Consider the following 284201-nt stretch of genomic DNA (forward strand, 5'->3'; position numbering starts at 1 on the left):
CAATGTTAGTTGCTCTTTGCTCTTGCTCACTGCAATCCAACAGCCGCAGGCTGGAGTTGCAATGTCCAAATCCAGACCTGAGGTGAAAATTGTTGCCATATGGGTCCATGAGACTCAGATGTCTCTCCAGAGGAGATGTTCCTACTCAGTTGACCACACAACCAAAATTTGGGGGTGTATCCTCCTGCCTGTACGATGCTGAAGCTAAGAGAGCTCCTTTTTGATTTCCCCACAGCCCCACCTCTCATCCATCCTGGCTCCAGGGGTGATGCTGGAGACCAGCTCAGACCTTCCATGGGCTGCAAAGCCCAGGCTGAGGAGGTCACCCACACCACACAGCCACAGGAGCCTCTGCTTTCTGGGAGTTTGTTGTAGGATAACCCATGGACAAGGAAGGACATGGCCGTGGCTGAGCTGCTGGGGAACAGCCAAGGGACATCCAGAACAGGAGCAGAGCTCCAGCACTTTTCCATTACAGTCACTGCCAGAAGGGAGAAGCCAGAATGGGCAAGCAGGCAGCTCCTGTGGACAGAGAGATGGAGAGCCCAGGCTGGGAGCGATGAGAGAAATTCTGGAGATAGATGATTTATTGCATAACCCCCACGATATGGAGCTGCTTGACTCTATTAGGTGGATGGATGGCAGGGAATTTAAGAAGAGAAATAGATTTTTTACTCAGCTAATTAGCTAAAAAGGCTTGTCTGGAAACACGGGCCCCATTGTGTCTGAAGCCTGCTGACACACGGCTCAGAGGCACATTTTTCTTCCCTGTTATTACTCTACCTCCCAGAACATCCCTCAGAGAAACAGAGAGTGGGGTGGGATCCCTGCACCAAACCACTGGCACCCAAGACACCCAAAAAGCATGGAAAAAACTTGGGAAGTGACATAATAAATACATGAATTTATTTGTTTATACATAAGTAGTTGCTCATACTTTCAGGTATATGGATGCACCTACAGATATACACAAACACATATTGCTTATTCCTACATTCTGTACATGAAAATATCAGCACATGATATCAGCACACTAAAATATCAGTACACTTTATTAGAAAAATAAAGTCCATAGAAGAGCCAAGTTTGCCATCAAAACTGGTTTGCTGCCTCACATTAGCCTGCCTCATAATTTAAAAGCAAACTGTGGGCACCTGATGAAACAAAAGGGCTGTAGATTGAAGAGAAATAAAAGAAAAATACGACTTGACCCAGCACAGTCACTCCTGGAATCCACTACCCCAGGAAGTCATGGAGACGCACACCAGTGGAACAGACATTTTAAAGGACTGGATAATTTTATGAGCATTAATAACATTTGCAGCTATGCAAGCTAATAAAATGTTACAAGGGTAATCAAACTTCATGCTTCAATGTGTAAGTTGATCACCTGTGAGCGCTGGGAAGGAATTTCCTCTCTGGTGCTGTTGCACTGAGCAAGTAGCCAGCTGCGCCACAGGGGTGCACTTTTAATAAAAAAAAAAAAAGAAATACTAAAAAATATAAGAATCGGTGTCACTGCTGTTGCTGCTCTGTCCTTGCTTTGGTTCTCTCCTTCTGCAATAGCTGGCACTCATCAGAGACTCAGAATATCAGTGAGAGCTTTGATGTCAACTTCCTAAGGTTTCCTGGTGCAGTTTTGGGACAGCATATCTGACAGGATCCAACAATAATATCACTTTACTCCTGGAGGGTTGTGCCTATAAGTTGGCAGCAGGAATTACACCAAGCTTAACCTGTCATCCCTGCACCATGGATCCCACACTGACCCTACATATTTCCATACTGGATGAGTTGTGTCAGCCAACTAAGCACAGGCTCTTCCAGTAACTCTGAGCCCCATCACAGAGGAGCTCCAGGTATTCCCAGGAAAACTTGGCAAGCTTTTGAGCTCTCTACCAATTTAAAACTCTTCAATATGTTATTTATAACATCCAAGCAGCAACCTTGGTGTTTCCAGTGTTTTCTAGCCTCGGAAGTTAATGCCCTCGTAATTAATGAACTGACAGCAAACCCTGCAATCTGCTGCCACAGGCTTTGCAAAAGAACGACAGACTTTGCTCTTGTGCCTACCCTTATGTTCCAGGGAATCCAGACTCGCTTCAGCCAGCTGGGGAGGAGGCTGAAGGGAGGATGGGACGTAGCAGAAGTGTCAAAATAAACCTTTCACTTCAAAATAACAAGCACGGGGGGTTACAGATCCAAATCCAAAGGGCTGGAGAGGGCGAGGGTGTGCTCAAACAAGGGGACCTGCTCCAGGAGTCTGCCCTCTCCAAAACAAAAAGAGGATATAGGTATTGCATAGAAGGAATATTGGTGAAACACATGCTCTGGGCTCTCCACTGTGGGCAGACCACAACAGGGTCTGGTGAGCTCTCCTGTGAAGTACAGGTGTTGGGAGCACAGGATTGCAGCTCCCTGCCACACCCCTGCCACACCCCGCCCTCCACCTGGTTAAAACCCACATCTCTCGCCATGGTAACCATACCTGAACCATTCATAAATCCAGGCAGCCAACACCCAGGCCTGGCTTTGCTGCTTGTGCTCCTCCTGCCCGTGGGAGCACCTTTCCCTAGGTCCCAGAGCCAGGGGGTGGAAGAGGCAAGACTCACTTTCCCAGGACAGGAGGAAAATGCATCTCACCAGAATTAACAGCTCCACCACTTATCACCTGGAGAGGGTTATTCACAAATTCTCCTTTGAGTACAAGGGGTGTTTGAAGGAGAACATGAGGATCCATTAACCAACCTGGCCGTGCATGAGTCCATATTTCCTCTCCTTTCTATTTGTCCTTAGAGAAAAGCAGTTCAATATTCCTTTGGGAGAGAGGAGGCGAAGGACACAAGGATTACGTGTGTCAGTCTCCCTTTCCTTCCCAAACAATCATTCTTGCTGTGACAGTGTCCTCCAGGCCACAAGACCCATATTTTTCTGAATCCACAGCATTGAGAATTGCACTCCCTGCCCTCCAAAGACCTTTCCAAATGACATTCCCTCCTCAGCCACGACAGCATTTGGCCTGGAACACGATATGTCCCAGGAAAGCCATAACTTTTCCATCAGGACAGGAAAGCACTTTAAATCACGGTTAGAAGAGCACCGTCATCAGAGAGCAGAGCTGAAACCCCCCGTGATGTCACACACATGAACCCAGCACGCTGACAGCAGCCATGGGGTTTAGAATTACAGGCAATAAAGCATGACATCATGATGACATCATGAAAGGAGAAATGCAATTCCCAGCCCAGGGGCTATCAGTTACTGCTTTATTCGAAAACCTGTCACTATGTGCGTGAGCAATGAGCAGAATCCATCATTTCCACAGGTTTTTATGGCCACCATAAATTTGGAACACTTAGGCCTCAGCCACCTCCCCGTGTCTCTCCCAGCCCATCTGTTGGCTCCCACAACGTTCCCCCTGAGTCCCAGCACTACAAATCCCATTTCAGGGAAAATGAAAGCAGCTAGGGCTGCTGTGAGATCACACAGGTTTGGCTTTGGGGTGACCAGGCACCTGCCAGCTCTGCACTTCCCTCACTGCTGGGCTGACACAGCTGGGTGCACCATGGGCAAACCCTCTGACACTTGATGGCCACTAAAAGCCATTCTAAAATCTCTTTTGATGAGCACTCCCAGGCAGATGCTTTGAGAAGATCTCCTGGGCAGGCTGCCCCTCTCACCCCCTGCCAAGGCACTCAGCAAAGTATGTTAATAAAGGATTAATTTCACAGACACATAAAGCATGTGGCCTAGGAGATCACAGAGGCAGAGGTGAACATGCTCTCCAGGTGGAATATTTTGGGGTGTTTTTATGATTAGATTATATCATTCTGTCTACTCTCACAAATATGATCTGGCTCATGTGGTCATACACGCATTTAACTCAGTCTTCATAACACCTCAGGCAGTGATAAGGGATGGATTTTTCATAAGATTCCTGACATAGAAGAGGTGTCCCTTGTCTTTGCCTCATTTTATTGTTTTTATTTCAGACTGTTTCTGCAAAAAACAAAGCAGTGCCATGACCCAACAGATATTTCCTGGAGTCTATCAGAGACTCTTGACTCTTATTTCCAGTCATGAGCTGGGAAGCTTCTCCACTGCAATGAATCCCTACTTCCAATTTCCTGACCTCCACAGCATTAGATTAGACCAGTCTGATATTTACCAGGTACCTTGAAAATACAGAAATATCCTCTGCTTGCTCCCACTCAGGACACAGTTCCCCAGAGTATTAGAATAAAATTAAAATTACCCATTTCCATCCACTGCAGCTGCATTTGTCCTGCTCACCTCCTACTCAAAAATGTCATCCCATGCAAAAGTGACCTCCCTGCATTATCAGTGTGATTGCTGCTCACTGGGGGCCTTCCAGATATCCTTGACTCAACCCCAAAATCCCTGCCCAGGATGCTTAAAGGTGGAGCCTTTAAGGGAGTTCAGCTGATAGGCATCAAGCACCATATCAAGTTATGACACATTTTTAACTGTTGTTGATGCCCAGGATAACCTTGTTGATGCACAGAATAACCTTGTTGATGCATAATCCCTGTGAAAAAAAAAAAGTCAGTGACAGCTGGGCACAAAATATTCAAGTTCTTCTAAGGATCTGGCAGTATCAGCTGAATCATAACCCAGTGCAGAGTTCACTTCATTTTTTCATTTTCAAGATATTTCATGAGACAGTCTTTACACTATCTCAGTTCATTACTTCTGTGGAAAGATCAAGGATGACACTGGGGTTTGGAGATGAAAGAACTTGGCAAGACACCTTCTCCTTTCTCACGGGCAGTGAATAACCAAAGAACAAAGCCATCTCGTTTAAGAAGGGCTGTTGGACAAGTCACTTTTGAGGGAGTCTGTTGGTATTTAGGGAGGGCAAAGAGCTGCTAAAATCACTCACACAACCGCCCCCTTCAGTTCCCAGGTCTTGCAGTCCCAAACTCCACTGCATCATTTCAGCTCTGCACCTCTGATTGCTCGGAGGTTTTCCTCAAGTGTGACTGTGCACTAATACCCAGCACTGAGAACGATTTCAAAATGCCAGTGAGTTTTTCTTAACCCGATTTCCACGGTCCCCATCAGTTACACACAATTAACAGGTAATTAGAGGCAGGTTCCGAGACAGCAGCCTGCATGCAACACTCCCCTTGCCCAATGTGCCTAACACAGTGTGCAGCTGCACCTTCACCAGCCAGGAGACAGGAAAAATGGGAAAGGGATCGACTCAATAACCTGAGACTTGCTGCAAAAATGTAGCTCTGAGTTAAACATTCAGAGCAGACACGACCGGAGCACCAGCAATTACTGGATTTGTTACTGCCTCAACTATCATGACAGGCATTGAAATAAATCTCATTTATATGACATACAGTCATCTAGAAATGCCTTTTTTTTTTTTTTTTAAGAATTCTTTTAAGATGTCAATGCACTACACATGGCTCCGTTTTGAGACCTCTCCAGACGGGAGATCAGACAAGATATACAAGCCTTTCAGCCTGCCAAGTTTCATACTTGTTAGGAGGAAGCCTGAATTTGGAATTTTCTACACGGTGCCTCCACAAATGCAATGAGGGAAGGCCTCTGGCCACTAGAAGTGCCTGCAGGGATCCAGCTCCCCCACCCTGCAGTGTTCCCTAAAGGCCGGGCTCCTCACGGCTGCACTCCAGACGTTCCTGTTGCCTTTCCCTCTGTAGCTCAGCCTGGGATGTTTCTCTGGAGCCTGAAGCACAGCCCAGATGTTTCTCCTGGCCCTCCAGGCATCCCCACCCACATCTGGTACTCCCCATCCCCTGCTCACCACGCTGGTACAACCACACCAGGCTGGAAGACGGAGTGGGCTGTTCTGGTCCAAGGATGCCAAGATATTGATGTCCAAACCTGTGCCAGGGAAGGGTTAGCTTGGATATCATGAAAAGTTTCTTCCCCCAGAGGGTGGTCAGGATTTGAACAGACTCCCCAGGAACTGGCCACGGCCCCAGGGCTGTCAAAGCTCCAGGAGTGTTTGGATAATGCTCTCAGGGATGCACAGGGTGAGATTGTTGGGGTGTCCTGGGCAGGGCCAGGAGTTGGACTTTGATTCTTGTGGGTCCCTTCCAGGTCAGCATATTCAATAGTTCTGTGAAACTCAAGAGCATCTCCCTCAAGAGATCCTGCCTCCGAGTTCAGGGTGCTGGCATTCCTGAAAAACATGGTGCTAAGCCAACAGCTTCACCACATCACTCTTCCCTCAGATACTTTGGAAAGGGTCATTCTGGCAGATGCTGTAACTGGGAACCATCACACCCACCCACCGAGCAGCAAAGAAAACCACTTGTTACCTTCCTCCATTTGCGTCTCACGCTCCCACAAATTACAGCTCAATTAGGCTCTCCTAGAATCCATCACACAGCTCCAGGAGAACGTGGTCCCAGCAACTGCGCTCTACAGGCAAGCTGAGGCAGTAAATAGAAAGGGCTAATTGGGGAAGGGGGGAGACGCTGTTTCCTGATGTAAAAATAACTGACACTTCCAGGAAATAATGGTATAAATAGAAAATTAAGCCATTCCTCCTCCAAAAATATTTCATAATTATGTGTCATAAAAATAATTAGGTTATGGTGAATTAGTACAAATGTTTACAGCAAAATTGCCATGCAAAACATTATGGGTAATAACATGCTAATTGCTGTAGAAGCAAAAGCTGATTATGTTTCAGCAATATTAAAAGTTGCCAACTCAGCTCTACCATCCAAGCTTCGATATCTCTCAGCAGCATCTAAGGACACGGGGAGAGCTGGTGAGGAGAGCAGGCACGGCAGGTGGGCAGCCTGAGCCCTGCCCTGCCAAGCACTGCCCTTGCTGGGTGGCAATTCCTAGAAAGCTCAGGCCAGGTATTCCTCAGGGAGCACCTTCAGAGGACCAGGCACGGCCCTCGCTCCCTGGAAAGGCTCAGTGACCGTGGAGCAGCCAGGAGGGGACTCACCCAGGGCTGCCCAAGGCGTGGCTGAGAGCTGGTCCTGCACAGGCAGCTCCCAACCAGAGCCAGATGGGATCTGGGTCCTGCTCTGTGCAGGCCTGGCCGGCTGCCTTGGGGCAGAGCAGCTGCTCAGGTGGTGATCTGCACAGAGCAGGACCTGAACAGAGCAGGATCTGCACAGAGCAGGACCTGAACAGAGCAGGACCTGCACAGAGCAGGATCTGCACAGAGCAGGACCTGAACAGAGCAGGATCTGCACAGAACAGGACCTGAACAGAGCAGGATCTGCATGGAGCAGGACCTGAACAGAACAGGACCTGAACAGAACAGGGCCTGAACAGAATAGGATCTGCACAGAGCAGGACCTGAACAGAGCAGGATCTGCTCAGAACAGGACCTGAACAGAGCAGGACCTGAACAGAACAGGATCTGCACAGAGCAGGACCTGAACAGAACAGGACCTGAACAGAACAGGGCCTGAACAGAACAGGATCTGCACAGAGCAGGACCTGAAAAGAACAGGATCTGCAAAGAACAGGATCTGCATGGAGCAAGATCTGAACAGAGCAGGACCTGAACAGAACAGGACCTGAACAGAACAGGATCTGCACAGAACAGGATCTGCACAGAGCAGGACCTGAACAGAACAGGACCTGCACAGAGCAGGACCTGAACAGAGCAGGACCTGCACAGAGCAGGACCTGAACAGAGCAGGACCTGAGCAGAACAGGATCTGCATGGAGCAAGATCTGAACAGAGCAGGACCTGAACAGAACAGGACCTGAACAGAACAGGATCTGCACAGAGCAGGACCTGAACAGAGCAGGATCTGCATGGAGCAAGATCTGAACAGAACAGGATCTGCACAGAGCAGGACCTGCACAGAACAGGACCTGCACAGAACAGGATCCAGATGCCTAAGCCTGGGCAGGATGGTGCTGAGGCTGAGCTGATGAGGGTTTTCCACCCCAAGGCCCTGCAGGGTGGATCACTCTGCACATACCTCTCCTCTGAGCACTTGCTCAGTGCCTGGTGCATCCCAGCTCTCCCCATTGCTTCTGGTGCAGGGACATTCCTGCTGTTCCTGCTACACACCTCTCCCAGAGGGATCAGGTCCTGCCACCAGAGGATGGCCTCAGCCCCTGGCCTATCCCAGGGCAACACCTCTCCTGCTCTGCCCACTCAGTTCCCTCTACCCAGCAGGTTCCACAGGTGTCCAAGTGTGGGCTGCTCGTGCCAGGAGCCTGCCACGGGATCTGTGGGATCTGCAGCAGCAGCAGCCACTGCTTGACATACCTTTTTGACAGCATCAGTAGCCTCCTGTTGGCTGGACTGTCTGCACACACATTTCCACCCCACCCCATGCACCCAATGCTTTTTGGGTTGGGTCCCCTTGATCCAAGATGTCTGGGGAGAATTGGAGTCTGAGCATTTCTAGAACATGAGCAGAGGCTTTTCACACATCCCCGTAAATCTGTTTGGTTCCTTGTCCCCTTGTCAGCAGATGTGGCAAACTGCTCAAGGGGAGCACTGGGTAAAGTTAAAGGTGTGAATTTAAAGCTCATTGCTTTAAAGTTCAGAAATCCCTGCAGAGTGTTCTCACTCAGAACTGAAGTGACATTAATTGGGTTTACCAAGCTCATTTCCAACACAAATGCCGATAAACCGGATTACATTTCAGTGGGGGTGTTCACACAGAACTTCCACATAGTTTAGCTAATCCTCTTTCTGAGTAAATTTGCCTTAAACCCTCTAAGTGTCCCATATTACAGTCTCTCCTGCAGGGGAGTTGCTGAGTTTTACCACTGAAAACTTGATCATCTTTGTCCTTGTTTTATTAGGTTGGAAATAAGCGTCTTTCCAAAAGGCAGAAATTGCTCATTCCCATTTTACCAGTGCCTGGAGCCGAGGCAGCTCTCAGACCATTACAAACTGTCCCAAGAGCAGGCAGAGCCCATCCCTAGTGGGAGGCGTCCCTGCCCACAGCTCAGGCGTTGGACCTGCAGGATCTCTCAGGCCTCCCCACCCAAACCACCCTGTGATTCTTGGGAGCAGCTGTGGAGCCCTGACCCCTCCCCAGACCCCGCACATCTCCACAGGCCCCGGCGATGCCCCTTGTGCGACACCACAGGCGTTGGTGCCGCTCCCAAGTTTGCAAATACTGGATGAAAGGCGTCACAGAAATGGCGGGGCTTACTTTTTATTCTTTTTTCTTTTTAACCAAGCGTGGTTAGAGATGTTAATTGCCAGGCTGGCTGATGAGAGGCTGTGCTGTGGACAGACGCGGGCGCGCTCGGCAGAGCTAGGCCCGGCCGTGTGCTGCACGCTCATTATGCCGAGCCACACCGGGCAGCTCCCGGCTGAACAGAGACAGAGGTAAACCACTATTTGGAAACAAAGGAGGGCTCTCTCCATCCTAATTAGCGGCAGGTTGCAGGGAGCAGCGGCGGAAGGCGAAGGTCACTTCCCACAAGGCTCAGCTCGGGATGCCAGAACACCCACTTAATTCAGGCGGCTCAGCGGGCAGAGTCAGACCGGAGCAATTACGCTCCCTGGATTTCCCCACGGAAGGGTTTAACAATGCAGCTCTTGGAAAAAAAGGTGGCTGCAGGAGCTCTTTATTCTGCCACCTTGGAGCAGGGGGAAGCGCAGCCCACCACGCTGCCGACTCCGGCACGGCACGGCTGTGTCTTTGTGCCTCTGCGCTGGGAGCCGAGCTGGGAGGGCTGCCTTTCTCTTCATTTTTAACTCGAGAAAACAATAGGAACAAATTTTAGCATTTAAAAAACAAAGAACCACAAACGTGAAGACCCAGTGGAGCGGGTTGAGTTCCCTCTGAGTACTCCAAGTTTCCTTCCAGATGCTGCCGGTGAGAATTAACCTTTAGAGGAACCATCTAAGCATGAACCCTGGGAGCCTTCTTGGGAGAAGCAGCTCCTCTGCTGGGGTAGTCCTTGCGTGGCCCAGCCCAAGGATTCAGCTGTTCTGTTAAATGGCTCACTGCACCCCAGCCACCTCACACAGACAGCTCTTCCAAAAGGTCAGAGCGTCTCTTCTGCCCTCAGCTGCTGTTCCCTCCCTGCACACACCGCGGCTGCTGCGTGAGCCCTCCTCCCGCACCTCTCACAGCTCCCTCACACAGCAGCTCCCCCTCGGAACATCTGCACTGCCCTTGGCACCTTCTGCCGATGGCAGGAGCACAAACACCTCCATCCCTTCCACTCTCCAGAATGGGGGAGTTGCAGTGGGAAAGGAAGACTGAGATTTTTCTGAAGTTCTTTATTTTTAGCCTGATAAACAAGGGATGCAGATGCCATCTGGATCCCCCCTCAAAGGCTTCAGATCCAATATGTTGTCCAGACCCCTCTTCCAGCTAACAGCAAGTGATCACCAGCACATACTGGATGGATCCACCCCAATCCGTCCTTGGATGGGGAACAGCTTCAGCCAGCAGCTCAGCAGGAGGCAGAGCAGCCATGGGGTTAGTGCAGCTTTCTTTGAATCATTTGTGAAGCACATTTCAGATCACAACCTGCAGCACTTTCCCTCCAACATGCTCCACGCTGTTCACAATCATCTCCCAGCACGGAGGAGTCCAGCAGACCTCCTGCTTCCCCCTCCTGAGCCACAGCTGCCTTGTGCTCCACAAACCCACCCCTGATGTTGGACCAGAGATGCCCAAAACATCTCTCAGAGCTGCAATTCCCCCTTATTTCCTCTCCCAGCTGCATCAGCAGTAACTAATACTGAGCACTGGCATTACAGGGCTTTCCAACTGTTTCCAAGCAGCCCATAAAACAGCTGGCAGTGCTTGAGAGGGCTCTGGTGTCTGTGTGTGGCAGCCGTGCCCGCTGTTCCCAGCACAAGGGCCGGGCTGGCCCTGGCACAGGCTGGGGATGCATCGCGTGGATCTCAGCAACGCGCCGGTCCTGCTCCGTCACAGGCTGGCATCTGTCCTGGCACAGCTCTTGGCATCAGGCTGACTTTGCAGATCTGGGGGGCTGGAGATGAAAGATGGAGTTTTCTTGCTCAGGAGATACTTCCAGGTCCTTTCAGAAAGTGCTGAGAGACTGTTTTAGGTGCAGGCCTGCCAGGAACAGAGATGCTTAGTGGGGAAGGGAGGTTTTCCAGCAGAGATGTTTGGCTCTCCACTGAGCTGGTGATCCCATCACGCCTCTCTCATTCCTATTAAAATAGGACTGCTTGCCCTCTGGCTGCACTCACAGTTCCACATGACCACTGTTCCCACAGGGTTCCCATGGGGATGTCAACTGCTGCCTCTCTTTCTGGAGCTCAGGTTTGCTCCTCAAACCTCTCCCAAGTGATAAAACCCTCAGTCAGGTGAAAGCACATCTGTACCATCACCATCCCCCTGTACACAGGGAAAACTCGCCTTTGCTTCCAGGTCTCTGTGACTCCAGGTGAGAGTTGGTTATGGTAAATTAATCCACAACAATCAAACTGCAGCCAGGGCCCCCTGTTTGCCTCTTCACCCTGTAAAAAGCCAACCCAAAAAGTCACCAAGTACCTCACAACCAGCAATTCACTAAATTGGCCCCCTGCAGCTTTCTTCCCCTTGACACTCACTGCCTGCAGAGCCCGGCTGAAGAGCTGCTTCCCTCTCCTCCTCCTCCTCCTCACCTCCAGAACCCCTGCTCCAACCAAGTTTGAGCTGCTCCCTTTTTCTGGGCAGCTCTGGTGCTTCTTCACCCATGTTCTCCCCAGCCCCACACATTGCTGGGAGATCACTCAAGAGACAAGAAGCTGCTCTGCTCACCAGACCTCCTCCAAGCACTGCACAGGGCATCTGCTCAGACAGCAGCCCGTCCCAACTCCACTCGTGCTCTTTTTTTAGTGCATCTCTTGCCCCTGCCGGGCTTGAGGAGAGGAGACAATTGCAGCCCAGCTCTCTCCCTTTGCACAGCACCAGAGCCAGGGAAGGCTCCTGGTGGATTTTTTCCAAGGACAGAGGGTGCTGGTAGGAGATGAGCCCCAGCAAGGAGCATCCCACACTGGACCAACACCACCACTTCCAGGGATGTTCCTACACACCTGATCTACAGCTGCAGGAAGCCACCTGGGACTTCCACCTGCTGTCCTGATGGAAAACGCTCTGCCTGCTGTCTCCAGCCCTGCAGGTGGGAGGAGATGCCCATGCTCAGTGCTCTGCTGACCAACACAACCCTCCGTGCTGATGGACCTCAGGAACGCCCCTTCTCCGCCGCCCACTCCTGCTCCCCAGCAATTAAACCCTGTCTGCCAGGGCTGGGCAAGATGAATGGTGTTTATTGGGATGGCTTTACTGCGTGCCAAACATAAAACAAAATGCAGATCGATAGAGCTGCCTCACCTGATGGTTTTATTTCTCTTCTCCTCCCGCCCCCACTTTTAACTTTGCAGAGCTCTGGAGCTCTCGGCGGGGTTTGCACTGTGGTGATAAACCAACAGATCCTCATTAACCCGTGGGCAAGAGCAAGAATTTGCCTTTTCTCTCTCTTTCCCTTTTCCCTTTTTTATTTTTTTTAAAAACTCTCCCTCTATCAATATTTGATGAGGGTAATTTCAAAGACTTGTTTAGTATGATCTCCACATAAGGAGTCCTTGGGAGTGTTTATCACGTTCGAGGTATAATTACATTCAAATGCTGAGACACAGTTGCCAGGGTTACAGCTGCTGGTGGTTCCTCCAGCTTTTGTGTGTCTGGGGTTTCTCACCGCCCCCCGCGCTCCCGCACACCCCACGCGCTCCGCTCCTCTGGGGAGGCAGGGGAGGGGAGGGATGGGAAGCTCAGGGACCAGCAGTGGCCGGGGCAGGTCACAGCAGCACCTCCCAGGCTGAAGGACAGTCAGCACTCCCTTCAGGGTGCACCCAGTGCAGGGGTCTGGGGTCAGGGATGGGGTAGAGGAAGAGTCGAGCAGGGAGTTCAATGTTGCTGACAAAAATAGTACAAAAAAACCCTCCAGCCATTCCCTTGGGTCCTGGCACTGGTGGGGGAGGGAGGTTTAGCTTGGCTATCAGGAAAAGGTTCTTCTTCCACAGGGTGCTGGGGCACTGCCCAGGCTCCCCAAGGAATGGGCACAGCTCCAGAAGTGTTTGGACAACACTCTCAGGGATGCACAGGGCGGGGTTGTTGGGGTTTCTGTGCAGGACTGGATGATCCCTGTGGGTCCCTTCCAGCTCAGAATGTTCTGTTGACTCAGTGAACCTCAATGGCTGTAAAAGCTCCATGGAAGGAGAGGCAGCGATGCCTTTCCTTCATCCCTGGAATCCCCAAGTGAACTCCAAAGAGCCGGTGACAGAGGGCTGCAGAACCCCAAGGGAGCAGTCCAATGGTGCCAGCACTGGCACCTCCGTGCCCTCTCAGCTTTCCCCACCCTGCCACAAGCTCACCTGCCCTCACCAGCCCAAGAGGTGCATGGTGCTCGAGGACACCAACTCTGTGTGCGAAAATGGGGACACAAACTCCAGCTGAGACAACATTCTGGGCATTAACCTGGCTTAGAGCAGATACACGCAGAGATGGGTAGGTAGATGGACAGATGGACGGACGGACAGATGGATGAATGGATGGATGGATGGATGGATGGATGGATGGATGGATGGATGGATGGATGACCTGGGCTGTCTCCTGCAGACCTGGTCCCACCCTGCTGGCCATGCAGAGAGGGAAGGAGGTGCCAGTTCAAGCTCTTTGCTGTCCCTTAACCAAAGCCCAGGCACAGCAGGGCTGTGTGTGTGAAGCCACCTGACCACCAGAGCTGGGAGCAGCCCCTGCCCCAGTCCCTACTGCCAGTGTGGACCTACTGGAATGCCCCTAAGACTCTGCTGTACTGGGAAAAAATCACAGCCTGAGCATTTCCACCCCAGCACCACATCCCATCCCTGCTGCAGCACCGACTCGGAGATCTCCAGGCCAAGGGCAGTGCCTAAGGAGGCACTAACAACCCTCAGGGAAGGGGCACCCAAGGAAAAGCCAGTCCCTGCTCCTGCCCAGGCTCTGGGGTTGAACCTGCTCTGCCCAGCCAGATTCACCTCCCTTCCCCAGCCTGCAGACAGGCAGAGGCTCAGCTCCTACCTGGCACTTCCTGGACAGCATCAGTAAATGCAGTTTCACCCCGGCAGCAAGGAATTGGGATTGAATTGCCTTTGTTCTTGTTCCAATTTTAAATAATATGAACCTCCCTACAATAGGCAGCGTTATCACTAATCCCCACAGCTGAGCCTGAAATAAGCTTACAAACCATGCAGTAGCACTGTGGGAAGAACAATTATTCCAACAAAGGATGGAAAGGGGAAGAAACAACCATGAACTCCTTGGATTAGATGGAGGGTGAACACAATTGTTGTCAGTTCACAATAAATAAATAATAATTTTATTTTTTTTAAGCCACCAAAACATAAAACAAACAAACACCAAGAACAAATGCAGCGTGAAGGCGCGGTAAAATATTTACAATTATTTCAATGGGAAAAAGGTACCTGCTACAGTCAAGAGGTTGTAAAACAAATTCAGATGGAAGCTATTGTTTACCCCTAAATCAGCTCTAATGCACTGGCAAATGTGATTATCAGCATTCTGTGGGGAGCAGCAGCATCAGCATTCATTCCAGGTGTGCGCAGTGAAGGCTCTCTTGGCCACAGGTTCATTTGTAATTATTAAAATGCACCTTGTTAGCCATGCAGCAAGTCCCAAATTTCTGGGCAGCAGCACAGGCAGTGTTTGCTTTCATTTATTCTGTGCAATTCCTGCTTTATTTTACTGTGTCAATGCCACAGTGCAAATGAGAAACCCCTTCTGAAAGGCTCCAAAGGGAAGAGAGCTGAGCACTCGCTGTTACGGGTGACTCGGAGCTGGCACGTCCTTTGTTCCTGGGGAAAGCTTTTCCATCAAGGACAAACAGCCAGAGAGCTGGCAGCCACCGTGGCTGTTCCCACTGCCAGGGGTGGGAAAGGGCCCAGCTCAGTGCCTGGGTGCACACCAGGGGGAAGGCAGTAATGCAGGGAGGGGAAAGACTTGGGATCACCCTAAGGGCTCACACCAGGGCGCTGCTGGGCCACCCTGCCATCCAAAATAACAGCAAATAGAGAGGAGTGACAGGAAAACAGGGAGAGACGTCTTGGGATAGTTGGCAGCATGAGATGTGAGAGATTACAAAATGGTTTGGGTCAGAAGGGACCTTAAAGCCCATCCAGATCCACCCCCTGCCTTGGACAGGGACACCTCCCACTGTCCCAGGTTGCTCCAAGCCCTGTCCAACCTGGCCTTGGACACTTCCAGGGATCCAGGGGCAGCCACAGCTTCTCTGGGCAACCTGTGCCAGGGCCTCACCACCCTCACAGGGGAGAATTTTGTCCTAATGTCCTATCTCAATATTCCTCTGGTGGTTGAAAGCCTTTCCCTCTTGTCCACCAACACCCCCGAGCCCTTTTCCTCAGGGCTGCTCTCCATCCTTTCCCCACCCAGCCTGTGTTTGTGCCTGGGATTGCCCCGATCCAGGTGCAGGACCTTGCACTTAGCCTTGTTGAACTTCACCAGAGGAATGCAGGATGCCTCATCTCACTTATCCAAGAGGAGAGCAAGGGCAAATCCAGGTGAGAAATCCTGGAGCAGGTCTGCCTCAGCTGGAACCAGGAGCTTTTGAGGAGAGGAGCACCTGGACACAGCTGCAAGGGAAGATTGGCTCTGCTGTTAAAGGGTCCAGCACAGGGAGAGAGAGTCATGGGATACAAACCTCCTCCAAAACACCCACTTCCATCCCTAAGGGAGAGCCCAGGTGGAAATGTGATCCCCAGGATTTTTAAATATCAGGTATGGAGGATGAAGACATTGGGATGAGGGTCTAGAGTGGTGTAAAGAGCACTGCTCGGTGCCTCACCTCCCAAGGCAGTGGCACCAGGGACACCGCTTATCAGGGGAGGGAATGGGACTGAGGTGAGCTCAGAGCATGTCTGAGCATTCAAATTACAAGCAGGGCTTGTAAGGGACAGGATCTGACATTTAATGCCTCTGTTTGCAAAGTGCTTGACATTCACGATAACAGAAGAGGCACAGGCAGGCAGGGAGGGCTCTGGATTCCCGGGAAAGCGAGTGAAAAACAGCCTGGTTTCCCTCTGTACTACCTGGAACATCCCTGGGAGATGCAAAGGCAGGGAGCTGCGTGTGTCACACAAACACCTGGAGCACCCCTGGGATGGGCTGCCTGCAGACTCCTGGAAAAGTCACCTCATCTCCTCGTGCCTGAGCTTTCCTCCCCAGAAGATGGAACATCCATCCCGGTTCCACGGGAGATGTGCCACATGTGTGGAGCACACGCCCAAAGGATCCAGGCTTTGATCTTATCTGGGGCTCTGAGGAGCCATTATAAGAGAAATAAAGTTCAACACTCAGTCTTCTCTTGGAAAGCTGCAGACTGGGTGGAAAGATCTTGCTTTAAGGTGCCTCTCCTGACAGCAGTTCAGGGAGGGGAAATCAGAGTCACAGCTAATGCTTGGCAGAAGCTGGAGGCTTGGAACCAGTTTTGATGCAGGGCTCAGCCTGGAGGTGCCACCACTGGTGTGGGCAGCTGGGTCCTCAGCAAGAGGTGCCAAGGCCTGGGAGGTGTCCAGATTGCCTGGACAGAGCTTGGATAACCTGGGATGGCAGAAGGTGCCCCTGCCCATGGCAGGGGTGGGACTGGATCAGCTTTGAGGGCCCTTCCAGCCTGAACCATTGTATGATTCCCTCCCCCAGGACAGCTCCCTGTCCCACACTGGCCTCCAGAGGTTCTCCTGGCATGGCTGGAGAGGGGCCTGCAGGAGCACATCAGTCCCAGGTTTCACAGGGCAGGGCCAGGCAAAGCTGAGCTCAGGAAGGCTGAGGACAAGACTACTCAATATTGACAAAAACAGTGCTGTCACCACATGTGAACACTGAATTCCACTGTGGTGTTAATGGACTGTCCTGCACAGAGACAGGACTCGTGTGGTGGCAGGGGAGGGGACAGAGCCCAAGGTCCCCAGAGCACAGCGCAGATCCTGCTCTCTCAGCCATCCATCCAGCCATGTCGTCTCTTAATTACATTAAAATAACGCTCTCCCACCTCATTTTTTATTATTAGAAATGAACAGATTTAAAGCATTTCCCCTCAAATTATGGTTCACCTGAGTAGATAATTAAAAGACTATAAAGGAGATACACTTTTATGTGTAATTACGCCTACTTCTGCTGCTGTATCAGGGCTTCAAAAATATTTGCAAAACAACTCAAAACTTTTATTTTGTCAGTGCAATAATTGCTGCTTGTCAGGGCTATCGGTGCCAGCGTCTGCTCAAACAGGAGCAGCATCTCACAGGAAGCCTTGCTGGGAGAGGGAGGAGTGTGGAGCTGCAAAGCATCCCAGGAAATCTGCTGGCAGAACAGCTGTGCACGCCGTGCCACGGAGCCAGCACTGAGCTCACCCAGGGAACGGCCCTGGAAGGGAGAAGGATGTTTGTTTGGATTTTGTGGGGAGCCAGGGGGCTGGAGAGAGGATGCTCAGGTTCCTGGCCTGAGCAGTGCAAGGTTTGTTCCCCATCCATCACGACTGTGGAGACCCACAGGGACAAATCTCCACACACTGCTGGATGCACCTGGATTGGTTTGGCACACTGAAGGCTCAGCACAGACTCGGAACCCCGGGATGGTTTGGGTTGGAAGTGAGCTTAAAGCTCACCCATTCCCACCCCTGCCAGAGGCAGAGGCACCTTCCACTAGCCCAGGTTGCTCCAAGCCCTGTCCAGCCTGGCCTTGGACACTTCCAGGGATGGGGCAGCCACAGCTTCTCTGGGCAGCTGTGCCAGGGCCTTGCCTCCCTCACAGCCTCCCTCACAAAGGATCTCTCCCCAGTATCTCACCTAAGCCATTCCCTCTTGACCTATCACTCCATGTTTTTGTCCAAAGTCTCTCTCCAGCTCTCTTGCCCAGATCTCCCAGCCCTATTTATTCCTTCCCTGCACTTGTTGCTCCTGCAGGGTGCAGGATCTGTGCCTGTGAGCAGAGGAAGTACCCACACCTGGGTGCAGGAGCAGCGGTGCGTTCCCCTTCCCCACGGGCACAGCCTGGGATGTTTCCTGAGCTCCGGGGATGCGGCAGAGAGGAGTCCCGGGCACCCCGGGTGACACCGCACAGCCCAGCCCGGCTGGCCTCATTAACGAGGCTCGGGGTGCCCAGGGTAATTAGCAATTAGCAAGGCTCAATGCCGCCCGTCCCACCGCAGTTCACAAACAAATCCTGCGGGCCCAAGGGCAGGGCTGGCCCCGCACCTCCGCCCCGCTGCTCCCCGCAGCCCCGGCAGGGCCGCCCGGGCTCAGCAGGGGAGGAAATCCAAAGGGGACAGGCCCAGAGGAGAGTGTGGGGACACGCAAAGGAAACAAACAGAGCACGGGAAAAGAGGCTGGCAGCACAGCGAGGCCACTTTAGGAGCGAGGGAATGTGGGCAGTGGGCAGGACAGGGGCACCGGAGGGCAGAGAAGTCCAAGAGAGCTGCAGGGAAATGCCTGGGGTCCCTGGTGTGACTTGAGAGGAGCAAAGCTTGTCAAGGACTGTCCACAGCAGCAGATGGGAAAGGGGATCAGGCAAGGACAGGATGCTCCTGCACCCTGAGCAGCTCCCGGTTGGCTCACAGGTAATCCCAGGGATGTTACAGCTATGGACAGACCTGAGCCTCACACGGCACAGCAGGTTCCAGACAATCCACCAGTATGTCCCTGAGTTATAGTCACAGAATCATGGAATAGGCTGAGTTGGAAAGGACCCACAAGGATCAGAGCGCAACCCCTGGCCCTGCACAGGACACCCCAACAATCCCAGCCTGTGCATCCCTGAGAGCGTTGTCCAAACACTCCTGGAGCTCCTTGGGGCTGTGCCCATTCCCTGGGGAGCCTGGGCAGTGCCCAGCACCCTGTGGGGGAAGAACCTTTCCCTGATTTCCAGTCTGAAGATCCCCTGAGTTGTCCTGGGGGAAGCCCCCAGTGGTGGATGAGGCTGCTGAGGTGGTTTTGTGCTGGCCCTGGTTACACGTGTTTTAAGACACTGCCTGCTTGTGCAGCCTGATGAGCCCCGCTGATCAGAACAGGAGCCACATCAAGAACCACCCCCAGCACAGTCTCCAGCTGGGCTCCAGTTTGGGGGCCTGGTTGGCTTCCCAGAGCTCACACACTGCAATCCCATGGGTGCAGGGTCACCCATGACGTTGGACCCACGTGTTTTCAGGTGACCAAACAGATACTGAACAGAGAAGGGAAGGTGGGAGGATGGAGCTGCTGGGATGAAAGCTGAGCAGGGACCAGCAGCATGGGGCTGGACATCCCCTGCTCTCCTTGCTGGAGCCAGGTGATGCCCACGGCCACTGCTGGGTGCCAGACACCCCCAAGGTGTGGAACACCAGCTCTCCAGGCCTCCCAGGGTGCCAAGGTGCTTTGAAGTCCCCAAATCCACACTTGAGCTCTCTATGTATAAAGAAGATGTAATACCCCATCTCCCTCATAAGGGCATGGGGAAATAAATTCATTAGTGTTTATAAGCAGCTAAGAAACTCTGATTAGAGAGCCAGAGAAAGGGCCCACGAGGGAAATTAACAATTTGGTGTGCAGGAAGAGGGTGGTAAATAATGCATGGGCTGCCGTGGCACCAAGAGAGGAAAGACTCAGGAGCAGCCCCTATGTGGCACAGGGGAGAGGAAAGACTGGAGAGCAGCTCTGGGTGTGGCACAGGGGTGAGGAAAGGCTCAGGAGTGTCTCCGGGTGTGGCACAGGGGAGGGGAAAGGCTCAGGAGCAGTTCTGGGTGTGGCACAGGGAAGGGGAAAGGCTCAGGAGCAGCTCCGGGTGTGGCACAGGGGAGGGGAAAGGCTCAGGAGCAGTTCTGGGTGTGGCACAGGGGTGAGGAAAGGCTCAGGAGTGTCTCCGGGTGTGGCACAGGGGAGAGGAAAGGCTCAGGAACAGCTCCGGGTGTGGCACAGGGGAGGGGAAAGGCTCAGGAGCAGCTCTGGGTGTGGCACAGGGCCGGGCAGGGAACACGTCCCTTCGGGGTGGGGAATGCACCTGGCAGCCCTGCCTGGGACTTCAGCGAGGGAATGCAGCAGGACTGCTGAGCCTGCCTGGGTTTTAAGCCAGGCAGCACGGGTATCTTGAGGTTTGGGGAGTTTTCTACTTCCCCTGTTCCTTCAGAAGAGCACCAGCATCTCCAGTTGGGTCCACAAGCAGCAGGGACAGGCCCCAAAGCTGGGGTGACAGCAGAGACATTTTCCCACCCAGTTCATGGCAGCACCCCAGGGCACCTTACATCAAAGCATCCCCACTCCTCCCGGGCCAGGTGGGTGTGAGAGGTGTTTCCAAGGGGCTGGTCCTGCAGGAAAACATCCCGAATCCTCCCCATTGCTGAGGGCAGGGACAGAGGAGCACAGCTCACAGCACAGCAGCAGCTCAAACGTGTCTTCCATGCTGCCCAGATCCCAGGAGGGATTTGCTCGGTCAGCTGGGGGTCAGCATCTATCTGGGAGTTTCATGGAGTCCTAGGATGGTTTGGTTTGGAAGAGACCTTGAAGCTCATCCACTCCAACCTCCCACTATCCCAACTTGCTCCAAGTCCTGTCCAACCTGGCCTTGGACACTCCCAGGGATCCAGGGACAGCCACAGCTTCTCTGGGCAGCCTGTGCCAGGGCCTCCCCACCCTCACAGGTGGTGAGGAATTCCTTCCCCATATCCCATCTAACCCTGCCCTCTGGCAGTGTGCAGCCATTCCCCCTTGTCCTGTCCCTCCATCCCTTGTCCCAAGTCCAAATCCAGCTCTCCTGGAGCCCCTGTAGCCTCTGGAAGGGGCTCTGAGCTCTCCCTGGGTCCTTCCCTTCTCCAGGCGAACACCCCCAGCTCTCCCAGCCTGGCTCCAGAGCAGAAGAGGCTCCAGCCCTTGGGAGCATCTCCGTGGCCTCCTCTGGACTCATTCCAACAGCTCCACATCCTTCTGATGCAGGAGGCCCCAGGGCTGGATTCAGCACTGCAGGTGGGGTCTCACCTGAGCGGAGCAGAGGGGCAGAATCCCCTCCCTGGGTGCTGCTGGTGGCTTAGGGCAGCAAAGGGGGTGGTTGTGCAGGGTAGGACCTGAAATCCAGCTAAAAGCAACTGCTTGGAGTAAATCCTGCCCTGTCCACATCACCCTGGAGCAGAGGGAGGATGTGGTGTCACTTAGGAGGGGTATGTGGGGTGACCACATAAATAGGAATGAGCCCCTTGCTGGCAACAGGAGGTGACTTTCTTTCTTGAGAGCAGCTCCCAAAACCTCTCCAGAAGGCCTGGAGGAGATTTCAACACTGCAGCAGCCTTAGACCGGTTCCATCCGAGCCCTCCTGGCTCTGCAGCACTGCTGAGCCTGCCTGGCTTGTCCTCCAGGAAACTCCCTGCACTTTTAATAGGCGATGAGGCATCTCCAATAATTCCAGCAGATGCTGCCAGTTAATGTGAGTTGGCACAGAACTTTATCATCGGCCCATATTGCTCCAATTACAATTTAGCCTATGGTTCTCTTGGGCTCATCTTTAATTTGTCTTTCACTGCCGAGTGTTGGAGGGAGGGGAGGTGGGAGAGGCTGAGGGATGTGTGCCTGACCTCTCCCTCCTTCACTGCCACATCTCTGCACACCCAGGACATTCCCAGCCACTCTCTTCCCACGGGAAGGGCTGTCCTTGGGCCAGGGCTGTGCATCTGGAATAAGAGCAAGTGTCTCTCACCACAGGAACCGCCCAGGGCAGCCCCTCATTGCACCCCATGGAGCTGAGCACAGTCCTGGCTCAGTTTTCTCCTTGCAGTGGGGTAAATAAGGATTTATTCCACCGCCAGTGCTGGAGCTGGTCTGGCATCACACTGGTGTGCATTGGGATTTCTGGGAGCTGCTGTGGGGTAATTGCAGCCAAAGCGCTGCTTCCATTTTTCAAACCTGAGAGCCATGAAGGAAAGATTTTTCATTCTGAGGGTTAGGTTTTGTTCTGGCTGTGACAGTCACCTGTGTCTATATTGAATGCTCAGGGAGAGTTTCTTTGGATGCTGTGTGGCCTCACAAATGACATCTCGCTCCAGCTGGGATGCAGGTGGAGATGGTGACTGGTTATCCTGTGGGGAAAATAAAGCACAGCTCCCAGAGCCTGCAGCTGTATAAACCTGCATCGGGCAGTGAGGGTCTGTCAGGGACTGCCTGGCCATATTCAGGCTCTGCTGAGGGGCTTTTGGCTCCCCAGGGTACCTCAGAGCCCCACATTGAAGCACTGGGCTCCTCCAGACCCCATTAAAAGGCTCTTCCAAGGCAAACTGCTTTGGGAACACCAAGCACTGGCTGTAAATGTCTATTGGTTACTCACAGGGAAAACCTCAGAGCCACCTGTGGAAAGGATACACCCTCCCAGCACCCCAAATCCCGGAGAATTCAACAAATATGAACACTCATTTAAACCACACCAGGAGCCCACTAAATCAAGAGTCTGCTCAATTAAGGACACACAAACAACCTCACTCTGCCCTCCATCAGCTGCTGCCTATTTGCATCGTGCATATCCAAAGATGGCAGAGACACTCTGCTTTCATTTGTCAAGATGGACTTGGCAAAAAACGTATGTAAAACACCCAAAACAACAGTTCTACCCCTGTGTAAAGTGAGGCAAACCTCACTGTGGTGTGTGAGCCTGGGGCAGTGGAGTCCTGACCAGGGACCGCAGGGACCTGGAGCCATCCCCATCAGCACTTGTAACTCAACTCAAAATCCCCTGTAATAAACACATCCAGCTATAATGGCCCTGGAGAAGCAGAAGAGACTTGGAAATCTCCTGGCAGGAGCCATGAGAACACCCCATATCACCACCACTGGTGGGACAATCACAGGATGCCAGGGACCACAGGGCTCTGCCAGCCCCACCTCCAGCTGAGGCACTGCTTGCCTCCCTCCCCACGGCTCACCCCAAAACCCCAGCCATGGGAACCCCTAACCCCACCTCCAGAGTAGCAGCACCCCTTTCTGAACCCCAAGTAACTCATTGGTGGCTGCATATTTTTAATTTACAAAACCTTTAGCCCCCGTTTCAGCCCCTGCTGCCAGCTGGAGGATGCTCCCAGTGCCGGCAGCACCAGCTGCTCTCAGCATCACCTGGATTAGAGAATCATGGAATATCCAGAGGTGGAAGGAGTGATGGAGGATCCTCCACAAGGATCATGGAGTCCAACTCCTGACCCTGCACAGGACCACCCCAAGAGCGTGTGACACAGAGCTGGACGGGTTGTGATCGATCCCAGCAGGGTAAAATGCCCAAGTGCAGCCAACGCACAAGGAAGAATCCATTTTCCAGCCCTCATTTACAGTAATCCTTAAGGAAGGCAGGTCCAAGGGCAGCAGCCTTTGCCTGGACAGGCTCCAGCAGGGCTCGGGCAGCGCCGAGCTCCGCCAGCAGGGCCGGTGCTTTGATCGCGGCTGCCCCGAGCCATCGCACACCGGGCTCTGAAACGCGCCCCGCACCAACAGCCCCGCCAGGAAAACTCCTTCTCCCGGCTTTTCTGCCGCGAGCGAGCTCCGATAGGCATCGCCGAGAATAAAGTCACTTCATTTACAAACCGGGGAGCCAAATCTGATAGACATCAACATTCGAGGTAAGTCAAGGAGCGGTGGAGCGCTGCCAGTTCCCCAAATGAATATTCATGGCAAACACTCCCCCAGCTCCGAGCTGAAGAGAAGCCGGCAGCAGGAAGGCTGCCCCTGGGAAGGGGAAGGCGAGGGACCAGGCTTATTTCATCCTTTTTATTGAGTGCAATTTTCTCTTTAGTACAATATTCTCTGAAAGATACTGTTACAAACTCCGACAATTTCAACACAATCAACAAACTGGGGAGAGAAGGGGAGGGGAGCAAAAAAAAAAAAAAAATTCCAAGGGTTGAAATCTTTTACAGACATCTCACTGGTTATGTACAGGACAGGGTAGGGCTGGCCCGGGACACGGGGACCGGGGTGCATCGGGACCTCCCGGAGCATCCTGTGGTGGGAAGCGCCCCCGGGGCCCCTCTCCGACGCTGCAGTGCTGCACTCGAAGCCCCTGCAGGAGGAAGACGAGGAGAGGGTGAGAATAGGCACGTCCAGGGCTCAGAGAGCCACGCTCCTTCCCCGCAGAGCCCCCACAGAAACCCAAAGGCTTCTTACAGCACATACAGCCTCTCAAAAAAAAAAAAAAAGAAAAAAAAGAAAAGAAAGAAAGAAAAAAAAAAAGTAAAAAGCAGGGATTAATTAATATGCTGTCAGAAAAGTGATGATTTCACTGAAAGCTCTCCATTTCTCCTCAGGGGGAAAGGAAGGAATGGAAGAGATGGAATTCTTTGTGAAGCTGAGTCGCTTTAGGGAGCGATTTTGGGGGCAGGAGGGTGTCCGTGTCCCCCAGCAGCCAAGGTGCCTTTCCACCCCCTCCCACTGCAAAATGAGCCAGCCCCGGGGTGTAAAGCAGGAGCAAACCACCAGGCACCATCAAATCGCTTTTTTTCAATGTAACAAAAAAAATCTCCATTTTCTCTGCTGCCAGGGGGAAACCAGAAGGTCTGGGAACCAGAGGAGCAGCCCCAGGAGCACCTTCTCCACACCCTATAACCAGCAAGTACCACACAGCAGCAAAATCCCATTATTTAGCCACTTTGGAGAGGCAAAGATGCTTTTAATATACAATTGCACCTCGGAAGCATAAAGGCAGCACATTAAATAACAAAGCAATTGACTGCTGGGTCCCTTTGCTGGGCCACAAAAACCGGGGCTCAGTGGCTAATTATTGCTGGGCATCCCTGTGCCTCTCCAAACATACCAATGCTTTCAGAAACCCACCCCAGCTGTGCCTGACATTTCACTCCTATTAAAATTCATCATTCTCCTGAATGGAAATAATTTTTTTCTTTAGCAAACCCAGGTAGTAATGAAAGTTTTATTTAGTAATGCAGTGTTTGGTGGGAAAAGGGGCAGAGAAAAGGGAAGAGAAATTGAGATTATCTTTTTAAAAAGGGAACTTCAGCTGGGGGGAAAGATATTGCTGGGTATTTCTTGGGCGCAGGGGGCCATTTTCGGTGCCATGATGGGGGTTTGGTGTCACAGCTCTCGTTAACGCTAATGGGATCAGAACAGCAAAACACCTGGAAAAAAGCTGTAACACAAACACAGGTGATGCAGCGAGGCTGGAGCCGGGCGGGTCCGGGGGATGTGTGAGAGGAGCGGTGATTTGTATCGGATTGTGCCACATTAAAGCAGGACCAGAGCAGCGGTACCGGCCCCGGCCCCGGGCGCTGCTCCCGGCTCCGCCACCGCCTTCCCCCGCGGCATTCCCGGCGCTTTGAGCCGCCCTTTCCCAGCCCGCCCGGCACAGCAGGGAAGGGTTTGGGGTTTATCTTCCCTGGGGAACCCGCGCCCTCCCGGGGGCGGTGGCTGCGGGCTCAGCTCTCCCACACGAGCCCTTCTCCTCGTCGGGACAAAAAACGGTCCAGGGACAGCTAAAGATGATTTGGGCCGATCCCAAAGGATGGATGCATCTCAAGATACCCGAGAGACAGGTCGTGAACAGCCGGAGGAGGATGGGGGGGCTGGGGCAGCGCAGCTCATCCTCCTTCATCCTCCATCCCACCTCCTCCTCCTCCTCCCGGAGCGCGGGCGTGGGAACCCCTGCGGGGCGGCCGGAGGGCTTTGATCTCAGCCTGAGCGCTGGAGCGACACAACCAGCGATGAAAGGGCACGGCAGTGCCATGAGGAGGCGTTCCGTGAGGGAAGGAGCTACCGAGCAGCGTGCTTGGGACGTGGGCACCGTGTCAGCCTCAGGGCGCTCTCCCCTTCCACCCTCGTGCGAATGGGCAGAATTGCAAATACCCAAAATAATCGAGGATGGGCGGCACTGCAAAAGCAGCTGCTGTGCCCCTGTGATGCCATGGAAAAAGAGAGCAGCTGCTGGGAATGGGGAAGGATGGAGGCAACCCTGGGACTGACCCAAAGCCGTCCCTGTGTCCTGCAAGCCCCCCTGAGCACCTGCCCATTTCCAAACCCTCTGCAAAAGGAGTCACATCTCACCCCCTTTTCCCTGAGGCCTCCCAGAGCTTCATCCCCATCCAGGCACCAGCAGGGCCATGATGTGGCACTGCCACCCCGGCACTAAACCCAGCCTGAGACCCTGAACACAGCAGCCTCTGGCTAGCTCCCAAATGTTTAGGCTGGGGAATCTGAAGAGTTCAGCTGAAGCACGGTGGGGAAAAATAAATAAACCAACCAATATGTGCATGTTCCACATCTGCCTGTGCATGGAAGGCCCCACAAGGACACGATGTGAGGCTCACCTGGCTCCTCAGACAGCACTTGCCATGGGCTGCACCTCCTGCTGTCAGTCCTGCTTGGCACTAATTAGCATTGATAATTGCACGGATGGTGACCATCATTTTCCTGCCCTCTCTCCCTACCTTCACACAGGGGTTCAATTGCCTAATGAGGCCCCTGAGGATGATCAGAAAGGAGCAGGTTCCCCCACCACCACGGCAGCTCCTGCAAAACGTGAGGGGATGGGAGAGCAGAGAAGAGAAAGGCACAGCCCAGCTGCTGGATGGGGAAAGCTGCCGAGTCTTGTTTACTCGAGGACACAGAGAAAAGTTCACTCCAATTAATTTTTTTAAGTGGATGGGCGTTAATCCCCCTACACTTATCTAGAATTAATGCAGCCTTAAGTAGATTTTTGCCTAATCCACTTCCACATCCGCCCCAAAAGGACACTGTCTGTTTTGGGAAGGAGCAGAGTTCAGCTAATCCACTTAAAATTCACAGGGCTGGTTTGTTCAGATTAACCTCCTCCAGCATTTCCCTCCAGAGACAGGCCAGGATGGGGCCACCCCCTCCACGGTTGTGTCACCTGCAATGCAGCTGCTGGGGTCTGCAGGGACACGGAGATGTCCCCAAAACAGCCACTACAGCAGAGCAGTGCAGCAGGGTGGGACAGCCAGGGGAGTCAGGGCTGTTTGAATTCCAATGGCAGAAGAAGCAGCAATGCTCAGACACAGACAGAAGGGGGGCAGCTATGCCTGGGCTGGAGGGGTGATCTAAGTGCTGGTCTGTGGAGGACAGCCAGCCAAAAGTGACAGCCCTGGGACACCACCCCAAGTGCCAGCAGCTCTGACAACCCCAAAAGGCGCAGGTGAAGGGCACCATGGTCACCAAGACAGGTGCACTGACCTCCCCAGCACTGATCTGTTGCTCTGACAGGAACCAAGACACCACAGGGATTGCCATGGATGCTCACAGTTCCCACCTCACATCTCCTCCTGCCAGGCAAAGCAGAGGAGGCCCTCTCCTGATTGGAGCAGCTCCCCTTTCCATGTCAAACTCTGGGAAGGCAACACAGCTCATCAGGGTCCAGTGATGGACATGGGCCAGAAGATCTCCCCAAGACAAAGAGCCAAACCCTGAGGACATCAGAAATGTGAGAGCACAACCCAACAGTGGCTCTCACACCTCCCAGACAGGCTTTGGAGGAGACTGAGCTCAGCTGGGACAGGCAGAGCCATTCTCCCATGGCAGGAGGATTGATGATCCAAGATGATCCCAAAGGATCCTTCCAAACCCCAAAAATATGAAAAATACAAGCCAAAACAGGTGCAGCAATGAAATCACTGATGGGGTGAAACAACTTGCCACAGGAGTCCAGTCAGTGTGTAGTTGGCTTCTCCCCCATCATCACTCAAGAAGTTTCTGGCACTTCCAAAACTCTGAGGAGACTCACTGGGAATGATGCAAGTATTGGATCACTGTCCACCCTGGCAGGATCCTTCACAGAGGAGGCACCACAGCAGACAAAGGCCTGAACATTACATCCCCTGCAGCTCCTCACACAGTGGGGACATGGGGACAGCAGGGACAAGCAGCACCTGGATGAGTGCTGGAGCTGATGTGATTCCCTGGGCCCTGCCCTTCCTGCCAGCAGTGCAAGGAGGACGGGTGGCCTTGGAGCTACAGAGCATTTCTGGGTCTGTAAATCCATTCCTCGTCTCAGAAGCTGATTGATCCTTTTTTTTAAACTCGGATTCAATGTTTAAGAGTAATGATTTTCAAGTGAACACAGAGTGGCTCAGATATATTGGCAGTTCTTATGGATCAGAGGCAAAAGGCTTATAATTCAAACTTTAACAAAGAGGAACGTGTCTGTCCCCATCTCAGAACAATGGCAAGGGCTGATGGAAGGGCAAAAAACCTTTCATGGGTGATGCCCAATGATTTATGCCAGACCATGGGCTGACTGGGATGTTCCCACAGAGATGTCCTTGGGATGCAGGCAAATTTATTGATGAGATTCTGCAACCCAAGCCCAACCCAACCCCTCCCTCCCTCTGAATCAAACACCTGGAAAAGCAGAAGGTAGAAGAGGAGATCCCATGGGACTCAGGCTGCTGTAAGGGGGACAGGGGGAAGGACAGCCCTGTTTCCTCCTTGGCAGAGGAGCATTAGAGGCACCAAAAGCTGACAGGCTCAGAAATAATGGCTTGAGATCACTCTTATTTAAAAACTGGCTGCCTGCTGTTTTCATCGCAAGCCCTGCTCTGACTTGCAGCAATATTTAAAATTAAATATACATAAGTGCTTTCAAAGAACTGTTAATTTGAAGGTCATTAAATGGCATAAAATACATTCCTTTTTTTTCTGGAAAGAGGCACATAATTATGCCATTAATACACGCTCTTCTTCCACGTTCAAGCCTCGGATGTGCAAGGGGCTTGGGTTCACCTTCCCTGGCAGAGGCATCACATCTCCTTTTAATTACTGCCACTGAGAAGCCTGCTGCTCCTCCATCACACCCAGGGATGGGGCTGTGGAAAAAGCATGGAAAAACCCCAGGGGAAAACAATGCAGCTGAATTGCAAATGGGAATTTTTGGGGGATGAGGGAAGTAACAGCGAGGCTGGAAATGAGAAGCCACTTGGCAACAGCCAGTCCAGTTGTGAGGACCTTGCCCACTGATTCTCACACAAGACCTTGGGCGAAGCTCAGAGCAGGGGTTTGGTAGCCAGAAGTCCCTTTTTGATTTAATGCTCTATGCAAAAAGGACAAAGCCAACCCAGATACACACACACACAAAAAAAAAACCCTAAAAAAGACACAAAAGGGTTGAGGTATTTACAGTTGCCATAGAAATGGAGAGAAGGAGCTGACGACTGCAGAGCGCAGAGTGAAAGGCCAGGATCAGGGGCCAGGGTGAGGTGGGCTCACCCGGGCATGCAGCCACATCCATGCATGGATATTTATGTGGGAAGCAGCCAAAGGAGTGAGGCACTGTGACTGAGCTTCACTCATCAGCTGTGGCAGGGTCAGGATCCAACCCAGTGGGGTTCTCCAGCAATGGGCCCCTCCCAGCACTTCCACGTGGCACAGGAACCCATCAGGACCCTGTGTGATGGATGGAGCCCAGCCCAGAGGAAAGGCCTGTGCAGTTGGTCCTCTTTGATCCAAAACTCCTTTTTCTTCCCTTTAAACCAAAACTCTGCAGGGAGAGAACAGCTTCTGAGCCACCCTTCTCCTCTGTGATCAAAGAAAGGAAGTCCAACACCAACCAGCATGGATCAGAAGATGTGAAATTGGACTGTTCATCTTTAGACCAAGGGAGAGGCTCTTGCCAGAGTAGGAGCAACAGAGCAGCATCAGAGGTGCACCCAAGTCAAGGTGAGAGCCTCTGCCTTGGCATCTGACAGAGGAAAAGGAGGAGCAGGTCAAACAATGCTGCTGCCATGGCCAGGCAGGGATAACACTGTCACTTCCAGACAGAAAGGCTTCACAGTTTGGAAAACTGGTTTTACATGGAAGAAAGGCCTCCAAAGAAACAAAATGGTCTGTCAGAAGTCATCTGAAATTTTTATGCTGTTTTTTTCAATAAAAAGAAAAACCAAAACATGGCTATTTTGGACTTTCTTTGTTTTCCACTAACAGACTGATGGCCTTTCATGAAATCTTCTGGTTTGGATGAAACAACTTTTATTGAAAGGCAGGAGAACAGGTGGCCCATGGTGACCCTCCCTCAAGTATCACCTTGACAGCAACTCCCTTGGCCCGTGATGCCTCTTTGCTGCAGGGATTTGTTTGAGCCCACCTGCACTCTCATTGCTCAGCCCTGAGCACCACCACTCTGCTGCTGGGCTCTCGCATGACCCTGGAGGGGACACGTCCAGGTCCCAGCACAAGGCCAAGATGTGGGGACAGCTGGTTAGGAGTGGGGGGATATGGGAATCACCTGCTCTGTCACAGCTCAGGAGACATCAGATCTTTGACAGCTGGGAAAGGGCAACAGAATGGAAAGGCCACCAGCCCTGGCAATGCCCAGGGGCACTGCTGGTGGCCCAGAGCCAAGGAGCATCATCCACCCTGGAAAACCGAACCAAGGTCTTGACATCTCTGATAGCATCTGAGAGCCTGTTATCAAACAGCCTGTTTGATCCCTGAGGGGTACCTGGTCTGCTGGGTGGGATGGGCAGGACTGGATGATTCACATTTCATATTCACGATGAAATGGCCTCAAGGTGTCCAGGGGAGGTTCAAGTTGGACACCAGGAAGAATTTCTTCACTGAGGGAACGATTAACCATTGGAATGGGCTGCCCAGGGAGGTGGTGGAATGCCCATCCTTCAAGGCATTCAAGGAACCGTGGACATGGCACTGACTTCTCTGGACTGGCTGCCACGGTGGGGGGATCAGTCACAGGTTGGACTCGATGGTCTCAGAGGTCCATTGTCACCCTATGACACTGTGGTTCTGCATTAAAGGGCTTACATCAAACCAGGGTTGCCGTGGTGTGCTGGGGCAGGGCTGGCACTGAGCAGGCAGCAGCAGCTGCCTCGCAGGTGCTCACAGAACCAGCGAGAGCAGCAGGGGAGCCATAAAGGTGCAGTATTGATATTTAGCCTGTGTGGCTGTCACTCGTTCCTTTAAACGCCTTTAGCTTCCTTCTAATAAAAGAGAAATCATAAAAAACCCCACAAAGGACCCTTCAGTGCCAGCGAATACCAATGTGGCGGGCAGGCGCATTAGCATGCGCGGCGCCCGCTCCATCTGCATGTTGTGCTCTGTGTGACAACATCCCAGAATACAGATTTGGGCCGCCAACATCCCGAGAGGTATTAGCAATCCTCTATCAGACAGGAAGAGGAGCAGTCCCTGCTGTTGTAAACAAGGGGTGTTTTTCTCTGCCTCTTTCTCTGGGGGGAGTTCAGTGAATTGAAACAAGCTCATTCCTGCATCTTGTTAGTTCCTGTTCTTTGGCAGAGCATGGGTCATCTACCTTGGGCAACGGAAGAAAAAAACCTGGAGGTGTAAAGAGCACCCCGAGGGTCCTTCACGTGCTGGTGGTGACGAACCATGAGCATGAACGTGCTCCTCATGAACCACCACGAACTGAGCACGTGCTCCTCACGGGATACCTGAGGGTCCACCCAGCCACAGAGGACCCAAACAACCCCAGCACAGGAGGGACAGTGCAGGCAGAGCACAGGCTTGACTCTTGTGTTCAGTGCAGCAAGCAAATCTGCTGAAGGATCTCCAGGCATAGATGGGAATACAGTGGGGCAGATGGACATGGAGCAATCCCATGCTGTAGTTGGATGTGGGCAGCCCCATGGAAAGGACAGACATGAGGAAAACCACAGCCCAGGTGGGCATGAGCCACCCTCACAGCACCGATGGACACAGGACATCACTGCAGCACAGACAGATGTGGGCTGAGAAGTAAAGCAGCCACTGTAACACAGCTGGACATGGGGCATTCCTGCGGCTCAGGAACACCCCCAGGACATGGATGGATGCAGGATATCCCCATGGCACTAGGAGATGTGAGGATGGAGGAGGACGGAGGGTGAGTGAGGACAGAGAGTCTCTGTACATACGAGCCACCGTGCCACCAAATCCTGGCTGGGACCTGCAGCCCCTGAGGCACAGCCACAGCCAGCCCGTGCCACTGCTCCCACACCACACGGGCGCCGGCACAGCGCCGGTGAGAGCGCGGTGATGGATCATTGCAACTCGCACACAGCCCTCTAAGTAAAAGCCTTATTAAGAGTTCATTTGTTTTATAAACTCCTGGCACGATCCGCAGGGGGAAATCAGATGGCCCAGCCTTATAATATTCTGGGTAAACACTGACACGTGTTGGGCAATTTTAACCGGATCAATTTGTCTAGGGGACCAATGGAGGAACCAAAAAAAAAAATAATAAAGATCAAATTAAATATGGGGAAACATCCACTGGGAAAGGCTATACAGAAGAGCAGAAAACTACAGAGCAGGACAGATGGATAGACAGAGACACCCGAGACACTCAGACCTACCTCTGAAGCCATGAAACCTACGTCCATAAATCAATATCAAAATCCTTAGGTCCACAAGATGGGGGAAAAAGTCCTCCATAGCCATCTTCCAGACATCACCAAGGCCCTGGAGGCCTGAGCAGTCCATTTCCCAGAGCATCTCCTCCACCAGCAGCCACCAACCCAGTCACAGCCACCGGCTCCTCCAGTCCCGTCCCATCCCCGCCGCGCCGGCCGGCCCTTGGCATCCTCCTCCCCACGTGCAGGATGCCGAGCGCTTCCTTCATCGCCGGGTGCTCCCGGCTGCCTCCCGCCCCTGGGGGCTGTGGGCACCACCCCTGGCCCTGGGCTGGGGACTGGCCGGCCGCTGGCCGCAGGGTCAGCACTGGTCTTCAGTCATGGACAAGCAGTGAGTCCACGGAGGGTTGACAACATACACGGGCGCACGAGCGCGCACACACACACGGGAACACCTCTTTCCATTTTCCAGGATGGAGAGTTTGTTTTTTTTTTTTTAATCCTTTTTTTCCTTTTTGCAAAAAAAATGCAAGCAAAAGAGAAAAAAGAAAAAAACCAAAACCCAAGGTTTTCTATTGAAGGTACATCTCTTCTTCAATATGAAGACATTAACTGGATTGAGTCGGATCCCCCATGCAGTGGTCAGCGAAGTCCTTTGGTAGTTGCTGGAGTGGCACCCAGGTGGGGTGGCAGGGAGCTGCAGAGACATCTCAGGACACTTCCACCCAGTCCGTGAGCAGAAAGGGGAGCGGGGTGAGCCAGGAGGGCCGGGGCAGGGAGGAAGGGCGAAAGAAGAAAAAGGAAGGTGGTTTCTCCAGACAGGATGCTCCATCTCGTGCCTCTCCCTTCCCCAACAGCCCCTTCCTCCTTCTCAGTTTTGACCACTGCTCACTGGTGGCAGGATTGGAGTCTGGTCTCTAGGGTTTGGGTTTGCTTCCCCAACGCACATTGGTTTGTCTTCATTGTTTTTTATCTTTTTTTGTTTTGTTTTGCTTTGCTTTTTAAATATATGATTTGTACATATTTATATGTATTTATACGCTGTTCCCATGACATTGGTAAGTGTGCTTCTGTTGGTGAGGAAGGGAAGTCACCAGCCAGAGGTGAGTCCCAGGAGCGTCCTTTGGCTGCAGTGGCAGTCCCCGGGCAGCGGCGGCTCCTGTGCCGGCACTGCCCCGCCTCAGTTCCTCCCCTCCCCGCCGTGCCCAGCGCTGCGCGCCCTCCCCGCCCCTCCCCAGGGAACAAGGGACGTCATGCCATCGAGCTCGGAGACTGGCTCATCTGGACTCGCATGGACTGCACGCTGTTCAGGATCTTCTTCTGGTGCCCTGCCAGAGTCACCCCTATTCTCAGGAGGTCTCTGGAAGACAGACAGGCAGACAGACAAACAGAGGAAGATCAATGGGCAGCTGAGAGTGGTGAACCTGCTTTGCTGTTGCTAAGGGAGGTGAGGGAGGTAAGCTCAGCTGGAACATCCACAGAGACCAAGCACGGCCCCATGAGCATCTCTGGGTCTGAGAGCGGGGATACACCCACACATTGACCCCCAAATAGTGAACGTGGCCACCTCCAGGCTCTGGGTGACCAATGTGAGGGATGTTCACGCCTGTCCTTTGCCCTGAACTGACTCCCCACCTCCCCAGTGGGCAGCACCCCACTTTTAGGCAGCCCTGGCATGGCCAACTCACTCGGACGTCATCTGGGCCACCAGCTGCAGGGAGGTGAAGCCAGCGGTCAGGAAGCTGTCCCGGTACTGGCTCATCTTCACAGCACTCAGCCAGTCATCTACTGAGGTAAAGGCAGTGAAGTCGGGGATGGAGCGGTCGAGGAGGGGCTGAGAAGGCCTGAAACAGGATACACCGCTGGGGACAAGCCTGGCTAGCACCGAGGGGCTGCCCTGCCTGAGCGCTGCCAGCACAGGGGCACACTCCCCAATCCACCCCCAGTGCCCCTGTGCTCCCCCCAGCACACGCCCACCAAAGGTGAAGAGGAAGGCCTGTCCCATGGGAATACCCTGTGCCAAGCAGTGCTTTGCAAGCTCACACATTGTATTCCAGCCGTGGGAGCCACAGGGATGAGGCAGCAGCAGAGCAGCCACCACACCCAAATGGTCACACGCCATAAAGAATCAATGGCAAAGAATTACTGCTGTTGCTTGGCTGAAAACTGCATGTTCTTTGTCTGACTGTCAGGCAGAGCCAAGACAGACCCCCCCCTGCCCCTGCATAAGGATTTATGAATTTGTGAGGTGCTTGGGGAGCCTTCCCCCACGGCGTGGGACGGTGAGAGGGCGCACCCCCGCGCCCGGCACTCACACAGCGGTGATGGTCGCCACAGTTTTGAGGCTCGCCGGGTTGCGGATCATTTTGTCGAGGGTGTTGACGATCTCGGAGAAGCGCGGGCGGGTGTTGCGGTCCTTCTGCCAGCAGTCCAGCATCAGCTGGTGCAGGGCGGCCGGGCAGTCCATGGGCGGAGGCAGCCGGTAGTCCTGCTCGATGGCGTTGATGACCTGAGGGTGGATGAGGATGGATGAGTGAGGGGGAAAGCAGATGAAGGAGGGACTCGAGGGGCTCCCTGAGCTGCTTGTGTAGGCAGAGGGGCTGCAGGCAGCCATGAAGGCACGGTCAGCCCGGCTGATCAGCAGCCAAGGGAGCGGGAGGAGCCGGGTGCTCTCCGAGGTTAATCTCCGCTCTGATGCTCCGCGGCTGCAGTTCCTCCCAGCAGAGAGCTGCCACTCATTATCTCGGCGGATCTCGCCAGAGTGCAGCAGTCACACTTCCAAAGCTCCTTCCCTGCTCGTAAACCCTCTGAACATTTTCAAAGGCCCTGCAGCTTGCTGAAGTCCAATTACCAGCCCACTGGCTTTTCTTCCCAATTTCTCTCCTTGCATTCTCTCGCTCACCAGCCTATTTCATCTCCAAACTGAGCGCTCCTGAGGCTCCAGGAGGGAGCAGAGAGCCCTTCAGGCAGGGATTTCTTTTGGGAATGAGCACCCCCTGGCCCCCAGAGCAGTGTGGATGACCCCCAGTGCTTACGTCTTGGTTGGACATGTCCCAGTAGGGCCTCTCCCCGAACGACATCACCTCCCACATGACGATGCCGTAGCTCCAGACGTCGCTGGCCGAGGTGAACTTGCGGTAGGCGATGGCCTCCGGCGCCGTCCACCTGACAGGGATCTTCCCCCCCTACAGAAAAAGGGACTCCAGCTGAGAAACATCTCCCTAGGCAGAGGAGGCTGGATGCCCACAAGCCAGGGTTGGGGCCATCCCACACACTCCAAATTAGGGGTCACAGGGGACCCCACCAAGGAGTGGGCAGGTGGTGCCTGATTGGAAGAGGAGGCAGGAGCCAAAAACAACTGCATGAAGTATCTTGTACCTGCCTAAAAGGGCTTAGCTAAACAAAACAGACAGGTGTATACAAGGATTTACCCCACTGACTGACACCACCCCACTCCAGCTGCCTTGCAGGACCCAGCACATCAGTGGCCTGTCCCCAGGTCCCTTCCCAGGGAGTCACCAGGTGACAAGGTTAAGCACGACTGGGCTAGTGCTTGTCACAGGTGAGGAGCCACAAGATTCACAACCCTTGGCCTCCAATGAAAACAAGGTTGAACTAAAAGCATCCTCTACAGATTCATCTGGGCTCCCACAGCTCCCAGAAGGTCCTTCCAGCCCTACTTTTGGAACAGAAGGCAAAAAGCAAACACCTTTAAAACCCAATGGAAATCACTGGTGTAGGAAAGTGCCTTTGGCAGAGTTCTCCCCATTTCTCCCAAAGGCTCAAAATCAGGCTCAGCATCTCAAGCCACCCCACCAAGCCAGGACAGGTCCCAGGGCCAAAGGCCATGCCAAAGGTGCAGGGATGTGAGGAGGGGCAGCACGCACAGAGGGATTTCTCCCTGGGAAAGCTCCATAAAAAAAACACAAAAAAAGCCAAGGGATAAGGAAAACCACAGACACGCACAGGAATTTTCTGGGGGCAGGACTGCATTGTAAATCGTTTAGCACAATCATTTTCCGTAGCCTTTCCGAGGACGCGTCAGCCGCTCTTGAAGGATGAATGGCAAAAAATTTGATTTGAATAACTACAAGTGGAGAAATTAACTGCTAGGTTGTTTTTCCTGCCTTTTCCCCAGAGCGAAAAGCCTGCTGTGGGAGGCAGAGTGATGCAATCGCAGGCACAGCATCACTTCCCAGCTGCCAGGGAGATCTATTATGGCCTAAATTAAATAAAAACACAGATGAGATAATCTCTTTTTATCTCTGAAGGTGGGGAAAAGACTAATTCATGCCTCATCTCAGCAGCTATCGCTGGGGTCTTTGAAGGAAAAATAAAAGCTGGGTGTCTGCTCAAAGGCTGCTGCCTGCAGGAAGGGTCTGGGCAGGGGCGGGGCAGGTCTGGGGGGAACAGGAACATCCCATTGAGCAGGGGAGGGACAGTGAGGGGCTGCAACTGAGCCAGAACACTGAGCCAGCCTCAAAGGCATGTCCCTGGCTTTCCCATTTTGGCAGCTGGAGCCAGCCCTGGCACCTGGCACAGCTCAGCAGCCCAAGGAACTGCTTTGGCAGGAGCTGGTGCAGCCTCGTGCGGCACCCACCGCACACTCTTCTGATCAATCCATCAGGTGAGGCCAGCGAGTTGCTCATCTCTTTTCCCTCTCATCACCCTAACACCTCTCAGGGGCTCACAGGCAGGACAATGGCCATGGTGGGGAGCTGGGGGTCCCCTGGGGTAGACAGGAGCAGAGGGAGGACAGAGCTGCCGTTACCTACAAATGAGTTAATTAAGGAGGAGAAGGATAGCTCCCGTTAGGCTTGTCTCTTTAATTTATGCTTGGAACAAGTTTCCAGCAGGGAAAAGCAGACCAGACCTGGAGTGCTGGGGGAAGGGAAGTTAAAACACCGTTGCTGTGCTGACAGGAGTTGCTGTGATCTCCCTGCCTCCCCTTCCTGTCTCTCTATGGACTCCTCTGTGCACCCTTCCTCCACAGAGGAGAGGGAAGAGGCTTATCTGGAAACTGCAGAAGGCAGAAAGGTGCTTAGGGAGGACAGCAATGGAAAACTTCTAAAAAGGAGGAAGAGAAAGGAGGGAAAAGAGGATAATTTGTGGAAACCACAGCCAGGACCTCTGCACCATGAACCTCTGTGGTGGGAACCATCATGAGGTACTCCCACCCATGCCAGACTGTACATCCAGAACCCTTCTCACAGGTGCAGGGCACAGGGAATGCTGGGCAGGAGAACACCCTGCAGGAGGTACCTACCAAGGAGCTGGTGTAGGTGGGGTCAGACGTATCGTCCTGCAGGTAGCGCGAGAGGCCGAAGTCGGACACTTTGCACACCAGGTTGCTGTTGACCAGGATGTTCCTGGCAGCCAGATCTCGATGGACATAATTCATCTCTGCCAGGTACTTCATCCCAGCAGCAATGCCTCTGAGCATTCCCACCAGCTGGATCACTGTGAACTGCCCATCGTTTTGCTGTGAGTAGAAAGAGCAGGCACTGGGGTGAGCATGCACACCCCACAGTGGGACCAGGGCCACTCACCCTGAGCTCAGGAGGATGCTGCACCTCCCCAGAGGACTCAGCTGCCCTGCCTGATTACAGCAGAGACAAGCACCCCAAAACACGCATTTTGGAGATGTATGGCACACTCCAGCCAGCTCTCAAACTAAGCAAACAGGCTGGGATTTACAAAGGGGACACCAACATCTCATTCCCAAATCCCACGCGGCCCCGCCTCGCCTCACCCGCAGGAAGGAGTCCAGGGCCCCGTTCTCCATGAACTCTGTGATGATCATGACTGGCCGGCTCTTGGTGACCACGCCCTCGAGGCGGATGATGTTGGGGTGGTCGAACTGCCCCATGATGCTGGCCTCGCTCAGGAAATCCCGGCGCTGCTTCTCCGAGTACCCGGCCTTGAGCGTCTTGATGGCCACGTAGATCTCCCGCTTGCCTGGCAACTTCAGGCGCCCCTTATACACCTCTCCAAACTCCCCTGCGAGCCCAAGATGGAATCATTTAGACTGGAAAAGATCCAACCTTTGATCAATCAACATCAGAGCTACCACCTCCTCTTCCTGCAGAGAGCAAGGGGTCCTTTATCCAGCTGAGAAATGGCAGCCAACTCACATTTCAACAATGCTCTCCTCTACAAATCTGCCCACCTGTCCTCTTTAAAAGGGCCAATGTCTGCTACTGGGGACATGTTTAAGTTTGCAACCTTCTCCAAGGTGACAGAGCCCAACATCAACACAGGCAGAGGCTGCAGCCGCCTGTGCAAACCTCCACAAGGAGGATTTGCAGGGAAAGTGCATTCACATTTGAGGACTACATCAAATATCAGGTGTCAGCATTGTTAATCTTGGCTGCCTTTCTGCACATCACTTATCTTGGGGTGGAAAATAATTGGGCTGTTTACACTGCTGCTCTCTGATTTAAAATACAGAGAAAGCAGGAGAGCTTTCACTTCACCCAGGCAAAATTTGCCTGTGGAGGGATTACATTTAAGGCATGTTTGCAGCCACTTTGCTTTGATGAGCAGCAAAGGGCAGGTGATACATTGCAGAACTTGATCCCAAACAAACTGACTCATTGCTTCCTCACAGCTTCCCCTCCCTGGCTTCTCACTTTCTCCTCTGAGAGTATGACACAGTTATTTAAAAACGGCAATAAAACAGCACAGATCACACACACACACGCATGCATATGTGTGTATATATACATATGTAAGGAAATATGGCACAGACTACAGTGAGATTGGGCTTTTCTTGTTATCTCATGGAAAAGCCCCATGGAAAAATCCAAAGAGACCCTGTGGTCAGCCAGTGAATATATTCCTGGAGCCTTTCCCACCTCAGAGGAACTTTGAGAGCACAAAAACCCCTCATGTCCACCCCAACCCATCACAAACTCAGGAAAGCCTGATGTTTCAAGGCTTCATTGACGGCTTCCAGGAGAAGGACCGTGTGTGCCCCCCACAAAGTTGCTCCAGGTGGCTGGACAGCCATGCAGGAGCAGCAGAGAGGGCACGGAAGGATGGGCAGCAGGACACAGAGAGACCCACCTGCCCCAATGACTTCCTCAATCTTCACAAAGGACACATCGATCTCCTTGGCGAACTCCCGGACGGCTTCGTTGGGGTCCTCGTAGGTGAAGGGGTCGATGTAGATCTTCATCCCTGGAGACCCTTGTTACAGGGAAGACAGGAACAACAGCAAAAGGGAGAGAATTACAGAATTAATAGAATTGTTTGGGTTGGAAGGAGCTCAAAGGTTATTCCATACCATCCCCCATGAGCAGGGACACCTTCCACTAAACCAGTTTGCCCCAAGCCCCATCCAACCTGGCCTGGAACAATGCCAGGTACAGTGGATCCCCACAGTCTCTGGGCAGCTGGAAAACCAAGAGCAATTGTACCATGGTCAAGAACTAGAGACCCTTCTGTCCTCACACTGTCCACTAAGTGGCTGCTATGTACTCACCTAGACCACCTCCACAGACCCTTTAGGCTACCAATTGACCCAACTCTCCCCTGCACCTCCTCCTCTCCCTCTCTGCCCTCCGCTCTCTACCATTATCCTTCCTCTTCCTCTTCCACAGCAATGGGAGCAGTTACAGACCTGAACTACGGCATGCTGGCTTTACAGTGAAGGCTTTATGAGGCTCCACGCGTTAGTGAAGAAATATTTATTTACCCAAAAAGGCCTCTGATGGCTTTGTGGCAGCTACTAAATTGACAGAGTGCAGCAATTATAACCAACAACCGGTATGGATCTGTGAAACACGGCCTGGCCGGACGCCGGGACACGCGTGCAGTCCCTCGCCGGGCAATGCGTGGTAGCAGGATCTGGCCATGCTGCAGGACATGCAGAAAGTGGGCTCTTGCCCTCTCCCAAGGGGGAAAAAATGAAAACAGGTCCCCAGATTTCCCCAATGGTTATGCAGATGTCACGTCTGGATGTCAGGGGCTTACAGAGCTGCCAAGGGGCACGGTGGCGAGTCACAGTGAGGTCACAGGGCTCAGCTGGACACTGGTGGTGTAGTGCCACCCAAAAGGGACCTCCAACGGGCTGTGGTGTCCCCCTGGGCAGGGAGGCCAGCTTCCTGTGCCATTTCTCACCCAAAAAGGGGACTGTGGATGGCATAGCAGCCCCTCAAGGTCATCTCTGGAGGAGACCAGGAGGGACGTCGCTGCCTGGTCCCCTCCCCAAGGCACCTCACCCTTACAGGGATTAACAGCCCTCAGTTACAGTGCTCAGGACCTTTCCAAGGCCATGATCCCATCACACCAGTGCTTCCCAAAGTCTCTCCAGATGGATGCATGGACCACAGCATCACCTCTGCACCAGCAATCTAAATCAGCTCCCAGCTGCAAAATAATTCAGGAGGAGTCAGGAAAGCCTCGCAGTGGGCACTGCTGGTGCCAAACAGCTGCCAGGGGAGAGCTGCTTGTGGGGCATCAAGGACTCAGGAAGGACCAGGCAGGAGCATCCTCACCCCCAAAAGGGGCCTTTGGGGCAGAAGTTCTGCACCTCAGAGGCAGGGGAGGCTGCAATGAAGCCATCTGTGCATCTCCCAGTTCATAAATCCCTTTATGGCTCTGTCTCATACACTTTAACTGCCCCATAAATTCTTTTACAAGAGCAGCTGATGCTCCAGCCAGGATTACAAAGGGATTTACAGGATCATAACGGAGACTAGCTCACTGATCAAAATATTGAAAAAATAGAGGAGAAAACAATGCCCAAGTTTCCTGTCCCTTGTCAACACAGGCTGGTTTTCAAACACCCTCTGATGTGTCCCAGGGTCTGTCCATAGGCTCAGTAATCACCAGGATGTGCTCTCCCCTCATCGTCATCCCATCCAAATGAGGGACTGGGCACCTAAACCCACTCCTCATCTCTGCCAACATCAGCCTGCAGCCCATCATTCCCACACCAGTAAAAGCTGGGTGAAATTCCAGGTACTGGAATGCACCACCACAGGCACCCATGGTGAGCCCACCTGCAAAGAGCTCTTAAAATCATCCCAAGAATCCTGAAAACTGGATTAGGCCATTTGTCACTACTGCAGACAAGGGCAAATTTTTTATCACTCTTCAAAAGTTAAAGCACTCTGCACCACAGCCCTGACTCCAGAGGCAAATTCCTTCTGGCATCATGTTTCCTTGGCAATTAATATCATGGGGACAGAGAAAAACCATTCCTGCTGAACTGCTGGTGCTTCAACAGGGTGTCTTTCCTATTTCCCCAATCTCAAAGCTCCCAGTGAAGCAATGGAAGGGATAAACCACAAAAAATTACACCCCAAGAGACCCCATCTCACCCCAAAATCCGCTTGGAGCACGCTGCCAGCAGCAGGTGATCCCACGGGGCTGCTGGAGGGATGGCAGAGCTGTGCTGGGAGGCTGCAATTGCTGTGCCACTGAACACATGGTGATTTGTTCCAGAGGATGCCCTCATTACTCCATTAGTTGCTCACCACAAATTTCCCACCTGTTTTGCTCCAGCCTCTGCACTGACGGAGCGCCCGGAGGCTCACTAACCTTGACAGGGTACTGCTGGCACCCGGATTTCTGACACCAGCCATCACACCCCCAGGTTTACAAACCCAGGACAGGCACATGCTTCATTGCTTCCCTACCCAGGTTCAGCATCCTGGATTTAGGGGTGCTCGGGGCCAGCTAGGGATGCATGTGTAGTAGGGAATGCTTCAAAACAGGGGGAAGATGAAAAATCAGTCTGCCTGCAGCCTGATGTGAGTTTATCCATCAGGCATCAAATTAATCTTGCCCTGCACCCCACAGTGCAGAAACGTGGAGAGAAGAGGGAGGAAAAGCACAGGTCTGTCATCACCCAGTGATGTCTGGAAAACTGTTTGTTGTTTGCCAGGAGGTTCAGGGCCCCCACAGTGCTGCCACCACGTTGGGAGAGTTCAGTGTGATGCCAAGAGGGTCTAAAGAAATCAGCATGCTTTGCTCTTTTGGCTGGGCTCTCCTGCTTATCTCCAATCCCTCTTTAGCCCTCTCCAGCCCTCCTGTTCTTCCCTGCCAGGCCGATTGCTCCATCCCCATTCTTCCCCTCTGCTCACCCATACTGCTCCCTGCCCTCCCCACCCATCCTTCCTCCATCCCTGCATCCCAACCTCTTCTCCCCAAGAAGGCACCCAGGACCAACATGGCTCTTCCCACAAGCACATTGCACCTGGGAATCATCTCCAGGAGAGTGTAAATGGGATTTAATTCCTGCAGGGATGGGGCATGGAACTGTGGACACCAGGAAAATCCTGCCCCACAAAGCTGCTGCTTTGCTGCTTTATTTCCATGTGCAGTGCTGGCTGCTGGAGGGGCACCAGAGCAGGCATCACACCCAAATACACCTGAAATTAATTCTGGTGCACCACCAGCTCCACCAGCCATAGAGGTCTCCTAGAAAAAGCTCAGGCTCTCCTAATTGTTTGCCAAGGGGATCAGCAGCCCAAAGCCAGTTAAACATTCCCAGTCACTGGCTGCACATCTTTCCCAGAGCAAGGTATAGGGCAAGCATCAGCCACACAGCCAGAGCAGCAGCAATGCCAGCCACCAGCACCCACATCCCAGCCATGCTCCCAAAATCCAGAATCCCTCTAACAGCTCAGCACCGATCCAGACCCAGGCAGAGCCCGTGGCAGGAGATCAAGGGTTCACCCTCCCTCTGAACACCACCTCTCTCCCTTCTTTCCTCCTTTGGGAGTCTTCACAGCATCCTCTCCCATCCCTTGTCCCTTTCATCCCCCCTGCCCCTGACATACCCCCAAATCCATCATCATTCCCTAAATCCCTCCTGGTACTCCTCTTTTCCCACCCACAGTGCTGCACCACTGCAGCCCGCCCTCCCCACACCCCGACAGACACATGTGGACATCTCCACTCCCACCCTGAGGCCCTGTCCATCTGCCACGGGGGCTCCCACCACCCCACAGTCCCCCTTGGAAGGAGGGGAGTGGGGCACACGGTGGGTGCAGCTTTGGGAGCGTCTCCCCCGTGTGTTTTTCCCCCTGTTGCTGCTCACCTCTGCCGGTGCTGTAGTGCTGCAGTTTGTCACTGTACACTGCCTCCTTGCTGTAGGCACGCTTCCTGGAGAGCAGGGGAGAGAACAGCCAGGCTTCAGGGATCAGCACCTGCTGCTGGCCCCACACCACTCCCCTGCAGCAGCACTCCTTGAGCAGTGCTACTCCCTCTGGCCACATGGGTCCCCCATCCCGCCCCTCCCACCCCCAATCTGCACCTCACCACCTCCACCTTCCCGGGACACTGATCCCACAGGGCCCCACCTGCTGCAGACGATGGAAATGGCCACCAGGGAGACGATGAAGACCACCCCGGCCGCTGCGGACCCCGCGATCAAAGGCAGCTGCTCCCTCAGCTCCGACTTGTAATCATCTGTGAGAGAAGAGGGACGGGGTCAGTCCTCCCTGGCACACCCATGGAGTGAGAGCAGCCTTTGGGAAGGGATCCTCTCCGATTCCATGGGTGCTGCTCCCACGGTGGTGGGACAAGGGGGATGCAGGCAGGAGGGTCAGCTGAGGCAGGGGATGAGCCAGTGTTGCACTGGGTAGGATTGCCATGCTTGACTCACACACCTTTGGCTTAAAGACAGGGGAGAGAAGATTCTGGAAATAATATCAGACCAATGTGCATGGGCCCAGTTTCCCAAAGATGATGTTCACAAGGTGGCTTTGTCCATGGCTTTGGCATTTCCCTTTCCTCAATAAATTCATTTATTGAGCAACCTGATCTACCAGAATCACGTCTCTGCACATGGCAGGGGATTGGAATGAGATAAGCTTTAGGGTCCCTTCCAACTCAAACCTTTTTGAGACTCTGTGATTTAAACCTGTTGGGCCACTTTGACCAATTTTAACATGGGGTCTCACAAACACAGAATTCCTACAAGTAGGAATGGAGGAAAACGCTATTAATAACCAAGCCAGCCAGAGAATGCTGTGCCAAGACTTCACCCAGATCAGACAACAGAGTCCACAAGGGTGAACTTTGGGAGTGAGGTTGGGAGAACCTGGGATGCCTCCCTGCAGGTCTGCTTGTATGTCTTCATATCTTAACATGAGACAAGTCCTTTTGCAGAGCCATGGCACCCACAGCATCCCTTCCCCACCAAGCATCCCTCAGAATCCCCTTTGTCTGCTCAGCCACCCCTTGCATCCTTCAGCAGCAGGCTGGGGTGAAAGCCAAGGTGGCACCAGGAGGACTGGCTATGCCTGGGAGAACCCCCAAAAAGCTACTGGAATCGTCCATGTGTCTCCCCCATTTTTCCCTGCCCCATCAGTGGTGTGGGCACTCTCAACAGGCAATATCCAGCAGATCCCACATTCCTGGGGCTTCTGTAGCATTCCAGAAATACCCCTCTCTCCTATCACCCCATCGAGGTCTGCCAGGCTGTGCAGGGTTAAACAAGGGTTAAAACAAAACTCATCCAAAAGAAAGCATTTAGCACAATTTTATCTGTATTTCCTACTCTGCAGTTAATTACTGGCAACTAGATTTATCTCTTGCATGCTGCTTAAATCCTGAGAAATTCTCATCTAACAATCAATTATTATTTAATAAGCTACACAATCCATTCTTATTAAATTTCAATTAATTGCTTATTTGAGGCAGGATTTTTCTTCTCGCTTCTCTAATCCTGAATATTTGAAGCATTAGAGGGGGGTTTATTACCATTTCCTTCCCTTTGGTCACCCAGCATGGTTTTCCTCTTCCCACCCCAGCTGGCACTCGACATGAATGCAAACATGGGGTGACCCATTTTAGGGAAGAAGAAATGCTTTAGGAAAGAAGATAAGCTTTAGGAAAGACAGGCAGTGAGGCTGGGAGCCATGGATGTCACCTAAGCAGAGAAGGAACTGCAACAGCAGCGACAGGGATCAGGCTCTCAGCTGCCCCAGGGGTAGGAGGACCTGCCTCACTCACCAACTTGTGGGTAAGTCCTGAAGCTGGGATTAATGGAAAACACTCCCACGAGTTTGTAGTTTCTAAAGGAAGCCAGTGTTTGTGGGTGCAGGGAAGGGCTGGGGCCGGAAGAAGCCAGGAAGGTCATGAGCTGGCCCAACACACCCCTTTGACATGGAAAATCAGCTTCCAGATGGGTCTGACCATCCCAGCTTTGCCCTGATGGCTCAGCTGGACTCCAAAGATCCCAGAGTCCTTCTTCCAAGGGTCTACAACCCTCCTCCCACCCCATCACACCGTGCCAGACTCACAGCTGCTGCCAGGGGCTTCTGTCCCCACAGCTGAAGGCGGCAGAGACAGAAATAAACAGCGGGGGGAGAACCTGGAGCAGGGAGATTGAGAGCGGACCCCTCCTCCCACCGGCGGTTAACGAGACACCGCCGTCCATCCCCCGGCCCTGCCTGCTGGGACAGAGCTCTGTGCAGAGACAGCTCCCCTGACCCAAGCAGAGCACCGGGCCGCACTCACCGTCGGTGAGGGTCTGGAAGCACATCTTGCCGCTGTACTTGCCGTAGCCGGCCACGGTGCGGGCGCGCACCTGCACCACGTACACCATGCCGGGCCGCAGCCCCTCCAGCCGCGCCGTGTTCGTCTGGCTGCGCGCCATCGACAAGTTGTACTCGTTGTGGTCCTGCGGGCACCCCGGGAGAGACGTGTCAGAAGGACTGCAGCCCACCTGTCCCTGCTGAGGGCAGGGGTGGGGCTCGGGGCAGGGGATAAAGGAGAGGCTCTGGTTCTGCTTCAGGAGCACCCCTGACACAGAGGAACCCACAGGAATGGCTGGGCGAACTGTGATGGTTCCGTCTGGAGAAGGCTTTGGGGTGATCTAATTGTGGCCTTCCAGGACCTGAAGGGAGCTACAAGAAAGATAGGGATGGACTATTTATAAGGGCCTGGAGTCCCCAGACAAGGGGCAATGGATTCCCACTACAGAAAATACATCTAGTTTGGATATTGGGAAGAGATTCTTGGCTGTGAGGGTGGGGAGACCCTGCCACAGGTTGCCCAGAGAAGCTGTGGCTGCCCCATCCCTGAAAGTGTCCAAGGCCAGGCTGGACAGGGCTTGGAGCAACCTGGGATAGTGGAAGGTGTCCCTGCCCATGGGAGGAGGTGGAACAAGATGAGTTTCAAGGTCCCTTCAACCCAGGAGAGTCTATGATTTTATGAAACAGGACCCACAAGGAACTGGGGAGGCCCCTGCAGCACCTGCCTCCCAGGCAGCCCCCTGGTCCCACCAGAGCAGGGAGCATGGAGTAGCAGAGGGAAATAACAAGATCATCCAGAGCAAAAATAATTTATGAGCAACAGATTCCTCCTCTTCAAATGACTGACGTCTTTGTGCATTTCAGAAACATCTCACAGTATGGGAACCTGGGGTCCCTGCCCACAGCATGGGGGTTGCAACTGGGTGATCTTTAAGGTCTCTTCCAACCCAAACCATTCTGTGATTCCACTAAACACCATAATGAGTCCTATGAGACCCTGCTCCAGCAGGTTCAAGGGCAACTCTCTGCTGAGATCCCCAGCCCCTGCAGTCCTGCTCTGCTGGCACAGGTCCTTGGCCTAGACCTTGGTGGAAACCTCATGTGTCTCCACTCTCATTTTTTACCACGTTCCCCAGTGTTTTGCTGGTAAGAGGTCGCTGGTGAGATCCTCTAATTATTCATACTTAGAGGAATTCATTAGAGCTGGCAAGACACAGGAGGGATGGAACAGCTTGGGCCAGGCACGGTTCATTGCAGGGGTTGGGAGCGTGTCCCCTGTAGGACAGGACAGCTGCTAGGGACAGGACCAGTGGAGGGCAGTGACCCAGGGCAGGAACAACCTCCATAACCTTCCCTGGTCCTCTCCAACCCCCTCCTCCTGATGCTAAACCCCTGATTCAGGTGCCTGCTCATCCTAGCAAATGCCAGAGCCAAGGCAGCCACGGGCACTGATGTGCTGGACAAATGCTGTCACAGAGAAGGAATGGCTCAGGCTGGACAGGGCTCTGAGCAACCTGATCTAGTGAGAGGTGTCCCATGGCAGGGGGTTGGAACTAGATGAGCTTTAAGGTCCTTTCCAACTCAAGCTGCTCCATGATTCTGTGATTTAGAATCTGCAGTCATAACTCAGTCCCAGCTTCTGGAGGCAGCTTGGGTGACCTGGTGCCTGTCCCACCTGCCCATTCCCAGCAGAGCCTGTCTGAGCACCCATCGATGCTGCCCCTGCCCCCAGGCCCTCAGCCCAGCCCCCGGGAGGGGCAGGGCTCCCCGGGCTCACCGGGGCCGGCCTGGAGCCCACGGGGCTGCCGACGTCGGGCGTGCAGATGCGGCTCAGCTTCTCGTAGTAGCGGATCTCATAGTCCAGGATGATCCCGTTGGGCTGCTCGGGCTGCGGCCAGGACAGCGTGATGCTCCTCATGGTGGCACTCACCTGGTGCATGATGGGCACGGTGGAGGGGGCTGCCGAGGAAGCGGGGAGCGAGGGAAAATTAATGGAGAGGGGGAGGAAAAATGGCCCTGAGGAGGGGGTACAATCCCCACAGAATTACCACAGGGTAAAATCCCAAATCTCCCTTGCCTGTGGCTGGTTTCCCCACAGGACCAGCTCGCTCATTAGCAGTGGGAAGACCGACATCTCAGCAGCTTTACATGGAAACAGAGCAGCCAGCCACTGAGGGAATTCTGCTATTTAAACCAACTACTCTGTTTAATTAGGGGCTTGGAAATCCTCGGTGTTCCTTCTCCATGGGACTGCTTGCTCCAAGGATGTCTCCCATCGTGGGAGAGACACAGCAAAGCTCTCCCCAGCGGGGCAAACCAAGGTTTGGTGACAGGGTCCAGCTCTGTGTGACATCTTTTGCTGTAAAAGCCTCTGTGGGGAGCCAGCACTCGGCACCCAGGGAGCTGTGCCACAACTGCCACCCCACATGCTCTCAGAAATGGGGTGTGGGAGCAAAAAATCTGCCCACCCTGAGGACAGTGACAGGGCAGAGACACCCCAGCCCAGTTTTGGCTCCAGAGAAGTTGCAGGGGCTGCTCTTAGGGACTCTCAAGGGATGCACATCCCCAGCACCCAAATGTGCTTCTCCCAGGAAAACAGCAACACTGTCCTTCCACCATTAGGGATGCTGAGTCACTAAAACAATCAGGAAACCCCTTTCCAAATGCTTTGTGTCCTCCAAGCTATACTTACAAGGGGCAGAGTCAGCCAATGCAGCCCTAATCCTGCACTTAATCCTATCAAAGGAAAGGAGCACTGGCATGTCCTGTCCACAGAGTCAGCTCCCCATCCAGCCATCTATGCCCTCCTCCTCCTCCTCACCATGCCTAAAGTATAGGCAGTGCTGGGCAGGAAAAATGCCTCCCCTGTGTGAATCCAGGGAATACCTGAACCTGGCACAACCATCCTGGGGCACAGGATCATGCCATGCAGGGAATCTGGGGATGGCAGGAGACCTGTTTCTCATGGTTCCATTGGAAGATGTGGATAGTTTGGCACTGCCTTTGTTTACCCAGAATACTTAATCCTACATTATTTTTTTAATCTCTCCACATCTGGTCCAGGAAGACACTTGTGGACTGAAATTAAGCACTTAGGTTGATTGCTGTTGTATTAACTCCCATTAGCTTGGACAGGACAGGGAACATGGTTGGAAAATCCCACTGCAAAGCCAAAGAGATTTTAGAGGGAGAGCACCAGTGCCCTGGATATCCCTGGTGAATTCCCATCAGGTTACCCCATAGCCCAGCATTTCCAAGTTTGTAATCAGCCTTTGCAGGACAAACAGGGACCACTGGGGCACAGACAGACAGATGAGGGTGACCTGGCTGTTCCCAGCTCCCCATGGTGGGAGAAGAGCTCAGACAAACCCCAGATATCCACCCCAGGAAAAAAAAAAAAGGCCTGGAAACAAGAGGAAGGTTTGGCTGCATGTGGTTCAGCAGACAGCGATGCCAGCCAGGCACAAATGTAGATTTGTATTCCCTGGAGCCAGGAGACTGAAATATTTACACTGGTTTACACTGAAATATTTACACTGCAATATTTACACCAGGTTTCTCCATTGTGCTATCCAGAGGGAGCAGGATGACGCAGGCTGTGTGCCCTGGCACAAAGCAGGAATTCCCATTCCATTTTTACACCCAGAGCACCCAACCCAGGGGATGGGTTTCCATCCCCTCTGATCCTCAGTGCAGCCCAGCACCAGTGCCCCCTTGCCATCTGCACACCCACCCCACCAGCATCCCCCTCTGACCCAGGACTGCTCATTCAGCTCCTGATGCCCAACTGGGGACAGGAAAGGGAGCAGAGGAGCCTGGAAAAGGAGACAAGAGAAGAATGATGGGAGAGGGATGTACCAGAGGAAACAGAGCCTGGACTCAGCCCTGGGATGCTGCCCCCTCTGTGCTGCAACACAGTCAGACTGTGTTTCAAGGCTGGATTCACCCCATCTCCCTTCTCCCAACTGGAAAAAGGGAGAAAGTGGTGATGCCATTTCATCCCCAAGCAACCTAGAGGGGGATAAAAGCAGGTACCAGATAACCCTCCCACAGGCCAACTCTCACCCTGCCTGGGGCACGGGCAACCCTTCCCTATCCCCATTCCTCTTCCTCCCTCTTCTCCTGGCCTTTCTCCCCGCTCAGGGCTGGGAGCACCACAGCCATCACACACCCTCACACCCCGGGAGCTTCTCCTTTTGGGCACAGAGCCTGACTGCCCACGGAGCCGGCAGCGGGACACTCACCGGCCTGGTTGGTGGTGATGTTGACGGAGACGTGCTGCTGCGGGAAGGGGCTCTTGCTGGACACGCCGTTGACGGCCTGGATCTCGAAGGTGTAGGGGGTGTGAGCCCACAGGTTGCTGATGAAGACGCGGGTGTCGGTGAGCCCCAGCTGGCGGGGCACGAAGTCCACGTTGTCGTCGCAGCGCGAGCAGGCGCGCCGGTCCGAGCGGCACTTCTTGCAGACGATGTTGTAGGTGACGTCGTCGCGGCCGCCCGTCTCCCGCGGCGGGTGCCACTCCAGGATGATGGACGTCTCGTTGACGATGGAGATGACATTGCGGGGGCCGGATGGGACACCTGTGGGATGGGAGAGGCATTCAGACAGGTCCCTGCCCTCCCGTGGGGGATCCAGCAGAGAAGGACACCCCAGGGCTCTGCACTATCCATCACCTCCTCCCTCAGGAGGGATTTGGTGTCCACAGCTTTGCTTAGCTCAGGGTCAGACTTTCCACACTGGCAACACCAACCACTTGCATTGCAAGCAAGTTTCCCAGATGGAGGTGACAACTCCCACGCCACAAACCCACTTAAGTCTCCAAAAAAACCTCCATGTGGAATGCACACAGATCCATCCGAGAAGATGGACCCATTTTAATCCCATCAGGAGATGCTGAGATAATTGCAGTGCTCGCATGGAGAAGCACCTCGAGCAGATTATCCCAGCAAGAGAAAAATCTCTTAGCCAGCACCATGGAGAACCAGAGAAGCAGCAGGAGAAGAGAGAGTTAAAAATGGAAAGTGGTTATTAAGGGTTCGATATCTCAAGTTGGAAACCCGGGAATTTCCCAGCATGGATGAAAGCCGGCACCACTCCATGGTTTGCAAACAGCTCCCATGTTGGACAAGAGATGAAAATTGCATTGATCAAAGCCATCAGGAGCCATTGCAAATGCCTCAGAGGACGGGAATTGAATGTGGCTCCGACTGCAAGCGCTGCCGGATCGGGGTTGCAGTCCATTCAGGAGGAATCCAGGACAGCATCACTGAGGTACAAACACGTCTGCACAGATCCAGGGAAGGATTTGGGATCAGCCAGGGTGGCTCCACAGCCAAAACCACTAAATTCAGCTGCTTGGCTATATTAAATAAGGGAAGCAAGGAATTCCTCATCCTGGCTGGGCTGGGGGCTGCACTTCCAAGAAAGAAAAAGGACTTTGCCATGATACAGGGAGCAATAAAAATGATGGAGGACTTGACCTGTAAGGAAAGGTTAAGAGAGAGAAGCACACTCTGTCTTGGGGAAACCCATCCCATGGGAGCCCTCCTCATGTATGTGTGTGTGCCAGGGAACATCATTAGGGCTGTGGATAAATGAGCCCCGTTTGTGGGCAGGGATGGGCTGGACAGGGACAGATTCATCAGCACCACGGTGACATCGCTGGTGGGATGGAGAGGTCATTCTGCATGGAGGCACTCTGGGAGCCTCTCTAGGCTGCTGAAGTGGATAATGTGGATGAAAGATTTTGTTCAAAGGCCTGGAGAAATGACAGCCTTAAAAAAATAATTAAAATAATAGAATTCCATTCCCTTTAACCCTTTTCCTCTTTAGGAGTAAAAGTGTCTGTCATGGAGCAGCCATAGTGCAGCATCCTTGCTGGAAAGGGTTTTCCTGTACCTTGATTCCCCAGGGGAGCAAGACTGCAGGACTCACAAATGCTCAACAGGAGCAAGTTACCCCAAAAATCTGCAACATATCTCACGAGGCTTAATCCTAATCCTCCCTCCATACCTTAAGCAGTCAGTATCTTTTCTAGAAAAAGGAAAAAACCACGTATTTCTTCCCTTTCCCAAACTGCTGCCTCCCTAGATTCCTCCCACTTTAATTGCAGTCCCTTCCTTCCTTCCTCTGCAGGGGCCCAGGAGCTGCAGGGATTGCCCTTGGAAGGGTTCCAGTCCAGGGCAGCTGCACAATGTTATGTGCTCCTCTGACACAGAGAAACTTTGTGGGTGAACAGCTGGCACCTCAGATTGGAGCACTGCAAAATCAAGCACTGACGAGAAGAAATAAAAATCAGCAAAGAGACTTTTTTTCCTATATTCTATAGCACAGCACAGTCGTAAATCAGTTATGTAATGAGGCATAACAAAGATCTGTAAATTATCTGTAGTTGTGCAAGCTGCTGAATAACTGTATGAGAGCTCAGGTGATCCAGCAAAACACACAAATCCTTTCCTTGTTTCCTTGGTGTGTGCTTTGGGCACTTCCCAGCATGGAGGGTCTGGAGCATCCACATGCTAAAGCTCCCTGATAGGCTGGTTCAAGGGCCTGAACTCTATCTGGGGGCCGAGTTGAGGCCTGAGTTTCCAGCAGGATGAAGAGTACAGCAGCTCTTTCCTCTCTCCTGGGTTCTTTTCCCCCCAAAAGACAGGCTTGAGGACACTGCTGCCATGCCAGGCAGCTCGGGCAGGCAGCCGAGCAGCAACGCATGGCTGACTACCAATGCTTAATGCAGCCTTCCCCCTATTAAAAAATATTCCATCTGCAAGACTATGAACAAGACAGCCAGAGCAGATAACTTTAAATCCTAATTTATCCTGGGGACTATCTCCCTGCCATCACCGCCGCTGCCCGGGTGCTGTATAAATTCCAGAGGCTGCCAGTCAGGCGGGATCTGGGGCCACCCCATCCCTCCACCTTGCCCACCCAGCCGCGCTTGCATCCACAGCGGGAAAGGGGGACAAAACAAAACAAACTGCACGTGGATTGAGACTTTATCCGTGCTGCTGCCCCAGGAGAGAGGGCAGCGAGACAAGCCTGCAGCCCCAGCCCCGAGCCCGTACTCACTGGTGCAGGCGGCGGCCGGCGGGTCGAAGTCGGCGCGGTAGTAACCATTGCGGCAGGCACAGAGAGGAGACGCCTCGGCGCTGGAGCGGCTGTTCGGGGGGCACGGCACGCACAGCCCCGAGCCCTGGCTGGCCTTGAACGTCCCCGCAGGGCAGGCTGCAAAACAGAGCACAGCACCGGCATCCTGAGCTGCTCCAGGAGACCGGAGAGAACCTCCTGTCCTTGGGATGGGGGAGAGGAGAGGAGAGGAGAGGAGAGGAGAGGAGAGGAGAGGAGAGGAGAGGAGAGGAGAGGAGAGGAGAGGAGAGGAGAGGAGAGGAGAGGAGAGGAGAGGAGAGGAGAGGAGAGGAGAGGAGAGGAGAGGAGAGGAGAGGAGAGGAGAGGAGAGGAGAGGAGAGGAGAGGAGAGGAGAGGAGAGGAGAGGAGAGGAGAGGAGAGGAGAGGAGAGGAGAGGAGAGGAGAGGAGAGGAGAGGAGAGGAGAGGAGAGGAGAGGAGAGGAGAGGAGAGGAGAGGAGAGGAGAGGAGAGGAGAGGAGAGGAGAGGAGAGGAGAGGAGAGGAGAGGAGAGGAGAGGAGAGGAGAGGAGAGGAGAGGAGAGGAGAGGAGAGGAGAGGAGAGGAGAGGAGGAAAAGGAAGCGGAAAAGGAAGAGAAAAAGGAAGAGGAAAAGGAAGGGGGAAAGGAAAAGGAAGAGGAGACACAGAAAAGCTTCACACTTGTATCAGTGCTAAACGGGGTAGCACCTTCCCAGGAATGCAGGATGGCCAGAATTTTCCATGTTGGCTGTGGATTATTCCTGAAGCCACTAGACAAACACTGCAACCACATGGTGACAATGTTTAGCCAGGCAGAGCAAGGGGGCTTCAGTAGGGGCCCTACCGCTCGTACCCAGGCAGGGGGATGGCAGGGGGATGGCAGCAGCATGGCAGGGGGCCGTGGGACCCCCGTCCTCCGCAGCACCCATGGGGACATGGACAAGCAGGGCCAGGACAGTGCTCCTCTTCTGCTGATCGGCCCTTTCCACCAACCCCAACAGCCCAGTTCAGGTCTTTTTCCAGGCAAAATTTAAATATTTAATTACAAAGTCGGTGTGACACCCACAACAGTGTGTTATGGGTCCATCCTGTTAATCCCCGGCAGCCTGGGGCTGCAGCTTCCCAGCCTCTGAGTTCATTCAAGCAGGAAATGGCAACTAATTCATAACGGAGATGTTCCAGTTACAGTGAGGGTTTAATCAGCCACAGGGGAGGTTTCATTAATCAACCATCTCGCAGCTCTGCGGAGAGAGGGTGAGGATGGAGTGACAGGGATGGGGTCTCTCATCTCCGCCCCACCCTGCCCATCCTAAGCAATGGGCACTGATGAATGGATGCTCATCCATCCCTGACATCTAATAAAATCTGACGGAACCAAAGGCTGCAGAAGGGAATATCTGTATTTTGGCACGTGTACCCAAGGGATCAGACATCCATCCAGCCCAGGAGAGACTGTCCTGGCCTCACACCAGAGTGGTCCCAGCCCCGTTTGTCTCCCAGCTCTGCCCCTGTGGTGCCTTCCCCCCCAAGGCACAGCTCTGCAGAGAAACACCCAACGTGTCTCATAAACACGGCGATGATTGAGATAATGGAAAGTGCCTCTTACCCCTGTCTGCTGCATCAGGATATGAGGCATCTCCTAGCAGCCATGAAGAGGAAATTAATAGGAGCAAGCAGGAGTAACCACTTTGATGCAATTTCCTTGGGAGATAGTGGACCATCTAATCTTTATTGGAGCCCTTTAACCTGTCATTCAAAACTCATGAAGGCCTCCTGCTCACACAGCCTTTCCAGATATTAATAGATGATAGAAAAGAATAAATCAAAACAATATTTTACAATTTTATTATTCATTAGATTTCCCACCCCTCCTAGCCTGAGGCGCACAACTGGCTGCAATGAACTGTCTCTTTCCAGTGCCCCTGACAGCTGGGTGAGGATGTGGCATTCCACAGGAACCAGCCACCATCTCCACCTGCCCTTCCTCTTCCCCATCACTGCCAAGTCCTGCACATCCCACCACAGCCATCCCATGCATGTGGCATTTTAAGGAAGCACTCAGGGCCATAACACACCACCTCATGTGGTGGGCAGTGGGACACACGGGGTCACCACGCAGTCCAGAGGGTTTGAGGGGGACCTTCAGGATGCTCCACAGCAGAAGGCAGAGGGATGCAGACCCTTCCCTGATACACACACACAGACCTATACCCATAACAGCACAAGGAGGCACAGACACACCAGGCAGGAGACAAAACCACAAATGAACACCAAGGCTTCAAGTGCATCTCCAGCTCCTCACCTCTCCCTCCCCACCATCGCCTCCCCACCATGTCCCAGCATCTTTGTGCTCCCACAGAAGGGTGAGCATCCATGAGACATGCAAAGGGCGGCCTGTGGGCTCTGGAGCTGGAGGATCTGGCAGAACACCTGAAACAGGCCAGATTCTCTGGAGGAGCAGGAAGGGGAGGGCAGTGGTACCAGGGAGCAGCCACCTGTGTTTTAATGGGAGAGGATGGAGGAGGCAAGGAGGATGATGAGAGGGTTGCAGTACTGTGAACAACCCTCAGTTTTAAGCTTGAGGGCAATGTTGGTGGGTTGGTTCAAGAGGTTTGTTAATGTTTAATTACAATTAATCCAAGTGATGCTTTGTCAAAACACCTGAACATGGCACCCAGCACCCCAGTGTCCACAGGTTTCTGTTATCACTTCGCTTATCCACAAATTCCTGTAATCTGCAGGCACATAGTTCTTAATTGCTATTATTACCAATTAGCTTTTCTCTCCTGTAATTACACTGTGCTTGCCTAAAGCCTCTCACAGTTTTGGGGAGGTGGATGCCTTCTCCTCTCTCCCAAACATGCCATGGGTGCAGCACTCCCTTCTGGCTGCTGCCCGTGTGTCCCCTCTTTCTGGGGGAGCTGAACCATGAACCTCACACTGAAAACACAGCACAAACCCCCAGGGCTCTGCAGTGCCATGGTGGGATCCACAATCCTTCACACGACAATCCTGCAGTCCAAGTGCAATACTCAGATGGAGGACTCCAGCCCAGGAGGGAGCAATAAATCACCCCACTAATGGCCAGTGCAACATTTGCCCTAATTTAAGGGCTGCTCCAAGAGCTTCCCAGAGCTGGCAAGGCCTGCATCCATTATAGTGTGTTGGACAAGTGCAGGATGAGGCTCTGCCTCAGCTTTCCCTGTGGGAAGGGGCTCTTTATGCCAGTGCCCAGGATACAGCACAACCCACTTCTCTTCAGCCCGGAGGAGAATTAATTGATTGTTGATTATGGGGGCTGGATAAGATTAATGATGTGCTTAACTATCCATTTCCTCACATTTAGGCACCAGGGGTGTGTTTGTAAATGCTGATGCACAGAACTCCTCCATGCTGCTCGGCAGGAAGGATGCTCAGCATTTAACCCCCCCACAATCCAAAGCTGCCCACGGATCCATCACCCTGCCTGCACACCAGGAATGCTGCACATCCCAGGTGTCAGCTGGCCAGCAGGACCCCTTCTCCAGGGCTGACATGTCTGGGGGTGGGAGAGAACACCATTGAGGGACTGGTGAAACTCAGGCTTCTTGCAGTGAGATGTCATCAGTGGAAGTTTGGGGGAAATACAGCTGCAAGCTGCCGCCGTGTTCAAGGGGTGATTGTAAGGATGTGGCCACAACTGGGGACTCCCAGCCACAGCTGAACCTCTCCTACCCCTTCAAAGGCTCAGAGGAGGGATGTGTCACATGTCTCACACAAAGCAAACACCCAGGGAAGGCACCACAAAGCTGTGTCCCCACTGCTGCCTCCCTCTGCAGCTCCCAGAATCACAGAACCACAGAACCTCAGAAACTGAGAATCACAGAATCACAGAACCTCAGAATCTGAGAATCACAGAATCATGGAATCACAAAACCACAGAACCACTGAATCATGGAATCACGGAATCACAGAACCACAGAACCTCAGAAACTGAGAATCACAGAATCATGGAATCTCAGAATCTGAGAATCACAGAATCATGGAATCACACAACCACAGAACCACTGAATCATGGAATCACGGAATCACAGAACCACAGAATCTGAGAATCACAGAATCACAGAACCACAGAACATCAGAAACTGAGAATCACAGAATCATGGAATCACACAACCACAGAACCATGGAATCACGAAATCACAGAACCACAGAATCTGGGAATGCCAAAACCACAGAACCACAGAACCACAAAATATGCTGGAGATCCCCAAGGCTCATCAGTCCAGTTCCTGGCCCTGCACAGACACCCCAGCAATCCCACCCTGTGCATCCCTGAGAGCACTGTCCAGGTGCTGCTGGAGCTCTGGCAGCCTTGTGGCCATGCCCATTCCCTGGGGAGCCTGGGCAGTGCCCAGCAGCAGGATGGATTATGGAAGCCTTCGTTGCACACAGCAGCACTGTGGGGATTTTCAACTGCTTAACACACTCCTGTATCCTGCATCATTGTATTTGAGGTGCCAGGAGTCCTAGAAAGAGCCAGAGATAAGAAGGATCTCTCAGCTCATCCATCCCTGCTCCTGCCCGAGGCAAGCATCTGTGGAAGGGGTGCAAGTGTGGGGATATTCAAGCACGGGGGTATCCAAGCATTTCAGTCTCAAACTAAATCCTCTCAGTTAGCACCTGGAACTTGAACTTTTTAATTACTCTCTCAGGGAAGCTTAAGTCAGAAGAGAAAAAAAAAGAAGAAAGGAAGAAAGAAAGGAGACATTGCCTCTACATTAAGTTGCTCTAAAGCTCCCTGGGGATGCAGAGTGGCATTTTTCCTTCTTGGATTTTAAAACAGGAGCTTCTCCAAGGAATTACAGATTCAGCAGCGATTCAGAGAGCCCTGACCTGCCCCAAACCTCACCAGCACCATGCAAACCAAGTCAGCAGTGCCTCACCCATCCCATGCCCCTCTGTCCCTGCTGTGGGAGAGCTAACCCCATTTTCCCAGGTATTCCCAAATTCACTCTTGTTTTAGGTTCCTTTCTGGGTCCAGCACCTTTCCAGGGCAATCCCAGTCTTTGATCATACCTGTGGCACTCTGGCACAGCAGGTGATGAAAAGCTGCATTAGAAGCAGCAGTGCTGCACGAGATGATGCCCTCAAGCAAGGTACAGGTGTGGAGAGCACTGTCAGGTGCAAAGGCACTAAAGAGCCTGGATGATCCAGCCTTGCTCCAAAAAGACCTGTGGAAGCACCAAGCAGCACCCCTGGGAGATGGGCAGCAGGGTTTGAGGACAGCACAGGTCAGGAAAAAAGGAGAAACTGGCTCACTGCATTTGCAGCCTGCCAGAAAGAGATTCAAGGCTCTCCTTTCTGCAAACAATAGTTTATCTTTAAGAAAAAATTATTGCTCCTCAACTCAACACCTTGTGCACAAGGCTCATAATTTTTTTATGAAACCCCCCACAAAAAAGGGATGAGATGCTTGCTAGAAACCCCTTGTGCATTTTGTAGATACCATCGACACAGAATCTATCTTTAAATACATTAAAAAATAAAGTAAGGAAAAAAAAAATCAGTTTTTCAGCCTCCAAACTGGTTAGCCCCAGAGATGGGTGTTTTAAAATGCTCTCCTTGCCATCCTGCTGTCACCCTGAGCGGCCGAGATGGCAGCTAAGACACCCTCCCAGACACCTTCAGCTGAGAGACACCATCCAGGCAAATAAACACCCACACGAAATTGTGTGCTACAGAAAAGTGTCACTGAGAGGACGCTGTGATTACAGGGCAGGCACTTGGCACAGCTTCCCAGGGCTCCCGCTTGCCCTCCGGGGCAGTGCCACGGGCACTGCTGACACTGTGTTCCCTGGGGACACCACAGACCCCGGCTGCCACCCAGTCCATGCACTTGGGCTTCAATGCCTTCGATAGGATGATGACACAGGCAGCAGGCTGGGGGGAAAAGCAGCAGAACTGGGCAGGCTGTCACCCACAGGCAGCGGCTGTCATCTCCCACCTTCAAAGGGTAACAAGGGCACTGCTTCCCCACCCTGCTTTCATCTCCCTTGTTATCCTCCCTGCACACATCCAAGCAGGGAGCAGGCGCGTGGTGCTGGAGGTTTAATTGCATCCCTATGTGGTGCTCTCCTGTCATCCCTTCCCTCCTGCCTCTCTGCTGGGGAGGGGGCTGACAGGTTGTTTTGTGAAGATTTTGCCCCATACCTACTTCTTAATTATGTGATTGCCTTTTATATTAAGCCAAGTGTTTCTCCAGGAACATCTCAGCCTGGCACGGCCACAGGGAACCCAGTAGGCAGCCAGCAGTGCTGGGGGGTGCTCTGCCATGCCACCCTCTGCCAGGCATCCACAAATTCATCCAGAGAGTTTCCATACTGGGAGAAATGCCAAGCCAGGAGAGCTGGGAGGGTACTTGCATCCCACCTTCCTGACCATGCCAAGAAAGGAGACTCAGCCCTTAAACACCCCATCTGCACCACATCCCAGCATCCAGGCCTCAGTGCAGGGAGAAGAGAGTGACCCAGCTGGAGGAACAGGGAAGTCCAAGCATTCCAGCCCTGAAGGATCCTCTTGCTCCCAAGGAGGGAGCTCAGCACAGGACCCCAAGCCACAACAGAAACCACAGCACATGGGGACGGGACACCCCAGCAGAGCCTTGTCCCCAGATCCTTGCCCCAAAACCTAATTTTGGTGCAAACTTCACCATTTTGTAGCCGAACGCACAAATTTTGGATCACCCAGAGATGCTCCTGCCTCGAGGCCATCCGAATCACAAACAGCACCTGCCACACTGTGTTCCCTTCTTTCAGCACTGTATAGGCAGAAAACCATGAGATAAACTCGTGAGATAAACTCATGAGATAAACATGAGCTTGCCAGCATCCGGGCTGGCATCCCGCGGGCACGGCTCCGTCTCTCCCGCTGCACGGAGCAACGCGGCCCCTGCTCCGCATGACGCAGCCGCTTAATTAAACCAGCCCTCCACCTCGGGAGGAACAGGCTCAGATCCGCCTTGGGACACATGTAAATTAAAGTCAGAGCCGGCCTGCCATGGTTTATTCATGGAGGGAAGTAAAATTCAATGTGGTTTTACCTTTCTCAGGGTTTGGGGGTTTTTTTTCTGCTTTTCTTCTCATGGATAAGAAATGAATTGGAGCAGGGCAGGATTTCAAAGGTGCTTGCAGGGTAGGGAGCTGTTCAAGGCATATCAGAGGCAACAGGATTGGAAGCATCCCTGTTCACCTCTCCCAAAAAATCCACCCCTTGCCCCAGAGGAGCAAATACCTATTTGTTGACACTCACAGACTTAAATGCTCTCCACAGTGAGCCCCACGTGCTTCACTGGAAGCAAAATGCAGTCGATGCTCACCCAGAAACAGTTTTCCTCCAGAAAGGCTTGCTTTGAAAAATTAAGGGTCTCTGGATGCAAAGGAGCTTCAGCACCAACTGTTTAGGTGACATCATGGCCCTAAACAAGGAGTTTAAGCCTCGGGCAGGGCATGGAAGCAGCTGGTTCAGGCTCCCACGTGCCTGGCTGCTCACTGCCTGCAGCTTCCCAACAGGTCCATGCTCACCCATTTAATCACCACTCCGGGCTTCACTCTCTCTGTTTTTCATGGTTGGGGGGATTTTGAAGGTCTGAAGAGAAAATCTGTCCCAGATGGATGCAAAGAGAAGAGCAGGCATGCCCTGGGCAGATGGTGTCATGGGGCTGCCAGCTTGCCACGGAGCAGGGAACTCAATTTGCTCTCCAGAACAGCCAGAGGGGGGAAAAAACCCAACATTTGTCATGGTCACTTCTCCAAATCCCTCTTCTTCCACTCAGGTTTTGTTCTGTTTTAGTTTCCACTTGGCTCCAGGCTCACTGCCCAGTCCCACACCACAGCTCCGCTTCCCTGCCATAAACCAGCCACTTTAGTGATCAAACTGAATAAATTAATCAAACTCCAGACAATTCATACACTGGGAGGTTCACAGCAGAGCGAGCAGCAGACACGAGGCCAGGGCAGCTCCAGGCACAGGCTGCTCCTCACCATCCTCACTGCCCCAGCTCATTATTCTGAGTCAACAAATGAAAGAGAGATGAAGTTGTCATCAAGGATTTGATGCTATTTAACCTCCTTACATTCTTCTTTAAAAACAGATTTAGCAGCTGCAGCCTGGCACAGGCTCTTCCCTCTGCCAGAACTGCCATCCCTGCAAGCAGGAGCTTCCAGTGCCTAAAGGGGCTCCAAGGGCCTGGAGAGACAGGACAAGGGAGAAGGGCTTTACATGGACAGAGGAGGATACTGGAAAGAAATTGTTGGGTGGCTCGGCCCTGGCACAGGTTGCCCAGAGAAGCTGTGACTCCCCCATCCCTGGAAGTGTCCAAGGCCAGTGCCTCACCACCATTTGTCATCCACAATGAACCTCACAACAAGTCCGGAGTAAAAAAATGGGGGACCAAATTCAGACCAGGACTTATGTCCCACAAACACAACCCCCAGAGATGCTTTACCCCCACTCCAGGCACCAGGCTCCATGGAGAAGTATTTTTTTCCCTCATGAACTGCAGCAATGTGAAGCTCCAGAGCCAACAGACACAGAGTGGAAGAGCCCATATTTCCATGTGCCTCCTATCCCAGCGCATCGTGTCCACCCCTCAATGCCTGCGTGAGCTATCAAACCACCTCATCAACAGGGAAGTGAACAGGCACAAAAACTCCTGGAGGATCTCCAGGGGAAGCTCTTCCCCCAGGTACAGAGCTGCTGGCAGGGGCTGTGGTTTGAAACCCCCTTAAAAAGATGCATCTTTCCTTTGCAACTAGAGATTTTGGGAACTACCAATGGCACTCCATAATTCCAGCCCCCCTTCTGACTGGGGAATTGAGGTGGCATCACCACTGGGCTCCTCAAAGCACAGTCCCCTCCTGGCTGGGAAGCAAACATCTCCCATCCCTAACAGGAACTAATTAAGCACCTCCTCCTCCTTCTCCAGCTCATGCCATGCAGTGTCCCCTCGATCTAGAGAACATCAAGTGCTCATTAATTATGTCTGAAGTGGTTCCTTGTTAGTGCTGACACCGTGAAGGAAGAGTCACCCCAGGATGGGGCCAGGGAGAGTTTCAGCCGCAGGGCCAGGCTGGCGCTGCTGGCACAGGCAGGGACACGGGGACACACAGCTTCCCTGTGTCCCTGCCACAGCAGGACATCGTGCCTTGGGTCACACTGAGATGTCCCAACAGGGAGCAGGACACTGCCATGCTGGTGGAGGTGAGCCTTGGGGGGCTGTGGTTTGGCTGACTGCTTAAGGACTGTGCCCAGGAACAGATTTGCCAAGGGAGGCTGGATTTACCAAGGGAGGACGTCCCAACCAAGGCACATTCCTCATGCACCCCAAGAGTACCACGTATGGAATTAATTAGAAAAACAATTAAGAGAGCTTCCCAATGAATATTTATAGCAGAACAAGCCACAATTACTATTCCTGGGAGTAAAGGCGCCTTCTTACCCAGCTGCAGAAAGGAGAGAGGACACACAGCACCAACAAGGGTGACACCTTTGAAAAGCCCTTCCAGCCAAACCATTTCATGCTTCCATGACTCCTGCACTAGCTCACCCCTATACCACAGTGGGGAGGGCAGGGAACCTGCTCTAGAGCTCCTGGACAGGAAAGGACCTCCTGCAAGCAGTGTGAACACTCTGGCTCTGTCCATTTTGGTGCCACGACTGGGGACAGGACAGATGTCCAGAGCTGCAGGGTGGAAGTACACTCACTGACCCCACCTCTGGGCCCAGACAGCTTCTCCCTGCCTAAATTTCCACCTGTGTCTACGCTGGTGATAGCAACAAGCAGGCACAAAGGAGCGGTCTCCTCCATCCTCAACATCTGCTATACATAAGTCAAAGCCACCTGAGACTGCAGGGATTTACTGTATGTAGGCAGCTCTGGAAGCTTTTCTTAGCTGTGAAACATAATTTGCACCTTGGGCTCTCTAAGAATAAGTTGTCTTCAATAATAACACATGATTAAGAGCTCAGGAGCAGATCCGATGTGGAGCAGGAGATCTGTGATAATCCCAGGTCTCTCCTGTCACCCTCCTCCAGCACTGCCACCCTTGCTTGTCTGGTGTGCTGAAACAGCAGTCCATGGCAGAGCCAGGAGATTTGTGTTTAGCCAGAGAATGTCAGTCCCTGGAAACACCCAGACAGCCAGAGAACCTTTCTGCCATGCCCAGAGCTGTTGCAAATTCCCTGTTTTGTATCAGTGCAAAACGTGTAAACATCAAAGCAATCCCTGCCTGTGAGGAGGGTGACCAGGTCCCTCTGCGCCATGGAGGGGACACATGCACCAACCCCTGCCAAAGCCATGTCCAGGGCCAGGGCAGATCTGTGGAGCCTGGATGCAATATCTACTATAATGAAGTACTACATAAAAAATAAAAGTGTAAGTCAATATCGTGTCTCTCCTCAAGGGCAATTTCCTCGCTGGGCTGCAGACCCGGCAAAACTGCTTGAGCTAGGATGGAAATTCAATCCATAATTCCCCCTGTATATAATTTTCCAGGATGCCCCTGCTTTTACACACAAGTTTTAGGCAGCAAAGTCCAGAGACCAAACCTGAGGCTGGAGCACTCCACCTCCAGCTTGGCACACAGTTCTGTGCCCCATGTTCCACAACTCTCCCCCAGAACAGCAAGGGGATTGCAGAGCTCTGCCTGCACCCACCAGAGCATCATCCCAGAGAGGCCCCAGGGAGGGAAGGGATGAGACACAACAAGGACAGCATTATCCCAGAAACTGCTCCCTGTTCACAGGGTGTTGCTGTTGGGAGCCCAGCCATGCTCAGGCAGGATGCAGACACACTGAGAGCACCAAGGTGCTCCTACACCAGCCCAGAGCTCTCCTGCCTCAAATCCATTTCATACAATAAATGTGACACAAGCAGGTGAATCCTGGGCTGAACACAAAAACTAAGTGATGCAGCTCCCTCCATCCCATTAATGAAATTTTCGTGGCTGCTGCCCAGGATGGGAAAAAAGCAATTCCCCCCTGGGCTGGGTGCAGAACTCAATTTGGCGTGCCCACAACTCTGGTTTGATGCTCCCACAGCGAAGGCAGGGAGGTTCCTTGGCCGTGAACGCCGCACTGGCTGAAGACGGATGGGTTTTCCCATGGCTCCTCCAAAGGGCTGTTTGAGAGCGCCAGCGACGCTTTGATTTAATCACCCTGCTCCTCTCTGCACGCATCCTCTGCGATCCGAGGCACCAGGCGTGACAAATGACCACTTGTAGCACACTCGGAGCTGACACCCACGGCACCGCTCCATTTGTCACCACCCGAGCGCATGGCGGGGCTCGGAGAGGGGAGCAAATTAAATCCTTACTATCTGCACTGATTACTTTTCCCTCATCCTAGCGGGCTCCATCCTTCCTCAGCGATGTCTCAGCTGGCACATCGAACCCACACAAACCTCCTTAGACAGCCAGGGGAAAGCAGGGCAACTCATTCCCCCTGGACCATGGGTTTTTCACCAGTCTGGGTCTCTCACTAAAACATCATCTGTGAAGGGCTGTTTCCCCAAGCAGGAGACCCACAAAGCCCAACTGCAGCCCAACTGAGCTTCCAAGTGATACCTTGCATGAGGGAGTGGTGATGAGTTATCTCATGGCTTGAGGGGAAAAATCCATTTTTTTATTACTATTACAGAATCACAGAATCATTAGGTTGGAAAAGCCCTCCAAGGTCATTGATGCCAAACATTAACCCAGCACTGCCAAGGCCACCATTAAACCATGTCCCCAAGTGCCACATCTTGAAAGCTGTTCAAACACTTCCAGGGATGGTTATTCTGTCACTTCCCTGGGCAGTCTCTTTCAGGGCTTGGCATTCCTTCTGGTGAAGAAATTTTCCCTATTTCCCAAGCCAAACCTCTTGAGGCCATTCCCTCTTGTCCTGTCCCTGGTCCTTGGGAGCAGAGCCCGACCCCCCTGGCTGTCCCCTCCGTTCAGGGAGTTGTGCAGAGCCAGAAGGTTCCCCCTGAGCCTCCTTTTCCCCAGGCTGAGCTCCTTTCCCAGCTCCCTCAGCCACTCCAGCCCCTTCCCCAGCCAGGGTAAAAAACTCATTTTTATGTTTTACATTATTACTGTTATCCTGCTGGGAGAGACGCTGGCGCCTGTGCCACGGGCTGCAGGGTGCAGCACAGCCCCAGACACGGGGGAGATCCCACCCCTTGGCAAGCAAACCTCAGCAAGAAGAGCCATTCCCAAAGGAGTTCTCTCGTGACTGTAAAAAAACAAAACAAACCAACAACCCAACAAAAAGCAAAAAGGAAAAAGTTATAGAAAGGCTTTAAAAGTCCTTGGCTGAGTCACTGGGTTGGCCAGGTGCTGGCTGTTTGCAAACAAGGGTGAAACAATGCGGGTGCCGGACGTGGGCTGGATCCGGCGCTTCCTTGCGGCTCTCCCATTGTCCAGAGAACAATCCCTGCTCCTGCCGGACAGCAAAGGCCTCACCCGAGCTGGCAGCAGGGCGAGAGCCAGCTCTCCTGGCCTGGGGGAGTGCAGAAAGCTGGGAAAGATGGGTGGGATTCACAGCCCACTGCTGCAGGGATGCTCAGGAATACGCACACATGGAGCTCTGCACCCCGAAATTCCCAAAAAAATTTATTTTGCCAGGCTCTTCAGCTACCACAGAAAGTTTCCTAAATTGATCATTAACACAACAAGGGTTTGGAAGCAGTTTTCTGTCTCCATTTGCAAACAGTCGCAAGAAAAGACCCTTGGTGAGTGGGAAAATCAAAGGAGGATTTTTCTTCCTGTTTTAAGGCTGGAATCAATGTTATTTTTACTCAGAAGTTCTCATGGTAGGGAAGGGAAATACATAAACAGCCCAAGGAACAATTTAAGGAGAAAAAAACCTGATAAGTGGGAAAATAAAGCCATACATGGAAGCTTGTGGGCCATTCTCTAATCCCTCTGAAGCCACTACTGCCACAGTCCAGCTTGGGAATCCCAACCCTGCAATGACCCCCCCTCATACCTTTCCTGGGTATTTTCTGTCTTTCTCCTTTTTTTCTGGGTCTGGATCACAGGGATGATCTGGGGACAGGGAGTGGTGGCTGTGGTGCCCAAGCCTCCTCCCCAACAGCAGCCAGGACCCTCCCCATCCCTGTGCTAGGAAGGAAAAGGGTCTGAATCCATCAGAGGCACACTTGGGCTAATAATGTCTAATTAAGAGCTTCATTAAAACCCATCACACTCATTAGAAAAGAAAGTTAACAAGGTTTTCCTGGACATTTTCCTTGCAAAATTATTACGGAGGTTAATGGATGCCTTCACTAAGGCATAATTTAAGAAAAATCACACTTCTTTTTTTTTTTTTTTCTTTTTTTCTTTTTCTTTTTTTTTTTCTTTTGTGATTCCACTGTTTCTCCTCCACAGTGTGGCCGTGGTAAAACTGGGCTGCCTGTTCCACCCAGTGGTGGAAGCCGGGAGATCGCTTCCAGGCAAAGGCAAAGCCCCTCCAACAAAGGGGAGCATCCCTCCCTCCTTCCCTCCTTCCCTCCCTCCCTCCGCCGGGATTCGGCTGGAGCTGCCAGAGCTGCCACTTCCCAGCACAGCCCGAGCTGGGAGAGCCGCTTGGGCTGATGCAGGATGGGAGAGGGGCAGGAAACTTGATATTGTGCCAGAAACAAGAACAAAAAGGGAGGAAAAAAAAAAAAAAAGGGAGGAAAAGGCCCATTTTGAGCAGTCAGAGGTTTGTGGCTCAGCTATGCCTGAAATAAAACACGCCCTGGACATCTTTGCTGCCGTTCGGGGTGGGAAGTGCCCCGGGTGCTCTGATTTGGGTGTAAAAGCAGCTTTTGAGCTGGTCAGTGGGTAGTGTGCCACAGGTGCCCAAGGCCCAGGGAGCAGAGGCACAGCAATGCACAGGGAGGAGAGCCACAGCCCCAGAGTGCTGGCACTGCCCAGCCATGGGATGCTGGGCAGGAGGAAGGCTTGACATCCCAATTCCAACCCTCAGGGAAACATCTTCCCTGGAAAAACACTTAAATCACCATGAGCATCAGTTGCAGATGTTCCTTTCCACCCAAGTTGCCAGGCAGAGACCCCAGTGTGCATCAACTGTTTGCCCACAGGTTTGGAAAGGTTTGGGAACAAACTGGTTGACCTAAACCTGGTCCCCAGGAAAGAGCTTGATGAGGAAGTGCTGATGGTTTTCAAGGCTAAATATTTATTTTTTGTCCCAGCTCTCATTCTACCTGGCCCACTCTGGGATGCTGCTGGCCCCATCCTGTGCCCTGCTAAACTAAATCCAAGGGCAGGTGGAAGGAGAGAAGGGCAGGGTAAGCACTTTCTTTTTACTTCTTTGTTTTTCCCCTCCTGTTTTAGAGAATAAAACATCTAAAAAAAGAACACTTGTAGGCCAGGTAAGCTGGAATGAGATGCTGGAATGGTGGGGAGGAGAGAGGTCAGCAGAGAGGCTGGAAAGAAGATGATTTCCAACCACAGGGAAGTGCACTGACCAGCAGATTACAGAAAAAATAAAAAATTAGGTCCTCCATAAAAGCAAAAAAAAGGCTTTTCTGCAGCCCTGCCAATGCCTGGTGTGCTCACCCTGCCCCAGGAATCCAGGCTGGACATGGAGCTGCAGCACACAGGGATGGGATAGATACAGCTAAAGGCACGGGGAGCAGGGTCCTGTGTCCTCATGACCTCTCTTGCTGCTATTCACCCATGGGACAAAACCAACATCCTCTTCATCACCCAACAAAACCTCTCCTGGGTGCCCCAAAATGGTGCAGGGGCACCAGGCTGGACCATGGAGCAGGGAAAAGGCAGGCAAGGGCACAGCCAGAGACCAAAAATTCCCAGTTCTCAGCACAAGCAACAATTTCATTGGGAAAACTTGACAATTCCCCTGTTTTAAGTGATAGCAAATTGTTCTACTCCTAATTGCAAAATGTGCGCAATTATTTAAAAAATCACTTTATAAATCACATTGTTTCCAATCTTCTGTGATGGATAAGTAGAGGAAATCAATAATTATCACCAGGGCTACTCAGCAGGGGGAAGGCTGACAGGGGAACCAGCATGGAGCCGCTCACTCCTCAACATTCAAGGTCGGACGTGCCCCTCCCGCTGCTCTCTTCCCCAATCCTTTCCTCCACACAAAAGGCAGAAGGGAAGGACAAACACAGAAAGGAGACAGAGAAATCAAAGGGATGGAGGAGATCAGGATAAACCCACACAGAGCTTTGGCAAAGGCTGGGCAGAGCCCAGCACATCGGTCAGCAGGTGAGGAAGGATGGGGGGACCTGGCTGGAGACAGGCTAGAGGAGCGGCTGCTGTGTGGAAAGCCAGGGAGGCCTGGAAGCAAGGCTGCTTGATGAGCAGCCTTTGCATTGCAGGCAACACAGCCCAGCTTTGCTCTTGTTTTGAGGGGTTTATTTGGATTTTTCCCCCTGCCAGGTCAGATTTCCAGCTGCTGTAGCAGACAGGCCAGCAGCAGCAGATTGGAGGCTCCCGAACGCGCCAGCACAGGAATTTGCCAGGAGGGGAAAACTGAAAGTGAGACAAGGCGGGGAAGCAGCAGGACTGCTCTCTCACCCCTTCTTCCTGGGTTTATAAATACAACATAGAAATTCAGCACAAAGCGAGTTCAGTCCCAGACTTTTTCCTTGTCTGTGCACCCGAGTTAGTGCCCGGCACTGGGAAGGTCAGAGAGAAAGCCAGCGTGATTCCAGCAGACAGAAACACAGTGCCCAGTCCTCAAAGTCAAAAGGGATGAAAGCCAAGAGACACAACTGCCAGCATCCTAGTGAGGGGTTCCTTTGCCATCATCAGGTTTCAAACACCAGGAGAGAAAGGGTTTAACGATCTTCCTTGAGGAGAAAAAGCAGAATCCACCCAGCACGTTCATCCAAGGTCTCCCCCGCCTCCCAGTGATCCCCGCTGCCACCTTCCCTCCCACCTCCTCCCCAGCACGATGATGCATTGCCCCTTGACCACACAAGGAAGCTGTAAAGCAGGGCTGAGGGACAGGGCAGAGCAAGACAAATGGATTTAATATCAGCCTGAGGAGAGCGTGGGCTCCCTCACGCACCAAATGAATTATTCATTTGGGATTCAGGCAGAGCCTCCATCTCACACTGACCCACCGCCCCCATGGGCACAGGGTGACCAAGAGGATGGGCTGGGCAGTCCACTGGGCTTTGGCATACAGCTGAGAGCTGTGCCAGGGAGTCTGTGCCAAACCAGCCTGGGAGGGGAACAAATAACGGGGCTGATCCACAAAGACAATTCCCCTCTCTCCCACGCCCATCCTGGCACAGTGGTGGTAGCAGCCCCCCATCCCTCTGACCCCAAAACACAAGGATAATCTCCGCAGGGCTCTGAGTACCCCAACGAAGATGACGTTGTGCCTGTGCGTCCCTCGGGCTGTAAGTGCCACTAAAAGCCAGGATTAATGAATCCCTGAGCGGTCCAAGCTCCACTGTCAGCACGAGCCCGCTCCGGTCTAATGGCCCCATGATAGGCACATCCCCCTTCCCAGGGGAGCGAGGGAGGAGATGGAGCTGGGGGAGCTAAACAATCCAACCCGATCTTTTTCCCCACCACGCAGGAATTAAGCCTATTTTTTCAGCCTTCAGATACTGAGGGATTTTCTTTTTTTGGTCTTTTTTCCTTGGCGACAATTCCCACAGGCTTGTTAAGTGTCTCATCTCAGGCTGATGAAGGTTTGGAGCAGATGTCAGGAGTGTGTGCTTCCCAGGAGCCACGGTGCAATCCCAGCAGCTTCCCTGCCAGGCAAACCAGGCAGAAGAATACAACCTTTCTGAGAAAACTAAGGAATTTTTATTTCTAAACTTTACAATGTGCCACCTCCTGCCCACCAGCATGAAGGGCAGCAGTGGGCTTAGGTCTTCCCTTGCCAGCTCCAAGGTCCATGGGGATGCAAGGAGGAGCTTGATGGCCAATGAACTACCACAGAGCCAGAGTCCAACCTAAGGTCAGATTTATATTCAAATGCAGGTAATTTTCCAAAATTCCTGATGTTAACCCTGGATCAAACCTTTAGGAGGGATTTTAGTGAACTTTGAGGGGGTGGGATATATTAGATTTGGGTTCCTCAGTGGCACTGAGCAGGGCCTTCAGACACACAGGTTTTACGAAATCCCAGCCTTTTCTTTGTCCTCCTGACATGGGAACTGGAAAATACTCTACAGGACTGGGAAAGGACAGCCATCAGAGCTCTCCTCCACCGACAGCATCTTACCAGCACCCATGGAATCATCAAACAGCACATTCCTGTCATCACAGATGAGCCTGGTGCCATTTAACACCTGCTTGCCCTGCACCCACAGCATATTCTGGTTCCTTTCAGGATCACACATGCTGCCAGTCAATCTATAAAGGATATTTCTACTCCTTGGAGCTGCCAGGATCCCTAATCTTCGGCTCAAGGAGTCTGAATACAAAGCACACTCCCCATGCAAAGGCTAAACACTCACCAGGAACTCAGCAGTTTCTCCTTGGGGATCAGTGCTGAGGAGGGGGAACACAGCTGGAGACAGGCACCAGGGCACAGAAAACCCAGCAAATCCCCCATTTCCTGGGATCTGCTCGGGTAGTTTTGATGGCATGAACACTTCACAACCCTTGTGGAGTTTGCACAAGAAAAGGAAGTAAGAAAAACCATGGAGATGGGTCTAACACCCACCCTTGGCAGGTTTGCTCCCATGCTTCTCATCCTGCTGTTGTCAATCCTCTGCCCTTCCCCAAGCCCTGAGAAGGTGCATCACGGTCCTCCCAGGGGTCAGGAGCACTCAAGACCCCACCTTCCTCCAGCTGGCAGAAAGGTCAACACGACCAAAACCCAAGTTTTTACATTGTCACTGTTTTCCTCCATTTCTGGCAGTGACACTACTTCCCAATTCCAGTGTTTAGCTAAAATTAGTATTTGTTTTCCCATGATGAGAAATGTCATTTTGCCATATAACCACGTGTGCTTTCTGTGTGTTGGTTCAATAGCAGAGGAACGTCTCGCCAGAAATGCTCAGTTTGCAGACAGCCCTCCCTCTGACTGAGCGCTTCAGCTCCTCACAGGAAACTCCTGGGGGGAACAAAACCACCCTAAGGCTCAACCACAGAACTCATAGGAATCCTCCAGCCATGCAGTTTGAGAAAGGACTCTGGGGGCTTCCTGGTTGTCGGAGCCCTGGCACAGGAAGGTGTCCCCAACCCCACCTTGGACAGGTAGGAATGAGGCTTTGCATGGTGAGAATCTACACAAGTTCCCAGGCTTAGGGCAAACCATCAAACAAGCTTCTGCACAGCCTGAATCCCAGCTTTGCTATTTTCACATATCCAGAGTTACAGGTGGAAAAGAAACACCCTATGGGATCCCTCAGGGAGCAGCACAGCCAAGCCTGGTGGTACCCACATTCCCACACCTGCACCAAAAGAGATCCAAGTTGGACCCCCATCACAACCTGCCAAACCAGCCCTTAAGCACTTTGACCTTCTCCTTCTTCCCAACCCTTCCTTGTTCTGGTGGTGTTGACCTTCTAGAAGCTATTTGGAACTGATAAAACAGGGCGAGCAAAAAGCCCTCTCCTCTCCTCCTTCCAAGCAGCGTGCAAAGCCAATACCTTAATTTGGGAGAGGAGAAGGAAAGGGCAGCCAATAGGAAAAAAAAGCAACACTCCAATGGTACTTGGGAAATATTCACCACAAGGGCAAAAGGAGATGAAAAGCAGTAAGCACTGTTTCCATATTATAACCTCACACTGCACGACTCCAGCAGGCAGCAGCATGCTGGCAGCGTGGCCGGGGAACCCAAAAACCAGCAGAACAATTCCAATTAACACTGAGAATCAGAGCAGCCCCACGGCAGCCGGGCCCGATGGCAGCTGCCAGGGAAATAACGAGGCAGATGAAAGGGCCTGTCCAGCCAGCACAGCACTTTGAAGGCACCACATCACAGAGGTGACTTCCAGCAGGGAGGCAGCGGCACCAGCACCGCCACCCGCACCCTCACCACACTGCTCACCGGGCCTGGCCACTGCCCAGAGCACACTGAGAAACCACAGGCTGACCACCGCTCCCAAACTCCTGCCTGCTCCCAGGAGCAAAACCACACCAGGGGAAATACTGCACAAAACAGTTTGTCTGGGGACAAACCATTTGCCCTGACACAAACACAAAGGGCTTGCTGCCCAAAGCCAACCTTACCTTTGCAAGCCACGTTGTTCTCGGGCTCGTAGCCAGCCTTGCAGGTGCAGCGGCCGATGGGCACCATCCACTCGCCATCACCATTGCAGTACAGCTTGATGGGCACATCCACCTCCTCGGCGTTGGGGATGCAGGTGCCGCGCGCCGTCACCAGCGAGGTGCTCTCCGCGCCCGTCATCGTCTCGGGGAAGATGGCGAAGTTCTGCACCACGCTGGGGCACTTCTTGAAGAAGACCCTGACAGACAGCAGAGACATGCAAGCCCCGTAGTCCTGGAAAGCCAGGTAAAAGCCATTGCGGGTCAGGGGCCCGAAACTTCTCACTTCCGTGTTCACCTTCATCAGCCGCCCCCCAAAGTCCACCTGGGAGAAGCTCTCGTCAGCAGCGATGGTGTCCACTTTGAGGTAGGGTGCCTCCGTCCAGAAGGCGGACTTCTTGGTGGCAATGACAGAGTCTGTCTCGTAGTAGTAGAGGTTGAAGGTCTCCTTGCAGGAGCCAGGGACGTTGGGGAGGCTGCTGCAGTCCCGCACAGTGAAGCGCATCTCGGTGTAGATGCGGTGAGCCCCGCGCCGGTTGATGAAGGTGGTGAGGAGCCAGTTGTTCTGGTTGGGCTCGAAGACGTTGCACACCTGGTACGTACGGATGGTGTTGAGGTTCTCGTCGTAGCCACTGACTTCTTCCCACTGCAGAAAGGAGCAGGGAGAAGTGGTGAGAAGGAGGAAAAGGGCCCGGCGATGGCCGCTCACCCTGCACAGGGCAGGGCTGGGAGGACAATCCCAAAGCTCCAAAGAGGATGAGGAATGTGGTTATGGGCACACAATGGGAGGCACATGCAGGAACACCAACCAGGCCTTGACCAGAAGAAATCCCCACCCTCTTAGCCCTCCATGCCTTTCCCCATTGTTCCCAATTGATGTTAAAAATGACTTTTCCACATGGGCAACTGCCTTATCTGCCCTGAGAGGATGTAAAAATGGGAAGAAGGATGGCCCAGGCATCTGGAGGCAGGAGGGAAGCACATGAGGCTACAGCTTCATTAAAGCCCGAGGCAGTACGTGGGCTGGAGAGCAAGCCTGACCCCAAGCTCCCAGCACAACGGGATCATTTCCCCCGGCAAAGAAAACCAACTAAATAAAACATTACTGCTGTGGAGAGAGGGAATATAGATTCGCAATTCGATTTATAGAAGGGCATTAATATAATCCAGGCTACAATTTCAATTAAGGGACAGCAGCAAACTGTGAATAGTCTATGATGGCATTAGAGTCCTACAGGCAGATTTACAACCTCATAATCCATTCATTTTAACTAATCCATGTTTACAGTCTCCTCATAACAGCATTATTCATATGGCAATCTATAAGCAGCTCCCTCAGTATCAGGGATAATTTCCAGGAGCGATGCTGCAGCAGCATTCATGCCTGTGCTTACACAGGGCACAACAGGTGACACCACCCTGCCCTGTCACGCTGAGCCCTGACAAGCTGACGCAACACAACCAACCCTGAAACCTCACAGATTTTTCCCCTCTTCCCTTTTCTATTGAACAAACACATTTCTCAACTCATCCCCAAGCTTCCCTCCTGTGAACCACGGCCTTGATGTAACAAAACACAGGTTTTTGTTTTGTTCTCAAAGCAGGGTCCTCCTCACACTGCCAACAAGTGCAGCAGAACATTCACTCCCAGGCCCACCTACTTAGCTCTGGTACACTTAAGCCAAGATCAGAACTCAAGGTTGCACATTGTTGTTAAGCCTTGGTTACCAAAACAGCAGTAAAGCCTCCCTCATCCAGCCCAGTGTTCTTCCTTCTCATCTCATGCCAGGAAAGCGCTGCAAACCCCCCTCTCTCCCCCGTGCACAAGGCGTGGGGATTCAGTGCCCCTTCATTACCAGACACCTTTTCAGAGCAGGAGCTGTACAATTCTCCCCGACCGAGGAGGTTGCCATTGTTTGCTGCTCCCACCTGGGCTTTGCATTACAGCCCTGCCTCCAATTAAGGCCAGACAACGAGCTCTGCTCCAGCATTAACACCAGCCCCACGGCTCCACTGTCCTCACTGCAGGAATCCTCCTCATCATCCTCAAAACCTCAGAGCTTCAAAACTCAGAGCCAAAACCTGCCAACAAACACTGCTTCACTTCAATGTTTCCTGCATTTAGGAACAACATGAAATGCCCTTGGAAAACCCTCAATAGGGTTTTCCAAGGGCCAGGTCCGGGCACTGCCTTGTGCATCCCTTGGGCTGAGCACTCCTGGTACCGGGCACTGGGAGCAGCAGGTCCTTTGGCTGGAAGGACCCACAGTGTCAGCAGCTGCTGCCACCAATGCTCTAACAGCAACAAATGCATCATTTTGACAAGATACTGCTAAATAATTCACAGGGAGCTGGGGATTAAGTCAATGTTGTTCTCTGACTCCAATAAGATTTAAAACACGTCCATCAGGAAGAGCAGAAGGAGAGCCCACATCCTGCCTCACCCCGTCCTGGGAGACCACAGCCCTGCATCCTGGCTGGCATCAGCCCCCAGCACGAACATCAACAGCCCCCACCTGGGGGAGGTCTGTGGGCTGGGGTCAGCAGCCCCTCTGGGAGCTCAGCATGCCATGGGGAGATGCCACCACCCAAAGGGGACCCAAAAGGGACCCAAAGCCAGCATGGAGCCCAAGCCAATGACAACCCAGGGTCAGGAGAGGTGGCTCATCAAATCCCAGTGCCTCCAGCCCCAGGAGAGATGAGAGCAGCTTGAGAGAAGGAGCTGACACCCAGCAGCTGCCAGAAGCCTCTCATCCTGTCAGGAATAGTGTGACCAGCAGGACTAGGGCAGTGAGCATCCCCTGTGCTGGGCACTGCTGGGGCACCTCCAGTCCTGTGTCCAGTTCTGGGTTCCTCCCAACAAGGACATTGAGGAGCTGGAATGTGTCCAGGGAAGGGAATGGAGCTGGGGAAGGGCTGGAGCACCAGGAGTGACTGAGGGAGCTGGGAAAGGAGCTCAGCCTGGAGAAGAGGAGGCTCAGGGGGAACCTTCTGGCTCTGCACAACTCCTGACAGGAGGATGCAGCCTAGAGGAGGTCAGGTTCTGCTCCAGGGAACAACGGACAGGACAAGGGAAAATGGCCTCTAGCTGTGCCAGGGGACGTTTAGATTGGATATTAGGGAAAATTCCTTCCCAGAAAGGGTTGTCTAGGTCTGTCACAGCTGCCCAGGGCAGTGGTGGAGTCCCCATTTCTGGAGGGATGTAAAAGCTGTCCATACAGCTTTTATGGCACTTGGGAACATGGGTCAGTGGTGGCCTGGGCAGTGCTGGGTTAATGGTTGGACCTGATGGTGTGAGAGGGTTTTTCCAACTTAAAGGATTCCGTGATTCTATGACTTTTGATAAAAGACTTGGCATTTTAAATACTTTGCGGAAGATTTAATACACGCTCCTGTAAAGCAGAAGCCTCTCCAGGAACTCTCAGAGGAGTGAGATTTGGATGGCTGCAGGGAGGCACAGAGGGATGCACACAGTGGGATGCAGGGATGGGGCTGGGGAGAGGCTTTACCCTGCTGCTCTGCAGAGGGTGAGACCACCATGCCTTACAACACAAGCTCCCTGCCTGCCTCGCACAGGCTTTCAGCAACAGCAGCCACAGGCAGCTATTTATATCCTGTCTCCATCACCTGCACGTGCCCCTCCTGCATTTTTCCAGCAATTTATCTGGGCCCAGAATTTTTCCAAAGCAATTCAGTAGCAAAATACCTCGATTCAAGGGGCTCTGACATGTCTGGAGTGAATTTCATGCCTGCTGTGGGTGATGGTGTGCAAAATAATTTCTTTTGAAGACTTGGCCAAGCCAGTGACACCTGATCAAAGATGCAGCCTGGCATCCTTTCCCCCCTGGTGCCACATCCTGGAGTCCCCAGGGATGGGCCCTGCTGCTGCTCCCAGCCTGCCTGTCCCACCGTGGTGCCCATCCATCAGCTCACATCCCCTCCTACCCACAGCTCCATCTCTCACTTTTTCTGCCAGGAGAATGTGAGTCAGGTTATTTTATGCTTCCATTCCTCAAAGGCTCATATTATATAAAAAAGATGTTTTAAGTGCCTCAGGGTGTTTGGTTCCTCATTACTTCATAAAAGTGACATTAATAGCCAAGGAAGAGCACTGCCGAGTGCAATTATGGATGATGTTCCAGGTATGAAAGCTGTTTGGAGCCTGCTAATGTTTCCTAATTACAAGCCTTTTGGCACAGGGAGAGGAAAGGCACGAGCAGGGGGATGGAGAGCAGTGATGGGGCTGAACCCTTCATGAGGAAGGAGGACAGGAAGGGGAAGAGAGAGCATGGAGATGGAGACAAGCTCCATCTTCACCAAGGCCCCAGGAATGGCTTGGGGAAAGATGGACAGCAATGACCTGGCAGCCCACACCAGCCCTATGGGGCACTGCTGTTCCCACTGTGACTACTCTGGCTTCCCACCAGCCTTTTACCCCTAGAAATAGTGGGGTTAAAAGCATGGACCCCCTTAGATCACATAAGGGTCAGATGGACGAGTGGAGCTTACCCCTGAAGGTGGGTTGGCAGTCCAGCCCAGCTCGGCTGTCGCCGTCCGTGTATCCATCAAAGTTTCTGAGGAAACAGAAGCAAAGTAAACTAGTTATTCTCTAAGTTTTCCATTACTTTATGAGCACAGAGACATGGGAGAACACTCAGTTGCTTTCCCAGACATGCACCTGACCCTTGGAAAGCTCAGGAGTCAACAGCAGCTGCCCAAATGGACTCAAGGCAGTTTTGCTCTGGAGCAAACGGTGCTCTGCAAGGAGTCACGGCCTGAACCCAGCTCACACTGCCAGCTCTGACCCTTCCCTGCTCAGGAAAGGAAAATACTATCACCAAAAAAAAAAAAAATTAAAAATCAAAAGATGTCCTGTTTCACAGTCACATCATTTCCTACTTTTAGACAAAAAAAAGCCAAAACAAAAAACAACACGAATAATAGCAGGAGCAACACCATAAAGAAACAGATGGGGAAAACCCTCCAGGTTTTATTTATTTGTTTGCAGCAAGCAGACATGCAGATTAATTGCCTCAATTCCTGCATCCCAACCAAACAGGAGGAGGAGATGTGCCGCTGGCAACTGGCAGAGCTCAGCATCCCCAATCCCTCCCCTTTCCTGCGTGGTCCCAGGTACTCACAGCAGTGCCAGGGAAAGGGCTGCAACCAGAGGAATAAAGGGCAGGAAATAAAAATCAGCCCAGGAATCTGTGGCTGCTGCTTTTAATCTCTCCACGGCTGCTCCAGCAATCACAAGCGGGAAACAAGGCTCCGATTAATCTTCCAACCCCTCCCTTTGCCGGCCGCTCCAGGATGCGAGGCTGGAGAAGCGTGTCCAGGAACTCCCCACCCTGCCACGAGTGATAAACGCTCCCAAAACCCCTCCCAGGAGTGAGTGTGACCCCGGGGCAGGGAGAGCAAGGCAGTCCCCAGGCACGGAGTGAGAAGGGGCTGGGAGCTGGCAAAGTTTCTGCACCCCAAGCAGGCCCTGGGATGCTGCGGTGACACAGCCAGGGATGTTCAAAGCCCACAGCCCCCCCTGCTTTGCACCATGTCAGGCTGTTCCTGCTCACAGTGCCCTCGGAGAGGAGACGTTTCACTCCTGCTCCGCATGGGAAACAGAAAAGCGTGGTGACCTTCATGCTGTGACACATCACTTTATAGCTTTGGTCATTTTCCATATGGCAGAAGGCAGCTAAAAATGAGGTCTCCCAGCTACAATTCCTCTCCAGCCTCGAATCATGGAATCCAGGAATGATTTGGGTTGGAAAGGACCTTAAAGCACATCCAGTTCCACCCCCTGCCAGGGGCAGGGACACCTTCCACTAGACCAGGTTGTTCCAAGCACCATCCAACGTGGTCTTGGACACTTCCAGAGATCCAGGGGCAGCCACAGCTTCTCTGGGAAGTTGTGCCAGGGCCTCATCACCCTCACAGGGAAGGATTTCTTCCCAACATCTCATCTAACCCTGCCCTCTGGCAGTGGGAAGCCCTTCCCCCTTGTCCTGTCACTCCAGGCCCTTGTCAAAATGGGGCCAGGGGCTTGTGCTCCAAATGTCCAGCAAGTTTCTACTCTCACCACCCTTCACCTTCCCATCTCCACACCCTCCTTCCTTTCCAAACAGCCCAGCCCCTAATTAAACAGCCATTAATCCTTGCAACAGCCCTTCAAATGAGCAGGAAGATGTGTGCAGGCTTAAATGGATGTGGAGGTGGAAGCAAAAGGCCATGCAAACATCTCCCAGTGCCCTGTGCCAGTGGGCTGCATGGCAAGGGATGCTCTGAGAGCCCTAAAACACTTGGTGTTCTCCCCCAGAGCAAACAGAATGTCCTTGTGCCATGCAGGGGAAACTGAGGCAGCACAGAACAGGGAGACACGGGGACCATGGTTGGGATCCAAGCTGGCTCATCCTCTGTGATAAATAAGGACAGGCTCCATTACAGAAAGACACTTCTTCCAAAGGTTTATTCAGAAAGGCTTTTCACTCCATCATCTGCCTTCCTGTTCCACACACTTACAGCTTCCTTCCCCGGGACATGACAGAGGAATGTACTTTTGATAAAGCACAGCTGCCCTGTGGGACAGCAGCACGCAAGGACCAGCTCTGCTCCTCATCAGGACGCCTCCCAAAGTCTCACCCCTTCCTCCTCCTGAGTTCCTTCCAAAAGCTCCACATTCTGGAAGGAAAGCAGGAAGACACAGCAGTAATGCTGAAGAAGACCTCAAAATAAGCAAGTAAATAGAGAAATTAATTAACAATAAATGAATAAATGGAAAGGAACCACAGAGAAGCTTTCACTTTGGATGTTTCTGGAATCCCTAGGTGATTCTGTGGTTTGTGGCCAGGGAGGTCACATTCAAGAAGTTGCCAACATAGATGCAGAGATTGTGATGCAAAATGTGGAATATGTAAAATTTTCTGAAGAATGATGCTCATTAATGTTTGATCTTTGTAACTTTCAAGCCTAACCAACAAGAAAGGAGATTTCACCCGTGAAGCAGCAGCTCACAAGCCCTGAGTGATGTCCAGGTGCTGGAAAGAGACATTCCTGTTGGGTAGAACTGCCTTGTTGAGGTCCAGGGCTCCACATGTTTCAGTGATCTCAGTCCTAGAGGAGGCTGACAGCACTTGGGGAGAAGGATGAGTGCCATGTGCCACTGAGAGTGGGCACACAGAATGCAGAATTTACAGGCCACAATGGGCAGAACCACCAAAATAAGAAAGAAAGTAATAAAGCCAACCCAGCAATTGTGCTGAAATCAGCTCTGATGGGTAAAAGGCAATTCCAGCAGGGGCAGATCATGACCAACAACTCATGGAGCACTGACCCAAGAAACCACTGACCCAAAAGAAGAGAAAGACTGGGCTAATTAGCATGAGAAATGAGAGAATCATTAATCAGTAGAAGATAGGCTACTAATTAATAAGAGAATATTGTAGCAAATAAATGCTAATTATTTTGATTGCTAATAGGTACAAATAGTAAAAAGCTTTGATAGTTGGGTTGCTTGAACACCACCAAGTACCCAGGCTTGGGCAACTCTGAAATAAATAATCAATGTCTCTCTCAAGAGTGTAATTATTGGCTTGCTGCATACTGGATCCCATTTTTGTGAACAACACTTGAACTTCCATGTTTCCAAAGCAATTTGCAAAGCAAAGGAAAAAGAGGGCTGAGAGCCTGACCCCCTATAGACCATCTCCTGCACAGATCCTGTATTATCTCCCAAGGACAATGCCGCAGACAAGAGGATCCATAAACTGGCAAAATGGTTAGTTTGGGGTTTTTTTGTTAAATACAGTTAAGATGGTTAAATCCTCTTTTGAGTTCAAATTCCTGCTGAGTTCACCCAACCCTGTGACTGCAGAGGCACTGGCATGAGAAGGACATGGCTCAGCAACTTCCTATTGACCTCTCCTATTTCCTGTTGGAGGAAAGCTTAGCTTTTACTTCATTTTCTGGGATGGAAAAGTGACACTGTGACCTTGGAGGGGCATTTATGGCCAGGCTGCTTTGGGCTACGGCTGCTGAGCACTCTCCTTCTACAGGAGAGGGTTCACAGACCCCAAATCCTCTCAGAGAAATGGGGAACAAGACAGAGATCCGAGCACCCACATCTGCAAAATATCCCTACAGGCCGGGGGACACAGGATCAACCCCCACCTACCCATCACTTGGGACTGGGCAAGGAGGACAGGCAGGGAACGCTGCTAACGAGGGGATTAGTGCAGATCAGTGCCTGAGCAGCCCTAATGAGTAGAGAAGCCACATGGACACTTTGCACCTCCCCTCCCACCTGCCTCGCCCTTCCACGAGGACCAGTCCTCGTTAATTGGCATAGGGTATTAATTAAACCCCCAGGGGAACATCCTTTCCCTGTGCCTCTGACAGCCAGCACAGCATCGTTGGCCATGTCGAGTGAACCGTGTCACCTGTCACCCGGATCGAGCAGTCCCTCCGTGCCCAAGACCCTGCCACCCCCTCCCCTGCCCCAGGCACGCTCCTCCAGCATTTCCCTGCACAGTGCCCACCCACACGTGGGCACAGCGGGTACCTGAGGATGCTCTGTCACCAGGAGGGAGCTCAGCACTGGGAGAAGTCTCTGGGATCGGAGGCTCTGCTGGCCGGGCTGTGACGGCCCAACCCCTCATTAGGGAGAGAGGAGCTGTGCTACCGAGAGCTGAGCTCTCTTGGAGTGAAGAATCTTCAGCTGTATACAGTAGATTTTCTTTAATGGACACATTACTTTAAACTAAGCCTTCGCCATCTGTTCCAGTCCCTAATTATCAATACAAAAACAAACGTCTACTCACAATTACACTCGTAACAAGTAAAGATGCCAGCAATTAGAATGCAGCAGCTTCCCTGTGCCGAGCAGCGCATCCATCTGGGATGGCACTCTGTGATCCAGGCAGGGAGGACTCGCTGCTGTCCCGGGCTCCCCACACCCTCCCGGGCAAACCTGCTCAGAGATGATGCCTGCGGCAGGATAAGCTGCGCCTCAGAGGAGCGAAGGATGGGCTGGCATCCTTCCAACAGCAAGGAAAAAATAAGTTTATTTGGGCGAGAATAGCCTTCATCTCGCACCAGCTGATGCCGTCCTGCCAACCACTCTTCCCGCAGGATTGAAGCCTCTTCCAGAAAAACCTTTCCGAACTGTCTAAAATGAAGCAGAACTTATTTCCCGAAATCCCCAGCCTGAAACCCGTATTTCAGACCTCCCAAAGTCAGGTTCTTGCCGATCATGCCGTGATAAAGTGTCACTTTTCCCTAGAAGGGGGCGGGTCTGGCTGCAGGCAGAGACACACCCAAACTAATCCAACCTGGTCGCGTTTTGACGCTGTTATCTGGAAAGAAAGAGATACAACAACAAATTTTCTGCTCAGGGAGGCCACAAAGACACTTCTGCAAGTGCATCATTCCTCAGTAACTGCCTCGGGTGCCTCTCCCGAAGCAAGGAACAGCAGCTCTCTCCCTCCTGCAAGAAGATAACGGCAGGAACCAGCCTAAGGCACTCGAAAGCAAATGCTTGGGCATATGTAGAGAGACACGGGCTTGTCTAAGACAACCAAGAGGGAAAAGATAGAAATTAAGCAAAATAAGGAGAGAGGAGGCTTGATAACAACAGATGGGGAGAAGGAGATTTGGAAAGGATGCCAGCTGCTGGAAATAAGCCCCCCAAGATACGTGGGGAGCAGGGAGGTGGGTGCTGATAGCTGAGCCTTTGGAGGGAGGGGAGATGGTAGGGCAGGTGAATGAGGGCTGGGGCAGGCACACAGGGCTCGGGTCCGGGGATAGAGGATGCTCCACAGGCGGGATCCTCAGAGACTCATCCTGATGTGCCTGATGTGTCAATGGGGTCAGCACAAAGTCCAGCCCCAGAGCACATCCCTGGGCACCCCCAGCCCCACAGCCTGGCTTTCTGAAGGGGAACAATAGCAAGACTTCTTTTCCATAAGGACAGCACTATATTTTCCCCTCTATTTCACGCTCATAAATGCCAAGCTTGCTTCCTACCTCTTCCTTCCCTTCCGAGAGCTTCAGCAAAATCAGCCCAAGGCAAACGCACAGCTTGGGAAGCTTCTGTCCAAGTTTGGTGACATTACCAGGGAAAGGGAATGACAGGGAAACAGAGCCAAGACGCTTTATTCTCAAGCTTAGTGCTAAATAACATTAACTACTGTGGTTTCACAAGCTTTGCCTTCCCGGGGCTGTTGTGACTTCAAGCCATGCCCATGTGCAGGTGGCCCCATGGCTTCCATCATCACCACTCCATCCACTCGTGGTGTGCATCACACCTCTCCCTGCCAATGGAAGGAAAGTCCCACAGGTTCCAGCAGAAAAATCAGAATTTAATTCTCACTGTTCCCACAGGTTAATTTATCCTCCACTCCACTCTGGTGAGATCTCACCTGCAGCACTGTGTCCAGCCCTGGAAGGACATGAGGCTGTTGGAGGGAGTCCAGAGGAGGCCAAAAAGATACCTAGAGGGATGGAGCAGCTCTGCTATGAGGTAAGACTGAGAGAATTGGGATTGTTCAGCCTGGAGAAGAGAAGGCTCTCATGTATTGGTGTTTCAGCACATAAAAGGGCTCCAAGAGAGCTGAAGAGGAACTGTGGAAAAGGGCACGGAGTTACAGGACAAGGAGGAACAGTTTCACGCTGACAGAGACTACATTTATGTTGGATATTGGATATTGGGAAGAAGTTCTTCCCTGTGAGGGCAGTGAGGCCCTGGCACAGGTTGTCCAGAGCAGCTGTGGCTGCCCCATCCCTGGAAGTGTCCAAGGCCAGGTTGGATGGGGCTTGGAACAACCTGGAATAGTGGAAGGTGTCCCTGCTCATGACAGAGGATGGAACAATAGGAGCCTTAAGATCCTTCCAACCCAAACCATTCTGAGATTCTGTGATTCCATGAAAGTGTTCACGAAGTGTTCACACACACACCAGGAAATTGCCTGAGTAATTCCAGGTTCCCCTCTGTGACCACACTTCTAACCTCAAGTCCAGGGTTGCCTCTGCAAGTTTTTAATATATCCTGAAATTTAGACTAGGCTGGGAAAAAGCAGGAACACAAAATCTATACAGCTCTGCCACAGGGATTAAGGCAGTGAGCTGCTGGATGCATATCCCACCCTAAATGTCTCTTCTGCTGTAGGACTCCCCATTTGGTTCCTGCCTGGAACTGGAGCCAGCGGCTGCACAGCAGGAATGCTGTGGCATCTCCCAGATGGTTTAATTACAGCACTGGAGCAGCAGCAAAGGTACGAGCAGGATCAGCCTCTCCCCTCCGACAAGAGCTGCTGCTCTTCACAGCTTCCTGAGAGCACCGACTTCCCCAAGCCGCTTCCAGCATCTCTGCGCTTTCAATCAAAAATATTACAGCAACAACTAATTACGTCCCATCATTCCCAGGGCTCTCTGCCTTTAATGGTGCATTTTGCTGCTACAGAACCACGGTGGAACGGCTCTGGGAGTGCATAACGAGCTCTCCCCATCAATCTCCCGCGGGTTCGTTATGAAGGATTACCCACCAAGTAACAAACCCAGACACGGAGGGGGAGGATGTGCTAAACAACAACAAGTCAACACAAAATATTGCCTTCCTGTACTTTAAGGGTCTGCGCGAACCTCTCAGGAGAGAGGAGCAGCCGAGCCTGCTCTGCAAAGATATCCCAGCCATTGCTAGCAAGAGGAGATCAATGGTGGCCAAAAAACCCCTCACTTTCAGCTGGAAAGGGAAGGAATTTCTGTATATCAGGCGAGGACAAGTGTGCTGTGTCAATCTGTGATGGGATGCATTAAGCTGTGGCTGCACAGCACAGTCCTGGCCTCCTCCAGGATCCCCCGTCAATGCCATGGATTTCAATGAAGATGCATCGCAGCAGGGCAGGCGATAACTTAATGAAGCTCAGATTTGGGGGTGTTTGCTCAGCAACTACAGAACAACTTTATCAATAAAGCGCTGCCTGCGGTGCCACGGGATGAAACGCTCTAATTGCAAGTGGCAAACACTCCCCACATCAGGACACGCTAAATTGAAATATGCTGGTTGATGTGCCTGAAAGCACCCAAATACCTGCTCCCATTTCTGCAAGCGTCCATGCATTCATACACATGCACGGCAAGAGAAAAACCCAAGCCAAAACCCCAGCCAAAAAAAGTTCAGGAGGTGATGCAAAGTCAGGACCGCATGGACCAAGTCCTGTTTACAACCCTCATTCCACCTCCAGCCCCAGCATCTCCCCTCGGTTTCCAGGCTCCAGAGGGACTTGACCCAGTGTGGGTACGTGATGTTGGACAAGCTCAGACGAGGCCATACAATCCATTTATCATAATCCTACCGAGGAGAGAGACAGTAAATCAAAGAGACAACCCGCCTGCAAATAAATTACTGAGGGGAGGGAGAGGGGGAGAGGGATAGAGAGGAAGAGAGAGAGAACTGCAGAGGGAGAGATAAGGGAAAGGGAAGGAAATGACAGAGAATTACCCAAAAATGCACACATCACAGGAAAAAAACAAACAAAAGAGACCAAATCAAATGGAAAGATAAGAAAAAAAGATAGGGCTTTCAATACCTTTTGTTTTCTAAATTGCAAACCTATTTTAGAAAATTTAGAAGCAAGTTTTCAACTATCAGGAACTCATTTGCTCCTGTCATGACAGAATCAGTTGCTGATATCATACTTTTTATAATTGCATACAGGCCCTATATACCCAAAATTCACACACACCATACACACAGGTCACTATCCATACATCATCATTTATGGTTTGGCAACTCGAAAGTCAAGCAGCAACTCGAAAGTCAAGCAGCAACAAGGGCTGAGAGAGCACTTTAATGAACACCCTGCTCCCCCAAGACAGACCCAGCCATGCCAAGGGCCCATTCAGGGCAGGCAGATGATGTGGCTGTCTTTCAGGAGAACATTTTCCAGAACAATGTCACTACACATTTAAATCCCCATCCCTGCTTTCTTGAGGCTAGGTTGCCAGCAAACCTCTCAGAACACCACAGCCTGCCCCAGAAACCACCATATGTCAGGCTTGGCATGTAACTCACTTCATCCTCCACAAGATGTGGAAGAGGAACTCAGCCAACCAGGGATGAGGCAGAGGCTCTCCCCAGAAACCTTAACCTCCAGAAATTTTTGCTAGACTGCCTCAGAGAGGGTCCAGCTAAGTAGTGGAGAAGGTCTGGTTTGAAGGAAAGATCACTTAGTTTGGGCAGAGCACTCATCTGCTCTTCAGCATCCATGAGATCACCCCTTAGGAACACAGGGCAAAGCAGCTGAAGGCTGACGGTCAATGCCTGAGGATACTCTGTCCCTTGTCCATGTAGTCAGGTGGTTCCAGCACAGGCTGGGCACAGCAGCCTCACATCACTGGACTCTTTGGGTGGAGGCCAGCTGGCTTGGACACCCATCTCACCAGCTGAGAGAGCGAGGAGGATCCAAAACCCCAACCCATCATATATCCTGGGGAAGCACCAAATCTTGAGAATGATCCAAACATTGTTGGGTAATGATGCCAACAACTTCCTATTTTCCACTATTTTCCACTTTTCCACAGACATCTTTTCCGTTGACATCTTGGTCAACATCCAAGTGCCCACATGGGCTGCATGTGGTGTGCTCCAGCCAGGTTGAATGGAGCAAGCGAGCTCACCCACAAGGACATTCTGCCAGGAGCTCCTCTCCTGGGAAAAGGGAACTTCATCACACTATCAGAAAGCAAGGAACTCCAGAAAGAGACTTAAAAAAAAAAAAAAAATACAAGCAGCATGTGAGATTTTGCAGACAAGGGCCATTGAGGCCTAATGAGTTCCGTGGAAGTGGGCTCCTTATCAGCTGGGATTCCCTGGGAAATGAGAGCCTCTAAATACAGAATTAGTCGTCTGAGAAGACAGAGCTGCCATAAACATCAACAGCATCTGCAATTACACGTGCTAGGATGAATTACAAGGATACACAGTCTTCACGCCTGGATCCACAGGACCCACGGGATTGCAGGGGATCTCCCAAGCAGCAGGCTCACAAATGTCCTACAGGGACACGTGCTTGGCTCCAAAACCAACTTCCAATGCTGGAGTACAGTGGGTGCACTGAGCTTTGGTGAATTCATGTGCCAGACCTGTACCCCCCCCCTTTCCCCACAGCTCTCCTTTCCTGCTGGATTTATTTTGCCTTACTCCAGGGTAGCACCGCCTGTGAGGAAAACTCTAAAAATCAAAACATTTATCCTGCGTTTCCCTACACGCCATCACATCTTTAGAGATTCAGGATGAGTCACTGTCTTGGACCCTGTTCTCCAGAAAAGCTTCACGTTTGCTACAAAAACAGGCGTCTCATGGAGCCCTAAATCTGAAATGCCAGCCCTGCTGTCAGAGAGCCCTCGCGCCCCGAGCTGCACCTGGCACCGTCCGGCTCCTATTTACCAGATCTTATTTGCAAATGTCAGAGGGATTCTGCGTGAGCCACAAACATGACAGACTGCTCAGAGCAAGCACTGCCAGGGGACTCAAGCTTAGCCCGGGCACAACTGTTCCCAGCACAGCCAAGGGCTTGGTGTTCCCACAGTCACCAACACTTTCCACCCCAGCACAGACCAGCTGCAGCCACACTGATCCTCTATTATTTAATGCCACTTCTGACACATACTAAAGCCTTCTGGGGGACCAGCCAAAAATTTCATGAGTAAGTAAGAACTAAAAAATAGCATTTCTGGTCCACCCATGCACAGGGGATCTCAGGGGGAGAAGAAGGACAGCAGCAGGACGAGAGTGGGATCGCACAGGGATGCTCGGCTGCGCTGAAGATGATGAGCGATCCACAGCTGCAGGAGCACAGTTGTCAAGGGGAGGAGGTGGAAATATTGAACCTCAAACGGAGCAAGCTGCAAAAGCGTCGGCTCCGCGCCGCCCCCCAGCCCGGTGCTGGCCGTGCCGAGCGTCGCCGCTCCGGCTTCTGCTCCATATGGAGTCAGCTGGTGAGTGCAAACGAGGCAAAGAGCAATAAATCTGTGCCACCACAGCAGCACACGGGGCTGCCGGCAGCACAGGGAAACCTCCATCAGGACACGGATGGGATGGGGGAAGGCTCTGCCTGCATCCCTGAGAATGCCTTGGTGGAGAAGCCCAGCACCCAGCCAGTCCCCCTCCACCATCAGAAAGGGACATGGCAAAGCCAACAGGTCCACTGGAAAGGGCAGAGCAGCTCATCAGCAGACCCTGCTGGTTTCTTTGCTCTGGGTCCACATCCAAATGTCCTGGAATTCCCAAAATGCCCCGGAAACTCATCCTGGGCTGTCCTAGCTTTGCCTTTTTTTTTTCTTCTCCACTTCTAGATTTTGACAAAACAAGCAGAGGCCAGGATCTGTAACAATCCTGCAACCTATCCAAAAAGCTTTCCTATCAGTCTGAGCCGCCTTTAGGTATGTACACACACAGCTTGATCTAGTGAGTGTTTGCTGAGATTTCCAAACACCCATTCACACAAGGTGCCAGCTCCTACGGGCCAGTGGGGCTGGGTTAAATCCTTGCCCAAATTCACCACCAACAACAACTGTAATCACCTTGGAAGATGCTTTTCATCAACAGGGGTTCAGGACCCTTTGTTGTAAACTCGTGGTCCATCATCCCAATGGCACCAGAAGCAGTGGGCAAACAGCAGCCTGCCCTCCCAGCTCATGCCAGCACAGAGGCAGCACCAGGATCCCCCCATGCCAGAAGCCTCTTCTGTGAGAAGGGAGGAAACGCGAGCACTACTCTAAGTCAATCTTAAATCACAAGATTTTGCTTAGGCCGAGCTTTTCCTGCAAGCTGCAGTGCCCAGCTGAGCTGCTGCACAGCCACAGCTCCCACGGGCCCTGGGGCTGAGGAAGGGGAGGAGGAAGAGGAGGATGCTAGCAGGAGGTGCCACTTGGCAGCCGGCCTGCCTGGCACACCCCTGCCTCCAGCCCCAGCGCCTGCGCAAGCTGGGAAAAGGCTCCGGCATGAGGACGGCCATCTGCGTGCCGGGAGCCGCGCCAAGGCGGGTTCAGGGATTATTTTTTCCCCTCCTCCCCAGGACAGTCTCCTTCCCAAATGCTGACTTTACACACGGGTGACACCTCACCAAAAAACTTAGGCACAGTTGCAGGAGGTAACCAAGGAGAAGTCCCCCCATCAGCCAGCCCAGTCACTCCCAGTCACCAAAGCCCAGGAAGAGCCTGCGATCTGCTGCAGGTGAGGGATGGTCCCGGCACAACCAGAACAGCTCCATTTCATGCAACACCAGCTCTGCTCATTTTTAAAGCATTGCTGGTTGATGATAAAGTTCCCCTGAAGCTCATCTCCATACCCACCTCTTCTCCTGATGACGGTGACCCATCCTCCCTGATTGTGGCTTCCTTGCTGAAATAAATCACTTTAAGTGCGCATTGTGCTCTGGGTCTCATTACTGTTCATCATCTTCTGTGCAACGGAGCTGTCACATCCTCGCAAACTCTGTCACCTGGGCGACACAGGAGCCATTTGGGAGGGCAGGCAGGTGGGAAGAAAGCGCCCAGGGCTTGACAGGGTACCAGCTTCACATTCCTCTCATCTGCAGTGTTTGAATAGTGGGCTCACCCCCCTCATGGCACAAAAGCTCAGAAGAACAAAAGCAAGAAGGAGCAACACGTGTCCAAGATGGGATCAGTGTACTAAGGCCTCAGACGGATGGTAGCAGGAGTGGCACATGCACCTTGATGGCCAAGAGGGTCTTCCTTCAGCGAGTAATGCCCCTGCTAGAAAACCTCCTCCAGAATAAGTGGAAGAAATTCTCCTCCCCCAGTTAGGAGTAGAAACATCTAAACAAGGGAACAAGGAAGAGCCAGGCATGGGCACAGCATCATGGTGACCAATCCTTCTCCAGGTGGATTCTAGGCAGCACCATGCTGAAGTCCTCATCACAGATGGGTGCTTCCAACTCCATGAGGTTGCTCCAGATTAATCCAGAACAGAAGACTGGGTCATGCTGCACACAGTAAATTAAAAGCTCTTTGCCAAAACCCCACAAGGACCCACCAGGCAACAGCAACACAAAGGCACCATTTGCCTATCACATCACTTTTGAAAGGCAAACACTTAGAAAGAGAAAAAGGGAGTGATTAAGGCTGCTGCTAATCTTGCAGTGTCCACAAAGATGGGTCTGCCGGGTTTTTATCAAGGACAGAGTGCAAGTACCACTGGCCCCCAGATGTCCAGTGGTCCTGTGAGGGCTGGGACCAGCCTGGAATGAAAGGCCAGCTCACACAGCCAGGAAGGAGCTGCTCACCCATAGCCAGCAGCCAATGCCTTCAGCCCTGTGCCTCAGCACAGCTCCCTGGGGAAAGAGGCTGTTTCCTGGCCTGATGTTTGGGACGGTGCAAGGGTTGGGTTTCCCACAAAATACTCAACATCTACAAAATTCCTGGAGCACAGCTGTGGAGAAGACACACTGCTCTCACACCTTCCACAAGGTCAACAGTTGCTCTTGTCTAAAATTCTTCATCTCACTCATCCCATCACACCTTCACAGGAAAACATGTCTCGCTGCTCTGGTGACCACAGCAGGAGAAGACCTCCAGAAATATAAGTAGGAGAAAAACCCCGCAGATGCAGAAGAAGATCCCTAGAAATGTAAGTAGGATAAAAACCCCACAGATGCAGAAGAAGATCCCTAGAAATGTAAGTAGCAGAAAAACCCTGCAGATGCAGAAGATCCCCAGAGATGCAGGAGAAGACCCCCAGACACGTCATCCATCACTGCCAGGAAGGATTCCCCAGGTGGTCCCTGGGGCTGTGCCCAGCTCTCCCAGCACCCCACCCCACCATCCCAAGCATCCTGCTGCAGCCTGGAGACCCCCGTGCCCCCTCCTGGCCCAGGGCACTCGCACACATGTTCGCACACGCCAGCACGGAGCGGGAGGGGAAGCCAGGCTGCAGGAATAACACAGGCACACAAACAAAAGAGCACAAGCCATTAATCTGGGTGAACCAGAGGAAATGAAATCATTATGTCTGCAGCTACAACATCCCGAGGAACAAATTTCCTGCCTGGATAATAAATGGATTCTTTTGTTTCACATTGGCCCCAACCACGTGACTCTCTTGGCCTATTCCTCATCCAAAACATCTTGCTGTATAAATACCCAGACGGGTTTGAATTTCAGCTGCTAAAAATACGTTTTAATTATAATAATATATAATAATAATAATAATAACAAAAAAAATTTCTGGATCTACAGGGTCCCCTCGCCTCCAAAACAACCTCTGAAGGCTTTCTAGCAGGCAGGCAAGCAAACAAAAAGCCCCAAATTGCCAAAAACAGCTGAACAGCACAAACGCAGCCTTTAAAAAATGACTGAGGCACCTGAAAGCAGCTCCAGGTTAATGCTTGCAATAAATAATCCCTGCCAGAAAGAAAAATGATGGGTGCATGAAGATTTGAAGCACCAATGGCCCAGAAGTGTCTCCTAAGTACCTCCCAGCAGCAGGACAGGACCAAAGGCACATGGCATATCAATGACAGCTCCAGCCTTGGGGCTGCACAGGTTTTCTTCTGAGCCAGGTTTTCTTCTGGTGGCTCTCTAGGGCTTGGGATTTATTCACTGGATGGATGGGGAGAATGCAAGATCTGGCCTCTTCTGGCTTGGCAAGATGCTCCTCAGCTGCAGGAGTCTCCAGGGATGCAGACGTTGAAGAGAGCTGTGTGAATGACTGGTTCCAACAGTTCCTTTAATCTGCAACTCCATCACATCACTCATTTAAAACCACTTTTGCATCTAATTGCATATTTTGCTTCTGCTTTCAGCTTCCTTTCGCTCGCCTTCCCAGCTTCACCAACACATTGCAAGCACTGCAACAAGTTTCAAAACAAGACACAGTTTTGAAGCCAAACATCAAAATGCCTTCCTGCACAAAGTCTAAATTGTTTGGATGTTAAAGAGAGACCTCCACGCAGGGAAGCAAGCTCAGAAATTCCCTCCAGCTAGCAGGCAGCCACAGGCAGAAGATCAAACCAAGCCTACCATGCTCAACCACAGCTCTTACTCGGGGCTGGACTCTTCTCCATCACCCCAAACATCCCAGCACCCAATGACTTCTCTTCAGTTCCACACAAACACACATACACAGAGGAAACCCCTGGTGGATCATGCCAGCAGAACCTCAATTTTGTTTCCTTTTGAGGGTCATCTTTAATTCCAATTATATTTTGGATGGTGGAGAAAGCGTCCAAGAGCAGCTGCTGCCTCATTTCTGATGCTTATCACCGCTGTTACTTCAAGGATGGGGAGGGAGGGGGAAAGAAAAGAAAAAAACACAAACCAGTCCTTGGAAACTAAATATTTACACACCCACATAGGCTAATCCCAGCAGATCCAAGGGTGGGAAGTCTATTTAAAAAACATCCCTAATTACTTTCCCATTTTGAAGGGAATAATCTGGCCATTAGCTCGAATGCTTTACTTAAGTAATCACTTATTTTTCAAGAGGAATAATCTGCTGCTGTGTGCACAGACAGGACAGGGGACTGAGAAACCACTTTTATACCCTTTCCTCAAGTACAGCTGCTGACAGCCAAGTGGCATGGAAGGGTTGAAGAAACCAAGGGGAGTCAGGGAGTCAACACATGCCACCCTTGGGAGGCCACCCCTGGAGCATGGACAGACATCTTGCCAGTCCCTGGATTGCACCACAAGGAAACTTTCTTGGGAAAAGGGGAGATTCTCAAGGCAACGTGGGAAAGAAAAATGGGTATAGACCCCAAACACCTCAAAAGGCCATCAGTCCCCTCACAACAATGCTGTGGCAAATGTCCTCATCCCTCCCAGCAGTGCCAGGAGCAGGGAAACACAGCAGGTTGATACTGCAAAACACTGATTTATCAAGAGCACCTTTCAGTCCCTTTTTGCTGATGTATTAACAAAACATTCTCTTATCAGAAAATAAAGTGGTTTCTGCTGGAAAAAAACATCAGTAATCCAGACATGGGGATGTATTGAAGGATTCCTGAAGTCCCCCCTGTAACAGCAAAGCAATGAGCAGCAATTTGCTAATTGGTAACAGCCGCTGCACTGCTCGAGGAAAGGGCTGGAACCCTGAGGATGGGCAGAAGTTTGATTATAAGACACGCACGGTGGATCATTTAGAAAGATAAAACCACGCTCGCTCTGCCGCAGCCAGCTATTAAAAGTGGAGAATGTTATTTCAGGTAATAAAGAGCAGGACCTGAGGACCAGCCTGGGAATTCAAATTTACAACTTGTATCAAATTCATCTGCTGTAAAACTCCACCTAGTTTATAAGTTTCTCACCAACTTCATAAAACATGTTTTATTATTATTGTTTTCTGACTCTCCTGCCTTAATAAAATTCCTCTCCCAGCCTGTGTGGGTGTCGCATTATAAACATTTGCACTTTGATTCATTCAAGACTGCAGAAAGCTTTCAAGGTAACCTATTAGGAATACTTTAAATGGTTGAAAGACATCCCAGTTTCCCCTGAATGCTGCAAAGCTTTAAAAGAACAAAATAAAAACGTGCCTTGCTGCAAACCACCACCAAAAATCTGCTGGGCTGGTGACTCAGGAGATGGGAGTGACCACGCAGGCCAGCCAGGAGGGGTCCAGTGGGAAAACACAGGAGTTACCTGGGCACAGGTAAGGTGGGCACCCACCCATCACTGCCCACGCCCCTTCACCAGGGAGCTGGAGGGACTCATTAACAAAAGATTCGCTTGGGGATGATGTGAGCGTGTCCCACTGGTAGGAGGCAGCCAGACCATTTTGGGGGATGTTGCTGAGTAGTTCCTGCTGGTGGGAGGCAGCTGGACTGTTTTCAGGGATGCTGCCAAGTGGTTCCCACTGGTGGGAGGCAGCCAGACCATCTTCCCACAAGGTAAGGACCCAACCATGCAAAAGCAGGGATTTCCTCATCCCTGACCAGCCCTGGCAAGAGGAGCCCAGCGCTGGCACACAAAGCAGAGCTGGAGGGGGCTGGAAGCAGTGTCCTTCTCAAAGCAGCCCCTTTTCTTCTGCCTCAGCCACAGCCCAGTGAAGTTAAGGAGCAGCTTTTCCTGGCTTTGAGCAGGCTCTGGAGCAGCCTCTCTCCCACAGCGGTGCCACCAGCGCCGTGAGAACCCACGCACAGCACGAGAATAAAAGCTGAGCTTTACAAGGATCAGAACACAATCAGCTGGTGCCCTCACAGCTCCCACCAGCCAGCAGCCACCTCCTCTCTCCGCCAAGTTGGCTGCAGCATCCAGGGGTCGGGGGCCACTGCAAGCCCTCAGACAGAGCTCAGGAGGGCTCGACCCGACCTGGGTCCAGAGAAAAAGGCATTGATGCCTTTAATTCCTGCACAGCTGCTGCTTTTCTCCACTTGACTGAGCAAGAGGGAGGTTACCTGGCACAATGCACATGGCTCAAGGAGCCACACAACCCTCCCCAGGAAACACAGTACAGAACTGATCCTCCTTTATTTCGTTAAACCAGAAATTACCACTTTACAGTCCATCTCTGGTCACAATAACATCATTGTATGTGACTTCACAGGGTCTCTGTTGAGAGCCTGATGGGCTTAAATGTCTTAGACCCCCACCAGCAACTTCAGCTCAAGGAGAAAGCACAGGCAGCAAAGGCCACAGATCTGCAGGAGATTCACCCACTTGTGTGGAGCTTCTGGAGAGCTTCAGCCAAACCTCACAGGCTGGGGAAGAGCTCTGTGCTCCAGGTTCACCTGCAGCCAGGCCCATAATTTCCAGAACTAAATAAAAACTGCTTTAAAAGTAAGCACAGCAGAAGAGCAGGGATGGAGTGGCCACATGGTGAGGGCAAACACACCTATGGCTCAGCCTCTCCACCTCCATGGGTACATCATGGGAGGGAAAGGTCCTGGACTAATGAAAACCATGACAAGAAGCACTTCTGACGGTACAATTGTGACAATTTTGTTACTTCCAAACACATTTGTTTCAAACGAAAAGCAAAGCCAGCACCAAACTGAGCACCCCAAGAGCATTCCTCTCATGCTCTCTCCCTACATATCCACCCTGTTCCTTGGGCATTTGGAAATAAGAAGCTACAGATTTTGGGTGAAAACACCAAGGTCAGCCCCAGTACATGATGCTGTCTCCCTCTCAGTTCCTCCATTCAGAGGGCAGGGAATGCCCAGTGAGCCCAGAGCAGCCCCCCACAGCTAGCCCCATTCTCCTCCTGCCCCCTGAGGACAGCATTTCCCTTTTAACTCTTCTGCTGAGTTCCCAGTTTTCCCGGGAAAGATGCAATTCACACCCCTCTGCCTGTTCCGCAGTGATTTAATGTCTTTTGAGCAAAATGCAATTATCCTCATATCAACAGGGCCCTAGTGAGGATGATAATGAGCCGACTCCAACCCCGCGGCTACGGAAGTGGCTGAAGCCAGCAGAGGCCTCGAGTAATCAAAGGCCCGTCCCTGGCCTCTGATTGCTGAAAAAGGAATGAGAAACCTCCATAAAACTTCAAACACTGCCGTTCCCTGCTCCATCTCTCCACTCGTGGTGTGGGTTTTAGCACCAGGGGACAAGCGACCAACACCAGCTCCGGGAACCCCAGCTCCATCACACCCAGCTGCATTTTGGGTGTCACCTGCCAGGTCACCCCACGGCGGAGAGGGAGCACGGGGACATCGACCTGCTGCTCAAAGCACACACAGCACCCTGTCTGCCCAGGTTTGGGGATCAAGGAGAAGCAGCCCCCATCCTGAGTTGAAGGTGACTTGCCCTGCCCCAGGACACACAAATAAAGGTGTCCCCCTGCTCCACCCTGCAAACAGGAAGAAAGGGAGGGAAAGACATGGACATGCAACAGGTCTTGGGTTTTGCAGGACTTCAGAGGCTTCCTGGGAGATGGCAGAGCCAGCAGCAGGGAGCATCCAGAGGGCTAAGCTGCCCACCCTCTCATAAAAATAATATATAGTCAGGTAAAGACACCAAAACCCAGCTGTGCTTGGAGCAATCCAAGGAAAATGCTGGTTGGATTTGAATGATCCAAAGCTTGGTTCCCAGTTGCTGCTGGGATGTGGCACATTGGGTACCAGTGCATTGGAGAGGCAACTGGGATGAGAGAAGGGCTTTTGAGGAGAGAGCATCATAAAACAATCCTTTGAAGTCATGATGAAACCCCCATCAAGGATGGCAGGAAACAGCCTGGAAGTGAGAATTTCCACAGCCTCTTACCTATTCCCACCCCCCACTTTTACTCATTGCATAACAATTAAAGCTTCATCAGCTCCAACCACCAGTAACTGACTGGATGCCTCCTCAGATAATAAACATTTCCTTTGCTAACTAATGAGCACATACCTGAAGCTTTACTAATGCCTAATTGCTTGGCCTGGATATTTCAAAACTATAAATAAATAAATAAACAAAATCCTAGAATCCCAGAATAGTTTGTGTTGGGAGAAACCTTAAAGGTCATCTCATTCCTACCCCTTAGCATGGGCAGGGAAAACTTCCACTAGATCTTTAACCTTAATACTGTTTAAAAAAATCACAAAGATTAACTTAATACCATATTTTTTCTCCCCCCATCCAAAAAGATCTTGAAAGAACTCATCCTGCTTATTTAAGGGGAATGACTGAGAAGAGGAAAAAAAGCAAATTGACGCTCATCAATTAACTGAAAACAATCTTAACCCTCACCTCCTCCAAACAACTGCTTGCCATGACCATCCTTTGTGACATAAATGCACAGTGTGGGATGCTCTGGGATTCCCCTCCTCCCAAACCAAGAGCATCCCTGGCTTAAGTTGGAAGAAGTGAGGCTGAAGGACACTCATCTTCCTTGTCCAGGGCTCAGCACAAGCCCCTTCCCCTTTGAACTGTTGCCTCTGTGATTTTTCACTGTGGGGCTCCCAGCAGGAACTTATTAAAGCCAGACCAAAGCACGTCTTGCTTTAATAGTAATTAGGTCACCCTGGGTTGTGGGCTTAGCAGGCAAAACTATAATTATTTAGAAACATCAAGTTTAAATGCCAAAGAATCTTAATGGAGCTGAGCTAATTAACCAATTTCAACTAAGTAACTGATTAGCTTAAAAAGAAAAAAAAGATAAATCAATGATCATAGACAACAACATTTTCTTTTAACAGTCTTTCTTGCAGCAATTCTCAATTGCACAAACTGAGCCCAACAACCCCTGCTAACCAAATATTATTGTAATTAAATATTCAACAGAAAGCCTCTTCAATTATTCAAAAGACTGATAACACTTGGTTATAATTGGGGTGGTGGGAGAGGTTTCCAGAAGCGGGGACTGCGTGCACCGTGCAGCTCTGGCGGCTGACGCAAACCCGCGGGTCGTGGCATCAGCACAGGGCACCCCTCCCGTGCCTGGAACCAACCTGGGGGCAGACGGATGCTCTCCAGCCCCCACGTGAGAAAACACACCAGATGGAGCACAGGCTTTCTGGATTCCTGCTATTAGACCAAAAATTTAGGGGACTAATGGCCACTTTCCAGGTTTCACACCGTTTTCCAGTGGTAGCGTTATTCCCCTGACAAAGGGCCGGGACGAAAAGCAGGCCCTGGTGTATCATTATAATTCACTAAGCAGCATTACCATAGGAAATTACAAATTAGCTTTTCAGCAAAGGATACGGACGTATTTAGATTAGCCATAGAGAAACTACAGAACCTTCCAGCCCATTCATCAAAGCTCTTGTAGCTCCAACTTTCAGGGAAATGAAACAATAATAAATATTGAGCAGGGAAAGTTAATCTCCCTTGAACGCACTTTAATAATTCAAAAGTTGTGAGAAATAAATAAATAGAGCACAAATCCTTTCGTGCCTACAAAACACATGTCCTGCTTTTCTCACTATTTCTCATGATGTGACTTGGTGGGAAAATGGATGGTGACCAAAATAAAAGAGCTCCAAAAACTCAGCTGTGGCTGTGAGCAACATTTACAGGGAAGGGGGGAGCCCATCAACTTTTGCCACTTATCTGGAAAGCCATGGAGCTGATTTGGGCAAGAGTTTGCTCCCACTGTCCCTAGGGGAAGGGCTGTGTTGCCTCTACCTACTGTCTGCACCCACTCTGTGCCCATTCCCTTCCCTGCACACTCCCGGGCAGCCTCTCAAGCTGCTCATTTTTGGAACAACTGTGGGTTTACCCCTAAAAGCTGAACAATGCAATAACCAGTTCAGAGTCCAGGGGCCACCCAAGGTGCCAGCTCTCTCCTGACACTATTCTGCCATCACTCCATCCCCTTCCACACCCTTCTGCTCCCACAACCAACCTGGGACCTCTGCAAGCAACACTCACTCCAGCCTCCTGTTATTCCAGCTGAGGGGGTGCCTTCCGAAATTGCCACCCAGCCAATATCCAGCCTTATCATTTGCCTTGCCCAGTTATTGATGCATGCAACCCTTGAGAGCTCTGGTTGCAGCAGAACAAGGTCAGATTGAAATGTGCTTTCAAATCTTAATGAATACTTGGGGAAAGCAACCCCAAGTGTTTACCTGGCCTTGCTGTGCTGTTAAATGACTCCTCACACCAACACTGTCTATTCAGAGGGAACAAAGCACCACGGTGCCCCTTGGGCAGCATCACACAGTTCTGGGGTTCCTGCAGGAAGCCCTTTCCATGTGTGCTGAGCTTGGGGTACCCACAGCTGGGAGAGGTAGAAAAGTCCTCTGGAGCTGGATGGACTCAGCCAGCACAGTGCACACACACCCTGAGAGCCTCAGCCCTGCCCTGAGCATCACTTCCATCAGCCTCATCCCACAGCACTCCCACTGCAGCAGGGCCGGGGTCCCCAAGACTTTGCTGACCTGATTAGCATTGACTTACCCATTGCACAAGGTACCATTTCCCCATTTTCATCAAATCTCAGCATTTCTTTAGCTTACAGAACCCATCTCTGCTGGAAACATCTATTATTCAGCACCGTAGCCTGGATCCAGATCCAGACTAACATATTTGGCCTCTTTCATCATCAAACATCCATATTTTCTTCTGACTTCTAAGGCAAATGGAAGGGTCTTATTCTGTCCTGTTGTGCCAGGAGCTGTACCCAGAATGGGTGAGAGGACATCTTGCAAACCCTCTGGCAGCTCATGCCACAGCAGTCAGGGCCACTTAACACATGCGAGAACATGCAGCACTCCAATATCCAAAAGAATAGGAAAACACAGCCCCCACCTTCTCCACGGGCAGAGATACCAGGAATAAGTAAAAAATAAAATTAAAAAAAAAAATTAAAGAAAAGCAACATAAGTACCTGCAGTGTCAGGCCCCTTTTCCATGACTTGACAAAACATTTTCCCTTCAGGCTGACAAGATCTGGGCTCACTCATCATGCCAAGAATAAGGGTTTTCCCCTTAGGGCTTTCTTTTTTCCCCTCAGTTAGTTTGAGCAAGGAAAGCAAGAGTAAACGGACAGCTGAATAGCAGCACTTGCAAACTCCCATGAAGGTTACCATCTGCACTTGGAAATTCTCTCCTGAAGACTTATTTCTAGCTTCTCCTTGAGAAGGGCTCAGCTCGGGGTGGAGCAGCTGGGCCCAAAGCGGGAGCCCAGGGGGTGCTGGTGCCGAGGGAAGAGCGGCGCGGCTCAGCCTGCCCGGCCCGGCACCAAGGGATGCTGCAACAGATGCGCGCATCTCCAGCCAAAGGGAGGAGAGCGGTGCCGGGGCAGGCAAACCCCATCCCTGCTCCTCTCCCAGGCGGCAGTTCTGAAGCTGGTGGATAAGCACAGCAAGAAAAACTAAGCCAGATTCACCAGCCTCAAGCAGGGCTTTTCACCTCCCTCCTGTGGTCTGCTTATGGTGATGCTGCAGGCACAGAGAGAAAAACCTGGATTTTAAAAGAGCGAGTGTGAGGCAGGGAGACGCTGGAGAGGCGAGCAGGCAGGCAGGTGAAACAGAGTACGTGGAGGAACTGCACCGAAATGGTCATCAGTCCCATCTGACCTACCAACAGCTCCAACCCGAGTTAAAACGTACAACATCAGTCCATTAGCACCCTCTCTATATGCTAAATGGATTGTGTTTGGTTCAGCTAACAGGAGAGAGAGCATGCGAGCAGCTCCTGAGTGATTGCAGGGTGTGGGAGAGACAGAGGATTTGGTGCTGTCATCTTCTCGCATCCTTCTTCCTCTTCGCAAGCCACAAAAAAAAATTTAAAATTACTACAGACATCCAGGTGTCCAGCAGAAAAGGAACAGCTAAGCCACAGGATTTAGTAAAAAATCAGGGAACCGTAAAAAAAGTCAGATAAGTGGCTCTATTACATCCAGGTTCGCGTGCCGCAGGCAATGAGTTAGCAGGGTTTTATGGAGAATAACGAGGGTGGTTTGGAGGCAGCCCGTGCCCTGACCCCAGCTGCAGCCTCCTCCCACTCCAGCCGGGTCCAGACCCCTAGACGCCTCCCCCACCATCACGGAAAAAAGAGTTTTTGTCTCGTTGGCTGATTTGGGATGCAGGGAGCCATCCCTGGCACAGCTGCTCCTGCAGCCAGGGCAGAGCAGGGCGCCAGCCGTGGCTTTGCCGTGCTGCCAGAGAGGGTTGCCGGCTAATCCAGCCTTGCCGATGCTCCAGGGGGAAAGCCAGATGCCAGGGCAAGGCAGGTCCTAGGAAATGCTCCAGATGCATTAGAGAAAACCATGTTTCAATCTAGCAAATTCAACCTCTGTATCAAGAGATTCAGTAACATTTAAATAAACCCCATAGAAAGGCATTTTCTTTATATGACCACATCATTAGACTCTTGCCTTAACTCCAAATCAGATTTGATTGCTCTACCTCAGAAATTCCCCATCCAAAATTTTCCCTGAAATCTGAGATCTCTCCTAGGATAACTGCTTTACTATCCAAGCAACTTCCTCGACAGAGTAGAAATATCTCCACTTCTGAACAGGTTCGGTCCTGGGCAGGGACTCTGACTCTGCCAGTGCTCCCGAGGAGAGCTCGGGCAAGCTGGGGAACACCCTGGGTGACACCCAGGAGTACCCTCAGACCAGGAGGGAGCCGAAGTCCCCCATCCAGCCGCGATTCCAGCAGTGCCTCAAGCCGCTGACGCTGCAAACGCCGGCGAGCCGAGCGCTGCTAACAGGTCCTGCCTTTTCACGTGCGGCTTCGCCACCGAGCAAAGGCGCGCTCGTTGCATCACGCTCCGGCACCAGCACTCCCACCTCCAGGTATTCCTACAGAGATGTCATGAGGCAGCCCAAGAAATACAAAAAGCAAACACGTGTGTCAGCCGAAAGCCAGCCCAAAGGGGATGCTGCATCAAGCGGGCCTGCCTGCCACGATCCCACAGCCGCGCTTGCGAGCGGAGTGGAGCTGTGGCTAAACCCCATCGGAGCAGCATTCCAGCTCCTGAACCTGCTCCTTGCTGACCGGGGCTGAGCCGGAGGCTCCTGCCATCCCTGACAGCTTCCAGTTCAGCCACAACCATACCCCTGTTAAAGCCCCCCGGGGAAGGCCCGGCCCCACGCCGGCCAGCGGCGGTCTGAGACCCCGAGCATCATCCCCCGCACCCGCGCGTCTCTCGCTGCTCACACCGAGAGGCTGCACCACGACCCCTGCGCGCAGCCACCGCTCCGGCGCCGGGCACGAGCTGGGGCTGCACCACCAACATAGGCGGCAGTGGCAAAATGAAAAGAAAAATATAATCGAAGCAATACTTCAAGACCAATGCCGGCCACTGAGCAGCGACACAGCTCCGAGGCTGGGGCCGGCGGGCTGTCCCACCAGGCCCACCGCCCGGAGCCTGGGTCTCGGCTGCAGGCACATTCCTGCTGCCCAGAAAATCCCACGACCAAGCGGTAGATGGGGAAAGATCCCAGCCCACTGGCACGGACCGTGCTGAGAGGACGAGCACGCACCTGCTCCGTGGCTCCAAAGCGTCCCCCAGCTCGGTTCATCCCCAAAAACGGAGACCACCTGCCCACGGCTCCTGGCGCATCCATCCTCCGCCGGGGCTCGGAGGAGGAGGGATGGCAGAGGCGGCTCCGCGCACCGCCACGGCCCCTCGGAGGCGGCCCCACCACGGCCCCGGCGACCAGAGGGGACCCAGACGGGACTCCGGAGACGGCCCCACCTCGGCCCCGGGCACCAGAAGAGACATTGGAGGTGACCCCAGGGCGGCCCCGGGCAGGGCTCTGCAGGGAAGCGGAGCCGAGCAGGAGCTCGCCCCACGGGGATGCGGCCGGGTTCTCTCCTCCATCCCCGGCCCCCTCCCGAGGGCACGGGCTGCCAGCACCGCCCGCGGGCCAGGTAACCCGGGCTGGCACAAGAGGCCGGGGCCACGGGGCCAGGATGCAGCCCGGTGCCGGTGCCTTACGGCGGGGGAGTCGCTCCCCAGCTGCAGACGTCGCGGGCGGCGCAGGGACCCTCGGCTCAGCATCCCACCCGCTCCCGTTAGTCCCGGTCGCCGCTCACCTTCCACGGCAGCCGCGGCGGCGGCCAGGCAGAGCAGCACCACCAGATCCACAGCCATCGCCTCCTCGGGCCCCGCAGGCGTCAGCCGCTACCGGCGGGCGGCCGTGAGCGGGCATGGGGGGTGCGTCCGCGGGCCGGATGGCTCCGGGGCAGGGCGGGCCGGGGCCGCGGACGGGACGGGCCGGTGGCAGTGCCGGTGCCGCTGCCCGCCCGCCCGGGTCACATCGCCGCCGCGAGTGGCGCGCGCGGCCACGCCGCCGCCGGCCCCCGCCGCCGCCCGGCCCCGCCCCCGCCCGAGCCCCGCCAATCCCCGCGCCCGCCCGGCCACGCCCCCGCCCCAGCCCCGCCAATCCCCGCGTCGCGCCCCGCGTCGCGCCCCGCCCTGGCCACGCCCCCTCCAGCCCTGCGCGCCCGTGCGAAGGGCAACAGCGCCCCCTGGCGGGCCGAGGGCGCCGCCCGGGCTGTGCCTCCCCTCAGCGGGACCCGCGACGGGGCGGGCCCGGCCCCCAGAGCCGGGACGCGGCATGGGACGGGACGGGCGCGGACAGCGGCGGGGACTCGCCAGCGAGATCACACTGCCGCCGTCCGCTCCCCTCTCTCACCGCCAAGAGGAATCTGGAGCGAACCGTCAGCCCCACGGAGACGTGGCCCCTCTGCCCAGCCGCCCCCAGCACGGCCGCTCCCCTCAGGCTCGGACACTGCGGCGGCAGCGGTCGGACACAACGCGGGCCCCCTCAGCCTCCTGCCTTCTCCTCCACTGCGCTCGCCCTTTGCTGGGCATCGCTCCGGGCGCCGCGGCCGAATGAGCCCCGGGAGCGGCGGAGCAGCGGCCTCGGTCGGGGGACACCGGGATGCTCGGCCTCCCCCACCAGCAGCCCCTCGCTGCCAGCCCAGGGCCGTGCCCTGGTACCCACAAGCCCGGTCAGGAGCGATCTACATCCACGGCCTCCAAAAAGAACCGTCCAAAAGGATTTTCACCCGGGCCTGCTCTCCCCACGCACCGCCCTGCCTGGGACCCTGCTTGGCAGGGCTCAGCATCCCCCGCTGCTCTGCTCCCCACCCGACAGCAAAGCTGACCCTGGCCCTCCTCAGGGATCAGCTCATCCCAACACGCGGCTTAGGGAAAACAGCGCGGGCAGGGCAGGCAGCAAGGGCTCATTCGGATCACGGCCGCACGCCTGCCGCCACGGCGGGACCAGAAACCCTGCAGAGACACAGAACCCTGGAAAATCGACAGCTTTTCAGGGAAAGAGCGTGCAAAAAACAGTCAGCGGTGCCACGGGAACAAGAGTTTTCCTTTTGCGGTTGTGCAAAATATATTTTCAAGCAGCTCCTATTCAGCTGAGCAAATAACAGAAAAAATTGCCAAGAACCTTCTGGCTAAGTTTTAAGGAAATTTGCTTTCATCTTGACAACCCTTCTTCATTTCCTTCCCATGAATATCTCAGCAATCCAGTTTACTCACTCAGAGGATCACAGAAAGAAAACTGTGAAGTAAATGTCAGTATTATTTGCATCTTTATCCAGTCTGCCATAAAAGCAACACCATGTTATTTATCTGATCTAGCACAACTCAGTAACAGCTCAAGTATAGAATATTCATGATGTGCAAAGCAAAAAAATGTTAATCGTTTGAGAATACAAGAGGCAAAGAGCTGAGCCTTTGAGTTATCCAGAGAAGTGCCTCATTTTGGTGGGGGGGTTTTCCTCCCAAATAATAGTTGTCAACTGAAAACCTTGCATTCAGAAATTTGACCAAAAAAAGCCTGAAAATTTCTGTAGGGTAAAAAAAAGAATAATACATCAATATTCTTCTGATTTCTTTTCAGCTGGCCAAAGAGTTGGCTGTGCTGGGTGAAAGCCAGCTGTGTTTGTTCAAAATGTTTTCTGTTCTGTCAGCCTTGCTCCAAGTCTCCCAAACAGCAAGGCTTTGCTTCTCCTGGAGGACACATCTCCAAAAAAGCAGTGTACCATCTGGGGGTGGAAGTGGGAAGGTGGCAGCATCCTGTCACGGGGCCACTCTTCCTGGCACGCCCGGTCAGATTGTCACCATCTGCCCCAGAGACAGTGCCCACCAGTGTCTCCTTGGAGGGCACATCAAGGGCATTAAAGCCTGATGAGTTTTGGGGCACATTTTGCTGTATTTTCCTCTCTGAGCCAGCCATGTGTGGGAGGCAAACACCCCACAGAAGGCAAAACCGCCCTCTGGGCTACCAGCAACGTCCAGTTGTGGCCAGCAGGCCCCTGTGTGGGAGAGACACGGGGCACAGACCTGCTCAGAGCAGGAGCCTTCCCAGGGGGAAGGCTTTGGGTGGTGCTGTGCCCGGGGTGCACGGCCAGGCCCTCTGTGCTCACAGCCCGCAGCGCATTGAGATGGCGGCAGTCGGCTGCCAGAATTAGCTCTGTCTTAATTAACAGCTTTGCCTTTGTTCTCAGATGCTGCTTCAGGCGATGCCAAAGCCTTTGTGGAGGATGAAGATCTGGGATCCCAGTGAAAGGAAGCATCAAGAGTTATCATATGGCACAGCACAGATCTCCTTCTCAAAACACCTTCGAGAGCAGAGGGGTCACAGGCTGCGCCAGTCCCCGTCCATCCCCACCACACTGGCTGTGACAGGACCAGCTGAAGCACAAACATGAATCCCACCAGGCCACCCTTGTGCCTCTGGTGGCACCAGGGAGGCTCTGGAAGGGTCACCCCAAATTGTTTGAGCTAGGAAGCAGCAAGCCCATTCTGCGAGCCTGACATCTCCTGTGACAGTAGGTGGGGGGTGACCAGTGGTCCTGCCCTGCACCAGAGCTACCACCCAGCTCAGACTGGGAGCTCACTGGGATGGTGGCCTTGGTGGCAGGAGAATCCTGTGAGCTGCTCACTAACGTAGGAGCAGCTCAGAGCAGGATAAAGGTCAAACCAGCCTCCCCTGCGTCAGCCTGGTGGAGCAGCAGAGCTGCCAGAGGACACGGAGCCTCCCCAGCCAGGACAGGCACAGAGCTCAAGCAGCCGTGACTCTTCTGGTTCATTTTCCACGCCGAGGCCAGGCCTGCAGGGAGGGCAGGAAGCTTTCACACAGCGCAGGAACACTGCTCCTGCATCCCTAATCCTGCCAAGGCAGCACAGGCTGCTCCCTGCAGCTTGCCTGTGCATTAATTGTAGAGGAAAAGCCTGCACCTACAGCATCCTCCCAAGAGTCAAAGCCTGAGGAGCTGGTAAGTCCTCTGCCTGATAAGAGAGGCAGATTCTTTCAATATTCCTGCATTCCAGATTTGTCTGGTGTGCACCACAGAACACGAGTCAGGTGAGACAGGTAACAAGGGCAATGCTGGCGAGCAGCATCCAGCCCCTGCAGCACCTCCTGCACAGTTGAACCCCTTCCTGCGAGTCCAAATAAATGTAATATGATGTAATAACATTAATTAGCAGCATTAAACGTTCAGCGTATTCAAGGCACAACTCAGCCACTTGGCACAGTGCAACCCAAACTGCTTACAGTTCTCCCAGAGGAAATTACCTCAGGGAGACTTATGGGCTTAAATACCATCAGGAAGCTGAAGGGAGAGAGGGAGGGAGAGAAGTTATTGTCCTCTCCAGGCATTTACAGAAAATTCGGGTGTCTTATCAGAGCAGAAGAAGCGGTAGGAAGGACAACTCCTTTGTCATGTGAACAATTGGAGGACTAAATTGAAGCGAGACGTGAAGAAAAAGTAGGTGAGATGAAGGTTAATTTGGCAACCAGAGTGAGAACAGAGGGAGCTGGGGTATGGAAGAGTCTATTAATTCCCAGGGCAGGAGACGCAGCTTGAGCCAGGCCACGGAGTAACTCCTTGCACCGTACGGAAAGATAAATTGCAGGTTCTGCTGGTGGAATATTCTGTTTATTAAGTTCCAAAATAGGAGACAGTCAAGTGCCAAGTGCCTCGTGGTGCCTGAGAACATATTAATCACTGGTGGGAGCAGTGTTCAGGCAGCTCTGGTGTGACACCAGGCACCATGTAACAGGATGGACACACCACATCCTCCCCTCTGCACTGCCACGAAGATGCCTGCTTCTCTAGCAATGGACAGCAAAGACAGATAAAGATCAGCAAGTTCCTTTAGGACCGAAAGAATTCACTTTAATTCATAGATGCTGCAATTTCTGCTACCTAGCTTCTCCTCTTAACTGGGTTTTTCAGGGCAACTTTCAGATCCGCCAGCAGTGGGACAACACAGGCACAGATCAGCCATGTCACTTTCTCCTCGTTTTCCCTTTCTTCCTAGGATCTCCAGGTGGAAGGATCTCTTTGTTGTCTTTGAAGGCACCGGATTAACAAAGGCAAATGCAAAAGAGAAAAACAAAAACTTCTTTGTCTGAGGATGGATGACATCTTTTTATCTGTTTCTAATCTGGCTTCAACTTTCATTTCTTTAGGAGGGGAAAAAAATCCAAAGATTAAATTTTATGCCAAGGCAAGCTATAATAAGTGACAGAAACACTCCATCTCCGGGTCCCTGCTAGCTCTGTGAAGTCAGAACATTCACAAGGAAGAAAGCAAAATATAGACAGACAAACACTTTCAATGGAGATTTAAAATAAAAACTCTCCTCATGTTCCAAATGCAAAAGCTACAGAAAAATATGTCGCTTCTCCAAAGAAATTTCATTATCTTGAAGCGAAATGCAATTTATCTTTGGAAGCTTTAAAAAAAATAGCAGGGAGGGGAACCTGCCACAAGAGTTTCACTTTATCACAGGGCTTGGTTTGTTGCAGTCTGAGCCGTATTCCCATATCTGGAAGCACACAAAGGGTGGGAAGATTTTAAGATGCAAGTCCATCCAGAGAAGAAGGGAGAAGGGAGAATAGTCCAGCCCACTCCATATCTGCTGCTTCAGGGTCCCATTCAGATATTTTCCTACTGAAATCACACATCAGAGTGCAAAAAGCTGGCTTGGATCAGATGCTCACCTCATACACAGGAAACCTGCAATTTTTTCCTGCTTTATCATGATTAATTTCCAATTGTCACCTTGATCAATGGTCCCATGAATGCTATCATAAGGATAATATGATTTTTCCCCCCAATCCTATCACTCACAGGGTAATTACATGGATGGTTGCACTTAAGGGCAAGAGCATGTGTCCTGCACCCTTGCACAGAGTGCACAAGTGCCTGGTACTGCTGGCATCACCAGGGCACTAACAGCAGTTTTTCCCAGGCAAAAGGAAAAAAAAACAGGAATATTCAAGGCCCAAAACCCACTAGTCACACATACAAGCCAGTGAATGTCTCTGCAGGCATTGCAGCCTCCCTGTACTGATCACCGGTCCCACAGACACAGGAGGTAAAGGGCAGCAGGACCTGCTGCACCCCCCTGGCCTCCCTGCACACACCAAACCTCACACAGCAAGTTCTGCCCTGATCATTTCACTGCTTGCAAGAGAAACCTGCCTCCCGAGAAGGTCTTTACCAAGCCACTGCTTTGATAGCCCAGGGACACATTTGGGCTGCCCCAGCAGTGCACCTGGGCCCCTCTGAACAGGGATCGTGGGTACCACAGGGCAGTTGGCAATGTCCAGGCAGCTCTTCCCACAGTCACTCCCAGGGATCATCTGCCAAGACCACAAGATGCCACCCCTGGCTCCTATCATGCACATCCTCCTGCTCAGGCAGGGGCTCACAGTCGTATGAGGAGCAGCTGAGGGAGCTGGGGAGGCTCAGCCTGGAGAAAAGGAGGCTCAGGGGGAACCTTCTCTCTCTCTACAACTCAGCAGGGTGGAGCCAGACTGTGCTCCCAGGGAGCAGGGACAGGACAAGAGGAAACGGCCTCAAGCTGTGCCAGGGAAGGCTCAGGCTGGACATCAGGAGGAATTTCCTCACTTTAAGGGTGGTCAGGCATCAGAAAGGGCTGGTGCAGGCAGGTGGTGGAGTCCCCATCCCTGGAGGTGTCCAAGGAACTCCTGGATGTGGCACTCAGAACTCTGGGCTGGGTAACAAGGTGGGGATCCATCACAGCTTGGACTCAATGGTCTTGGAGGTGTTTTCCAACCTCAATGATTCTGTGATAAGCCTGCCAGTAACCCCCACATCCCTAGCTCTAATCCATAAATCTTCATCTAGGGAGAGGAAGAAGACTGTCTTCTGACAAGGAGGACAGATAATTTCCAGGGATAGGATAAAGCCCCTCAGCTCCCACCCCTCCACACCACAGCTCAGGATGTCCAGGCACTCCACAGAGCCACACACAAGTGCAATTCTTAAAGCAGGCTGCTGGAAGAGGAATAAAGGGAGTCCTCACTAGGCTTGATTGGCAGGAGACATCAAGAACCCTTCAAGAGGGATTTGAGGAAGTTTTGCATTTCAAATAGGGCAGGCAGGCAGAGGTTTACCCAGAGTGAAGAGGGAAGCAGCGAGGCTGCTGTTTCATCGGTTAACATCTGGCAGCTGCAAAGCTCAGAGATAATTCTGCCTCCATCCTCCAGAGAGTTCAGATCTGGGAGGGATGCCAGAGACGTGGCAACTGGGAGGGGATGAAATTCCTTCACAGAATCCAAAACAGGCAGTGAAACATCACAATATTCTTCCTCCCTTTAAATAAGTGACTCTTTGATGCTGACTGAGCCTGTGGAAATGTTATTTCTTTCTGTCTAAGTGGAAGCAGAAGAACAGAGGGGGAGCGATACAGGTGGGGGAAGAAGAAACACAGCAACTTTTTTTTTTCTTTTTACCACAATCAGACATTTTTGATCAAAACCTGAAAAGATTTTTGATCAGGGTCTGCAAAAAAAGCTTTTAATTGTTACCTGTATTTCTATCTTTAAAATCCAATATGGAGATCAAATTATTTTCATTTAGAAATACCATGTTACAGAAAATCTGGATTTGGATTTAAAAAAATGAAAACTAAAAGAGATCTTTGAGCCAAAACTTGAAACTTTTTCAGAGATAATTCTGAAAATTAGCTGTCATGTGTTGTAACAGTTTGTGTGAGACCATCATTTGTGACCAGATTGTTTCTTTGTGGGCATAAGGACAATCCCCACCTGAGCAGCATCCTGTGCTCTCCATCTCTCTGCCAGCTTTGCACTTGGGGTGGCTGCAGCCAGCTGGGGACAGTGACAGTCCTCACCAGGAACGGGCAATACAGCAGCGAGGCAGCTCTTCAATTACAGAGGAAATTGTCCTAATGAGGCCTGAACACATATGCTGCCTCTCTGCAGGCATTTCTCTCAGGTATGGCTCAGTTCATCCCTGCCCCCTTTCCAGGCTGCACATGCCTGGCTCCAGGGCACGGGCCGAGGAAGAGGCGGCTCAGCAGGGCCGTCTCACGGAGCAGGGCTGGAGGTGGCTCTCAAACCGCACAGCCCAGCACGGCTTACTGGGACGGTCTGTCCCCGCTCCTGCAGACTCAGCACACCCCGACATCCCCCAAGCCTGAGCAACAGTGGCCAGATCCGGCCGTGGATCTGTGTGGATCCCTCATCCTGGCTGCTACAGATTTGGGGAGCACCCGAGCGAGGAGAGCTGCTCAAGGCTTCGCCCAGACCAGGCATCTCCTCTCCCCACTTACTCATCAAACAGGGCTGGGGCCAGACACCCCCTTTTGCTGCTGCCCGGGCTGGGGACCAGCACCCGAGTCCCCTCGGGCCACGCAGGTGGCCGAGGTTTTCCGCCACCAACCTCTGGAGGTCAGCAGCCGGCAGCTCTGGGGCTCGGCACTGGCGGCTGCCGCTGGAAGGAAATAAAACCCAACCCAGGAAAGCAATGGAACTCAAGGAAAGACCCAGTGGCCTGGACACAAGATGCTCTCCACACACCATAGGTGACCCCAAACATTTGCAAGGGCTGGCACACATCCTCCCTGCACTGCTCTCCTTCCCTGCAGGCATGCAGGAGTGCAGGACCTTCCTCATTAATAGGAAATGATTAATTTCCAAAGCCTGCTTTGCCCATTTAATATATTCGGGTCTCATGCCAATTTGTCCAAAAGTGAGCCCCGTTCTGGGAAAAGGAATGAATCCCCATCTCACTTTGCCAGCCTCCAATGTCATTTGCTCATTTCACATCTGAAGGACGCTACAGCAAACCCTTTACAGCTAAATCATTACTGATTTTACAGAGGTTACAAGTTGCTGGTAACGTAAAAAAAAAAAAACCCTCTTGGTAAATTTATTACACAGAATCTGACATTGTCCTGCATAAATCTCCATGTTCCTGGTAAATAACAGAGATTCCTAGACAATGTGAGACACCAACAAGGACCTAGGCAAGCGAATTGGGGGTATGGAAGGAAGCACACCCAGACCCCCTTGTGCAGAGCAGGAAAGGGAGTCCTTACCTTCATCTGGTCCAAAAAGGTAAAATCCAAAAGAAGAAAGCAGGAGAAATCCTCCTGTTTTCCCCAGCCAGGCAGGGAAAGGCAGCAGGTCTGTCAGGACAAAGTAGACACCTCTTCCCAGGGACATGCTTCCTTGAGCATCACCAGGATACCATGGGCATCCCTCAGAGCCACTGCTCTGCTGTGCACCAGAAGCTAAATATTGACCAAAAAGGTGGATTTTCCCCACAAATGAGGCTGTGGCAAGCTGTCTCCTGGCTGGGTCACAGCTCATTCTTGGTTAAACAAGCTGGAAACAAGCATTCCTGCCCACTGGAAAAGAGTTCCCATTACTGTTTCCATCCTACTCTCTAGGAAAGCAAAAGTCTGACTTTCAGTGAGGATCATTAATCTCATTATTTTTAGATGACATTTCTAGGTGTGTTCTCAGAGCTCCAGGCTCACAGCACAGGCACAGACAAGTGGATGGGTCCATTGTGCACCAATACAAAATCACTCCCCAAAACGGATTGAAGCAGAGGGCAGGTAACAAGTTTTGTGGTGGTCAAAGAGGACAAATAGAGGGTACCTGGCAGAGGACATCTCCCATCACGGGTAGGCTGTGACATCCCAAGGGCTCACTGACAGCTCAGCCACATCACTCAGGTGCAGGGCAGTGGAGCTTGTGGCCAACTCCAGCCACTACTCTGGTGGAAGGAACAAAAGGCTCCTGTTTTGCCAGAAGGGACAATAAGTATCACTTCAGGTACTCAGAGCCTTCTGCAGCACACCTGGGCCCCTCTTTATCCTGCAGCCACATGGCAGCTGAGACTCGTTTCTCCCTAGCAGGGCTCGTCTGCAGCTGGAGGACCCTGCTGGGGAACACCCACTGGCAGTGGGCACCACCTCTCCCTATTGTCCACCTCCAGCTCTTCCTCACCAGGTGACAGCTCTCAGACACCAGGTGAGAGCTCTCCTCCTGCTGCATCAGGAGGAGCTCCTGGGCTTTCTGAGCCGAGGAAGATCCTTCAAAATCAGGAGAAGGGGAGACTGTGGCTGCCTCATCCCTAGAAGTGTTCAAGCCAGGTTGGACAGGGCTTGGAGCAAACTAATCGAGTGGAAGGTATCCCTGCCCATGGCAAGGAGGCTTGAGAGGATTTTCAAGGTTCTTCCCAATCCAAAGCATCCTGTGAGTCTCTGACTGGGTTGGGTTGATGGATCATGACATTTTCCCAACTCAAACTGCTCCACACTGTGGCTGAGGCAAGGCAGCCACAGGGCTGCCACTGGCACCTTCACTGTCCCCATCCATCAGCATCTCCTTCAAAGCAGCATTGCTTTGATAGGACTCTCCCACAGTATTGCTCCCACTTTCCCTCCAAGACCTTCAAGCATATTCTAGTGACATCATGCTACACCCCCTTCCCTTCCCTGCCCTTTCATTTCTTTCATCAAAGTTTCTTTTCATCTCCCACCTCCTGCTCTGGGGTGTTTTGTTCACCTCTCGCTGCCCGCAGAGCCGAGCGGCTGTGCTGGGAAGGGCTCTGCACCCAGTGTGGAGGTGGGAGCCCTCCCAGGGGGAGCAAACGCGGCATCAGAGCAGCTCAAAGCCCTCTCCGAGCCTCACAAGCTCCCTGCAAAATCCACAGGGTTACAACAGAGCTCTGTGGGATGAGGTGCACATCTTTGTCTTATCAGACAAGCACATCCCCAGCAAATGGAGACATGTAACAAAGTGTGTTTAACACAGGCTCAAAACACGGTGTTTAATCTGTGGGAGTCTCCATGCCCCCAGGCATGCTCGGGTCATGCCAGCACAGACAGCAGTGATCCTGAATGCTGAAGGAAGAAACTGGGAAGAAGATCCCCCAGGCAGGATGGGCAGACACAGCTGGAGGCACAAAGGTTATCTTCAGATTGCAGGTCTGATGCTCCCACCGGGCAGGGTGTGGAGACTGTACAACAGGAGAGCAAGACCTGGGAGAGGGAGAAGAGATAAACCTGAGCAAAGCAACACTTTTCAACCTTTTTGGCAACAACAAAATCACGCCTTCGTTTCAGATTAGCTGATTTTCATGTGTGTTTGGTTTTTCCAAAGGTCAGTACAACCATGCAGATCTGTGTGTGTATGTTTGAAGCAGAAGACTGACCCCTTTTGAGGCTGTTCAGTGTTACATTTAGCTCATTCTCTTCATTTCTCTCAAAATAATTTGGAAAAATGTTACAGAGGGTGGCCAAGCCCCTTCAGAGGGATAAAACACAGGGTTTGCTTCAGTTTTGCTGCTCTAGGCCATGTGGCTGACGGCTGGAGGCAGCAGCACGCAGATCAGACTGAACTGGAGGTGCTGGGACAAAAATACACTTTTCCCCCATTTGCACTGAATGTTGTCATTTTGCCAGAATGGAAGCCCCCGCAATTAGTTGCAAGTCATCCATCAAAGGGAGAAAAAATCCTCTGCTCCCCCTCAGCACCAGTGAGCCAGGACAACACATGCCAGAGCCTGGGAATGGGGATAATGCCACTGCCTCGAGGCCAGGCAGCACCTGGAGGCTGACACATTCCACCTCTCCCTGTACCTGCAATTTTACAAACTTCACAAATGTACATATCAAATAATCTATTTACCTTTTTTCTAAAAAAAAAAAAAAATAACCATAAGTTGAGAGGCACGGCACAACAGACAACCTTAGCTGTGAGCCCCTGATTTTTCTATGATATATTACATCCGAATCTGCCGGTGCGATGAGCAGAACGTACCAATTTGGGTAATTGGTGAGGGCCTGAGAGCATGCACGCACTGCTGCCCTAAATGTATATTTACAGTGCAGGTTGTTTGCATTTCTGATGATCTGCGACGCCAGAAGTTAATCAGCTCCTCCAGTGCACGCAATCAGCTCCGCGGTGCTCTCCTCGCTGGTGTGGGGGAAGCCGCTCAGACTGTGATCTCAGAGCTGCCAAACAGCGTTAAACTGTTCAATGGGCGAGGATGCTGCCAGGACCAGGCACTGTCCAGGTGCTCCCTGGGGCCAGAGGACACCTCGGCAACACAGAGAAATGTGGGAACAGCACTGGAACTCAGTGCTGACCAACACTCCTGACGGGTCTGTACTAACACCTTGAGGCTGGTTTCAATCTAAGCCTGAGTGCTGGCTCAACTCTTCCCACTGGATGTTAGCATTCCCATTTCCTCACCTAAAATCCACTTGAGTAATCAACTGTAAAGCTAATGACTGGGGCACCAAATCAGCAAAGTACTTGAGCACATGCTGAAGTCCCATTGAAGGAAATTAGACCTAAGCAGACACTTTGCTCCAAGGTGAGGGAGCTTTGTGTAAAAAGTCACAAGAAGGCTGTTCAAAACAGGTGTAACAGCGTATGAAAGCAGGCCATTCCCACTCAAGTGGCTTCCAAGCATCCTACTCAGCACTCCAAGGACCTGTCAGAAGCATGGGAAACCTAGAGCTTTAGACCTGACTTTATTTTTTTGGCAGCCAAACCTGAGTAGGCTTCAGAGGACAGTCCTGGAACATGCAGGTGGCTCTTAGGTCCTAAGTGCAGGACAGCACCTCCTGGGATGACCTGAGGAGGCACTTGGGACATAGATGAAGGGCACAGCACCCACGGGCACCCCAGGCAGGACCAACACAACCAGTATGTCCACACTGGGAACTCCCAGCAAGCCACAGGCAGGCCCTGCCCAGCAGCGCTCCCTGCAATGAGATCCAGCACTGCTGAGCAGCAGGTGGGCAGGGTTACAGCCCAGGGACCCCAAAAGGAGCCCCCTGTCAGCAGCACTGCCCAGCTTCTCCAAGGAAGGACTGAGTCTGCACATTCCCCCCGCGGCCACGCTCCCACCCCGGCTATCCCCTCACGCCTGTTCCCCAGCGAGTTCGCAGAAATCCCACATCTCAACCCCCCCAGCCGCCTCCCGGTCACGCTCCGAGTGACGGGAAGAGCTCAGATCAAGTTTCCCTGCGCATCGGAGAACAGGAATAACATTTGGTCCTGCCAAGGACAACACCTCGCTCTGGCAGGTTGTGCAGGTAACCACCTGGCACAGTGAAATTGAGCTGTAACTTGCCTTAAGTGTGGGATTTTACAGCCCCACGCGGTGTTAATGTGTGTGTATCGATATGCATATACATCAATAACCAATGTGTTCCAAGGAGACAGTTTCCCTGGAAGTTTTCCAGCATTTGGATATCTTTATTACCGTGAGTTAGGTCAAAGCCCTAACTTGCATAAACTGGCACAGCTCTGCTGAAATCAATACCCCTACGCCAGCTCTTGCTATTTGATGAGGTGGCCCAGAATCTCTGTATTGGTTTTACTGTCTTCCTTCATCATCTGCCTGGTTCTCATCTCCTGTATTTTTTCAGCTGATTTTAGTTTTAATTGTGGAGTCCTGGGCAAAGGCTGCGAGCAAAGAGCAACCAACCACAAGAGTTTCACTTGTGAGCTATCCAGTTGTGTTCACCATCTCAGGAAGGATTTGCTTTCTTTGGTCTCCCAGCACCTGGAGATTACTCCTCGATCTCCTGGAGATCCCCATGTCTCACATTTCCCCTTAATCCCTCTTAGTGTCCAATTTAAGGGTCGACCACAAGACCAAGCTGAGACAGGGAGTACCATGAGGCATTCATGCTCTCCCACGTTCACCCAGAGTGCAAAGACACCTGTAAAAACCAGGAAGAAGCCTTTTCTTACAACAACCTCTTGCAGAAAGTCAAAAGCAAAGTCACAGACATCTTTCATTGCAGCAGAAGGGTAAGAGAGAAGGCCCTGCCCGGCCTCTGCAGGGGGAGCGAACCAGTTTACGTGCTAATCCCAGTGTGAGCAACCAGAGCTGGCACCAGCCGGGACCACTTGTCTGACTTCAGCACTTGGCAGGGAGGCACGGATGAACAAAAATATGTAGCACAGACCCCGGCTGCCCAAAGCCATGGGTCGTTTGGTGTCGGCAAATGGAGCCAGATGGAAAAATAAATACAGAGAACATCTTGAATTTGGAGAGCATGGCTACAAGGCTCAGCAATGCCCCTGCCCAGGCTTTTCAGTGCCCACAGCATGTCTGATGGTGGGGCCAAAGGGAGGGACAAAGCTGCCATCCCTCTCCCAGCTCATATGTGTCCATGCAATGCTTCCAAGATCAGGGATTTGTTATTTCTGGGAAAAAAAAAAAAAACATAATCCTGAGGCCAGAGCAGAGAAGGAATGAGGGCAAAGGGATTTTGGCAGGAGAGTGCTGGAGAGTGCTGTGAAAGGGTTCTATTCCAGGGAAGGCAGCCCGATGCTCCCGTGGGACGGACAGTGCTGTCCATGTTGACAGCCTGGATCCAAGTGTCTGTCCCCACAGATGCCTTTGGAAGCACCACCTGTACATGTGCAACATCCCAACGCTCCATGCCAGGGTGACAGGGCTGGGACGGGGAGGGAGCAAGGACGGGATGCGAGGCAGCGGGCACATCTAAATAAGGCCACAGAGGTAAGGGCAGGATCTTTAAACAATTTAAACAATTAAAGTTTCATTTTAATAGATACCACAAGGGGGAAAACATTCCCGATGGTAAAGAGCAAAACGGATACCTTCTTTTTCCAAGGACAGTTTTCACAGCCGGCCTCTCTGAGGAAATGAGGCACATTTGCATCCAGCCCCACTCCCTACCACACAACTTTAAAACCTATTAGTTTATTTTAGCCAGGTCAGAGTGGATGGGGATGTCTATGGGAATTTCTCCTCCTACACTTAGTGGGTTTCTCCACACTTCCACATTTTTTGGAGAATCATGGCATTACTTGCTCAAACACATATAATACTCAGCCAAGTTCAGACTCATATTTCAAACTGCCCCATTAGGCTTGTCCAGCTTGACCATATGAATCTACAAGCTCTTAGCAGGGGTTTACCTCACCTACTCCCTACAAAAATCATTAAAATTAGCCTTTCTGTGGCCGGATCACACATCTATGTGCTGGAAAAAATCAAGGCAGAAGCTGGGGGTGTCTTGGTGCACTGGACACCTCATCCAGCTCCATCTTTATGAGTCTGGACTTTGTGTGTGGGTACACTCAGTGCCACTTAGGCAGACTGGCTCAAGGACAGCAAGTTAAACAAGGCCAAGCAAATCAGCTCTGGAGAGCCTCACATCATCATGTCCTTCCAAAACCATTGTAAGCCAGGCCATTTTCTCATGTCCTTACAAGGGAAAATGGAATATATCATTTTGCACACCATGACCTGCCCCCAGCCCTTCCCAAGCATTTGCTGGCAAACCATGGTGCTGGGTGCATCTGCTCCAAAACCATCAGGTTTTCTCTTTCCAAAAGGACAGAGGATGGAAGGGTTTCTAAATCCTACTGGGGCCAGTGGGAGTTTGGTATCACCCGCAGATTCCAGCATTTTGCATTTCTGGAGTGAGGAAGGTGCATGTACCCAAGGGGAGCAATGGTGGGTGAAATGCCTGTGGGTCACTAAACAGAACCACTGCAGAAATCACTTCAGGATTTGGGTTTTCCTGGTCTGTTCTGAATCTGAGTCAGATTTGGGCTGGAGGGGCAGCAGCTTAGGCCAGCTCCTGTTGCAGGCCCCCAGTACCGGAGAATTAATAATTAAACACAGGCCAGGTGAGGAGTACTAGGTCTTGCAGGCAGCTGCAATATTTCCATTTTAAAAGGCAGGAGGGTCAGAGCTAGAAGCTAAGTGCCAATTCATCTCCCTTCTGCACAATAGCACTCCAAGGTAAATTATTAGGGATGAGCTGGGCATTGCCATTTACACTTCCTGTGGTCAATGGCACATTCTGACTGCCCCAGGAATGGGGGAAACAGCCCAGGAAAACTCCAAGAACACACTCCAAGAACACACACCATTCCACCGGCAGTGAGTGAGTGGAAGAGATTCTTCCAACAGAGCTGGATGGAGCTGCTACCCCACCAAAGCACCTCTTCAGAGCCTTCAGCAGAAACCAGCTTTGAGCCTCTGAGCTCCCTCCACTGGGACAGTGGATTTGCTCCAGCCCAAATAAAGCAGCCTCAGGTCTGGTTTCCTGCAAGCTGGGCTGGCCCTGGGAGCCCTCTGAGCCACGGAGGCCTCAAAATATTAATACACCAGGTGGCTCAGCCCATCACCCTGGCACTGGGAACATTTTCCTCCAGTGTACAGGCTGCTCTTACTGCTCTGTATTTGAACATCAGTGTCCAAAATCACACCTGGAGCCACCATAAAGCAAACGGCTCCAAGCCTGAGCGCTGCCCTTCGCACGTTGAACAGCCCGGCCCCTCTGCGGTGCCCGCTCACAAAGACAGGCAATGTCATCCTCCCGCTGCTCCCTTAACTGCTTATCGATCTCAAAGAGCCTCCAAATGGATTTCTCTGGCTAGCTATCATCCTCCATAGCCCGGGAGATCCCCTCTATATTATGGAGCAGACATCTCAGTTAGAGCTTTATTTACTGCGAAGGAGCAATTAAGCCATCCCGATTCGATTTATGGCCGGCACAGATAACCCCACTCAACACAAGCCAAGGCCAGTTTAACTTTCAGATACTCATCTCTTGCCATGTGCAAAACACCAGCTTAATCTGTGCATTTTTTATATCCGTAGCCCAAATTCGGAGTTCATCTCTGATCAGTCCAGTACAAGCTGGGGAATTATTCCCTTGCAGGGTGTCTAATAGATTTCCCTTGTGTTCCCTGCAGTCCTGAAGTCAGAGCTCAACTCATCAGGCTTTGTTTTCTGAAAGCTTCATCCTGAAGCTGGTATTTGGGATGCTGGGGACTTAAATGTCCAGCATCATGCTCAGGACAAGATATAAGGAATGGCAAGAGCAAGGCACATGCATGTTGTCACTGCATTTTACTGGCACAAGTGCAGGGACACCCTAGCAGGCGATGGGGGACCCAACTGAAATCCTGCCAGCCTTGGTGGAGGGGCTGGGAGCCAGGACGTCCCTCCCAGCCCCTTTCCAGCAGGCTCCAGGGCTGCAGCAACCCAGCACACAAAATCTCGTATTGGTCCAAACCTGAGCTGCTGTTCCAGCAGTTTGCCATGGATAATGTTCATACTTTACAGCTTTACAGAAAATCACTGAGATTGATACAGATCTGCACTTTATTAATTTTTCCAGCTACCAGCAGTGAATTAATCCAGCTAGAGAGTGACTTAACGTCTCAATAATGCCCAGACTTTCCACATTGTCAAAGTGATTTCCCATTACCCACAATGGGTTTTGGGTAGCCAGGTGGAGCAGCCTGACATCACTGCCTTGCTCCATTCAGGTGGCCGAGCTGCCGAGAGCCCACTGAGAACATGCCTGGCTGATGGGTATCCTCTCCAGGTGAGAAGCTGTGGATTTAGAGAAAATCTCTTTTTAACTAATTCTATGTCTTGGCAGGACAGCACAAAGACTGGGGAGAGGGGGAAGTGCTACTTAAGGACTTACAGAGCTGCTGCATGGCACCAGTTTTAAAACACATTATGCAGCTTTTGCTCTCAGAGCTAGGTTTAGGTCAGTAACAGTCTTAATTCCACATTTTCTCAGCTGAGTTCTTCCTTTGGACCCATGTGTGCCCAATGTCCTGGAATGTGACCTGTCCTCCCCTGCAGCACTGCCCGCATCCCGCAGAGCCATGGATACAGGAGCTCCTGCTAAAGAGTCGTTGCACCCACCCAGCTCTCCCTTCCTGCTCATTAGCTGGAAGTCTCTGTTCTTGACCTTGTTGTCCCTGGCATTGAGATGCTTCCCTGGCTGATGGCCTGAGACCACTTCTGACGGCCCTACAAAGACAATGCCAGCACCTCCTCAGCTCCTCACACACTGCCCAGCACCCAGCACCCATTGCAACCCCCACTGCAACTCAGGGAGAGAGGTACATGTCTCAAGATGCTGTTTATGATTAATCATACACTTAGAAAGCTTCTAAATAATACATTAAAAAAAGAAAAATATCAACAGTGATAGCCTGGCTATTTTTGAGCTAATCCTTGCTGACAGAGATAGGCTACACTCTGTATGCCAGCCTTAATAAACCAGTGTTGCCTCCCAAGTCTGGGGCCTAATTTAAGTGAAGTTAATTTGGTATTTAATCTACTCATTGTTCCCGGAGTCCACAAAGCACCTTGGTGATAACCCAAGAGATCATTCCAGGCAGCCATGGCCCATGCCAATAAACTCCTCCTGCTGCCCAGGTGCCACCACCCAGCGCTCTGCTTTCCAATCCTGCTTTCCCTTTTGCTTTCACTTCCTGCCCCAGCCCATTTCGCTGTTGTCTCTCGGTGCTCCATGGCACCTGCAGGTTTGGGCATTTCCTGGTGCATTCGCATGTGGATGTTCCATCAAAACCACCACACATGGCCAGGTAGAGGGGCATTCTCCTTTATGAGTTTCCATAAATATTCCATGATAACGACACTCACTTGGGCTGGCAGGTGCAAAGATCAGGCTGCCAGGAGTACGTATTTCATCTCACTTCCTCCTTTGCCCATAACTTGTCCTATCTACAGAAAGCGAAGCTGCAACCAGTTTGACAGGGTGCCAGAAGGTCTTGCTTGCATCCTCACCAGCATGGGAAACTTCCACAGCTTCTACATCACCTGGGCAAAGAGGTAATGACAAACCCAGCAGGGACTGATGGTGTCTTGGCAGCCGCTGGACTTTGGAAATATTGCAGTATCCATAGGTGAGACGGGAGCACGGGGATAGGAGGTGTGCTGGAGGCTGGAAGCTCTGGGACACCCCTGGTACCACAGACTTGCCCACTTATTTGCTCTCAGATAGTCAAAACCAGAGGGGGAAAGATGAAGTTCCTTTCTAGCCCTTCAGACAATATCAGCATGTTCTTTTAGCATCTTCCAGGCAGGACAGCATTTTTGTCCCTGCCCATGGGAGGGGGGGTGGAACTGGATGATCTTTAAGGTCCCTTCCAATCCAAAGCATTTTGTGATTCATTTTATGATTTATTGTAGAGTGGCAAATTAATTTAGGAGGAAAATAAAACCATTCAGCATCTGAGAAAGAGTATTATTTCCTGCGGCATTAATCGGTGGCATCAGTACCACGTAATTTGTTACCGGTGGCATATTTCTGTATGGCTTCATTTCCTTAAAAGCATGGGAATTAATGAGGTGTTTGCCTTGTGAAGGGACTGGCAGGCTGAGCATAATGTGGGCAATCACCGGAGAGGCTTCCTGGCTGCACGGAGGCACCAAGGGTTTGTAAACCACGGTGTAAATACCACAGCTCTGCTGCCCTACAGGGATTAATCTGCTCTGAGGCAGGCGTGATTCCAGCAGCTGAGCACCTGCCCCGCTGTATTTAAGTACAGAACAAGAATTCACCTCGCTTAGGTAATCTACAGCAATACTGAATCATCATTATTTGCTTCTCAGTGACTGAATGACTGAGTTACTGAGGGTGTTTTCCCAGAAGGAAGTCAATCAGGGATCATCCAGCCCAAGGGTGTCACTGGCCCCGTGAATCACAGCCCTTCTGCTCATGCCATAATTGTATTTCACCTCCTTATCTTGTGTACACTGAGGAACTCCAAGAGGGAAATCCCCCATCCCTCAGCAGGGCACGAGCTGCCAGGGGGGCTGATTGGTGCATACTGGAGCATTCCCAGGAAAGGGAGAGATGGGAGAGGGCTTGAGGCCAATAGGTTGAGGAGGGTGATTCTGCCACTCTCTTCCACTCTGGTGAGACCCCACCTGCAGTGCTGTGTCCAGCTCTGATGTCAACAAAGGATAAAAAGGATATGGAGAGGTTCCAGTGGAAGCTGGAGCCCCTGTGCTTTAGAGGCGAGCTGGGAGAGCTGGGGATGTTCACCTGGAGAACAGAAAGCTCCAGGGATACCTTAGAGTCCCTTCCAGTGTCTCAAGGGGTTCCAGAAGAGTTGGAGATGATCTTTGGACAAGGGATGGAGTGATAGGACACAGGGAATGACTTCCCACTGCCAGAGGGCAGGGTTAGGTGGGATATTGGGGAGGAATTCTTCTCAGTGAGGGTGGTGAGGTCAGGCCTCCCCTGACTTGCCATTAAAATGGGTTACCCTAAAAAACCCTTCCCATGTTTTACAGGGGTTCAGAATTTATTACCTATTTTATACACATGCATTATAGATTTATATAAACTTGACCTTTTAAGAGCTGCCCTGTGCACTTGCTGAGCATTACATATAAACCAAGCATGAAATATTTCAACCAACAGCTTCCAGATGATGTGTGGGTAAAATTCAGGGCTGGGGAAAGGAGAAGAGAGGGGGACTCAGAAAGTTGCGTGCTACAGAGAAATGTGCCTCCAGCCTCAGCTCTGCAGCTCCTCTGCTCCCTCAGACCTCAGTCCTCACTCTTTGAGACTTGGGCAGGGGCTCAGGTGAACTCATCAAGGTGTGCTGCAATCCCTGAGGACAAAAACAAAAAAGTCCAACGGTGACTTCAGCTGCCAAAGTTCTAAATAAGTAAACCCTTTTGGGGCTGGTCAGAAAACAGCAGAAAAGTTATAGGAATTAGGGAAAAAAAATCCCCTGCTTGATATTTTCTCATGGACTTTGTATAAAACACCTTTCCTACAGGTAACGTGGTAACTCCACCATCAACCCCCAATTAAAGCAGGGCAGAAGCAGCTCAAATCCCTGGGTCAGAGCTGGTGACTGTGGCAGTGAATCTCCCACCGCAGGCATTGCAGTATTAACATTTAAAAAATCACGAGACCTCAAATATCCCAACGCTAAGTCTCATGACCTTTAAGTCAACTAGATTCAGGTTTCTTTTTCTTTGACTCTTGCTGTGCATTTGGGATGGAAATAAAAGACCTTTTTAGGTTTAGGGAACATTACAGGGAGCCTCCACCACCCATTTCTTCCCCACATTTATGTTCCTGGTCCCCTAAATTCAGTTATCATAACTGCTGGTTTATTTTCAAGCAGTTCTTTTTCATGTTGCCGCATTTTGATAATCCTTGCTTTTAAGGCAATTCTTGACACGTTTTTAGGCTCAGATTAAATGAGTCTCCCTTTGAGGTTCACTCTGACCCAAATCAGCATTAAGGAACTCCTGAGGTTTGTCCAGGTTGGTTCACAAGGGGTTAGGAGTGGTCTTATGCATTTTATAGGTTACAAGGAAAGCCAAGGACTGAAATTCAAAGACAGAATATTAGAAAATTCCCCAATTCTGAGGTCCTAAAGCACAGCCCCATGCTATGCCATCTCCCTGGGCACACAATACCCCAGGAGCCCTCATTCAATCCTCTTGACACGTTTCTACCTTTGATAACACACTCCCCTGAAAAACCAAACCCCAGCTCAGAGAAAGCCATGCCTTGGACTGCATTCGTTTGGTTGGCTCAAATGAAAATTGTAGAGTCAGGTGTTTGTCAGCTGCTCTATAGTGCTGAAAAAAGCCCTCTCCTGCTTTTCCTCTGCATTGCCAAGGTGTGTACTTTAGATAAAAGTCCCATTTCTGACCTAGGCACTCGCTGCTGCTCCCAAGAGAGAGAGGACAAGCTCTGTTCCCATTCTCCCCCATCCTTACAACCATCCCAAGGTGCCTCGTGACTCCTGGCCCTTGGCATTACCTGCTGCCACGAGCAGGCAGAGACCCCCAGCCCTGCCTGTCTGGGCTGTGAAGAGGCACAGGAACGCCTCAGACCCGCTGCCCACGTTCAGCAGCCCCCACTCCCCTGGCTGCCCTGCCGGCCGCTCCCCACGGCCTCGGCGCCCACAGAGCCGCAGGCACAGGGCACATGGGCTCAGCCTGGAACAGCCACCCGGCTCAGCCAGCGGCTCTGTTTGCACGTACAGATAAATATACGTGAGGCAGAGCCGAAAAGCCAGAGTGCCCTCCTGTCCGAGCCTGCGGCTCGGGTTACGGCGCTGCCCGCGCCCCGTGGCACGGACGCTCCCGCGGCAGCCGCCAGCCTGGCACGGCACGGAGCAGATGGGCAGAGCCGCTTGGCCCGCGGCCGCCGCCAGCCCCCGGCTCCTCGCCTCACATGATGCTCACCGAGGCCACCTGGGCCTCCCGCGGGCCGGGCAGGACACCGACCACCGCGGGCAAAGCCGGAGCAGTTGCTGGCATGGCAGGGGTAGCGCTGAACGGGCGCCAAAATCACTGCGCCGCTCCCAGCATCACCATCTGCTCTGGAGGATCCTGCTCTGCTCCAGTGTGAGCGGCAGACTGGGGCAGCCGGGGGCAGAATTTGGCAAGCAAAAGCACCCTTAAGTAAAGCTGGATGGCAGAGGGATCACAGCAGTTCAGGCAAATCCTCAAAAGCCACAGTCACCCAGGAAAGGCCTGCCTGTGGTGGCTGCTGTTCATGCAGGTTCGTCCTGCAGCCCAGAGCTCCCAGGAAGCAAGTCGAGTCACAGGTCAAGTGCGCTGCCCCATTTGCTCCTCGGACAAGGGCACAAGGAGCAGAAAGGGCACAGAAGAGGGAAGGGAAGAGCAGAGAAGGGGTGGCAGTGGCAGGAAGCAGGTCCTGTGCCTGGCAACCACCCCGCGGGCTGAGGACACGGGCCGGGAGTCAGCTCCTGCGGCCAGGCTGCAGGGAGAGAAGCCATGCGCAGGTACTGGCTGCATGCATCGCTTGCTGCTTCCCTGCCCTCCCTGTCAGGGGCTTTGCACCCTCACCAGTAACCTGGGAGGGTTTTGCCCAAGAGCAGTGTTCACTGTGGGCAGTGGCATGAGAGCCCCTGCGGCAGTGGGGCTCAGTGGGGCTCGGGTTGCATCGGGGTGCACCAGGGAGGTACCACAGCACCAACATAGCCCTGAGCACGTGAGAGCCAAACAGCCCCAAACTCCACTCCAGGAGCCCCAGGCAGCCAGCACGGCCATAAAGAGCAGAGGCAGAAGTGCTCCAACTTCCTGGCACTCGGGGAATCTTCCTGGATCACGTTACGTTCATGTGTCCTTGGCTCATCTCTGTACAGTTGAAAAACACTGTAAGGGGAGCCAGATAATTAGGACAGCTGAGGTTGAGAAGCAAAACCCAGGGAACCAATCCCTGCTAAATTGGAGACCTGTTGCTTTCACCAAACCAGACTTATCTGTACAGCCTGGCTTTGCCAAGAGGCCCCTGCAGTCAGGGGCAGCGGGAGCATGCTGCCCACCAAAGCTCTGTGTTGTTCCACAAGGTGGTCCTCAGGAACTGCCAGTTCTGCTGTCAGAGGAATGGTGGTGGAGTCACCATCCCTGGAGGTGTTCAAGGAGTGACTGAAGGTGGCACTCAGTGCTCTGGCCTGGTTGACAAGGTCGGGATCAGGCAGAGGTTGGACTCCATGATCCTGAAGGTCTTTCCAACCTAAAGGATTCTTTGATTCTGCCATTTTGGGTCACCAAACAAAGCAGAAGGCAGGCAGGCATTAAGGGTGCTGGCTGGGTGCTGCCTCCGTGCTGGCACAGCTGAGGACAGTGGTGTCACTGCAGTGACACTCAGCATTTACTCCTTTGGCTCTGCATGTCCTGACCTGTGCTGTGTTACCGCGAAAGGCTCCCTGCCCCAGGGGATGTTCCCAGGCACTGCCATGACACAAATAAATAACAACAACAATGCTCTGAGGGTGGTGGGGGCAGGGGAGGGCTGTCATCTGACCCAGTGCCACCGATGGTGCCTGTGTTTGCCCCCAGCACTGTGAATGCACTGGCATTTGGTCACCAAGGGAAGGGCTGGCAGGAGGGTTGTTAGGAGGGGAGCGGCCACAGAGACAGAGCAGAGCTGTGCTGGCACCAGATCCACACAACTCCAGGCTTTACTGGTGTGTCCAAACAACAAATGCACCAAGCACAACCCCCACACCTAAAGTCCAGGAGACCTTCTCTTGCCTTTTTTATGGCTGCTTATTTAAGGAGTACTTTCACAGTGATAAAGATGCTTTGCCTCTCCAGGGTATTCCCTAACTGAATGAGAACTGGTCCTCATTTCCTTGGCTTTTTGTGGTTGGGTCTTTTGAGCTTGAATAAGCCTAGAGCAGAAAGGGACATGGATCAGGAGGGCAAGACATGCCCTTAGCCCAAAGGTACTCCAAACTCAACCCTGAGCCATGGACAGGGAGGAGAAAGAAGTATCTGCAATGTGCATGTCACCAGTGCTTGACACCCTTGAGTTATCCGCTGGAAGAAGCAAAACACAGATTTGAGGGAGAACCACTCCCTTGCAGATCTGCAGCTCAGCCACTGAAGGACTGAGGAGTGACAGCCTTTTCCTTGCAGGCTCTGCCCAGGCTGTGCAAGTGAGGATGACAGCAAAGACAACGACCTCAGTAAGTCACTTGTGAGACCAGCACTGGAGCAACAGACCAGGTGGCACCGGTACTTCAAAATGGGACCTTAAGTACAGCACCCTAGGATTCATGGAGGACATGGCCTTACCTCTTCTGCTTTTCCACTATTGGGGGATCTTAGGAAAAAAAAAAAAAAAAAAAAAAAAAAAAAAAAAAAAAAAAAAAAAAAAAGCACTTTCTCTAAACCTACCAATCAGAAGGGATAAAGTCCAAGTGGTGCTGTATCAGGATACAATACCAAATTGCCACTGCACCACCCCAGTTCCCCAATTTCCAGGGAAATAGTAAATTTTCATAAAATCAGGACATGGTTTGTGGTGCCATGGGCAGGGACACCTTCCACTAGACCACTGTCCAACCTGGCTTTGAACACTTCCAGTGATGGGACAGCCACAGCCTCTCTGGGTAACCAGTTCCATGAAGTTATAAAATATTTCTAGAAAGACAGAAAAGAACCAAATGCCAGGCTCTGCTGGGCACCATGGCAAACCTGGGACTTCTGTGGGCAATCTGAAGGAGCCAGGGAGAAAGAGGCAAAGCAGAGCATCACTTCTGGGGTAACAGCCAATGCACACTCCTGCCCTGAGGCTGATCCCATCGTGTTTCCAAGAGGAATGCTGAGGGAACAGCACTGTCCTTGCAGCTGCCTCAATGACAGGAATAATGTGCTGCAGAGCTAAGGGGGACAATGGGATGATGATAATGAAAGTACAGGAGTGAAAACTCATTACTGGAGATGCTCCAGAGGCATCCTGAGGGATCCCCTTAGGCTTCCTGGGCTGCTTTAACCCTTTGGGTGTGGCTCTGGTACTCAGGCCAATGTGCTGTGCTGCTGACTGTGCTTTCCTGCTCTTTTTCTCCCGTTTCTTTATGAAAACAACTTTCCCTTTCTCCACACAGAGCACCGTGCACATCACAGCACAGCCCCGCCGTGCCCCTCGGCACTCAGCTTCCTGGGACTGTGCATGTAGAGCAAAAAGCATAATGGGTTTCTGGGCATTTGGTCCAGAAAAGAGTTCAATAATATTTTCTCTTATTCCCAGCAGTTCACATGGAGATGGGAGCAGCGACTGGACAAGACAGCCAGCCCAGCTCCACAGGTGAGCTCATTCCTTCCCAGGGGGAGAAGTCTTCCCCGACTGCTTTTGGGCCTCCTAGAGCAGAAGGAATCTATTTCAGCATCTGTAATGTTGCTTAGGATGCCCTGGCATCCTGCCAGCTTTCTGAAAAGTTAGAGGTGCCCATGAGGCATCTCCATGGTAACTCTGGGATGCTGATCCCAGCTGGGTGCAATGTCCATGTGGGAACAGCAGGCTGCCAGGTTCATCTTCCCCGGCCTTTTGGAAGGGCAGAAGGAACTGAGGGGGGCTCTGGTTCCTCTTGTTGCACTCCCAGGCTGCTGGAGGAGCAGCACTTCAGTCACCCAGGAGCTTTGACCTGAGGAACAAGCCAAATGGCTCTTCCCAGCTGGTGGCAAAATTCCTGGCAAAAGTATTTTTGGCTTTTCTTTCTTTGTTTGTTTTTGTTGGGTTTTTGTTGTTGTTATTGTGGGGTTTTTTTTGTTTGGTTTGGTCTGGTTTGTTTTGGAAGGTTTTGGTACAAAATGATTTGGGGTTTTGGGCTTCTCCCAAAGCCTGGAGATGCGAGCAGCCCATACCTGGTGGGTGTTCCATACTCCAGCCCATGTCAAACACGCCAGCACCCCATGGCAGGGCAGCAGGAGTACAGGACACCACTGTGGTATTGGGATTTTGGGTGGGAATGGCAGTAACGGCCAACCTGAGAGACGGTGTGGCCCTCAAGGAAGGCAGCAGATTCAGAAAAGGAGGGTTTCATCCATATCTCCATGGCCTTAGCCAAAAGAAATGAGTTTCTGTGTGAAGGAAATAGTCCAGCCCCCCTGGGCACACATTCTTCCTGCCAGCCAGCTTCATGTGTTATGAGGGACACAACAGACCTCCATTGTGTCACTCCTGCCCTGAGAACACACAGAATCAGCAGGATTCCAGGTCCAAGGATGCCCAAAGGCAGCAAAACTCAGCCTGACTCACCCTGAATTGAATATATACATTTCCTTTTGGCATTGTCACACCCCATCCCATCCTGACAAGCACCAGATTCTTCGCTCAAGAGCACCTGATATGGTGTTTTGGTAGCCATAGCTTAGAGGAATGCTCACAGAAACACCAGGGGTACTTCTTCAAACAGAGGCCTTGCAGCAAACTCCAACTGTTCAATTCTTTCACCTGACGCTGCAGCAAACATGGGTAGAGCTTCTCAAAAACAAGAGCCAGTTACCTCTACACTTCTCTAAGGCAGTGGTGAACTTGTGTCTGTTGCCAGTGTTGTGTCCTCAGCTCATCCAACAGCTCAGGTGTCCAAGATCACCATGAGAGCATCCAGCTCCTTCCACAGCATCCTGGCACCCTGGGTTAAGAAGAAATAACCCCAGTGAGTGCTGTTCCATAATCTTGCCCCCACATGACCACTCAGGTCCTTCAGCTCTAACCCAGACAAACACAACCAGGGAGCCTGTCCTCGTGCAGGCTCCCAGGAACAGCCCCACTCTTAGGGTGTCTCAGGAAGGAAGGTTTGGATGTTTAGCCCTCCAGGGTCCCTGTCCAGAAGGGTTGATTCCTACCCTGTCCAATTCCCTTCAAACACCACAAATCACACTGAGTTCCAGATACTTTTTCCAAACTTGCCTTCCATTTACCTTTGCCATTGTATTAGAGAATACCAGGCTGGCTGGGAAGTTGAGATAACTCTTTTGTCTACTGGGTCACCAAGAAGAGCTTTGCTTATCCCTGCAGCAGAGAGATGTTGATAAAATGCAAAAAAAAAGTGCTTTCTGCATCTCCCAGGATATGCCATGCTGCTTGTTTAATTAGAAGGGGCAAGGCTCCCTCCTGAATAAACCAGAAATAGCCTTCCAGGGAAAAAATAACCCTGCCTGGGTATTCTGGGGGATTCTTGGAAAGAACAGCTATACATCTCCCCCAGTCTTGCACAGTACAAGAGCCAGAATTTTGGAGGAGTATGTCCAGAAAGCCAATCTGCTCTGGGGGAGAAACCTCCTTCACCCTTAATGCTGATAAAAGGAAGTAGAGTGTATTTTCTGCTCCCTCTTCATTTCTTCTCCTGTGTGTTTTCATCTGCCCACCTTGGATGCATTTGGTGCCACATGTCACCCACACGTGTCAGGGGGCAGCTTGGTGAGGAGTGCCTGACAATAAAGCACACCCCAAGGGCACAGCTAATGGATAGCTCAGGTTACCAGAAAACCTTGACAAAAGAACCCTAAACCCTCTGCAGGGTCACACAGGCCCCCACTGCCTTCAAAGGATGAGTTATTTGAAGATTATACAGGGATTAATGTCTAATGACTGCGTGCAGCCCGGCCAGGAGCACTCTCCTCACCCAGCAGCAAACCCCAAGACAAGCAGCAGGCTCCAGGCTGATGATCCATGCTCGGACAGACAAGTCAGGAGAGCTCTGGACCTCGGAGCCTTTGGTGGCCCGAGCCCTGCCAGCAGCTCCCTCCTTCCTCCCTGCCTCCGGCAGTGCTGGGGACAGGGGCACCTCCTCGGGTGCCGCAGGCAGAGCCCATCCAGCTGCCAGGGCAGGAGGAGCTCCCTGCCAGCGCCACCCGAGGAGCCCGAGGACACACGGCCACTCCTCAGGACTCTGCCCCAGGGCATCCATGGGGTATTTGTTGTTTTTAAGAAACCCTAGCAAAACATCTGCTGAATCCCCAGCTGCTTCCAAAGCTTGTTCTTGGAGGAGCAAAGAGCAGAAATGGTCACAGCTATGTCTTTTGTCACTGAAGAAAGGGAGAACGGAAAAAAACCCAGCAGAAATATTTGCACTTCTCTCTGGGACCACTGAGCTGCGACACACCCCGAGCCGCACCCTGCTCCTCACACAGCTGTTCCCACAACTCTGTGCAGGCAGGGTGTCCCCTGGCTCCTCATGGAAGGAGTGTTGGGCAGTGTTATAAGCCAGGGAGCAGCCAGACTTGCCTTTTATCTCCAGCAATCCCACTCAGAATGCAGGACCTCCTGCCAGAGGCTTGCCCACCTGCGCACAGGTATTTCCTCACAGGAGGCAGAGTTCACCTCCGAAGCATCGCTCTGCTGTGCCTCTCAGGGGTCACAGCATTGACTCACTTCTGAACCAGCCCTCATTGTCTCCCTGACATCTCAAAACGTCCTTGACCTCCCTGGCAGGGCTGCCCCTGCCATTAGTTAGCTTGTGTGGATACCAGGAAACTGAATACATGGGCTTATAGTTCAGTGGAAAGTTCTGCTGCCGTCTTAAATCATAAAGCACAGCTGCTGACACAGCAGAACTGCAGAATGAGGCATCTGAGCAGCCTGGGCTTGGAAAACGCCGGCAGGAGAATAAGGGCAGGGAGGGAGAAAGGACAGGGAGGCCAGGAGAGCAGATTAAAACTCACCAGAGTGCAGCTGTAATGTGTTATCCACCATGGATGCGTCCCAGCCCTCCACAGCTCATCTGCAGGTGGGAGAGGAAACAGGAGCTGAGACTCAATGTCTGCAAATGCAAAGTAACGGCTGGGAAAAAACCCCAGACTTCAAATACATCTGCAAACACACACACAATGAGCCCTGAATGAGACATTCTGGAAAGGAGAGGGATCTTGGGAGTCTGGGTGGAGAGTGCGGAGAAAGCACCCAGCTCCTGATGGTGAACAAAGACAGCCTAAGGCTGGGATGGCTTGGGCAGGGAGGGCACAGAGAGGAGGACAGGAGCCACTGGCACATCTGCACAGGGAGCATGGCTGGCCTTGGTCTCCCATCTCAGAAGGGATACAGCAGAGCTTACAAGGCTCAGAGGAGGAGCAGCAACAGGGAACAACTCCTGCGGGAAGGCTCCACAGCTCAGAGGTGACCCTGGAGCTGCTTCATGGACAGCACAGCTGGCAAAAACAGGAGCTTTGTTGTGACACAAGGAGTACCAAATGAAAGGCAAACGTTTCAAATAATGGGTATCAGCCATCGATCAAAGGGGTCATCGGGGTATGTTAGTTCCAAATTACATTATGGGGTGTTCACCTTTAGTGACTTTGGTGTTGCCTCCAATGGGGTTACAGGCCCAGGCTTTCTCTCCAGACAGTGGAGAGGCCCCTGAAACACCAGGGTGTAACATGTACTCCAAGGTGGACAGCCAGAACAGGTCACCACACCAAGGAGAAGGGCAGCCCTAGCACTTTTTCCAATACAGGCATCTACAACAGTCTTGGAAAAACATTTGGACACCCTCACCCATGGCCCTGGCAGGACCACGATTTCCAGCAGCCTCCCTTTGACAAGCAGAGGTGGAATATCTTCCCAACACACCTTCTGCTAGAGCCTTTATGGACCTTTGTGAAGACAAAACACCTGCACAAGAATCAAAACCTTTCCCGGGAACAGAGCCTGCAATTTCCTTTTCCACCCAATGGGATTCAAATAACCTAATTCTTGCTCTACATTTGTACACTCCTCTCTCGCCCAGATCCCCCTCAGAGAAACGCCAGCCATGTGGTAAATACAAGTAACCATGGCACTCTGATAGCAGCTTTTGCTCTCTGGCCATTAATTCTTCTCCCTGGGACCTCAGTGAGTGTTTGAAATCCTGCAGCAAATCCAGTGAGCTGCCTTTATTTGAAAATCAACATGGCATAAAAGGCTTTCTCCTTTCCCTCCCCAAAATGAAAATATTTTTAGCTTCAAAAGTATCCTGGCCCATGGACAGATGTTGCTGGTCATGTCCTTGTCTCAGGTAATGAGGAGGTTACTGTTTTCCATGGAAAACTCATGGAGCAGGAGGGCTCCCTGCTGCATGGGAGGGAGCAGCACCCACGTCAGGCACAGCGTGTGCCTTCCTCATGGCATATGCCACAAATCACCATCAGAAACCTTCCCTTTCCCCTCTCTGGGAGAAAACAGAGAATAAAACAGGAGAAAGGAAAATGCAAAAGAGCCTTTCAAACCCAACCACCTCCCTGAAGACTGGCATTTCTAGGAAAGCAGGAGCTCCCTGTAGATGCTTTCAGTGTGCTGGAAACACCTTGTGGCATGGCACGGTGAGGCTGGCCCAGGAGGGAAACGGGAGGTTCTCAGCCCCTGGGCAGCCAGGCCAGGAGCAGCCACCTCATCACTGAGAGAGAGAAAAGGAGGCTCAAGTGATGTATAGCTGGCAGGAGGGGCAGTGCCTGCAGCCCCCAAGGCAGCAATCTCCACATGCTCCAGCTCAGAGCTGCCAGGGAAGAAACCTCTGAGCTCAACATCAGCTGGTACCACCAGAGAGTCCACACCAATGTCAGCTCAGGGCCCTGCATGGCCTGGGCTGCACCTCTGGAACTGGTTCTTACCAACATCCCTGGGTGTGAGCCATCACATGGCCTCTTCGGAGCAGGAGAGGAACGAGGACAAGAGCAGGTCTGGAGGAGCAGCAAGGCCAGGACACACAGGGAAATCCCCGCAAATGGGAGACAGGAGCAGAGTGAAGGGGGCTGGAGCAGATTTTGGTGCAGGACCTGCAGATATATTTGAGTCCAGGCTTAGGATTCAGCTGTGTCAATGAATAGTTCAAGGAGAGCAGACTGTCCCACCTGGAATGTGAGGGAGAAAGGACAGCAGGAACAAGGGCTGCACCCCAGGTGAGTGGCCGGGGAGGAAAGGGTGCTCCAGACCAGGCAGGAGCTGTGGGGCTCTGTGACAGGTGACAGGGGGGTGCTAAAGGCCAACAGGCAGATGGTGAAACTGTGATTAGAAAGTCACTCCAGCCATAAATCTCAGGGACCTGAAATGGAGATGGGCAAGCCCCAGATGGCTTGGAAATCTGCTTGGCAGAGTCCAGCATGGCTCAGCGTGCATCTGGCCCTCCTTCCTCCTCATCCTCATCCTCCTCCTCACCAGGTTTAACCTCCTCAGCAGGTTTAACCACCTCCAGCCAGCTCCTCACAGCCAGAGCTGAACCGAGGACCCCTGAAACAAAAATTCCTCTAATGCATGGACTAAAGAACAAAACCTGGGCCCCACCAACATTGTCACCCATCCTGGCACAGGACTCTGGCCACATTACTGGGGGTCACAGGCACATCCCATCCCTGGTGCTCCCATCTTGGCAAGAACGCTGTGGCACCATCCCTGGGGACACGGGGGGCTCAGCACTGTACCACGGTGCCCAGCAGAGCTGATGGAGGCAGGCTCCCTGCAGCCACACACGCTATTTCTGGATATGCTGAGGAGCTGCTTAGGGCTGGATTTGCAGGCGAGCACGGGGGCGTATCAGCTGTCCATGCTCTGGAAGGGGCTCAGGAACAGAAAAGGGGCAGGAGATGGGGAGGGGACAGGTTTTATATAGAGATCCACGGGAAAACCCGTGTCTCCAAACACAGTAACTTAACACCAGGTAGTAGTACTAGTTCCTGCCCGTGGATCCAGGACAAGAAATTTCCCCACCTGCAGGCAGAAGAGCCCATTGCTCGCACACTCCTGCCTGAAAAGCACCAGCAGCACCCACAAAACGGCACCCTGCCCATGCCAAGCTCCTGAACCCCCTCTCTGCCAGCGGGTGCCTCCCACAACCTTTCCCGAGGCTGCCGGAGAGCCCTTCAGTCCCACAGGTGCTGTCGCTCCCCCGGGACCCCCGGCCAAGGCGGGCGCTGGCAGCACGGCCGGGACTGGGGCCAGGGGTAAAATTAGAACGCGTGTCCCTGCCAGCCCCTTCTGCGAGCTGCTGGGACCAGCTGAGCCCGTCTAACCCGCACTGTAACCCTTCATGTCCCCCGCTTTGTGGGCTGGGACAGTTACTAGAAAGCCAGGGATTTGCAGGGCTTTGCTTTTTGATCAGCCGTGGCCAGCTACCCCAGACAGCCGGGCTCGCAGCTGATGGGGCAGAGGTCGGGGTTTTGGATCCTTTGGGACAGTCGGGATTGCAGCCTGCAATTCCCTTCTCTGCTGTCCCTTTCCACGACAGGCAGTCCTGCAGAAACCGATCCTCCCCGCTTCGAAGGTTCCTGTCCCCTTTCCAGCCCCCTCTCCCCACCGCTGCCCTCCTCCCGCAGCAGTTATTGTTATTTATTTACGCTCCTAAGCATCCTTTGAGTTCTGCCGGGGGACAGGATCCAAAGAGAAAGCCTTTTAAGGATTTGTGCCAGCTCCGGGAAGCGAATCCCCCCCAGCGAACAGTGGTGCTGGGGGATTTGAGTGTAGACAAGTGCTTGAAGCTGAAAAGGGCAGAGAGAGGGGAGGGAGCCGGGGGCACGCTCTGAAACCAGACCCCCCCGCCCGAAACGCAGCTCCTTCCTCTGCTTTAGGAAACGGATCCCTCCTGCGATTTCCTTTCAAAGGTGACTTGTAACCTCTTCATTAGGGTCGGCTTTGGCAGAGCCTGATGGTGCAGCTGGCAGGGCCGGGGTGCGCGGGGCGGGAGCGCGCTCGCCCTGCCAAGGCTGGGCAGCACTCGCTGCTGCTGGGCGCAGCGGCGGCAGCACCGGCGCCACGGCCATGCGCTGATGGGTACCATGGACTTTAAGACAGATGCCAGTGCAGTCACCATCAACCTGCTGCTCATTGTGCGCCCCGAGGAGGCAGCGAGCAAGGAGAAGGGGCAGCGAGAGGGGCAGACGGAAGGCGGCCGAGGCGCAGGTAACATCGCGCCTGCACGGGGCGAGGGAGGGCAGGGCTGCAGCTGCACACTTCAGGAGAAGGAGGCAGCAGCTTCGGAGCAGGATTTGGCCTTCCTCTCCTCTTTCTTCTCTTTGCACACGTGCTGCTAAACTCCAAAATGCCAGCTTCGGTGTAGAAGCCCGGCGTGTCTCTGCTGGTGCCGTGCTGGAGCCACGCTCCGAGCTGCGCCCTGTGCAGCTGCCGTGGAGAGACACGGCAGGGACACGCAGGGACCCGAGCCGAGGGTTGTGTTTGCACCTTGCTGTGACCCCACGGGCTCTCTGGGCTGTGCAAAGGGAGCAGGGAGAGGGCTCCACACCGGCACACACTGCCCTGGAGTACAGGAGCAGAACTGTTGTGTTTGCAGCGTGCCCAGGCTTTGTCTCCGAGGCTCACTGTCCTGAGCCATTTATAGCTACAGTTTGGGACAGTGTCCCTGGCCCAGCTCCCTGTCCTGTAGAGGGTCTTCCAAAAAGCTACAGCTGTGCTCTGCAGTTGCAAGGGGAGCCTTCCTGCAGAAGAAAAGGGATGAGAACAAGTATTCCTGCTCTAAAACCTGGGAGAGAAGCTGAATTTACAGACAGCCAGTCTCAGGCTATCAACTACAGGCAGAGCTATCACCAAGTGGTGTCCATGCTCCATCAAGCACAGCATCCAGCACCTGCTCAAATAAGAGCAAATCCTGCCAGAGAGGCTTAGGCCTGGACTATTGCACTTTCTGCCCCCTGGTATTTCATACTTTAGCAACAAGAACTGCAAGCCAGGGCTGCAGATGAGACAGAAGGTGGATCCTGGTGACAGCTGACATCAGCTGCGATAATGGGCTGCATGAAAGGGCTCGGGGTGCTCGGCCTTCAGGCAGTGCCGAGTCCAGGAGGGCCCTGCCAATCTCCCATTTCTGTCTTACAGGTTCAGAGGGTGATGGCAATGGGAACAGCAGATCACAGGCACCTCAGGGCACAGACCTGAAAGGTATGTCACCCTCTCCCTCTGTGAGAAACCAACCCCAGCGCACAACCCAAAGCTCCACGCTGTGCCTCTTGAGTATAAAAGCGCTTCACACAACCCATCCCTTTCCAGAGCCTCCAGGGGCACCAGTGGAGCCTGGAGACAATGGTGGGCCCTGGGAATCATCCCCTCCCTCCGTACTCTCGGTGCCCCATGGACAGGATGCACAGGGGAGGCACTGCCGAGCCCCTGCACATCCATCTGCAGGGATTCTCCTGCCATGGAGCTTGGTCGGGTTACAAGTGCACGGAGCTCTTACATTTCACAGCCAGCTGATGGCAGGGGAAATTCAGTGCCCCCAATTGCTCAGGTTGCAGCTAAAGCTTCCAGAGCCTTCTCCAGCACTCACACAGCTTAAAGTAGAGTCTGGGGGATGCAAAGAACCTTTTCAACCTCCACCAGTCCTTTCTTCATATCTTCCCCTCAGAGACTGAGCACAAGGCAGGTGGGATTGCTGGCCAGGAATGATGTGGATTCTAGTTCTCAGTGTTCTGTTGCAAATTCCCAGACTCCTGCCCTAAAATAGTTGAGGAGGAACATCTGAGGAGGTGGCCCCAGAACTATAGAGTAGCTCCCAGGGAAGAGACTCAGACCATCCTCCTTGCTCCCCTGGCAGTCTAAGCCTACCATGGCTTAGTAGAGAAAGGCAGGGGCAAAGGTAGAGCAAAACACTCGTCATTCTCATGGTACCAGAAAGTGGATTTTAGTTACACCAAGGAGGAACTTTGCTTCCACAGGTCAAGTAATAGCAGTGTGCATAAGCCACGGCTGCTCCCAGCAGGATGCCTGGCAGGAGCCCTGATCCAAGTCCCTCTGTAATCAGTGGTGGCTGGAGGCTGCACACAGTCTGGGACCAAACAATATTTCATGGCAAGGCACTACTTTAGGGCTTTTTTTACAAAGCAGATAACAAAAGCTTCCACTCCAGGAAGCAGATAAATATCCTGCATTCTCTCCCTCTGTCATGCTCAAGAGGTTCTGGAACCAGAGCTGCAGAGTCAGCCTCCTCTACAAGTGAGTAAGAGGCTGGTATTGATCATTTCCCACCTGAATTAATGGCAAGGGTATTTAGCACATACATGGGAATCCTTCCATTGCAGCTCTTAAGAACAATTTAAACCCCTGGGAGAGGGGAATTCAGACACCAGAGGAGCAGGCAGAGCTTTGGCTCCTCTGACACCACAAGGGTTAATGAATTGCCCTTTCACTAGCCGTATCAGTGTCCCAGTGAGGCCTCTGAGCCCCCTGGTGCTGCCACAATACTTTCAAACTTATATAATCCCCAGCCCCACTGAGCTGAAGAGGCTGTGGCCCTGCTCCACAAGATCCCATGCCCAGGGCACTGGTCCTTGTCATGGCCACACAGCAAGAATGGACTCGGACAAGCTGTGAGACCCAGGATCCCCTCTGGCTTCTGGTGGGAGGGGGATCCCAGGAGGCTTTGAAAAGAGCAAGAGTTCACCCTGGCCAACACCCACCAGAGCCTGGAGCAAAGGCCTGGTGTCCCCTGGCATCTGCACCCTCCCCAGGGCACGGACTTGTGCTGTTTCCACCTGAGTGAACCCTAGGCACGTAGAGGGCTGCCCACACCTCCCTCTGCCCCGAGGACTGGGTCCAAACAGCCAAGGTTTCCCAGAAGGGAGAGGTGAGGATGAGGATGAGTTGCTGACAACCACACCAGAGTTCCCACTTCGTCTCCAAGCCCCCAGCAGTGCCCTTCTCTCGCACCCACCTCTCCAAACACTCCCTGGCCCAAGCAGCCCCTCGGCAGCAGCAGGCTGGGCTGGAGCATCCCTCTGGAGAGGGGTCAGGCACCCTGGTCCAGGAGCAATCCAGCTTTGAATCTGAAGGACAGGGTTCAGCTTCCTGAGTCGTTCCTTACCTCACTGCTGAGCAGGGCTGATCTAACCCCATCCTTGCTGACTGCTCCACTCCCTCCAAGGCACTGAGATGTTTCCCTTTGTGCCCCCAGGCCGGCGTGGCCCCAGAGAGCCCTGTGAGCAGACACCACCCATCACTTCAGGCCCGGGCAAAGGTAAGGGGTGACCCAAGAGACACAGCAGGGCTTCCCTGAGCTCTCAGCAAGCTTTTTCTCCAGTAAAATAACCTCAGAATGTCCCAAAAGAGAGAAAATATCCCACCCTGGGACAGCTGCCCCTCAAAGCACTTGCTGGCCAAGGACTTGTCTGTCCACAAAACACAAGGAGAAAAGCAAGTGCTTCTCTGAGCTTGGAGCAACCTGGTCTAGTGGCAGGGAGTTGGAGTAAGAGGACCTTTAAGGTCTCTTCCAACCCAAACCATTCTATGATTCTTTATGAAGGACATCTCAATTAGGAATAATGAAATAAAAGATCATAAAAGCACCAGCAACTGGTAGTATTTCACACCACCAGTTTTTAGAGTAATGATATAGCATGTTGAAAAATTCCTGTGGAATTACATTTTTCTTTTGTTAAATGCCCTTTAAACTCATCAGCAGAAGGCATTCATCACCAGCAAGTTTGTTTCTTGAAAACAAAGAATTTTAATTTATGGGGAAAAACTTAGAAAGTGAAAGTTGGAGAGAAAACCCACAAAAAAGCAAAGTAAAAATAAGCTTGAGCAATAAAGAAGGACCCTTGAAAATATAAAAACTTTAAGGAAATCAAACCATTTGCATGAAGTCTTCTCTTTGAGAAAACAACTTCATTTTATCTTTGAATTAACTCACACAATGCACCACGCAGCTCTGTTCTGACACCCTGGTATCTGCAACCATCCCAGAACTGGAGTCAAGCTCTAAGATTTAGGGTTTTACAGCTTATACAGTTTTTCTTGCTTTCTGGGTTTGGGGCTTAAAGGACATTGAATCTCTCTACATAATCACAGGAGAAACTTCACTTTTCTATGGTTAAATGCTTGAGAAAAACTTATTCTTTGATGAAAATGCAGATTCCCACCTAATTAGCCAGTTCCAGGAGCTGACTTTAAGGGAAACCCCAAATGTCACAAGGCTCCTGATAAACGTGTAGGAGGTGTGACTGGATGGCAGCCCCGAGGTGCATTAACATCTTGACCTTCAGTCTCCTGAGTAACTTCTGCCTGACCCAAAACAGAAAACCAGGAGCTCATGGAGCTCCTCCAGGGAGCCTTGAGAGCTGCAAACCCTTCTGAAATACCTGCCAAAAAATGCAGTCTCTGTCAAAAAGTTCAGGTAGTTTTTAGAAGCGATTACCTCACTCCTTCTCTGAAACTTTAAAGACCAGAGTCCACGTTTCTGGGGCAACTTTTTCTGGGGCATCAGGGGATGCCTGGACCACAGCTGGCCCTGCCAGGATACTGCCCCTTATAGGCAATGGCCTTTGCCAGATATTTTAGTATCACAAGTCCAATCATTTTCATCACTTCAAGCCTTTCTGTTTAATTCCAAGAAAAATCAATGAAAGATATTGATTCTCTGCTTGCTGTAGCTCCATCAAGAGCTCTTTAATATGGTGATAAACCTTGGCTGTCACCAGAGCTGCTGCTTTGTCTAAAGTTAAGAGCTGCCTCGGCAGCCACTCCTGCCCTCTCCTCCATATCCTGGTTAGTTTTCTCTTTTTAGGGAGTTTATCATTGTTTCTTGCAGGAACCCAAGTGACAGTGGAGATTCACCACGAGGATACCACCCCCCAGCTGATCAAGAGACTCTCCTTGGGAAAAGGTACAGCCCCAGCTTTAAACCCCAGCAGAGGCTCAGCCCATCCTCCCTTCCAGCAGCCGGGGTGCCTGGGAAGGGCTGGGGGATCCCACTAACCCTGCCTGGCTTTTTGCAGGTTCCCAGAGGCTGAGAGGACACGACAACAAAGGTGAGGCTCTGCTCTACCACGGTGTGTCTCCCAGGAGGAGACAGGCTCATTCCTCCCACGGGGAGGCTGCTAAAGGGCACATGCTGCTGGGCCCTGCCCATGACTGGGGCTTGAGGAGCAAAATCCTTCTGCTCCTGGGGTGTGGGTGTGTCCTCCTCCCCTGGCCCTGGGAAATGGTGAGTGGTGACACTCCAGTGTCCCTCAGCAATCCCCCAGCTGCTGCAGAGCTCCCACTGGGGTTATCTGACAGCTCTAGAGCTCAGTGCTCCCTTCTTCCCCACCTGGGGAGGTTTGGGGTGGGTGTTCCAGCTCGGGCTAGAACAGGAGATGCCTGTCTGGGGAATGGGGCTCTGCGGGAGGGCCGGGAGGGGATTTGGAGCACTCTCCACAGGGTGCTGACATCCAAGTCCAAAGGGAAGGGAATGCGCAAAGGGGAGCCTCAGTTCCAGCTTTTTCCACCCAATCCTGCTGCCCACAATTTTTGTTTGTTTGTTTGTTTTAATTTTAATTTTTATCACTACTTGTCTTTTTTTTGCGGACAACAACCTCCTCCCTCCCTCTCTCTGCTCTGCTCTGCAGGTTTCCAGAAGATTGAGGCCCCGCGGCCGCCGGGAGCCAAGGACCTCCACGGTAACTATCCCTGAGCCCGGGTGCTGCTCAGCTTCCCGAGGCCCCGTTCCTTGGGATGGCACAGGGGAGTGGCTTTGGGAGCACCACCCGTGCCAAGCCCTGCCCAAGGCCCCGTGCCCAGGGAAGGCAACAGGGACAATGCACAGGACTGTCCCAGGTGCTGTGGATCCCACTGCTGCAGATATAACCCGGCAGAGACAAAACCCGATAACCACCTTTTAAAAAAAGACCATCTCCTTACCAAAAAGGCAAAAAGTAATTTTCAGAGCTGCACAGAGTGGGAACCTCTAGAAGTGTAAATCTGCTTTCTCTCTTTAGGTCAGTGTTAACACCTCTTTTCAGGGAAAATACAGATAAACAAACCAGTCTGTTAAGAAATAGGTGCCATGTGCCTACCTGCTGATTTTGCCACACAGGCCCAGGGCTCTGTCCCTCCGTTCCCCATGGCTCACTGATGGGAGACAGCAGTGTCAGCTCATTCCAAGACTGTTAAAAAAAAAAATCAGTTATCTGGTTAATTAGGGCAAGTTATTAACCCTTTGTTCACACCGAGCAGAACCAGGAGCTCAGAACCTGCAAAGATGCGGAGGGTAGGCACAGCAGGTTCAGTACGACTGCTCCCAGTGTTACATTCCCCACCTGCCTGAGTTCCTGCAGAATTGTGGCCCTTTTCCATGCAAAACTCCTAAAGAAACCCAGCTCTATGTTGCTGGGGTTTTTTTAAGAAGTGTGTTTTCACGCTTGCACAGTACACATTTTCCCTGATACTTTGGCATTGTTCTCCTGCCCCTCCATACAGTATCCCAGGATTTTCCATGCTGTTATGCAGTGCCAAAGTTGCAGGGGCAGCTCAGCCTCCAACACTGCACAAATTCTAGCAGTCTAGACAGGATGGCTCCTGCTTTCCATGCAGCTGGCAGGGACCTCCTGCGGGTGCCCTCGTGTCCTCTGCTCCCTAAGCACCCGCTGATGGATGTCTGCATGGGCCAGGCAGGAGCTCTGTCCCCTTGCTCCACCATACTGCCAGGAAAAACACTCCCTCCCTTCCCAAAACAGTGACAACTCATTTCTTCCCAGCATATCCATGGGACAAATCCTCTTTGAAATCCATGCCAGTAGATCTGCAGCAATTAAAGAAGCTGGATGCCTACGCATTAAAAGTAAGTCTTGCTTTTGCCTCTGTCCTCCCCCCAGCTCCCCTGCGGCAACGTTCCGTGAGCCTGGCTCCCTGCACCAACACCAGCTTAGGCTGAGCTATGGGGCAATGGCATTAGAATCTCCCAAACAAGTGAAAAACCCTTTCTCTTTCAACATTAGCAAAGAAATCCCACTCTGGGAACTATAACCAAAAATACATGGACCTACAGCACTGTAGGTCTATTTTTAAGGAAGCTGGAGGCAGAGCAGTCTCTGGCAGGTGGGGTCTCACTGGCTTCAGAGGTACAAGGGATGAGGAGGACAGGAGATTTACCACAGGGATTTCTTCACTGTGACCTTGCTATGCTTCCTCCCCACACACAGGTGAATGTCAAGAACAGTGTGGAGGAACTGGTCAAAGCCCTGCTGAAACAAGCCCGCACTGACCTGGAAAAGGTCCGAGCCATATGGATGTGGATATGCCATCACATAGGTAGGCTGAGGTCTCCAGCTGAAGATAAGGCTGTCACTGTCAGCCCTGTCCCACTGCCATGGCAGTTTACCCACTATTAGTGGGTTATTTCCATGTGGGGAGTGGAGTGAAGGCTTTTCCAGAGGTTTTTATCCAGAAATGCACTCAGAGGGTCTTTCACCACCTCTGTTTCCTAGTCCCTCTCCTCGCACTGCTGGGCCCCACCATGTTTGTGTGTACATGATTAACCTGTAACTCCATTTGAGGTGTGACCAGACAAGTCCCTTCCATCCAAGAGCCAGAGCTAAAGCCAGGCTGCCTAACACCAGGGGCCTGCTTGGCACCTTCAGAGCCACCCAACACCACCAGAGCACAGTTTTGAGGGGGTGAACAGGGAGCAGGTGATGATCCAGATTTCAGAAGCAACCTGGTCTAGTGGAAGGTGTCCCTGCCCATGGCAGGCAGGTTGGAATGAGATGATCTTTAAGGTCCCTTCCCCCTCAAACCATTCTGTTTGATCTCCATCCCTGTGCCAAGTCCCCACAGCCTGATACAGCCCCTCGAGCAGAGTCTGACACTGGTGCCTTTGCTCCTCAGCATTCAGGGGATGTCTCTGGCCCTGACAGCTATGCTGGGATCTCCTCACAAGATCTTTTACACCACCTTGGCCCTGGTTATCATTCCTTCCTGTGAGACTGACCCAGACTTACACACAAAGAAAAGAAACAAGAGCTGGGAATTTAAATCTACTGGCAAAAATCCAGTGTCTCTATCCTGGAATTGCACTGATGACATAAACTCCTTCCTTGGATGGATTTTAAGTGACAACACTGCTCTCTGGGCATCCCTTCCCACCCTGTTCAATTCCTCCCTGTGATGGGCTGCTGTGCCCATGCAGTATCAGCACTAAAGGAAATAATTCTTTTAGCTGTCATTTGTGGCACAGATAGAAAGCCCCACGGAGCCAGCAGCCCTCAAAGTGCCCTGTGGCTCTGCTGGTGGTCAGAGAACAGCCAGGGTGGAGCAGCCAGCCCTTCCCAGTGCCTGGAGCCAGCACTGGCCGAGCCCCAAGGATAAAGGACGAGCAGTGGCAGCATTTCATCAACCCCACACAGCCTGCTGCTGCTTTTCCTCCTCTGCCCCAGCACCTCGGGGAGGGGGAACCAGCTGATGCAGCATTCCTGAGGGCTTTGTCAGAAAAATATATCTGTATTTTAAGAAAGAGGTTGTGGACAGGGCCAGGGTTGGTGGTATTGAATTAACCCTCCCAGACCAGTTCCACAAGCTCTGTTTGAAGGAGTCCTGCTGTGCTGCTGTTGTGTACTCATTCCAACAAATCAAGATTTCCTGAGCTTCCAGCTATTGATATGACCATGGACAGAGCTTGGAGCAACCTGGTCTAATGGAAGGTGTTCCTGCCCTGGCAGGGGGGTGGAGTGAGATTAGCTTTAATGCCCCTTCCCACCCAAACCATTCTACAATTCTGTGACTCACAACAAACTATTTCAAGTGTTTCCAGACAAGCTGCTTTTCAAGTATTTTTAATATAAATTGCTTGTAAAGAGTGCAAAAGTCTCAGTGGTTTATTTTGAGGTAACACAAATCCGACTCCTTCAAATGTAGAATACTCTGGTTTGTACTGGGAAATCTTCAGACTGTAGACCCTGCACTTGAGGACACCCATTTTGTTCAAAAATCAAAGTTTTCCTCCCACTTGGATTCAACTGCTGAACCCCAGCCCAAGCTTAGAGCAAAGGGTGATGAGGGACAGAGCTGTCCCTGTGCCCCAGCAGTGTCCAGGCCCCTCTCCCCAGCACAGCCACGGCTCATTCCCCTCTGCTCACAGAGATGAAAAGCAACCCCAGCGTTGCTCCTGCTGCCCATCAGTCCCATTGCCTCGGGCTTTTGGATGAACTTTTGTCTGTGTTCCTTCCCTCAGAATACGACGTCGTGGGCTACCACAACAAAAGCCAGCTGTCAAGCAAGCCCAGAGATGTGCTTCAGATGGGCAAGAGCATTTGTGAGGGCTATGCCGAGCTCTTTGAACATATGTGCAGGTAAATTAAGTTCAGAAACATTCAATGCCAGGGGGAGTTAACATTCCTTGTCATCTCCGTGCCTATCCTGTCTGCCTTTGCATTGACTGATGTGACTTTAGGCAGGACGTGGAACTTTAGCTTTCCAACCATGCTGTGGAAAAACAGCAAGTCCTAGAAAGGTCAATTTTGCTCTGTCCTCCACTCCCTCCACCCCCCTCCCCAGCATAATTTACTTGGTGCCATCTGCTGAGCTTCGCATTGCATTAACATAATGGCAGATGAAAACACGGAGATAATTTGATTAGAAGAAGTAGGATTTTCCTTGGGGTATCTGGATGTGAAGGTTAAAAGCATGGCAAGACTTGAACAAGGAGTGCTGTCTCCAACATGCTCCCTTGCAAGAGGTAGGCAGAGTCCCAGGAGGAGCTTCCCCTGAACCCTCCGGAGATGCCCTGACCCCTCCAGGCACAGGGATCCCAGAGACTCTGCCTTGCACTTACCCCTCTGTTCTGTGCCCAGTCTCAAGGTGCAGCACTGTTGAGGCCAATACTGCAATTCCCATTTTATAGCTACCCCTGGCACTTAATGACTAAAATCCTTTCTTCCACCAACAAAATCTCGTGGACTTCACTGGGGATGAGTCCTGAGCTTCCCCACAGAGCAGGAGTTTACAGTCACAAAACCATTTCTAAGAGGCAGCCTTGTCCTTGGTAGGGAGCACAGGGTGCAGCCCCAGTCCCAATCCCTAAGGAATGGAGAACCCCCAAAATCCACATCAAGGAAAGCCATGAAGGTACCTGGAGGTTTGGAGATCAGCCTGAGGCATAAGGGTTGCCCAGAAGGAGAAAACTGGACCTCACAACTCAGGGACAGGAGATTGGAAGGGATTTCCTATAGCAATCCTAAAAGGGTGGGCTTGCAAGATGGCCCTTCCAGGAAAGGCCTTCCATTGCCCTGGAAAAATCACAGACTAGTTATTAATAGCACATGTAAGTAACAATTGGTCTTCCACACCATCCAATAGGATTTGAGAAGGTTTTCACCATGGAACAGACAACATCTACAGGGAAAAGGAGAGATTTTAAAAAAGCCCAGCACTGTCCCAGATGCTGAAGTGGTAAATTATTCCAGCCAACAACATATCCCACAATACACATTTGGTCCATTCCAACCCAAACCTTTCCATGACACTGAATCTTGTTTTCTAAAGAGTAAAGAAATAGGATGGTGAAGCATGCATTTATAGCTACATCCTATGGAACAGTTATTAACAGTTAGAAGGGGGGAATTTGCATCTGTTCATTAAAAAGCATATGCTTAGTTCATTAAAACCATTAATCTTTCCAAGGATATCTCTGACTATTTAAAGGCTGTGTTGATTTACTCGCAGTTCCTCAGTTCCAGGCTGATTAGTCACTATGTGATTCAGGAAACCTCCCAGTCATCAAGACTATTATATTGTCAAATATTAGCAAAATGTTTAGCTCCTGTCCTGAAAAACTGTACTTAAAGACAACACCCCTTTCTTGCACAGAGATCTCCTCATCCCTTCTCCCCGTGCTCTGTGCTGCTCTTACACTGACTCTCAGCAGAAAGGCAGGAGGCAAACAGCACTTGTCTCATAGAAAAGCTTTTCAGAGCCAGGTTTTAGGTGGAAAATGGTGTTTTAACATGCCTTTTTTGCCTAGCTCCTGTGAGGGAACCTGAACAAACCAATTTGCCAGTCACCAGGAGTCCCCCCAAAAGTCCTGCTGAAGGCTGACGTTGATTGAGTCCTACTTGTCCCAGTGCCAGAGGGAACAATTCCTGCTGCAGACACAACACTGTCACCTCTGACCACAGCTCTGGCAGCCAGGCTTCCTCCCATTAGCTGAGATTCCTGTCACAGAGGAAAGGTGGGCACGGATAGTGGGAAGCTGGCCATAAGGCATCACTTCCCAAACATCAGGAGTGATAGCAATGAATGCAAACACGGGTTCCTGACCAACACTTCAGCAGCATTTATCAAGAACTGGCTTCTCAGCTGACAAGCAGACTCGAGGAGGCAGCATGGCTGAGTGAAGCAGTGCAAATTCATTAATCCAATTTAGGGCAAACCTCACAGCCTGGAATTAGGGAGATATTTGCCAGAGTTAGTGATGAAGGCACAACAATTGTTTTCCCAGGAGAGATTGCAGCAGCTTTGGGAGCAAAGCTGGCCTCACAGCCCAAAGGGGATCTAACCAGTTAGCTAGCTGCTCCTTCTTCCTAACCAGTCTGTAAATATTCCAGATTTCACATCCTCTTGCTTCTCCCATTTCCTGCAGGCAGTAGCTTTCCTTCTTTTCAGGCACAGAGGCGTACACCTACCTACCACAAGCATAAACCATTCTATCTCCTTCTGGAGAAGCCAGATTTGCTCCTTTTTTAGATGAAATTATCAAAGTCAATCTAAAATCAAAGGGAAGAAGATGCCATTGAATTCCAGTGACACCTGTAGTAAGAGCCAGACTATTTCCTACAGTTTTGGAGGCAGAAAAGCAATTTTGTGTTTAATCTCCTTGCTGCACCAAGCAAATGTTACCAACTGTTTCTTAATTCAGTTCTTCCAGTCCATTTTGTATCTAGGTCATCTCCAACCTCACACTGCCACTTCAACCAGTTCTGGACATCTTCCTAATCTTCTCTCTGCCTGCTTAATTTATCTGTATGAAGTCACTGACACGAGAGATATGAGAACCCCTTTCACCAATACAGAACTGCTCCTTTACAGGATGTTTTAGCTTGGATTTTTGCCTGTCCATTACTAGAGAGACCAGTTTAAATGCTCTGGTCTTTATTTTGAGAATTTTGAACACATCCAAGCACAAACTGGTCTTGCTGCTTTGCCAATGTTCACTGTAACTGAGAGCACTGTGAGAGCAGAACTTGTCCCTTAATGTTCTCTCTGAATATCCCAGCTAACAAGAATGTCTAGAGAAGCCTGGAAGGATTAGATGCCAATCCCCATGAAATTAGTGGGAATTTGGTACTTAGCTCCTTGAAACTCCTAGGATTAAATCTTCACTAAAGCTCCCAGGCCAGCTCCTAGTCTCAGTTACATCATGCAAATCCAAGCTCTCACCAGTCTTGTCAGTGGAGTTGTTCCAGATTTACTGCCCAGCTCCACGATAGAATTTGACTCACAGGGGCCTGCAGGCTGGCAAGGGCTTTCCAGACCACCTGCAGCACCAGGTTTCTCTGTGGCATTCCTTCCAGCCTGGCCTGTTTGTTCTGGATACTCATGGAACAGGCAGTGCCTGCCTTCACTGCTCCATCCTCTCCTTTGCTGAAGTGCCCACCTCCCCTGGAAACCAGCATCCTCTCCCTGGAAAAAGCAGCCCTCCCTACAAGCTCCACTGCACTGCCAATTGCCAGCCAGTATCTATTATCAGGCCTCGACTTCTTAACAACCATGCTAATTATCTTCCCCATAAATATCACTTTTCTCCTGAGCTAAACCCACATTATGCAGACAATCTCACTCTGGAAGCCTGCACACTTTATTACTTAAGGCAGTTGTTCCATTTAACACACTTCTCAATGAAGAAGAAAAATGTCAATGCTGTCCTACACAAAAGACAACGCTCCAAGTGAAGCAATTTTAGATTAATGGTGAAATAAGATGCCAATGTTAGAATCCATCAGCAGAGAGCTTATTAACACAATGCTTATTTAAATCTTATTTACACATCCACGCAGGTATTCATCATGTTTTTAGAAAGAGACTATTTAATCATTTTTACCCTGGGCAAACACAAGCTCATTCTTTGAGGAAACCAAATCAACATCCACAATCCCATGAGGTCTGAGATACCTGAGCTGGTGTCAAACACCAGGCCCACCGTCACGGGGAGAGAACAGCCTGTGCTTTTAATTTGTAATTACATGGGCTAATTGTGGACAGCAGCAAAGGGATTCCACTGAGTAACAAGACAGAGAGCAATTAAGCACACTTTATCTTGTCATCCACCAACAGTGCTGAATTGATGGTGCATCGGGCAAAAAGACAGGGAATATGCAAAACTGTGAGAGAAAAGGCCCTTCAGGATGCCATGCAGCAAGATGCTCTCTGAGGCTCTGTGCACAGACTACAAAAGCAAACAGCCCCATCCAACACCTCAGGCATCATCACCTTTTCTCTTTCCCCAGAAGTACCTGACAGGTTTAAAACACACCTCTCCTGCTGCAGCTTATCCTTTCCTTTCAGTCTTGCAGGGATTCAGTGCAAGAAGCTCTCAGGACACGCCAAGGGACACGGGTACAAGACAGGGCAGACCTTTACCGGGGACTCTGACCATGCCTGGAATGCAGTCTACCTTGAGGGGAGGTGGCATTTACTGGACAGCACCTGGGGGAGTGGTTCTGTGGATGATTCCTTCACCAAGTTCACCTACAGGTAAAGAACCTCCTCTGTCTTAGTACACAAACCCTCCACAAAGGCAGAAGGAAAGCTGATAGGATTGGCAAACCAAACAGACACATTTGGTGCCACGGGAAGACCCAAAGCTATGAGCAAGGTCCCCAGGCTGCCTGTACAAGGCATGGAGCACAGCCTGTAGAGAGGCAGTAGCACTGAGCAGCAAGTCACAAACTGCTAAAAGCCAACTGGCTTTGCTTGTCACATCTCCAGTTCAGGCAATAATCTGTGGCACTCGAGTCACAGCTTTTGTGAATTGATTGCAGTCAACACCCAGTGCCTCTCTTTTTCCAGGAGCCTGTGGGTGCAAGGGAATAGTGCAAATACCCAGGGTTTATCCCAAAGCTCAGCATTTGCCCTGGAAACAGAAGACCAAAGCTCAGGTTTCTTTTCTGCCTGGGGAATTTCAAACCCACAGATCTCAGTTTATCAGCAGCTCAAACCACTCCAACATCCTCCTGCTGGAACCACCACCACTGTGCGGGGGAAGCATTCACTATTTGTAATTACTCATTTTCCCTAATTTCTCCTTCTCCCAGGTACAATGAGTTTTACTTTCTGACTCACCCGGCCCTGTTCATTAACAATCACTTCCCAGATAACAGTAACTGGCAGCTTCTTAAGCCCACGCTGACGCTGAAGGAGTTTGAGAGCAACATGCTGCACAGCAGCAACTTCTACATGCTGGGGCTGCTGGCCGCGCACCCGGAGACTCCCATCATCCACACAGGTAACAGGGAGGCCATGGAGCATCTTCCCTCATGCACCCCACACCCAACACACACCACTGTGCACTCTTCAGGCTATACTGGGCAACCTGAGTCACTCCAGCAGCTCTTTTAGTTTAAAACCACTCAGGTGCCACAACTGAACAAGGCTCACATTTAAGATCCCTTCCCTTGGATTTTCCAAGGGCTGCAGGAGTTTAACTGGATGGCTAATATGTGAATGCTAAGAACGGCGTTAAAACTTATGGACATCAACATTTTAGGACGTAATGAAGACTTCAAGCTGTTTAGGAACAGGCTCACAGGGAGGTAGATTAATCTCATATCTACATACTGGAGAATTCTTGCACTTTGAAGCTCTTGTGGGCAGCTACTGGGCTGGAAATCAGGTCTAATTACCTCTAATTCAGCCCTTCATGATCACAAAATTACAGAATTCCATAATGGTTTGAGTTGGAAGGGACCTTAAAGCCCATCTCATTCCAAGCCCCCACCATGGGCACGGCCTTCTACTGGACCAGGTTGCCCCAAATCCCATCCAATTTGGCCTGATCTGTTCTTTTCACTTATATTTCACACAAGCTTTCACATTCTATCAGACCACAGCTCCATGTCAGGGATAAATGCACATCTCCCAAACGAAGGCCACTCTCATTCTTTCTGAGGGACGCTGGTCTAAGCAGACAGCTGACAGGCTATGACCTGCCAGTTGCAGCTCTTGGTTTTACTTCTACAGAAACAGCAACTTATTGGGCCAGACTAGCCTTCCCAGAACGGGGGGTACATGCGAAAACTGCACTGACATTCCTATGCAGCCTCTTTTCTTTTGTGTTTCCCAGTAAATGGAAAAGCCTCTGTATCCGTGGACTGCCGCTCTGGCACGCTGTTTATGTTTAAGCTGAAGGGAACAGATGAACAAGGCTTGATGACTTTGACAAAACACGGAATGCAGCTGGATGTCTACCCACAGAAGACAGGGAGCCACAAGCTGGAGATCTTTGCCAAGCCCTCCAAGGCCGAGGCTCCGGATGACGTCTACAAGTGCGTGGTGGAGTACGTGGTGGAGTGCGAGTCCGTGGACAAGGCCATGCGCTTCCCCAAGGACCTGCACCAGCCCGTGGGGCCCAGCTGGTTCTCCGAGCGCCACGGCTTCCTGCGGCCGTCACACCGGCAGCCCGTGCTGCACACCAACGACGGGCGCTGCTCGCTCACCTTCACCCTGGGCAAGGACATCAGCGTGCTCACCTCGCTGCACACCGACGGCAGCAGCCTCGCCGAGGACATGGGCAGGCGGCACGTGCTGCAGACCCACCGCGGGAACCAGGTCGAGCTCAAGGTCCATCTCCCGCACGCAGGGAACTTCGTTCTCAAAATCTACTCCAAGAAGAGGTCGGACCCCGGTAATTACGACTACATCTTCAACTACCTCATCAGGTGCCTGAACACGGAGGTGAAGTGGCCAGCCTTCCCCCGGAGCTACAGCAAGTGGCTGCAAGACTACGAGATCCTGGAGCCGCTCTCGGGCCTGCTGCCCGCCAACCGCAACGTGCAGTTCAAACTGAAAATGCACGGCATCGCCAAGGTGCTGGTCCAGGCTGAGAACACCTACCCTCTCACCCACAACAAGGGCTACTGGGAGGGAACCTGCAACACCTCGGGGTGCAGAGAGGTGTTTGTGATGGTGCACGAGAACGCCAACCACAGCTTCTACTCGCACGTCCTCAAATACGAAGTTGAGACCCAATAACACCCACTCCTTGTTCTTTCACTCACCTGCATGAACCGACCTCCCCAACGTGCCCCAGCACAGCTTTAGGAGATTGCTCATTCTCTCAACCAAATCTGTTCTTTCAACAAATGCAGGACAACACTTGCAGGCTTTTGCCAGACCGCAGGCTCAAAGATGGTCAAGGAAGCAGAAAATCCTGTTAAAAAAAGGAGCAGCAGTGGAAGACATGAGATAAAACCCTCGCCTACATTTCAGTAACACTGTCCAGACAAATACTTAGAAGAAAACAACTGATTGTCTGCAGGGCATTCTGTGCCAGTAGGATTGCTGGTTTCCAAGTTATGGACCATAAGAAAAGTCTTACGAGGGCTACTGCAAGAATTCACCTAATTACAGGGCAGGATGAAGAAAGTGCACCTTGGTTTTGAGCAGCAACACTGGACATGAGGAGCTTCATGATACTTAAACCAAGTTTCCGTATAACTGTAGTAAAGTTGCAAAATACATCCGAGGAGAGGGAAGAGTTGGGAAGATACATCATGAAGTTTCCTTGTGCACTTCACTGTCTTACAGATTTCAATAATACTTTTTACACTGACATTTAAATACAATAAACAAAATCATTTTTACCTTTTTATATTAGAGTATTGTAGACACTTTTTCTGCTGTAATTCTATCTGAAGCATAGGGGTGTTTCCATAACTAAAATTACAAGAAAAATGAGAATAAAGTTCTCAGAAATCACTCCTTCCTCCAACCTGTCTATGCAATACTGCAGCTACAGGGTTACGTGGGACAGCAGGCTGAGTGACATTATTGTCATGTAACAAACCATTTGGTGCTGTACTCTTGGAAAACGCCTCCATGCACAAGGCAAAGGGGGGCTTCTACTGAATCCCACCACAACTGCACATCCTGAGATGGAGCAACATTTTTACATCCAATTCAGATGCCTGTGAGCGTTAGCATGACCCAAGAGGTATTATGTTTGAGCTTGAATGGAAAATAAACCTGTTATGTTTTTGCACTCTGTTTCATTGACCAAACAATATGAATTCTCTTCCCAAAGCTGCTGTATTTTCCACACAAAAGAGGTGGGTTATTCCTACACTGCCTCTTCAGTGACTGGGTGGCAGGGATTACTCACAGGGCTGCTCACCTGCAGCAGGCTCACTCCTACGTTACTCCCTTGACCCCAGGGCTGAGATCCCATTTAAGCAGTTCAATACCTGCACTGGATTCCAGGATCAGCTCTCTGTGAGGATGCAGGCTGCTGCAGACAGGAGCTGCAGGCATAAACACAACATGTAAGCTAACAGGCCTTACTCCAGGGTAAGCTGGGAGCACAGCAAAGCTTCGGGGTCTTTTTGTATTTGGCGACAAGAGGCTCCATATGCAACATAAAAGTAGGTTTTAAGTCCTCCCCTAAACAGCTCAGTGTCTTTGCCCTCAAAAACTGGTGGCAGCAGCTCCTCCCCACAGGAACACTAACAAGCCGTGGAGCCCAGCAGGCACCCGCTCCCTGGGCATCAACACAGACTGAGCAGCCAGATGCAAGGCAGACTCGGGGATCTTTTGTTTGCTTAAGGACCTTGAGGGCTAAAGCAAGTATTGTCTGTCAGCACAGACAGCCCTGGTTTATTTTGGTGCCTGGCAGAAGGGTTCTTTTTTCTCAGATCCCACTTTTCAGATCAAGGAGGACACACTGCAGTAGCTTTCATTTCACAGGTCAAGCTGATCCAGTCAAACACGTCACTTCTTACAATGGCAGGATAAGGAGGCATCCCAGAGAGCTTAGTGACTAAAGAAAACAACTTCCACTGAACAGGGTCAAGGATACCAAAGTACAGACACTTGATGGAACCACACATTTGATGTTTACTTACACATACACAAATAGGCACAAGGACACCAACAGACACTTTGGAAAAGCCTCTCTGCAGGTAGCACTGCTGTGAATGCAGTCCCTGCTCCTTGTCTCAGGCTCACTTTCACAAGCCCTCTCTCTGAGCCCACATGCTCTGTTTCTGTCTCAGGATGGCAGGGGGAACAAACACTTACCCCAAGAGAGTAGACAGGACAGTTTATGCACTATTGCCCCCTACTTAGCACAACCTCAGGGAGTATTCCCTGTTCCTGTAACCCAACTCTAAAAACCAGGCACCTGCAATTCCACATATCTATAGTCCCAGATTCTTTAACCCCTCAAACTGAAGAGTGACCCCAAGCACTGTCACACCCACAGCAGAACATCTGTAACACACTAAAGACAGGTGAAGCCTGCACAGCTTCCCACTCTACAGATGTACAAAAGGAAGTGCTGCAAATAAAGTTCCACCCTTTTGTCTCAAATAGAAAACAAACACTGGCTCTGCCCCGCCAGTGTGCAAGAAATTCTTTAGTGCTATTGAAGGCATAAGTTCAAAGACACAAACCCCCTCTCCAGCTTCATTAATTATACAGCTTCCAGGGGCAGGTGATTATTCCAAGGGAGGTTTGACACTGCAAAGGCAGAGAGTGCCAGAGAAACCCTGCGGCCTCAGATAAAAGCACCGCAGAAATCTGCACTTGCTGTGACATCTCCCTCCAGGATAAACACAGCTCCTTCTCCTCCCCCTCATAAAAAATGCACATTCTTCAGCACAGCCAAGGCTCCAGCACCAGGAGAACAGCTCTGGAACAGAGTTTTCAGTTATCTCAGAGCATCTGCAATGAGAGAAGGTGGGAAAGACAGAGCGCACACACACACACACCAACACAGGGCAGTAAATCAGCAGTTCCCCTGCTGCAGATGCCACTTTAGATTACATTAGTTCAGATTTTTAGTCTATTCCCTGAATGAAGCTGCTTATAATAGGTATTAGAAATTGATAAAACTGTAGGATTATAGCTGCTAATTAAAAAAATGGATCATCTTCAGTCTTGTTCTTCCCTTCTGCCAGCATGAACTGCCAAATATCCCCAAAGGGATATGGAAGAACACATCAGAAACAAGGCAAAATGTCTCCTGAAAACACCAACAGTATGATGCAACACTCAGTAACTAACGTAAAGAATCTTCAGGAACTACAATACTATTTACATGATATCATTTCAAAAATGAAATTGGTGGCCTCACTGAAGGCTGTGAGGGATCCCTAAAAGTTCTGGCATATCACACACTCAGTGCACCTATAGGTTCATCTGTAAAGACAAGACAGTTTGGTGTATTCTGCTGTTCAGATTTGATCAAAATTCCCCATGCCCAACAAGTCCTTACTTGAGATCTGGACAGACAAGGTGGATGTTCCAAAAACACCCATGGACAGCTCTGCAGAGGACCCAAGGCCAGTGCTGACTTTGTGCAAACACAACCACAGTCCAGCCCCAGCTGGGGGCAGTTCAGCACCTCAGCACAAAGGCTGCACAATGAGAATCCAGAAGGGATTTGAAGGGTTTATCCTCATGCAAAGAACTCCACAAGGAAGCCAAAATACAAGAACTTCTGGATTGGAACGTTTCTAAATTCTGGGATGCAGAGGTGCATGCCCAAGTGCAGCCCCAGCCTGCAGCCAGGCATCCCCTGGGCTGAGCTCACCTGACACAGTGGTTGGGCTCTGCATACACATGGTGCTTTAGAATTCCTGTTCCTTGACAGCATTAAGCTGCTCTAACACACAGTGAAGCTGATGGAAAGGAACAGGAAACTTATGGACATGGAATGTTCTCATCCCAAGGTTTGCCTGTACAAAGGCCATGAAGACTCAGCCACAGCAGAACTGCAGAGACTCCAAAAGAAAAAAAGTCCATAGGAAATAAGTCCTGTTCACTCATTAACAATTTACTTCCCCTGAGGAAAGACTGAGTATTTTCCCCAAAAAAGGTCACAGATGTATTCTGATGCAGCAGTTCCACTGGACTGTCCAGATTCAACCCAGGCTGGCACCAGCTCACATGGCAGCTGCAATGATGTGTGGATGAACCTCACCTCACTCTGATGGGCTCTCCTCCCATCCAGTGTCATTTCCCACTCCCATTTCTCATTTCCAAAAGCCATGATCACATCCAGAATTCAGCCACTCATTCCTCAGCTATTCTGCAGTACTTCAAGCACCTTGTACAGCAAGATAAAGACAACAGATAGTACACAAATTGTAAAGGGCAGAAGCTGTAAGAACCAGGAAATACTAAGAAATTCCACTAAGGGCAAATTAACTGGAAAAAATGCAGATAGTCTAAAGGAAAGATGAATTTTATTCCTTGTTCCTTGAAGAACATAGCTATGCTGGGATGGAAAAGGTGTTGATCCAAGTTCCTGATGAGAAAGGAAGGTAAGCCACAGGAGTCCCTTCGTGTATTTGTATGAACAAGAAAAGAGCTGTTCACCATTCTGATTTATTTCGATGCTTTTACAGGTATAAAATATACTTTAAATACTTTACATTAAAACTAGCAAATGGTTTGCTTTTAAAAAACACCATAATCCTTGTGGGTGAGCACATAGCTCTGATGCAGGTCTCTGACCTATGGCAAGCTGGCTGTTTGTGGTGTAACACCCCTCATCAGAGCGTGCATGTAGACAGGAATTTCTTCTCCTCAGCTCCCATCCTGCTGATTCAGCTCCCCGTGGGACACATGGCCTCTCACTCCAGCTCCAATCCCAACTGAATATAGGCACCTTCCCAGTCCCAGTTTGGAACCACATAAGGAAACCAGCATTCCAGTTCCACAGGAAACATCATTCCTGGTGTTCAAATCGTCTCACGATCTTTGCACTCTCTTTTTTCAGTTCCTCAATGTGAGCATTTAGGCACTCCAGGATGTGCTGGGATCTCACTTCTTCATCTTCCAGGTATCGTGCAGCAATGGATCCGACAGAAGCTGTAGGCAAGGGGCACTAAAGGGAAACAAAGGGATTATCAAGCATTCCCTCATTCCAGACCTTGGGAACACCATAGATCTGCAAACCACACAACTGAACGTGCTCCTAGAGGGCTCATTTCCATCTTAGTGGGCAGACTAAGCATCAGGTCTCACCCTTGTATCACAGATCATGGCCCTCCCAACAGCCTCCAGCCAGCAATGATTGTTGCACCACTGCCAAAAATCACTGCTAAAAGATCAGGGCTGGAGAAGGTCACCACAGAATATCAAGGAGTTTGCCCTGGGTGTTACTGCAACTCGAAGTCTACATCCTGCTCCTTGCCTCCATAAAAATCCCAGACATGGGAGCATCTCAGAGTTTGGGTGCACCGAAGGGAAAGCACTGCCAGACTGGTAATTATTTTACCAGATATTCCACACTGGGAGTATCTCTGCTTTCTTCATACACCTCCTCTTCTTCCCCAAAGTAATGGGCTCCTGGTACAATCCCACAGGCAAGGACAGGCCAAATTCCCATTGCAGCTCACAGAACAGCACTTCAGTCCAGCCAGCAATGGTCAACTAAGTACTCCAGATTCTTTCCTTTACAGTCAAGAACTATTCCTGCTCCTCACATCACTTACCCACAAGTTATTAACTTACAAAAACAACACTGTAAACCAGGCTTAATGTACAAGTTGATGAAGAGAAGCCTCGTGCACAGGGGCTGGCACGTGAAATATTAAGGTTACTAAGGGGCTGCTTTCCATTACAGACAAGTTGTCTCAGTGTCTTGGCAAGAGAAAATAACTGGTTGTTTCCAAATCCTGGAGTCTCGTGGTTTTCAGGTCTTATCAACAGCCAGGAACAAAGGGAAACAGAAAAGGCTACAGGCAACAAGCAAATCCCTCCCACCCCACTACTGCCTACTGATGAGTTTTCCTCTCTTAGTGCTAAAGGAATTGATTAAAGACACTGGAGACTGACCATGAACAGGGAGACCCAGTCAACACCAAGAGAAACATCTGCATTTCCTTAGAAACCTTATTTCTACCTCTCAGAATAAAAAGCAGCCCATTCTCTCCTATTAAACATCAAGCCCTAGAGCTTCTCAGACCCCGAAGCTAAACTGTTCATGCTTTAGGTCCAATCTTGCAACTTGAAGTTTCCATTTACAATATTGCAGTTCCCTAAGTTCCCAATACTGTTTTCTGGGTATGTGCACAAGCTACTTTACTCTTGAAAAATCAAGATCTATTCTTGGTAGTAAACTTCTTCAAGATCTGCAAACCTGACAAGCCTCCACTTATCGGTGCACTGCCTTAGAGCCTCCTCTCTGGACTCCCACAAAAAGAGAGCTAATAGTTTAATAGCTTTCACTGCTACCAACATACAAACAGAGGAGAAACTGCTCTGAACACTGTTGGGGCAACATGTCTGGAGCAAGGACCAGTGCTCAGCATTCTCCCCTCCCTAAACATGACAAGAAGTGATTCGGTGGAAATTTTCTGTATCTTGCTCAAGTGCTTCAGCAACTGAGCTGAGGTAGGACAGAGAAAGTGCTAACACTGCTCCCTATGAAATAAGTACAATCAGCAACTGGGAAAAAGAGCAGGCTCCCCTTGTGCAGTGAAGCAGAGATTTCAGGCTTTGTCATCAGCAAGCATAAGCAGCTTGAAGTTCAGTGTGCTGACTGCTGCAGCCCCTTTGAAAAGGGGTAAAAACTAACCCTGTGCTTTACAGATGTGCAGCAACCAGTCACCCAGAGATTGTGAAATACTGACACATTCAGCACTCCATATCCACTCTGAGCCTCCACTACAGACCCAAGCCAAAAGCTGAAGCAGAATTCTGAGGGCACACGAGCAGGTCCTGGTACACACTGAGGTACAGCACCAGCACAGAGAGAACCATGAGCTCCTGGAACTGACTTAGCAACCCCACAAACACAAAGCTCTTCTCCAAGGGGTTCTGAAGAGCCACCATATGGATCCCCCTGGCCAAGTCTTTACCATCCAGCAGTGGCTTTCCTTCCCTGTTTAACATTTGATTTACTTGCAGGATCCCTTACAACATGCAGTTAGGTCATGCATTCAAAATCCTGTCTCCTCTTGCCAGATGAGAACCCAGCTCTATTTTCAGCCATTGAGCAGCAACTAGCTCCTGTACAACTGCTTACCAAAAACACAGATTCTCTGTGATGATTTGAGGCAGGCTGCTTAGATGCTTCATCTGCAGAATCTTTGTTTTCATCCACCACATGGAGCACAGGTTCCACTGCCAGCTGGGCACGTGACTCCTTGCAGTTCTTGCTGCTGCTCTGGGAGGGTGGCTCACCCACCTCAGGGGTCACAGTTCCTGTTTCAGCAGCTCCACACTTGTGGGAGTCCCTGTGATGATGCTGAGCAGTCCTGTCAGGCTGGAGATGTGTCCCCTCTGTGTGCTCATCCTGCTCGTGCTGTGCTTCCTGAGCTGTCCTGGAAGGCAGGTTTGAGCACAGAACTGAGTTTGTCTCTCACCAGCTTAACTCCAGCAAAAATTCACAGAGGCAACAATTAACACAGATGTTACTAACAGCCCTGGCAATCCAGACTTGTTTCCATAGCACTTCCAGACACACATGCAGTCCCTGTGGAATTCTCTCGCTCTTCTGCTGCTGTAGATACCAAAAACCACAGCCTGCACATCCTAGCACAGTAACAGAAAGGAGCACAGCCGCCTGGGCCACATCTAATGCTGTCACCAAAAACAGCACAGACTGCTGCTCCAGAGAGAGGCAAAGGCAGACAAAAGACAAACACTGCTGGTTTTGCAGAACACAAACCAGCTGGGACCCAAAGCTACTGCACTGCTCATGGCGTAAAGGCAGATTCCCAAGCAGTCCTTGTGTTCTCCCAGATGCACGAGGCACTGAGAGAGACACAGCATGCCATTAAACCCACACATGCCCACACCCTCTGCTCTCCTTCACCCCGAGGAAGCAGCACCCCTGGGCTCACTCACCTGTGCTGCACATCCCTGGGCTCTTTGCCTTGCCCCTGTGCAGTGACCCCCAGTTTTGCCCTGGTCTCTGCGAGGTCTTTCCGCAGCTGCTGGTTCTCAGATATTAATTTCTGGAGCTCAAGTGCCCTCAGGGTGCCATCATCCCCCTAACAGACAAAGAAGGGCAGAAGTCAGAAGTTCTGATTTGCAAGACATCACAGTCACATCCAGAGCAAAGGCCAGCAAGAGATTCCTTAAGGCATATCCCCTAATCTCATTTTGACCAGCAAAACCTTCAGGACTTTCCTAGGAGAAAATTAATTATATATATATATATGCCTTATTGGGCTTGCATCCAGAATCAATGTGCTGATCTGCCTGGGAAGGTCAGTCTCTCTCACCACTGCATTCCTTTTAAAACATGGAAAACATGGACCTAGAATACTTCAGATGTACCTGCCTCTGGCCTTTCTCAAACTCTGAACTTGCTTCTTCCCATCATCTTCTTTTTACTAGGACAGGTGGATACAGTTTCCACTGCTTCCACTGCTGTGACATTCCCACTTGCTTTTTGCCACTTCTATTAAACTTAGATGCTTAATTCATTCTCATCACCTCTGTATGTAAGGTCTTTCTGAATGTGCATTAGGACTGCCAGGCAAAGATCCAGCTCCTGTACCTTGGGGCTGTGGTGCTTTTTTATGGTAGATTTCCTGCTTTGCACACTGCTACCACATTTTTGGGAACTCACACAAGCAAAAGCCACCAGGCACTTCTCAAGCAGAAAGTAATAGGCCTTAGATTATTTCAGTTTCAAACCAGCCCTCCAGAAAGCTCTGTTTTTAATCCATCTCACCAGCCACAAGCTTCTGTTTAGCACTTTCCCAGGAAGTTGGCACATTTGACAATCACCCCAAACTAATACTAAGAGCTGAGTATTTCCTTCCCACAGCTCTAACAGCATAAAAGCTCTGACATACTCTCAGGAGGTTGTCAGCTGTCTGAATCCAGCCCTTGTCCCCTGGGAAGCAGTCATTCTGCTGAAGTTGAGACAGAAGTTGCAAATCAGACACTTCTTCCTTCACAAAATGAGCCAACTGGTAATTTCTGACAGGGCTGTACCTCCTTCTCTTCTCCCCTCTGCCTCAAGAGTTCTGGAGGTTTTGTTCAGCTGCAGGAGCCCAGCACAGGGCCCTGTCCAGGAACACTGCCCCAGCACATCCAGTCCATATTCCCAGTCTGCATCCCACTCACAGAGAGCAAAGGAGAGCCCTGCTGAACCACTCCTCACCAGGGGAGAACACACTCTCAGCCCAAGGATTTCAAGGGCCACAGCAGCTACAGCTCCAGGACAGGTCAAAGGGACATCACAGGCTGAGAATCAAAGGTTTGAGGTAAACTGGCTTAAAATGGAAGTGTAATGAAATGTACCAAAAAACATTGGCCAAAGCCCATGGAAATGATGGCTGCTTCAGCAGTTCTCTTCACCACTCTTGGAGTAAACAAACGCTTGATATTTCTGCACCTTATTTCCTCTCAAAATGCCTCTTTTGCTCAGGTTTTAAGTTCACTGAGCTCCATTCCCCATTTTGAGAGGCGTGGGCAAAGACTCTGGCTGTTCCCAGGTAGGAACACAGGGCTAGCCCCTTCCCAGCTCCTGCTCCTCAGTGCATACCTTCAGCTTACCACGCTCTGTTTTCTCCAGAATCTCTGAGAGATGACGGTTTTCCAGCCTCAGAGTTTCCAGCTGGACCAGAATTACCTGAGGAGACAGAGGCAAACAACAAGCTCAGAAAAAGAACACAATGCATCCTCACAACACCCTCCAAGCATTTTCCACCCTCAAACTCAAGTACTAAGCAAGGTTTGGGTTGCTAGTTGTACTGTGACTCTAAAGAGAAGGCCACAAAAATAACCCTGCACAGTTTTCAAAGGTGTTATCCATCCTGGTCTAGTTAGCATGAGTGATCTCAAAGAATTCTGTGGGACTGTAGGTTGCTGGTTTGAAAAGAAGCAGCAAGACAGGTTCAGTGAACACTATCATTAGAAGATTCCTTCAGAAGGTCTCAGTTTTTGCACAGAGGCTAAAGAGAGAAGGAGACTACTAATGTAGCTAAAACCAGAATGGTGTTCAAAGCTTTCAGATCCCTTAAACAGACAGCATAAGAGTCTTGTGCCTTTTTTACCCTGTGCTCCACTGCTTTCCTCTCTGCTTTTTCAATCTCTGCCCTGAGCTGCTGCTCCAGGTCTGAGGTGGAGCCGCTTGCCGATGCAATGGTGATGTCCCGCTGGTGCAGCTCCTGTGTCAGCCTGGAGATCTCCCTTCTCAGCCCTTCTAGCTCACTGCTGTGCGTTTGTTCAGCCTCAGAGAGCTGGTCTTTCAGCTGGAGGAAGACATGGACACATCACCCACGAGCTTTCAAAACATGTTTCAGCAAAAAAAGCAGAAGTATTGCACACAATAATGCGAAATCTCAGTCCTGGAAAACAAAAAGCTCTATGTAACAAGCCCTCTCACATGCTTGTCCTTCCTGATTGAAAGCCACTTCACCCCAATCCTTTGCCACACCACACACTGCCAGCTGGAAAGAAGTTTCATGCCATGAAGTACTTCAGAAGACCCACAATTTTTCAAACCAACAGCCTCTCCAGCTCATCATTCAACCTCTGGAGCCAAAACCAAAGAGCCAAAGGTTCCTCATGACTGGGGAAGTACAGTAACTCTTGGAAAATGTAACCCTGCAATTTGCCACTCTGTCTTCCTGGGGTATTTGAAGATACCATTTAAAGATGGTAACTTTAAATAGCTCAAGCTGGATTTTTCTTCCAGGAATTAATTTGCCCTAAGTCTTTTGAATCGATATTAGAGTTGAATCAATGTTAGCTTGTAGCAACTAAAGCTTCCCATGGCAAACTTCCACCAGCCAGCTATGCACAGGGTAAAAATACATCTCTTTGTTTTCATAACTCTAAGTGATGACCACTAGTCCCTGCATTATGAGAGAATAATCATTCCCTATTTACTTTCCACATGACAGGCATGATTTTATTTTTAGTCCATTCAATCTCATTTATCTCTTTTCCAGTTTGGCAAGTCCTATTCCATTCAGCTGTTCCTTGTATAAAAACCACTCCATCCTTTTGGACATCTTTTTCCATACCTTATCTTGGTTTATTCAATGCCTTTTCAGGTTGGAGACCTGCACCACATACAATGTACTGGTAGGCACATTGTATATTTATTCAGTGGCACGACAGAACAACAGCAGCATAATTCCTTCCCCAGGACTCCATTCCATTAGTCAGAAATATTAACCACCCAAACACCCAGGATTTTTTCTGAGAATTACAAGCATTTTAGAAAATTGAACCAGATGATCTCTGCCTACCCATGTAAATACTGTACATATGGTGATTTATCTCCATGTCACCTCAATGCCTCCCAAGTATATAAAACAGAAACAGCCTTCATAAATCTCTCCCTCCTCCCCAGCAGCCTGTGGGAGATTCATTTACTGTGTGACTGTTTAGATGTGTAACCAAGCACGCATCTGTGGCAAGATCTGCACCTCTGTATGTTCAGAATAAAGGATGAAGGATTTCCACACAAGTGAGGTTTTTCACTCAGGCTCAGTGAGGTTTCCACTCTACCAGGCTCCACTGAAAACTCTCACACGAGCTGATGCAGACCACTATGAAGAGCCAAGCTAGTGGAGGGCTTGAGCACCCCTTGGGTGCTCAGAGCTCTGGGGTGAGCCCCTCGTGGCAGCTGAGCTGCTCCATTCCTCCCAGCCCCTACTCTCATGTCCAGCTATCAAACCTAAAACACACTCTCTTATTCACACAGGGACCAGGACACATTTGAAGTCCTGCCTCAAGTGTGACATATTACACAAACTCACTCCTTCTCTGCTCTTTCTCCTGTTGGGAGCCTGTATTAGGCTTAAACTCAGGATTCCAGACCTTAATTTCTTTGCATATTTGCCCCTCCAGCAGTAATTCAAGTATCTCCACAGTGTACAGAAGTACTGGGGGAGGCCCAGGAGATGCTCACAAAGGCAGGTTCAGACACCTGCAAACAGGTGTCCTCTCGACCCTGCCTCTGCCAGATGTGCTCCTGCCTGCACAGCAGCCCTGTCCTGGTCCACTGCTGAGGCATGTGGCACACAGGGATCAGCTCTCTCCACCAGTGCCAGCCCATCCCCGGGAACAAAGCCACGTTACCTTTTTAATCTCTGCCCTTGACTCAGTCTGGTCCTCTTCCAGGGACTGCAGCTCTTTGATATTCTCACCCAGCTCCTCACTCAGTTGCACACACCTGGCATTTGAAGACACCAGGCTGGGTGCCAAATGCAAAAACACAGATTAGAGTAGCCCAAGGAGGAGGAAATGGTCAGAGAAACTTTGATCTTCCAGGCAGTCCTTTATGTCCATTACAACAGAAACTGAACTCAGCCTACAGGTTCTTTACCAACCCTTTGGGTTTGTTTTCCAAAATCATTTCACAAGAGATCAGGAAGCTCATTAAACAGATAACACCTGTTTCTTGCTCGTTTCTTTACAGAGATCACAAAATTTCTATGTAAACACAAGTCTGAAAACCACAAACTTGGAGAGGAATCATAGAATCACAAAATGCTTTGGGTTGGGAACAACCCTGAAGCTCAATTCGTTCCAACCCCTGCCATGGGCAGGGACATCTTCAAGCAGACCAGGCTGCCTCAACCCCCATCCAGCCTGGTCTTGGACACCTCTAGAGATGAGGAGCCCACAATCTCTCTGGAAAGGTTTCTTTATAATTCTAACTTCACAGGAAGGTCTGGATCTGGTTCTCACCAGTTGCCTAACAAAAGCTCGTAGCCTATTATGAGTGAAGGTGCCCAGCCTAAGCAAGCTGGAACACTGAGAACACCCACCATGTGCAGCAAAAGGCAGCCAACCAATTACCAAAGCAGCCACTATTACACTGCAAAACGAGTAACACTCAATTTCTTTAGCCCTTTGATATTTAAAACAAGCCCACAAAAATCACTAGTTGACTCGATGAACACAATTAGGTGTAGTATTATTCTCCAAGACTAATTGCACTTCCAGAGGGAGCAAGCAGTGGGCTACCTGTTCTCAAGACGAGTCACCTCTGACTGCAAGTGCTGCTCCTTCTTCTGGGCAACATCCAGCTGCAGCAGCACCTGCTCCAGCTCCAGCCCTGCAGAGGACAACAGCTTCCCCTGCAAGCGCTCCTCCAAGGCCCTACACAGAAACAGCAGCTTTAATCTCAGCAAAGAAATACCATGTCTGAGTTCACTGGTACAGGGAACGTAACTACTGTCTTCTTGGAATCCTCTGGAAAACACAGCACTTAGAAGCAGGTGACTGCTGTGTGGAGTGTGAGTAAGCAAACACAGCAGCTGGATGACAGCCCCCGCTTGAGTTAAGGCTGATTGAAAAAGACTACATTTTATTTTGATGTTGGCCTCCCTGCCAGAGATTGGCAGGTGACCAACACCCAAACCTTCTGACACAGCCAGCAGAACCCAAAGCCTCTGCACATTGCTAGGGCAGAAGGGAAAAGCCAAGATGATTTTGTCACAGATGTAGTTACCTCACCAAGCCCCAATCAGTGGAACTTTCACCTAGGTTAATAAGCATGTTATCAAACCCTGAAAGGCCTCCAGCACTTGGCTGACAATGCCTGGGAGAAACACCCTCAAAAGCCCTGCACTACCTCCAGAAACCCAGCTGAGGAAAGAGGATTCCTTCCACACTCTTTACTGATTATCTGCTAATTTCAAAAGCAATGCAAATTGAAACATACTGCAAGGCAGCACAGTGCTTGTGAGAAACTGCAGTGCACTAATGTCAAACACAATCAATACAGATCCAGCTGCATGAAAATGCTGCTACTGTCCTCAGTGAGAGAACCTGGAACACAGACCTGGACTGAAGAGCCAAAGTACCAGCAAGGCACAGATGTTACCTGATGAGGAATTCTTTTGTGTGAAGAGTTTCAGTCATCCTGGCCAGCTCTTTCTGTAACTGTTCCTGGTGCAGCTTGGAGCTGTCAATGAAATCTTCTTGGGACTGCAAGGTGGCTCTCAGTTCCATCTTCTCATCCTGCAGCACCTGCACGGGAGGCAGAAGGCACACTGCTGCAAGATGGACCAAACCAGTTAGTTGCAATGTGATGAGAGGTTCATCAGACATTTTAGGACTCTTGGAAATACTGCGGAGCAGCACATGGCTACAAAGTCAATTTTGATGCCAATCAGGAACTTAACAAGGGCTCTAGAAAGAGACAAAATCTCCAGGATGAAAAGCCTTCCCACCACTTCTCACCAGCATAGCTTTGAGCCAGTTTCTCAAGAGTTCCTCCACTGACCTCTATCATTTTCTTGGACTGCCTTAATTCTTCTTGAACTCTCTGCTGATCCTCCAGGATGATGTGGTTGTCCTCGCTCAGGTCATCCACCCTCATGCTGAGCCTCTCCACCTCCAGCTCATTGGCACAGATGGTGTCCTTGGCCCTCTCCAGCCTGCTGCTCAAGTGCTGGATTTCCGAGCGGCTCGCCAGCTCCACTGAGTCCAGGACCTGCTTCCTACTGGCCAGCTGGCTCTGCCAACAGCAAGCACCTGCACTAAAGCCAAACTGCAAAACCACAAAGGTTGTACCAAAGCTAAACTCAACACAGCTACTGATTTCGTGGTGTAATGAGCCACATTCTCAGATGTGCAATAATACCTTCCAGGGAATCAGGGTGAGTATTGTTCCAGGTTACATGATGGATAAAACTTTCAAAGGCAAACAGAGTAAGTGAAAAACAAAATTTAAAAAGAGGGGGCTCTTTGATTCCAAAAGCAGTGCAAAGAGAATCTGGAAAATGAGGCTCTCAAATCACTCCAGCTGCCTGAGTATGATTTGTCTAAGAACAAAGCCTCCTGCTATTTTTTGCTCATGAGCCCAAGGCTAGACCAGGACTAATGGCTGCAGGTAAGAAAGTTTGTAAACAAAAGAGGGCAAAGATTACCCCGCCATTAATTCCACACGAGGACAGAAAGCAGCTCTGGGTGCACAACTGCAAAACCATAACCACCAAACAGCCCCGAAACAAACCAGGTGTAACAGCCAATTTGCTTTGCTCTCTGCAGTAAATACCTGGTTCCAGCAGCTTGGGGGAATGCTCACTTTGAATTTTTCAGTGTTTTAATGGCAGACAAAAAAGTTACAAGGAATGTATGAGTAGCAAACAATATCTGCTCTATAATTTATAGGCACAATACTTCATTTCACAGCATTTCTTTCCATACAGCTAGCTGGTGAAATTTAACAAGCCAGCTCTCACATAAACTTCTAGGAACATTCACTTCATATATTCCCTTTTTGTATACAATCATTGAATTTTTAAAGGCTGAAACAAAATATTTGAGCAGTCCTATATTCCCAGTTTCAAAAAGTAGCAGTGTCTGCCAGCTTCAGAATCACCACATGCCTTGATTTACACAAACTTTAAGAACTGCTTATTTGCAAGCTATGGTATAGTTTTGATTACAGTCTTTTATTATTATTTAGTCATGACAGAAAATGTAATAAAAGGGGCCAAAAGTTTAAAGCACAGCCTTTCTTCACCCAAGAAGTTAGAGTATCAGACTGCCTGAATACTTATTTCTGTAGTAAGAAAACATTTAAGATGTCTCTTATTTACAGCCACACAACATCAGGCCAGCAGAGAATTCCAGTTTTTTAGGAAAGGCTGACTTTAAAGGCTGCAGGTGTTCCAGAAGGTGGTCTGTACTGGGGAAGAATTGCAGCCTTCCCTAAGCTGCTCTGGGAGAGATGAGGGGAAGCCAGATGAAAGGAGAGAGGGGGAAGTACTCTATGGTCATGAATCTCAGCTTGACCTTGTGCTAAAAAGACAACTGAACACATAAAATGTACAGAAACATCCAAATCAAAAAATTTAGCACTTCCATGCTGGGCTTTTCAAAGCAATTGAGGATTCAGGCAGTCTGGTCACAGTACCTGTGCACCTAAGGCATCTATGCTGCTTTGGGGAAACCTCCCCAACCTCCTGGTTTTCTGCTGCACAGTAAGACAAGTTCCTCTGTGCCCCAGTGTCCCAGCCTGTGCTCCAAGGACACATCTGTTCCCAAACAATTGAGCTATCAACGACACACAGACAGCAAAGCAGCAAGACCTTCTGCTCAAGGACTCTCTCTGCATTTGTAGATCTCCTGGTGTCAGCCTCTCACAAAGCCCCTGTCAGAGCCAGCTTCAATCCTGTCATCACAGTCTCCCTCCTTGCAGGAGCTTCCACTCAAGAGCAACTCAGGAGCCCATTAAGTGCAAAGTCCCCAGCAAGAGCTTCTTATCAGTGTCTGCTGTGATTGTGTCTGTGTGACTTCACAGCTGTGCTCTAGGTCAACTCATCTCGCTCTGATGCAGCCCCACTAATTCACTGAGCCATCAGCTTTGCAGAACAGCAGCCCCACTACTTCCTGCCTTTGAGAGACCTAAAAAAAAGGGGGTGGGGGGGCTGAAAACTGCTTTCTCTTCAGTATTTGATGGAAGTCTCTGTTGTAGAGGAAACTGTTCTCCAACAGTACCTCTGCACTGAACCCACGAGGTACGTATTAGCTGCCGGCAGACACACGGCTTTCAACCAGACAACACAATGTAACATATTTTAAAGTGTCATATGCTGTTGTCTCTGCCTCCCAGGGAAAATCTGCATCCTACTGTCTTCTCTGCTAACCAGAGCAATGGCAGTGAGAGCTGCACAAGGTTTGTCTAATCTCTGATGACAGACAGATCTTTTTTCCATACAGCACTCATACAAGCAAACCTTATTCCACTGGAACATTACAAGTCACTTCAATGGCAATTTGAACTGGATGGGAGCCTGAGAGATTTCATTAGCCTCTCCCTGCCTCCCACAAACAAAGCAGAAACTTTCAGCACAAGTTAATTGTACCTGCACGAGCTCGGAGTGCTCTGCCAGAGCCTTGCGCTGAGCCTCCAGCGATGCCACCTGCTGCTGGTACTGCAGGCGCTGCTTCTCCCAGTCAAGTGATTTCTGACGGAACTCCTGCAAGGACAGCAGGGGTGGCTTGGAGCAGCACATCCCCCTCCAGTTCACATCCATGTTTGCCTTCTCTCCCCACTGTATCCTCACACCTTTCCCCCAGCAGGGAAACCATTAGCCAGTCACCTGATGCAGCAGCTCAGCAGTGCAGAGCCCTCACACACTGTGCTCGCTGCATTTCTTCCCCGCCAGAGGTAAAGCTGCTCACAAATGTTAAGTGCCAATACATTCATGGCTGGTTTCATGGGTTTGCTGTCAGGGGTTTAACAGTTCAGACTGGCTTTAGCTTCCAAAACATACTGCTAATGAAATCACCAAGATGACAGGAATTAAACACAGAATTTAACTGCTAATCTCTGCTCCAGAAATTGGGCACTACATCAGTCAGATGTGTGTTGTTACCACTTCTCTCAGGAGGAGAAAACTGAGTGAGGTTGAGCTCAGCAGAGCAGAAAGATTAGAAGATGAAACAGGGCTGAGAGGAAGTTTGATGTGTAGCTCCCTCCTCCTCCAAAAGTGAGAATACAACCTCCCCACACTAGAATTCATTCCATTCACATAATTAGTTACTCTTCCAGCACCTTCTTCCTTTTATTTAGTCTAAGGGTAACAACAGCATTAAGGTTTATGCTGTGCAGTCAGAGGCCCCAGCACCTGAATCTGCCTTTATGGCACATGCAGTTGAGAAGAGCTGCACCTGGGGAGAGGATGGGCAGTGCTTCTTAAGCAGGACTCACAGTGCACTCCCTAGTGGACTGTTCAGTCACCAGTGAAGCCAGCAAGGCAGTTAATACACACAAACTGGTCAGCACTTGGTTTTTCACCACATACCTCCAGCTTCCTGGTCAGTCGGCTCAACTCAAACTTGTCCTCCTCTTGTCCTTTGTTAGCTTCTCCTCTGCTTCTTGTTTTTCTCTTCTGCAGCTTCTCATAGCTCCTCCTCAGCCGGGACAACTGCAGGATACAGTGAAAGACAGAGCTTTGCTCAAGGCCCCAAGGCAAGAATTACACAGCCCTTTGAAAGAAGACACAAAAAGTGGTTCAAACAAACAATGCCCTCATCAAGGCCACACAGCTCCCAAGTGAAGGCTTGCATTTGGATAATGAGTCTTTTATATCAACAGCACTGCAAAACACACGGGTTGTATGAGAGTAGCACGATGCCACTGAAGTCATGACATCAGCAGCTTTAATTAAAGCTCTGTCTTACCATAATTAAAGCATGACTGAAATATTGATAAGTTGGAGGTTTACATGCAGCTGTCAATGCAGCAAAAGCACAGCACCCCCCTCTCTCCAGGTGGTTCCCAGCCCCAGGAAGAGCTGGCAGTGCCCGTGGCTGATCTGCTCACCCACAGGAGCACACCCACCACACCACACATGGGTAATTCTTGTGTGATCAAAATACACTTGTGCAGCTCAAGCGGCAACTGGAACTCTCCTGCTTAGTGGGAGAAGGAAGGTTTGAGAATTGCCATTACCCATAATATCAACACCACTTCATCTGTCATTTTCTGCTTAGATACACTGTGTATTTCACAATGAGGGGAGAATGCCAACAGAAAATATCACTCCTACGCCTGCTGCTAGGATGCTGAAGTTGTATCAGAAGCAGGAACGAGGAAAAAACTCTTGACATTTAAATGACCCTCCGTGCAAATAATCACTTGGAACTTACAGAGAATTTTTCATATGATGAACTCCCCCCCACTCAACTATTAAATAAAAAGCTTCCAAAGAGCCACGTGAATTTGAGAAGCCATCATTGCCATTTTACTGATGGACAAAGCTAAGCCCATGGATGAACAGAAGGACTATGAGAAGAAAAAAATACCTGATTCAAGACCTGATGCATTCAGTACTTTGGTGTGTTCAGTGGGAACAGACAAATGTTCAGGCTTAGAGTTAATACCAACATCTTTTGCCAAACATATCAGGAGCTTACAGAGAATTTTTCATATGATGAACTCCCCCCCACTCAACTATTAAATAAAAAGCTTCCAAAGAGCCACGTGAATTTGAGAAGCCATCATTGCCATTTTACTGATGGACAAAGCTAAGCCCATGGATGAACAGAAGGACTATGAGAAGAAAAAAATACCTGATTCAAGACCTGATGCATTCAGTACTTTGGTGTGTTCAGTGGGAACAGACAAATGTTCAGGCTTAGAGTTAATACCAACATCTTTTGCCAAACATATCAGGAGCTAAGAGGTTTATTCATTCAACAGTCTCAGTAAGTTAGACACTGTACCTGTAATTGCACTGGAAATGGTGGTAAACAGGGACAGAAATAATTTCCCCAAACAGTACTAGGAACAGAAGACTGAGGAATATTGGAGCTCAATGTCATCACCATTAATACTGTGTAGGTAAAATACCCACAAACTGCAATTTAGGCCACAACACACAGGCTGTATTTCAGCCTTAGCAATTTAGGCTGATCTGCCAATGTACCTCAGCTTTGCTTTGCAGCTTATCCACAATTCCAGTGAGAACACCCAGCAAATGAAGACTGTTAGTCATATGGAATGGTGAGGTGTTTTTAAATGAGAAAAGATGCCTTCTGTCATCAGAGCAGAGACTACCAAATTTATTTCACTTATGGCTTACAGTGAGCAGGAACCAGGCCCAGCCCTCCAGAGAAAACAGGTCAGTGCTCTATGAGCTGCTCATGCCAGTTCACTCCCTGCCACTGGCAAGTGGAGACAGGCAAAGGGTTCAGGCATAAACCTGGAATGCTGTTATACCACCTGCAGGACAGGTATCACCTTGCACTGAGCAAGAGGCTTTGAGATGAAAGCTCTGATATTACTGTCAAACAGCATTTTCTATCTACACTTGGTTTTTATAAAGGGTATTAAGACTAATATTCTTTGAGAGTACAAAATTCCTGCTAAAGTCATCAGTGTTAACAGAGAAAAAAAGATGAGAACATAACAAAAAGATGGAAATAACATTCCACTGTTATTTCCTGATCTCACACAAGCCAGGCCAGTTACATCTCCACCCTTTTTGTATTTCAGAAATGCTGAAAGAGCAAACTGCTGCTGCCTGTACCCATGGCACCTCCAGAACCAGCACTGGTGACTGGGATGGGGGAGCACAGGACATTCTTGCAGTAAACTTCTGCAGATGTCCAACATACAAAAACATTTCTACTCCAACAGCTCTCTGTCAGTCACAAAGTTCCTCCAAGTCTCAAAAAAAGGCCAAGTGAGCCATAAAAATGTCACTTTATCTATGCTAAATGCTCTTCTTGGTAAGCACACAAACACTAATGGAGTGGGGAGTTTTAAAACCACAGCACAGAAACAAAAACAATGTCACAAAGTAATGGATCCATCATCAGCTGGGAACTAGTAACCAAACTTCTCCTTCTGCAACTCACCTCCTCCTGGAATTTCTTCAGCTGTTGTTCATACTCTCTGACCATGTCCTGCTTGGATTTTTCCACATCTTCGACCTGGCGACGCAACACGGCAACCTGAACAACGGGATAAAAAGCAAATAAATACCACAGAAGTAGGCTTTATTGACAGTGGAGACACGGACATTTCAGTGGGGCCCCTCATTATGAAACAGATGGAGGCTGTGCCTAAATCTTTGGTAGGATGGGGCCACAACTGTTTCTGTTTGTGGCCTCTTGTTTTGAGCCAATTTCTGGATTTCACTTCTGGGGACAAAGCTGACATATTTGGTTTGTGCCAAAAGCCTATTTCTAGCCAGTATTTTCATCAAATTCTTCACAAATACGCATTATGATTTCAAGCTACCTACCAAGAGAAAAGCTGGCCCTGTCATTATCTTACTATGCTCAGACAAAGGAGAGATTCCTAATAGCAAGGAAAAGGAAAGAAAAGGAGTTTTGAAGCTCACAGAAAAGACTTCCCTCACACTGATTCAACTACTCCTGCAACTCATTTTTCTCCCTTTTTTTTCCTCCCTTTTTTTCCCATCCACAACCTGAGTGGTCACAAGCCAACAAATTAAAATTCAGAAAATTCATATGACTAAACTAAAAGCATGAATATACTCCAGCAGTGTCTTCAAACATACTTTACAGTTCACTTTGAAAATGTTTGCTTTTGGTGGTAAGAAACATCATTTCGGTGATAAAAATCATCTTTCTTGGAAATGAAAATCCTGTGGCTCAATTGCATCCTGTGGTCCACATCTTGCACAAAAACCTCACTTATTAATAATTTTCCACCTATACAGAATTTGTATTGAGCCTTCCCTCAGGCTTTTATTTAAAGACCACAAAACCAGAGCTCTGTAAAACAGCCCATGGAGAGCTTTCCAGCAATATCTTGGTGTAGTTCATAGTAGGAAATGGTTTTCTTGGTGCAGTTTATATAGTAGGAAATGGGGTTTTTCTACCAATGATTGCTGGTTGCTGGACTGTTCATCACTGCTGTAGCCAGAACCAGTGTCTCTGGGTTCTCTCTAATAACTCCAACAGTTCAGGATGTGGACTTCCACCAATCCTAGGGGAGCTGATCACTTGACTTGGATTGAATTATGAACCAGACACCTTGTTCCAACAGGTCCTTAAAAAATTCTATTCCTCATTTCCTAACAGGTAAAACACACTGCTGTCTCCAATCAAAACACAGTATGAAACAAAGGTACCTCCTTTTGTTTTTCCTGCAGAGCTGCCTTGGTAGAGGACAGTTCCTGCTCCCGAGCACTCAGACAAGCTTCCAAAGCCTGTGTCTGCCCTTCCCATTCGGATTTCTTGTGAGCCACCATGATGTCAATCTGCTTCATCAGCTCCTGCAGCTCGGCCTCACAGGAGGTCAAGAAGCCGCCACTGCAGGGAGAGAGCCTGGAGTCACGGAGCAGGTCCCAGCCAACGTGTCCCAGTCACAAACCAACAAAGGCAGCACAACACACCAACAGGCACCAAGGCACCAACCCTGCACAAGCAGTGCTCTGAATTCTCTCCAGATCAGCTCGCACAGAAATAGAAGCACAGAATCATTGAGGTCAGAAAAGACCTCCAAGATCACCAAGTTCAAGCTTTTACCCAATACCATCCATGCCCACTAAACCACATCACTTCACACTTGGGCATTCAGCCTTTTGCCTTGGGTACTATGCTTTATGTAAGTAAACCAAAGCGTGTCTAATTCATATTTTGTATTGCCTTAATTGCTCTCCAGGCAGTGGCATTTTATAGCAGGTTTCAGTCACCAGAGGAATCTTACAGCCAAGCTATGAGCTCCCAAAAACAGAAGTTTATCACAAATGCAGACAAACCCTGAAGCAGAGGGGGCTGGATGACAACATGATAATGAAGAATCAAACCCTCGCAATCCATCGGGGAGCACAAGCTCCCTAGCGATGCCCAGATTTCTAATTTGGTGCAGTAATTATTGAAGTCAATTCAAGTAACTCCTCTAAAACTTCCCAGCTGCCAAGACAGGGACAATATTAAGGTTTGCCAGACACAGCCCTAGAGGGTGGCGAACTCCATAATGATCTCTACCCCTTTAATTTGCCTGTCAAAGGGAAGAACTGAAAAGAAATGGAAATCAATAGGTTAAGGGATGGAAATTTCTCTGTTCCCCCAGGGCATATGCACACTTCACGACTTGGCACTTTTTCTATAGGAAAAGAAATACTTCTTAAAAGAGCCAAAATCAGTCACATTTGAAGTTCACCCTGTCCTGTGAGTTAACCAAAAATTAGCAGCTATTATGCAGAGCAGGAACATTTCCTTCACAGCATCTGCTAATATGTAGCAAATTCTAAACTTGATTTCTGCAACCAGCTCTCTGAAGAAAATACAGTATCAAATAAATTTGTGTCACATTCTCAGGGATGACTAGGAAAATGGCATCAGTGACTTTTGCTTCACGGTTGTTTAACACATAAAACATTTTGTTCTGTTATTATCACTACAGTCTCTCTCGGGAATTGAAAAGTCTAGAGACTCTCACCTCAGACAGGGCATTAAGGATTCCTCAGAGCTGAGTGGGACTCTGCAGTTTCAACACAAGCACGAAATAATCAGATGCTTTCAGTGAAATCAGATAACAAAGTCACATCTCATTAACCTTGCAAGGCTGTTACAAAATAAATATTTATTCACAACTCTACTTACTACTGCTCCTGATGTTGGACAGTAAGAAGAGTTTACAACAACAACAACTGAAAAAAAAGAGGCCAAGGTTTTCAGGAAGATGTAGAACCACATTTGTGACAATTAAGACTATAATACCTGAGCAGGGAGTGGAGCAGAGCCAGCTCCTCCAGTGACTTTGCTTCTGCAGCAGCTGAAGGCCACTGCACACTGACACCAGAGGATTTATTTTCAGTAGGAGGCAAGGTTAATACTTAAATCATTTGGAATGATTCCTGCTACAGTTGCATACATACCTCCCGTGCCCACTTCTTTGCATTCCTTCCAGCAAAGCCTCCATCACTGAATCCTGGTGGCTCCAGCACTAGGGAAGTACAGGAAAGCAGTGGTCACCCAAACCAGGCTGCTTCTCCATCCAACTGCAGGACAAGCAAAAGCCCACAAAGCAAAGAAGTTAAAAAACAAAACAGGAGCATGCAATTACAGGTGAGGAAAACAATGGCACCTCCATGAACTTACTAGCCAAACAGAAGAAAACAGATTTTCCTACTACAAAAATATACCCAATGCTATCATCCAGCACTACCAGACTGCAGTAATACAATCATGTGATCTAATAAATTCAGAGAGGAGCAATGAGAATCTGCACTTGTGAACTCAACACAGGTAGATCTGAGAGCACCAGCCTGCAGAGGAACAGCAACATTTGGGCTTCAAAGGGGCCAGCCCCAGATCCACCTCTGACAGGGAAGTTTGTCATTTCAGAGAGAAAACACAAGCAAGTAGCAGTAAGAATTCATCCATAAATTTAATATTTTCCAGGCCTCTATTACAGACTGTGTTAAAGAGACCATGCAGTTTACCAACACATTCAGAACACACCGGTTGTTTATAAGGCTGTGGGAATTTTAAGAAAACACAAACTCCTTAAAAATTCCTCTTAAATGATGTTTTAAATTATGAAAATAAGTTGAACAGCTTTACAGTAGCAGTACATTGCTTCAGTTAAAAATTACACCTTTTAAGTCACAAACACGTGCATACCCATAGAAATTTCACATCTTGGTGAAAGCAAGGATTTACATTAAAGCCAAAAATGGGGAATAAAAAGTTGCCATGAAACCACAGCCAGGAAGCCAAAATTTATTTCAATGTCTCCTTCATGAAACTGCAGCTAACACAAAAATGGTTAAACTCGTCCAGTGCTGTTAATACAAACTCATGTTTCCAAAATCTACACACTTTCCAAGTACTGAAGATGGACCCTTCCAACATCTTTCCTCAAAGATTAATATGTCATTATTAAACAATCAGCAAAAGGGGAGCAGGTCACAGAAAGGGAGACTTTCACAAATGCAGGCTCAGCTTTGCTCTCCTTCCCAAAGAATCTTTTATTGTGCTCCTAAAGCACTTTAAAACACAACTCAGGGATTAAAACCTGCCCTTGGGAGCTGTGTTTTAAATGACAAGCACAGAAAAAATCGTATCCCTATTGTGACAGTGTTTTGTCTGTCTTTGGTCCTGTTTGTGCTCAATCAGTATGCTGAACAACTTCGTGGTTCTGCTGAGAGCAGGGTGCTGAGGAGAGCAGATCCCCTGAGCTGCTGACAGCATTCCAAGAGTTCTCCAGGTGGCAACAGCAGACATTAGACAGTGGTAGCTCTCCTCTTTCATTCTAATCACACCTACACAGAATCAATGTTCAGTGGGCAGAGAGATGAGGAGACAGACAGCACAGAATTCCAGTACAGTTTGGGTTGGAGGGGATTTTAAAGCCATCTCATGCCAAACTCCTGTCACGAGCAGGGGCACCTTTCACTATCCCAGGTTGCTCCAAGCCCTGTCCAACCCGGCCTTGGACACTTCCATGGAGGAGACAGCCACAGCTTTTCTGTGCCTCTGCCTTACTACCCTCGCAGCCTGCCAGCTTTGCTTACTTTGCTGGCATACCCAGATTTGGGGGGAAAGCCTTAAAATCAGACACCTCTAGCCAGTTTTATGCCACATAAGGTTTGCTGACTTAGTATGAAATTTCAGCCTCTCACACTTGCAAGTTGCAATGTGCAAAAGTTACAGGCACCTGAGTAAAGATCCACAAGAGGAATCAATCTCCTTCATTAACTACAGCTGAAGAAGGAGAAATGGCTGGTCACTTCTGAAAGTGAAGGAAATTGAAGTATTTGCCAAAAAAGAAGCCCAAAACAAGACAACACATTTAAAAATAAACAAGGCTTAGCATCCCAGCTCAAGGCAGAATTGCATTAGAGTCAAGTGGAGAGAACTTTACAATACCCAGGAGGACTTAAGAATAGTGCCCATGAGAAAAGACTGGGATTACTTCGCATTTGAAAACATAGAAAGATGCAATCTTAAAGCGTTGCTGGAAGCATGCTTACAATGAACACAAAAGGAGCAATAACCTCCCAAAAGCAATACCACAGGCGAGCTCCACTTGCCAGCGACAGGAATGGCACCTGCAGCAGGAGCGCCCAGAGCCCCCTCGCCAGGGCAAGAGTCCCAGAATCACTGAGGTTGGAAAAGTCCTCTGAGACCATCAAGTCCAATCTGTGACCGACCCCCACTTCGTCAACCCAGGCCAGAGCACTGAGAGCCGCGTCCAACCTTTCCTTAAACACCTCCAGGAATGGGGACACCCCCCCACCGCCGGCCTGGGCAGCCCCTGCCAACATCTGCTGACCCCTTCTGTGAGGGAATTCCTCCTAATGTCCAACCCAAACGTGCCCTGGGGCAGGTTAACCTATGGAATGGCCGGGGCCAGTGCCCGGGCGGTGCTCCCCGCTACAGCCGGCGGGCTGCCCTCAGCAGGCGTTCCCTACCCCCGCGGAGCCGCAGCTCCTCCCCAGCCGGAGCCGCCCCGCTGGCCGAGCCCTCACAGCGTTTACCCCGCACCCGCCGCGGGAGTTTCGCTGCCCGGGGCCCTTCCAGCGCCGCGCCCCGGGGAGCAGCCCTGAGCCCCCGGGCCGAGCTCCGCTCCGGGCTGCCCAACACGCCAGCTCTGGGTGGCTGGCAGACCCGCCCTCCTTCCTCATTTCCTTCCTTCCTGCCCCCTTCCCTCCCTCCTTCCCGCCGTTCCCCCTTCCCCACCCTGCCGGCGGGCACGGCCCGGCCCCGCGGCCGCAGCGCTGCGCATGCGCTGGGGCGGCGCCTGCGCAGCGGCGGCCGCGGAGATGGGCAGGGTAGGGCGGGCAGGGGGACAGCGGGGGACACCGCGGGGACACGGGGCGGTCACGGAGCCGTCACGGAGCCGTGTTGGCCGGGACAGGCAGGGATCGAATCGTGCCGGGGCTGGGATGCGCTCAGGCCCGTGCCCATCGCCGCCCACATTGCGGCTGCGGCAGCCGGCGAGTGCCAGGCCTGGCTTGGTTTGAATGAGTGTCAGTTCTGTCCGAGCTGCCTGCTGCTGCTGCTGCCCTGCAGAGTCACACCGGGGCGAGGGCCTGAGGTGACCCTTCAAGGAGGGCAGAGTACAATGAAACACTCTGGAGTAATTATAGTAACTGGGGGTGAAAGATAGGTCTCGTTTTGCTTCTGTTCCACCAGTTTCCTGGGCTTCAGGTTCGGGCAGAATTCTGGGTACCTTGGAGTCCTTTGTTATGGCTCTCCCAGATGTGAAGGCGTGGGTGAGGCACGGCACTGGTCAGGGCCGTAAGCCAGCAGGCAGCAAAGGGCTGTGGGCAGCTCTAGGTACTCAAACTCACTGAGATTAGCCTTCTAAAAGTCAGTCAGTATATACAAACACATGTAAATATCATTAAAAATAACCGGCTGGTTTTATATATTCATCTCTGATGCATATCAATCTGCAATTCACTTTGATAGAGTTCCTTTCTGATGAAGTAGTTCTCCTGTGGATATAACCCCTTTTTGAGTGGATTAGGGAAATCAAGATTCTCCTTGTAAAATCGTATGGATTGCATCAAAACTGGAGCAAGCACGCAGTCCAGACTGCAGCTCCTTGGCTAGGGATGCTGCTAAAACAGCATCTGCTTTGTGTCACAGATTTAGCTGCTCTCACCCACTGCGACGATGGACAGCGAGGTGCAGAGGGATGGCAGGATCCTGGATCTGATCGACGATGCGTGGAGGGAAGATAAACTGCCCTACGAGGATGTGGCCATCCCTCTGGTAGGTGCATTGCTACTTATCCATCTGAGTTAAGGCTGCTGTGTTCATCACAGCCCCCTCCAAGAAAAGGCACAGTGTTGCTCCTGGTGTGGCTAATTTGTACAAAAGGCTTCTGGATCTGACGCTTTCCTTGCCCTATATGCCAGTCATTCCTGTGTGCATGAGAACATGGATGTTTCTGTCCCTTGTCCCCTGAACAGAACTGGAGTGCCCTTCCCATTGCCCTGTCCTTTTTTGGCATCAGGGAGAAGCAGAACCATCCTTTCTCTCTGCCTCCCTTTCATGTTCCTGGTGTTTGAGGTACTTTGCGGGTTGGTTTGGAGAGCAGAGGGTCAGTCTCACACTGACGGTTCCAGCGTTGGTTACACTTTGTTTCCACTTCCTGCCATTAAAAGAAGCTGAGAAGTTTTCATATGTGTTTCAAAGCAGTCTTTTCCAGATACAGTGTTGCTGTTGGCAGTTCCAGGACTAGCAGGTGCAGCAGGACTCTTGCCTGCGGTGCTGTGTCCAAGACATGGCACCTCTCGTTTCACCCAGGGTACAGCGGCAAGGCCGGAGAGAGGCAGCAGGGGAAAAGCCACTGCTGATCCCACAGAGGCCTGAGCTGAAGCTTCAGATCTCCCACACCAACACCTTTTCTTAGCTATTTTGAAACTTCCAGGGAAGTGAGAGGTAGCTGAGGATTTTCCTTTCCTTTTTTCTCTCTGGTACACAAGTTTTACCCCAGCTAGCAAAGATAACACAGCCATGGGAATTTGGGGGTACTGGTTTCTTTCAGCACAGAGACATTTCCGTATTTGTGACATGGCTCAAGCTTTAGCCCTGCCACCACTGGCTTTTCAGGGAGGGCAAGGAGCAGCTGCACAACTCAAAATCCATATGTACAGCACACATTTTCCTGCCAAGAGCTGGGCTTGAGAGAAGTGTGTTGCAGAAGCATGATTCTCAGCTAAAAGAGCCCAAACACTCCTTTGCTTGGGGTAACCTTTATTAGGCAAGCTGAGTATCATAAACAAGTTCCTTGTTGACAATTGCCTTCACCCTGAGTCCAAACATTACTGTTTCTTCCCTTAGAGCCATCTCATGATGGCTTACAGTCACATACAGATGACAGCCTCAGAGAAGAAAGCTTCACCAACTAACAACAGAAAGAAAGGCCTGGCTGTGGAAATAAAGATCCACAGAGATGGGATTGGCTCCGATCATATAGAAAAACCAACTTGAATTCACCTTACCCAGGGGACTTACCTGGGGACATTGCAAAGGAGCAACCAGAATGGCTGTGAAAATGGTTATTTGAGCCTGTCCTGAGAATCTGCTCCAGTGCTCACTTGACACATTTCTGGGAACTCAAACGGGTTCCAATCATTCACTGTTTTCAAAGCTGAAACATTTTATTTAGCTCATGCTGGGATTTCCAGAGGTCTAGAACTCAGAATCTCTGCCCAAATGGTATCTGGCAGAATAGCACACACTCAGTGTGACTACACCAATACAATAAGACAAAGAAAAATAATAGAAGGAAGGAAAATGAAATCTCAGTTAAACTTTCCTTCCCCTCACTGTGCCGTGAGCAGCTCTGTGGCACACCTGGCAGGGGGTTCTGGCTTCTGCTGTTGATCCAGCACAGCTACACCTGAGTCCAGCATACAGCCAGGAAGGACTTCTCACTTGCCATAGGAAAGTAACATTTTACAGAACCAGTTGTCTGCAGTATTTGTATTCTTGGCAACAGCAGAAGCAGCACATGGCAAACAAACAATGGAATAAATGCATTGTACTGTTATTTACTTACTTTGCATTTGCTGTATATTCTCCCTCACTGTGTGTGCAGTCTGAGTGTGTAGCAAGGCCCCAGGGTCCTGAAAAACAATTTACCTTTCAGATTAAGCACCATATTCAAATGAAAAGAATACTGTTCATAACAGGGCTCAGCAATATTTTTAAGTGGGTAAGTATGTATGATATTTATTGTTCAGATGCACCCTCTGGTCTAGTTTGTGGAGTTTGGTATCTCTCCACACAAATCATAACAACCTGCTGCTTGCAGGAAGTGTATTACGTGGGGAATGCATTGTACCTGTGTTTTGTTCTCAGAATGAGCTCCCTGAACCAGAGCAAGACAATGGTGGCACCACTGAGTCTGTGAAAGAACAAGAAATGAAGTGGACAGATTTGGCTCTCCAGTATCTCCATGAAAATGTTCCACCCACGGGAAATTAGTGAATCAGTGTGAGTTCATACAGTGCATGCATGAATGCAGCATAAAAATATTTTTCGGCTGACCATTGCTGTCATAAGCTGCCCTAAGGAGGAAACAACATTTCAGAAGCTTTCAGATTCCAGCAATGAAGAGTTTAAAATGCTTCTTTCTTGGATGTGAAATAGCAGAGGCTCTGACATCTCAAAGCCAAGTGCAAAATGTTCCATGTTTATAAGATTATTTCATGTTTTCTGTTAAATTGTTCTTAAGTTGGTGCCAATACTGATCTTAAATGTTTTTTCATGTGATTAAAAAGTTTTTACTGTCTCAAGTTGCGATTGATTTCAAAGCTCACTGTGGGATTGTTGTCTAGAGTTCAGTGTACAAAACCCAAATAGCTGTTGCCAATGTTGTTGCCATTTTTAACAAGTGTGTGGCAGAGGCAGGGTGTGTTGGGCAGGCGTGAAAGGTTGGTCAGCAGAATCAAGAGTAACCTGTAAGCACTTGAATTCCTGCTCTCAGGACCTGATGGTGGTGGTGGGCAGCATTTCCAGTGCTGACATCCTGGCAGTGTTTGCCAATGTGTACAGTGAACAGACAGCCTAATTTATGCTGAAATGGTGATTACTCAAAATCGTGGTCTTCAGAGGGATGGTTGAGAATTCTGAGGAAGAACCTGCCAGTCCCAGTGTAGGGCCTCTTGAAGTGAGAGCCACTTGGATGAGCAACCTCAGATGGGAAATGAAAATCCAAAAAAAGTGATGGGGAAAAGAAAGGAGTAGGCTTATCCTCAGGCAACAAATTATTACCTCTTTTTGTATCGAGATGAAAGGCAAGGCCCTCTTGATTTACCTTATTTTATCTCTGATTCTCAGATGTCTTTTGCAACAGGTAAAAGCCTTCTGTTCTTCATGTTTCACTATTGGACCAATTCCGTCTCACTATTGGCAGAACTTCTTGCTAAGGGAAAATATTTTGACAGAGTTTAGGATTACTGCTAGAGGTGAGAAAGGAGCTGGAAGGAAAACAATGTTTAAATTATATTCTTTTGCCAGTGCAGCAGAAAAAGCTCTGTCCTGGAGCTTCTAGATCCACAGATGTGGTGTCTTTTCTCAGTGTTTATCATCTTCAAAATAACAAGCCCAAATTTTTGCCTGGGTGGCTATCAAATGGGACCACAGAATGGCACATGTTCAGCTGCTCAGATTGCTGAGCTGCTTGATGCTGAAGAGCTCAAGGAGCTTGTGAAAGAATCATTCTAGGCACATGCTCTGCCTCAACTGTGATCCATGCCTGCACCACAGGAGCAGACACTTGTCTGAATGAAAAGGAGCTGCAGACAGCAGGAAGAGTTAAGGATTAACCTGAGAATTAGCAAAGTCAAAAAGCTTAATAAGTACAGCATGGACCAAAGAACCAGCTATGCCACTGGGAGCTGTAATAGTTCAGCTCCTCATTGGATCATCACCAGGGGAAAGAAAGCAGAGCCTGGGCTTAATTAGGTATTTCTAATCCATCCCACGTTCCCTTTCCCTGGCCTATGTTAGAAGAATTTGCTAAGAAAACGCCAGGCAAAACTACCACCCAACTTCTATCCAGCAGCTATCCCTGCTCCCACACGCTTCTCATCCCTTTACAAACTCCCCATCACCCTCGTTTTCCCAATTTTGCCACTATACCTTCCAGCTCCAATCTCAGACTTCATTTCCTGCCCCTGACAGTTGTCTTTCCTTGGCGATCTCCTTCCTCCCATCCAGCAAGGAGAGAAAAAGCCTTCCGTACTTGAATTAGAGCTGAATTTGTGAGGTCTGTGAGAAAATGTGGGAATGTGGGAATGCCAGTTGCATGAGTGTTATCCAAGGCAGCAGTTTCTTGGGAGCCCAGTGGAGAGCCAGACACCTTGAAGCAGTACTTTCCCTTTGTCCCAACACTGTGCTGTGCACCTGTCTGCTGCCTGAGGTGGTGACAGGATTTGTAGAAGGGCCTCTGGGCCATGGCAGTCAGGAGAGCACCAAGGGCATGGGAGGTATCAGGGATTATTATGAACTCTCCAAAGGCAGAGCTCTGTGAAACCAAGCGCCAGCCCCACCCAGATGCTTATCAGACTTGAAGTGACATCTACAGTCTTCCTGACATTCCTTCCAAAAGACAAATAGACAGGCAATAATTTCATTAGTTTCAACACTTGTAGTCAAATTGCTGCTTACAGCATGATACCAACCCATTTGTGTCTTTGATTAGTCATCCCCCAAGGCAAACTATATTTAAATTAAGGAAACTTGCTAGAATAGAAGATGCCCCACCTTCTTAAGAAGCAGCTTCATTTGACTGCTCTTCATTCCTTGACTGGTAACTTCCTCCTTTCACCACACCTACTGCTACTGGCAGAAAAAAAACCAAGCAAACTGCTGTCAGAGAAATTGTGGGATCCTTCAAATCTCTTACCTGCAGGAATTCCATGTGGAAGTCCATATGCTGAGGCTGTGCGTTGCGTTCATCTGCCTTTTGTATGGGGTGAAAACAGGTAAGATCTCGACTATTTGTTTTGAATGTTTTTGTCAAATATAACACATTTCTGTGCTTTACAGCAACATGAATGTACCTGCCCTCTGCATTTACAGCGTTTCTTACTAGCATTATTTATTTTGGCAAAGCAAATTATACTGGTTACATGAATGTAGTCAGTTCTAAGAGTTCCAAATGGAAAACCAGAAGTATTTTTTATTATCTTTTCCTCCCTTTGCAAACATTTCTCTTATATAAGTACTATCCATCGACACTGAAAATGTCATTCGAAATCTTCAGAGAATAATGATTTCTTCTCAGGGGTGTCATGTATGACAGAGGCGAAGGATGAATTACCATTTATGAACAGTAAGCTCCATTTGATAGCCTCACAGCCCTACAAGAACAAACCTGTGTAACAATAAACAAATGTACTGCCTTGTGCTAACATACACATGGGAGCACGGCAAGTTACAGCTCTCTGCTTTGTAGGGAAAACAAACTGTGCTAAAAAACCAGTGTTCTTATAAATACTAACTTGTGTTTCATCAGGTCCTCTGGAGTAATCTCAGGGTCGCCTTTTGCTTGGTTTGTTTAATACTCTGTAGGAAATGCAGTCATGAGAAGAGGGAAAAGAGAATGGTGTGAAAAGGCACTGATGAAATGCAGTGAGCTATTGAGGACCAGTTTAGGAGTGCAGGGCACACCCTCTCTGTGATGGAAGTCTGCACCACTGATGCTCTCGAGATTTATGGTGTGGTAGGCAAGTGTGCTTGAAGGGGGAAAGCTGTTGTTAAGACCAGTCTCTTGCCACACGCTGTACAAAGCCCAGGCAAGGTGGCAGGGGCAGGAGGGCCAGAGCTGCTGCAGGCAGAGAAGCAGCGACACGCTCACCTGAGCTCCATGCAGGTGCACAAGCAGCTCTGTGTCCCAAGGACCACGGCTGGGACAGGCACACATCTGGCCAAGTGACCGCTGACCCACTGAGGTGAAAAATCTGTTGGAACTTCCCTTTGCAAGAGGACAGGCTGGTAAAAACCTCAGCTGCTACTTTATTCATGCAGGCAGCTCAGTACCACAGCCCCAAAAAGCCACCCAAAACACCCTGCCTGTCCATAGGATCAACAGCAAAGAAAAAGCCCCCAAACTCCATCTTCTGGAAAGGAATGAGAGACACCAGGAGAATGCAGGCCTTAAGAGCACTGAGTGCAGTAAATACCAGGAGTGTGCCTGGGACTGTCTCACTCCCTGCAACACTCCCACCTGGGAGTACATAACTTCAGAATATATATATATATGTGTGTATATATGTGTGTGTCTGTGTATAAAATTCCAGAACCAAGTTATTCTGAAGATGCCTCCACTGCTGCAATAGCACCTTGGAGGGTGATCTCAGGCTGGAGACCAAACGTGTCCAGCTCCCGGGCAGGTACATGGATTTAACACATTTTTATGCTCCCCGCTACAGGTTCTGGAAGTTCAGAACACCTTGCCCAGCAAACCAGTGTTTGCCTCCTATTTTACATATCAGAAAACAGAGCAGAAGGAGAATGGGGATTGCCAGAGGCTGTCTAGCAAGCTAAGGCAGGGCTGAAAATGAGGATTACTGGGATGCTGGGTTAATGGCCATGTTCATTGCCCTTTACTGGAGGGAAGTGATCTGTTGGACATGGGTTAAGTACAGTGCCAGGGGATAAGTTTCTACCTCATTTATTTGCTTGCAGAGTAAATCTCAGTAAGCCACTTGCTCTAATCATCCTGGAGTTGCAGACACTTTCAGCCATTTGGGGAGGAGTCACTGTGCCTAGCAGAAGGAAGAGCAAAGCCAGGATAACTGGCCACCCTCATGTGTCAGTTTTTGAACACATGGTGGATGAGGCTGGGATTGGCACCAGCTTGCCAGAAGAGAAGCTGGCAGGTTTCCTCCCCTTATTAGCACTGATTTGATTTTGTAAGTCAAAACAGAACCCATCTAACAGACCTGATGCAGATATAACAAGGCTCTTTATACAGTCCCTGTGTTAGGTACCAGCAAATGCTGACCAGCTCTTTGAAAGCACTTCTGTACCAGAAGGTTTAGCCTGTTCTGATGACAAACAAAGTGCTCCTCTGGGCAAGCCTCAGCACAGTGCAGGAGATACAGAAACAAATTAAGCAATCGGTGCAATCTTGCACCATTTAGAAGTAATTTTTGCCTGGCATTTCTGCCCGTATTGCTACAGCTTCAGTGGCAGTAAAGATAATTAACAACAGTACTACTATACAATAACTAAAACAATGCCTAGGTATTAATAAAACACACAGCTGGTATATTTTTATGCTGCAGTAGCACCTAGAGGACAGTCACTGAGTCTCACTGTGTGAGCTGGTGTGCATGGGCAAAAAATGTTAATTTTACTCAGCCAGTGACGTTGGGATCTCCACAAGAGCAGTGTCACAGAACCCTTGCTGCTGTTTCCCTGGAGCACTGTAAGAACGAGCTGACAGCAGACTGGCCAGGAGGCAGCCAGGTCACCTTTGCTCTTGGGAGCAGGGCCCAGAGTGACACTGCTCCTGGGAGCTCTGAGTGAAGCATTACAGAGACAGGACACCCTCCATTCAAAGGCCCCTGATTTCACTGGGCCTGGCTGAGGGCTCATTTCCCACCATTCATATGTTACCATAAGCTTTATATAGGAAGGACTCTGTGCATTTCAGATGTTAAAATTTATTTCTGAATTTATGGTAGCAATTTAAAATATTCAGTTGGACTTAACTGCAACATCCTTTTAGCCTATTAACTTTTATTTCTGGGGCTCCTGGGGCTTCTACAAAGTAATTAGCAGAACTGTGGCAACTGAGCAGATTGCTTTATATGCTGGGCACAAAGCATTTATATCACTCTCATGCTCCTGATTTCCTAAGGAGGAGAAAAGGGAAAGTTGCTCATACAAACTGTGAGAGTTTCATCATTCAGAAATTAAAATGCACAGAGCATTGGAGATTTGCTAGAGCATAATTAACTTACAGCTGCAGGTTTTCTAAAGCCTGCTACCTACTGCACAGTCCTTTAAGCAACAAAGATCAGGAAAATTCCTCTAGGAACTGTAGCCTGAACAATTACTGCAGCCCAGGACACGTGTGAGAGAGACACTCTCCCCCACAAGGTTCTTCAATAAGATTACGAGGAATTGAGGGAAAGGATTGTGAGCCAGGAAGAGGCTATTAAACCTGGGAGGGCCTTCATAAGCAGTGTCTGTCTGGAGACAGTTATTCCATTCCCTGCCAGTGCCCTGTTGGAGGCTGTATTGGGCTCTGAAGGCTCAGCTGGTGTTCTGATGGAAAAGCAAAGAACAAAGACAGGCTGTCCAATGGCCCAGGCCATCCCACCGAGCAGTACTTACATCAAATTCAGTTACACCTCAGCTGTGTATAAAGCACATTTACCATCTCACAGACTCAAGGGTGCCCCATTTTGCAGTCTGGAATAGCAGGCTGTATCTGCACATACAAATGAAGCATTGAGCTGCCCCTCACCACGGCAAGACTCTCTGCAGCTTGGCAGCTCCAGGCTGGAGGTACAAACCAACCCTGGGGACACCTGCTTAGCTGAGAACCTGTCCAGGGCATCTGGGAGTGCTCACAAACCAGTACAGAAACCATCCTGCCTGTTGATGTCTAATACCTTCCTCACACCAGTGAGATTTTTGGACAGAGTCTCTGCCAACTCCCAGCTGCCAAAGGAAGCAGGGCTGTGTTGTGTCAGGGAATGCTGCTCCAAAACGGTGTGACTGCTTTCTTTGTTCCAATACAGCAAAAAAAACCTAAGTTCCAAGGTAACTTCAGTCATGAGCATGATAGAGAGGAGAGGGAGAGAGGAGACAGGAGCAGCCCCTGTGCTCAGACAACTCCCAACACACTTTATTGCCCTGTGCAGGTCTGGCAGGTACAACAGGCTAAAGGAAACCCCTTGGTACCAAACTCTAATTGCCACTCTGCCGCTTTCAGATCCTCAGGAGTCATGTCCTGCATTCACAGCCCTCAGCTTCAAGAATGCTTTGATAGGGACACAGCTGAAAGTGAAGCTGCTGCTCTACACCCGGCAGAACCCAACCTGTGCTGAGGAGCTCCACTCAGCAGCCTCCACTCAGTACCTTAATGTGACCAAGAAAACAACCTTCATCATCCACGGGTACCGGTTCACAGGCTCTGCCCCGGTCTGGATCTCTCCTCTGGTGAACCTCCTGCTCTCTGTAGAGGACATGAACGTCATTGTTGTGGACTGGAACCAGGGGGCAACGACTCTCATCTACACCTATGCTTCCAGGAAGTGCAAAAGAGTTGCTGAGATTCTGAAGAAACTTATAGATGAAATGGTGGTAAGTTGGACACTCGTGCTACGATACAGTCATTAAGGCACAGTATGTAAAGGGCACAAAGGAAGTACTTAAACCAGCAGGATGTCTGGGAATAGAAACTCCTAAAACAGGAATACATTAATTTTTGGAAGTGCATGTGCACTGCAGTGCCAAATCCTACCCTTGGAGTGCTTTTGGTGCAATATTCAGTTTACACTCTGAGTCTCTACATTTCTGGGTACAAAACTCTCCAGACACGTTTTCCCATACATAGAAACTCTACTTCCACTTTCTGTATATCCAAAGGCAGCTTAAGGGGATCAGCTACAGTTCACAGCTCTTCTAAGGCGTTGCACAGGCAATGATGATGCTGGGTGCTTAGGGATCATAGTGTCTGCTAATTCCTGGCAGGAACCACATGTGGGGCAACTGGAATTTTACTCCTGGGGTCCATCAGTGGTTCCTGTCCACACTTGCAGTCATTGCCCCAGGAAAATACAACTATTACCCGAACTGTTCTCATTACAGCTCTCTGAGGTATAGACCTCAAACAGAAATGCTGGCTGCTCTGAGGGACTGCCAAAGGGAAAATCTCTAAGGAGAGTGGAACACTGGGAGATGTTACATTTCTCTTCCTAATTATTTTTTATTTTCCAAAACCACGTGACCATGAGTACTTTTAAATCTCAGATTGCTGGAGCGTCCCTTGACTCTGTGCACATGATAGGAGTGAGCCTGGGAGCGCACATCTCTGGCTTTGTGGGTCAGATGTTCGATGGCAAGCTGGGCAGAATCACAGGTAAGCCTCCCTCCAGCAGTCCTCTCGTCCCGAGGAAGGACAGCCGGAGTGAGGCCGTGCCACGCCCGTGGCTTTGTGCTGCAGGCCTTGACCCCGCGGGCCCCTTGTACCGGGGGGCGGCGCCGAGCGAGAGGCTGGACCCCACGGACGCGCAGTTTGTCGATGTCATTCACTCGGACACGGACGGTATGTGACACTGAGCTCCCTCCTTTACAGGGAAACCCGGAGACTGACTGCGAGCACGGGGAAGGGGGGCTGCCGGTGGGCAGCACTGCTGGGGGCCCTCGCTCCTCTGGCCCGGGAGCGCAGCAGACTCCCTCACTCAGCCTGCTTTATTTGCATTTCAAAACATGCTGCTGGTGACAGCAGTTACAACCCGGCCCGTGATTTACAAGGACTTAGGAACCGCTGGAGGAGGTCCTCCAGCACAGTCCTATCGGAGCAGGATACACCAACATCCCACCAAGGAGTCCCGAGCACGCAGCGTTTCCAGAGCTGGTCCCGCAGCTCAATGCCTTGCACAGCACATCAGTCATCCTCACCCCATGGTTCCCTGCGTGATGCTTCCAGACTCCATCCCACCTCCTAAGAGTTAAACCTTCCTCTAGCGCAAATCTGGACTCTCCCTCAGCCCTGTTCTCTTCCAGACCCACCAGCCAGGCCAGCAGTGCAATGCCAAGCCCCCATGGTACTCCCATGGCCCCCCTACCCCTGACACTTGGCTTTCCCACCTAATTGCTGCCTCTCTTCTCCCAGCCCCTCCAGAAAGTCAGATTTCAGCAGCACAGCAACAGCCAGGTTTAACATCCCTTTTCCTCTCCTGCACACAAGTGACACAAACCCTCACATTTTGTACTGTTGCATGCACAGACTTATTTTAGGTACTTGATACCGTTGTTGAAATGACCCAGCTGGGTCACAGTTGTGTGGCCTGCTGCCTAAACAGATGGATGACATTAGTATTCCTGTGCGAGCAGGCATCTGAGAGCTAAATAACTACCACTTTTCTCCAGTTAGGTTGCTATATTTCCTTCTTGTGCATTTTACAATTTAATATTCCCTGCCTGAGCCCTGGTATTCCCTTTTGTTAGGACTGGGTTATGGAGAAGCACTGGGCCATATCGACTTCTATCCCAACGGCGGGACCGACCAACCAGGCTGTCCACTGACAATATTTTCTGGTAATTAATCCTGCCCTGAATTGCACAAACCCCACTGAAAAATGTTTCCAATCAGATAAAGAGGAGAAAGCCAGAGAACTATCATCACTGCTTAGAAAATACATGAAATCCCTATTCAGGGAAAGGCATGGCAGCAACTTCTTCTCAGCACTGGTGTGACAGGGTTTAGCTGATGTGCACCCAGCAGAGATGAGAGCCAGGGTGACCTCTCTGTGCCTCTGTCACGGTGCAGGTGGGACTAATCCTCTGTGCAAAAGTCTTCAGGTACATGTGTGCCTTCGTTTGGTGACTATGTCCAGAAAATCTGTGAGATTTTTTGTTTCTAATTACTTGTAACACACGAAAGCCCAAGGACTAGCAGTAGCAAGGACCTGTTGAGAAAATGGGTTCATGATGAATTTTGAGCAGCAGTTATCCCAAAGCAAAGGCACCTTCCTTGGCAGTGACAGACCATGCAGTCTGGAAGGCACAGCCCTAGTCTTGGACAAAAGAAAGTTGTTTTCCTTTCAGCCTGGCAGCAGAACTGGTTTGATGAAAGCTGGGTGAAGAAGATACCTCACAGAAGGAAATGCAGTATTGTGAACTCAACCCTTATCAGACCCAAGAGAATCTACATAGGAGAGCAGCCTAAGCCAAAAATCCCTAGGAAATGAGGCTTCATTCATTTTGCTTTTATTGGTTATGTCTTTTTAAAGAGTTTTTTTACACCAAAATGAAAGGTCATGTGCAAAGCTAAAAGCAATTTCCAGTTATCAAGCCTGAGCTCAGAGAGGGGAGGAAAACACCACAGACAGAATTTGATCCATAGTTGGATCCTCTGGAACTGCAGCAACCACACAAACAAATGTTTTTAAAACCAAAAAGAGAAGAAGAAAAGCAAAGCAGACATAGGCAGAGCTGAGTGTACTAAAAGGGAGAGGCAGCTGCTCACTTACTGTTCTGCCACAGCCCAGTGCTACCCAGTGCAGTTCGTTGGGTTCAGAATGTCAGTGACTGTCCACTGGTATGTCCAGTGGGCATTAATCCTGTTTCCCTGAGACATGAGGATTGCTAATGAAATATTTCTTCCCTGTACATGATTAAGGATTGCAGTATTTTAAATGTGACCACCAGAGGTCTGTTTTCCTGTTCCTGTCGTCCCTGACACAGAGCTGCAATATCACCACATACCCGTGCAACTCGTACAGGAATTACAGGAATGGCAAATGCACCAGCTGTGAGCTCTTCTGGCCCAGGCCATGCCCCATCCTAGGTAAGGATCCAGGGAATGTCAATCCATCCTGAGTACTGAGCTGCCTGTTGTCACTGTCGCTTGGAGGGTGATGTTTTGCTTTGCAAAAGCACCCAAGTTATTTCTACTGAGGTCTCTGAGGTCTCTCAGGCCTGCTCCTTGTAATATCACATCATGTTATGATCTAGAACAGAAATCCACAGGTAAAGGATCCAGAACTAGAAAAGCCAAAACTTGACTTGAGATCTTTACAATGAAATCAGAGAAACAGTGAATTGAAGTCCCTCAGTTGCGGAGTTTGAGGGACAGGGTTCCTGCTAAAATAAGATTTACAAGCAAATTCCCAGCACCACAAACCCCTCTGTGCTCAAAAAGGAATGGCAAATGGGTGAACAAAGGGGATTCCGGACTTGTCTGCCCCAGCCTGAGTGTGACAGCCCAGCTTCAGGCTGCAGGTCTGAAATGTTGATGCTAGAACACCTGATGCTTCCAGAAAGGAACTGGCAAAGCCAAGGGGATGATTTTCATTCTGCACTGCAAAATGAAATCCTTCTTCACCATGGATAGCAGATGGGGAAAAAGATCAGCTTGAAGAAAGTGCTGAACAGTAACCAGGCGTATTCAGTCCTAAGCCTTTGGAGCACAGGAGGATGTGTCACAGTGCTACTTGGCACACAATGCACTATTTCTTAAATGCTTGCTTATTTTCAGCCATTTAGTGGCTCATCTACCTGTGCAGTAACTCGGTTTCATTTTCAAACTGTCACCTGCAGGTTATTATGCCCATGAGTGGAAAAGCTATTTAACACAACAGAGCCATCCAGTGACAAGTATGTTTTTTGACACAGCGGACAAAGAGCCATTTTGCAGTAAGTGACTGAGATTTCTGAGATTATTTTCCTTTGTGCATTGCCTCCATCAGCAGCAGCCAAGCAGAGATGGTTATTTGCTGGTGGTGTTACAGCAGCATTTTAGAAACTCCAGGGGCTGCTGGATGGAATTGTGTCCATCCGTGGTTTGCTATGACCTTCCTTATCTGCCAGCCTGTCCCGTGGTGGGAAAGCAAACTTGCTAGCAGTTATAGGAAATTGACTGAGAACTTTCAAATTAAGTGTAAAAGTTCCCAAAATATGTTTCAAAGCGACACACCATTCTTTTGTGAAAGTAAGAGGTGTGTGGGAATGACAAGAGAGGAAGACAGGCTGCACAGGTAAAAAGGCTACCCTGGAGAAAAGTGAGAGGCACAGGGAGAGGACAAGAATCTGTGGATAAAAGGTTTTCACCAAGCCACCAAGTGAAAGGTTTCATCTCATCCCTGTGATTACCAACATAACCAGGGCGTGGGCTGGGATTATGGCCTGAGCTCTAGTGCTGGTCAGCAAGTGAATTCAGACTCACAGATCAAAGAACAGACAATTCTGCTCCAAGACAGAGATGACAAATGACAGATACAAGGAACAGAAATGGAGGGGTTCGGAGGGGGACAGAAGAAAGAAAAGACAATCTGGAAGTGAAGGGGGAAGGCAGGCAGTGAAAGGCAGTGTGCTGGGAACCATACAGAGAGGCCACCCTGCACGGATAACTCTTGCTGTAGTGCTCTCCTGACACCTCCTAGTGTTTCTGGTTGAAATCTCTGCAAAGGGAGATGGAGAGCAGGGAGGAGAGAGGGATTTTGAGATAAACTGCAGGGGCTGTGTCCATCCTCTGCCCACAGCTCTGCTCCCAGACATTGCACAGCCTGCACAGCAGAGTGAGCCCACAGGGTCTAACCCCTCACTCTCTCTCCCTCAGTCTATCACTATTTGGTGGATATTACCACATGGAACAGAGACACCAGGAGAGGCACCTTCAGCATCATGCTAGCTGATGAAACTGGGAGGAAGACAGAATCAAAAGTTAATCCGTAAGTTTTACTGGTCTGAGCATTTCTAAGTGTTAGTGCATCCCTAGGAACAACTGCCTCTGGGAGGAGGTGACACATCCTCCCCCAGTTCCTCTGCTGATGCTTGCTAGTGCACATGACTGTGGGATTTCCACAGCCTCCCCCAGTACACAGCCCTGACAGCCCAGCCTTTTGGGTTGGGCCCTTCTCTGTCATCTTAAGGACTGAAGTGGACAATCTCAGGCAGCAGCACTGCTGCCCTAGGCTTCCGCTAAGCCAAAAGGAAAAACACCTCCCCCTCTTTCCTTCCTCTTTCAGGGAGTGTTCTCTTCTAGTTCCCAGTGCTCAAGACAGCTGGGGATTAACCTGGGCCTGAGTATGTCACATCCAAAATCAATTCATTCCACTCAGAGAGACAAATTATTGGTGTTTATGTGACATGCAAATTCCCGACTGATCTAAACTACACTTCAGCCAAACAAACCTGCACAACTAGTTTTCCCAGGTTTCTCTAGGTGCATATTCCCTCAGGCATTTCTGGTATCTGCTTGCACTGGAGCAATGAGCATCACTCCCACACCAAGGCCAGTGCAGATTTCATGTGTATCTCAAGGTGACTCAGAGTGCAGGCCTGCACAGACAGTCAGGTATAAATATCACCTGGGTCTAGTCCATTTGGGATCCAAGCAGAACCACAGTGAAAATTCTGGTTTGGGACCAAATGGCATCCAACCTCTGTGTCCCCACTTCCATCCCAAAAAACTGAGGGCAGAAGTGGCTGAGCAGGTTGACACCTGGAGACCTGAATCCATACCCATTTCCTGTAAATCAGAAACTATTCACAAGCTCAGGTCTCCACCCCCAGCCCTGTTTCTAATGTGACTACATTAAACCTAGTGCTATTCCCTTGGTGACTCTGACACTCTCTCTCATCTGCTTTATCTTTAGAGAAGCTGCCACCTTCCAGCAGTACAAACAAATCACTTTGCTTACTGGGTTTGACCAGGATCTTGAAAATGTGGAAAGAATTTCCTTGACATTTTCAACAGGATCTGTCATTGGCCCAAAACTCAAGCTCAGGATTCTCCAGATGAGGTTCCACTCACTGACAAACCCAGAAAGGTGAGCAGATGTTTACAAACAAACCATTTCTGTTGGTGCAGATGGGACAGAAGCAAAGGAATCTCCCAGATTCCTGGCTTGGCTGAGTATGTGCAGAAGAATTAGATTTATTTTACATTTAGTAATTCTGATACACCTGTCTTGGGAATAAATTCTTCTTTAATGGAGCCCCACAGCTGAATACTTCCTTGAACACAGAGGCTGTCTTACTGCACAGGGAACACGTCCCATGTGATGTGACTCTGACGTGGCCTGACACCTTAACCTTTGGTCAGGAAAATGACCTTTGAGAAGCTGCCAGGCCTGAACTCTAGGGTGAAGGGAAATGCAGCTCTCTGGAGAGATGTTCAGCCCCAAATACACATTTTATATCCCAGTCAATTTATATGGCTAGTGAAACAGGGAAATTATTTACTCCTGGAATTCCAGCAAGTGGGAGCTGCTGGCTGCTTTGCCCCAAAGCCCTGACTGGTACCCACAACATCAGGAGGTACCTCACAAGGCACTGCTGATGAGATTTCATTAACCTCTGTCTGCTCTGCTGTCCTACCCTTAAGCTTCCCATCTCTGGAGGCTGGGAGTTCTGCCTGAGCTCAGCAAGCACAGAATCTCTTATGCTGACCTTGTGTGCAAGGACACTATGTAGACACCACACCATGCTTTAAGTTTGGGTTAAAACAAGGCTGGAAGATCACAGGGTCAGGAGGGTGAAGCAAAAAGACATACAAAGCTGCAGAACATGTTTCTTTGTATTTCATGAGGTCTGCTATCCTTATCCTAGGCTTGGAACAAGGAAAAGATTGTGTACATCTACTAAACAAAGTCCTGCAGCTCTCCCTTGCTGCCACCTCCTGTCTCCTGTCCCACACCTCCACAGTCACTTCCAGTGCCAGATACACATGTAGTCTTTAAAGAGCAGACACAAACGCCCTAATATTTGAGGATGCAGTCTCTCCCCGAGGAGGGGCTGCCACAGGCCATAAGCACAGTTCAGGACTTTGAACACACCAACTAATCAGTCACTGCCCCAGGGAGGGATGTCCTGCCTTCTCCCCTTCCCTGCTGCTCAACCCACTACACTGGGCTAAATGCTCATATTTCCCCAGTGAAAGCCCAAGTATTTCCTCAGGCATTTTGGGTGAACTAGCTCCAGACCAGATCTATGTTTGCACTCAGGTCAGAGCAGTGGCAGCATTTCTCACGCCAGGAGCAGGGAAGGGGCAGGAACAGGCAGGTGAGCTGGAAGGACCACCTTGTCTGGTGGGCACAGGTGTGGACTGGCTTAAAGGGAGCCACAGACTCTGCAGCCAGTGCCTGTTTGCTGATTTTTTGCGTTCCTTTTTTCCACAAGCAAAAGATAATGTAGAACAGAATGGTAAAATGCTCAAAGTATCCCAGGCTTAAAGCCAACCTCACTTCAGGTGGACTTTGAGCCAGTTCTCTTGAGAAGATGACTTACTTTATGTCGGCCTCCAGCAGGTGGGGAGATGACAGAAAAAAGTGTCGTTTTTTCACTTTTGGCCGTCTTTTCACACAGACCCCAACTGTGCCGATACGACCTGGTCCTGACTGAGAACACGCAGAAAACCTTCAAGCCCATCCCATGCTGAAGCAGGATGTCCCGAGGGTGCTGTGCTGGACGGGGCAGAGACATTTCACCGCGGCGTGGGGACTCACCGGGACGCCTTCTGTGGGGACCCGCTCTCCACGCACAGCACATAAACGGGCCGGGGGAGTGACAATAAAACCATGGCGGCACGTGGCTTTAAAGCGTGGCTTTAAAAGGGGGGGGCTTAAAGCGAGGGTTTAAAGGAGGTTCAGAGCGTGTGTCCGCGGCTGAGCCGGCTCGCAGCCCTCAGGGGCAGCAGCTCCCACAGCCCCTCAGGGCCACGCCCGCCATCGCGGCCCTCGCCGCGGCCCCGCCCCGCGCCTGCGCGCCCGGCCCGGGGCGCTGAGGGCGGCAGGGCCGGCCCGGGAGCGGCCGGGCGCGCTCGGCTCGGCTCGGCTCGGCTCGGTCCGGCGGCAGCGGCGGCCCTGACCGGGATGTGGCGGCGCCCGGCTGGGCTCCTGCTCGTCTTCGCGGCCGCCACGGCCGCGCTGTGGCTGCTGTCGGTGCGGCTGAGCGGGGGACAGACGCGCAGGTGGGTGTGGGGGCCGGCGCTGCCCGTGTGTCCCTCCCTTCCCCCGGCGCTGCCCGTGTGTCTCTCCCCTCGCAGGGCGCTGCGGTTCCCGGCGGACCTGGAGGAGCTGCGGGATCTGGCCGAGGCGCTGCGGGACTACGAGCGGCAGCACCGGGGCGCGGCGCTGGCCCTGTTCTGCGGCGCGTACCTGTACAAGCAGAGTTTCGCCATCCCCGGCTCCAGCCTCCTGGTACGGCGAGGGCGGCGCGGGGCCGGGGACTCTGGCGGGGCGGGAGGAGCCGGAGGGACCCCACCGGGCCCGCACCTGGGCAGGAGCTACCCTTAGTACCACTACGGGTTGGGGCTGAGCTGCTGGAGAGCAGCTCTGCTGGAAAGGATCGAGGAGTGTTGGTGGATAGTGTGTCCTGGGTGCCAGGAAGGTCAGTGGGATCCTGGAGTGCACCGGGAAGAGCATTGCCAGCCGGTCAGGGGGCGATCCTGCCCCTCTGCTCAGCCCTGGTGAGGCACAGCTGGAGTGCCAGGCCCAGTGCTAGGCTCCTCGGGAAAAGAGAGACGAGGAGGGAGAGGGTCCAGCAGAGGCCACAGAGAGGTGCAGCTGGAGCATCTCTCTGATGAGGAGAGACTGGGAGCTGGGCCTGTTTAGTCTGGAGAATACTGAGAGGGGATCTCATTAATGCATAGAAATATCTCCAGGGGGTGTCAGAGGATGGTGCCAGACTGTTCAGTGGTGCCCAGCAACAAGGAGCAGTGGCCATAAACTAAAACACAAGTTTCACCTCAATATGAGTAAGAATTTCTTTCTATGAGAGTGGCAGAGCACTGTGAACAGCTGCCCAAGGGGAAGACACAGAGTCTCCTCTGGAGACATCCCAAACCTACCTGTTCCTGTGTCACCTGCTCTGGGTGACCCTGCCTTTGCAGGGCATTTGGACTGGATCATCTCCAGAGCTCCTTTCCAACCCTGACAAATCTGTGATTCTGTGACACACTGTGCCCCTCAGGCCTCACCCCATTTTGTCCCCACAGAATGTCCTGGCTGGAGCACTCTTCGGGCCATGGATGGGGCTGGTGCTGTGCTCGGTCCTCACGTCTGTGGGAGCCACCCTCTGCTACCTGCTCTCTGCAGCCTTTGGCAAGCAGCTCATTGTCCACTTCTTCCCTGAGAAGGTGGCTCTGCTGCAAGGGAAGGTAAGGACTGGCAGTTCTGCTGAACCTGCAATGGCCCTGGGCCAGGCTGCTCTTGGGGCAACAGTGAAAACAAGTGTGTGCAGGGGATGCATCAGGCCTGCTGAGGGCACAGTCTAGGAGCAAACCTGTTGGCAAAGGGGCTGCCAGGAAAATCCTGGATCTTAAGGAAAAGCAGATATGAAATAGAGGAGTATTTGGGAAGCCCCTGTGCTCCAGAACTGCCTCCATCCATCCCATGCTGTATTGTACACTGGAGTTGGTTCTGCTCTCGGCTTTCTGATCTTTTGTTCAGGTGAGATCCCATTTCCACCTCTTCTTGGAAGAGGGCTGGCTCACTATTAGGCTCCCATACATACAATATTGCTGCTTTCCCTCAGTTCTGATGTTACGCTGTGGCATGTTAGAAGAAAAGTTCACTCCCGTATCGTGGCCATCTGAATGTTACTGCTGTTTGAAGAGCAGGAATTATGTGGAATGTTTCTTTTGGCAGGTAGAAGAGAACAGGAGCTGCTTATTTTTCTTCTTGTTGTTCCTGAGGCTGTTCCCCATGACACCAAACTGGTTTCTGAACCTCTCGGCTCCCATTTTAAACATCCCCATATCCCAATTCTTTCTCTCCGTGCTCATTGGTAAGGCCTGGGGACACAGCCTGTGGGGACAGTGTGACATTGCTGCTCTTGGTATCACTGAGCCAGGGAGGGCAGAGCTGGGACTCTGACCCTTGGTCTGTTTCCTCTGTGCTGCCCTTGAGCATTCTGTAACAGGTGTCCCCGATGCTGCACATTTTGCTTTACATCTGGTTCTTTCTGTTACAAGCACAGATCCCTGTGTCTGTGTAATGGCTGTAAATTAAAACACTGAGTTCCACCTCAGCATGAGGAAGAATTTTCCATGGAGGGTGGCAGAGCACTGGAACGGCTGCCCAGGGAGGGCATGGAGCCTCCTTCTCTGGAGACATTCCAAATTCCCCTGGACACATTCCTGTGTCACCTGCTCTGGGTAACCCCGCCTTAGCAAGAGGGGTTGGACCGAATGATCTCCAGAGGTCCTTCCAGCCTATCAGTTCTGTGATTTCTGTGTCTGGCATTGGGCATATCTGAGCTAATTTTCCCTAGGGGGGTACTAACTGCTTTTTTCTGATTCCTTCAGGCCTTACACCATATAATTTCATCTGTGTGCAGACAGGGGCCATCCTGTCCCAAATCACCTCTCTGGATGCCATCTTCTCCTGGGACACACTGCTCAAGCTGCTGGCCATGGCTGTGGCAGCACTGATTCCAGGCACCCTCATCAAGAGATACAGCAAGAAACACCTGAAGCTGGATGGGGACAAGCAAGCTCAGACTCTCAATGGCAAAAAGAGCTCGTGATGGTTTAGCTGCCCCAGGTTTGGGGTAAAAGCTGCAGGACTGCGCCCAGAGGTTATATTCTGCATGCTCTGTGCCACCAAGGACAGTGGCAATTTTTAATCATCCTTCTCATCTCAGAGGAGGTGTCCGTTCTTATTTTTAATAATGTTTACCTGTGCATGTACCTGCACGGAGACAGAGATACAGGGGCTTTGTGAACATTCAGTTAATTTGCCTGTTTCATTTAAATCAGTCTCCTGGGTGACTAAGGCTGCAGGGAATAAAAGGAGGAGTATTGGCATCCTGTGAGGAAGGCAAACCAGAACCCAGCTGCGGATCAGTGGCCAAGCAGAACCCTGTGGGCAGTAGGCAGGACCTGTTCCCTCCAACTCCAGACAAATTTAGCATTTTTGGCCTAAAATGATGAGCTATGTGCTCCAGTGCAGCTGTACAAGCACCAAGTTGAGAAAATAATGGTGTTTCAGCGTGGAGCTCTAGAAGATTCTTCTTTGATTCCCATGTTAAACCAGCACACCCTGCAGCAAAATGCTCAGGATTTGAGCTGCCTAAGTCAGTCATGTCAGAACACTTGAGATGGCTTCTCTGGTCTGCCAGTGGCTGCTACTCCTCATAAAAACTGAAGGGGAAAAGAACAGGAATGGATGTGCCTGACTGGCAGAAATTTGTCCTTGAAAAGCACCTTGAAACCCACACATTTGCTCCTGTATAACTAGGAGTATTCCAGATAAAGAGGTGGGCTCTGCCCCAGTTGTGGAGAACAAAGGATCCCAGAATGGTTTGGTTTGGAAGGGATCCTAAAGCCCATCCTGTGTCACCCTCTGTCATGGGTAGGGACACTTCCACTGTCTCAGGCTGCTCTAAGCCCCATCCAGCCTGGCCTTGGACACTTCCAGGGATCCAGGGGCAGCCACAGCTTCTCTGAAAAATTTGTGCCAGGGCCTCCCCACCCTCCTCCCCCTGGGATGATACTCTGCTCTTGGGGTTTTGGTATTTGCTCTCCATGAGGAGTTCCACTTGGAGGATAAAGTAACCTTCCTGATATGGAAGGGGGGAGATGGGAGACGCCAGACCAAGGCTTTCTGACATCATCCCAAAGTCCATGAGAGCCCATTCCCAGATCACCAGACCAGCCTGCAGCATTGAAGTACACTGGCTTTTTATTCCATGCATTGTTTGCTTTGATAGTCATTCTTGTTTCCATCACTGTACACTGGTCAATACAAAAAAAAATCAAGTTTGTCTCAGGAATCCACAGAGCAGGGAGGAGGGGATGAACACTACTGGACAGGGCCAAGATGAAATGGGTACTTAACACGACAGTGGGGAGGGCAACATTCAGCTCTGGGAGAAAATCTAGGCTAGTGTTCAGGAGCTGGCAGCAGCCACGAGAACTGCATCAGGGTACTTGGGACGCTGGAAAGGGAACCCACAGTTTACTCCGGCCCTGGAATGCGGTGTTACTACAAGGAGTAAGCAGGCTCACCTGCACCTCTGAACCCCAGACCCTGCCAGGAGAGGAGGTGCGAGGAACCGCGGCAGAGGTGCCGCACAGCGATGTGGGGACTGCGTCTGTGCGATCCCAGGGAGGTGTCACTAAGGAAAATCCTACATAACCCCTGGAACTGACAGCAGCCTCCCGGGAATGTGGGGCTGCTGAGCCAGCTCTGCCGGCACACAGCGAGGCCATGGGTGTGCAGGGGAGGCTGCGGTGACACCTCCATGGGCGGGGCAGGGGGCTGCCCTAGGGGCATTCCCAGAGGGATGCAGCGGGTGGGAGCAGCGACACTGGACTGGAACAGTGCAATGACCCGGGGCTGTGAGAATAGAGCTAAATGTGGCAGCCTGGAGGGGGCAGCTCTGCTTGCCCAGGCTGCAGAACAGGCCAGCATGTCCTCAGGCAAGGATGGGGAAGGATCAGCACGCATCCAGGACAGCTGGCCCGGAAGGATCTCAAAATCCCAAACACCAAAGCTCTGCAAGCCCAGTGGAGCTTCATCCCATGGTGGAGCCCATGCAGAGACCACAGGTACCCAAACCCTTCAGGAATCTGTCAGGGACTGGATCACCACAGGATGGAGGCCCTGGGAACAGTGACAGGCCTGAGCTGGAGGTAGCTCTGCTTTGGGACTGTTTGTGGGACTGCCCAAGGACACCATGGGTTTCCCAGAGCCTGCCAGGTCTGAGCAGAGTCTCCCCAGGGCCACAGGGCTTGGCATCCTCTGCTGGGGACACCCGATGGCAGTTCTCCATCTCTCTTCACATCACAGTGTGTTATGTGGACACAGTTCTCCACTGCTAAATTCCTTGACCTCCAGCTGAGTAACCACCTGTACCACCAGCCCCCTCTCACATCACAACAGCAAAGCCATCTCTGCCCTGCCGGCTCCTCCTGCCACTGGCTGAGAGACAAAGAACATTGGGGAGGAGAAACAAAGGGTGGGAAGAGAGAGGGAAGGAGCCACGAAAGAGCTTCACTCCCCACAGGATTCAGCCTCTGCCCAGAGCAGGGTGAGCAGGTCACTCCCTCTCCAGGAGCCTCTTTGGTCCTGTCCAGGTGATCCACTACATGGACCCACTGCCCAGGGCAACTGCCCTTCTCCCTGATGTCGTTTTGGATGCTCTGGGCAGGAAATCTTGTCACGGTCACTCCCTTTGTGATCAATTCAAAAGCTCCTCAGACCACCCTTCCCACATTCCCACCAGTTCAGTGGCTGCCGGCCATCACCAATGTGAGCAAACTGCAACTCTGCCCACGAGGAACCTGACTACAGCCACCCCTCCTCTCTGTTCTCTGCCCTGGAGTAACAGCATCCCTGGAAATCACTAGAGGCAGCAACTCCTGACAGCCACTGAGCCCAGCTCTGCTCCCACCCCTCTGGCAAGCAGGGAGAAGGTAACGTCACACACAGAGATTACAATTGTGCTAGCGGTGAAGCCAACCTTCTGATCTACAGAAATCATAATAAATAATAAAATAACATCATAACTTAAGATCTGTCTGTAGTCCAGCTACAAAAATTTAAAAATATGGGATAATTTAACTCATACAATACTGCTCTCTGTATAAGTAAGACATTTTCCTTCACTTTGCCATCAGGCTATAAATTACCACAGTTAAGTTCAAACCAATATTTTAACATAAAATGTAAACAAACAAAGCAACAGAAGTACCTGTCCATGGTCCATTCCTGCCGTTCACCTCCGGCTGGCCGTGCCAGCCAGCACACTGGGAAGGGCAGAGGGAGAGCTCTTGCAAGGGGACATCAACTAAGGAAGGGGAGGGGAACGTGCTCTATCATTTTGTTCTCTTTCAATATTGTTTTAGAAGAGTAGTGTTTGAAGGGAAGGCACTATGAGTTCTATCAGAAAACAAATTTTTCTCATCTGCCAATGCCTCGGCCTGTCACATACCAGTACTATCCTTACTTGCACCTTCAGCTCGGAGGAGAAACAGAGGCCTCGGGGTACGCTCGAGACACAGCCGTGCTCGGCCATGCCAAGATTCCCTGCACAAGGCCTGCCACGGAGGGCAGGCAGCTGCTAATGCTTCCAAGAATGTACAGTGAATAAGGACACAGAGCAGGGCTGATGCTCTTAGCCAGGCCAGCGATTCCCAGTCTTCCCCCTCAACACACAGCCCTCTGCTGGTTCTCAGTGCTGCTGTAGGTGAGAGGCTGCTTCTCCCAGTCCAGTCCAGGCGTCTCCAGCATTCTCCCCAGAAGTGCTCGGGCTCTGCGGAATGTGCTTTCCACGCTTTGCAAGTCCTTGCTTGGCCAACGCTGAGTTGATTGATTTCTTTGACTGACTGAAACAGACAGGAGGTAAGAGGAGGGAGTAAACTGGGAAATGGCACACTGCATCTGAGAGAGGTTTCCCTGCTCAGCTGGAGGTTGACACTCCCAGAGTGAAGCAAGGACGGTGGTAAGAAGTGCTCTGATACCAATTCTCAAGAGGACGAGGTTAGAATACATTTGCAGGATCTCACAACAAAATGCTGATTAAAAAAAGAAACTAAAAATCCTTAAAATAAAACCCATCATTACATTCCTGGGGATGTATCGACTCAGAAGACCCTGGATGTTAGCACCTCAGTACCAGTTTTCTCCAGGAGCATGTCCACCTTCTGATTAAAAATGACCCAGCTGGTTAAACTGAAAACACTTTGTTCACAGGTGACCCTACAGTCAGGTCTTTTTCTGCTTTTCCTCACTTGATAAGACTGAGTGGTTTAGTTTTCTTGATCTGTTCTCCAATCTTCAGGGCCACGAGGCCTGGTCCCCTGTGCAAGCAGCAAGAGAATCCCCCGTGTCTGTACACAAAGCTGTCCAGGCAGGACTCCCAGGATGTTTCTCCATTGTGTGCTTGCTTTCTGAACTTTTTTTTTTTGCAACGAGTCTGTGTGTCTATAAATACAATCCACTCTTTACAGTAAAAAGTGTTAAAATGTCAAAAAAATAAATATCCATGTTACAGTAACTAGATTATTCAATAAAATACATCCCTGCCATTCTTGATTGAAATGCTCAAAGAGAATTAATTTCATTTGGACATTTTCCAGAGATTCGGGTTATTGCAAATCACTCCTGGGGTGGGAAGGAGAAGCATCTTCTCTTCCTGTAAAGTGTGATGAAGGGGAATGAAGTGGAATCTCGGGGAAATCAAAATGCCAGTACCAGGAAGCTTTGGGGGAGATCTGTATTACCAAGTAGCAGAGCTGCAGGGCTTATTGGTCCTGACCGTGGCATCAGAACACTCCCCTTCAGAAGAGTCACAGTCTGATTCTCCAAACTGTGGTGGGTTCTGCAAGACAGAAGGAAAGGGGGAGACTTGAGCACCGTTTCTGTACTGCACATCACCCACACATCCCAGTCTGTCACAGCAGCCAGGCAAAGGTCACCACCTGCAGAGGAGGAATGTGGCACACACGGGAGAGGGCACAGCACACAACTGCCCCACCAAAGGTCACTTGTCTCCCCTAAGAGAGGGGACAGCACAGAAATACCTGCTCAGAGCACTCCCAAACACAGGGTGATGAGGAGATTGTGCAGCGGGCTCTGCCCTACCCCTCTTGAACACTTGAAAGGCAGAGAAAGGAGGGAAGTCATGCTGGCTTTGTCAGCAAGGCTGCCTTGGGATGGATATGTCTGAGGCAGTTTATATCCACTCCATTTCATGATGTATTTTTATCCCACTTAGTGCAACTGCAAATCTGACGGCCTCCCAAAATCACACTCCTCTTGACCAGCACATCATGTTCAGCTTTCTGCTACTTTCCCCCACCCACTCTTCTGCCAAGCAGGAGGAAGATTGGGTATTGCAGCAGTTGCTTTGCCGTAGTACACCTACCACAGCCTTTTCTAGGCAGTGTTCCCACTTTCTGGCCCCTGAATCCTGTTATGGATTCCTTTCCATAACATTTACGTAGTTTTTTTCCACTGAGTGGAAGGATAAGGGGATAACCAACTCACCTCACAGCTGTGTTCATCTGCACAAAGTTTGCCCAGAGACATCTGAGTCTTGACCCTCCGTACAGCACACTCTTTGTCCGAAAGCCCATCCGACTGCGTGGAGATTTCAATGGGGATCTCTGGAGTCTGGGACAACATGTCCTCCAGCTTCTCAGCCAGCTCATCCTCCAGCTTGGTGGCCAGCTCATCCGGGCTGTTCGAGTGGTCGCTGGTGTTCCCCTCCTCTCCATCCGACACAGAGAAGTTCTCGGAGCTGAAGGTTGAGTAGGACTGACAGCTACTGATGCAGCGATGGGGTCTGCAAACAGGGAGAGAAGTTAATGTTCACCTTGGATGGCAGTCACAGGGAACTTCCTGGGTGCTGTGTTCACAGCTCTGCTACACCAGGCCTTGTGGAGTGCCTTCCACATCTTGGAGATACAGAATTCTACCCCTCCTGGATGATTTAGTTCAAGACCTGCATCTTTAAATTCATCTGTTCTTATTTGGTCTTGTCTGATATGTCCATATTAGCTGATCTGCCCTGGAGCACATTTTTCTTTGACAGTGCATTTTCCTAAAGGAAGGCACTGTGGAGTTCTGTTTAATATTTTTATTGATGACATGGATGAGGGGATTGAGTCTTTCATTAGTAAATTTGCAGATGACACTGAGCTGGGAGTGTGTGTGGATCTGTTGGAAAGTAGGAGGGCTCTGCAGGGACACCTGGAATGGTTGGATGGATGGGCAGAGTCCAATAGGATGAAGTTTAATGAGTCCAAGTGCCCAGTCCTGCATTTTGGCCACAGTAACCCCCTGCAGCACTACAGGCTGGGGATGGTGTGGCTGGACAGTGCCCAGGCAAAGAAGGACCTGGGGGTGCTGGTGACAGCAGCTGGACATGAGCCAGCAGTGTGACCTGGTAGCCAAGGAAGCCAAGGGCACCTGGCCTGGATCAGGAATGGTGTGGCCAGCAGGAGCAGGGAGGTCATTCTTCTCCTGTACTGGGCACTGGTGAGGCCACACTTCGAGTGCTGTGTCCAGCTCTGTCCCCTCAGTTCAGGAAGGACATTGAGTGCTGTGTCCAGCTCTGTCCCCTCAGTTTAGGAAGGACATTGAGTGCTGTGTCCAGCTCTGTCCCCTCAGTTTAGGAAGGACATGCAGACACTTGAGTCTGAGCATGTCCAGAGGAGGCAGCGAAGCTTTGAGGAGCTGGGAACACAAACCCTGTGAGGAACAGCTGAGAGAGGTGGGGTTGTTTAGCCTGGAGAAAAGGAGACTCAGGGCTGACCTTATCACTCTCCACAACTTCCTAAAAGGTGTTTGTATCAGGTGGGGTCTGTCTCTTTCTCCAGGCAGCAACTGACAGAAGGAGAGGACACAGTCTCAAGCCACACCAAGGGAAATACAGGTTGGATGTCAGGAAGAAGTTATTTACAGAAAGAGTGATAAAGTACTGGAATGGTCTACCCAGGGAGAGGGTGGAGTCACCACCCCTGGATGTGTTTAAAAAAAGATTGGATGTGGCACTCGGTGCCATGGATTAGTTGAGGTGTTAAGGCACAAGCTGGACTCAATATTAAAGGTCTCTTCCGACCCTGTGATTCTGTGAGTTCAAGTTAACTCACCTGGGAATACCTGCATCACATGGCAGCCACCCCAAAGACAGGCAGGATCTGGGACCATCCACTCAAGAAATAAGCTCACGGTTACTTGACCGTGGAAATGGCCTTGTGCCAGGATTCAACAGCAATGGGGCAACACATCAGTTGAGGGAACATGCCAGGAGACCCACAACTGGGCATCACATGGAACAAGAAATTTGTCCTCCTAATCTTCCAAGTTGGTAAATCACAGAGGAAACAACACCACATAGGAACTGTATGAGTCACATAACTCATCTAGCCCAGCATTCTTCCTTCAACCCCAGGCAGGAAGGAATAATCTGGGAGAAGTAAGAGAACAGGGTATACAGACAGAGCCTGCTTTCTCCTGGCATCTCTTTCTGGCTTGTACCACTCAGCAGATCTGACTCCTGAGCAGAAGCTCAAACCCAGATGACAATGCCAACAGTCACCCATACTCCAGAAATTCTGCACTTACAGCTCTTCATGGTCTGATTTCCACAGCACACCTTGACAATAAGCTCCACATCTGAAAATGTTCTGGATGGAAAAAGGACTTCCTTTTGTTCATTTTAAAGTCACATTTGCTTCACTGGCTGCCCCTAACATGAATGTGAAGAATCATTCCTTGTCTATTTTCTCCACATAAATTACAATTTCATGCACCTCCGGTGTTGCCTCTTTCACAGCCCATTTCACATGGGTTTAATCTCTTCTTCTACAGACCCCATCCCTAACCACTCTTGTCACACTTCTCAGTACTTTTCCAAACTTTGCTGCAGTCTTTGAGCTGGGGCAATGAAGGGGGCTTTAGGATTTAAGCTTCACGGGTGCTGTGGATGCACACAACAGGAGACAAGATTTATTTTCTTCTCTGCTCCTTTGAATCAAACCTTTAACCTACTGGCCTACTGGATCACTCCTGCACTTCAAGCAGCTGTTTTCATGAAGCTACAGCACCAAGTCCATTATGTCTTTCCTGAGCTCAGTACTGTAAATCCTGCTGTTCCCCAGGCTTATGTAGGAACACTCCCCCTAAGTCTTATTTTACAGGCAACACCATCAAATTTCATCTGCTGTTGTCACCTAGCTCTGCAATCTCATCTGAATTCAGCTACAAAGGTGCTGGGCTGGAGTCTTCCCCGCTGTAGCCAGGATTAATAAACAGCACTGGGAGTAGCCCACAAAGGTTCCCACATCCACTAAGTCTGATCCCAGTGAAACAGAAAGGAGCTCATTTCTAGAGGTAGAATAATATTATCAAGTGTGATCAAGTTGTGCTGCAAACAGCCTGCAGCAGGAAAACTGGGCCAGAGAACATCTCAGGATGATCTCAAGTGGACATGTGGGATCAGCTGAGGGTGGATGGGACACACTGAATGGGATTCTGTTCTTTTGCCAGCACCTTCACCAGTTTCAGTGCTGGTGTGCAGCTGCTACGAGAGCTCTCCTCAGTTTTGTCCCACCAAAGAGAGATTAGAGTGAATTCACCTTTTACCTTTGCCTACGAGGAAACTCCACTTCACTGTCAACTTCGCCCTCCTCCTCTTCTGACGACTCATCCCCGCTCTGGCAGAAAACAAGGACAAAAAGGGTGTCACGTCTGGGGAAGTTCAAACATGGCTGACCCTTGGTCCTCCAGGACAAAGTCACTGCAAAACAGTGCAAAAATCTACAGGCTGCAAGATGTAGACCAGAGGACAGCCTGTGTCAGGAACACTGACTCAGACACTGTCTCCCAGGAGGCTGTTTCAGGCAGCCTCAAGGCTGGAGTGACTGACTGGGAAATACACTGGAGTATTTTAGCAGGTATGGAGTACAGAATGTTCCAGATTCTCACTGAAGCAAACCAAGTCATTAGTATCACATGGAAACCCATGTAAATAATAGAGCTGATTTGGCACTCTTGGCTTTACTCTCTTCTACCACAGCCCATCAACAGAGCGGGATGGAGGATGACACAGCCTTTGCCAATGGCTTTCACCAGCTAGGAGAACTTGGGATTTGTTCCATATGTCAGCAAGCACAGAGCTCTTTATTCTCCTTCTCCCATCCAAATCTACCCCCACATTGCTGGTTTTTTACAGCCCCCTTCTATCCTATCCAACCTGTCAGCCCCTCATTCAGATTAAGCCTTTATCTCATCCCATTCCCTTGTCTTACAAGGTCCTACTGCCTTCATGCTGGGGCCAAACCACACTCTTGGTCTGGTAATTATGCTATTTTCCTTGACTTTTCCAGCCAGGCCCAGTTTTCCTGCTCTTTGAACTCAGACTGGTTCTTAATTCTCTCACCACCTGGATGGAAGCAGGAGGAACAAAGAGCTGCTTCTGAACAACTGTGCCATAACCTCCTTTTTAGTCTTACAAAATCTTCACAAAATACAGGAGAACTATGACTTTCAGTGTAGGGGGACAATTCCTGGCAAGTGCAGCAAAAGGGATGTCCTCAAGACCATGGCAAATGTTGAATCTTTGCCCTGAGACACAGCAGCACCACAGATTCTCAAAGAAACTCCCACGTGATATTACAGAACAATTTAAAGAATGCATTTATCCCTTCCTTTGGAGAAAGGTTGAAAGCATTTTGAGACTGCTTCAAACATCAAAAATTCAGCAGAACGAGCTGCAACTCAAACCAATCGGCGAAACTGCACGTAACAGAACCAGGCCCTACCAAAACCACATCTTCAAACCCCAGTGCTCCATCCTCACCTTTTGGAGGGATCTTGCTTTGCAGGGCAGCCCTGAGGAAGCCAAGTGCTGGGGCGTGCCCAGGGCGGACGCCGCCGTGCCCTGCTCCTCCAGCTTCTCCATGAACTGCGCGCTCTCGTAGAGGGCGGCGGTCGCCGGGGACTGGGGGCGGCTCCCCCCTGGCTCCAGCGCCGCCAGCTGTGCCTGGCCACTGTCCTCATCCCGGCACTGCAGGCAGGGGTCGTAGGGCTCCGGCCGGCAGCACTCCCAGCGCTCGGCCGTGCTGTCCCTGCCGTCCAGGCCGCGGCGGCAGTCGGCCTCCACGGCGGTGGAGATGAGGTCGGGGCTGGAGCCGGACATGCGGCGCTGGGCGTGGTTGCTGAGGGGGCTGCGCAGCGCGGCCGCGGGCCCGAAGTACCGCAGGTTGTTGGCGCAGGTGGCGATGTCCTGCCCGTGGGCGTGCAGCCGCGAGTGCTGCCCGTGGGCACCGGGGCCCGGCTGCTGCGGCGCTCCGGGGGCGTGGGGAGGGTGGGGAGGGCCAGCCTGGGGGGCGTCGTCTTGCGCTGGCTGGTTTTTCAAGATCCCTGCAAATTCGTTGTAGCTGCCTTTGCTGTTCCCCCGGCGGTGCCGAGGCTTGCTGCGGTACCGGCTTTTGCCACTCAGGGTTGACATCTTGGGACTTCCTGAGACTGGGGAGCCATTGGATGCTGCCTCTGTGCTGGGTATGCCCTCTGACTTCAGCAGATCTGGCCTGGGAGACGGGGAGAAGAAGTTACATGTCAAGCCACGGACAAAGAAGTGACACTAGCCCAGAGCCAGGATGAAGAGGCAGCTGGAGCCAAAGCACACTCTGCTTCCTAAAATCTACAGGCTGCCCTCCCCTTCAGCTGCTTGACTCCTGCATTTTGGTCCCTGTGATTCTCTCCACTCAACGTCCTTTCTGTTCAGCCCGTCTTGCTCTACACTCCCATCTCGCTGTTTTTTTCCAATAGCTGTCACATGCTCTCCTTTTCCGCTCTTATTTTGATGTTCTCTCCCAAAATAGCTCCCTCCCAGGACCTTGGAATAGAGCATGGCTCTCACTCAGTGCATGTACAATGGTGGTGATCAGGCTGCTCATCTAAGAGCCATGTGGGGATATTAATTCAGAAGTGATTATTCACTGGTAATCAGGACTAACTCCTGGAAATCCCCCAAAAAGTAAAGACTAAGACGACTCTAGAAAAAAATAATCTCCCTATCTAAAAGTCATGCAGAAAAGAAATAACTGAAAGGACAGCATGAATTCCCAAATCCCAAATCCCAAATTAATTCCCCCACAATGAATCCATCCTTCCTGAGGCCTGCCTGATTTCCACAATCCCTTGCCCTGCTTATGCCCATCCAAGTCAAAGATGATCTTGGACAGTTAGGACTTTGAGAAAACACCTCCTGTCCAAGCACCATCATCTGCTCAAAAATCACATGGACCAACAATTCATTCATTCAACCAACATATCCTGTCATTCTGTGGTTCCAGAGAGCTGCTCAGGTGGTAGGGATGGCAGAATTCATCCCTTTCACCTAAAGATAATTAGACAATTATGGTTCTGAGGATCAGACCAGGCTCAAGTGTGAAACCCCTTTATCCCACCCTGCATTTCATCAGGCTCAAAGGGAAGGAAGTGCACAGTGGGGTTCTACCACTGGCCCTGGCACAGGACTGGGTTGTTTCTTCTCACCGTTTGGTCTGGCTGCCTGGTTTATGGGAGACCCCTTTCCTCTTCATCAGCTTCTCCACTGTATTGGGGTGGATTATTGGTCTGACTGGGTGGCGTTTGTAAGTCCCAGGGTATTTCTTTTCCACTGCTTGTTCCCTCCTGAAACATCAGGGAAAGAAAAAAGAGAAAACCACATCAGTTGTCTCTCTCTCCACCTGCTGCTCCCACTGGACAGGAACTGGCTCTGCAGGGAACACGCTGCATGCCCAATTGCTCTGCTGGGAGAGGACACAGACACTTCTAAACTCCTTCTGCAGGCAGCAGGGACAGGGCCCTGGCACACAGCCCAGGAGCAGCACTGCCATCCCCTTCACACATGGGCCAAAGGATGCCAGCACCAAATGGGAAGGTGCCTTTCTCCAAGCCAGTAACCACTGAAAGCAGTCTGCAGGGATTCCCTCCAAAGGGGCCTCTCCCTGCTCAGCAGGAATTCCCCAACCTTTGCAGTTTGTCAGGGGACACTAAACCCACAAGTGCCACTACCCAGTTTAGCAATGAGGCGCTGTCTGTGCCCTGCTGTGTGCAGACTCCACGTGCACATCACCATCCCCAGACACGTACTTGATGAGCTCCTTCTCCCGCACCTCCAGCTGCAGCATGATAGCACTGAGCTCCATGTACAGGTTATTGGCTCGCTCCAGCTTCCTCTCGTAGTGCTCACGGATATCTAACGCGTGTCTGAAAGGCAGAAAAGGCTTTGTTTCAGCCTGACTTCCATCAACCAAGAGAAGAGAACCAGGAAAAGTACAGGTGCTTTAGGAAAAGGCCTTTTAAAAGTCAAATTTGCCAGCTGTACTGCACTGAATCCCAGATACAGCTCACAGTGAATGATGATTGATTAAGAGCCTGACACAGCAATAAATCATGGTATGGTTTAGAAAGTGTTTAACAGCCTTTAAAGAGTGGCAACACTTCTCCCTGGAAGAGCTGCAAATGCCTCACACACACCCAGGAGCCCTCTGGCCAAGCCTCCATCGGCCTATTTGCACAGAGAAGGGGCTAAACCAGCCTCTACAGAAACGGGAAAGAGGTCAGGTGTGGGTGTTTCATTGACAGCAGGGTGTCCCCACAGATACAGTAGAGGTGAAAGATGTGGCCACCCAAAGCTCCCTGGGGATAGGGAACACTGAACAACCACAGCATCAAATTACCCGGCCAAGGGCCCCTTTGGCTCCTAAGGTTTGACACACAATTGCCTCTTAAGAGTTTTATGTTTCTCTGTCAGCTGCATTTGCAAATTTGTATCACAGGAGGAAGCACTCTCCTTTAAATAAACCTTCTGCTTTCATTTTTAAGTTAGTCTAATGTTCAAAATGCGTTTCAGTGGGCTGTTCATATGAAGTATGTTCACTTCTCTGGAATAACTAACCCAAAGAAAGTATCAGAGCAGAGAAAGCTCACATCCAACCTCAGGATGGGTTTCCCACTGAGATGGATGTATCTGCTTCAGTGCTGTTATCACAAACAGCAATACTCAGGCAGAAACATTCCCCGGGAAACACACAAGCCTTTGCTACCTTGTCTGGAGCAACCTGCTGAGACTGCTCAAGAACAGCAACAATTCCCACTGCTTCTCTCGAGAGCCCCATCAACCAAGCAGTGCTCATGGCCAAGGCCATGCCCATGGGAATTTTGGTTTCTGGGTTCACAACAAATTTAGACTGCCCAAATTTATACCAGCAGGAATACTGGGTCCTTTGTTGGGAACCTCAGTACAAGAGGAGAATAAAAAGAGACAGGGGCTGGAGCAGGAGGCCCTGTGAGGACAAGCTGAGGGCTCATTTAGCTGGGAAGGGAAGGCTGGAAAAGCAAACAGTAACCACAAAGGCTGTGAACACACCTCAGCTCTTCTCTTCGACGGCGAATCAATTCTTCATCCAGCCGGTGGATACAAGTTCCTTCACTTTTAATTTTCTCAAAATGTTTCTTCACTTCTTCTCTCCATTCAGCCTAGGAAAGCAATGTACTTTAAGCTGTTTACAAAGAATTGGGATCTGTAGGTGCACCACAGAAAAACTCCTGGGCAGCATTCTTTGTGTCTGTGGGAATTACACCTTTGGTTTGAGAACGTATTTTTGTTAGCTGAATTATTTTGAATAACAACACTACAGCACATTTAGTGCCAGCATTTTCAAATGGTATTTAAAATTTTGTGCTCCAGAGAATTTAAAACATATCTGCATTTTCTAAGAAATATTTTTAAAAATTCCTAGAGTTCTTCTTGTCCTAAGAGAACAATTATCTTTACTTTTGGCAGAGAAAATAAGTAGAATGGCTCATGATTTTGAAAGCTCCATGATGATGCCTGTCTGGAGTAATATTCTATTTGGCCCTTGAAACCCTGGTTCCTGCAGCAGAAGTCTCAGCTTGGGAAAGTTTGGGTAAAAAGATTTTCAAACACCCATCAGGTTGATCTTCCCCAAGACTCAAACTGAAATCATGGATCCAGACTTTCTCTATCCAATGCACCCTCCAAAATCAGCTCCTTGGAGCTAATTCCAGCACTCACAGGCTACAGCCTTTCCCCAGTTACCTGGGATTTGAAGTAGGTTTCCTGAGGAGTAGCCAGCACATCAGCAGAGGCGATGTCCAGGTGCATCAGTGTCTGCCGGAAGGACGGACGGTTCCGGGGCTTGCTCTGCCTGGAACAACACAGAAACAGCCAGGGGTGAGGTCAGGGATGGGCACTGCCAGCCTCTCCTGCTCCTTGGGGATGAGGGATGGGCACTGCCAGCCTCTCCTGCTCCTTGGGGATGAGGGATGGGCACTGCCAGCCTCTCCTGCCCTCATGGGGTGAGGGATGGGCACTGCCAGCCTCTCCTGCTCCTTGGGGATGAGGGGTGGGCACTGCCAGCCTCTCCTGCTCCTTGGGGATGAGGGGTGGGCACTGCCAGCCTCTCCTGCACTTCTGGGGTGAGGGATGGGCACTGCCAGCCTCTCCTGCCCTTCTCTAGGGTGAGGGATGGGCTCTGCCAGCCTCTCCTGCCCTTCTGGGGTGAGGGATGGGCTCTGCCAGCCTCTCCTGCCCTTCTGGGGTGAGGGATGGGCTCTGCCAGCCTCTCCTGCCCTTCTGGGGTGAGAGATGGGCACTGCCAGCCTCTCCTGCCCTCATGGGGTGAGGGATGGGCACTGCCAGCCTCTCCTGCTCCTTGGGGATGAGGGATGGGCACTGCCAGCCTCTCCTGCCCTCATGGGGTGAGGGATGGGCACTGCCAGCCTCTCCTGCTCCTTGGGGATGAGGGATGGGCACTGCCAGCCTCTCCTGCTCCTTGGGGATGAGGGATGGGCACTGCCAGCCTGTCCTGCTCTTCTGAAAGGGTTTCACTAGATCCTATTCTCTGAACCAAGCAGCTGACAGGTTAGAGCAAAGGAGCTTTTCTGGTTTTCTCTTTTGCTGAATATAATTTAATTGGGCTAGAGGTGGTTTGTGATGACCCATTCGGAAGAAACAAAAGAGGCACAAAATCTTTAAGACCAGAAAATGCAACTAGGAACAGTTTCAGTTCCTATCCTAACTTGTTTGTCAAGAAGAAACATACTTTGGTTTGTTATCCCATCAACTTCCAAATTTTGTAATGGGAGGACTCTAGATCTAGTAGAAATGAAAACTTACACTCAGGGTGCTTCTAAGCACTAAGGGTCTGTGAGCTGTCACACAGCCTGAGCACTGCAATTTACTGAACAACCCTAAAGATCACAGAAAAATTTTTTTAAAAGTTTGGCTTTTTGAGAAAAAGGACCAGCACTTGAACTTCAGGACTGAATCCACCTTGCACAGGGCAAAAGCAGCTTCTTGAGCCTCCTCTCCTCTACCAACCACCTCCTTCCACTAGGTGGGGATACAGGAGTTTGTAGGTACTCGGTTGTACCGAGCTGCACAAGCTGCCACAGCCCGACTGCTGCAGCTCAGGGTAAACAGGGAAAGATCCACTGGGAAAGCTCCACACATGCCCTGGCCTGTTGTCCCCTTTGTGCCATGGGGAGGATGGGTGGTAACACCCAGGGAGTGGGAAAATGCTGGAAGACCCTTTACACTGTGTCAAGATGTAATTACAAAGACAAAGCACAAACGTGAAACCCAAGACAAAGAATTTCAATTCTAATCTGGTACATGGAGGAAACTGAAAGCATTTTCCATATCTGAACCTGGAAAATCTGTATTCCAGACAGAAAGCTGCTATTTCTCTTTGTCCAGTCCAAAAGCCAGTTGCTTACAAGGGGTTTTCCAAGTGAAAAAAAATCAATTCCCTTTACTCTGGATGTGGCCTGAAGGAATTTTTCCCCTAATTTCCTTCCAGCTCCTTTTGTCTTCCCACAGAGCCACCTTTTATCCCCTACTTTGCAACAAAGCAACACCCTCTGCAAAGGCTCCTCAAGATGGCCTGCTGCCAGAAGGAAGCAGAATCCAAAATATTACAACTTCTTGCTCTCAGGACAAGTGTGAGAGTGTCTAAGAGCTCTCTGCTCTGGGTTCCATGTTCAGATCCTGACTTTCAGAGGTCTTACTGGGAGTCAGCCCTAGATCTATGCTGTGTGGGGTCCAGGCTCTTACCAGGTTTGCTTCATGAGGATTTTGAAGCCATCTGGGCAGGTGGAGGGGACAGGAAGGTGGAGGCTGTTACTGCCCACTCCCCAAATGATGGCCGAAGAGTCCACGTCCTTGTAGGGAATCTCTCCTGTGAGCAGCTCCCACAAAACCACCCCAAATGACCTGAGGAAGAAATCAACCAGGATAAACTGAGTTCACACTGAGCCTGTTAACAGAAACATCTGGAGCTTGGAAAAAACAGTTTGTTGGGCAAAATAGGGAAATAGGGGTGTCTGGTCCGAAACTGCAAGTAGGTGCAACAGTGGTTTTTAATATACCAGGTAACTCGTCTGCTCCAGCACTGGGCTGAGCACAAAACCACACTGGTTTGCACCCACCCTTTCCTGCTTCTTTGTGAGATTTTAAAGATCCTGAAAGCACATTTTCTGTACAGATTAAGTCTTGCTCCTGTTAAATGAAAAGACTCCAAAGTCGACTCTCAGACAGACTTTGGACTGTTCTTGCTGGTAAGAACAGATGATTGACTACTGCACAGACTGACAAGTGTCTTACAGAGACAACACAACAAAGGTTTTGTGGCTTTTTTACATTTCATTTAACTGGTTTTGTTTTCTTTTCCCTAACCAAAGGCTCCCTCTGCTGTTACCTGTAGTCTCAGGTAAGAGTTTCAAGGTTTGAGATTCAGCACTACAACTACTGCAACACAGAAATTAGGAAACAAATGCTACTTGCATAACTGTCAGTACCAAAAGCACATCAGGTCTCATCTGATATTCCTTTTGTTCTGAAGAAAGGAAGGATAAAGCAAAAAAAAAAAAATTAAGAGAACTCAGTCAGGGAAAGAACCTCCTACAAGAACTGAAAGGTAAGAAAATTCACATTTCTTCTCTTCCTTAGTGAAGTTATCAGCAAGAACCAAAACCTTAATTTTTAACAGCAAACATTTGTTTTGTATGCAATTATCACTCAATAAAACACCAAAGAAAGACCAAACTAGTCAATATAGAGATAAATAAAATGCTGCTGAGAACCACCACCACTGTTACTACACATCAACAACTGGGCTGTGATACAGGTGAGGCACAACCCATCTCCATTCCCAAGCCAGACGTGCCACCTTACTCCACGTCCCATTCCTCTGCAGGACACCCACCCTGCCAAGCTGGTGACAACAGCCAGGTGAAAGGAGAGAAGGGTGTTTCTGGCTTGTACCAATATCCAGTGCTTTTATTAAGTACAGAGGAACTTCTAAGGGACAAACTACCAGGTCTGAACAACCATCAATTAAGAAACAACTTCATGTGAAAAACACTGCACTTTCAAAGCCCATCGGCTTTAAGTCGTGTGTAAAAAAAAAGCAACAAACAAGCAGAATTTGAATATTTCTTGCCTCAAAATCCATTTTTGTGGGCTGCAGGAAAGCAGGGATCCAGGAGGTTAGGCAAACTACCAGGGAAAGCTCATCTGGTTTCATATTTGTTATGACTAAGAACTGACAAAGGATTTTCAAGACTCCTGATAAGATTATAGATTTACTTTCTGCATGCTGCTAGAGATGAGAGAGAGCAGACATATAAGCAGCTCAGGAGCTGTTCTCATTTGTTGGCAGCATTCATGAACATCACTTTTATTCATCTGGAGTGAGGAATGGATGGCAAGGGAGAATCTGAGCAATCACCATTGTTGTGAACTCCAGAGGAACTGGCACCAAAGAGCAACAACTCCAAGTCACTGAGGGAAGGAGCAAAGGTTTTATTGGACAGGATGTTCTGTGAAATATTCCTGAACATAAACCACTCTAAAGGACAGAAAGCTGAGGGTGGGAATCCAGCTCGTCCTCACAATCCCGTGATTCAAAGGGAGGGGTTCAGCAGACAAATGCTGGGTGTGTTCTCCTTCCAGAACAACCCAAGAGTTCCTCCCAGAGGAGCAGGCTGTGCTGCCACCTGGACTTTCAAAATAAACACACAGGATACCGTGGGCACAAGAGCAGCTGCACCACAGGTAACACCACCTTCCCTGCAGGAAATCTTGCCCTTCAGGTCAAGCCCAGGCCCAGCAGCAGCTCCTGACTCCACTGCACCCTGGACCACCTACAGCTTGTCCAGCAGCTCCCTGCCCTGCCAGGGAAAGGACAGCATCTGAAGCTGAAAAACCACGGGAAGCAAAATCCCTCCTGGCTATAAAGCAGGGAGAAGGGCATTTGTCCTGGCTGCTGACATTGAATATGCAGAAATAATGAGGCAGAAACAGAGATGCAATTCCCTTGAGGGCTGTGAAACCTGTGGAGAGGCTTCCCAAATGAACTCCAAGGCCGAGCTCTCTGAAGCATTTTTAATAGCACAGAGACTGAACCATTCTTTGTGCTCCTTTGGACACAGCATGTTCCACACCAATGGAAACAGGTTCCAAAATTCTTACAACCCATCCTGGTTTCCTCCCTCTTGGATCTGGGATTGGATTCACTGGGCTGTAATCCTGAGGCTGCCCATACAACAACCAGCCTGGTGTGCAGGAAGCACAAGGGGGTGGGGACCAGAGCTGGGGCCTCCCCACAGCTCCAGCATGGCCCTGAAGAGGGACAGAAGTGATGGAAAACCACCCTGGCTGTGGAGACTGCTATGGGGACCCTAAGCACAGCACTGGGAGAAAGCTCTGGGCTGGAAAACGACACAGGGAAGAATTTCTGCATTTGCTTCCTGCAAGACACAGACTGCACTGAGCCTTGGCTGGAACCTGCAGGTCAGCACCTCTGTGTAATCTCCCTTTCCATCAGAGCTCACCAAAGCTCAGGGCACCAGGCAGAAGGAGAAAGGAGCAGCCCACCACAGAGGAAACCATGCTCAGGCACAGGATGAGGAAAGGACATGGAAGGTGCTGGGAAACCAAGGGACTGAAGAGAAGGGGAAGGTACCTGACCATGAACACGACTCACCAGATGTCCACCTTCTCAGAGACGGGCTCGTTCCGTATCACCTCCGGGGCCATCCACGCCACTGTCCCCGCAAAGGACATCTTGGTGCTTTTATCACTGAGCTCCTTAGATGTACCAAAATCTGAAATCTTCACTGCATCTGTGTGTGTAACCAAAACACTGGAGAAGGGAAAAAAAAAAAGTCAGCACTTTGTGATTTTTCTTGCACCTCAACAACCACTGGAGTAATCCCTTCTTAATCAACACAACCTGTTGATGAGGCCACACTGCTCACAAGTGCAGTACAAAAGAAATGGTTTTGTGTTTTCCCCAATAAAAGCTCTCATGCTCTTTTGGGTGGTTGTGTTTTGTGCCTTAAATGCACTACTTATTGCTACAAGTCAAAAATCAATCTCAATAAACTGCAAATTAACAAGTAACTGAGGATCCAGAGGCAAAGCTGCACCTTAAACTGTGCTGTAAATCATCTAAAAGCATTATCTTAATGCACTGTCACAGACTAAAGAAGTAATAAACATCTAGGGAATAAGAATATAAAGAAGTCAGAACGTTTTAGTCAGAAAGCAACAGAGAAATGAGGAAGACGTTCCAAAAAATCAGGGAAATAACAGGAGAATAAGAAGGAAAAATAAAAAGGCAGAAGCCAACAGAATATTCCAATTTCCAAAAAGACCAGATATTGTGAAATCATTAAATATTTCCTGACTGCTATTTATCCTGGAAGATACTGGTAAAATTTCCACGCTTGTTAAGTGCCAACAAGTTGCAATAGTTTCGCTCCCATTAGTTTTCAGTCAATGTGGAGGAAAAAAATAGTAGAGCCTTTTGACCAAACTTGAAACTTTCTCAAGAAAAGGAAAAAATAGCCCCAACTGGGGGACGTTTAAGCATCTGAGGCTCACTTTGATGACCTGAAGAGCCACAACTAGGGGATGTTTAACTCTGGTGACTTGAGGAAGCCCAACTAAGGGCTCTTTAAGCAGCTGAGACTCACTTTGGTGACTTGAGGTCTCGATGGATGATTTTGTGGAGGTGCAGGTAGTTCATGCCACTGGCAATCCCTGTGGACCAGTCCACCAGCAGCCGTGGGGTGACCTTCCTGCCGGCCCGCAGGACCTCGTAGAGCTGCCCGTGGGCACAGTATTCCATGATGATGCAGTAGCAGGGGGCCTGGGTGCAAACTCCCCTGCCAAAGAGAACACACAGTGAGGAGGAGCAGCAGACAGACAACCAGACAGGAAGGGTGACCACCACTTTGTCCCAGACACAGCTTAGCTCCAGGACTGTAAAACCTTCCCAGAGAACTTGAGTGAATGGCTCTGTAGTCGTGCATTTCTGTACCCAAGCAGGTGTTTCTATATAAGGAAGTTAAACTAGAATTTTCTATAGCCTGCTCGCTGTAATTGGCTCAGTACCAGCACAGACACAGTGATAGGGCTTTGGAAGTGCATCTCAAAGCCCAGTGTCCATCTCATTGGGCAAAGAGCCAAATAAGCCCACCTAGACCATCGAGTATTAAAGAACCAGCTCAAGGGGTGCACAGGGCTTTTTGGGAACGCCTTAGCCAGTGTAACTGTGCTTGGTACACTGTGCTCAGCTTATCTCTTTTCATTTTGTAATGTTTGTTATTTTTGCTGTTATTAAAACCTTTATTTTACAAAGCATATCCTGAGAAGCCATCTCGCTATTATATTAAGTCATTGCTCCGCTGGCTGCACCCTCGGAGGTATTGAGAGAAATCTCAATACAGCTCTTGCCTGGACAAAGCTGACAAGGGTCCAACCTACTTGAAGGCGATGATGTTGGGATGCTTGAGCTTCCGCAGGTGCTTGATGTCGGTCTCGTTCTGGTCCCTCACTTTCTTGATGGCCACCTCCTCGGCCCGGAACTTCCCCAGGAAGACAGCGCCCTGCGCCCCGCTGCCCAGCCACTGCAGCTCCGAGATCTCCTCGAACGGCACCTCCCACGTGTCTGGGCACGGGAGACAAAACGGGATAAAGGAAAGGGTCAAGACGTGAAAACTGCCAGAGCACACCAGGGCAGCACCCGCCACCTCCTGTGCCACAGGCTGGGCTCTTCTGCAGGGAGTGGGTGACAGCTTCTCCTGGCACAGCTGAGGCACACACTGCATGTGCGCAGCCCCAACAACCCTTCCAGACATCCCAGCCACCTCATTCCCATCCTTCCAGCTGCTTTTTCACCACCCTGCTTGGGTGAACCACTCCAGCTTGGCAGGCAGCAATTTACCATATCAGGGACCCTGGACTGGCAATTTTGGGAGGAGATTCTCTACCCAACCACTGAAAGTGCACATCTCCATTGAAAGGCATAGATTAGAAGAAACATTTAACATTCACAAGTGATATAAAAAATATTGAGGGTCTTTTTCACTCCCTGAAATAAACAAAAATGGAAAAGAAAAATCAGAGGTGGCAGGCTGTAAAACACAGAGCACTAACCAGCAAGATAGTCAAAACAAAGCACATCAACCACCAGCAGCAGCCACAGAAATAAGTCCTTCCCACACCAGCATCACCAACATGTATATCAATGTCAAACAGGAAAAACAACCTTGAGTAATTCCTCCTCTTTGGTACCTCCACACATTTGTAGGATAATGCTGGAGTGGTCCACTGGCACTGTATGAACTGCTTCAAGAGAGCTGCACCCATCAGAACAGAAAGCCCTATTCCCTGTCAATCACCTTGAAATTACCTTAGGCTCACAAAAGCAGGATAAAAGACAGGCAATTGTTTATTTATTGTAATTCAATAAAGATCTAAGTTTGGAGAATAAATTATTTAGCAGCAAAGCCAAAATTAACTCACTGATTTCTGAAATAAAAGGAAGTCACACGTGTATAGATCTCTGTTTCAGATGACTACAAAGGTGTGTCCTCATCTCATCCAGACTCCAAGCCTTTGGGATGTTCCCAGGGCTGCAGCTGGGATTATGCCAAAGTGTCCATTCCAGATACTGTTATCACTGAAGGGAAACCTGTATATCCCAACAGTCTGTGGGCTGATCCCAGTTCAAAGCCTTTCCTGGGATCATCCCTGTGACAGGCAGGCAGTGGCTGCCCAGGCACTCCATGGAACAGCAGCTCTCCCCCAGAGCCAGACCCCAGCACAGCCTCTGCTCGCTGAACTGCAAACAGAAACATTGCTCATCCACAGCACAAATTCCCCCCGCCTTGGCAGGGCAGAGCTCAGCCCCCAGCACATGCTCCTTCCCAGACACAAGGCTGTTTTCCATACTCATGGATCCACTCCCAGCTCTGAGCATTAACTGGCATTTAAGTCTTTGGATGTTTAAACACTAAATATCTTAAATAAAGAAAATAATTAGATAATTAATAAAATTCATTCATTCATTCATAATTAAATCAAGAAGATCTATATTTCTATTTGATTCACAAATGCATCACTTCTGAAAGGAGGTGGCAAACAGAGGTGATTTTTGTGCATGCTGATGAACAGTATTTTATATAGCAACATAGAAACTATTCTGTTGTACTGAAATACCTGTTCCTTTCACAGAATCATGGAATGGACTGGGGTGGAAGGGACCTAAAAGCCCATCCAGTGCCACCCCTGCCATGGGCAGGGACACCTTCCATTATCCCAGGTTGCTCCAAGCCCTGTCCAACCTGGCCTTGGACACTTCCAGGGATCCAGGGGCAGCCACAGCTTCTCTGGGCACCCTGTGCCAGGGCCTCACCATCCTCACAGGGAAGAATTTCTCCCCAGTATCCTATCCCTGCCCTCTGGCAGTGGGAAGCCATTCCCTGTTTTTCAAAGTCTCTTTCCATCCTTACCTGTGGAAGTCTCTCTTTCCTGTATTGGACACAGAACACTGACATTCATTTCCATGAAACATCTACAGCTTGTGAGCAGTAATGGATAACTGTATCACCTTGGAACACTAGTTTGCTCTTAATATTCCCTATCAGGTCATATTACCTTCCTCTAATATTACCTCTGCAATGGGAAAGGCTGGGAGAGGCTGTAGACTAAGTAAAAGTTCATGTGGTTCTTCCTGCAAAGTCACCTCGTGTTCATTGTAGAACACAGATGCTCTCCCTTATCCCATCTGCATCCTGATTGTCAGGGCGCAATTCAGGAAAGAGGTTTCAGTGTGGTGACAGTGAAATATCCCATAGCTTTGGGAATATCAAGAAGAACAAAGAGCTAAACTACAGGTAACATGCAGTGCAGCAGTCAGACTGCTCTGGGCCTTAAGAAACCAGTGGGATACTTCCCTAAATAAATTAAAATGTAATAGCAGCAGGAACTGCGCAAGAACTTGCGTTTCTGAGGTGATTAAGAACCATTTGAGTAGAATGATGAGAATCTATTTCCCATGGGGAAGAAAGGCAGGAGCAGGCTGAGCCATTGAACCAATCTGGAGGAAGTTTTTCCCAGCACTGGCTGCTCTCCAGCACTGGTACTGAGACAAGAAGCATCTCTGGTTTACACAGACCCAACACAAGCACCCTCCGACGGGCACCTTGCTCTCCAGGTACACACAAAAACTCTCACAATGATGGTAAACACTCAGTGAAAGGGAAGGTGAAAGCAGCTCCTTAGTCCAAAGGAAATGGCTGGGAAGTCTAATGAGTCTCTAGGAAACACAAACAAGTCTTGCTTTAAAGTGCTGGAGTCTCCACAGTCCCAATTAAATAACTGGTAGATGCAAATTAAAGAACTGAGTGTGTCTCCCTGAAAGCACTCACCAACAGCCTTTAGGAATCAGGGTAAACAACTGGAAAAACATAGGAGGGAGGGATTTTATGGGTCAAACCCCAAGTACTTAAACCTCAGATAATCAGCTGGCACTGAACAATACAAAAGCCAACATTCCCTGCAGGAATGACTCCTCACCAAGCAGCAACTGGCATCACTTGCTCAACCAGCACAGAGCCTGTGCCAGCTCCCAGCTGACCAGTGCCCTGCCCAGCCCATGTCCTGCAGGGAAGAGCAGGCACACTCCTCTTGTTGACCATTCAGGTGTCAGGAAGGACACTCAAGCAGCAATTTCAACAAGAAGATAATGCAGAATCATGAAAAGCTGTTCTTATCTTTTCCCTCTTTCACCAAGTCACGAGCCAAAGCTTCACAGGCAATATGGGCTCAGGACATGAAACCTATTTGTCTTTTACTATTTGCAACCACAGCACCACCACCATGTCCCAAAGAATGGGCCTGCAGGATAGCCAAAGCAGGTGTGCAGGCATACCAGGGAGCAGAAAGTACCACAAAGCACCTGCAGGCAACATAAAATGGTTTGGGTTGGAAGGGATCTTAAAGTCCATCCCCTTCCACAGGCAGGGACACCTTCCACTGTCCCAGGGTGCTCCAAGCCCCGTCCAACCTGGCCCTGGACACCTCCAGGGATCCAGGGGCAGCCACAGCTTCTCTGGGCAACCTGTGCCTCACCACCCTCACAGGGAAGGATTTCTTCCTAATCTAATCTTAATCTCTCTTCTATTAGTTTAAAACCATTCCCCCTTGCCCTATCACTACCTCTCCACATAAAAAGTTGCTCTCCCTCTTTAGTACTGGAAGGCCACATGGCTGCAGATCCAAACTGGACTCATATCCCTGTTGTTGATTCAGCCCAATACAAAGGATTACTCCTGGATGAGGCTTTAAGTACTTGTCTGATAAAGAAGGGGGGGAAAATTCATCTGCACAGATCCATGGCACCAGCCCAAAGCTGTAAAGCAGCTCCCAGGGAAATGAAAAGCCACCACAATCCTCTCCCTGCTGCTGAAAGAGCCCCAGACGTTTCCTCAGCCACACAGCACTTGCACAAACACAATCCATGCATCCTCTATGCTCTTGCTAAAAGACAGCAAAAATAAAAATAATCACATACATCAGTTACTGAACTGCTGGCTTGTATGTAGCTGATGAAATGCACACAAAGATGATTTTCTGGTGGCAAGAAGCAAGAATGAGATCATCTGGAAAAGAGAACATGAATATTCTCACAAAATCTTCAAGTTTCAGCACAGAAGCAGTTTGAAAAGGTTTATCCTTGGGTAACAGAAGTGTAGTACTGCCATCAGGGTAACAGATATCATCAGAGCCAGACAACTGAGCAGCTCCAGAAGAAAAAATAATAATATTTGTTTAAAATTTTCTTCTCATTTCCCTTTCTAACAGTGAAGACACTGAAAATGCAGCTCAACCACACAGGCTACATATAGCTGATCCCAGTTAATCCTCAGCCTTACCACATCTGCAGCCAGTTCAAATCTGCACTTTCAGAAGGGCCTGATGGCAGCAGCCAACAGCAGAGTGCCCCTGGATGTGTGGCTCTGAACATGCTCCCAGCACAGAGAACAGCAAGACACCCTGTGCACAGGAGGGAGCTCTGTGTGCACCCTCCAGCCCCAGCACTGCTCTCAGCTGCTCCTTTTCACTTGTTAGTGCTTCAGTCTTTTAGTTGGGTGAGTTCCATACAAAAGGGAGTGCCCCTGTGGGCCACCAAAGCACAGATTGCACTGTGGCTCCCAGTGCATCTGCTGGCCCAGTTATGTGGGAAATGGGATCTCTGTGTCTCACAGGCAGCTCCCCCAAAGCCACCGCTCCGAGGCCACAGGGACACACCAGCATGGATGGCTCAGAGCCAGCAGTGGGGACAGGTGTGGGACACACAGAGAACTGCTGGGAGTGGCCACTGCCACTCCGCATCTCTGGCCTTTCCTCGGAAATTTTTAGCTTCACTTACAAACACTGAACATGGAACCCATGGCAGACTGCTGTGCCTGTCACACAGGCACTGCCCAATGCCTGCTCTGAACGTCATCCCACTGCTCAGAACCTCCTTTCCTCCTTCTCCTTCCCAAGGGAGACTCCCCACCCAGACAGCCCCTTCCAAAACTGCTCACCCTTTGTGCAATCGCCCCAGCAGCCTTAATCCCCCAGGGAACTTTCTGTCACCGTTTTTATTTATAGCCTGAACCACATGTGACACATCGAATTTATAACATGCAAACAAAACAGAACCAACTGTGCCGGAGAAATTCAAACCAAGCAAAGCCTTGTACACGGGGCTGCTGCTCAGGAGCACCTGGAATGCAGAACTGCATTTCCTGCTCGCTTATGAACTGGAAACGACTGACTCTAGGAAGCTGATTTCAAGGCAGATTCATCCAATATGTTATTCAACAGCTCTGTTCCCTCATATTAGGAGCTGTTCCTCATCCCTCTGGGGTTTAGATTTGAACCACTCAGACAGGTTTCTGACCTTGTATCTTATAATTTGTCAGTGCCAAAAAGCCATTTGATTACTACTGCGTGATGCTCAAAGGAGGCTTTGCCCCATGGAGCTGCAGTGGCCAGACTGTTCCCATTTTCCATAAGCCTCAACCATTTCAGCTCCTTAATTCTAATGACAGCTTGTTCTTTTCCCATCTGCCACCTCCCTCCCCCTGTGCTAGGGGAGAAATCAGACACCAACAGCAGAGCAGACTCTGCTCTTTAGCTTTCAGTACCCCCTAAAGATATATATAGAGATAGATATATAGATATACGTGCAGTCAACTGGGACATCACTTACTCCCCAGCTATGGATTTTATATGTATTTATACTCACATACACTTACACATTTACGCTTACACATCCAAATGGAAAAGGTATAAATATTAAAGAACATATTTCTGGAAAGACAAGTACTAAAGGATATTTTAGGGAGGAAAATTACTCCCGAATAAAAAGAAATAAAAGTCTTTTTAAAAGAGAAGCAATACTCATGCTATTTTGTGGTCAGCTGGGGACAGCCTTCACTTGGAGGTTCTGAAGTGGAAGTGCCTACGTCAGTGTTTTCCATGTGAGGTAAAAATCCTCCAGAAATCAACACAGGGATGGTTCCAAGTACTTCAACACCATTCCTTCTGATCCCCACGCTCGGTTGAGATTCAGGCCTTGTCACAATGGCCCAGGCCATGGGGCTGAACAGGCAGTCGGTTCTGACTCCCTCACGAGCTGCCCTCACCACACACGACGGCTGCTGGCTCCACAGCGCAGGATTTATCCTGGACACCCGTGACAGGGCTGGGCCAGACAAAGCAGCCCCGTGCAGAGCTGGGGAACAGCCCTGGCTCGCTCTCCTCGTGCCACCCCAAGCGGCGCAGGCGGCTCCCGCTTACCTTGCTGCTGCAGTTTGTAGTCGGTGGAGTAGGCCTTGCCGATGATGTTCCACACGGGCCGCAGGCACCCGAAGAGCCCCTCGAGGAAGCCGCCGCTGCCGCTGCCCGTGCGGTTGAACTGCACCTTGACGTCGTCGGCGGCGCCGTTGGTGTCGCCGTCGCCCGGGCTGCGGGTGCCCTGCGGGAGCTCGGGCTCGTCGTGCTCGCGCAGCTGCAGCACGCTGTTCTCGAAGTGGTCGCGGGCGTCCTCGCTGACGCTGCTCAGCACGGCCGCCGTGCCCGGGCTGCCCACGCCCTCCAGCAGCTCGGCCGGCAGCGAGCCCCGCTCCCGCGCGTCCTCCAGCAGCTCGGGGGACGGGCGGCTCCCGGCGGCGGGGTGCTCCTCGGGGAAGCGCCCCGAGTCTTTGTCCTCACAGAACGCTTTGCCCGTGGAGCTGGGAGAGGAAGACAGGCTCAGGCGCTCCTGAGTGCTGGCCATGATGCCGTGAGTGTGCATCAAGGAGACGGCCCGAGGGGGTGCTCAGAGCATCTGTGGGACACAACTCACATGTGACACGTAGGCCCAGTACCTGAAACAAGAGGAAAAAGAGCAACTTTCAATTTTTTGTTTAAGTGTTTTCACTACGTGCGGTTTCACTGAGGTGAGCTGATAATTAACTAGACTTTCCAGACAGCCGCTGATACTTGGTAAATAATTACTGCCCTAAAAGAAACAAATAAATGGTTCCAACAGAAACTCCACTCAGGCACTACTCTCGGTAACTTACTGCAGGAATTGCCCAGTAAACAAACACCACAATTTTTAACAACAGCCTAAAGGTCGTGAAAGATTCGCTGCAGAGTTCCCATAGCATTGACTGAAACTGGCCCCAGCTCAGCTATGGTTTGAGTCCCACCGCTGTTCCCAGGCCTGGCACAGCCCACAAGCTCAGGATCCCTCTGCAAACCCTCAAGACAAGGTGTTAGAGCAACAAAACACAGTGATACAGGTACCTTGATTCCACCGAGGGATGGTTTATGGCTGCTCCCTCAGAGCCCCACCTAGTTATGACCATCCTGGACCTGTGACTGACCCTCCATGTCCATTGTGGCAAGATACATTCTATTCTCTAACCACATTCATGTTACCCTCATAAGCAAGTAGAACTTGGCGAGTTTCACAGAACAGCAGACCCTGCTTGCTGATCTCCTACCACTGCTCTCCACTTCTCCCCTGCATGAGCTCCTGGGAGGGTGCACATAAAAGAAGAGCTGGGATCCCTTCTAAGTGCCACCCTCTCTCACTCCACGCTCCACTGAGAGGTCTTTTTTCCACAACACATGGTGATACCACCTTCTCACAGAGCCAGGTCGATGGCTGGGGGTGATGTTGCCCACTGCAAAAACAGTTTTGGGATAGTCCCTTCTGAAACAACAGGCTCTAACACTGGGCCACAAGTAATTAAGTGAATTCAGCCTTCAACATGGAACAAAGTCCAGTTTTAAATTCCATAAGAAGCTGAGAGCAGGGTAAAAAATGGCCTTAACGGAAAGTATTTTGTTAAAAAGTATGATCAGTTATAGAGGGGGCAAATTTCCAGGCTCTGCAAACAGCCACTGGAAGGCAGAAAGAGGTGGCCAGGTAGGACACAGCCAATGGCAAGGGAACAGCTCAGTGCCATAACTCCTCAGGATGAGGTCACTGCAGAGAGGAGAGATAAGCCCTTGAGCCTGCAGGATGAAAAGCTCCTGCCCTGGGCTTCAGCCCCTCTCCAGCAGCAAACAGGAACAGCCAGAAACCTGGATTACCTTCCTGTATCCTGCCTGATCACGTGGGGTTTGCATAAAAGCTTTATTTAGGTTGTAAACTTCGTTCTTTTAAAGAGAGCAAAACAGCAAGTGAGGCAGAGGTTGCAGCACAGCCCAAACCAGTACAGGAGCTGAATCAGACTCGTATGGGAAGCTGAAGAGTTGGTTATTCCTGACCTGCCAGGACCAGCAGTACAGTGACCAATTCACCAGCGTGGGAAGCTGCAGTGTGACCTCATAGTCCAATTACTACCAGCAGCAGTTGTTATATTATCACAGATTTTGTTACTAATAAGAAAATGCTTCAGACCTGAACAGAATTCCAGAAAAACACCAGGCCCAGCTCAGCGTTCCTGGGCACAGCCCCTGCTCATTACCTGAAGTCAGCGAGTGACAAGTGATTGTTTAAACAAGAGCAAAATGCGACCACTGTTACTACAGAGAAATCTGCTTTTTTCTAATATCTAAAATCTGCTTAATATTCTAAACATGGAATATTAAGCAATGCAAGTAAAACATCAGCCAGGTGTCCACAGCAGGTCCAAAGGAGGTTCTGAACAGTTGGATGATGCTCAGAGCAGGCACTGGGCAATGACTGTGTGACAGTGCTTTGGGGTGGATGCTCAGTGTTTGTAACTGAAGCTAAAGAAGAACAAATGTAAAGGCTAGAATTTGAGCTAACAGTGCCCCAAAATATCACAGATGTAAGCCTTGGGAAGTGCATTAAGGATTAAATCAGACTTGGAGGATAAAATAACTTTGCTGTTATGTGACTCTCAAGAGTATACTACTACAGTCTAAGCTTTTGCTTTTACATTTTTAGAGTTCTCTGCCTCTGGAATGTTTGACTGTGGAGGTGTAACAGGGAATGAACAGCTTTTCACTACACAGCTCAGCCAAGAACAAAGCCCCAGACTCAGGGATATCAGGTCTGTTTTCCCAGATCAAATTGCCTTCTCCAACACTGAGATGCTTCAAACAAAAAAAGCCTTTAGGCACAGTGTCCTGCCACTTTACATGCCCCTGTATGTGCTCATGGGGAGAGAAGGCATATAAAATTATGGAATTATTTTCAAACTGGCATGATACAGCCTTATTTAGGCCCTTACATAAGCAGCCTGATTTTCAGAGGTGTAGCAAACTCATTGTTTGGAGAGCATGAAACAGCAGCACTTCTTTTAAAAAACTCCCTATCAACCCAACTTGAAGCAAAGTCATGCAGAAACCCTGGGAGGGGGAGAAGGTGGTTTCTGCCACACTACATCAGTGCTGACTGATTGGGGAAAATAATTTTTTTAATTCTGTTCTATTGCAGTAAATTCTGCAATGTGCAACCTCCTGCCTTAGCAAAATGTGATTTAATCCAATGAAATTAGGCTGGTTTAGATCTCACCATCTTCTTCAAACAAGGGAAGAAGAGCATTTTCCAAGTTTTACTGTCATGCTGCCACTATTCGTTTAGTCATAGTACCAAAAGACTGAGATTTTTCACATTGAACACTTCCCAATAAGAGAAAAGGCAAAGAAAAACATTTCCTTGAAAGATTTGGGTTTCATTATATCCAGAGTGCCATTCAGGATGTATTTATAAGGTAGAATGGCCTTCAGCTGAAGGTTTAGTCCAGATATTAGGAGGGAATTGTTCCCTGTGAGGGTGGGGAGGCCCTGGATCCCTGGAAGTGTCCAAGGCCAAGTTGGCTGGGACTTGGAGCAACCTGGGATTGTGGAAGGTATCCCTGCCCCTGGCAGGGGGTGGAACTGGATGATTTCTAAAGTCCCTTCCAACACAAAGCAGCCTGGGATCCCACGTCTGTGATCTGCATGTGCATCTCCAGCTTTTCCAGGGAAAGGCACAGCCAAGGGCTGTGCTATTCCTACCCGAGCAATGCTCCTGCTGCAGCAGCCTCCCAGTCAAAAGCTGGAAGCTCCATGTGTGGGAGGACTGTGCATATTTAAGAGATTGAGATTTCAGAGTGCTGCTGCACGCACAGACTTGAAGGCAGACCCTCGGATTTGAACTGTTTTGATGAGTTCATGCACTCTGCAGTAACAAATTTCTCTTCTGACTGAAAGGAGACTCAAGGCTCGATGCAATTTTGTACGATCACAGCTTCTCATAAATGACTCCATTTCCATGCAAACTATTTTCTCCAGGCAAAATCCCACAGCCCCCAGACAAAAGGAGCATGAAATGCACCTCTTCTCAGGAGAGTGAGGCTGCACCTCAACATGTCAGACAGCCCAAAATTCAGTTTGAAACTACAGAAAAGTGAGAGTTTACCTGAATCACCAAGTGGGTGAATCAGCTATCAGAGCACATTCTCACCTTGCCTGACATTGTGCCTGTCCCTGGAAACATCCATCCAGAAGTGTCCTCACACTCCCCTGGGGACACCAAAGCACGTGGCTGTCTGTATGAGTTCAATATTCTTAAGAGTGTCAATACAATGGTCAGGTTTGCAGATGAGTTAACCCAATGCCTCGTGTGAAAAATTACTGAAGTTCCTCCTTTAAAGAGGTGTGCTAAAAATTGAGTGGCAAATCAGACACAGTATTCCAGACACAGCACACAAACCAGACCAAAGAAAAAGTCAGTGTGCTGGAAAGGTGCTGTAAGCACAGAGGCCACCACTCTGACAGCCCAAGTCTCTAGTAACAGTAAGTTTGCTTCCTTGAACACTGTTTCTATCTTAGCCAGTGATGCATAATCTCTGCTTGCACTTCCAATATGCAAAGGGAATAAAAGCAATTGTCTGATCCATGTTTAGAGGCTGAACAGAGCTGCTGGCAGAAATTATCCAGCTGGTACATGGAATTACCATGGACAGAGGAGATTCCTGCCCAGGTCACTACTCACAGCCAAGCCCTGCAGTGCCCTTGCTTTTTCCTGGTACTTAGTGTGATTTCCTCTTGGCTACAGTGGGCACAACAAGGTAACTGCACATTTCCTCACTGATAACATGACTGGAATTTATGTATGCACCATCTCAACTAGTGGCTTGTGACAATGCTTTAAAAATGTTCTAAAATCTAACAAAACCACAAAAAAGTGTGTCCATAAAGCACAGACATCACGTTCTCCTGCCCCTTGTGACTCCCTCTCAAATTCTACAGGGAATTTTTACAACAGAATGATGCACAGTCCTCTCCCATCACTGTACAACTCCAGCACAGGAACAACTGAGAGCTGCTGAATTGGCAAGTGCCAGAGCTTTTGTTGTCACTTCTGACCTTTGGGGTTTGAACCATGTGGTTTTACTACACAGGATTTCAATAGACTTTCTATTCCTGGTCTCCTGATGAAGAAAATGTTACATGAGTGGATCAGATATTCCTTTCCTGCCACACTTTTTACATTACTCAAAATAGAGGCTTGTGTTTTGCATGGTTGCTTTGAAAACAAAAAGTAAAAGTAGATTTATTAATAGAGAATGGGTTACACATCACCAAAAGGCAAACTCTTTGTTTTCAGGAGGGTTGAATATTTTTTTAAGCTACATTATTACATTAATTAATTACATTACAATTTGTAAGTTACATTAGCTGTTTTGTTAGGTTGTAAAAAAATGAAACTATGAAGCTTGTTTACATTAATTTGGTATAGCCCAGCCCAAGCTATGGGCAAACCTTTAAGCCAACTGTGGAGTAGCCCAGGGCAAAAGCTTGGGTGTTTTTAAGCCATTGATCTCCTTCTCAAAACACACTGCTCCTTCAAGGAAGAACAGTTCTTCCCATCTCACACCCACATGAATGCCCAGCCACAACCCAGGCGTATCTTTAAATATTACAATTATATTCCCAAAACATAATCAGTTGCTGATATAACAAGTGAAAATGCTTCACCTGACCCAGCTGAGATTTTCTGTAGCAGCAATAGCTCTGTTTACATTTCTGCACATAAACATTTCTCTACAACAAAGAGCACTTTTACCTGGGAAAGTGAAGTTCTGTCACACTGGCTTTTTTGTGCTTTACCCTGCTCCTTCAGGTTGTCAGATAAACACTACAGTACTTCTGCACCTTCTGCAGAATCCTGACTTGAACATATACTTTTATTTCCTCTCTCTAACAAACATTTGGATGCTACCTCAATGACTTTCTTCTGCAGACACCATAATCCTCATCTGACTGATATGGTAGCAACTGCTTTGGGCTCACAACTAGCATAATCATCATAATTTAAAAATGTTAATAGAATATTAACATAACCATGGGCATTAATCATGTGAGCCCATGGACATGTAACTATGTTGTATGCAGTCTGTGTTATCACAACAAAAGCTTGACTCCATGATGATTTAATTTAGCCTTCATTCAATATATTCCGTCTATCCAAAAACAAGGGCACATCATTTTTGGAAAAGTGATTTTAGCTGTGATATCCTTTAGTCTGTGGCTGTACCAGTGAGAAAAAGAACCCTGTCTAGCTCTGTGGCCTGAACCCTTTCTGACAATGACAAAAATAGCAGCATGTAGCAGCCAAGAAATATCCATAATGGCTGAATTCCGGCTCTGTGCAGAGCCAGCTGCAGGTTTGCTTGGCACCTTGCACATCCCAGGCTGGCCTGGCTGAGGAGACACCTGGGCTGCAGCAATGGGATGACAGCAATGGGATGAAGCCATGGAAGCTCAGGAGGTTCATCCACGCCCCTGTCCTGCTGCAAAGCCAAGGGCAGGGTGTGCAGGCAGCCAGAGCTGCCCAGCAGTGCCACCAGCTGCCCTGCCCACAGCACACTGCTGCTGGCTGTGCCTCAGCACACAGCAATGGTCCTGTGCAAATGTGTCAAGAACACTTGGGCAGACACTGTGCTGTGGCAGGGAGTTTTGTGGCTTTACTCTGTGTTGTAGAAGGTAACACCAGCTGCTCTTGACTTTGCACGCCTTTAATTCCTTTCAGACAACAGACAGTTGTTCACTGCTTCAGTGACACCTGAACATACCATCTCTTTCATTCCAGGTGTGATTTAAAAAATTATCCCATCCTCCACTCCAACATTTTTGCTCAAGTCTAACAATTCTCACTTGACCTTCTCACTCACCATTTGAAACTTTCTCTGTGTCTTTGATCACCTCATTTCCATTTCTCCTGTATCACCTTATAGTTATAGAATGTAAATCACAGCATACTTTGGGTTAAAAAAAACTATTAAAACTTTAAAATTCATGGGCAGGGACACCTTCAACTAACCTAGGTTGTTCCAAGCCCCACCCAACCTGGTCCTGAACACTTCCAGGGATGGGGCAGCTTCTCTGTGTAGCTGAGGAAGTCAGGCCACAGTCAGGATTCCCAAAAAGGACAGAAGGCCACAGAAATGCACAATGATCATTTTGGTTCTTCAGGATGCTGAGCTAACTTCCATGGGTCTCTTACAACCTAAGGTCTCATTCTGGAGCAGAAAAAGCTTTTTATTATGTCAGAGCCTAATTCTGACTGGATGTTAAGATTGATTTCTGTTTAATGAATGCTAAATTGAACTGATATTTTATCCCCCAAGTTCACTGGAGCCTTCCATTGCTCCCTGCAGGTGGCCTCCATAGACATTACCCTCAACACCTTCCTTGTGTAGTCTCACAGCTTAAACAGAATACTCCTAAAATATCTGGATAAGGGAAGAAAAGGTGGGAAGAGTATGAGTAGTGCCATCTCCAAAGCAGGGAAAAATGTTTCAACATTACCATCCTTTTATCCCTACTCTTATTCCATATCATTTAACTACTACTCTGTCTGCCAGCCTGGCGTCTCAGTTATTTAATAGCTGTTTAGCCTCTTTAAGAGTCTCTGGTAAGTATTCCTGCCAAATTCCCAACAGATTGTATCAACCAGTTCCCCCTTCCTAGCGTGCTCTCATCTCCTACAAAGATATTTAATAGATTTCCAAGGCAGACTTCACCTTAAAAGAACTGGTGACTCTTATCCCCACATGCCATGGGTGCATCTGCCCTGGCTCTCAGCACAGGAATGAATTTCTACCTCCAGCACCACGAGTTAAATGTTTCAGGTCACAAATTTGTGGGGGGTGTGAAGCAGTGCTTGATTTGGAAAGAGAAATCAAGCATCCACTTCTTTTATTTTTTCAAAAGGAAAACAAAAACTCATCTTGGTGAAGAAGAGAGACAAAGAGCACATCCAGCCTCCTGTGAGTGCAGGGAGAGCACGTCCTGCTTCACCTGGCAGCCCTGCCAAGCGGCGCCTGGGAAATAAGCGCCTTACGTAACGGCGTATTTTCAGCACTACACACAGAAATGCTGCCTCTATCCTGCAGGAGGTATTTTTGGATCTGCTAAAATGCTACTGTGTTCTTCCAGGGCTTTGCATTCTTCTGCTCAGAAATTGCATAATCTGATGCCATAGGAAATAAGTGGTGTTGCATAATGACTCTCGTCCTGGCTGCAGGGAGCAGGGGCTGCACATTCCTGCTGGAGAGCTGCCCTGCTCCCAGCCCAGGTGCTGGGCTTTGGGAGAAAGGGAATCACCTTCCTCTGGGGAGCAGGGGAACAAACCAAGAACCACGCAGTTAATCCACAAGAATCAGTGTCACTAAGTCACCCATCTGCTCTTTGCTCCCCTCCCCGTGGCTGCTGTATGTGGTGAGCTACACAGGGAACACCATACACTGGAAAACATTCAGACTAAATGCTGGTTAGCCTTTTATACTACAGAATTACTGCTGAAATCTGTCTCAGATTAAAATGTAGAAATGACCTTAAATTATACTCTTCTCTTTCACCTTTCCAGCTGTCTCCATAGCAGGAAACAACTTTTCAAAGCCAGTCAGGCTCTGTTCTTTTCTCTTCATCCTTCCCAGTTCTGCACTTTTATCTCATTGACAATCCCCATGTTATCAATCCATATGTTATTACTATATAATTACTACATGTTATTATATTACTATTACTATACAACAACAGATTTAAGGATTCAAACTGAAATACTTTACAACAACAAACACCAGAAAAATTTCCAGTTTAGTTCACAGAGGCCTTACAGCCCCACTGACATTGCCACATGAAGGCACTAAATGTTCCAGATCAATGAACAATATCTTGGAATTTCCCCCCCTTACAGCACTGAAACACCCTATTTTCCTCCAAAGAATAGCATAAAAATTAATTAATGTCTGAATAATCTTTGAGGATGAAGATCAATATCACAGTGCTGCTTTCAGGAATCCAGTGAATGAATCAAAGTCTCACTTGAATTCACGTGAGGTGTCAGACTGGTCTCAGGTAAACTCGCTCACTCCCACGCTTGTTTTTATTTTTATAGTAGATATGAATTATTCAACATTTGCAAAGCACATTTGACATGTAAATGCTACTCACACAAACTTCTCAGCACTAAGAGCTTATGTGCTTCACACCCAGTGCTGAAGTAACTCAAGAGCTCTCCATGAAAGTACAGCAGTTCCTGGGATGGGTGCAGTGCTCTGGCCCCTGCCACCCCACACCACGTCCCTGCCTGGGTGCACCTGCTGGGAAGGACACTCGAAATGCAGCTGGCACATCCTGGATGGGAAATGACAGCAGCACTAAATTGTATTTAGCCAGCCCCATACACGAGCAAAGAGGATTACTCCTCGACAGAGGCAGCACAATGCCCCGCTCAGGAGCGTCTCGTAAGCCTGTATTAGAGACAGCGCAGGGTTAGAGGTGTGAGCCTGCTCCACTACAGCTCTGTGTGCTGCCAACACACAAACAACAGGCCTGGGGCTGCATCCCAAAGGAGCTCCTGAGGCCTGGCACAGCTCGTGCCATCCAACCCTGCAGAGACCTGGACCACCCTGGGGGTGCAGCTGATGGCTCAGCATCTGAGGATCTGCTCTGGCACAGAGGGATGGTGAGGCTGGATGTCCTGTGTCACAGCTGTACAGCTGCATCACTGTTTTTGGTGTCCTCCACGAGGTAACAGAGATGGGGGACAGGAAAGGACAAGCACCCCTGGAATGAACAGAATGTCCACACAGAGACCTCCACTCTCCAGCCTCTCACCCCTTCCAGGACTTTCTCCTTCCTTCCCTCACAGCACCTCAGTGCAGTTACCAACAGCTCCAGAGGGAACAGCACCAACAATCACAGCTTCACCAGAGGGTTATAAATCACAGACTTTACACAGACAAATCTGCTCTTCCTCCTGGCCTACACCCAACTGTTGCCAAAGCCTTTGAACCCCCTCCAACCACCAACTTCTCAGCTGAAGCTGGAGCAGGGAGAGAGCACAAAGGTCAAAGCACACACTGAGTATTTATAGGGTTGGGAGTAACTACCCACAGAGCTGCTTCTCCTGGCCCAGCCATAGCTGCCAACTTGGTATTCAGCCCTAAGTAGTCTGTGTTTTGGGTGAAATATTTACCCCCACACCCCAGGAGATGGGACTGATTTGCTGCAGTCTCACAAAGCAGGAGCGTACAAAAGCCTAAGCCCCTGCACGGGATGTATTTGCCAAGGAGGGATAAAAAACAAAGTCCCATAAGCTGGACAGGGCTTGGTGAAGTGCCAAACTCCTGAGAGCTTCGGAGGTAACATTTGCCTCAGTTGACTCATTTGGATTCAGTTATGGCTGAGAACTCACTGGAAGTTGTACAAGCAATGAACCTGCTGCTGCCTTCCTCCACTGAGATGTCAGGTCAGAGCTTGGCTAAAAAGCTCAATGCACCTTCCCCTGCCTGCCCTGGCCCCTAGGACCAGAGCTGAAGGGCAACCGGCACTGATTTAAAATCTGTTCACACGAGCCATGCCAGATTTCTTTTATTTTTATACTTTAAAATAAGTTTTATTTAATAACTTTGCCATTTTGAGAAGCCCTGCTCTTGAAAATCCACTCCTCCCACCTCAGTTGCAGACAGCCTGGAACAGGTACCAGGTGGGAAAAACTCAAGCCTAATCAGCCACCATCTCACACTGGCCATAAAAAAAGTCCTAAGAAAACAGGAAATACTTAAAACTTTTCTTATCCTGCCACTGCTTAGAGCAGGCCTATGTCTAAATAACTCTCATTGTGAAAGGTCTTACCTAGGAAGAGATTTTCAAATAAACCATGACTCAATTTTCTGATCCACTGGAGATAAGCCACTTACCTAGTCTTTACCATAGGAGATGCAAAAGGGAGGTTAAAAATGCAACAAAAAAAAAACCCAAACATGATTAAACCCAAGTTCACCTATAGCTGGGGAATAGTGGGAGTCCCTACCATATATTCTGTGTTAGAAGTTACTTGCTAATTCCAGGCACAAGGGTCAAAATGAATGCCAGCTATAAATTTAACTATTGGGCAGCAGGGGACAAAGACAAATCTGAATGACAGGACCGTTCTAGATCAAAGACTCAGGCTGGAGGCCCCAAAGACAGGAAACAAAACTGGTGTTAGAGCAAAACAAACAAACAAAACCCTCACTACATCAAAATCTGGATTTATTTGTGTTTCTCAGCGGAAGGCTGTCACAGAGAGTTCAAAGGGCTGCCTCTCTCTAGAAACAAAACCCGTATACATTCAGGAGCACAACAAAAAGGATAGCGACAAAAACTTTTGAACCCGTGACAACTCTACCCTCCCCATTCTAGGGTATCCCAAGGTGTCTGTGGCTACCCACACAGCAGGTACTGTGGAAAGTGCCCACCTTTCCCAGCCAGACTGACTGCATCTCTCTCTTTTCAAACATTTTCATATTTTCTCTCTCAAAATTATTGATCCAAATACATTCCTTCATCTTCTTCTACTGAACAGATTGCCTACTGCTAAAATCAGTACATCCAAACACATGGACCTGATGTCATCTTTCTCCAGATCTACTTAAAATATCCCATTTTTCATTTACTTAAGGGAGACATGTGGTTTGATATGATTAAGCTACTGCAGCACCTAAACCACCCCCCAAAACAAAAATAAAGAGCAGCTCTGCTTTTCATTGGGAGAAAACATGACATCATGCCCATTCAGGTGAGCAGGAATATGACAAATCTTGCCCCAGTGAACAGTATCCTTAACTGCAAAGGTACTCCCAGCTCCCTCATTTATTAGGAAAATGAGGGGTGAAATTTGTGTTCAGCACATCAGAGACAGCTCAAACTGCTATTTTCAATAATACAGGAGCAAATTCCTACCCGGCTGATTGAAAGAAAAATGTATCTCCTTCATCTCAGAAATAAAATTAAATTATTTAACACTGTAGCACACAAGAGGAATTGTTTGATTAGCCCACAAGGAAAAAAAAATTACAATTCCTCACAAAGCAAAAATTACAATTCTGCCTCTTTACACTATCTAGTAATTCTTGTGTCATTGCCTGTATATTCCATTTATATCTATTCTCCGTTGCCATTCCCTTCCCCTTTAAAAGGGGGGCACAAGAAGATAACGTGCAAAATTGCAAGTGAAAAATGTCCAGCACACCGACAGGCAAAGGCCAGGCCAGCTCTCGGATTTATATGCAGTGATGGATAAATTAAGGTTTCACGTTTCCCTCTTCCCTTTCTCAGCATCATCTTTTCAGCCCTCTCCCATCACAAATGCAACATCCATCTGTCCTTCCGAAATAAATGGCGAAAGGGGAACGCTGACCATGAAACACCACACACAAACACACACCCCTCACAGAAACACATCTCCCCCCAAATACTCACAGGGATGAAGGTTTCCTATGTGATGCTCCATTTTCTTGTTTTAAAAAAGATGGAAGGCACCAAAAAAAAAAAAAAAAAAAAAAAAAAAAAAAAAAAAAAAAGAAGGAAGTGTTGCAAAATAAAAGGAAATTCCACCCACACAATCCTGCAGCCTGCTGCAAAGAAGCACCGAGCGTGCTGACGTCACGGATTCATGAATGGATGGAAACGGGGCTGGATGGAGCCCGGCGGGGCTGCGCACCGGGAGCGCGGCCGGCAGTCCCCGCCCGCCCCGGGCACGGCGGCCCGAGCCCCCGGCAGCGGCAGCGGCGCCGGCCCAGCGCATCTCCGCCGCTCCGGGATCAAATATCAGCCATCTGCCACCGAACCGAGCGCACTCGGCAAGCAGAAGGGGAGTTCATCGCCGCCCCGGCTTCTTGCGGGATTACAAACCCTGCGTATTATTATTAAAATAGCTAAATATAAACACGTACCGCGAGGAAGAAGCGGGGGGGACAATAGGAGGCTTGTGTCTGATTAGCGATGCAAAAGCACCAGTAAAATAAAAATAGGAGCGTGAACAAAATCCCACATTCGGCTCCAGTGAAACATTCCCAGCGGACAAGCTCCCAACCTCAGGCACGTCCAGGAACAAAGATCGCGGCAGGGAGAGCTTCACACCCAGGGCTGCCCAGGAAGGCGCAGCACCCATCTCCATCTCCATCTCCACTCCGATTCCAATCCCAGCCTGGGGAACGCACTGCACTGTGCACAGCACCCATCTCCATCTCCATCTGCACTCTGATTCCAATCCCAGCCTGGGGAACGCACTGCACTGTGCACACCACAGCCAAGGACACCCAAATCTCAGCTCTGCTTCACTTGGATATGGACAGGGAACAGCACAAATTCTGCCTTCCCTTTGTATCTCCAAAACATGAGGGAAGGAGTGGACGGATGAGCACAAGGAATAAAGGTTAAAGTTTGAAGGATAACCTGTGCTGTAAGTTCTGCAATTACACCATCTCAGGGTTGACCAGAATTCATCAATTTGGCCTCAAACTCCTTCTCAACAATTTGCAGCCTCAAAATTCTTAAGAGACAGAATTTCCGTATATTCACCACACCTTTTCCTAGCCAGTAGGAAGCAATTCTGCCAAAACAGGGTGTCCCAAAACTTACTCTGGTGGGCACATCTGAAAAGAATGTCTGAGACAATCCTACCTTTTCTTATGCAAAGTGGGTAACATCCCAAAATAAACCAGGACTGGATGTAACCACACAGATCTGGGCTGAAAAACCAAGGATTTTGTGCCTACTTGATCTCATGTGAGCCAGCACCACTGACAGCAGCTTCTGCAGAGGGAGGAGGAGGGCTTGGATTCTGGACTGTGGTTTCTGAATTGAGACTTACAAACCTGGCTAGGGAAAATGTAAAGAAATGCAAATTTCTTATTACCTACTTTCAAGATCAAAGAAACCACAAATTTAGTTTTGCTTTAGAAATATCTCTTCTTTAAGAGCTAAAAGTCACCAAAGCACAAGATTTCTGCCCAGACAATGCCACTGCTGCAGCCTGAGCACTCCTGGACCCAAGGGAGTGGAGGGAGAGAGCTCTCTCTTCTCTAAAGAGATCACTTGGTGCCCCATTTCAAATCCCAGCTGCACCTGCTTTGACTCCCTGCCTTCCTCTCCAGAGCCCAGCACTCGGCTTTACACCACCACGAGGTGGAAACAGCTTCCAGATCTCCCTGGCATTTTCAAAACAGACAGAAATGTTAATTTACTCTCTTACCCTAAAGGGATCAATTCAGGAACCAGAAGGGGAAGCACAGTAGCACATGCAAGAAATGGAAGAAAAGGAGAAATACTGCTATAGAATAAGTAAAGTCAGAATAAAAATTGAAAGGAAAATAATTTTCAGAGGTTTCCAAGGGTTAATTGCAGTGACATTTAAAAAAAAGAATACCCAGCAGAGAAAACAAGTGGGAACAAAACCCCAGGAAGACTCGAGAAGAAAAGAGCTTGTACATGAGCTTGTACATAGAATTTCAGAATTTCTTGTCCATGGTGGCTTGGCTCAATATCCCAACACTTGATTTCATCTACGCCTCAATGGCTCAGGTTAAAATTTTTAAACACAAAGGTCCTGAATTTAATACAAGGTAATAACTCATTGTGAAGCAAAAAACAACCCATATTGTCCTAAAATTGATGGCTGCTACACAATTATGTTGTGCTGCAACCAGATAAGTATTTTCATAGTACACATTACACAGCTCCTTTGATCAGTGACTGAGTTGATCAATATTAAGAAAGAAATAATTCTTCTCCCTCTCACTCAGAGGTAAAATCAAAATCATTGGTAAAAGCAGGGAACTCAAGTATCAGATGCCAAATACAATTTGGCTCAGTATTAATGTGAAAATAAAGGAAAAATGTACTATATACAACAAGGGTATAAGATACTAAAAATCCGAAGTTCTTAAAGGACCACAAGAGTGCCAGTGAAAAGGTGACAGGCAGCAGGATTTCTGAAAGGAATTATGGGCAACCAAGTAACTAAACCAGTAGGAGAAATAACAGGCCAAAGTGATGGCAGTGGATGCAAAAGGAAAGCCAAAAGTATTTTTAAAAACTAACTATTCACCATATTTGAAAAATACAAGATAATTAAGTATCTCCAAGCCAATTAATAACTAATAGGAATGTTATACAGCATCTGCTAGGCATAACATTTCTAGCTGGCACATCCTATTGATTTGAGCCCAGTCCTAAAATAATTATTTAACAAGTTCTCCAATCCTGTGACCTTCAATTTTAATCAACTGGTGAACAACTAAAATTGCAGAAGACTGAGAATACCAATATTATGCCAATATTCAAAAATAGCATACGTTGTTATTTGTAGGCCTTGGCAACTTGGGAAAAAAATCCAAAGCCAACCTAGACAAGGAAGGATGGTTCTGCTGCCTCGGACCAAAGGCTGATTTATCCAAGGATCCTGCCTCTGACAGTGGCCCAGAACAGCCACGCAGGGAAGCACAAACCCAAGGCAAATCCTCAGTGCTTCCCGTGGCATATTCCACTGACAACAGCAGAAAATTAGAGAAGAGATGGGAGTGACTCAAAGGTTAATTTCATAATTATGCAGCACTAAGGCTGTTAATAAACCTACTCAGCACACACTTGGAGGTACAAGAGGGACTGCTCTGTGGAAACTTCCTAGCTGGATGAGTAAATAAGTGAGGTGAGACAGCAAATGATTCTCCAACAGGCAAACATTTGGGTAAATATTTGCATAGATAAGGTCTGAGAGGGGCATTTCATTGTCAAGTTCCAAACACCCATGAAATCTTGAATCCACTCTTCCCAGCCCTAGACACACATTCCTCTTGTGAGTGTCCAGGAAGGAAAGAAGGAATCAGAATCATGGAATCAGATTCTCGTCCATGCTGTCACTATGTCCAGACCTGAGCTGGTGCAACTCACCTTTCTCTTTTGTAAGGAGCAAAGCTGCTACTTCATATCCTTCCAAATTACTATTTACAGAGATTCATGACTAGACCCTATTTGATGCCCCACATTCCAGAAATATCAGTTACAGGAGACTGGAATATTGTGAAAAAAATTGAAAAAATTGAACATGTAACGCAGTAGTATAGGCCAATTTATTTTATTCCTTTTCCTTTTCTTTGTGATTTTATATCTCTCTTACACACTCAATAGGGCAACTACAACACAATTTTAAATGAACTGTCTGAATGGCACTTTATTAAGACCAGAAATGAAATTTATGTATTTATCACATAGGATTTTATCCAGAATGGATAAAAGTCCCAGACTGAGACTTTGAGAAGTACTCCCTGCAGAGGCCGGTGAAGAAAAATGTAATTTGACAGGACCACCATTGAGACGTGAGAAGAGTGACCAGAGGAAAAGAGAAGAAACCCCAAAATAGGACACGTGCAACACCCAGAGAAAGGTGAGCAGCAATTCCAGTGAGGAGCCGTGTTTGGAAAAGGAGTCTGTTTACAACAGGACAGTCCTGGTGATTGCAGACGCCGTTCCTGAGTCAGCACAGCCCAGAGCCCACTGCTGGCAGATGAGTCACACACAAATGAAGGGGTAAAGCAAAGCTGGGGACAGGTTTTGGTTCCCAAGTTGCTCCTCCACAGGCAAAAGGGCTGTGCCCAAAACATGGCTCAGAGCCCCTCAGATCAGAAACCTGAGATCTGCCTCTGCTCTCTGACCAGCAGCTCCAGTGAGCCACCAAGAGATCTCTGGTCTGCTTAAACACGAGAGCAGGGAGCTGGGAACAGGCACAGACTCCCAGATCTGCAACACCCAAGGGAAAGCTCCCTTCTCATACGTGTACCCCTAAAAGCTACTCAAGAAAACCCACAGACACTTGCACCACCATTGCACAGCCTCCAAAATCAAAGTACTCCCAGCTGCTGTTACCCACAAGTGAGGTTACTGACCCAAAGCCACCTTCCAGCTCTTGCTGTTGTGTTTTTGAGTGTGCTCTGTGAGCCATGATGGGCAGGAGCACATAATTACAATGATTTCCTTTAACCTTGTATTGCCTTCAGCAATGCTCTAGGAACTAACAATAAAGTCAAATAAAGACTCTAATGGCACTAAAAGACAATGACAAGACAAAAAAGCATTGTGTGCTTAGGCATGAGGTTAGTAAGGGTTCTTTTTTTAAGGAGTTTCTGAGTGGTTTCCTCTCTTTCTAGGTGAGCCCTGCCTTTGTGGTTCAAGTCTGTGTAGCTTTAGGAGGAGACCTAACACTGTAATGATCAGAATATGCACTGGTGAGGCTGGGAAAGTTTTAAAAAACTACATTTGCAGACTGCTGCCTTGTGAAGGATGGCAGCCCAGCTCCTGAGACACAAAGAGAACCTCTGGAATTCCATCAGGAAGGAAAATGGTGCTACATAAGAGCCACTATAGCTGCTGAAAGGGCAGCTAATGCAGCAAGTGAACAGCAGCCTCCCCAGACTGACAGTGGTGGTGGCCAGCTGAGCTGAGGCCATGTGAGAAAACCAGATCTATCTGTTCAGGGAAACTGGCACAGAATAATATTCCTCCCAGAGAACAGGCTGAAATCAAGTCTTCCATAACAATAATTAACTCTAATAGGGTTCCCAGCAGTGAGAAATACTGAAGAAAAGAATCTAAAAAATAAGTATTCATCAATAGCAGTTGTAAGGGACACTTGTAAAGCCAGCTGAGCCACTGCCACTTCCTCTGCCAGGTGAGGAACCTACAAAAAGCAACAAGACCTGACAATGAAGCCTCAGTATTAGTGCCATATGGAAAGAAAAGTCCTACAATTTATGTTATTGCCACAAAAAGACATGCATAAATGGGAAGCTATTGCAGGGAGGAATTAATGAAACTGAAGAAGTGATTAAAAATGCAGTCCAATTCCCCAAGGTCAAGTGTTGTTCAGAGAAAAAAAAAATCACCTGCATAAATATAGAAACAACTGCTGAGCAGCTGCACTGTGGATAAGGACAGGGGATGGAGAAGATCAGAGACCGAGCACAAATTATAAATATCCAGTTGTCACAAACAAGGCAACTTCTACCCATTGACAGGAATACAAATTCCTGATCCTCTCAGTTTTGATGAAGCCTTTGGGAAAGCCCACTTTTGGGAAAGGCTTGCTGGCAATGTGAAAACTATCCCAGAATGGCAAGCAAAGGCAGACAGGTCATCAGGTGAGCTCTGAGGGATGGGGGAGGTAGCTCAGTGAGGTGGCTCAGTCTGGATAGAGTGAAATGAGAAGCTAAGAATGAGATATGATATGTTTCTACAGAAACACTTTCTGCAAAGAAAGAAGAAAGTCGTGCTCCACATCTACCGTGAGCAGGAAAAGCAATGGACTCAAAGGGCAAGAAGAAAAAATTACTTAGGGAGAAGAACATTTCTAAATGGTGAACAGCGAAGCACCAACCTAAGGAACTGAAGTTGTTTCCTCTGCTAGGAAGGAAACAAAATTCATTTCACAAAAGTTGTCCAGCAATAGTGATATTGCTCTGATACAAAAGATCAAGATGAACTTTTGGAACCTCTGAGGGATCTTCTGTGAAGACATCGAAGCACTGAAAGCTTCACAGCAACAGCAGAAGCTGAAAAATTCCTCTGATGTTTTGCAGTGCAAGATCTCATCAAATTAAATCTTTCTGTCCTTGCTAGTGTTACACAATCCCTTTGAGGAGTAATATTCAGATTTTCTACCAAAAAACCTACAAAAACTGCAGAAAGCCCATTAAGAGAGCAGAACTCAAGTCATGAGACTGCCAGAATAAGGCTCTATATTTAGTACCAACAGTTTTCTCTGTAGTACTGTGATAAAGTTCCTTCAAAAGAGTGGATCAGCTCTATGTAAATATTCTCAAGGCAAACAAAACCTGCTCAGCATCTTCCTCCCAGACCTGTGTCACTCATGCAGCTTTCAGTAGGTTTTGCTTCAGAGCTCACTGCTTATTTTTCCTCCCTCCCAAGAGACTTCTGCTCCCCCAGTGCTCCCTGCAGACCCCAGAGGTGTCCTCTTGATCAGTGTGAGCTATCACGACGCAGTATTACTCAGTTCATGAGCTGTGACAGCACTTTAAATAGTTACTGTCATGATTAGCAGAATATTGGAGTTTAGAACCCTCAGCAGTGGGGTTTGGTCCTTGTTTTCAAGAACAACGTTGGACACAAGGAGAAAGCACCCAAAAGGGGTCACTGCACAGCACCCCAGGTATTTTCTGAATTAAATCACAGACTTCACCCAAGGGGCACATCAAGCCTCACCAGTGTCCAAATACTCCAGCTCAAACCACCAACTTTGTATTGCAGGGGATTTGCCCATGCAGGGAAAACCAGCACCACATTAGTAAATTCAAGTCATGGCCAAGAGAGGCTGACTGAGAGCCATGTTCAAAAGCACATCAGCTGAAGCATTAACCCTAGGACCTTCCAGGGCTTCACGGGAGTGTTTTATAACCTCCAGCCCTCTATAAATGTCACAGTCCCCCTCAGGGCCAGACCTTCCATCCTCAAGCCTCCTCTACTCCCACTATCATCCAGAGCACTCCCATACAGAGTGCCTTGTCTATTAACTACAAAAAATCAGATAAATAAGAGCAACAATGTCGATAAAGCAACTGATGAATTGTCATTGATGCAGCAAGGACAGGGTGGATCAAGAGACTAATTGTTTTCACTGAGATGAAACCAGGTTCAGATCAAGGGAGAATTCAACTCTTCAGCAAAATACTTTGCCTTAATTATAGCTCGTAACAAGAGACAGCCAGAATCTAAATATATGGATGCTCTGCCTCTACAGCACCCACCACTCCTCACAGAATGGGTAAAAATTGACAGGTTTTATATTAAGAAACAAATCCCAAAATGTAGCTCCATCTCACATCTTCCTGCAATCCCACTCAGAGGTGGCTCAGGCACATCCCAAAATTATGTATCTGTAGCTTTCTCTGCATGAAGCATCTCTGTACAACAAAGATCACAGATGACAAACGTAAAGAAAATGTGTAGGACAAACCCATTTTCAGTCTCCTCGAGTGAAACCACTACATTTTCTTGCATTACACAGATGCCCAGCCATTAACTAAAGAAAACTCTAGATAATTTTATAGAAAAGAATAAATGTTTTTTTCAAGCAGCATCTACTGAGAAACAAGCAACCATTTTTAAAATATTCTTCTAAACTTAATATAAAGAGTTTTTATAGAATTAGCTCCTTTTCAGTTCTTAATACAGACAGATAAATGTGGTTTGCTATCATACAAGTATTACCACTTAATTTTTAATACATAAAATAGATGTAGTTAAACTAAAAAATTGCATATATGACACAGAATCAAGAGATGATATATTCCTAGGAACAGCAATGTCCAAAACAAACCATGAATTTCTGCGTTTCTGGAACTTTGCTGGTGTCTCTACTCCAGCTACAACAGCCTGAATTCCTCTGAGCATCTGCATTCTCCAGCCAATCACCAGGGAAACACCACATAAAAGTCCTTATGACAACAGAAAATAACACGGTAAAGCTATCCCCTCACAAAATCAATACACTGGAATTAATAGAGTCAAATGCTTTCAGACTCCAAGTTACATTGGAAAAATGTAAACACCAAGAATAACTTCACCTCCATCTATGCACCCACCCCTTTGGCACTTATCCCTTCCTGTTACTCCCACGGGAGCTGGGTCCCACCAGGGCTCTGCAGGGAAATGCCTTTGGACACCACACAAAACAAGAAGGTGAACTCAGCTCACCCCTGCCGTATAAAGGGAAGGGTATTTAGAATTTAAGGACAACTGCAGGGGTGAGTACATTATCACATCTTTTTGAGTTTCTGACTGGTTACTACAACTGGAATATCACCAGCTGCTGGTACCTGATCATTGTTCCAGATGCACTGCAAGCCCATGTCCTCCTGGCTCACTGCACATGTGCTCCTCCTCAAGTCACAGAAATCAACCTGTCCTCGGAAGCTGCACCACGGGTAGTGTTTAGGACAGTCCAGCACGGAATTCTTCTCCCTGGAAAGAACAAGAAAGCTCAGAATCCTGCTGAAGTGAACTGAAAAAAATCCTCCCAACACATCCTCAGCACATCGTGATGTTACGTGGCACATTCAAAGGCAGAAGAACATCCAAAATTAAGTGTGCACTTTCAAAAAGGAGCTGGGAGTAGAAAAATACCTCAACATATTTAGTACATCCTTTCTTAGCACAGGCACACACTCTATAATCCTTTTATGGTACAATTTTAATCTAAATTAAGCAAGCAGCTCCAGTAAAAGAGCTCAGAGCTTTCCACACTACAAAATTACATCAGGATTGGATTAGCCTGTAACATAACATACTTCAAGGTAATCTATTAATGATATTTTACACTTAATTTTATACTCAAACTCCAAGCTATTTGTTTTAATTTTAAGCAAATTTTAGGAAAAGCGTAACTTACTACAGTCCTCCTACGGACATACAACTCAAAATATTATTCCTGTTACTACCAGAAACAAGGAGAGAGACAACAACTACTGAGACTCCCAGTCCTGAGCCCACTGCACCTTTTTTCCACTCCCCCCAAATTTAACAGGCTGCAAAACTTAGCCCAGCTCTTCATAAAATTAAAGATAAATCAACACTTTGAAATTACAGAACTTTAAGGCAAACACTAAACTACCTGGTTTTAAAAGAGTTTCTCTCTACTCATACACATGGTTTTCCTCATATCCTTCAGCATCCCTCAGACACAACCAAGCTACTGCAACACTGAGGAAGAGGATTAGAAATACCAGCACCAGTGAATTACCAGAATTAAAGAGACTTTAGACCAAAAAAATCCATGTGGCACCACCTGCCTCATGTTCCACACAACAATTCACCTGCTCTCAAGGCCACTCACAATGTTCGGGAAGTTCAGAACATTCCTAATTTTTTGCTGAAGTAGGAGCAAGGACCAATTTTATTTGAGAAAAACACTAAAAAAACCACGTTTTGTCACCACTGTCATTTCATTTTATCTCTCTCTTTATCTTCATTGGTTTGCCACAAAAGCAGGACAGGTAATTCCCAGTAAGGAAAAGCTTGTGAGGTTTGGGTTCGGCCACATTCAGAGGCTTTATTTGGGCAATAGGAGGATGATATAACAATATTCTTGCACAGGAAAGTACCAATTTGCAGCCTCTGTGGCCCCATACCAGGCCTGCATTAACTACTTTAATTGCAGAGCAATTTTCAAATGAAAACTACAGTAAACACACATGTATCTTAACAGCTTTACTAGATGAACTTTAGAGTTCATATTTTATGTATTAAAAATGTAAATATTTGCCTTTGTTCACAAGAAAATTACATGGTTCTGCTAAATCAATGAAAAGAGCCTCAAAAGACAGTAATTATAATTTTTACTAGTATTTTAAGACTGGAAACAGTACATGTAAACACAAGGTTCATTTCCTTGCTTAAGCAAACAAACACTGTAAACAATACTACAGATAAAACAATAATAAGATTGAAACAATCAAAACCACATAAAATGGGAAAAATTCATTGGTTATCCTTGTAAACACAAATCATATACACATATAAGAGACAGCAGAGAAAACTGGAGAGATGTTCAGAAAAAACATGAGACACCAGATGCCCAAAGTTGGCCAAATGCCACTGGAATAAATTACTGCATTTCACATGAAAAAAAATATACAGCTTTTAAGGACAGGTTTGAAACAACCATTTAATAACTGGCAGCCAAGGTGGGAATGGTCAGTGCCTAAACAGGAAGGGACTTGTGGGGCTGGAGGACTTTCAGCACCAGATGAGTTCAGCTCCTCCTGCAGTTTCATTTACCACCACCTTTCATTGCCTTCGATTGGCTTTTAACACTTGCTTCCCACATCCAACCTGAAAGATTTCATGCCTCTGTAATCCAGCCCAGAAGCCAGCACGGTGTGTGGCAGTTTCAAGCTCTTAAGAATGCACAAAAGCACTGAACTCACTGGGTAAAAACTGCCAATGTGAACAGGACAGACCCAAAAGCCAAAGGTGTGCAATACAGAAACCACCCCGGCTGGGCACAGGGGTACAAACACACCTGCGACTGAATTTGCTTTTTCTTCTTGAACATAATCATCGTGAACCCAAAGAATTCTTTCAGTCTAGTATTCCTCATCCTACCAAAATACCAGCAGAATTCCGAGTATTTGAATTCAAGTGCAAACCCCTGCAGATGGATTTTTGTTTAAAGAACTGAACAAACAAAACATTACTTGCTTCGAAATTCTTCTGCTTGTGGTGAAAGCCGAGCTGTGCTGAAATCAATAGAACTGTTGGCATTGTTTTCAACTGAGCTGGAATTTCATTTCCTGTACGCCACTCCAGATCTGCTAAAAACCACTAGAACAGAGTTTTGACCTTTCACAACAATATCTACAGCTCAAAATAAAGTGTTTTGTGCAAAATGAATACTTACAGGGCAGGTTACGTAAACAGCATGAAAGCAGCAGCTGTGGCTGGTTTCGTCAGAGAAAACTTTGCCCCCAGCCTGGCTGCTCTGGATTGATGATGTTCCTGTTCCCTACCCGGGCTCTGAAGCCTTGGGAATTCCCTATCCCAACTCAGCAAGGTGGAAAGGTTTGTTATTTTAAGTGTTGGCTGATAACAGCTTATCAGCAAGTTTTCAAAGGTTAGGCTCAACACATACACATGGCAAAAGTGCGAGGACATGGGAAATGTTGAATTAGTGCTCCCTCTCCTCCTGCCCCTGCAGCGAGGGACAGATCTCTCATATGCCATGACCTGCAGCAGTGCCAGCAAAGAAACTTCAACCAAAACTCCTGCTTGAATTGAAAACATCTGAGAACCCAACAGAAGTGCTTTCTTTCAAAGGAGGCGCTTGCTTTGCCTGCTGCATTCCCACTGGCTGCCACACACAATGGAAAAGCTGTAAGTTTGGTCCTTAAATATAAGGTAGTTTTATTACTGCTGCCAAATTTATCACTGACACCAAGCTCCATGACAACTCACAGGAAAACAAAAACAAAATAAAATCTTCAATTTAGGGCATGCTATGATTTTTATTTCTATCCCAATCATCTTACTGAACTGTAAAGGGCTGATGCAACCTTAAACCAGAGAAGAAAAAAGCCCAGTTACAGACTCATTACTAATTCATCCTGGCTGAAGCTGCATACCAGCAGCTGCTGCCTCTCTCAATTAACAGCAAATATTGAACAGTATTGTCATCTAACGGTGTTTACTGCCTGCTGCCCTGTCCACTGCCGCACTTTCAAATGCTCTGGCACAATTAAAAGCATCAACACTAATAAACAGAGCTTAGTTTAACCCTTGATGTATCACAGCAGAAGTGTTTTACTCCTTTCCTACATTCATTAGGTGCTTGGCAGAAGCTGAAGCCCAAGGATGCAAGGTGCCACCAAAAATGGGATTTGTAATTCAGAGGTCCACAGGGTGCTTGGCTTCCGCAGAGGGCTGAGCACAAGTGTGAAAAATGATGGGAGTAACTCCAGCAGAGCAGCTCTTGAGGAATTATTGCCAGAAAGTTGAAACAAAAGAGGGGAAAAAAAGGAGGAGACCACACATTCAGCCTCTGCTGTTGAAAACTTAGAACAATAAAAACTCAAAACAAATTGGGTAAATAAATTAAAATAAAGATACAGCTATTCTTCAGGGAGAGCATATCAGTGCTGTGATTCCTGATGACCCCACCTCTGCATGGGGGAGTCAAAAGAGCCCAAATTTGGACCTCCCTTGCCTCTACTGTGCCCACAGCTGCCTTTTGGCCAGGCTGGGTTTGAAGCAAATGATTATACAAACCCTGCAGGCAGAGCAAGCAACTGGAAGTGCAGCACGTCCATGCCCTACTTGTTCCACGGTATCAAGTTTGCTGGAAGGGACTTCTGTATCAGGGACTGTACAGATTCTTCATTTCATTTCCACGCTGTGTTCCCAGCACATCAGCAGGAGGGAGCACCTCCAGGCTCTGCTGTGAGCCCACTGCCAGCTGGGCCAGGGCCAGCACAGGGACACCAAGGACCTGGAGAAGGGAGGGGATGCTGGGCCAGCCCAACTCGACTGCAAGGTGCACCCTGGCAATTTAGATACTACAGGAAAAGATCAAGCAGCTTTTGTGCTGCATTTACAAGAGCAGAAGCTAGGATGATGTCATTCCAGCTGATCCTGAAATTGGGGGAATCCAGTTATTCTGAGGTATCTGGACCTCTGTTCTGTCCCTTCTGCAGAGGGAACAAAGTATGGGAGTCCCAAGAAGTGATGCTCTGAGGGCTTGTCAAATGCATGAGGGAATGGCTTGGAAGCCTGGGCAGGTAAATGCAGGCCCAGGCTGGCCAGGGCTCTCTGTGAACACACTTTCCTCAGGTTAGCATCTGGCTGCAAGTCCCCTCATTTCTCAGGTGCCTCTGCCTGTATCCTGTGCAACTCCAGCAGCCAGCCTGGTTTGCTGGGAGGATTCCTTCCCTCTCAGTGCCCCCAGCACCTCTGTGCCCATGGGGTCTGAGGTGCTCAGATATATCAGGTGATATGACTAATACCTGCCATCTGCTCATTGTTACCTTCCCTCTCCTCTCCTGAAGAGGAGTCAGCACTAAAGTGCTCGTTCTACTCGATCTATTTTAGGAGCGTGGGCTTTCAGCATCCATGCAGCACTGCTTTAAGCTAGAAAACTCAAATCAAAGAAGTAGACCATCCTCTGGCAGGGAAAATTGAGCACTAGGTCCTGTAAAAGTCTCTGGCAAGGCTCAGGAATGACCCTTTTTTTGCAAAAGTTATCTCCACTGCAGTGTGCCCAAGGAACAGAACTACTGCCCAGGTCTCACTCCAGGCCTCAAAGCAGGGGCAGATGAGATCCAGGCCTTGGAAAGTATCCCACTGCTCTCCATGGAGACCCAGTCAGCCAGCACAGCTTGGAGCATCAACAGGCAGTGAGCTGCAGCACTGGGTGATTCCCTGCTTCCAGGAGTGAGGAGCTCCTACCCTGTCACACCCCCTTGGAACAAACCAGGGAACAGAATCAGGTACCAACAACGGAGGGCACATCTCTGCCCATCAGACTGGGGAAACCTCAGCTCACAGGGAATATAAAAGCATTGATTCTACCAACAGCTGCTCCCCATATGTCATGGTCAAGGGAATAAAGCAAACTGGGTACACAAAGGAAAGATGGGGAGAGAGGCCAGTGGAGGGTAATTTGATTTTCACTGTATTTCTTAGAGGAGCTGTGTCAAAATGCAAAGAGAAAAATCATCATAGTGTAGGAGGCTGAAAGATTTGAGATGGAGCAGTGAGGAGTCTCTGGCCCCATAAATGTTTAATTTGAGCAAAGCAGCAGTTAAGTAGTAAGCACAGTTCTGCTGCTGTTGCTGAACTGCACATTCCTGCTTTGATTTCTAGATGACAAACATTGAGAACATAAGTATGAAAATAAAATAGGAGAAAAGCACCAGGGAGATTTTCATACCTGACACTACAGACAGAGCTGCACAAGCCAGCAGTACACTCAGCTCTCTTCCTTCTCTCTGTTTGGGGCAGCAGGAGGAGGGTGAGCAGCACACAGGGAGCTCTGGAGTGTTCCCAGCCCTGGATTTCCCAGCCCTGCCAGCCCAACACAGTGCAGGGGTTAACAAGAGCCACTGCACCACCCCTGAGGAGGCAGCCAGGGCTGCAGATCACTGACAAAAGGCACGGTGCTGCCTGCTAACAACACCATGAAACTGGAGAACCACAGAAGGAAGATGCATGTGGAAACACAGAAGAAAATGGATCTCCAGAGCCCTAGGAGCAGAAAAAGGACCCACCTGGAACTGCTCCTCTTGCAAAACTGCCCCTACAAGGACTGTGCTCCTTTCTGAACAAATAAAATTTATCAGCAAGGATCATTCTTTCTACATCACTTACTTGAGTTATTCCTATGCCACTCAAAACAGTAAGCTCAAATTGGTTAAATAAATCCTGAAGAAAAGTTGCTAATTAGTGTTTCTTCCTGCCTAAAATGCAAGAAGAGTCTGAAAAAGAAATTAATGCATTCCATGACCCTTGTGAGATCTCCAGCTCCATTCTTCCCTTTCCTGCTCTTTACTTCCCTTAGACTGCCACCTGATCACCATTAGCTGCTGCTTTCCCTTTCACCATCAGAAAGAAGCCTATTTCCTTTCCCTATTTATATCTTTCTCATCTCAAACTTCACTCTTTTTTCTGTGTCTATATCCACTTGCTGCAATTCAAACAATTCCTCTGCTGCCTCCACCAGCATATCCAGTCTTCCTCCCAGCCTGCAATCTTAAAGAGAAATGTGGCTTCACTAAAATCAAGCATAAAAGTTCAATCAGACCCAGATTTTACCCCAGCAGCATAAGTGTTTTATTGGAATTATGTCACTTATCCCAAAGCCAGCTATGCCCAAGAACTGCCTGGACAAACTTGGAATGAGAGCAGGAAACCCTTTGGCTTAGCCTCCCTCTCTCCCAGCAGGAGAGCCTCACCCAGCTGCACACATTGCTAAGGTAGGACACAATGCACAACAAATGCTACTGAAATCTGTCCAGCCTCTGGAAAACCTCCACACAACAAGTGAAGCTCATCCACGATTACAGATTTTCTCTTCTAAAAGCATGAATGCATTTAAAAACATATACACTAGTATTCTTATATTTTGCGCTCCCTTCAAGGCTGGGAGTGTATTTGAGGAAGTGACCATCAGATGCACTCCAATAAGTAGTTTTCTGCTTGTGAAAAAAATTAGGAAGAAACAGAAACCCACAGCACAGCCCTGATTAACCTCCAAGGACACAACTACTCATTGCAAGTACAGACATATCAGAAGTCTCCTTTTCACTGCATTAAGCTGCTGGGGAAAACCTTGCACTGCCAGAACAGCACCCTGGACTGTTCACACACACCTGACCTAGGAAGGTATCACCTCTGATAAGGCAGGACCTCAACTGTCCCTGCTGGCTGCTCTGGATTTTCAGCTTCCCAAAAGCTGATGTTATGGCATTTCTCCTTGCAAAACAATGACCTTTGCAGGCCTCTGGAGAAATGAGCCAAGTCCAGCCCTAAAAAGATACAGATGACAAGGAAAATGCTGGTGTGCACTGCTACTCAAATGACAGAAAGCATTAAACACTTACACTGACATTACACATTATGATATGACTCTACTGTAACTGCAATCTCCTGTGACACAACCATGTCATTTTTTCTTCTGAGAAACTCACTCTGAATATACAAGATAGATGGCACTGAGTAAGGGCAGCAGCCCCATCTCTTACCAAACACTGGCTGGTGACCTCACCCTTGTACTGTACCAAGGCTGCAGAAGGGAGAACAGTCCAAGGAAGAGCTCTTGGACAGACTCCCAGAACACCTCAGGAGACTCAGGCAGTGCTTTGTGCAGGGGCTCCCTGCTTACCAGGACTGGGGTGACACAGTTACTCCCCAAACCGGGACCCTCTGCCTCAGAGGAAAGCACAGACACATTTAATAGCTTGAGCCACTAAAAAAATCATCAAAACCTTCTTCCAGCCATCACCAGAGCTGCATTTTACATCTTGCTTCTCACTGGAGAGCCAACTCCAGCTGACAGCAGCAGCTCCATCCCTCCAGGACAGAATCAGCTGTAAATATTTGCTGGAAATATCTATTCCCACTGGGGACTGGCAACTGTCTGTAAGTGCTGGCAGCAGGGGGGCCAGGGGAGCCTCTCTCATGCCAAACAGCAGGAAAAACAAACCAAAGAAAAAATTAATGCCACATGCATATACTGCAATACAGCATTCACGGGGCAACTACATCTGTGTTTAGGCTGAAATGAAAACATCTTAGAACAGCTATACTTCACTAAACTAGGAAAGCTGCTTATAAGCAAAATGCCTGAAAAGATGCTCTGTCCTTTATGCAGTAGATCCAAGGCGAGGAAAGGCCACAAGGGTATGTGACCAGACCATCAGAGATGGATCACAGGCCTGCAGCCCTGGATGTGGAGAGGTCTTAGCAGAGATTTTTCCATGAATACCACAACACTGACACAGTTCATTCCATAAATACAACCTCAGCTTGCTAGAAATGCATTTCTGACTGAGAACAGTACAGAAAATACACATTGTGAGCAGAAGATCCAGGTTAATCAATGCCCTGTGTGTGTGTGTGTGTAGTTCAGCCACATCAATATAGAGGGTAAGATATTTTTCTCCATTTTCTTCACCCAGAAAGTGTTCAGGAGTTCATTTAAGATTTTCATAAGAAATTCTTCACACAAGCTGATCAATAAACCACGGTTTGGGAAAAAACAGACAACTATTAGAATTCTACTATGGGACAGTATTTTCTACTCCCAGCAGGTGCATGTGCAAGCTGGGTTGCAAACCTGAAGGTCAAAGTTACACACTGACATGGATTTGTTGACTGACACCAGGAAAACCAAGAAAATATTAAAAGGAGCACACAGAAAGAAGGCTAAAAGACAACTCAGTATGTCTTGTGAAGACCAGACAAAAGTTTATGCAGGAGGAAATTTCTGGCTGGGATACAAATGTGAACTATTCCCTGAGAAACAGGGCAGTTCACCTGCTGAGTACCTGCCAGCCATTCCGTAGGATGGATTTATAATTTGGTAACTTAAGGCTGAAGAGATGGAGAGCAGCAGCAGGTGGCCTTTGATATCAAGGTCTTTGCTATTGCAGCTTCAGTACCTTCTCTTGCTCCAGGCAATCACTTGATCTCACATGATTCCCAGAAAGACCAAATTATAGTTAAGAGGTTGCAACAAAGCTCAGGAAACATTTTCTCTCAAAAGACATCTTGGGAAACTGAAGCAATCAGAATGATGAGGCTTTTTGCTCCTGCCAAGTACCCAAGGTAACAAAGGTAATCAAAATAAAGGCACAGAATAAGATTCTGACTGTAGATGGTCATCAGATACAGGGGTGATATTTCAGGGCTGGATTTTGTGAATATAATCATCAGACATGACAAGAAGAACAATTCCCTTTAGAACATGAGAGGATCTTGCAGAGAAGAAAAGAACACTTAATGGTCCCTTCTGCCTCCCTTGTGGGTTGCCTTTACCCTCCTCTGTAACAAACAGGTTGATCAAACTTCTTTCCCACATGCTCCATGGGGGAGGGAGGCACTGCAGACACAGGCTCATTGCTCTCAGTAGCTTAAAAGCAAATGTGTTGTACAGATAATATATCTCAACTACACAGGAACATATGTATTTTAACCTGAAAACCACAGAAACTAACCCTGATGTTGCAAAATATCGACCAGGGAGAGTGAGAGAAAGGATTGTATTTTTATCCAAGTGTGAGAAGATTTTCTCTTGCTCCAGACACATCATCAGTTGAGAATGGGTAGAAGTATGTTCTCTAGGCCCTGCAGGAGATTCCTGGAAGCCTGAACACACTGGTCCATCCTCTTGTGGTCACCCCAAAGACAGGCAGAGGGCAGGGCAGAACAATCAAATGAACTGCTCAGGAGTATTGCATTCAACACTCCAAGAGAATAATGGAATGAGGTATATGGGTTCTGAAGCCAGACTGCTGAAAGGAACTGCTGATAGGAGAACAAAGATAAAGCACTATCAGAAATTAGTCCTGAAGATCAATCCTCAAGCACAATGCTGAGTTAGCTCCTTGCAAAGAAGAGCAAAGCAAAACATCTCCTTGAGCAAGGAGCCCATTTCTTCTCACAGGTCACTTATTGATGGTCACCCTGGACTAGAAGGTTATCAGCCAGAAAACATAAAGGTTCCTGGTTGTGGCTGCTGGGCACACAGCCTCCAGAGCTGCACACAGGGCTGTTGTCTAACACCACCACACCTTCTCACTCCTCCCTGTCTTGTTACACTTGCACTTCCAAAAGAGACTAGAAATTCTGCTTCCCGAGTAATTCCCAGTGAACCACCACAGAGTGCTGCAGAGAGGAGGTTAAAGATTCCTCTCACACAATCCCTGTCAAGGTCCTGCTCCCTCAATATGCTGCCCAGAAATGTTATTTCTACTGCAGTGTCACAATCAAACACCTCAAGACATGACAGGAGAGAAATATACCTTAGGAAAAGGTGGGAAAGGTACATTTAAAAAGTGCTTGATGCCACTCCTCCAAACATTTAAGTATGAGCTGGACAGTGAAAGGGGTTTACTGGAGCCTCTGAGCTGCTGTGCCCTCCCTGCTTCCAGCACCAGGGGAGCAAAGCCAGGGGATGAGGATCAAACTCCTGCATGGCCAGAGTAGCATGGTTTGGTGGGACTTGCTTGGAGAAAAATGACTTAAAATGGCTCAAACATCAGGTCTGAAAGCAGAGAAAAAGCCTTTCCTGACAAACATGCAGGTCAAAGAAAATCTCATATTCCTTTGACCTCCATGTCTTACAGCAAATACTCAGTTCGGGTTTGTTTGTTTGTTTGTTTTAAGCACCAGAAAGAATGAAAACCATTCCTAAGGCACTTACATGCAACCTAAGTCTATTTTCTCTGGTAACTGCTACTCACCCTTCTTCCATTCCAAATTCTGGTACCCTCCCCTCTTACCACCAAGACTGAGAGCTGACATGTCCCTCACCCTTTCTTCCCCTCTTGTTGAAGCCTTATTTCCACTGCTCTAATAGTTCTTGACTTAACTGGGACAAGGAAAATTATTCTGGGCTTCTCTGTCCTAGCAGTTAGTCTATTCTGTATTAACCATCCAGAGCACTGCAAAATCATGCTGAAGCCCCAGGCAATCATTCTAACGCTTCCTTAAATTCCTGCTTTAATCAAATTGCCCATTTTTACTGGACATGTCTCTAGCCATATATATATATGTATGTATAAATATATATATATGAATTTTATGTATAAAAATCCTTTAGCGTTAAGAAAATTAAGAAAAGCTCATTTAACAGAATTCATTCCAAGAGCTCACAATAAGCTAAATTTCTATCCAACCTTAAAACAGAGCTATTCCTTATGCAAGATATATTTTTTTTGCCCATCCTTTTAAGCAATATGCAAAAGCATTTACCACACTTAAGAACAGAAACTTCAGCAAATATTACACACTAATGAAACATATAATTGCATCCACTAGTTTAGGCATGGAGCTGAAAAGCCTGGCTTTCAAATGCTGGCTACACAATGGCTCCCTTGGCCTGTTTTAATCTAAACTAGCACATTCAGGCACCCAAGGCAAAGGAGAGGAAGTTTTAGGTGCACTCATCTCAAACTCTGACCTTTACTTTGTATCACCTGGTGTCCAATATCAACACCATGGCACCATTAATTTCTTTAAGGGATGCAAATTCGTTTTTGCACAACCCCAATTTTCACAGCAACACACTGTAATTTGTAATTACAAATTTGGTTTGGCTGATGGCAGCAGCAGTTTTTGAACAACACCATGTGAACCTCTGAAGGGACGAGCTCTTTTCAGAGTAAAGCAAAATGCAAACTGCAGTGACCTACACCTTACTCCATTACAGAGCTGTGCCATTGCTGGTAGGGAAACAGCAAAAGGAAATTTTCTGTACTGTACTGCGATAAAGCAAATCCCTTGCATTTTTCAGATGGCACTTCCCAAAAACTGCCAATCATTTTAACTGCAAGAGACAGCACACTACATAAATGTATTATGACTTTCTAGAGAAGTGCATCCAGAAAAGCCTTTACTTGGAGACACTTAACCTGTTTGGAAACTCTTCTGTCAGGAAAAAATCAAGGCTGGTTTCCATTTCCTGAAGTCTGTGCCTGAGACAAGCAAGCACAGTTTGAGTTCACCACCAAGCTTTGCTGTCCAGTTTCTCAGGGAACAACACTCTCCCATCCACGGGCAAGGCACTAAGCACCAGCTCATTCTGCAGCCTCCACTCTGCCCATCCTGAGGCTGGAAACAGGGAGGGTTGGCTGAGGGCTGGTACCAGCACAGGGCAGAGCAAATAAAGATACCAGTGTAATCACCCTGGAGATAAGGCAGCCAGTGCAAGCACAGCTGTCTAGGAAATACACAGCAGAGAAGCAGGAATGCAAAGTGTAAGCAGGAGTTCTGTTACACCTGAAATTACCTGGACTGAGATACAACATCCTCTGCTACTGCTGCAATATTCTGTCAAGCAAACATAAAGTTTTCCCCTCTTACCTTCCCTCTCAGGACAGATCACAACCACTTAAGAGGATACAGATCTGTTTTCCAAGTACAATAGAAAAATACAAAGTAGCAGCACACAATCAGGTTTTGGGTGGTAAACTATGCCCAATCTTTTCCCCTCTAAATTCCAGATGTAATGGAGAATGCAAGGACAAGGGGGAATGGTTTTAAACTAAAAGGTGAGAGATTTAGATCGGATGTTAGGAAGAAATCCTTCCCTGTGAGGAAGGAGGCCCTGGCACAGGTTGTCCAGAGAAGCTGTGGCAGCCCCATCCCTGAAAGTGTCCAAGGTCAGGCTGGACAGGGCTTAGAGCACCTGGGATAGTGGAAGGTGTCTCTGCCCATGGCAGGGGGTGGAATGAGATGATTTTTAAAGTCCCTTCCAACCCAAACCATTCTGGGATTCTATGAAACCATCCAGTTAATTGTGAGTTCCTTTTCTGCTCCATGTCTTGTACCAGTGGCAGGGCCCTGATTTCAGCCAGCCCTGCTCAGGTGATGCTCTGGCAGTACCAGCAATGCCAGGAGAAAGGCAGGACAGAGCTCACCTAAGCTGTGTGGTACCCCCTCAGAGCCACCACCTCCAACCTCTGTCACAGGACACTTCAAAGATGGACAAACTCTGGAAGGTGAAACAGCAGCTCAGTTTGCCTGCACTTGCCTTCACAGGCTGGGACTTGGACTGGAGCACACTAGGGTGCATTAATAACAATTTTAGAAGAAAACAATACTGACTTCATTTACTTTTACAAAGCCTTTGCCCTCATCTTTGCTGACTACAAGTGTCAAAGAAAGGTCAAAATAGCTTCATTTTCTCCTGTGCTGCACAAAAAGGCATGAAGAAGAGACTAATTTTAGCTTTCTTCATTTGCACTGGGGCTTAAGGAAGGAGAGAAGGAATTTATTATCATCAAATTGACCCCAGCATAAACTGGCTTTTCAACTTGCTTTTATCATGGTTGTGTTAACCAAAAAAGAGAAAACCAGAGATTAAAGTAGAGATTAAAAAAGATGCATCGCCTCAAAGACAGTGGTTAGATTTCAATGCAAAAAAAATGTGGTAACAGACATCAGAACATAAAAAACTGAACAGCTTTCCAAACACAGCTACTCCAAAACAGCAGGCAATGCAATGCTTGGGAACCAGTGAATGGAGAATAAGTCAAGTGGTAAATGAATTAAATAAAAGTGGATTGTGGTCCTTATCAGTACTGCTGAATTCTCCTTTACCTGGAAGCACTGAGCAAACATTATTTTAATAGAAATGTAATTCTGCTTCAAGATGGCAAATGCAATGTGCTTGAGAAACAATATAATGTTATTTGATAAGGGGACCTGCAGACAAGCAATGCTACCTGGCAAATTTACAGTTTCTTTATTGCTGCACCTGTATCTACTAATCAGTATCCAAAAGTTACACATGACCAGAACATAATCAAACATTTTTAAAAATGCATTCACACAATATTTAAATGTAGGAAAAACATATCTTGAAAATAGAATTGTTTTACACAGGGAGCTGGAAATACCACCATGGGAACCTGAAACAATGTCTCCTTTTCCCTCCAATGTGATTACAGGTTTTTACAGTTTATTCCCTTCACTACATATCAGCCTAAAGTGCTCTGCTTAGCAAAAAATATTTTAACAGCAGATCATAATAAAATAAAGATGTGCAGTGGTTTCAGTCCTTGACACTTTCCAACTAAACTGGGCTGCAGATGACTCCTGGCACAGAAAAAGGTCCCAGACCAGGAGCTCCTGAGGTTTTGTTCAGGGCAAGTTAATTACAGAGCAATGGGTGAACAGCTCACCCCAGGCTGATGCTGACTGTACACTGTGCCATCAAGGGGATGCATCAGGCCACAGTGGTGATATTCCACATCCAGTTAAAGCAAAACAAATGGTTCCCAACAGAGCAGCTGAAACATCCCAGAAAGGCCACACACACCCAGCAGCCAAGCTGTCAGATCCACTGAGGGAACACTGGCTGTAAATCCAATGTGGGGATGAATCCTATGGGTCTTCCTAGGGGAAACTTGATGTGTCTCAGGCTGCTCACACTGCTTGTGCCACAGCTCAGCAGCACCTGCTGGGCTCACAGTTTATAACATGGAACCCCAGGATCCACAGGAAAGAGAGAGAACCACACCATGAGCTGGACTTCTTCCAGTGTCTTTGGAGGTGGCTGGAGGGGCTTCCCTTGGCAGAAGGGAATAAGCAAAGCCCTGAAGGAAGGATCAGTAAAATGAAGATTAAATAGAAGCTGATGCAGCTCTGCCTCACAGCTCTCATCTCCAGTGGCCTGGTGAGCTCCCCCAGAACAGTCTCAGCCACGCAGCACTGGGAACATTCCCTCTCCCAGAAAAAATAAGGATGGTAAGTGATTCTGGCTGGGCAGCATCATCCAGTTTTTGCCCAAGGTTCAAACTGTCCATATTTTGTTGAGATGCAGGTTAAACTGATGGCATATTTTTGTCCTAATGAGACAAGAATTTCATTGACAAACACCAAGGCATTTTCAAATCCCATAAGGCCATTAGTGATGACACTGGGGCAGACAGACAAGGAGAGAACCTGCCAGGGACTCTACAACTACTCAAGGTTTTGTAGTTAGGACAGCAGCCTGATACAGTCGAATCTGCACGTGAAAAACAGACACAAATCCAGACTCCAGACAAAACTCAGTGGTTATCCAGTACCAGAACATGTGCACACTGCAAGTCAGCCCTACAGTGCATGGGTGGGCCAGTGGATAACATGTCCTTGTCCCTTGCTAGCAGAGCTCCCCAGTGAGAACAAATACTTGAAGCACCCTGTCCCTGTCCCCATCTCCAAGGAAGCTGCAAATCTCCTCCAGGAGATGCACCATGTCATCATCATATGTTACCCACAGAGGTTGTGGCTTCCACACCCCTAGAACTGTTCAAGGTCAGGCTGGATGGGAATCTGATCTAGTGAGTGGCAGGGGGGTGGAACTGGATGAGCTTTAAGGTCCCTTCCAACACAATCCATATCACGGTTCTAGGATTCTACAATCATTCCTGAGCCACCTCTGGCTGCAGCAGCTGCTGGAGAAGCACAGCTCACAGAGCTCCAGCCCTCCCTGCAGCAGCCCAGCAGGAACAAACTGCTGGAGGTTCCAGGAACAGCTCTGAACACTGTGTGCTCCCATGGGATGCACTTCCTTCCCATGCCCTGTCCCACAAGAGGGATGCAGCAGGAGCAGGCACCACATCCAGCCCACAGGTCATCTGGCAAGATGCCTCTTGAGCATCAAGAGCCAAGAACCAGAACTGTTTTACTGGAAATATCTCCAAGTATTTCCCAGCTACTGTTGAAAATCCCTCCTCAAACAAGGCTGGAACAGCTCCTGGCTCCGGTGCAGGTGCCTCTCCCCAGCTGCACACCGTGAGAAGTCCCTGTGCTGACGAAATCTGCCCAGGTTGTGATAGCAGCTAAGAAAACAGCAAGTAAACAACACAGGAGAAATAAGTAGAAGTACTCAGAGCAGGAATACCAGCACAGCCTGATATTTACTTAATGACTCATCCAGAAGAGGATCTGTCCCTTTAGGCTTATGGCCAGCATGAGAACAGGTAATAGGAGAGCATATGAAATCACTGGAGCTCAGCTCCTCCTGACCTCTGAGAACAAAGAAGCCTTAGAACAGAAAAAAAAATCCTCTTTTCACACTCTCTCTTCACTCTGTTGCACAATCTTTCTCCACAGAGTAAAGTTGCACTTTTTACAGACTGGGAAAGGAGAAAGCAAAAGGCAGATTAAGTATTTCTGCTCACCCACACAACAGCAAAACAAAGACTACACCAGAAAAGGTATTTCCCAGTGAGATTCCCTAGCTTCACGGAGCTTTTGGCAAAAGGTTCACAGATAACATCTGAAGAGGACATTTGGAAAACACAGCACTTAGGAAAGACAAGACAGCCTTTAGAACTCAGTCATTCCTTTTGCTTTGGGGCTTTCAGGTTTCCACCCTTTTATGCAGAACTGTGCAGATGATCCCAGACACCAAGGAGCACCGATGAATATGAACAGTGTTTTTCTCTCCAGCTACAAGACTTTTCTTCCTCAACAAGTAAAATCCCAGCACTGCATCCTCTTGTACCTGTCAAGTCCTACATTCCTGAGAGGCTCTCTGTGCTACCAAATATACAAATGTTCAAGGAACTCACATGGCTAATGAGCTTCAAAACTACAGGAGCACATGAAGAGTTCACTCTAGGCTGAACTTCTACTGGGATTTTTTCCTCACATGGAAAAGCATTTATGTACAAAAGGCCTGTGAAACCAGTGCTGAACATTTTCAAGCAATTTCTGTGCAGACAGAATGACTACTGACAACCACCTATTTTTCACCATTTACATTCCACTATTGTCTTTGAGTTCAGAGCTGTTAGTTGGCTTATGCCAAAAAACCCAAAACCAATAATTATTAACAAAACATCCATCAGAAAGGCAAATTTATTAGCCTAATTAAAAAAAAATCAATGCTGCTAAGTGGGCAAACTTAGGCCTACATAGCTCATGGCTTCCTTTTATATGTTATTTATTAAAGTGAGAGTAAAATCTAAACCAAGATATTTTAAACCTTAACTGCCTCAGAAATGCTGGTTTTACTTCAATGTTGAGTGCAGAACTTATGTAACATTTCCCATTTTGATTTCTGTTACTAAAGGATTTTGAAACAAAACTGTACGGTCACTGCCTACAGCCCTAAGGGGCTGAGAACAAAAATAACATAAAAGATATCACAAACTCTACAAAATACAATTCTGATTTAATTTCATTCAAGCATTATGTTCTTTACTTTGGGGAAATTACTTTATCATCTTTGATAGCAAGCACTCTTCTTCAGCTCTTCTGAACACTGAAAATATCATTTGAGGTACAACTGGAACAACACTTGAAAATGCCTTATGTAATTTAATACACTTGCCAAAGTAAACCAAAGTTTGTCTTACAAGCTTAACTTCCTCATGCTGCAAATAAAACACCTACATTTTCTCCACTAACCAGAAAATATCTGTGATATTTTCAATTCCCAATGGCTCACCTCGTTCACTGAGCACTCCAGCTTTTTCAAAAGCTTCTAAATCAATGATAATTCATTTGTGGAAAATATTCCCTGCTTCCTCCCTATTTTTCCTGGTGATAAAATACACATTTTCACAACCAAGTTTCCATGGGTTGTGCCAGCCCAGAGAGGCAGTGTCAGGCCAAGCTGGAATGAGGGTGGATCTGCCTTTGGTCAAGGCCCAAGACCCTGGGCAGCTCATCTGTCACACACCAAACCTACTCACCTTCAGGACATGTTATTTTCCAGTAGGGAAGTGTGAAAAGGCTCATTTCGGAGGATGTAATGGTCCATCAGTTTTTGTCCTTAGCTCTCTTTGCTGTTCTTCCCAAACTGGTGTTCTGAAGATAAAAAAAGAACTTCAATTTAAAACATGGCTCAGATAAACGCTAAATTTTTTCCTGCTTCTTACCAGGCCCACTGAAAGGTCACCTGAAACCCATCTAATGGTTCAGTCACTGAATTACTGCTGTCTTATCTCAAAGGTGGCTGCAAGGAATTATTTCCTCACCCTTGTCACCCTCACAGCTTACACATCTACCATTCATAGTGGCATACTGAGAATTCATCCTGAAGACTGGGAATGGGCAAGGAACTTATTTAAAGTCATACTGGTGCCAGAACTGAGAATTACACTGTTACCAAAAGTCCCTTTTCACCTTGCCTGCTACATTTGACATACTGACATATATTTACTACACTCAGGTTTATCTCAAAAGCATAAACAGTGACCTGTTCTGCTGAATTTTGCTACAGTTCCCCCGATGACAGATTACCTTTCTTCTCCCCACTAGAGACATTTGGGTCCAACTCTGCAGCACAACCAGGGCACTTCTCACCCTGCTTGGGACTATGAAGAGTTGGACATACATTTGCAAAATTAGGCTGAAAAGGCAAAGCAAAAGCACTGGGAGTGTAAATGAGCAAATGCCACATTAGAAGCAATTTCCCTGGCAGTCCCATTTCGGAGCCAAAATAATTAGATCACTAGCAAGAAACATCCCAAGTAGATAAATGGTGTGTTACCAGATTAATCAAGGTCACTTCTCTTACATCCGGCTTTCTGAAAAGATGCCTCCCCCAAAAACTTAACCCTAGGGCTCCATCCAAATTAAAAATTCACTGTTGATGTACATCAATACAAACCAAATCAAAGTATTCCAGAGCCTGCCAAGTGCTGACTGCCCAAGGAAAGGCCACATGCCTTCTAAGTGAGAGAAATCTCCATTTGAGAGCCACCTAAACTCTGAGACTGCTGCTACTGCTGGGTGTTCAGAGATAATTGCCAACTCATTAAAATCCCACATTAGAAGTTTATTAAATATGCAAGCATTAATGGAATTGGACTAGCAGCTACTTAGGCAGATAAAATTTCAATTGGTGCATCCCACAGTTCCCGTTATCAATGTTGTGTCCTTTTGGAAACATCTGTGAAAGAGTCACAAAGTTGCTCAAGGCAGTGAAACCCTTCAACTCTTTCAGATTACTCAGGTCACACTGAACGTTCCCACTAGCCTAGAAATGACTCCTGCTTCCCAATAATTACAGCTCAGAATCTGCTGTCCATTTCCACTTTCACACTTCACTGCTGGAGATGCAAAGTATCCCCAAAGGTTCTTCCCCTTTTTGGGAATATCTGCAGGACAAGTCCCACACCTCTTTGCAAGCTCATAAGTATACAAGTTTTTACATATATCCCAAATTCACAGTCCTTGTCAACTTGCTGCTGGAAGAACTACAAAAAGAAGAGCAGAGCATCATAGAGACAACAGGGATTAAAGAAAAATGCTTAAAAAACAGCTCTCCTGAGCTTCAGGTAACTCCACACAGGTAACTGCACACACGTGTGTAGAGCTCTGCTTGGAGCTCCTTCTTCCAGCTCTCTCAAATACAAGCATCAATCCCACCTGCAAACACCACTCTCAGCACATTTTGCTCCACAAAATGCAGTTTCATTCCTGGGTTACTCCGCAAAATCCCAGTGCCTGGTGAGTGTCTTAACAAACGCCCAAGTTTTTGTTGTAGAGTGACATCAGACTTGGAACTGTTCTTCACTAATGCTATCAGCATAATCTGAGTTAACCCGAGAGAAAGGAGGACAAGGAGTATCTCTCACCACACAGAGAATAAACAAGATCCTAAGAGTACCTAATGCACCTCCAGGTGACTCTAGCCTTGCTCTCTCAGCGGCTTCAAAGAATGTCTGGAAGATTTAATCCTCTAATTATGGAAAGACAAGTGTGGTATAGCACCAACTTCTTGGAGATGTGAGGTTTCAGCAAAAAGATGGAAATGAAATCTTAGGGAATAACCTTGGGAAAAGCATGATTTACAGGGGAAGAAGGGAAATAAAGGAGTGTGAAGTGACCTCCAAAGAAAACACTGAGCTCATTGAGCACAAAGAGGCTGAGCAGGTTCTTTACCTTTCCTGGTTCCGGCGACAGTCTGGAGAAGCAAGGGCTGTTGCAATTGTCAACACCTTCCAAAAATCAGCCCAAGGGATGCAACACTGAAGTCTGTGTTTCTTTCAGCCCTGCAACCATATGGGCCTCTCTAAATAGAAGGTTCAAGAATGGCCTTGGCCAAGAGGGAATCATGAAAATCCCCCATCCATCACCTGATGCAACACCAGGCATCACATGTTGCAGAACCTTGAGCAGCAGCCAGTTTGAGGTCAGGCACACAATAGCCTCCCACTCAGGAAACCAGGAAGCCAAGGCTTAGGTTTAGATTTTTTTAATGGAGAATTGAATTATTTTGGAAATTAGGGCAAAGAGATACTTCAAGGTAATTTGGCTTCTGAAGAGGGTCCTGACTGAATCTCACATGGATTCTGGGGACTGATCTTTGCTGCTTCAGTGTGTTCAGAAACACAGAAAAACAGTCAGCTCATGGCTGTTCCCAAGGTCAGCTATTCCCTGAGAAAGCAAAGGTAAAACCATAGAAATCCCTTTACCTTTTAAGAGACATCCTGATGACTTTCTGTTGCAGATGGTACATTCTGGCCCTAGACACGAGGGAAAATGACTGTGCAAACATTCCCTAAGGCTCCGAGCACTAGGAGGGTTCTACACAGGTATGTGCTCTGTCAGCTGCCCATTTGGTCAGTCCACTGAGCTCCTCAACTTGACTGCACTACCCAGAGCACATCAACAGTTTGGATTATCTCTGCCCAGAGAGCTCCTGCCTGCAGGAACATGCAATGGATGACTGAACACAAAAATAATACCTGTAGCCTACAGCCAGCACCCTTGTTCTGCTCACCAGGCTGCAGGAGGAGCCTCTACCCCCACGAGAACACACTAAATCAGTTAACCAGCACCAGCATTTCCTCCCACTACAGACAGACAAGCACAGTGGAACTACAGGACACAGTGCCTTGGGGAACCTAAATAACCCATTAAGGAGAGCTCTGTTTGTAAGGGAACCAGGGAGGTCACAGTGCTCTGTGTCAGGTATATAACACACTGACAGGGACACAGGAGCCCTTCCAGCAACCCTACAGCTAAAGCAACTGCTAAACATTCTTATTCCCAAAGTGGTGTCCCAATGCCACCAAGCAACATGGTGAACTTTAGCGTTCAGGTGGTAAGGAAAACAGGCAGAAAACAAATGATTCTAATAAAACTCAGCCATCCATCTGCCACCTGCTGAGGCCCATGACACCACCAGCATGAGAGCCCAGCACCCTGTTTCCTCCACCAACATGCAGGTGCCAGGCTGACCTGAAGCCAGTAGCAGCACTGGATACACAGCATCAGTGGGAAACTCCTCTTTGAGGGACACCTGAGTAGCCCAGACACAGGGAAGGATAACATTGCAAGGAAATTTCATCTCCCTCAGCACTGAGCCCTCCTGTCACAGGCCAAAGGTCCCAAGTGTAGTGGCACCAGCTAAGAGAGTGACAATGCAGCCTCACAAGACAGGCTGGCACGCTGATGCAGAGATCTGGGTGCTGGGGACAATGCCCTTTATCCAGGAGTTGTAGGGCAAATGTGTTGAGCTAAGATAGAAGCAACCAAAACTCACAAATGTGAGTCTCTGAAATGTGGACAAGGTGTTTCCTGGCAACAGTAACAAACCAATGGAATAAAATGAATGTTTTCTCAGCACTTTGCTGTCGGGTGACCTCGCTAACACCCTTCTGCAGGAGACAGGATCCTCTCTGACAGAACCACCACCAGCAGCTGACCCAGCACAGCAACCAAGGCTGACACTGCTGCACTCCCCTCTGCTCGGCTCCAAGGCTGGATTCCTGACTGCCTTCTCCCCGAGGGAACCCCAAAAATAGCCTTTGCTCACTCAGGGGAGCCCAGGCCTGAATAATCCATGGGCAGAGGCCTTTGCTCGCAGCCCACACCACAGCAGCTCGCCCACTCTGGAGCTGGATGCCAGGAGAAATGCAGGGCACACGTGCAGAGAAAAAGAGACACCCAGAGTTCAGAGATGCCAGAGATCCCACTGGCAGTCAGGAAGTGAATGCCCATTAAAACAGCCCAACACAAGCCAGGCAGGCTAAGAGCAAAACACACCTCATCCAAAAGTTAAAAACTTGTGGGCTATTCCCCCCACAAAGCTGCCTGATGAATCATTAAAGAATATCTTTGTGATGTAACTATTCAGACTTACACAAAGAAGCCTTGTAATTAGCTCTCAAAGTAATCCTCTGGCCACCATCTGGAGCTGGGCCTAAACCTTGCCCTCGGTCACCCCAGACAGCCACACATCCGTGACACACACCTGACAGTGAGTCACACTGCTACACTCACAACGTGGAGAAAACTGGCAGGAATGCTAAAAACTCCAGCCACTTTTTACTCTACAGGTTCTTCAGTTCACACCCATCACGCTTAAGGAAATGGTTTCAAAAATATACAGGTAAAAAGCAGGAGTCATCAACCCAATCCTGCACCTAAAACAAAATGTTTCTTCCATCGAAACCTCAGTTTATAGTAAATAAAGTTGACACATGGCATATGCAACCTTTTTCCAATAACACAGGAGCAAAATCTTCCTAGAACCAGATTCTGACAGAAAACAGACTTACCACAGATATAAAATAACTTACTACCGCAGGTATAAACAGTTCAAAATATTTTATTATTAAAGGATGGCAAAATTATTTTACCTAAAGCACCGTAGATGACTGGATGTTCTTTTTTTGCTAAAACCTTCTGATTAGTTTGAAATTCCTGTTCCCCACAAGCAAATAAAGTCTAAGGTGCCTCCCACCTCTTATAAAGCCTCTTAGCTAAAGAAAAATTTGTTTTCTTTAATATATACCTCTGTGCTGCTTGCTGAGCTCCCCACAGCAAAGCAGTCAAGGATGATACATGCCACATCACCAAGAACAAAATTTATCTTGTCAGTCCCAGAGGAATTCTATTTCCAATGAAGTTCAGCAAGCAGATTTTAGACTTTTGTAAAAAAGCCCACAACACAAGGAAAGACGGATGGAGCAGGCTGAAAGTGCTGAAACAGTTATTGCTTAGTTCATATCAGAGAGCAAATCTCTGCAAGAATGAGAAATGTTTATTTTTTCTAGGGATCACGTGTCTATAAAGCACAAAGAGCCTTCTGTAGTAGGAGCTATGGTCCCAGAGCAGAGACCTCCTGCCAGCTGGGCTCCTGGCACACACAATTCCCTCCAGCTCGAGAGATGTTTAAATACAAATAAGAGCAAGATTAGAGCAGACCACCAGACGTGGCACCACCAGGGAGCCCCCAAATTCCACTCATTTCACTGCAGAGAGACAGACTGGGGCTGCCACCACCGCCAGGTACACGTGGTTGTCTCCTCATGTCACACAGACTCCCAGTCCTAGACATGGGGACACCAAGAGGGGTTTCTGAGCCTCCTCTAGGACCATTCCCCACAGCCAGACTGGCTTCAGTTTGGCAGGGGGTGGCTTAAAGTGATTATCTCTGCCACAACACCTTTCTCCTGGCTGCAGCTTCAGCAGGGATTACCCAAGACCAAAGTCCTACACAAGTCAATATTTAACTTGAGCTCTGTATTGCTGAGACCCATCTGGAATATTGGATATAGTCACTTATTAAAGCTTATGCTGCCATTTCTAACAAAAAACAATAACAGCCAAGTTATCCTCTTCTTGAGAACTTTTGAAGAAAAATTCTACAGGGACAGCAGTTAGAGACAGCATAAGTCATTTTAATAAGGGAACTAAAGGAAAATATTTTTAGCAAAGGAGATCTAAACAATGGGATGTGTACACTGCAGAGCAGGTTCAGGAGAGGGGCAAGAGCCATATGGCAAAAAGCATTTTAAACCAAACCACACCAAGGCCTGGAAATTCAACATTTGTCCCAGAAGTAGTATTTTAACACTGCAATTAAGCCATTAATCTATGTCACAAGGCTTATATAAAAGTCTTCCACATTACAAGGAGAAGCATTTATTCTCCACTAATTACTACTAAGTATGAACTGCTGTACTAACACAGACTTAAAAATAACACAATAAACAAAAGTGATTTTTTCCCAGGTTGTAGTTGTTCCCAGTCTTAGTGAGGGAAAGAAAACTGTTTATATTTTTAAAAAATTCTCTCCATGCAATTCTCTGATATAAATTTTTCCCAGTAGTCTCACCTTTAATCTTTTTGGATAGAGAGCTTTCTGCTGTGAGAAACAGCTGTTAAAATAAAATTCAGGCCAAAAGTGAGCAACTGAGAGTAATTCCTTCTTTCCTACATCTGTTTCGATTCTTTATCCACCTGTTCTCTGTTATTTTATTTGTTGTTAGCACTCCCACCTATACATTTAGCAGAAACTGTTATTGTTCTCTAAACAAGAACATCTGTTGTAGCAATGATTCCCATAGAATTATGAGTGAAAATCACCACAGACAGCATTCTAAAAATGCCCCAGCTCTGTATTTCTAACCCTTCACACGTACCAGTTTGGTCAGCACGCAAAAGAAAACTTTTTCAGGAAACAAAAATATTTCTGCTGGGAAAGAGTGGAAGGAAGAGGCTGAGGCTATTAGGAACATCTGAAAATAAGGAGTAGTGCACAGCCTTCATCCCCCAAAAAATTCAAACAAAACAACAAACCACCAAAACGCCAAACCACAAACACCAGGACGATCCAGCAAAGTGTAGCCTCAGGGAACACTTTCAGGAGCAGCTTAAGTGATTTTGATCCCTGTCACTGCCTGATGGGCGGGCCTGCCTCTCCCTGTTGGGAGCACAGACACAGCTCCATGGACTCAATTTCCATATGGTGCTAATTGCCAGTGGGTTTGGCACATGAATCCAGCCCACCACACCACCACTTACACCTGCACTTGAGCAGCAAGGAAAACAGACAAGTGGAGGGATGGAAAAGAGGTGCACAGAGCTCCCCTTTCCAGCAGTAATATAATATCAAACCCGTTCCTGAAATTCCACACTTCCAGATCCATACAGTTACCACGAAAACTCAAGCTTTCACAGCTCAAACACCTCCTTGGAGCAATCAGATCATGACTCCACTCCATCTTGGAGTGAATGCAAAAAGTATTTACCTTTATTTTTCTGCTCTGCTTTGAGAATGAAATCAGTATATTAACAGCAGCCTGGCTCTGAAGGAGTAAAACTACAAGTTAAAAGAACAACTGCAAGTCACAGCAAGGTCTCAGCACTTTCCAGCTGCAAAATTCTCACAGAGCTCAAATGAGAGAGGAGGCAGGTCCCTGTCTGTTTTATCTAAAGGTTTTATTTTCATTGCACTACACCTGCAGGTGTTACTTAACCCCAATTTTCATCCATTTAGCAAAAATGAGGCACCGTACAAGATTGGACCCAGGGAAGTGCCCTTCCCTACAAGGAGAAAAGGGGAATGGTTTGGGTTGGGAGGGACCTTAAAGCCCATCTCATTCCACTCCCTGCCATGGCCAGGGACACCTTCCACTATCCCAGGTTGCTCCAAGCTCTCTCCAACCTGGCCTTGGACACTTCCAGGGATGGAGCAGCCACAGCTTCTCTGGGCAACCTGTGCCAGGGCCTCACACCCTCCCGAGGAGGAATTCCTTCCCAATATCCCATCCATCCCTGCCCTTTAGCAGTGGAAGCCATTCCCCTTGTCCCGGCACTACAGTTCCTGCCTTCCCTCATTAACTTAAGAGCTGCACCTCTCTGGGCTAAGCCACATAGCCCAAGTGAAGCACCCACTAAACTTATCCCATCCACTCTCCCAGACTTCTGCCAGGTGAGAGAAGCATCAAATTCCTACACTTCTGTTTTGTTTTTTTTACTGGAGAGGGCACAAAACCCTTGGAGCCTGTGCTGGTCTTTGTTGCTGTCAACAGCCCCCAGACAGGACTAGGACAGACACCACAGGCTTAGCTCCGGCGGGATTTGCTCCGGGTTGTCTGGAGACTGAAACGCTTCCTGCTGCCCGGAAAGCAGCGACAACACCCTGGGACTGCTCACCTGCCTCACAATGGGAGCCGCCAGCACCGCGGCGGCGGCCGGGGCCACGGCTGCACCTCTGACAGCTCTCTTAAATGGGAAAAAGTCCCTTTTTCATATCAAGTATGCAAGCGTGAGAGCTCCGCAAACAGGAGCGGAGTTTCCCGAGCACCCCGAAAGCCGGGCACTCCATTCCCCGAGCAGCCCGTGTGGCTCAGCACCCCATTCCCCGAGCAGCCCGTGTGGCTCAGCACCCCATTCCCCGCGCAGCCCGTGTCCCTGGGCACTCCCGTTACCTGCACACCGCATTCCCTGAGCACCCCGTACCCCAGCACCGCCTTCCCAGGGCGCACCATTCCCGCAGCACTCCGTCACTGGGACACTGCGTTCCCCAAGCATCGCGCTCCCTGCGCCCCGCGTTCCCGGCGCACCTCGTACCCCCGAGTTCCCCGTTCACGGTGTACCCCGTACCCCCGAGATCCCTGTTCACAGTGCACCCCGTATCAGAGAGCTCCCCGTACCCCTGAGTCCCCCGTTCCCTGCGCACCCGGTACCTCCGAGTCTCCCGTTCCCGGCGCACCCCGTACCGCCGAGCTCCCCGTTGACGGTGCACCCCGTACCGCCGAGCTCCCCGTTCCCGGCGACCCCTATCAGTGAGCTCCCCGTTCACGGTGCACCCCGTATCAGAGAGCTCCCCATACCCTGCGCACCAGGTACCCCTGAGTCCCCCGTCCCCTGCACACCCGGTACCCCTGAGTCCCCCGTTCCCTGCACACCCGGTACCCCTGGGTCCGCCGTTCCCTGCGCACCCGGTACCCCTGGGTCCCCGTTACCTCCGCAGCCAGCTCCTCCAGCCCGATCCTCCCGCTCCTCCAGCCCCGCGTTCCCGGCCGGCCCCGCCGCTCCGCCCCGTGCCGGAGCCGCAACGTCACCTCCGGGCGCGCGCCGGCTGCGGGCGGGCTTTAATGAGGGGGTGGGGTCTGAGGGCGGGGGCGGGGCCGAGCGGGCGGGGCGGGGCCTGAGGGGTGAGGGTGGGGTGACGGGGCGTGGGCGAGAGCTGAAGGGAATGGGCGGGGCCTGATGGGCGTGGGCGGGGTTTAAAGCGTGTGGGCGGGGTCTGATGGAGCGCGAGCTGGTCAAGGAGGCGTGGGCGGGGTCTTGGGACATGGGCGGGGCGTCCGAGGGGAGAGGGCGGGGTCTGAGGGGTGTGCACGAGCACGTGGGCGTGGTCTATACGGGATGGGCGTGGTCTGTGTGGGTGGGCGTGGTTTGGCTCGTGGGCGCGGCCTGAGGCGGTGCGCGAGCGGGTTTTGGGCGGGAACGCGTGAGGCGGCCTCGGGCCGTGCCCGTGAGGGGCCGGGCATGGCGGATACGGCCGGACCTGCAGCACCTCGGGCCGTGCCCGTGAGGGGCCGGGCATGGCGGGTACGGCCGGACCTGCAGCACCTCGGGCTGGAACCCTGAGGGGCCGGGCATGGCGGATACGGCCGGACCCGCAGCACCTCGGGCAGGAACCGTGAGGGGCCGGGCATGGCAGATACGGCCGGACCCGCAGCACCTCGGGCAGGAACCGTGAGGGGCCGGGCATGGCGGGTACGGCCGGACCCGCAGCACCTCGGGCAGGAACCGTGAGGGGCCGGGCATGGCGGGTACGGCTGGACCTGCAGCAGCTCGGGCTGGAACCCTGAGGGGCCGGGCATGGCGGGTACGGCCGGACCTGCAGCACCTCGGGCCGTGCCCGTGAGGGGCCGGGCATGGCGGGTACGGCCGGACCCGCAGCACCTCGGGCTGGAACCCTGAGGGGCCGGGCATGGCGGGTACGGCCGGACCCGCAGCATCTCGGGCTGGAACCCTGAGGGGCCGGGCATGGCGGGTACGGCCGGACCCGCAGCATCTCGGGCTGGAACCCTGAGGGGCCGGGCATGGCGGGTACCTCGGGCCGTCCTGAGGAGCTCCCGACGAGCCCTGGGCCGGGCGGGATGTGTGCAGGAATCCCAGCCGGCCCAGGTAGGGCTGCCGAGAATTGGGACAGCATCACCTGTGTGGGCCGGCACGGACAGACGAGCACCAGATTCGTGGCTGAGTGCGATAAGGGCGGTCAAACCACGACTTGATATCTGAGGATTGTCCTGTTTTCGAGTACTTGGTGACTGCAGCCCCAGTATTCTAATATTACCTGCGAGTTCTCTCAACAACCTGTTACAGCCTGGTGTGGCCAAACTAGATATTAAGATGCCAAGCTTTGACAGACACTTTTAACACTGTAGTTTACTGCTGGACACAAAAGAGTTTCTTTAGTGCATCAACGAATCTGGACCGGAGAACAGAAAAACATATTGCTTACATGTATCTTTTTGCCACCTTCATTGACAGTGTTAGTCTCCTTCAAGTATCCCTCTACAGCGACTTGTGTCAGTTTATTATGAGCATATTTACGAACATTTATATCACATCTCAGCCTTCTGCAGCCATCGCCTCCTGCTTTTCAGTCCGAGACCTCGCTTTGTTCCAGGGTGTTGGATTGTTCCACGGGATGTCAGTGCAGCACAACAGCGCCTCAAACCACGTGAAATGCTGTGAGTGAGAGCACTGTCACCTTGTTCTTTGTCCTGTGATGTTCCCAAGTTTTCTGTAGTATTCTTATTTGCTCCTAAGGACACTCACATTGATTTAGTGCTCAGGGAATGGGATCTTCGGAGCACTAAGGATTTTTTCTGAAACTGCTCCAAATTTCCCTTTCTGCTTCTGTTTTCTGTTTCTAAAGTCAGACTTATGGTGGGATAGGGAAAAGAGAGCAAATTAAGAGGGTAAAGATGAGCACTAACATCCATTTGCCATTTATAGGGATGACAGCAAGCATTCTTTGCTGGCTTTGCTCTTTTATGGATAAAGTCCTGCATGGCTTGTGGTGATATTGTCCATTGTAAACCAGCACCTGTGATATAAACACAAAGAAAAAGCACAGCCGTACCTGTCAGACAGCACTAAGTGCTTTTGTGTACTTGCATTTTGAAGAATTCTGCTCCCAGCTTTTATTTCTTCCCCAGTGGGAGTTGGAAGAGCCACATCCATCACACCCTGATTTGCACACTAAGCAAGGAATTTTTGCTGCAGGTCACTGAGAGTCTGGGAACAGTTCCTCAGAGAAGCTGAGGCTGCCCCATCCCTGGAAATGTCCAAGGCCAGGTTGGATGGGGCATGGAGCACCCTGGGATAATGGAAGGTGTCCCTGCTCATGGCAGGAAGTTGGAACTAGGTGGGCTTTAAGTCCCTTCCAGCTGAAACCATCCTGTGATTGCATCACTCCGTAGCATTCCTGGTTTGCCATGTATCATCCCACATGGAATGATGCACAAGCAATACCACGGTTTGCCAGGAGGTGCTGCTTTGAAACCACACAAATATCAGAGCTCAAAAGTCATGAGATAGGGGATCGTATTGTTAAAAATAACCAACATACTCTGTTCTGGCAGAGAAAAATTGAGGTCCTACTTTTGAAATAGCAATTTTTGTTTAAGACACTTAGATCTTAAATGCCTGGAGTGGTGTGGAGTGAGATAAATATGAAACAGACAACCCAGTTTGTGGGAAATGCTGAGAGTTTGTACATTGCTAATGTATCTGTCAGACCAGTTTTATGTGCCCAAAGTTGTCCATGGCTTTATGTTTGGAGGGTTGGTTGCTAAAATATACATAAACACAGACCAGGCTTGATGCAGTGAGGAGTTTTAGAGGGGTAATCCTGGGTTTCAAGGAGCCAAGGAGCAGAGTAAAGCCTCAGTAAGACAAAAGTCCTTCAAGGCCAGCTTAGACAGGGCTTGGAGCAACCTGGTCTAGTGGAAGGTGTCCCTGGCCATGGCAAGGCATGGCAAGGCATGGGATGGGATGAGCTCTAAGGTCCCTTTCAACCCAAACCAGTCTATGATCCCATGCTAACAGCTGTCGTGCTCACAGGGCTGTACTACTGCTCTCCACACCTGCATACACACATTTTAAACAAAAATGAACTCTTTGTTTCCAAGGAGGAATGCAGAGTTGGATATAGAGCTATTCTCCACTTGCACTAGGTTTTAAGTTATTAACGGGGCCAAAGTTAACTATGCATTTAATTATGCCCAGCATTACTTTACAAGACAAAACAGGAAGCAAAGATTCCAAGACCTTTAAAAACCCCTTTTTACTACAGAAAAAAACCCCACCTCCTCAAAGGATACCCAGCTAGGACGACAAGGTTTTTAAACATGCCTTTGTCACATCAAGCTGAAACAAGCTTCATGGCTGAAAGAAGCTGTGGCTCTTGAGCAGAAATTTAAGCTCTGAAATAGGTAATATTCCATAGGCCACAGTGTGCCTTGCTGTGTGGTTGCAATTATCACACTTGCTCCAGCTGTGCCTTTGTGAGAGCTCCCTGTGCCAGGCCTGAGGTGCTGAACTCCAGCTCACTGAGGCTCTGGCAGGCTGGGCTCTGGAGACAGCTTGGAAAAGGAACTTACTTAGAGGACACCTCCTAAGGGTGTGATAACCAAAGCAGACTTTGAAAACTATTTTGTGATCAAATGTTTACCAGTATTGGCTTTTACCACACATGAGGGGGCCAGACAAAGATTTCAAAGGTTCAACAGCTCTTTTTAAATTGAATAATTTTTAAGGAAAAAAAAAAAAAAAAAAAAAAAAAAAAAAAAGCTATAGCTGTAAAAGTAAAAGCAAAAAAAAATTGTTGTTGGATTTAGTTGAACCTCCACTCCAAGCTGGCATTTCAACAGCAAGGAGTAATTCAGGCCTGCAGTTTAGACCAGATGATGACAAGAACCAGTAAGTTTTCAGAGTTCTGCCCCTCCCAGCACTGTGGCCGTGGGCTTTACCAAAAATCTCCACTCAGACTGCACAATATAATAAAGTCTGGTAAGACCTTCCATGTTCCTCAGAGGTTGTTCCCAGAGAAATACTCCCCCAGCTGGGACATTACTGCACTCACCTTTTCCAGTGTCTCTGGGCGCAGAAATGGACAGGGTTTGTCCAGCTATCAAAAAAGCATTTTCTAGGAATTTGTGTTCTGTGTGAATAAAGTTAGAGCGAATCAAGGTGCTTCTTCTGGAGTACCTTGCAGCACTGATATACTGGAATAAAAATGAAGCTGATATAAGCAGGCCCCTGTAAGTAAAACACTTGTTTTTATCATTCAGCACTTCCTGAACAGGCTGATTTACAGAGGGCTGTAGGAGACTTGACACATTTGCGTTCCTCCAGCTTAGAAAGAAGCAGGAATCTTTTTCTTCTACTATGAGACTTTCTGAGGGGTCCAGAAGACAAAGCACAACATTCACATCCATTAAAATCTGTCTTTTGGTGAATACCCTCATCCCCACTTCTAGTACTGGAGTTTCTAAGGATTTGCTATTCCTGTCCTAGAAGCCTTTTTCCAGAGCTGGGTGCTAGGTGTATTTTCTGAGCATTATCCTCTAATGTGTGGTCAAAGGACCAGTAATTAGAGGGATCTGGAATATGAGATCTCTTTATCTCTTTTCTTTTGGCAGGCTAGAGAAAGCTGCCCCCTTGTCCTGTGGTCCCATAGCCCACAGCTGCTTTCCAGCAAAGCCCAGACTGCCAGGCAGCCCTGCACAGCTTTAGGGCTGACAGAGACCTGCACAAGCTCCTGGGGAACCACACAAAAAACACAGAAACAAACTGATAACATTTTGGCAAGGTGAAGTGCACTGCCAGCTCTGCAACCTGCACCCCTGCCATGTGCAAGATCAGCTCAGGTGCAGCAGAGCTGCACAGCCTGGGCTCTGGTTGCTGTGAAAACAGCAATGCTGGGAGAGGGAAACACAGCCAGAAGTGTAACTGGGGCCTGTGCCATGCACTTATGTTTCCCCATTGGTTTGGGAGCTGGGTGTAAGCTCAGGCCTTTGCACTTGGTCATTGCACAACTTCCAAGACTTAAAATTTCTCTGCTGTACATACTGAAATGCTTTTCTTCTTCTCACTACCAAACTCCATTCATCTTGAAGGAAAAAGGGAATAAAAGACAAGCATAAGACCTGCAACCTTAAATATCACTTGAACTTTTCCATGACAATTTAGAACTTTTTTTTTTTTAAGAGCTCTCTTTTCCAGAGCACTGCTTTCTTCTGTGTTTATTTGGGCTTGAAATGAGGCTGTTTTATCACAGCTGCAGCAGTTGTCTTATTAAAGGACAAATAGATCAGAGCTGTAAATCATAAACACAAAGTACAACTTAGAGTGATCTTTGGTTTCATTCTGGTTAATAAAAATTCAACACACCAGCTAGCTCTCCAAGGCACCATTTACACCATTTTTATAAACTCCCAGAACATGCTGTTTTACAAGCAAATGGCAGAGTGTTATTGCTAGTTTGGGGGGGCTTGTAACATTATATAATAAATACCAGAGGAGCTGGAGTGATCCACCACAACAACTATAACAATAAAGGTTATATAAAGCAGCAATAAAGGTTGCCTTGAGTGAAGGACCTTTCTGTACATGTAAATCAATTTCTAAAATTGTGTACTCCTGTTCCAGACCAGGGAAGGAGCTGTAGCCATTCTGCCCAGGGACTGACTTTTGAAGGCCAAGAGACATAAAGGGGAGATTATAGAGATATAAATAAGAATATAATAATATAAAGATAAGAATCTTCTCTGTCCCTTAAATAACATTTTAGAGCAACAAATATGTCTTGTAACATTAGAAACTATGTTTCCCCTCCACCTCTCAGCTTTTTTACAGTGGCATTACTGCACTGAGCTGAGGGGCTGGTGTGAGGGGATGCCCGAGGGGACCAGGGGGACAGAGCTTGACTGGGAGCACACATTAAATCCCAGTGTGGGTCCAGATGAGGTTCTCTCACCCAGCATACAAGATGCCAGTCCAACACTGAGTCGAGGTATTTATTTACATTTCTATACAGAAAGGAGGCCAGGTGGCAAATCCACAAAGCTAGAACTAACTTTTCACTATTATAGATTTTAGCAAATGAAGGTATTGGTGTTCATTGGCTGCAAGTTACATCATTCTCTTATTAATTAGTAGCCTATCTTCTACTGATTAATGATTCTCTCATTTCTCATGCTAATTAGCCCAGTCTTTCTCTTCTTTTGGGTCAGTGGTTTCTTGGGTCAGTGCTCCATGAGTTGTTGGTCATGATCTGCCCCTGCTGGAATTGCCTTTTACCCATCAGAGCTGATTTCAGCACAATTGCTGGGTTGGCTTTATTACTTTCTTTCTTATTTTGGTGGTTCTGCCCATTGTGGCCTGTAAATTCTGCATTCTGTGTGCCCACTCTCAGTGGCACATGGCACTCATCCTTCTCCCCAAGTGCTGTCAGCCTCCTCTAGGACTGAGATCACTGAAACATGTGGAGGCAGTTCTACCCAACAGGAATGTCTCTTTCCAGCACCTGGACATCACTCAGGGCTTGTGAGCTGCTGCTTCACGGGTGAAATCTCCTTTCTGTTTGATTAGGCTTGAAAGTTACAAAGATCAAACATTAATTAACATCCTTTCTGAAGAAAAGTGTCCGTATTCCGCATTTTGGACCCCAGCAGAGGCAGCTCTGCAGGCCGGGGCCGGGGCCAGCCCTGAGCTGAGGGCGGGCCGCGGGCGGGGCCGGCGGGGGCGGACACTGGGACACGGGGACACAGCGGAGCGCTCGGCATGGAGCGCTACGCCAGGGCCTCGGCCGTGGCCGTCATCCGCCTCCGCAACCCGCCCGTCAACGTGCTCAGGTACCGCCGGCAGCCCGCGGGGAACGCCGGGCCGGGGCTGCGGGGCTCCTTGTGAGCGAGTGGGGGATTCCCCGATCTCCTTCCCTTCCGCCTCATTCCCTCCCTCCGTGCCCGAGGGAGGCTCCGCCTGGTCCCGGCGGGGGAGCGGCCCCGGAGAGCCTCACCCGGGACTGCTGCACCGCTCGGTACTCGCAGAGGCCCGCGGGGCTCCTTCGGAGGTAGCTTGGATCTCGCTTCGCAAACACGCTGAACTTTGCCATAACTTTCGCTCTTTCTTATAATTTCTTGTTGGGGGATTTCACAGGAGAGGTGCCAGGCTCAGCAAACTGTACTTTCTGTCATCTCCCCTGGAGGTTGTTTAAAAACTTTGCCTATTTCTCATCACTGCTCAGTCTTTAAACATCGAGACACTGCTTCAGCAACACAAAGCACAGCAGCGTGAGCTCGGCCTGGAGTGCCTTCAGCTCTGTTTGGTCAATCCTCAGATCTCCTGATCTGATGGCCTGCCCCACACACTGCTCAGTGCTTGCCTGGCAAACCCCTGTGCTATCCAAGTGTGCACAAGGGGGAGGGCAAAGGGCTCTGTGGATATCAGGCACGGTTCAGCAAGTGGAGCTGGCACCAGGATTAAACCCAGCCAGGGCTTCATTTGGCCTTTTAAAATAATTAAGGAATTGACCTCTAAATACTGATGAAGAAAGGCCCAGTGCAATCTCAAACACGAGCTAGTGAAAAACAAAGTCAAACACCAAGCTGTAGGAGCCTCTGAAATTTTAGTGTTTCGTGTGTCTCTAAAGGGACTTACATGCTTTTGGTTTTACATTAGTTGTGGGGTTTAGTTCCTTTAGTTCTGAGCAGCACATAAACCCTTTCTAAGCAGCTGTAGTTGTTCAGTAACAGTGACCATGGTGTCTATTCAGTCTATGTTCACAAGCCAAAAAAACCCCAGAGCAGCTGTGCTTGACTTATAAATGAGAAAGTTTGTTAAAAAGAAGCTCATAGAGACATGGCAGAGCATGAAAAGGAGATTAAACCTGATGCTCTTCTGTAGCAAAGCTACATTGTAGCTGGCAGTGCTCACTCTTCTGTTGCTACTTGTTTAGAAGTGCAGTAAGAATACTTTCACATGCTCAGGTAATTACCATGAGAAACCTGGAGTGACTTGATGAGTTTAGATGAACTGGACATGAAGGACTCCCAGAACTGTATGGTGTAAGACATCCTTTGGACCTCCTGTGCCCAAGACGAGTCTAAGAAAACTTCCAGGCTGTGCTCACTATAAACTTTCAATCCTTACCATGAAAAATATGAAATACAGACTTAAAGAATCATAGAACCACTGAGGTTGAAAAGACCTTTTAAATCACTGAGTCCAACTGTCAACAGTAATAGATACATGCATAAGGAACCTTAACTTCTCTCTTTTGAGAATTCCTGGAGAAAACCCAAAGTCACCTCTGCCTTTGAACAGCAGCAGCACAGTAACTTCTTCAGGACAGATCTCTGCCTTTACTGCCTTTTCCTTCTGTCCCTGCAGTGTCCTCACAGCAAGGTGCAGTTCTGATACACCAAGGGTGACAGATAGTGTGGTTGTGGTCCTGGCCCTCAGCCCCACAGGGAAGAGGGAAGACCCTGGAAGACTTCAGATCCATTAAAGTACTACTTGAGACATGTCTGTGGTCTTTGGTGGCATGCCAGGGTAATACCTGTTTTAAAAGAGATCCATGATTCTCACACCCTTGCCATCGGGCAGGTGTTAGCTGAGATCTGACTGCAGCTGGGAAAGGTAAAGCACACTCTGATCCCTGGGTGCCCTTCCTGCTTCTGCACAATTCTGTTCTGGACCACAAGGAGCGGGTTTGTTAGTGCTGTTGGAAATGTTTGACTGCACACTTGATAGCAGGCAGTGAAAGTTACAGACAGGAGCTGTGTCCTAAAATCCTGAAAAATTCATTTCACAGCAGGTACAAATGCTTTTTAAGACCGGTAAGTTTTTGCTGCTGTGCTCCAGCCTCCCCTACCTCTCCCCATTATCCATTTCTCCCCTCCTGGGCCATCACACTGGCCATTAGCACTTTAGAAGCCACTGGTGGGCAGGAATTTGCTTTCTCCTGTCTGACACCATCCTCTGCTGCGTACCTGCAGGGCAGTGCTTTCCTGAGAAATGTGTGCTGACCTGAGAGTCTGGCAGCAAATTTGGTTTCCACACACACTCCCCTTTAAGCTAATCGCTCTCTCCACCAGCAGAGGTGGCATGTGCCAAATTTCATTTGTTTGGAGGGTTTTTTCCTGGTTTGCAGAAGTTTAGTATTCAGAGATCTGCATTTACATGATCATGGCATTGAGAGAAGTGATTTAGATAAGCAAAGAACTGGAAGTTTTGGGGAATAGAAAGACAAGGCTTGCAAAAGGAAGGACTGACTATCCCTTCCCAGCAGAGGCAGGCTGCTGACACTGGAAATTAGAAGGACTTTAAGGAGTGTTTCAGCATTTGAGCTGACAAGGACAGAAAAGCTCCAGAGAGGGTAGGGGAGGCCATGTATTAGGGGAGCTTATGTGTGGGATTCTATGAAATGTGACAGCATAACAGGTTTGATTGGGAAAGGCTCTCCCTGGCTGCCAGGATTGTCCTTTTGACCCTGATCACCATAAAATCAGAAAGTGCAAAGGAGATGAGAGTTTCAGACAGGTAGCAATGAGGGGAGAAGGTGATTACCCATGGATCAGCACCTCATCAGGACGAGATACAGAGATATTCTGGGATAAATAAGCATCTGCACCCTAAAACAACTATTCTAGAATTCCACCCAAAAGATTCCATTCTGGTTCTGGCCTTAATTTATGTGCAGGACTGTTCAAGCTGTATTAGCAACTTGTCACACAACAATGTGTGACAGTTGCTACTACACAGTTGGATGTGACACTGAAGCAAGGGAGAGCAGAGCAGGTAACTCCTGAAGTCCTCAAATTCAAGTGGGGGATTATGTAATACCCAGCAGCCTGTTCAAAGAAAAGCACTGCAGGAAGCTATCCAAAGGAAAAGGAGCCTGTGACAATGGGAGAGCGTGGATTGTTGTGGGTCAGGTTTGGGATTTTCAGGTTTTTAAAGTATATTGGAAGCTGAGAAAAATACAAAGGGAAAGGACCAGACCTGCATGTTTTCCATAAAAAACATTTTCCACTGTTTGTTTTGAGTTTCACTTCTTTAAATGCGACTAAGTAAATTTTCAGGAATCCCTTATATTAACTTTTTTTTTAAAAAGAAAGAAATTCACATTCAGAGTCTCCAGCTAAAATGTGAAATAATTAAGATAAATAGTAAAACCCTATTACAAATCCAGCACATCACAGTCACTGCAATGAGTTCCATAAAATAAAAGCAACCTGGTATGGTAACCTCCAAGAATATTCTTTGCTCTGGTGTGTACCTACTCTTTACCAGCACCTGTTTCAAGTTCCTGAAACCTGGAGCACTGAATCACCTTGGCAGAATCACTTTTCTTGCAGTCAAAATAATACCCATGATGGAAATGACTGCATGGCATGGGATGCAGCCTTGGAAAGCATGGAGGGAATTTTTGTATTGGTACTGCTAAATGAATGGCAGTGTAACGGTAATGAAATACTTTTTAAAATTACAGTGACTTTTTGTTTCTTCAACGCTCTAGCAGTTTGAAGCTGGGATTCTCCTGAGTATCTTTATAATTCTACTGTCGTATATTTTACTATGATGCTTTCATTGAAAATTACAATTTTTAGTGCCAGTTATAGCATGTGAATGACAAAGCGGTGCAGTCTGTGTGTTGGACTGTGACATATCCAAGACAAACTTGTCATTCCATCTTAGGAAAACAAGAAACTGCAAAAAGTCTGGTTTTTCTTCCTTTCTATCCCACAAAAATTCCCATTGGGAAAAAGTTATATGGAAATAGAACAGATATTTATGCAAGTACCAAGTTGAATTATTCACTGCCATAAGCAGTTCTGTTGGGTTAATAAAGGCAGGGATCAAACTGTGATTTTTGTGGCAGCCTTGATGACTAGTTTTTATTTTGGTAGTAGTATGTTGTTGTAAGTGCTGAGGGCTTTTAACTGATTTCCTCCATGGAACCTGAACCTTTCCATTGCTGCAGACAACCCTCCTGAATGGGCATTTTGCATCTGCTGGTCACGTGGCTGGAACAGACACAGAAATACTGATTGCTTCTTGTCTATTCCTGACAGAATTGTGCCATTTGTCTATACAATAGTTGCAAATTAGTAACTTCACATTTGTTTGGATCATGGAGCATATTTTTTCTGCCTCTTTGCACCATGGTTTGTAGAGTGTAATGACATTTCCTAATGGCTTTCCCTGCAATCTCGCAGCCCCTGGGTGATTTTGGTATTGCTGTGGCCTGGCTCTTCACTGATGCACAAACAGAACTCAAAGAGCAGCAAGCATTGGGTGCAGCCTGTGGGTGCTCCTCAAATAGCAGCAACCACAGATATGCCAAGGGGAGGGAGATAAATCACAATTTTTAAACATATAAAACACATTTAGTGTATAAAATTTGGAAAAGTTTTTGTATTCTACTATGTGGACCTACATGCAGCGGAGGGACCTTTATTAACTCTCCTCACAGTTCTACTTTTACATGGCCAAATTATTCTCATTTTAAGTTTCAGCCTTCAGTACTAACATCAGACTTCAGAGTTGTCTTTGATGTCTGGATTGGGCAATTGGTGCATAACTGGCTGTTCTCTCTCCAAAAACAACATTTCCCCCATCTCTGGTTGTCAGGTCTGAGGGCTCCTCCTGACCCTTCTGTGCAGCACAGCCTTATACAAGCAGCAGATGGTCCTGGAGACCCTCCTAGACAGCCCTCCTCAGCCAACAGCCCTGATTGTTAGACTTTGCCAATGGTTTGTCTTTAATTTTTGATTTTGAAGGAGGAATATGCAGAGGCTGGCTGGCATTCCTTCACACAGCTGAATTACAGGGAGCTCCTTGCTCCCAGGTTTCCCTTCACAGACTGTGGATTCCCCTGTGAATCCTGCAAGCGCTGCTCTGTTCTGTACACAAGAGTACAATGATATATTTCTCATCTACTTCATGACAAGCTTCCTTTTTAGATGAAATGCCCTCTAACACATAGAGCAACATGCACAAGATGAATACGCCTCAGACCTTTTTATTAGTTCTGTGTAATTAACACTGCTCCTCTCCACTGGGCATCAGCAGAGCTCTGCTTCCTTTTCCTCAGCACCAAGCTCATGTGTGGAGCTGGGCTCAGGGTTTGGAGAAGGTCTAGGAAGGAAAGCTGGTTTTATAAAGGACTGGGCAAGTGGGGATGATACTCTTTGGATATTCCTCCAGCCTCCAGCTGTTTGGGGCTCAGATTTCCTGTATCAGAGGCATCTCTACACATGCACACAGAATAGTCTCTCACTATATTAATATTTGTATATATCAGTACATTTTAGTATCAAAATTATATATACATAAAGTTTGTATTATTATTTCTATTAATAAAGTCTTAATGCTTCTATTTTTACCTACTATTGTTATTGTTACCGCCTTCTAAAACAGACTAGGTTCTCCAAGTCCATCCATACAAACACGTTAATTAGCTTTAAAGAGGCAGATGCAAAGTGGACATACAGTTGGGTGATACTTTTTAAATATCTGATTTGAAAAAACACTATTTATGCTTCCACAGAGCAATTTTGAAGTTCTTCGTTAGTTCTTTGCTGGCCACATTTACTGCTGGTGTCTGCAGAGC

General features: G+C 49.5%; 8 protein-coding genes and 3 long non-coding RNA genes across 22 annotated transcripts in view; 7 read left to right on the forward strand and 4 right to left on the reverse strand.

Moving 5' to 3' along the window:
• The first annotated feature begins 23336 nt into the window (after positions 1-23336).
• LOC134555836 (uncharacterized) lies at positions 23337-28292 on the forward strand. Its single transcript, XR_010081517.1, has 3 exons — positions 23337-23598; positions 24283-24385; positions 24516-28292. It is a non-coding gene; the product is annotated as an uncharacterized LOC134555836 (long non-coding RNA).
• Positions 28293-32785: 4493 nt separating this feature from the next.
• On the reverse strand, positions 32786-101845 carry EPHB1 (EPH receptor B1). Its single transcript, XM_063407798.1, has 16 exons — positions 101578-101845; positions 76652-76716; positions 72107-72788; positions 52869-53024; positions 50045-50380; positions 47578-47759; positions 45784-45946; positions 43620-43728; positions 43358-43422; positions 39373-39495; positions 38057-38304; positions 37571-37786; positions 35340-35489; positions 34620-34813; positions 33993-34148; positions 32786-33664 (listed from the first exon to the last, which is right to left on the reverse strand). Exons 1-16 carry the CDS (start codon positions 101633-101635, stop codon positions 33556-33558), a joined length of 3012 nt encoding a protein of 1003 aa, XP_063263868.1. The 5' UTR covers positions 101636-101845; the 3' UTR covers positions 32786-33555.
• Positions 101846-111630: 9785 nt separating this feature from the next.
• LOC134556295 (uncharacterized) lies at positions 111631-150009 on the reverse strand. The gene is made up of 5 exons (XR_010081640.1): positions 149878-150009; positions 139687-139776; positions 129604-129662; positions 127443-127571; positions 111631-111847 (listed from the first exon to the last, which is right to left on the reverse strand). It is a non-coding gene; the product is annotated as an uncharacterized LOC134556295 (long non-coding RNA).
• Positions 118847-127677, forward strand: LOC134556296 (uncharacterized). Its single transcript, XR_010081641.1, has 3 exons — positions 118847-119475; positions 125074-125123; positions 126188-127677. It is a non-coding gene; the product is annotated as an uncharacterized LOC134556296 (long non-coding RNA).
• KY (kyphoscoliosis peptidase) lies at positions 133652-149881 on the forward strand. The gene is made up of 12 exons (XM_063408688.1): positions 133652-133804; positions 134735-134797; positions 136806-136868; positions 138441-138515; positions 138628-138660; positions 139240-139290; positions 140368-140450; positions 140812-140920; positions 142839-142956; positions 147167-147355; positions 147916-148106; positions 148944-149881. Exons 1-12 carry the CDS (start codon positions 133672-133674, stop codon positions 149849-149851), a joined length of 2016 nt encoding a protein of 671 aa, XP_063264758.1. The 5' UTR covers positions 133652-133671; the 3' UTR covers positions 149852-149881.
• A 4182-nt stretch (positions 150010-154191) lies between the features above and the next one.
• CEP63 (centrosomal protein 63) lies at positions 154192-178817 on the reverse strand. 8 transcript variants are annotated; one of them, XM_063408616.1, is made up of 15 exons: positions 178770-178817; positions 173125-173247; positions 171373-171553; positions 170129-170224; positions 167569-167691; positions 166627-166740; positions 164037-164303; positions 163635-163780; positions 162773-162907; positions 161882-161996; positions 159844-160041; positions 159333-159419; positions 157679-157824; positions 156855-157152; positions 154192-154709 (listed from the first exon to the last, which is right to left on the reverse strand). In XM_063408616.1, the coding sequence occupies exons 2-15, from the start codon at positions 173166-173168 to the stop codon at positions 154551-154553; spliced, it is 2109 nt and encodes a 702-aa protein (XP_063264686.1). In that variant the 5' UTR covers positions 173169-173247; positions 178770-178817; the 3' UTR covers positions 154192-154550. The 8 variants fall into 8 exon arrangements, with proteins under 8 accessions (XP_063264686.1, XP_063264685.1, XP_063264683.1 ...); XM_063408615.1 differs by lacking the exon at positions 178770-178817 and adding an exon at positions 175934-175960; XM_063408613.1 differs by lacking the exon at positions 178770-178817 and adding an exon at positions 175732-175878 and having other exon boundaries at positions 173125-173192.
• On the forward strand, positions 175964-179504 carry ANAPC13 (anaphase promoting complex subunit 13). Its single transcript, XM_063408625.1, has 3 exons — positions 175964-176025; positions 176849-176974; positions 179072-179504. The coding sequence occupies exons 2-3, from the start codon at positions 176876-176878 to the stop codon at positions 179195-179197; spliced, it is 225 nt and encodes a 74-aa protein (XP_063264695.1). The 5' UTR covers positions 175964-176025; positions 176849-176875; the 3' UTR covers positions 179198-179504.
• A 642-nt stretch (positions 179505-180146) lies between these two features.
• LIPH (lipase H) lies at positions 180147-194028 on the forward strand. 2 transcript variants are annotated; one of them, XM_063408621.1, is made up of 10 exons: positions 180147-181701; positions 185670-186040; positions 186710-186818; positions 186903-187004; positions 187910-187999; positions 189084-189251; positions 190004-190099; positions 191022-191133; positions 192061-192234; positions 193772-194028. In XM_063408621.1, exons 1-10 carry the CDS (start codon positions 181650-181652, stop codon positions 193842-193844), a joined length of 1347 nt encoding a protein of 448 aa, XP_063264691.1. In that variant the 5' UTR covers positions 180147-181649; the 3' UTR covers positions 193845-194028. The 2 variants fall into 2 exon arrangements, with proteins under 2 accessions (XP_063264691.1, XP_063264690.1); XM_063408620.1 differs by having other exon boundaries at positions 186710-187004.
• Positions 194029-194155: 127 nt separating this feature from the next.
• Positions 194156-197137, forward strand: TMEM41A (transmembrane protein 41A). 3 transcript variants are annotated; one of them, XM_063408623.1, is made up of 5 exons: positions 194156-194375; positions 194451-194604; positions 195402-195563; positions 196054-196192; positions 196745-197137. In XM_063408623.1, exons 1-5 carry the CDS (start codon positions 194278-194280, stop codon positions 196939-196941), a joined length of 750 nt encoding a protein of 249 aa, XP_063264693.1. In that variant the 5' UTR covers positions 194156-194277; the 3' UTR covers positions 196942-197137. The 3 variants fall into 3 exon arrangements, with proteins under 3 accessions (XP_063264693.1, XP_063264692.1, XP_063264694.1); XM_063408622.1 differs by having other exon boundaries at positions 194157-194375; positions 196713-197137; XM_063408624.1 differs by lacking the exon at positions 196054-196192 and having other exon boundaries at positions 194157-194375; positions 196713-197137.
• A 935-nt stretch (positions 197138-198072) lies between these two features.
• On the reverse strand, positions 198073-271633 carry MAP3K13 (mitogen-activated protein kinase kinase kinase 13). Of its 2 annotated transcripts, XM_063408609.1 has the most exons (17): positions 271522-271633; positions 262504-262618; positions 244915-245059; positions 224102-224670; positions 217730-217913; positions 216937-217128; positions 215943-216101; positions 213011-213169; positions 210992-211100; positions 210299-210408; positions 209020-209136; positions 208420-208557; positions 206720-207449; positions 205504-205574; positions 202402-202699; positions 201636-201733; positions 198073-201547 (listed from the first exon to the last, which is right to left on the reverse strand). In XM_063408609.1, exons 4-17 carry the CDS (start codon positions 224595-224597, stop codon positions 201511-201513), a joined length of 2898 nt encoding a protein of 965 aa, XP_063264679.1. In that variant the 5' UTR covers positions 224598-224670; positions 244915-245059; positions 262504-262618; positions 271522-271633; the 3' UTR covers positions 198073-201510. The 2 variants fall into 2 exon arrangements, with proteins under 2 accessions (XP_063264679.1, XP_063264680.1); XM_063408610.1 differs by having other exon boundaries at positions 198073-201733.
• A 6682-nt stretch (positions 271634-278315) lies between these two features.
• Positions 278316-284201, forward strand: part of EHHADH (enoyl-CoA hydratase and 3-hydroxyacyl CoA dehydrogenase) — a 25328-nt gene continuing 19442 nt past the window's right edge. Inside the window, exon 1 of the mRNA XM_063407800.1 lies at positions 278316-278436. Coding sequence (XP_063263870.1) covers positions 278366-278436 — 71 coding nt within the window. The 5' untranslated portion in view covers positions 278316-278365. The remainder of the gene's footprint in view (positions 278437-284201) is intronic.

This window comes from Prinia subflava, chromosome 11 (genome assembly GCF_021018805.1).
Source record: "Prinia subflava isolate CZ2003 ecotype Zambia chromosome 11, Cam_Psub_1.2, whole genome shotgun sequence".
Taxonomy (NCBI): Eukaryota; Metazoa; Chordata; class Aves; order Passeriformes; family Cisticolidae; genus Prinia; species Prinia subflava.

What these genes read in the sequence shown, in the direction of transcription:
- EPHB1 (XM_063407798.1), bottom strand. Translation starts at nt 101,635, where the DNA reads ATGGCTGTGGATCTGGTGGTGCTGCTCTGCCTGGCCGCCGCCGCGGCT. An exon ending in GCCGGCCGCCGCCTGCACCA is followed by an intron (nt 50,381 to 52,868) that starts GTGAGTACGGGC and finishes CCCATCCCACAG; the next exon opens with GTGTCCCATCCGGCCCCCGC. An exon ending in CCCTGGACTCCTTCCTGCGG is followed by an intron (nt 37,787 to 38,056) that starts GTGAGGCGAGGC and finishes TTCTACTCACAG; the next exon opens with CAAAACGATGGGCAGTTCAC.
- KY (XM_063408688.1), top strand. Translation starts at nt 133,672, where the DNA reads ATGGGTACCATGGACTTTAAGACAGATGCCAGTGCAGTCACCATCAAC. An exon ending in TGGATGCCTACGCATTAAAA is followed by an intron (nt 140,451 to 140,811) that starts GTAAGTCTTGCT and finishes CCCCACACACAG; the next exon opens with GTGAATGTCAAGAACAGTGT. An exon ending in GTGGATATGCCATCACATAG is followed by an intron (nt 140,921 to 142,838) that starts GTAGGCTGAGGT and finishes TCCTTCCCTCAG; the next exon opens with AATACGACGTCGTGGGCTAC.
- CEP63 (XM_063408611.1), bottom strand. Translation starts at nt 175,518, where the DNA reads ATGTTGGCAGGGGCTGCCCAGGCCGGCGGTGGGGGGGTGTCCCCATTC. An exon ending in GTGACTCGTCTTGAGAACAG is followed by an intron (nt 161,997 to 162,772) that starts GTAGCCCACTGC and finishes TTTGGCACCCAG; the next exon opens with CCTGGTGTCTTCAAATGCCA. An exon ending in CCCAGGGATGTGCAGCACAG is followed by an intron (nt 157,153 to 157,678) that starts GTGAGTGAGCCC and finishes CCTGCCTTCCAG; the next exon opens with GACAGCTCAGGAAGCACAGC.
- ANAPC13 (XM_063408625.1), top strand. Translation starts at nt 176,876, where the DNA reads ATGGACAGCGAGGTGCAGAGGGATGGCAGGATCCTGGATCTGATCGAC. An exon ending in AGGATGTGGCCATCCCTCTG is followed by an intron (nt 176,975 to 179,071) that starts GTAGGTGCATTG and finishes TTTTGTTCTCAG; the next exon opens with AATGAGCTCCCTGAACCAGA.
- LIPH (XM_063408620.1), top strand. Translation starts at nt 181,650, where the DNA reads ATGCTGAGGCTGTGCGTTGCGTTCATCTGCCTTTTGTATGGGGTGAAA. An exon ending in TCCACTGACAATATTTTCTG is followed by an intron (nt 188,000 to 189,083) that starts GTAATTAATCCT and finishes TACATGATTAAG; the next exon opens with GATTGCAGTATTTTAAATGT. An exon ending in TCACTGACAAACCCAGAAAG is followed by an intron (nt 192,235 to 193,771) that starts GTGAGCAGATGT and finishes CTTTTCACACAG; the next exon opens with ACCCCAACTGTGCCGATACG.
- TMEM41A (XM_063408622.1), top strand. Translation starts at nt 194,278, where the DNA reads ATGTGGCGGCGCCCGGCTGGGCTCCTGCTCGTCTTCGCGGCCGCCACG. An exon ending in AGCGGGGGACAGACGCGCAG is followed by an intron (nt 194,376 to 194,450) that starts GTGGGTGTGGGG and finishes CTCCCCTCGCAG; the next exon opens with GGCGCTGCGGTTCCCGGCGG. An exon ending in TCCCCGGCTCCAGCCTCCTG is followed by an intron (nt 194,605 to 195,401) that starts GTACGGCGAGGG and finishes TTGTCCCCACAG; the next exon opens with AATGTCCTGGCTGGAGCACT.
- MAP3K13 (XM_063408609.1), bottom strand. Translation starts at nt 224,597, where the DNA reads ATGCACACTCACGGCATCATGGCCAGCACTCAGGAGCGCCTGAGCCTG. An exon ending in CAGATGAACACAGCTGTGAG is followed by an intron (nt 201,734 to 202,401) that starts GTGAGTTGGTTA and finishes TCTGTCTTGCAG; the next exon opens with AACCCACCACAGTTTGGAGA. An exon ending in CCCTGCAGCTCTGCTACTTG is followed by an intron (nt 201,548 to 201,635) that starts GTAATACAGATC and finishes CACACTTTACAG; the next exon opens with GAAGAGAAGATGCTTCTCCT.